The sequence below is a fragment of the Salvelinus alpinus genome, chromosome 5 (assembly GCF_045679555.1).
Source record: "Salvelinus alpinus chromosome 5, SLU_Salpinus.1, whole genome shotgun sequence".
NCBI lineage: Eukaryota > Metazoa > Chordata > Actinopteri > Salmoniformes > Salmonidae > Salvelinus > Salvelinus alpinus.
Genome location: NC_092090.1, coordinates 79,102,000 through 79,390,357, shown reverse-complemented (window position 1 = coordinate 79,390,357; position 288,358 = coordinate 79,102,000). Strand labels below are relative to the sequence as shown.

General features: G+C 43.2%; 9 protein-coding genes and 1 pseudogene across 12 annotated transcripts; 3 read left to right on the top strand and 7 right to left on the bottom strand.

The window, feature by feature from the left end:
* Nucleotides 1-6,815: 6,815 nt before the first annotated feature.
* On the bottom strand, nucleotides 6,816-10,477 carry LOC139576885 (apelin receptor A-like). Its single transcript, XM_071403447.1, has one exon. The coding sequence runs from the start codon at nucleotides 10,306-10,308 to the stop codon at nucleotides 9,211-9,213; it is 1,098 nt and encodes a 365-aa protein (XP_071259548.1). The 5' UTR covers nucleotides 10,309-10,477; the 3' UTR covers nucleotides 6,816-9,210.
* Nucleotides 10,478-64,571: 54,094 nt separating this feature from the next.
* On the bottom strand, nucleotides 64,572-72,244 carry LOC139576884 (TBC1 domain family member 10A-like). Its single transcript, XM_071403446.1, has 9 exons — nucleotides 71,421-72,244; nucleotides 69,168-69,267; nucleotides 67,852-67,959; nucleotides 67,671-67,777; nucleotides 67,417-67,531; nucleotides 67,101-67,166; nucleotides 66,782-66,971; nucleotides 66,415-66,569; nucleotides 64,572-65,796 (listed from the first exon to the last, which is right to left on the bottom strand). The coding sequence occupies exons 1-9, from the start codon at nucleotides 71,600-71,602 to the stop codon at nucleotides 65,161-65,163; spliced, it is 1,659 nt and encodes a 552-aa protein (XP_071259547.1). The 5' UTR covers nucleotides 71,603-72,244; the 3' UTR covers nucleotides 64,572-65,160.
* Nucleotides 72,245-72,256: 12 nt separating this feature from the next.
* Nucleotides 72,257-80,345, bottom strand: LOC139576882 (splicing factor 3A subunit 1-like). 2 transcript variants are annotated; one of them, XM_071403444.1, is made up of 15 exons: nucleotides 80,115-80,345; nucleotides 76,724-76,833; nucleotides 76,419-76,626; nucleotides 76,023-76,274; nucleotides 75,590-75,664; nucleotides 75,332-75,482; nucleotides 75,000-75,199; nucleotides 74,716-74,830; nucleotides 74,269-74,576; nucleotides 73,910-74,161; nucleotides 73,595-73,802; nucleotides 73,285-73,439; nucleotides 73,023-73,124; nucleotides 72,816-72,887; nucleotides 72,257-72,718 (listed from the first exon to the last, which is right to left on the bottom strand). In XM_071403444.1, the coding sequence occupies exons 1-15, from the start codon at nucleotides 80,160-80,162 to the stop codon at nucleotides 72,617-72,619; spliced, it is 2,358 nt and encodes a 785-aa protein (XP_071259545.1). In that variant the 5' UTR covers nucleotides 80,163-80,345; the 3' UTR covers nucleotides 72,257-72,616. The 2 variants fall into 2 exon arrangements, with proteins under 2 accessions (XP_071259545.1, XP_071259544.1); XM_071403443.1 differs by having other exon boundaries at nucleotides 76,023-76,280; nucleotides 80,115-80,337.
* Nucleotides 80,346-80,443: 98 nt separating this feature from the next.
* On the top strand, nucleotides 80,444-80,771 carry LOC139576883 (coiled-coil domain-containing protein 157-like). The gene has a single exon (XM_071403445.1). It carries the CDS (start codon nucleotides 80,520-80,522, stop codon nucleotides 80,769-80,771), a length of 252 nt encoding a protein of 83 aa, XP_071259546.1. The 5' UTR covers nucleotides 80,444-80,519.
* A 184-nt stretch (nucleotides 80,772-80,955) lies between these two features.
* LOC139575344 (coiled-coil domain-containing protein 157-like) lies at nucleotides 80,956-84,650 on the top strand. The gene is made up of 10 exons (XM_071400267.1): nucleotides 80,956-80,977; nucleotides 81,117-81,159; nucleotides 81,335-81,864; nucleotides 82,003-82,080; nucleotides 82,196-82,365; nucleotides 82,530-82,706; nucleotides 82,881-83,049; nucleotides 83,275-83,426; nucleotides 83,626-83,723; nucleotides 83,886-84,650. Exons 1-10 carry the CDS (start codon nucleotides 80,956-80,958, stop codon nucleotides 84,139-84,141), a joined length of 1,695 nt encoding a protein of 564 aa, XP_071256368.1. The 3' UTR covers nucleotides 84,142-84,650.
* A 17,621-nt stretch (nucleotides 84,651-102,271) lies between these two features.
* LOC139576881 (cationic amino acid transporter 4-like) lies at nucleotides 102,272-115,459 on the bottom strand. Its single transcript, XM_071403442.1, has 5 exons — nucleotides 115,339-115,459; nucleotides 113,114-114,163; nucleotides 112,199-112,917; nucleotides 107,208-107,316; nucleotides 102,272-105,201 (listed from the first exon to the last, which is right to left on the bottom strand). The coding sequence occupies exons 2-5, from the start codon at nucleotides 114,093-114,095 to the stop codon at nucleotides 104,984-104,986; spliced, it is 2,028 nt and encodes a 675-aa protein (XP_071259543.1). The 5' UTR covers nucleotides 114,096-114,163; nucleotides 115,339-115,459; the 3' UTR covers nucleotides 102,272-104,983.
* Nucleotides 115,460-116,552: 1,093 nt separating this feature from the next.
* LOC139575343 (protein DGCR6-like) lies at nucleotides 116,553-124,906 on the bottom strand (annotated as a pseudogene).
* Nucleotides 124,907-125,754: 848 nt separating this feature from the next.
* On the top strand, nucleotides 125,755-158,032 carry LOC139576880 (rasGAP-activating-like protein 1). Its single transcript, XM_071403441.1, has 21 exons — nucleotides 125,755-126,294; nucleotides 126,607-126,663; nucleotides 128,123-128,236; nucleotides 128,683-128,744; nucleotides 133,927-134,056; nucleotides 137,457-137,538; nucleotides 137,658-137,798; nucleotides 137,981-138,072; nucleotides 138,863-138,980; nucleotides 139,415-139,568; nucleotides 142,368-142,432; nucleotides 142,686-142,798; nucleotides 146,738-146,930; nucleotides 147,095-147,232; nucleotides 147,747-147,885; nucleotides 150,551-150,726; nucleotides 151,757-151,894; nucleotides 152,059-152,194; nucleotides 155,580-155,700; nucleotides 156,029-156,102; nucleotides 156,228-158,032. The coding sequence occupies exons 1-21, from the start codon at nucleotides 126,230-126,232 to the stop codon at nucleotides 156,374-156,376; spliced, it is 2,457 nt and encodes an 818-aa protein (XP_071259542.1). The 5' UTR covers nucleotides 125,755-126,229; the 3' UTR covers nucleotides 156,377-158,032.
* Nucleotides 158,033-165,638: 7,606 nt separating this feature from the next.
* LOC139576878 (E3 ubiquitin-protein ligase DTX1-like) lies at nucleotides 165,639-226,478 on the bottom strand. 2 transcript variants are annotated; one of them, XM_071403438.1, is made up of 10 exons: nucleotides 225,581-226,470; nucleotides 223,535-224,221; nucleotides 184,184-184,943; nucleotides 177,173-177,234; nucleotides 176,861-177,022; nucleotides 172,508-172,569; nucleotides 172,208-172,357; nucleotides 171,727-171,888; nucleotides 170,815-170,904; nucleotides 165,639-170,380 (listed from the first exon to the last, which is right to left on the bottom strand). In XM_071403438.1, exons 2-10 carry the CDS (start codon nucleotides 223,791-223,793, stop codon nucleotides 170,156-170,158), a joined length of 1,932 nt encoding a protein of 643 aa, XP_071259539.1. In that variant the 5' UTR covers nucleotides 223,794-224,221; nucleotides 225,581-226,470; the 3' UTR covers nucleotides 165,639-170,155. The 2 variants fall into 2 exon arrangements, with proteins under 2 accessions (XP_071259539.1, XP_071259541.1); XM_071403440.1 differs by lacking the exons at nucleotides 165,639-170,380; nucleotides 170,815-170,904 and adding an exon at nucleotides 170,911-171,491 and having other exon boundaries at nucleotides 225,581-226,478.
* A 25,129-nt stretch (nucleotides 226,479-251,607) lies between these two features.
* LOC139576877 (coiled-coil domain-containing protein 92-like) lies at nucleotides 251,608-266,448 on the bottom strand. Of its 2 annotated transcripts, none has more exons than XM_071403436.1 (4): nucleotides 266,269-266,448; nucleotides 261,827-262,000; nucleotides 259,624-259,665; nucleotides 251,608-252,620 (listed from the first exon to the last, which is right to left on the bottom strand). In XM_071403436.1, exons 2-4 carry the CDS (start codon nucleotides 261,960-261,962, stop codon nucleotides 251,836-251,838), a joined length of 963 nt encoding a protein of 320 aa, XP_071259537.1. In that variant the 5' UTR covers nucleotides 261,963-262,000; nucleotides 266,269-266,448; the 3' UTR covers nucleotides 251,608-251,835. The 2 variants fall into 2 exon arrangements, with proteins under 2 accessions (XP_071259537.1, XP_071259538.1); XM_071403437.1 differs by having other exon boundaries at nucleotides 266,281-266,447.
* Between the last annotated feature and the right edge of the window lie 21,910 nt (nucleotides 266,449-288,358).

Sequence of the window (288,358 nt, the reverse complement as noted above, 5' to 3'; positions counted from 1 at the left end):
AGGCCCTAGGATTCACGATGCAGGAGAATGGGAGGGGGTATGTGAGAGGAAGGAGGTGTAGACAGAGCACAGCATCACACCAAGTAATAACTGAGGCAGCTTTGTTCTGTTATATTTGTGTAGCAATGGGCCCTATTGATATCTGTGCTCAAATTGAGGAAACTGTCAAGGGCACCTGGCAAGTGTTAGAGACAATAATGTTAATGGTGTCGCTTGAGGTCCACTGGGTGAGACATGGTGAGAAATATGGAAGAACACTGATATATATTATAATGATCTATCTAAGTCATAGCCTCGGAAGCCCAGGCTTTTCACTTCAAGGAGACGAGATTTGGAAGGCTGGCCATGTGAGACTAAATCTCCTGAATGAGTCCAATTCTTATATGTCAGAACTTATCATTTGAGTTTGGGGACAATTGGTTTAAAGTTTTTAAAATTCAAGAGTTCTTCTTTTTGAATATTTTTGCAGGATCCGAGCACCTGAATGCATCCAGCTGAACTGGCACTGGGTATGGGCAATGACAGGAGATGCATTTAAGTCCGTAACGGGCATGGAGGGCCGTGTGCCCAGAGGCACCCCTCTCTCACAATGGATGGGATAGAAGATGTTGTGAAGAGGAGCTTTGTACCCCAGGGAGGATGGGCTCTGAGCGCCCAAATCCGGAGGGCCACGAGCAGAGCACATTCAGTTCTGGCCAAGGCACGCTGTCATCGGAAGCATCGCATCTCTGCTAATGATGTCCACCCAAAGCAATGCTAATTAACATCTGTATGCCTTGGTTTCTGTTGTGATAGATGTTATTTGACATTTCTTAATATTATAAGGAATCTAGTCATCACTCAGTTTAGTTCATTAATAATAGAAGTGAGCAGGGCTTCAAACATCTTTTGAATATCTTTATGACCAGGTTGATTTTTCATCCATCATTGCCCAATGATTTTGAAAACCAAGGTGGAAAAACAGGAAAGCTCACTGAAGACCACATGGTCATTAACTGACAGGATGAGGGATCCAGGCGGCACCGTATCTGTCCATCCGTATTATCCCCCCCTCCCCATTGTTCATTTCCCTCAAACCACATATGTACTTCCTCCTTTTTGAACATTTTTAACTGCTTATTGATGTTTATTGCAAAGTTAAAACTGATGACAAAGTTATTTTTGTTGTGTTGGTGTTGACGTGTTGTATTGACATGGGAGCAGAGTGATTTTATTGCTCCCTTCCTTCATAAAAGAGTTGCTTTCTTTAAAAAAAAATCCCCCTGAAGCTTTTTTTAATGGGGCATGATTTTTACCTTCTCAATCATATTTGAAAAGTGACAAATATATCAAATTATCAGCAAAGAACACAGCTCATCAATGAGTCAAGCTTTATTCTATGCATATCTAATTTGGGCTTTACTAATTATCATACACCCACACCACCAATGGATGATCAGGTCCTATTAACAGCTCACCCATTAGAAGGACAATGAGGAAGGAAGTCCCCCGTTTTGAGGTCAATCAGTGTCACGCCCTCTGTGTTTATATCAGTCTCTTCTACAACACAGCTGTCTCTCAGGAATACACATGTTGTACTCTCTGTTGTGTAGAAAAAGCTTGTCATATTTGACCAAGATAGGTAGTATTATTGCTGAGTTTATGACGCTGCTTAAAATGTAGAGTATGCTTCTTACAATGTAGAGTATTTTAATTTCCTGTAAAATGTCCATCATCAGAATTCTTCTAGAGGTGCAGCCATACCTTCTGATTTACATTTAGTGTTTTATGCTTCACGTATTGTATTACAACATGAAAGGGTCTTAGTCTTCATGGTTTATATCCTCTTATGCACTTGTCGAACTGACTGAAATCCTTCTCACCCAAACAGACCTGTATGACACTGGGTGGAATAAGGTGTGGTCCTGGGCCTGAACAAAACAACAAGTCAAAACAATGTCGGTCCATTCAGAGAATCTGCTTTAATTAGATGCCTGTTTCAGATCTCCCACCCAGTGAAGGCCCAAACGGCCAAACTACCATTATCATTCCAATGCTACTGCCTTACTGTAAACAGTACACATGTCTTGGCCATCTCACCTGTATTGTAAAATGTGTTGGTGTAACAGGTTAGTGAGGGCAGGGCACTTTCTGGTCGAGCAGGACAGGTGATTCTGTAATGGATCACTACTCAACACACAGCCTTGGGGCACAGAGACTATCTGGAAAAACAACTTCTCACATTACATTTCTAGAAAGAAACACAGTACAGTGTACTATAGAGAAAAACAAACAAATAGAAAGAGGGAGGGGTAGAGAGAGAGAGAGAGAGTGCGTGAGAGAGCGACAGAGAGGGAGGGAGGAGGAAGGGAAGAGAATGGTTCTAGACTGTAACATCATGAGTGTGTATTGGCCATCCAGTGGCCCTCCTTTCCATTGTAATGCATAAAGACCTGCATTTTTCAATTAGCTCAGAGTACAGGATCTTTAATTGCCATCTTTGTTTGGGTTTAAATCCCAATCATTGAGTGATAGTTGACAATTTGCTGGACATGTTGTGATTTTTTAAATTCTCCCCCATCCTCTAATAAATTACACTATCTTCATTTTTCAACATCCATTGTCCATTATGGTTGTTATTTAGGTCACCATTCATCAAAGCATGAGTGTCTCACAGAGAAGACAGACAGTAGCCATGACAGTATTATTTAAGAATAGTTATTCCTATCGATCATTATCAATGGAGCTTTGTGTTAATGTTTTGCTCTGCAAACCGATTTCAAAACTATAGTGACATCTATAAATGAAACATCGAGTCATATGAAAAACCTAATCTTCAAATAAGCGACAGGAGTGTTGAGATAAACTTGCGGTATTGATCAACAGTGATAATCTATGCCTGGGGTTCCTTTTGTCCTCTCTGACCTTTCAGAGCGTAGAGAATCGAGTCCAAACAGAGGATAGAGGAGATCTGCCCTGAGAGCTCTGTGGATGGATCTGCTCTCGTGAAATTAGTTAAGGTTTGTGCTGCAGTCATAAAATGATTATGAGGGGTCCTGACAGAGTGGACGTGGACTGTCAGACTGTATAGGGGTTCTGCCCTTTGATCCCAAAAGATTGGAACCAGCCAGGTGGATTAACGCGCTCCCCACCTGCCTGCCCTTTTGCTGAGGGTTGAAAAATACCAATGGAAATCTGAATTTTCTCTATCTGCGTTTTGCTCATCTATGTTTCTCCTCTTTTCATACACTCACAACCAGCAATTTCTTGGGATATGCCACACACAGGTGATAACGCTGGTTGTGTATCAGAGTCAGGGCTCTGGTGGGAGCATGTGTGCAGAGTGAGTGCTTCACATAGGTTAAGAATGGGGGAGAGTGATCAGAACTGATGTTTCCACACAACTCAAGGCAGCTGGTAAGGCTGAAGTGCATCGGACATAGCTGAACAATTGTTCAAGCACTGCAATGGAGGCTTGCCTTGGAAAATGCCAAAATGAAGTTTCCAGAATGTGTAAAGGTGTATGTCATGAAATTAGAGGAAAATTATGAAATGTAATCACGAAGACTCAAGCAGACGTTTAAATCTGAGAGGAGATATTAGGATATTGAACTTTGAGGTTCCAAAAGATGAACTGTTCTCAGTGTCAGTTATTTACTTTATCGTTGTAAGCTCTTTGAATATTTATTACACTGTGACACTGTCTGCTCTCGTTTACAGAAGGATAGACGGCTCCTTTGAACTGGGGTAAAGTTGGAGATTGTTGACATTGGTTGAGTAGGTTCCTGTGTTGTTAAAGTTTTTAACCTCAAGCTAATGTACTTTTCTCTATTCTATTAAATTCAATTTAAGGGGCTTTCTGCTCTTTACAGTGGAGAAGCAGGGTTGGGTGGGGTGGGGGGATATCTAAAATATCAAAGGATCTCATTTTGGGGGCACCTCTGTGAGAGAAGAGAGAGACTACCCACAGAGTGGAGTGGTGTGTTTAAAGGTTTAGTCAACTGCAAATAACTTGAAATATAGGCTGTACAAGCACTTTTAATGAATTACCAATATGTCCTTAGAGGATAAAGCTAACTCCATCTTCTAGAGAGGAAATCAGACAATTTAACCCACCCAGACAGGAAAGGTGTACCTGCTACTTTCTGGGGTCCTCTTCAGGAGCTCAGACTTGGTCATGGCGAGCCCACTTGTTTTGATGGATCAGAGGCTCTATTGTCTAGACTGGCGTGGAGCCCATACACAGACACATTAAGTTATTAACAGTGATGTGTGAGTCCTAATCCTCCAGCCAGATAGGGTTTCCCCTCACGGACAAGCAGACATCAGTCCCCCCACAAGCCCACAGTCTCAACTCAGCCTGTTTTTATCATTAGCCAGCATACATTTATATAATCACCAATAACACACTGCTTGTGCTAGAGATCACAGTCAATATACTGTACATCCAATTACATCATGCTTCACATCAAACCTGTGGCTTATGGTCATATCTGATGTTGGTTGTATTTTTGAAATGGTCACTCAAATCTAGTTGAATCTGTTGAAACTGACACACTCTGTCATTCTACATTTAGCTTATGTTAACTTTTCATTGGATACATATCCTGTCCTTTCATTCTTTCTATCTATCCCTCTTTTTCTTTCCCTCCCAAGTGCGACCAAATTGTGTTCCATTATAGTCCCCCTAACCTGATCCCCTGATCGTGGGCTACAGTAGATCCAGGGTGTTCCAGCTCACAGGTACTCCTCACCCTGTGCTATGCATGATGACACCCCAGGCCTCTTTGATCTGTGGATGGAGTGGGGGAGGTGAGGGGTCCCTTAACCTCTGTCCTCACAGCTCACTTCTTCCATTCTCTATGGGAACTTCACCAATGGGTTTTGTCTTAGTGTGTACAGACATGCCTTTGGGAAGTGCTTTTTTTCCTGTTTGATGAAAATTGGAGTATTTGAGGAACTGTTTTTTATTTTGATATGCCTATGTATGTGTGTAAATGTGTTATGGGCTACATTCTCTGATCTCAGTGTGTTTTTTAGAACTTTATTTTGACATATGATACTGTGTGTGCGTGTATGTATGTATGTTCATGAGACAGGTGGACGGATGCTGGGGGGGAAGTAGGCACAGTGTTGACAGGCTGTGGAACGTGTCACATCTCTGTTTACACGCACACATTAATTACTTTGTGTTTCTGTGCACTTGGGTGTGCTCGAAATGTGTGTGTGCATTTGTCACACTGTGGGTGGGATAGGAAAGCAGGGAGATCTGAGGGGAGGTCCAGAGTAGCGGCCTGTCTGTGTTGTGTTTAGTTGTGGGGTGCTCAGATGCTCTATTTGGGTGTGGCAGCTCACACTGATGACACCACTCGAGGACAGACACCTGTTGGACTGGTGGTGAACATCGATTAAGCAGGGTATATGCTGCAGGGTTTTCTCTATTTTGGCAAGGTGACAGGTGACAGTTGTGTGACCGTTGAAGATAAACACAACCGTCCTCCCAAGCAAGCCCCCACCCTGATGAGGCATTTCTGTTATTCATTGGGTTGGGGTCTTGAACACTGAAAAAAAGGTTTGAACAACAACAAAACATGAAGGATTTAATTTAGAACACAGAGCATAAATGTAAACATGTATGATGCACCTAAACACACACACACTCACTCAGGCACACACACACGTGCTCACGCACACGCAATCACAGAAAACATGTCTGTGCTTTTAAAGAGCTAACATTTGTGTTTTTTCACTGGCTTTAGCGTTCATATCCCCACGCTGCCTTGGTCAGCTTGTATTCTGGGTGAGTTATTCCAAAGGGGCCTTACTGGCTAACACCATCAGACAAGCTGTCAGTCCAATTCGTCTAAATAACAACAACAGGTCTGGCCAGTCTACCATGTGCAAGATTCGCTTCACCCTATCTTTTATTACATTATCCCTTATCAGTCATTTGTTTATAATCAGCTAATCAGGTGTAATGACCAACATGCTTAGTCTGTCAAACTTAAATGCTTGAATTTACTTGTGTGCTTTAAGGGAAGAGGATATGGCATAAGGACAGAATTACAATCATATGTGATTTATTTCATGCTTTATCATTGTCAAATATTTTCCATTTCCCCAGATGGTAAACGGGTAATATGATCTCTCACACACAAAAAGATGAATTACTTCTCTCTCTCACTATTTCACATATGTAGTTTGTTTTGGCTGTGTTAAAGGATAAAATATGACAAAACTGTAAATATATGATTCTTTCCAATAACTCTATCTCTCTGTCTGTCTCCCCCCCTCTGATCACCACAGGAAGAGTCCTCCGCTCTTATCACCGGCGTCTGTTGGTTTGAGCATCTGTAGACACCCCACTCCTCCCCCCCACCTCCTCCCTACTCAGTGCTTCTAACTGCAATCTCTTGTCAACAGGGACAAACATTGACTTGTCCTGCAGCCCAACTTCTGCCAGGATTAGGAACCTAGACCCCCTCTTCCATCCAATCTAAACTCAGTGATTATGTCCAACAGAGCTCATTACTGTCAAATCAAAGGGCCCCTTAGAGGAGTCACTCATTGGTAATTACCCTATTATTCAGCCAACATGTGGGGGCTTGGCCTGCAAACTGCTCAGTGAATACAGCCCAGACCAGTAGAACTGGAACTCGAGGTTCCCCTACTGGTGCTATGGGGTAGACAGTGATTCACGATGTGACAATATTTGTTTTTATTTGTAAGGCATGATACATGTGGTCCCTGTATTTTTTTGTTATTCGTTATTCACTGTGTATTTATTCCTCATGTCACTATATATGCAGTACCAGTCAAATGTTTGGACACACCTACTCATTCCAGGGTTGTTCTTTATTTTTTATAATTTTCTACATTGTAGAATAATAGTGAAGATGTCAAAACTATGAAATAACACGTTAAACAAATCAAAATATATTTTATATTTGAGATTCCTCCAAGTAGCCACCCTTTGCCTTGATGACAGCTTTGCACGATCTTGGCATTCTCTCAACCAGCTTCATGAGGTAGTCACCTGGAATGCAATGTCTTTCCTTCTTAATGCGTTTGAGCCATCAGTTGTGTTGTGACAAGGTAGGGGTGGTATACAGAAGATATCCCTTTTGGTAAAAGACCAAGTCCATATTGTAGCAATAACAGCTCAAATAAGCAAAGAGAAACGACAGTCTATCATTACTTTAAGACATGAAGGTCAGTCAATCCAGAACATTTCAAGTGCAGTCGCAAGAACCATCAAGCGCTATGAGGAAACTGGCTCTCATGAGGAACGCCACAGGAATTAGATTTTTTTTAATTTAACCTTTATTTAACTAGGCAAGCCAGTTAAGAATAAATTGTTATTTACAAAGACGGCCTACCCCAGCCAAACCTTAAACCAGACGACACTGGCCAATTGTGCACCGCTCCCCTGTGGGACTCCCAATCACAGCCTGTTGTGATACAGCCTGGAATTGAACCAGGTTCTGTAGTGGCACCCCTAGCACTGAGTGCTTTAGACCGCTGTGCCACTCGGGAGCCCAGAGTTACCTCTGCTGCTGCAAAGGATAAATTATTTAGAGTTAACTTTACCTCAGATTGCAGCCCAAATAAATGCTTTACAGAGTTCAAGTAACAGACGCATCTCGAAATCAACTGTTCAGAGGAGACTGCGCAAATCAGGCCTTATTCTACAATGTAGAAAATAGTCAAAATAAAGAAAAACCCTTGAATGAGTAGGTGTGTCCAAACTGTTGACTGGTACTGTATATATATGTTTTTTTTTTTTTTACTCTGCATTGTTGGAAAAGGACAAGTAATTAAGCATTTCACTGTTAGTCTACACCTGTTGTTTACGAAGCAAGTGACAAACAAAATATTTGATGTAATAATCTCTAGACACCTTAAGTACTACACTTTTTTTCAAACCTCTGCATGGAATATACGTTCGCAGGAGAAATGTTTTTTCCTTATCGTTCAGATCTGTATATTGGTTTTGATTGAATAGGGTCTAGTGTTTGGTCCAGTGCTGTAAACCAAGAGGAAGACATTCATAGCAGCGCTGCAGCCCTCTGGACATCCTTATCACTGAAATAACAGGATGATGTTGAAATCCTATACTCTCTGAATAAACTAATGTGAAAGTTCACATGTGCAGAATGAATGAAGCATTAACACACCATAACGATTAATCATGAATTTCCTCAAAGACAGAACTTTGTGTGTTACTTCAAACAGGACCAAAGTTAAAGAGAATACACATACCCCTATTCCGTGAGATAAAATTCTACATAAAGATCAACAAGGAGATCCATTTCATAGATCATATTTCTTTAATACAGTAGTTAGTTACACAGATCATAAAGTTCCCTTTCCTCCCCGGCACCAGAGGGCACTGTAAAGCCCCCACCCACTTCCCTGACAACATTTGTCAGCTGCCATCTGCCTGTCTGCCCCTGTCTCCTCCTCAAACTCTGTAATTAAGCTGCAACACCTTTCCTCCTCTTACAACCCCCCTCCTCTGCCCAGTCTCCTACCTTCACAAACAACAACCTGAAGAAGATATGGTCTCTTTGCAAACACATTTCCCCCTATTTTACATTTCATTCATTTAACAAGTGCTTGTAATAAAACAAAATATCAACACATCTGAAACAGCAAAAGTATGAAAATACTGTACATTTGTGATTTACCCAGTGTAAACAGGTTTGCATGTGATATACATAACAACAACAGAAATAAACCCTATATGACCGTCTGTCTTTTTGTTCAGGGTTCTGGTCCCTCATACAGTAAAGAATAACAGTTGAAAGGGAGAAGAGGAAAAATAGAGTCCGTCTGAAAAGTATATTTACCTTTCTGATACGTTGTGGGGAAAAAAGCAGCTATATGGAGCTCAGCCAACTCTCGCCAGCTTCAGAGTCCAGTCCAGGGGTTAGAGGGAACCGCTGTAGGGCTGAGGACTCCCTGGGCTTCTCCCCTACCCACTGATGCACCCGTTGGGTTGAACATGAGTGAGAAATGTACATATACGCAAGAATGAAAACATACTGTATATGCAAACCCATGTTCCGGAAAACAAAGTCCATTCATCTGATATGGTTCATTGTCTGTTACGCCTTAAAAGCATTTGAATAACGGACACCAAAAAACTGTGTGTTTACCAGTCATTGTTCCTGTGGTGGCAGCAGGGAACCAGCCAGCAGTCCCACTCCACCTATCCCTGCCCTCTCTTTACACTTTGGTGGCCAGAGACTGTATCTCTGACTTCTGTGTCTGGGCGCTGAGCGTGGAGGACATGGAGCTCATCTGTCCATGCATGGCCTTCTTCAGGTTGAGCAGGCACAGGCACTGGGAGCGGAAGCGCAGGTCGAAGAAGGCGTACAGGAAGGGGTTGAGGCAGCTGTTAACGTAAGCCAGGCAGGTAGCATAAGGATGGGCCACCAGGAGGAAGCGCTCAAACCCACAGGAGCTGGGAGACAGGTTCAGGTACGAGAGTGCGTCCATGCTCTTCAGCAAGTGGAATGGGGTCCAGCAGATGGCAAATACAACCACCAGGGTGGTGATGATCTTCAGCAGACGACGCTTCTTCTGGTCCTCCTTGCGCAGGTTGTTAAAGTGACGCGTGACGGTGCAGCCGATAAAGCAGTAGAAGATGGTCATGGCCAGGAAAGGCAGGAGGAAGCCCAGGGCAGAGGACGACAGGCTGAGTCCTGCGATCCACAGGGACTCATGCCTCTCGTTTAGGGTGACCAGGCTGAAGTCCATGGCACAGGTGGTGCGATTGCTGTTGATGTCGTCCACGGTGGTGCGGAACAGCAAAGTGGGCACAGCCAGCAGGCCTGAGAGGAGCCAGATGGCCCCCAGGGAGGCCAGCATTGTGCCCCGCGACCGCAGCCGGCTGCTGGACAGAGAGTGGACGATAGCCAGGTAACGGTCAAAGCTCAGGCAGGTGAGGCAGAAGACACTGGCGTACATGTTGACCAGCACCACGTAGCTGCTGATCTTACACAGGGCCACACCAAAGGGCCAGTGGTAGCCCAGTGCTGTGTACACCGCCCAGAGGGGCAGAGTGATCACAAAGGTGAGGTCAGCCAGGGCCAGGTTGCCTATGTAGACATCTGCTGCTCGGCGCTTGGACTTGGACCTCCAGACGGTGAAGATTACCACTCCATTCCCAGACAGGCCCAGGATGAAGATGAGCATGTAGAGGACAGGGATGAGGGAGTAGGACGGCTCCCACTCAGAGTAGTCACACATAGTTTCGTTGTCACCATAATCATAATCATAGGTATCTCTATACTCCACAGTGGGATCCATGTTCCAAGTCATGAGTATGAAATGGAAAATAATTTCAAACTTTTAAAATCCTTTCTGTACAGTCCAGAGCTGGTTCAGTAAAATTCAAACAAACCAAATGTCAACACTGAAAACTAGAGAAAAAGTCACGTTTAAGGAATGGTGAGTCCCTATCAGTCACTGGAGGAGAGCACAGGCAGTATGAGTGAGTGGTGCAATGCTGCTTGGCTTTTTAAACTCGGTGCTCCACACCCCTAGTTCCCTCCCTCCCAGGACGAATCCCCCTCCCCCATTAAACACTTAGCCCTGCACCCCCTCCTCTCACCTCTCTCTAGAGCAGCACACACCAGCCTTTATCCAGTTGCGATGCATCATGAAGCATGTCTTGCTTTATTCATAGCATTTGAAAATGGAATGGTAAAATATAATCTTCAATTGTCTCCCTAAAAAGTGATCTATTTTGAAATATTCTTGAAAATGTTATTGTAAAGAATTTTCATCACTTTCAGTTACGTTCATTGATGCTGAATAACCTTTCATTTTCAAAATAGTGACAATAAGCTCATAGAGAAAAGTGTTACATCCAATGTAAATGTTTTTTTAAATAAATAAATAAATATTTTTGGTGAACCATTTTCATAAATATATATATATGTTTGGTGCACCATGCTGCCTCTGTTTTAAATTCAACAATAAATCAAACACACCTTTTCAAAGATTTTCAATTGATTTTGAGAACTATTGCTCAATCTTAAGGGTTCATGGCATGTCTGGACAGGCAAGTTTTGTAATTCACAGATTAACTACTAAATTACAATGTCAATGCCTCAATGCTAAAAGTAAATGCCTGGAGATTTCCTAACCTGATGGTCTTGTCACTTACATTTGGTTCTCAAAATGCTCTATTTAAAATGTAATAAAGTGTAACAATTTAGAAATAGGGTAATTAAAATATGACAATAATAAGGAATACTATTCAGCTGCCAATGCAACATGCAGAGCTTCGGTGTGTCTGGATAAAAACATCAAATGGTAATTAGATTGATAGGCGGGCACTTTAGAATTGGTTAAACGGGTTTAATGATTAAATTAAATGTAAACAGACAGCTCAAGGGAGGTGTGAATTAAATTCTCACTAGGGATTCATTTCCATGATAAAAAGACGAAAGGAAATGTCACATTCGGTTTAACTTGCTTTACTTTGATCGTGGTAGGCCTATAGGTTTAACTTGCTAATGCAAAAATTAAAACATATAGGCCTGAACTACTAAAAAAAAAAGACAAGTGAAAATGCTAGGCTTATTTGGCTCTCTCCCCACCACCCAAGCTCTGCTCAGTGCCTATGCGCTTGAGAAAACCAGTGCAGTGATGTTTCAATAACAGGCTACAGCTACTGAGCTCTTCAAAAAACATTGTAGGAAAGAATGCATATTCTAATTTGCAAATTGATTATAAGATTTAAACTCATCCCCTATCCTAGCGGTTAGAGCGAAAGGTCGCCAGTTTGAATCCCTGAGCCAACTAAGTGAAGCATCTGCCAATGTGCCCTTGAGCAAGGCACACAACTCAATACATTGTTTTGAAATAATGTTATTTCAGCTGCTCAAAGTCCGACAGGCTAATGCTTATGAACCACACAAAGCTACCCTATAGGCTACTACTAGAGCGGTTGGACACTTGTTGGGCTCCAGAAGGAACTGCTCCTCCCGGTGGAGACCGTGGGGTTGTGCAGGGGCTCTGACACATAATGCAGGCTGTTTTGTAATACTCCTCCAAAAGAAAAGACAATGTATATTCTCAACATTGTCATGGAGGACAACATCAGAGTGATGAAATCCCTCCAGCGCTGATGCTCATTGGACATTGGCACCATTCCATCCTCCAAGGCAAAACCTCTGGCTGCAGGTCAACCTAACAGACAACCAGTGTAATCTAATGTTTTGGATATTAGTAGTTGCTTAACCCTTAAGAGAGAGAGCGAGAGAGAGCGAGGGAGAGAGAGAGAGAGAGAGAGAGAGAGAGAGAGAGAGAGAGAGAGAGAGAGAGAGAGAGAGAGAGAGAGAGAGAGAGAGAGAGAGAGAGAAGGCAATCCCAACGGGAGGCGGCAGGGTAGCATGGGGAGATCTGTGAGGATCCAGGGAACACAGATGATTGGACTCACTCTACACTTCTGATCCATCGCTCATCGGCATGGAGAAGCTGGCGCCCAGTCGCTGCTCAGCAGAGACACAACTACCCCTCAGCTCAGCAGCAGTAACTACTGTCTAATGTCCTCCTGAAAGTCAACAACAAATCTCAGATTCTGTGTGTGTATGTGTGTGTTTGAGAGAGTACATTACAATCTTCGCAGAATTTTTTTATTTCCAATACATATGGTTTGCAAAGGCAACATAATAAATTGTCAGGCAAAAAAACAACTTCTAGTCCCAGACGCACCACAAATATAAAGTAAATTAATTAAGATACACACACACACACACACACACACACACACACACACACACACACACACACACACACACACACACACACACACACACACACACACACACACACACACACACACACACACACACACACACACACACACACACACACACACACACACACAGTTGAAGTCGGAAGATTACATATACTTAGGTTGGAGTCATTAGAACTTGTTTTTCAACCACTCCACAAATTTCTTGTTAACAAACTATAGTTTTGGCAAGTCGGTTAGGACATCTACTTTGTGCATAACAGAAGTAATTTTTCCAACAATTGTTTACAGACAGATTATTTCACTTATAATTCACTGTATCACAATTTCAGTTTACATACACTAAGTTGACTGTGCCTTTAAACAGCTTGGAAAATTCCAGAAAACAATGTCATGGCTTTAGAAGGTTTTGATAGGCTAATTGACATCATTTGAGTCAATTGGAGGTGTACCTGTGGATGTATTTCAAGGCCTACCTTCAAACTCAGTGCCTCTTTGCTTGACATCATGGGAAAATCAAAAGAAATCAGCCAAAACCTTAGAAAAAATTGTAGACCTCCACAAGTCTGGTTCATCCTTGGGAGCAATTTCCAAACGCCTGAAGGTACCACGTTAATTTGTACAAACAATAGTAAGCAAGTATAAACACCATGAGACCACGCAGCCGTCATACCACTCAGGTAAGGAGACGCGTTCTGTCTCCTAGAGATGCACCAACATACTTTGGTGCGAAAAGTGCATATCAATCCCAGAACAACAGCAAATGACCCTGTGAAGATGCTGGAGGAAACAGGTACAAACGTATCTATATCCACAGTAAAACGAGTCCTATATCGACGTAACCTGAAAGGCCGCTCAGCAAGAAAGAAGCCACTGCTCCAAAACCGCCATAAAAAAAGCCGTACTATGGTTTGCAACTGCACATGGGGACGTACTTTTTGGAGAAATGTCCTCTGGTCTGATGAAACAAAAATAGAACTGTTTGGCCATAAAGACCATCGTTATGTTTGGAGGAAATAGGGGGAGGCTTGCAAGCCGAAGAACACCATCCCAACAGTGAAGCAAGGGGGTGGCAGCATCATGTTGTGGGGGTGCTTTGCTCAAATCAAATCAAATCAAATGTTATTAGTCACATACACATGGTTAGCAGATGTTAATGCGAGTGTAGCGAAATGCTTGTGCTTCTAGTTCCGACAATGCAGTAATAACCAACAGTAATCTAACCTAACAATTCCACACTACTACCTTACACACACACACAAGTGTAAAGGGATAAAGAATATGTACATAAAGATATATGGATGAGTGGTGGTACAGAACGGCATGGCAGATGCAGTAGATGGTATAGAGTACGGTATATACATATGAGATGAGTACTGTAGGGTATGTAAACATAAAGTGGCATAGTTTAAAGTGGCTAGTGGTACATGTATTGCATAAAGATGGCAAGATGCAGTAGATGATATAGAGTACAGTATATATACATATGAGATGGGTAATGTAGGGTATGTAAACATTGTATTAAGTGGCATTGCTTAAAGTGGCTAGTGGTACATTTTTACATAATTTCCATCAATTCCCATTTTTAAAGTGGCTGGAGTTGAGTCAGTATGTTGGCAGCGGCCGCTAAATGTTAGTGGTGGCTGTTTAACAGTCTGATGGCCTTGAGATAGAAGCTGTTTTTCAGTCTCTCGGTCCCTGCTTTGATGCACCTGTACTGACCTCGCCTTCTGGATGATAGCGGGGTGAACAGGCAGTGGCTTGGGTGGTTGTTGTCCTTGATGATCTTTATGGCCTTCCTGTGACATCGGGTGGTGTAGGTGTCCTGGAGGGCAGGTAGTTTGCCCCTGGTGATGCGTTCTGCAGACCTCACTACCCTCTGGAGAGCCTTACGGTTGTGGGCGGAGCAGTTGCCGTACCAGGCGGTGATACAGCCCGACAGGATGCTCTCGATTGTGCATCTGTAGAAGTTTGTGAGTGCTTTTGGTGACAAGCCGAATTTCTTCAGCCTCCTGAGGTTGAAGAGGCGCTGCTGCGCCTTCTTCACAACGCTGTCTGTGTGGGTGGACCAGTTCAGTTTGTCCGTGATGTGTACACCGAGGAACTTAAAACTTTCCACCTTCTCCACTACTGACCCGTCGATGTGGATAGGGGGGTGCTCCCTCTGCTGTTTCCTGAAGTCCACAATCATCTCCTTTGTTTTGTTGACGTTGAGTATGAGGTTATTTTCCTGACACCACACTCCGAGGGCCCTCACCTCCTCCCTGTAGGCCGTCTCGTCGTTGTTGGTGATCAAGCCTACCACTGTAGTGTCATCCGCAAACTTGATGATTGAGTTGGAGGCGTGCATGGCCACGCAGTCGTGGGTGAACAGGGAGTACAGGAGAGGGCTCAGAACGCACCCTTGTGGGGCCCCAGTGTTGAGGATCAGCGGGGTGGAGATGTTGTTACCTACCCTCACCACCTGGGGGCGGCCCGTCAGGAAGTCCAGGACCCAGTTGCACAGGGCGGGGTCGAGACCCAGGGTCTCGAGCTTGATGACGAGTTTGGAGGGTACTATGGTGTTAAATGCTGAGCTGTAATCGATGAACAGCATTCTCACATGGGTATTCCTCTTGTCCAGATGGGTTAGGGCAGTGTGCAGTGTGGTTGCGATTGCGTCGTCTGTGGACCTATTGGGTCGGTAAGCAAATTGGAGTGGGTCTAGGGTGTCCGGTAGGGTGGAGGTGATATGGTCCTTGACTAGTCTCTCAAAGCACTTCATGATGACGGAAGTGAGTGCTACGGGGCGGTAGTCGTTTAGCTCAGTTACCTTAGCTTTCTTGGGAACAGGAACAATGGTGGCCCTCTTGAAGCATGTGGGAACAGCAGACTGGGATAAGGATTGATTGAATATGTCCGTAAACACACCAGCCAGCTGGTCTGCGCATGCTCTGAGGACGCGGCTGGGAATGCCGTCTGGGCCTGCAGCCTTGCGAGGGTTAACACGTTTAAATGTTTTACTCACCTCGGCTGCAGTGAAGGAGAGCCCGCAGGTTTTGGTAGGGGGCCGTGTCAGTGGCACTGTATTGTCCTCAAAGCGGGCAAAAAAGTTGTTTAGCCTGTCTGGGAGCAAGACATCCTGGTCCTCGACGGGGCTGGTTTTCTTTTTGTAATCCGTGATTGACTGTAGACCCTGCCACATACCTCTTGTGTCTGAGCTGTTGAATTTCGACTCGATTTTGTCTCTGTACTGAGACTTGGCCTGTTTGATTGCCTTGCGGAGAGAATAGCTACACTGTTTGTATTCGGTCATGCTTCCGGTCACCTTGCCCTGGTTAAAAGCAGTGGTTCGCGCTTTCAGTTTCACGCGAATGCTGCCGTCAATCCACGGTTTCTGGTTTGGGAATGTTTTTATCGTTGCTGTGGGTACGACATCGTCAATGCACTTCCTAATGAACTCGCTCACCGAATCAGCATATTCGTCAATATTGTTGTTGGACGCGATGCGGAACATATTCCAATCTGCGTGATCGAAGCAGTCTTGAAGCGTGGATTCAGATTGGTCGGACCAGCGTTGAACAGACCTGAGCGCGGGAGCTTGTTGTTTGAGTTTTTGTTTGTAGGCTGGAATCAACAAAATGGAGTCGTGGTCAGCTTTTCCGAAAGGGGGGCGGGGGAGGGCCTTATAAGCGTCGCGGAAATTAGTATAACAATGGTCTAGTGTTTTTCCAGCCCTGGTAGCACAATCGATATGCTGATAGAATTTAGGGAGTTTTGTTTTTAGGTTAGCCTTGTTAAAATCCCCAGCTACGATGAATGCAGCCTCAGGGTGTGTGGTTTCCAGTTTACAAAGAGTCAGATAAAGTTCGTTCAGGGCCATCGATGTGTCTGCTTGGGGGGGAATGTATACGGCTGTGATTATGATTGACGAGAATTCCCTTGGTAGATAATGCGGTCGACATTTGATTGTGAGGAGTTCTAGATCAGGTGAACAGAACGACTTGAGTTCTTGTGTGTTGTTATGATGATCACACCACTTCTCGTTAATCATAAGGCATACCCCCCCGCCCCTCTTCTTACCGGAAAGATGTTTGTTTCTGTCGGCGCGATGCATGAAGAAACCAGCTGGCTGCACCGACTCCGTTAGCGTCCCTTGAGTTAGCCATGTTTCCGTGAAGCAGAGCACGTTGCAATCCCTGATGTCTCTCTGGAATGCTACCCGTGCTCGGATTTCATCAACCTTATTGTCAAGAGACTGGACATTGGCGAGTAGTATGCTAGGGAGTGGAGCGCGATGTGCCCGTCTCCGAAGCCTGACCACGAGACCGCCACGTTTTCCCCTTTTTCGGCGTCGCACAGGGTCGCCGGCTGGGATCAGATCCATTGTATTGTGTGGAAGGCAAAACACTGGATCCGTTTCGGGAAAGTCATATTCCTGGTAGGAACGATGATGAGTTGACGTTAATCGTATATTCAGTAGTTCCTCCCGACTGTATGTAATGAAACCTAAGATTACCCGGGGTACCGATGTAAGAAATAACACGTAAAAAAACAAAATACTGCATATTTTCCAAGGAACACGAAGCGAGGCAGCCATCTCTTTTCGGCGCAGGAGGGACTGGTGCACGTCACAAAATAGATGGCATCACGAGGGTGGAAAATTATGTGGATATATTGAAGCAACATCTCAAGACATCAGTCAGGAAGTTAAAGCTTGGTCGCAAATGGGTCTTCCAAATGGACAATCACCCCAAGCATACTTCCAAAGTTGTGGCTAAATTGCTTAAAGACAACAAAGTCAAGGTATTGGAGTGGCCATCACAAAGCCCTGACCTCAATCCTATAGAAAATTTGTGGGCAGAACTGAAAAGCGTGTGCGAGCAAGGAGGCCTACAAACCTGAGTCAATTACACCAGCTCTGTCAGGAGGAATGGGCCAAAGTTCACCCAACTTATTGTGGGAAGCTTGTGGAAGGCTACCCGAAACATTTGACCCAAGTTAAACAATTTAAAGGCAATGCTACCAAATACTAATTGAGTGTATGTAAACTTCTGACCCACTGGGAATGTGATGAAAGAAATAAAAGCTGAAATAAATCATTCTCCCTACCTTTTATTCTGTCATTTCACATTCTTAAAATAAAGTGGTGATCCTAACTGACCTAAGACAGGGAATTTTTACTAGGATTAAATGTCAGGAATTGTGTTAAAACTGAGTTTAAATGTATTTGGCTAAAGTGTATGTTAACTTCCGACTTCAACTGTAGGTTGGGGTCTGCCTCTATCTCACTCCCCAGGGAGAGGATTGGCTGCCTGCTGTTTTCAGGCCCAGAATCCGTAAGATAAATAAATTCCCAAATAAATAAATAAATAAATAAATAAAGGAGGGCAGATAAGAAACAGATGGTCAGGTTAGCCCATTGTCTGGGTCTTACAGATAATACATGGCCTACTAATCTATAATGAACTTTTGAAGCACATTAACTGCCTTTTCATCTGATCATTAGCTTACATTTGTGTTTATTAGATTATAATCAAATCAGATTTAATAGATTTTCCTTGATTAATCTATACACGTATTTGTACAGATCCCGAACACTGTGCATTTTACTGGTTCATGTAATAGCGGTGGAAGTGTTTCCCTGCCCCTGTGTTGTTTTGCTGTCTCTGGGTTAGACCACACATGTGAGAGCTGGCTAAGGTGGCCCTGACACAGCTGTGAGTGCTTTTGATCTGGCGTTCAAATGACCCTGCTGTTGCAATATGACTGCTTCTGTCTCACAGCAACCCTGGTCACACCGCGGCTGTGTTGTTCAGACTGCAGACTTGGAGAAACAAGTCTTAGGGGAGAGTGGGGTAAGTTGAGACATTTTTACATTCAGCATCACTCCATCAAGGGAAATATAGTATTCTTTATAACAAATATATCTACATATATTTCAGGATGTTATGTCTCCCTGAAAATAATGAGAGTTCATTTAAAAATTACAGTTTAGACAAGATAGCTTGTCCAAAAGTGGTGTCTTGGCACAACTTACTCCAGGTACAGGGTAAATTAAGCCACCTACAAATTACCACTACCTTTTTAAAACCATTTCTACCTTTATTTCCCAAACACAATTTAACAATAGTTACAATAGTTTTTTTTGTCTTTTAATAATTTTAAGCATCTTTTAACACAGGATTAACACCTGACAAACACCTAGGCCAGGCACTGTTGTTACCTCCCAGCAAGTCCCAGTTGGAGTCATGGCCGTGCACCATCATTAAGTTTGCAGACGACACAACGTTGGTAGGCCTGATTACAGATAACGATGAGACGGCCTATAGGGAGGAGGTCAGAGACCCGGCAGTGTAGTGCCAGGACAACAACCTCTCCCTCAATGTCAGCAAGACAAAGGAGCTGAATGTGGACAACAGGAAACGGTGGGCCGAGCAGGCCCCCATTCACATCGTAGTGGAGCTGGTCGAGAGCGTCAAGTTACTCAGTGTCCACATCACTAAGGATCTATAGTATTATGGTCCTAGCACACCAACACCGTTGTGAAGACGGCACGACAAAGCCTCTTCCCCCTCAAGAGGCTGAACATATTTGGCATTGGTCCTCAGATCCTCAAAAGGATTTATACAACTGCACCATTGAGAGCACTGGCTGCAACACTGCCTGGTATGGCAACTGCTTGGCTTCTGACCGCAAGGAGCTACAGAGGTTAGTGCGGACGGCCCAGTACATCACTGGGGCTGAGGTCCCTGCCATCCAGGTGTCAGAGGAAGGCCCTAAAAATGATCTAAGACACACAAGTCATAGACTGTTCTCTCTGCTACCGCACGGCAAGCATTACCGATGCACCAAGTCTGGAACCAACAGGACCCTGAACAGATTCTACCCTCAAGCCATAAGACTGCAAAATAGTTTGTTAAATAGTAAACCAAATAGACTCATCACATATGCTACTGCTACTGTTTCCTATCTGTCACTTTATTCCTAGTTATATATACATATAGTATCTATCGACTCGGTACTGGTACCACATGTATATAGCCAAGTTATCATTACTCATTGTGTATTTATTATGACCTGTTTTATTTGTCTATTATTTATCTACTTTCTAAGTAAGCATTTCACTGTTAGTCCACACCTGTTGTTTACGAAGCCTTTGACAAATAAAAATTGATTTGATGCATTGCATTACGCCTGGCAAGAAAACACTTCAATTCGCTCCACTTGCCATTGGCTCAGCTTACGCCAAAGCAAACATTTTGACTATATTAGCCCACACAGCTACAAGAATGCACTTTCATGCTAGATCTCACATTGAAGCTAATAGAGACCTAAACTGATGTATAGAACAATCTTAAAACTATCTACTTGGTTTAGATACAGTCCAAGCATCATGAAACCTCTAACACAATAAATTCATTTGACTTGGTGAAAATCGGTTTGCTTATCACTTTTTCAATGTGGTTTCTTCCTTCATAGACTCCATGAAATTATGACCTCTTCCTAAATATTTGGTCAAATGATACATTTTGTGTACGGTTTCCTAGAAACAAGGGTGGCTCAACTTACCCCACTCTCCCCTAACCTGCTTAGGAGCTGGAGGAATCAGCCTCATTGTTCCCTTTCCAAGAATCCAAACAGAATATCAGTCATCTTGAGTGTTCTGGAAAGAACCAAACTCCACAATCACCCCAGGAGTGGGTGTTCCAGAATTCAAATATTTCATATTCTTTGCATTGAGTCTTGACTGACAGCCATCTTTCGCTTCAACCTGGTCTCAGAGCATTTCGTATTATTCTGTACGTAAATATGTAACACTCCATTTATTATGATATGTTACATTTGGTATGGTTACAGAAGACAGACAGTTAAACATGTTTTCTAAAAGGTTGCAAGTTCGAATCTCATCACAGATAACTTGATCATTTTAGCTAATTAGCAATTTTTCAACTACTTACTACTATTTAGCTACTTTGTAACTACTTAGCATGTTAGCGAACTCTTACCCTAACCCTAACCCGAATCTTTACCCTTTTAGCTAACCCTTCCCCTAACTCTTTAACCTAACTCCTAAACTTAACCCTAACTTTACCCTAACCCCTAAGCCTAACCCCTAGCCTAGCTAATGTTAGCGAGCTAGCTAACGTTCAACACCTAGCTAGAATTCATAACATATTATACGTTTTGCAAATTCGTAACATATTGTACATTTTGCAAATTCATAACATATACTCTGAATTGTAATTCGTAACATATCATATGAAATAGGTGATGGACATCCACAAAATAATACATACTATACGAAATGTAATATATCATACTAAATGGTGTGTCTCAGATTTACGTACAGAATAATACAAAATGCTCTGAGACCAGGTTGTTGGCTCAGATCGCCTTAAATGACCTCACTATAAAACAATAACCGGTTCTATGTACACAGCTGAATTTTTTGAACGTCCATTATACACTAAACAACAAGTGAGCAGAGGATGCAATTTGTCCGTTGTGCATCTCACTCACACAAAGTTCAGTGGGATCAATAACAGGGAACTTGGGGACATTTATAATGGACACCTGTCAGCTCTAGTCTGGTGAGGAGTGGTTGGAGGGAGACATAAGTCATGGAGGGTGTAATCTGTGACCAGGGACCTGTTTGAAGTGTAAAGCTGTCAGCCACAAACAGATTGGCCCTCCTGATTTGTCGACCAATGCACCAGACCCCAGGCCCCACAAATCACGCCCAGGCGCCCAGGGACAGGGGGAGGAGGGGGCCGGGGTCACAGCCTGGTGTCACCTGAGTAGGCCTGGGCCTGGGGCTAAGGTAAGACGCTGGACATAGGGTGTCTGTCAGCTCCTGAAGAACTATGGGGAAGGTTGTGTACATGACTATGTCTGACACTTTGAAATAAGTTTCTAATAAGAGTCTAATATTTCTAATATTTGTCCCACTGGGGACACACTGGTTGAATCAACATTGTTTGCACATCATTTCAATTAAATGACATTGAATCAACGTGGTATAGACGTTTAATTGATGTTGTGCCCAGTGGGGTTTGTATATCTCTTCTCCATCGTGCCGATGTCTACAGCAGGTTGCTATAAACCAGGGCCTCTGACCTTTCACATCAGCTTGTTAAGCATTGAGACTGATGTGTCAGCCGACATCACACTACAGTGTCACGAGCCCACATCATCACCCCGCCCCCTATGTAAGGGCACAGCTCCTACTGTGGTGATTGGCAGAGCTGCTAACCTGTCACAACCCCATTTGATTTACAGAGAAGGTGAACACTCTCCTGCTTTATTTGGGATAAGATTGCATGCTCCTGCTCTTGATACTAGGTCACTTGAAGTGACCCACTTGTGGGTGAGTGACTGTATCTTGTGCAAAAAGTTATAAATGAATGAGTGAATCCCATTGGGAACAAGAGAGAGCAGAAAATTATTTTGCTTTATTATAAATCAAACTTTGCTCTCCCTTACCGTAACTAGGCCTGTAGGAGCTTACTCTCCTAACAACTTCCTGGAGACGTTGTGCTGACCTAATTAGCTGCTCAAACATGAAGTCACCGACCGGTTACACAAACCTCTATCCTTTTCCCACAGCTGTCTTGGCTTGACTTCACCATTGAATTGACTAGAACCCCACCTGACTGTAACAAGTGTTTGGGTTGATAAGGTTCACCTATTGTTTCATTTCTGCTTCCCTCGGCACGTTTCTGTTAATGAGCAACACACCTGTTTTCAGACTGAGGTCTCCTCTAGATTTTCACAAACATTTATTGTTGTACGAAGGAAGATGGTAAAATCCTTCACCGTGCACTGCTACACACCACATCAAGGACAGTCAAAAACTTTGACTTTATTTCTCGGATGGGGAAATGCTCAAAATGTCTGCTTACTTGTACAACTTTCTTAAACAAAGCTGGGTTAAAATAACATCCCAAAACTGGACGAGGGCATCTGCTTATGTAAAAATACCATCATTATCTCGTCTGGAAACTTCAGACTGTCCCCTCACCAGTATTTTAGCCTCTATTCCTTCAATGTTATAAAAATCATAGGTGTAGGAATTGTCCTGGGGGTCCATAAAATCATAACTGTAGCTCCATGGATGAGTTGGACAGGGCAGTCCATTCACTACCCACTAAGCACTTATCAACTGCGACGTCTTTTAGGCTTCTTTTTTGGTCCTGTCCGGACCTGACGTCTATGTTGGGTTCAGATTTTGTCCGGTCTGGACCGGCCTTGATTTCAACGTCCACAGACGTCCGGTCTAAACCGGGCCTTTATTTGGCCCAAACATAGACCTCGATAATTGGTTCAGATTTGGTCCGGTCCTGACCAGCCTTGATTTAGCCCAAACATAGATGTCTTTAATTGGTTGAGATTTGGTCCGGTTGGGGTTAGGATAAGGCTTAAGGTTAGGGTTAAGGTTACATTTGGGGCTAGGATAAGGCTTAAGGTTAGGGTTAAGGTTACATTTGGGGCTAGGATAAGGCTTAAGGTTAGGGTTAAGGTTACATTTGGGGTTAGGATAAGGTTTAAGGTTAGGATTAAGGTTACATTTGGGGTTAGGATAAGGCTTAAGGTTAGGGTTAAGGTTACATTTGGGGTTAGGATAAGGCTTAAGGTTAGGATTAAGGTTACATTTGGGGTTAGAATAAGGCTTAAGGTTAGGATTAAGGTTACATTTGGGGTTAGGATAAGGCTTAAGGTTAGGGTTAAGGTTACATTTGGGGTTAGAATAAGGCTTAAGGTTAGGGTTAAGGTTACATTTGGGGTTAGGATAAGGCTTAAGGTTAGGGTTAAGGTTACATTTGGGGTTAGAATAAGGCTTAAGGTTAGGGTTAAGGTTACATTTGGGGTTAGGATAAGGCTTAAGGTTAGGGTTAAGGTTACATTTGGGGTTAGGATAAGGCTTAAGGTTAGGATTAAGGTTACATTTGGGGTTAGGATAAGGCTTAAGGTTAGGGTTAAGGTTACATTTGGGGTTAGGATAAGGCTTAAGGTTAGGGTTAAGGTTACATTTGGGGTTAGGATAAGGCTTAAGGTTAGGGTTAAGGTTACATTTGGGGTTAGGATAAGGCTTAAGGTTAGGGTTAAGGTTACATTTGGGGTTAGGATAAGGCTTAAGGTTAGGGTTAAGGTTACATTTGGGGTTAGGATAAGGCTTAAGGTTAGGGTTAAGGTTACATTTGGGGTTAGGATAAGGCTTAAGGTTAGGGTTAAGGTTACATTTGGGGTTAGGATAAGGCTTAAGGTTAGGGTTAAGGTTACATTTGGGGTTAGGATAAGGCTTAAGGTTAGGGTTAAGGTTACATTTGGGGTTAGGATAAGGCTTAAGGTTAGGGTTAAGGTTACATTTGGGGTTAGGATAAGGCTTAAGGTTAGGGTTAAGGTTACATTTGGGGTTAGGATAAGGCTTAAGGTTAGGGTTAAGGTTACATTTGGGGTTAGGATAAGGCTTAAGGTTAGGGTTAAGGTTACATTTGGGGTTAGGATAAGGCTTAAGGTTAGGGTTAAGGTTACATTTGGGGTTAGGATAAGGCTTAAGGTTAGGGTTAAGGTTACATTTGGGGTTAGGATAAGGCTTAAGGTTAGGGTTAAGGTTACATTTGGGGTTAGGATAAGGCTTAAGGTTAGGATTAGTGGATAGTTAGTTGAAATGTTGTTGACAGTTATTGAACATTACTGAACTGAACATCTACAAACCATCTACTAGTGACTTATCCAAATAAAGTGTTACCAACTCTACTGTACTCTTCTGAATTAAACTATACTGTACTCTACTGTAGTCTACTCTACTGAATAAAACTCTATTGTCCTGTACCATACCATACCGTACTCTACTGTACTCTTCTGAATTAAACTATACTGTACTCTACTGTAGTCTACTCTACTGAATAAAACTCTATTGTCCTGTACCATACCATACCGTACTCTACTGTACTAAACTGTGCCTTACATTTACATTTAAGTCATTTAGCAGACGCTCTTATCCAGAGCGACTTACAAATTGGAAAGTTCATACATATTCATCCTGGTCCCCCCGTGGGGAATGAACCCACAACCCTGGCGTTGCAAGCGCCATGCTCTACCAACTGAGCCACACGGGACCGAAGGATAAGAGCAACTGCTGCTTACCGCACTGTGATGTTCAAACTTGTGTAACATAGCCTAGATGTCTATGATTCATTCAGATTTGGATCTGGTCCGCACCGACAAAATGTTTACTTGTTTGGGGTGGAGCTCATTACAATAGTACCCAGCATGGTTTGCAAGTAGATCTTTTATTTTTTACATTTACATTTTGTTCATTCAGCAGTTGCTCTTATCCAGAGCAACTTACAGTGCATTCCACTAAAGGTTAACTTAACATAGCAGGCACAGGAGGACGCCTGAGCGGACTACTCACTTCCGTTTTTCAGGGAAAACAGAAGTTAGATTGAAAATACTGTATCCCTGAAAACCAGAAATATCCTCTTTCTGTCGACTACGGTGAGAGTGGATGAACAACAACATATCACAGTCATAGCTATTTTAATTATGTAACCATTACTGTGAATGTTACTATAGTTGAAGTGGTCAGTTGGTTTAATCGGTAGGTTGAACTACTTTGAACATCATCGCTGCCAGTTTTAGAGCTTTTTAAAAAGCTAACATAAATGCACGTGACAGATGGGAATAATTATACATATTCTGTTGCGGTCTTCAGTTGACTCCTCTTTCCTATATTAAGAGGCTTGAACAATTCATTTTGTGATATAATGCTTAGTTCATTGAGAATTTTTGACATCTGGAAAATCCTTATTTTTGACTTGCTGAAAATAAGCCTTTTGACCTTTAATTCAGCATCTAAAATGCTCCTGACGTCAACGTCTGAAAAAGACACATAAAAACGTATTTTCAATGTAATTTTGCCTACTGGGTAGCCTGTGTTTCTGCGCCAGAGAGCATCAGAACATTCTCTGTACCCTGGAAACAATGGAAGCCAGCTATCAAAACCCAAACAGCAGGCAGAGATAAACTCTGAGCTGATGGATTGAGACCTCATTGTTGTTGTTGCTATGAGAAACAAGATGCTGTTTGTTTACTTAATACGTATCTATCTTCTTAGCAGCTGTATCATTGGCAAGAAAGGCATAAAACAAAACAAAATGGCAAGATTTACGTAAGGTGTCTCTTCCCAGTTGTATTTCAGTATTTCAATTAATTTCTGCTGTGATCAAGAAAAGCCTAACAACTTGTCTCACTTTTTCAATCTGATTTCTTCTCATACTGTGTTTGACCTGAAGAGACCATCAACCTGCAGAGACCATCAATCCGTTTATAGACATTCAATCGCTCCCTATCCCAGTCTGCTGTCCCCACATGCTTCAAGATGGCCACCACTGTTTCTGTACCTAAGAAGGGAAAGGTAACTGAACTAAATGACTACCGCCCCGTAGCACTCACTTCTGTCATCATGAAGTGCGTTGAGAGACTAGTCAAGGATCATTTACATTTACATTTTACATTTTAGTCATTTAGCAGACACTCTTATCCAGAGCGACTTACAGTAGAGTGCATACATTTTATAACATTTTTTTTACATACTGAGACAAGGATATCCCTACCGGCAAAGAGCAGACGCTCTTATCCAGAGCGACTTACAGTAGAGTGCATACATTTTATTACATTTTTTTTTTTTTACATACTGAGACAAGGATATCCCTACCGGCCAAACCCTCCCTACCGGCCAAACCCTCCCTAACCCGGACGACGCTATGCCAATTGTGCGTCGCCCCACGGATCTCCCGGTTGCGGCCGGCTGCGACAGAGCCTGGGCGCGAACCCAGCCCAGCCTGGGCGCGAACCCAGAGACTCTGGTGGCGCAGCTAGCACTGCGATGCAGTGCCCTAGACCACTGCGCCACCCGGGAGGCCACCCTAGACCCACTTCAGTTTGCATACAGCCCCAACAGGTCCACAGATGATGCAATCGCCATCACACTGCACACTGCCCTATCCCATCGGGACAAGAGGAATACCTATGTAAGAATGCTGTTCATTGACTACAGCTCAGCATTCAACACCAACACCACCCTCCAAGTTCATCATCAAGCTGGAGGCCCTGGGTCTCAACCCCGCCCTGTGCAATTGGGTCCTGGACGTTCTGACGGGCCACCCCCAGGTGGTGAAGGTAGGAAACAACATCTCCACTTCGCTGACCCTCAACACTGAAGCCCCACAAGGGTGCGTGCTCAGCCCCCTCCTGTACTCCCTGTTCACCTATGACTGTGTGGCCATGTACGCCTCCAACTCAATCCCCCCCTATCCACATCAAAGGAACAGCAGTGGAGAAGGTGGAAAGTTTTAAGTTCCTCGGCATACACATCACAGACAAACTGAAATGGACCACCCACACAGACAGTGTGGTGAAGAAGGCGCAACAGCGCCTCCTCAACCTCAGGAGGCTGAAGAAATTTGGCTTGTCACCCAAAACCCTGACAAACTTTTACAGATGCACAATCGAGAGCATCCTGTCGGGCTGTATCACAGCCTGGTACGGCAACTGCATTGCCCTCAACTGCAAGGCTCTCCAGAGGGTAGTGCAGTCTGTACAACTCACCACCGGGGGCAAACTACCTGCCCTCCATGACACCTACAGCACCCGATGTCACAGGAAGGCCAAAAAGATCATCAAGGACAACAATCACCCGAGCCACTGCTTGTTCACACCACTACCATCCAGAAGGTGAGGTCAGAACAGGTGCCTCAAAGCTGGGACCGAGAGACTGAAAAACAGCTTCTGTCTCAAGCCCATCAGACTGCTAAACAGCAATCACTAACTCAAAGACGCTGCTGCCTACATTGTGACCTAATCACTGGCCATTTTAATAAATGGATCACTAGTCACTTTAAACAATGCCACTTTAAATAATGCCACTTTAATAATGTTTACATATCTTACATTACTCATATCACATGTACAGTTGAAGTCGGAAGTTTACATACACTTAGGTTGGAGTCATTAAAACTCGTTTTTCAACCACTCCACAAATTTCTTGTTAAGAAACTATAGTTTTGGCAAGTTGGTTAGGACATCTAGTTCGTGCATGACACAAGTAATTTTTCCAACAATTGTTTACAGACAGATTATTTCACTTACAATTCACTGTATCAAAATTCCAGTGGGTCAGAAGTTTACATAGACTAAGTTGACTGTGCCTTTAAACAGCTTGGAAAATTCCAGAAAATTATGTCATGGCTTTAGAAGCTTCTGATAGGCTAACTGACAAACTTTGAGTCAATTGGAGGTGTACCTGTGGACTATTTCAAGGCCTACCTTCAAATGCAGTGCCTCTTTGCTTTTGCTTACAAAAGTTTTATTTTGTAGAGTCTGGTTCATCCTTGGGAGCAATTTCCAAATGCCTGAAGGTACCACGTTCATCTGTACAAACAATAGTACGCAAGTATAAACACCATGGGACCACGCAGCCGTCATACCGCTCAGGAAGGAGACGCGTTCTGTCTCTTAGAGATGAAGGTACATTGGTGCGAAAAGTGCAAATCAATCCCGGAACAACAACAACGGACCTTGTGAAAATGCTGGAGGAAACAGGTACAAAAGTATCTATTTCCAAAAGTATCTTTTATCACCAAAGTTCGTTAATCTCTAGGAGACAGACTACGGTTTGCAACTGCACATGGGGACAAAGATTGTACTTTTTGGAGAAATGTCCTCTGGTCTGATGAAACAAAAATATAACTGTTTGGTCATAATGACCATCGTTATGTTTGGAGGAAATAGGGGGAGGCTTGCAAGCCGAAGAACACCATCCCAACAGTGAAGCACGGGGTGGCAGCATCATGAGGTGGGGGTGCATTGCTGCGGGAGGGACTGGTGCACTTCACAAATAGATGGCATCACGAGGCAGGAAAATTATGTGGATATTTTGAAGCAACATCTCAAGACATCAGTCAAGAAGTTAAAGCTTGGTCGCAAATGGGTCTTCCAAATGGACAATAACCCCAAGCATACTTCCAAAGTTGTGGCAAAATGGCTTAAGGACAACAAAGTCAAGGTATTGGAGTGGCCATCACAAAGCCCTGACCTCCATCCTATTGAACATTTGTGGGCAGAACTGAAAAAGCGTGTGCGAGCAAGGAGGCCTATAAACCTGACTCAGTTACACCAGATCTGTCAGGAGGAATGGGCCAAAATTCATCCAACTTATTGTGGGAAGCTTGCGGAAGGCTACCCGAAACGTTTGACCCATGTTAAACAATTTTATGGCAATGCTACCAAATACTAATTGAGTGTATGTAAACTTCTGACCCACTGGGAATGTGATGAAAGAAATAAAAGCTGAAATAAATCATTCTCTCTACAATTATTCTGACATTTCACATTCTTAAAATGAAGTGGTGATCCTAACTGGCCTAAGACAGGGAATTTTTACTGGGATTAAATGTCAGGAATTGTGTTAAAACTGAGTTTAAACGTATTTGGCTAAGGTGTATGTAATCTTCCGACTTCAACTGTATATACTGTATTTTATACCATCTATTGCATCTTGCCTATGCCGCTCGGCCATCACTCATCCATATATTTATATGTACATGTTCTCATTCACCCCTTTAGATTTGTGTGTATTAGGTAGTCGTTGGGAAATTGTTAGATTACTTGTTTGATATTAATGCACTGTCGGAACTAGAAGCATAAGCATTTCCCTACACTCGCATTAACGTCTGTTAACCATGTGTATGTAACCAAAAACATTTGATTTGATTTGATCTGATAAATTCATAACCTAATATGTGCAGACAGTTTTGCATGAAAACATACTATAGATGTAGTTTTTGTCTTGGCAGTGTTCCTCTATGTCCGTCCCTGTTTCCATACCTCCAGTAGCTGTGTCATGTCAAGGGAGGAACAAGGGGGTCACAAGGTGTTTCCCCTCTCCCTACTCAGAACCCTGTACCACCCCCGCACCATCCTCTCTGCGCCATGCCCCCTGTCCATGGACAAAACAGCAGGCCCAACAGGATGTGCTATAATGGGACAGTTTGTCCAACAAAAAACCAAGATGCTTCAGTCAAACTTTTGTTTAATGGTCGCTCAAGGTTAGCTATTTGTTTTAGAGGCCGCATGATTGGTTGATAATATAAATATTGTGTTTAAATAAAAGCTTGCATCCCCGGTCAGTTGTTTTCATAGTGTAGTAGAAATAGGTCAAAGCTTTAATCATGAGATAATACTCAACATGGAAGAATACTTAACCATCTCAACTTAAAGACACATATATTGCAAGGTGCTGAAGTCCTTGGATATTAGTGATATTGATTAAAGGTCCAATGCAGACATTTTTCTCAATATCAAATAATTTCTGGGTAAAAATGAAGTAACTTAATGTGATTGTTTTCAATTAAAATGGTAAAAAATGAACAAAAATAGCTTCTGAGCAAAAAGCTATTTCTCAAGCAAGAATTTTGATAAGACTTTCTGGGAGTTGTCTGAGTGGGGAGGGGAAAACTGAAAACTAGATGTTATTGGCAGAGATGTCACCAGGCAGGCCAAAACTGCATTCCACCAAACCACCAAACAGCTCTTACATTTAAAGGGCATTGGGGACAGTTTGGAATAGGGTAGGGTTTCTACATTTATTTATCTTTGTTTTGGGGAGGGTTTTGTGATTTTTTTTTTTGGGCACAGGGGAGGTTAGTGCATTTTTTGGGTGAATATTAGAATTTTGTTTTCAAGTGAGTACAATTGAGTACAATTCTACTCTAGGCTGTACACTGCAGTGAAAATGTCATTTGAATAATGGCGCAAAAGCCCTGTTATTTGAATGTTTCATTCGATTCATTCCATTTGGATTAGTTGCGGGTCTAATCTCGAACAGATTATAAACTCTAGAAAGGCACAGTACAGGACAGTCTGGCTGTATTTTTACTTCTGATAAATATTTGTCATTTAACATTTAAAACGCATTAGCTTTTATATGTGTGGCATAAACACAAACATTCACAATGTTTTAATATGTAGGTCTGAAAGACATTCATTTGAAGTAGAAGGTGTACGATTGAGAGAAGAGGGGAAGGAAACCTCAGTTAAAACATGTGAAACGATAACATGAGAGGAGAAAAATAGAGGGGCAACAGATAAAGCTGATGAAGGAGGGGAGAGGGCGGGCGAGACTCCCCTCTTTTAAAAGAGAGGAATAGAAGGACAAAGGCTGATGAGAGGGTTGGGGTTGGCGGACGAGAGTCTCCCTTGTTTAATGGCCCAGGAAGCCCAGCTCTGTGGATAATCACAGGGATTAGGAGCTGGAGACTGCTGGGATCCACTGGCCCTGATAGACACCAGAGGGGTTAAACTGCCCTGCCCTGCCTACCCATCCCAGGAGACCTATGTGAATCTGACTCCATTTGGCCCAAACTCTCTTGACAAAACAAAACACCTTTTGCTCAATTAGGTGGAAATAATCTGCTTCGAGGCTAGCCTTTCTCTGTTTAGCATTACGGTTACCATTCTAAACCGTTAGCCAACCTTGTTTTTACCCATTTATACATGAGGGTGTCACATTCTGTTATTTTTCTTCCCCAAAATTCAAAGACACTCAGAGGGTATCCCTGTCATGCAGAAGCATAGTGGAAACCCAAACACTGGCCCATGCAAAACCCAGGTGCTCAGACTTTCCACAGCCAACGTCCGCCCGGGAACCTCTGGCCGTCATATGATACCTTCCATCAGGATGGGAATGAAAGCCCAGTTTCAGGCCTCACTGGCACTGACAAAAACCAGGAGGGAATATCTCATGATCAGATGCCACCTTCGACTCCTAGAAATATATCTCAAATGATAGATTTACTTATTTTTTAACATTGAACTGAACATTTTGTTATTTGTAATACCCTATATGGATCAGGTCTGAGAAAGCAACATTAAAGTCTACTTTTATTGCATTCAATTTAAGCATTTCAATCTAATCCTAAACTGGAGCCCTGCCAGTCAAAACCTTAGAAACCTCAAAACAACCCTTTTTATAAAACGTCTAAACTGAGGAGTGTGTTGTGATTGTGGCCTGTACTGTGGCCTGTACTGTGGCCTGTACTGTGGCCTGTAGCATGCAAGGAATAAGGCATCATATTTAGTATCTACAGTAACCTCCAAAAGTACTGGTTCAGTGATATGTTTGTCGTTTTGGTTCTGTACTCCAGCGCTTTCAATTTGAAATGATACAATGACTGTGACAATAAAGTGCAGACTGTCAGCTTTAATTTGAGGTTATTTTCCATTTAGAAATTACAGCACTTTTTGTACATAGTCACCCATTTTAGGGGACCAAAAGTATTGGGACAAATTCACAAATATATGTATTAAAGTAGTCAAAAGTGTAGAAAAGAATGCCCCATTTACTTATCCTTAGCATTCCAGTTGGTAGTGAAATGGAGGGAGTTTGGAAAGTGATGTGTCTGCTGTGCTGCTGAGGTTGCAGTGCAGTGTCCATCTGTCAGCTGCTTGATAGACAGCTCCAAACTATAAATCAGGCAGTGTGGAAACCAACTCAGCCCACCTCCCCAAGCTGGGAGCAAACAAACAGTAGGGAGTGTGTGTATTCGCCATGACACTGCTTCTCTCACTTCCTTAACCCATGTCAGCTGTTCTCAACTGTTCACCACTTTTACCAGGTACCATTAAAACCTTCAAACACCTAACCCACTATCAAGCATTATCGCCTTTTGGGTTAAATGACAATGGCCAGTGGCTGCACAAAAAGCTGCCTATGTTACAAATAACACTTCTAATTAGGGTTAACCATTGTTCCAAGAACAGTGTTGTCCAGGGGCTGTCTGTGATCTCACCACTCTCTGCAGTCCGAGTTCAGGGCTCCTTCTAATGAAGACTACTGCTTCAAGGAGCTAAACAACCAAATCAATCACAGGCACTTTAACACTCACTCTACAACGTTGATGTGCAATCACAAGGCGAGAGGGAGAAAGGGAGTGCAAACATCCCCAACACCCCTCTAACTGTTTCTACATCTGTTTTGGCATTTCTATTGTCTTGGTGTCTGAAAACAAAATTCAAACAAAGTGCTCATGTACATACATTCACAATGTGAGTCTGCTGGGGACATATATATATATATCACTCACAAACATTTCAGTGGAGTGAAGAGGACGGCCGCATCATGGAAACCATTAATGGAAGAACAGGCCATGTTATTACACAGAGTTACAGTTGAGAAGGCTGCATGGGGGCCAGGCTTTCAGAGTGGCCTTGGGACTGGCATATGTGCCGTGCAGGCTGGCTATGGCACAGAAGAATAGGTGTCCCCTATGAGCCCCCTGCCTAAACCACCCCACCCCAGCTGACTCTGATCCATTTGATCCAGACAGCTGCAACACCCCCCCATGCCCATACACCCATCACACCATCCCTCCTTTTGATCCCGAGCTCACTTCTAACGGAACAACCAACATCATTTGGCAGGATGGGAAAAAACCCTGATGCAAAGCAAAAATAACAATGTTCCAAAGTCAAGTCATGGGTAAATCTGTGTGGATTTAGCTAGTGGCTAGGGGTACAGATTTGGCAGCAGAAGACCTGTCTTTTAGATACTACAGTACATGAAAAGAGACAGTTTGAAACAAACCTTTTGCATTTTGCTGGCGTTGCAGCTACGGTCAGTCATGCATGGTCAAATAAAATACCATTTTATTCACCACATGCTTCGTAAACAACAGGTGTAGACTAACAGTGAAATGCTTACTTACGGGCCCTTCCCAACAATACAGAGAGAAAGAAAATAGAGAAATAACAGAAAAGTAAAACACATAATAGATACACAATGAGTAACGATAACCTGGCTATATACACGGGGTACCAGTACTGAGTCCATGTGCAGGGGTGCGAGGTAATTGAGGAAGATATGTCAAATAAAATAAAATGTTATTGGTCACATACACATGGTTAGCAGATGTTAATGCGAGTGTAGCGAAATGCTTGTGCTTCTAGTTCTGACAGTGCAGTAATATCTAACAAGTAATATAACAAATTCACAATGACTACCTTATACACACAAATGTAAAGGGATGAATAAGAATATGTACATATAAATATATGGATGAGCGATGGCCGTGCGGCATAGGCAAGATGCAGTAGATGGTATAGAGTACAGTATATACATATGAGTTGAGTAATGTAGGATATGTAAACATTATTAAAGTGCCGTTATTTAAAGTGACTAGTGATATCTTTATTAAGTCCATTTATTTAAGTGGCCAGAGATTTGAGTCAGTATGTTCGCAGCAGCCACTCAATGTTAGTGATGGCTGTTTAACAGTCTGATGGCCTTGAGATAAAAGCTGTTTTTCAGTCTCTCGGTCCCAGCTTTGATGCACCTGTACTGACCTCGCCTTCTGGATGATAGCGGGGTGAACAGGCAGTGGTTGTTGTCCTTGATGATCTTTTTGGCCTTCCTGTGACATCGGGTGCTGTAGGTGTCATGGAGGGCAAGTAGTTTGCCCCCGGTGGTGAGTTGTACAGACCCTCTGGAGAGCCTTGCGGTTGGGGGCGGTGTGAGTGTTTTAGGTGACATATAACTAGGAATAAAGTGACAGATAATAAACAGTAGCAGCAGCGTATGTGATGAGTAAAAAAAAGTTTGTGCAAAAAGGGTCAATGCCAATAGTCAAAATCAAATCAAATCAAATGTTATTGGTCACATACACGTGTTTAGCAGATGTTATTGCGGGTGTCGCGAAATGTTTGTGTTTCTAGCTCCAACAGTGCAGTAATATCTAACAAGTAATATCTAACATTTTACAACAATACACACAAATCTAAAGTAAAGGAATGGAATTAAGAATATATAAATATTTGGATGAGCAATGTCAGAACGGCATAGAATAAGATACAGTAGAATAGAATAGAATACAGTATATACATTTGAGATGAGTAATGCAAAATATGTAAAGATTATTAAAGTGACTAGTGTTCCATTATTAAAGTGGCCAGTGATTTCAAGTCTATATATATAGGGCAGCAGACTGTGCTAGTGATGGTTATTTAACAGTCTGATGGCCTCGCCTTCTGGATGATAGCGGGGTGAAAAGGCAGTGCCTCGGGTGGTTGTTGTCCTTGATGATCTTTTTGGCATTTTTAGTCTGGGTAGCTATTAGGTTAACTATTTAACTAACTATTTAGCAGCCTTATGGCTTGGGGATAGAAGCTGGGTCCTGTTTGGTCCAGACTTGGTGCAACGGTACCACTTACCGTGTGGCAGCAGAGAGAACCTTCTATGACTTGGTTGGCTGAAGTCTATTTGAGAGCGTTTAATTGAAGTTTTACAGGTAAGCAAGTTAACATCCGTCCATTATCCACACAAGTGAAATCAGCGTGATGTTTATGTTTTCCATTCCGGGGGAAGACCTATGGGATATGTCAAGTTTGCACACAACACACACTGTGGTGTGGAGGGAGTCTATGTGTGTGTTTACATTCCTCTGCCGACCCCCGGGGAGCCTTCCTGTGTTTCCAGAGAGGGGTCCTCTTCTCTCACACAAAGAATGCTTCAACAGGAAAAACAGCCTGTATTGCCCATCGTTGTGCTCCTCCCTGTGTGTCCTTACAGTCAATGCCCTGTACACAGGGCTGAGTGGACGGGAATGCCTTTTTCTAGGGAGTAGGGGTTCAATGCCCCTGCCCTTCCTGCCTTTGTGGGAATTTGTTTAGGGTATCAACAAGGGGTGCCCTGGTGCATGGCCCTTGCCCTACATGTTCGTCTAGTGAGGTCTAACCATACATCATATGGGGAATCAGCAGGCACTTCTGTTTGCAAGGCCCTAACAGCTTGACTGATGTTTCTAATAACACTGGTGGGTGTCATGATGAAGATGCTTCCCTTGGGGCAGCGGAGGATTCCTCCTGCCTGGGGACACAGGATTCTCCCTGTCAATCTCTCTGAGCTCTCTCTGACAATGCATTAAACCCATTAGCTGTGCCTCAGATGATGAGGTAAATAAATGTAAGACTCCTGGAGGACATCTAGTCGAGGGATCAAACACAAAATGATTCTCCCAAACATTGCTCCACCATGTCCTCTGTTGTTGTGACCAAAAACATTTACTTCCACTATCATGGTTAAAACTGTTACCCCCCATTATACAAATACAGGATGCTCCCGCACTCACCTGTGCCACAAAGAGCTCACAGGTCAGTGCGGAGGCAGAGAGATGGGTGAGTGCTACCCAAGGTCAGAGGATTTGAGAAGACGAGAGAGAGACATGTAGACGTCTAAGTTTTACTCTAGGATCATCCTTGTTAACGGGGTACTGAGGGGCTGGCTTTTACCAGCCCAAAGTCAAACAGTCCTCAGCATTCCAGAATGTCAGGTCGGTGTTTTCAGAAACATTGTTCTATTCATAAGCAGAGTGAAAGACACCTCAACACCTCTCTCTTCCTAACACACTGGTGGGTTTCAGGAGGATTTGTCACTCAGGAGAGCTCACCTGGCTGTTAGTAGTGGAAAAGCCCCAGGGCCAGGACACAAAGCACACAGCAAAATATGATGAGACAGATCTTCTCCCATCCCCTATCTTGATTAACGTCCTAAAGCATTTGACAGTGTTCTATACTATTTTTACTTACACAATCCCCACCACACACACACACACACATATGCTTTCATTCAAGTTGCCAAAAGGGCAGCTAAGAAGATTTCTGTTCAAAATGATAATGAAAAACAGACAATTAGTATTACTAGTATTACTGCATACAAAATTCCTATTGAATTTCCGTCTTATTGTTTGATAAAGGTAATCTGGTAAAAATGTGTATTTCTTGTTTAGTTTGTGAACAATAAGCCTTTTGCGTTCTTTGTTCGAATCGAGGAGAATCAAAAAAATGTTTACCTCCCGCCCCCCTCTTCCTCTCTTCCCTGTGTCTGTCTGGGGGTCTCTGGTGAAGTGCTGGTTTCTGTAGATGTGATGGGGAGATGTTTCCTGTGGCAGATCAAATCAAATCGAATTGTATTCATCACATGCTTTGTAAACAACAGGTGTGGACTAACAGTGAAATGCTTACTTACGGGCCCTTCCCTACAATGCAGAGAGAAAGAAAATAGAGAAATAATAGAAAAGTAAAACAAGTAATAATACAAGTAATAATAAATACACAATGAGCAACGCTAACTTGGCTATATACACAGGGTACCGGTACTGAGTTGATGTGCAGGGGTACGAAGTAATTTAGATAGATACTATATGTATATATAACTAGGAATAAAGTGACAGATAGTAAACAGTAGAAGCAGCGTATGTGATGAGTCAAAAAAGGGTCAATACAGATAGTCCGGGTAACTATTTGGATTACTATTTAACTAACTATTTAGCAGTCTTATGGCTTGAGGGTAGAATCTGTTCAGGGTCCTGTTGGTTCCAGACTTGGTGCATCGGTAACGCTTGCCGTGCGGTAGCAGAGAGAACAGTCTATGACTTGGTTGGCTGGAGTCTTAGATCATTTTTAGGGACTTCCTCTGACACCTCCTGGTATAGAGGTCCTGGATGGCAGGGAGCTCGGCCCCAGTCCGCACTACCCTATGTAGCGCCTTGCGGTCGGATGCCAAGCAGTTGCCATACCAAGCGGTGATGCAGCCAGTCAAGATGCTCTCAATGGTACAGCTGTAAATCTTTTCAACCTCCTGAGGGGGAAAAGTCGCTGTCGTGCCCTCTTCATGACTGTGTTGATATGTTTGGACTATGATAGGTCCTTAGTGATATGGACAATGAGGAACTTGATGCTCTCAACCCGCTCCAACACAGCGCCATCGATGTGAATGGGGGCTCGGCCCTACATTTCCTGTAGTCCACGACCTGCTCCTTTGTCTTGCTGACGTTGAGGGAGAGGTTGTTGTCCTGGCACCACAGTGCCAGGTCTCTGACCTCCTCCCTAAAAGCCGTCTCATCGTTGTCGGTGATCAGGCCTACCACCATCGTGTTGTCGGCAAACTTAATGATGGTGTTGGAGTCGTGCACGGCCATGCAGTCGGGGTTGAACAGGGAGTACAGGAGGGGAATGAGCACACACCCCTCGTCTGTTTGCTGCTGATTACAGCCTATCAGCCAGACATCCTCAGAGTAGAGGAGAGGGAGCAAGAGAGAAAGCAAGAGAGAAATAGGAGAGAGAGAAAACGAGAGGGAAACAGAGGGGGGTCAGGATAGTGGCCCCAGCGCCCCCTCCCAATTCAAACCAACCTCTCACACACAACTGCAGTTCAGATTGGAGGTCAGAGTTAACCTGACAGATCCCCATTGAGTGGTTATGGAGCCATTCTTATCTCTCTTTTTTACAAATAGAATTATGGGCACTGCTATTATCAAAGAAACATGGGCATAAATCAGGCATGAATACGCACGCTCATACACACACTATACACCAGGTCACCCAGTGCAGGACCCAAGTAGGTTCTATATTACAATAGAGCTTGACCCAGGGGTCAGACACAGTGTACTGGTGTCCCTGGTGAAACAGGACCCTGCCATAAATCTGGACCCCAGGTCCCAGGGAAATGACCCAATATCCCATCTCCCAGGGCAGAAACCACCCAGCCCCTCATCAACTCAGCCCCTTTGTGAATGATTACCTTCAATAACATTAGGTGGGTCTCTCACAATACGGTCATTATGCCACCCCTCGGTATAAGACCCACAATGACAGGATGGCTCTGGTCAAAAGAGACCCTGACAGCCCTCGTTACTGCACTGTGGCATTTCTCCTCACCACTTTCGTTACCTTGAACCAGGCGTGTAAACAGGAGGTTGTGATGTATCCTCCCAGCACAGTGAGAGGAAACCAAGACCTGGGGACTCCACACACCAATGGTCAACTGGTCAACTGTTAGTCACACTGTAGCGTGTTGAGTCTGAAAGACTGTGTTGAGCCTACTGCCTATTGTGTAGCGCCTGTGTTTGTGGATATTTGTATGAGAGTTGCGTGACCTTGGTTGTGAACGTGAGCATCCTCTTGCCTTGGCCATTTGGGAGGGCCCCAATAATCCCAATGGTGATAATTACTCTAAAACTAAGTCATGCTTGTGCTTTACAGAAAGGCTCATAAATAAAATGTCTATTCCCATTGCTCTCCTTTCCTGCCTTTGGTCTCCAAACTAAGCTCAATTTATTAAATCAGCATTTATCATCGGCTTTCAGTAAAGACAGATCTTTCTAGAGTACAGTACATCTGTCACTGAGTGTGCAGTACAGACCCCTAATTGGCAAGAGGTACCTGGTTCGAATCCAGGCTGCATCACATCCGGCCGTGATTGGGAGTCCCATAGGGCAGCGCACAATCGGCCCAGCGTCGTCCGGGTTTGGCCGGGGTAGGCCGTCATTGTAAATAAGAATTTGCTCTTAACTGACATGCCTAGTTAAAAAAAGGTTAATTAAAACATTTTAAAATCATTTTCTTCACTCAATGAAAGTACATCTCACTCAGTTCTGGGCTACAGCTGTTGTAGATAGCATAAAATATCTCCTTTTGGTTTAATAATGTCTTGTAGCTTGTAGACAATATTTGGATATAAAACACATTGCCACAAAGGTTAAATACAAGGTCTATAACTATATTTAACGATAAAACACAACTAATGAGCAGATTAATAGCAGGAGGATGCAGTTTATGGCCCAAAGCCAAGCTCTGACCCCTGTCTCAATCACTTCTTCAGGGTCCCTCCAGGGCAGGAGGATGGTAGGATGGAACATTCCTCAGAGAGTTGTAAGTGACCGAGTACTGCTGACCACACTCACCTCTCCACCTGACATGTTATTCAACCTAAGGCTGAGATAATGCCCTGGTCGACAGGTCATCTACATTGTTATCACTACAGGCAATGCATTCCATTAGCAAGCGCTGACCTTTGACTTTTATAGTATTCTCGGAGTGAGGTCAAAGAATGGGACCCGACTAAGACAAGTCAGAACACAGTCATGTCTCAGCCCTCAGCTACCTATAAACAGGGAAACACGTCAAGAGTGTTTTCACAAAATACTCCTTTTGCTCTTTAGACACACATCAGTGATGTAGATTACATCGTGTCCCATTGCATTCGATGTCTTTTAATGAATACAGTGACAGTGCTACCTCACTAACTCCCATTTCCATGACCAGTGTGGCAGGATACTGTTTCCCCTCTGGCAGGATGCCAACCGGGAAGCAGGCCAGGCAGAAGCACCTGGACAGGGACAGGGAATGACCCCCAAGCACCGGAGGAAGTGAACAACTTGAAGGGAGAGTTATTTAAGAGATGTGGGGTGACAGGGGCAGAGCAGGGCATCAGAGTGCGTTTCTACTGGTCTGACAGAGGAAAGACAGCAGGAGGGGAGGGAGAGATATTCAGGCAGATTTATAACACTGCTAATACTATACATTTCAACAGGGGGATTACTCCATGACAATATAAGTGGGGCTGTTTTGGAGGAGCTTGGCACCGGGAGACAGTATTGTTTATAGCCTGACGCTGGTTTGATTGTTTGGTAGCTAGAGCTTGGATCAGAGGTTGGCTCCTCTGTGGGCCAGATAGTGGGGTTCTCAATGGCAGCCATGGTAGGGCTCTCTCTCCCACTGCAGCCCAGCTGCTGCCTGGCTGCCTGGTCCCCATCATTAGGGAGCCCCTCTGAAGTCAGAGCCAGCTGCCCCTGTATACATGAACACTCACCCATGCCCCCGTAGCTGCCTGTAGACAGCACTTTGCTGCTACTATAACATTAGGCCCTTTCTTACAATCCGAAGCACCTATATGTACTAGATGTGCACTACGAATCTCACAAACAGCAACGTTTATAACTTACTTGTAATAACCTTCAGCACTATGACCTTTTCTCCATCATGCATAGTTAACTGTTCTCCTTCTCCTCCATCTCCCCACAAATCACTCCAGGGTCAATTTTGTAATGCCTGACATTCCGTCTGAAATCATGTCGGACCTGGAATGTCTATGATCCGGTCGAATTCCACAGCTAATGAGTCCAATAGAGTGGGTCTGAAAGGGAAGGATGCATAATATTGCTTAAGAAGAGAAATAGAGAAATAACACTGTACTGTTGAGGAGCCGGCAACAGAAGCATTTCTCTGCACACGTTATAACATCTGCTTAACTGTGTATGTGACCAATACATTTGGATTTGAACACCATAACAGACATGGATCATTACATTACAGAAAACTGTTGGTACATACTGTAGCTAGTTAATGTGTGCAGATACTACATGCAATATGACCAGAGGGAAATGTTACGGAACTCTCTCCCTCTACAACTATGAATGGTGCTGACACTGTGAAGTGAGTGAACTGTCTGTCCCAGAATCACAACAGAATCATCCGGAGAATGCACTTTCAAAACATACAAAGTGTTAAGTTATATAAATGACTTCCAGATTCTACTGGGAAGAACTCCGTTTTGAAATGGCTGGGTGGAGATTACCGAAGAGGGTAATCGATAGAGACTCAACCTCCCCTTCCTCTTTTGTTGCTCCACCGTGGGTTGTTAGAGCATGTGTATGTTGCCTGCTGTACATTGTGAGAGAGAATGGTTTGACCAGCATTCAAGGCTGCCGGTGCTGTGACCTGAAACTGTCCCCTGACCTATACCCAATCAGAGTGAGGCTGGGGTTGACATGACAGCTCCTGCTGTGAGGGGTTGGTGGGTGCTGGGCACTAATCCCTCTCCAGCTCCACCAGCCTGGTGTCCCCCTCGCCCGACACATTCCTGCACATCACAGCGGCAGCCCCTGCTAGGCCCCAGGATGAACACCTGCTGAGCCCTAAGGAGCAAGACAGTGAGAGGGCGAGAGATAGAGAGAGAGCGACAGATAGATAGTGAGAGAGAGAGAGAAAGAGAAAGAGAGATAACTATTATGTAAGGCAATAGACACAAACATTTGCATACATACAGTAAACAAATTTGAATACATGTAGTATGTATGTGCATAGCATGTGGAAAATACACAGACAATAGTATATGTACATCCGTGCGTCCCTTACAGACATGAGCTGGCTTGTTTAGCATAGTCTACGTGGATGTCAGTGTGTGGCTACAGGCGTGTGTACCTGCAGGGCTGAGGATGTGGAGTTTGGGGAACATGTTCAAGGTACTGACTGCAGGACCTCAAAGGAGATGAAGAAAAGTGGATAAGTTACTGAGGGGCTTCCTAAAAGTAATTACCCTGTCATGCATATAAACAGAGAAAACACAAATGCATGTTCGCACACACACACACACACACACACACACACACACACACACACACACACACACACACACACACACACACACACACACACACACACACACACACACACACACACACACACACACACACACACACACACACACACACACACACACACACACACACACACACACACACACATACACACACACACACACACACACACACACACACACACAATCTTCAGGTCAGCTAGTGCAGGCCAGGGCCCAACTACCCGAGTTCGAGCTTTGCAAACACACCCTTCCTGTTTTCATAAGGGGAGAACACAGGAACAGCAGTGGAGGAGAGGAGAGAAGAGGGAGATGGGGCCAGAGAGAGCTGTGAGGCCCGGGGCAGAGCCACAGTCGTGGGTGGGGAGGATTCGTTGATTCAGGTGAAGGGTGAGGGGTGAGGTTAAAGGCAATAACACAGAAATAGAATAAAAGTTACGCATCACAATTTTTCAGCAAAGAACATAAAAGGTGTAAGGTAAAAAAACAGGCCTATAGAGAGCATACATACATCCAGTTTACAGCTTAGGCAGGCACGTCGATGGGAGTGTACCACAGCATCAGTATTTTCTCCTGTAGACTTTCCCAGTCTTTTCCTTTACCATGCAAGGCCCAGGGACATTGATGGCAACTTCAATAGCACACTGTAACTGTTCCATGAGTCTCAGCACATGTTTGTGAGTAGCAGAGCGGACAGAGGGGATGCGAGTCTAACTGTAGTGTTTGGGATGTGTCTGTCGGCAGTGTGGGAAGAGAGTAGGCAGACTTCAAAGGCCCTTTCCTGTGGGATGCTGCCACACTGTCTGTGTTGCCATTTTCTCAGGGAAGACACTCACATGTTGCCAAAAGATCACACAGACACACTGAATCAACCACACTATCAACGAAGTGGTGGTTAGTCACTGAACATAGAGTTGAGCCACTACTGTATCGTATTCTTATCTGTGTGTGTATTTTGTGTCTGACTGAGTGAGTATGTACAGCATGAGGTGCTGGAGGAGGGGTGGCGGATTGCTGAAGACTGCTGTAATACAAAACTGTAAATTCAAGCAGCCAACAGAGAACTAATTAGGCCAATACTGTACACAATTCAGTGTGTAAGCGGCCGGGCCGGCTGTGGCTGTCATCACAACATGTGGACTCTTGGTTCCAATGACTTCCTGAGAGGCCCCTGTACCTCTCCTGTGGTTTTACCCTACTACTTCACAGATCCTCAGCACACAGCCTCACACACACACAAAACATGTCTGAAAGGAATTATACAGAACAGTCAAAAGTTTGGACACGCCTACTCATTCAAAGAGTTTTTCTTTATTTTTACTATTTTCTACATTGTACAATAATACTGAAGACATCAACACTATGATACAACACATATGGAATCATGTAGCAACCAAAAAAGTGTTAAACAAATCAACCTTTGCCTTGATGACAGCTTTGCACACTCTTGGCAGTCTCTCAACCAGCTTCATGAGGAATACTTTTCCAACAGTCTTAAAGGAGTTCCCACATAAGCTGAGCACTTGTTGGCTGCTTTTTCTTCACTCTGCGGTCCAACTCATCCCAAACCATCTCAATTGGGTTGAAGTTGGGTGATTGTGGAGGCCAGGTCATCTGATGCAGCACTCCATTACTCTCCTTGGTCAAACAGCCATTACACAGCCTGGAGGTGTGTTTTGGGTCATTGTCCTGTTGATAAACAAATGATAGTCGCACTAAGCTCAAACCAGATGGGATGGCATATCGCTGCAGAATGCTGTGGTAGTCATGCTGGTTAAGTGTACCTTGAATTTTAAATAAATCACAGACAGCACCCCCACACCATCACAACTCCTCCTCCATGCGTCACGGTGGGAACCACACATGCGGAGATCATCCGTTCACCTACTCTGCGTCTCACAAAGACACGGCAGTTGGAACCAAAAATATAAAATTTGGGACAGATTTCCACCAGTCTAATGTCCATTGCTTGTGTTTCTTGGCCCAAGCAAGTCTCTTCTTATTATTAGTGTTCTTTAGTAGTGTTTTTTGTTGTTGCAGCAATTCAACCATGAAGGCCTGATTCACGCAGTCTTCTCTGAACAGTTGATGTTGATCTGTGTCTGTTACTTGAACTCTGTGAAGCATTTATTTGGGCTGCAGAGGTAACTCTGGGTCTTACTTTCCTGTGGCAGTCGTCATGAGAGCCAGTTTCATCATAGCGCTTGATGGTTTTTGCGACAGCACTTGAAGAAACTTTAAAAGCTCTTGATATTTTCCGGATTGACTGACCTTCATGTTTTAAATTAAATTAATGATGTACTGTAATTTCTCTTTGCTTATTTGAGCTGTTCTTGCCATAAAATGGACTTGGTCTTTTACCAAATCAAATCAAATCAAATTGTATTAGCCACATTACAGTGAAATGCTTACTTACGAGCCCCTAACCAACAATGCAGTTTTAAAAAAATACAGATAAGAATAAGAAATAAAGTATTATGTTTTTTATGTATTTATTTATTTCACCTTTATTTAACCAAGTTGGCCAGTTGAGAACAAGTTCTCATTTACAACTGCGACCTGGCCAAGATAAAGCAAAGCAGTGCGACAAAAACAACAACACAGAGTTACACATAAGAAAACGTACAGTCAGTAATACAATAGAAAAATCTATGTACAGTGTGTGGAAATGTAGAACATTAGGGAGGTAAGGCAATAAATAGGCCATAGAGGCGAAATAATTACAATTTATCATTAACACTGGAGTGATAGATGTGCAGATGATGATGTGCAAGTAGAGATACTGGTGTGCAAAAGAGCAAGAAGATAAATAACAATATGGGGATGAGGTAGTTAGGTGTGCTATTTACAGATTGGCTGTGTACAGGTACAGTGATTGGTAAGCTGCTCTGACAGCGGATGCTTAAAGTTAGAGAGGGAGATTTAAGCCTCCAGCTTCAGTGATTTTTGCAATTCGTTCCAGTCATTGGCAGCAGAAAACTGGAAGGAAAGGCGGCCAAAGTAAGCGTTGGCTTTGGGGATGACCAGTGAAATATACCTGCTGGAGCACGTGCTACGGGTGGCTGTTGCTATGGTGACCAGTGAGCTGAGATAAGGCGGGGTTATATGCAGGGGGTACCGGTACAGAGTCAATGTGCGGGAGCACTGGTTAGTTGAGGTAATATGTACATGTAGGTAAAGTTATTAAAGTGACTATGCATAGATGATAACAACAGAGAGTAGCAGCGGTGTAAAAAGGGGGGGGGGGGGGGGGCAATGCTAATAGACTGGGTAGACATTTATTAGGTGTCTTATGGCTTGGGGGTAGAAGCTGTTTAGAAGCCTCTTGGACCTAGACTTGGGGCTCCAGTACCACTTGCCGAGAGAAGCAGAAAGCAGAGAGAACAGTCTAAGGTGGCTGGAGTCTTTGACAATTTCTCTGACACCGCCTGGAATAGAGGTCCTGGATGGCAGGAAGCTTGGCCCCAGTGATGTACTGGGCCGTACGCACTATCCTCTGTAGTGCCTTGTGGTCGGAGGCCGAGCAGTTGAGATACCAGGCAGTGATCAACCAGTCAGGATGCTCTCAATGGTACAGCTGTAGAACCTGTTGAGGATCTGAGGACCCATGGCAAATATTTTCAGTCTCCTGAGGGGGAATAGGTTTTGTTGTGCCCTCTTCACGACTGTCTTGGTGTGCTTGGACCATGTTAGTTTGTTGGTGATGTTGACACCAAGGAACTTGAAGCTCTCAACCTACTCCACTGCAGCCCCGTCGCTGAGAATGGGGCGTGCTCAGTCCTCTTTTTCCTGTCGCCAACAATCATCTCCTTTGTCTTGATCACGTTGAGGGAGAGGTTGTTGTCCTGGCACCACACGGCCAGGTCTCTGACCTCCTCCCTAAAGGCTGTCTCGTCGTTGTCGGTGATCACTGTTGTGTCATCGGCAAACTTAATGATGGCGTTGGAGTTGTGCCTGGCCATGCAATCATGAGTGAACAGGGACTACAGGAGGGGACTGAGCACACACCCCTGAGGGGCCTCTGTGTTGAGGATCAGAGTGGCGGATATGCTGTTACCTACCTTTTCCACCTGGGGGCGGCCCGTCAGGAAGTCCAGAATCCAGTTGCAGAGGGAGGTGTTTAGTTCCAGGGCTTTGAGCTTTGAGGGCACTATGGTGTTGAACGCTGAGCTGTAGTCAATGAATAGCATTCTCACATAGGTTTTCCTCTTGTCCAGGTGGGAAAGGGTAGTGTGGAGTGCAATAGAGATTGCATCATCTGTAGATCTGTTGGGGCGGGATGCAAATTGGAGTGGGTCTAGGGTTTCTGGGATAATGGTGCTGATGTGAGCCATGACCAGCCTTTCAAAGCACTTCATGGCTACAGACGTGAGTGCTACGGGTCTGTAGTCATTTAGGCAGGTTACCTTAGTGTTCTTGGGCACAGGCACTATGGTGGTCTGCTTAAAACATGTTGGTATTACAGACTCGGACAGAGAGAGGTTGAAAATGTCAGTGAAGACCCTTGCCAGTTGGTCAACGCATGCTTTCAGTACACGTCCTGGTAATCCGTCAGGCCCTGCGGCCTTGTGAATGTTGACCTGTTTAAAGGTCTTACTCACATCGGCTGCGGAGAGCGTGATAACACAGTCTTCCAGAACAGCTGGTGCTCTCATGCATGTTTCAGTGTTATTTGCCTCGAAGCAAGCATAGAAGTAGTTTAGCTCGTCTGGTAGGCTCGTGTCACTGGGCAGCTCTCTGTAATGGTTTGCAAGCCCTGCCACATCCGACGAGCACTAGAGATGGTGTAGTATGATTCAATCTTAGTCCTGTATTGACGCTTAGCTTGTTTGATGGTTCGTCGGAGGGCATAGAAGGATTTCTTATAACCTTCCGGGTTAGAGTCCCGCTCCTTGAAGCGGCAGCTCTGTCCTTTAGCTCAGTGCGGATGTTGCCTGTAATCCATGGCTTCTGGTTGGGGTATGTACGTATGGTCACTGTGGGGACGACATCACCGATGCACTTATTAATGAAGCCAATGACTGATGTGGTGTACTCCTCAATGCCATCGGAGGAATCGCGGAACATATTCCAGTCTGTGCTAGCAAAACAGTCCTGTAGATTATTATCTGCTTCATCTAATCACTTTTTTATTGATGTAGTCACTGGTGCTTCCTGCTTTAATTTTTGCAGGAATCAGGAGGATAGAATTATGATCTGATTTGCCAAATGGAGGGTGTTGGAGAGTTTTGTATATGTCTTTGTGTATGGAATAAAGGTGGTACAGAGATTTTTTAACTCTGGTTGCACATTTAACATGCTGATAGAAATGAGGTAAAACGGATTTAAGTTTCCCTGCATTAAAGTCCCCGGCTACTAGGAGCGCCGCCTCTGGGTGAGCGTTTTCTTGCAAAGCTGTCATCAAGGCAAAGGGTGGCTACTTTGAAGAATCTCAAATATAAAAGATATTTTGATTTGTTTAACACTTTCTCGGTTACTACTTGATTCCATATGTGTTATTTAATAGTTTTGAAGTCTTCGCTATTATTCTACAATGTAGAAAATAGTAAAATAAAGAAAAACCCTTAGCTGTAGCTGCGTTCAAACTTTTGACTGGTACTGTACATTTATTCACACAATGACGACCACAAGCATACATGTGGGGATATTCTCTTAGCTTAAAAAACTCTTGGGTTTCTATTAACAAAATTAAATATAAATTATTATTGATTATTATACAGGCAATACAGGTTGACTTGTACATTCTGCTGCTCCATCTGGTGCTAAGTTCTGGAAAAGGAGAAGGAGGCCCCGTTCCCCACACTTTAGACATAGCACTCAGCTAAGAGCCTGTTTCTCACAGACACAAGAGGCCCTATAATAACTTTTCCCTGTATCCGCTCTCCTTCCTCCTTCCAGTTTCTCACTGACCTGGTGTCTCTGCCTCATTCCCCTTCCTTTACTCTGAGCCTTTCAGCTCTCTACAGTATACGGCAATCTCTCCATCCAAGTCATTGAACTGTTTTTATGGTACTCCTTTGATTGTGAAACCGACGACTTTTTCCAACTCTGTTTGGAGGTGAGGAAGACCCCTTCAGAGCAGCCATCACAGCCTCTCCCATTACATCAGAGCGATAGCAGGAAGAAGGGAGGATAGGCGAGAGGAGAGGCCGTGGATTGAGTCCCAGCTGGATTAACTCCACCACACCATCTGTGTCCAGGCCTGGTCACACAGCACAAACACACGTGTGCAGCAGCCGCCTCTGAATCCCCACAACGAACACTGGATTATTCATTATTTAATAAGCTACTGTTTTTACACGGCTTTGCTCTGGTCTATAACTGCTGCACAGTCCTAATGCTAAGTGATGAGTTTTCACCAAAACTGGTCAAAGTTCCTGTTGATTCAAATAAAAGTGAGATTTATAGCCATTAAGAGATCATTTAGTAAATCCACTTTGAGTATCTGATAACACCACAGCTAAATATAGTCATAAATATAGTTTCTTCCAATGAATTTTCTCTGTGTCGGCCAAGTGGCTGAGGGAAATGAGGGAAGGGAAGCCAGGTTATTTGTGATTGCGACTAAGCCAGTTCTGAACATTGGGTGTGTTCAGGAGGAAGAACCTCTCTTGATAAAGAGTAACTTTGCTGTGCCAGCCAGGCAGCCAGTCTCCAGTTCTGCCAGGGCTTTGTAGTGGCTCTGTTCACCCATGGCCTGTTCTGATATGGATATAATGAGCAACTGTGCCTGATGCCAGAAGACGTCACGTCCTGTGTCTTCACAATCTCCCTCAGCAATGGCACGGTGCTCCTGAGTGTCAAATTCTGACCACACAATACTACTATCATGTGGGCCAGAAGCCTGGGCTGTGGGGTAGCTGTCACCTGTTCACATAGCCAACCCTCCATGCCCTGCCTCCTGTTCCCCCTTCCTCTTCCTGTAAATCCACTCAAACAGCTTTGATCAATAATCCTGTGGTCACCAGCAGTCAGTCAATATGTTCACCAGGCAGAGAGACTCATTGTTATCGTAATTGCAGGCCTTGCTCTCTCTGATGGAGCCTGTGCTTGGGTGACTGTGAATAACAGTCAGCTGGTAGCTGGGCTCAGCCTTTGGTCTTAGGCTCTTTCAACTGGAACCAACAGCTTGCGAATACAGCACTACTAAACAAGTCATTGTTCACTGCGTTTTTGGTCAGGGTTGTTTTAAATGAGAAAAGCATTGGCCACGACGTCTTCATTCGATTGGGATTTTAAAGAAAGAAATGCATCCTGATTCAGAATCTAATTTGTGATGAAATTGAGTGCACCTGTGACATCTGGAGAGTCTGAAGCTGAATCCCATATGTCTGCTCCATCCTCAGTGTTAGAGGGGAGGAATATCAGCACAATGGCTGACACACTAGCTCTGCCAGGAGAACATCTCTGTCTTAGTCAGTGAGTCCAGGCATTGTGTGCCAAGTCCATTGTTTCAACTGACTGAGTTAATGGATAGTACGCACAACAGAACTCCGGAGAGCTTGGGTGAGTCTGTGTTTATGTGTTGTATGTGTTTAAGAAGTGTAGATTTGATAGAAGTCCAGACTGCAGCTCACAACTTAAACCCCATCCCTTTCTGTGATAACCAAGGCTGTTTGATTTTCTTCTCAATCTATAGTAAGCCAGTTCAAGATGGCGGCCGTCTCTGAGGCTAGCCGCGGCTGCAATATGGCCATGATACTGCATGGGGGTCAGTGTTTCCCTGAAGGAATGCTCACAGGAAACACCTTCTCCTTTATTATCTTTCCTGCTGTTATTGCTGGCAGCGCTGCCATTCTCCCTTCCTTACTACTCTCCTCCACCGGCGCGGCCTGCATGCCACCACAGCACTCCTGTGCTTTCTCAGGGCCGCCCGGCCCCTCACACCCCGACCCACCCTATAGCCCAGTCTCCTCATATAACATCCCCATACAGTACTCTATACTGTAAACCATGCTAGAAATGGGCCATACCGGTATGCACTAAAATCCACATCTGATTTTAACTTAAAATTGCAAAACAATTTTGTTGACACCTTTTTCATCTTAAAAAAAGCATATGAAAAGGAGAAGCCAAATAAAACAGTTTGATTGAATGTGGCAGTATGGGCTCCTGATGACTCATTTGTCTATGATCCTGTTTCTGTGATTAGACTTTCTCATCTGCAGTGTTCATGAATATACAACTATTAATGGCTGTGCATGATGAGACATGGGGCAAATCACAGCCTCAAATCACAATCACAGAGTCTAGATGACAACACACCCCCAGGCAATCACAATGATAAAGGGGCCTCAATGAGATTAATAATGATTATCTAAGTAATACACAAATATGCAGCAGCCGAACCAAACACTTACCCTAGCCTAAACTCCGTCCAGATGTGTTCAGGAAACACTAGGGCTTCATTGACTCCAATCAGAGTTTAGTCATTATCCCCTCCTCAAAGGAGGACATTCATTCATGTACTCAATTACATGAATATTCTGGCTATTATTCTTCCCAAAATACAACAGCAAATACAGTTACACGTTTGATCTTGTGGTCCATACAATTGCAATGAAACATCTACTGCAATTATCTGTCAACCCTGAAAAAAACAAGATGATGATGCTTAACTTAGTTAGGAGTATGGTTATGTACAGCTGCTCCCCAACCCTAACCCCAGTACTTCCTCTAACCATCGCTAGACAAGTAGTAATGTAGTAACCTAACTAAATCCCTTGGGGTGATGCTTCAGCCTGAGACAAACACCTGTCTCTGAGAATGTAATGGATGAGAATGGAAGATTGTTCCCAGAATCTCTATATCTACTGTATGAATATCCCCTGCAGCTGAACCCATTCAGAGAAGTCTTAGTATAACACCCCCCTTAGTAAAACAAAATATGTGTGAGGGCATGAACATTTTTGATCAAAAAACACATTCTGTAACAACGCTAATCCAAAATAAATCAACAATACTGAGTCCTACCGAGGCCGGGAGCTGGGATAAAACCTCTGGGCCATCATTTTCACTCAGCCTCCAGTGTTCCGTAACACTAGTGTTAACAAGTCCCTGTGCTCAGCCCTGGTCCTCCTCAATCATAGTCCAGTGTGGAGACGTAAGGCCTTTGTCTACGCTACTCTTAAGACACAACACCACTGTAAAGCTGATACATGATATATGACCCGCTCTCACAGCCTCTTGGCTTACATGGCCGGTTTGTTTCATGGGAAACAAACCGGCTTTGTGTTCACTCCAGCCCGCTCCAGTGTGCAACATTTCTCTCCACTACTGTACTCCAGATTTTTTAAGAGGGGGGCCCCATCAACACTGTTGAACATCAAAACCGCTGTTATTTTTATGGGTCCGGTTCTGCAGAGTGAGAGTACTCTCTAATGCTCAGGTTTCCCATCTGGTCCCCATAACGGCATGCTGGCGGAGTGCTGAGTCCAGAGTAGTCCATGGATGGGTGAAGGTGGGGGGTGGTTGTACTCAGTATCTTCTATATATATGTGTGCGTGTGTGTGTGTGTGTGTGTGTGTGTGTGTGTGTGTGTGTGTGTGTGTGTGTGTGTGTGTGTGTGTGTGTGTGTGTGTGTGTGTGTGTACTGTAACCCCTTTCTAGTACATGCCTCTCGGCTGTCTGATTTAAGAGAAGCCAGAGACTACCCCGGAGACTCCAGCCCCATTACTCCACATCTCCTCACCGTGACGGCTACACTACAGCCTCTCCCAGGGTGTGCTTTTCCCAGCACTCCTAAGACAATACTACCCCACGTCCAGGCACCAGGCATCCAAATTCTGACTGTCTGTGACTGAAGATGTCGGAGAGAGTATTTGGTAATGGTGTGTTGGGTAGTCCTTTGCATGGGGTGATGTAAGTTTCCTTTAACAATCAGTCTTCCAGATAGATGACACCGACACAGGAACCTTGGTATAAAACGCTTTAGTAATAAAATGCAATTGCAGACAGAGATTCACATACAGAATACCTCAGTAGTCTATAACAAAGATCTGTGTGGCGAAACAGGAGACAACACTCTTTATACTAGCTGGTGTAGACAACCTACCGTCAATCATACCTTAACATTGTTGCATTGGATTAGATACAAAGTATCAAAGACGAGAAAAAAAATTCTAGACTGGTTTCTCACTCGGCCTTGAGGCTGTGTGACTATCAGCAGGTGCAGACAATTCTCAGCCTGAGAACTAAAGCAGTACATCTCCATTTACCCAGTACTTTTCCATCATTGCGCATTGCAAGCATACAAAGGTTATCACATATACAGTTGAAGTCGGAAGTTTACATACACCTTAGCCAAAAACATTTAAACTCAGTTTTTCACAATTCCTGAAATTTAATCCTAGTAAAAATTCCCTGGTTTAGGTCAGTTAGGATCACTACTGTATTGTAAGAATGTGAAATGTCAGAATATTAGTAGAGAGAATTATTTATTTCAGCTTTTATTTCTTTCATCATATTCCCAGTGGGTCAGAAGTTTACATACACTCAATTAGTATTTGGTAGCATTGCCATTAAATTGTTTAACTTGGGTCAAACGTTTCGGGTAGCCTTCCACAAGCTTCCCACAATAAGTTGGGTGAATTTTGGCCCATTCTTCCTGACAGAGCTGGTGTAACTGAGTCAGGTTTATAGGCCTCCTTGCTCACAATTTTTCAGTTCTGCCCACAAATGTTCAATAGGATTGAGGTCAGGGCTTTGTGATTGCCACTCCAATACCTTGACTTTGTTGTCCTTAAGCCATTTTGCCACAACTTTGGAAGTATGCTTGGGGTCATTGTCCATTTGGAAGACCCATTTGCGACCAAACTTGAACTTCCTGACTGATGTCTTGAGATGTTGCTTCAATATATCCACATAATTTTCCTGCCTCATGATGCCATCTATATTGTGAAGTGCACCAGTCCCTCCTGCAGCAATGCACCCCCACAACATGATGCTGCCACTCCCTTGCTTCACGGTTGGGATAGTGTTCTTTGGCTTACAAGCCTCCAACTTTTTCCTCCAAACATAACGATGGTCATTATGGACAAACAGTTATATATTTGTTTCATCATTCCAGAGGACATTTCTCCAAACGTACAATCTTTGTCCCCATGTGCAGTTGCAAACTGTAGTCTGGCTTTTTTATGGCGGTTTTGGAGCAGTGGCTTCTTCCTTGCTGAGCAGCCTTTCAGGTTATGTCGATACAGGACTCGTTTTACTGTGGATATAGATACTTGTGCCTGTTTCCTCCAGCATCTTCACAAGGTCCTTTGCTGTTGTTCTGGGATTGATTTGCATTTTTCGCACCAAAGTACGTTCATCTCTAGGAGACAGAACGCGTCTCCTTCCTGAGTGGTATGACGGCTGCGTGGTCCCATGATGTTTATACTTGCGTACTATTGTTTGTACAGAAGAAAGAGGTACCTTTAGGCATTTGGAAATTGCTCCCAACGATGAACCAGACTTGTGGAGGTCTACAATTTTTTTTCTAAGGTCTTGGCTGATTTCTTTTGATTTTCCAATGATGTGAAGCAAAAAGGCACTGAGTTTGACGGTAGGCCTTGAAATACATCCACAGGTACACCTCCAATTGACTCAAATGATGTCAATTAGCCTATCAGAAGCTTCTAAAGCCATGACATAATTTTCTGGAATTTTCCAAGCTGTTTAAAGGCACAGTCAACTTAGTGTATGTAAAAAAATCAAAACACAGCAAAAGCCTATCAACACAGGAACTACAAATGATAAGATTCCCATTCAAATCTGGCCCATAACCTTTCCAAATTTCCCAGTGAACCATTTACCCATCCTGGTCATAACATCATCGTCACTAGGGCTGAGAGTATTTGGATTTGGGTTTAGACAAAATTAACACCGCAGTCCCGTTTGGGGACACTTTTCTACCTAAGTCTAGAACAAACTTTACCATCGTGTTGACAGGGCCGGCTTCACCCACACAAACAAGTAGTGTGGATAGAGCCAACACAATCAACCACCAACGACCACATGCTGTCGTCTTCTCTCTCTTATACCCCTAATGGTTTGTTTATTTACAACATAACCTTGCTGATCATGTAAAACAGTTGGTTCTTCAGGGCTTTGGTCTTTCATCATTTCATCATTTTTCAAGTCTTTGGTCTCAACTCACATCTGCTTCTGCCTCTTGTTTCAGGCTGTGTCTGGCTCCTTCATCTCCTGTGGGCTGAACACCTTCTGGCAGTGGGACAGGTGGTGCCAGCCTGACCGTTCCTGAACTCTGACCACCGTTAGTGTTGCCATAATTACCTTGAATGGCCCCATCCATCTTGGCTGGTTCCATTTTCTCTTGTGGACCCGGATTTTGACCCAGTCTCCAACCTCCACAGGCAGGTAGTCGGGGTCCTCACCTGGTACCTCCTCCTGAGCTTTCCTAGTGTGAGAGATCTGACAATAGTAGTTAGCTCTTTCATGTACTCCAAGTGTTCTACTTCAGCTAGAGTGAGGTCTATTTGTCTAACAGTCATGGGTCTGTGTGCGGGAACATTCACGGGTCTTCCTGTCAACATTTCATGTGGTGTACACCCCAGGCCTTTATTAACACTACTGCACATTTTCATTAACACCAGTGGTAAACAATCCACCCAAGATTTCTTGGTGGAGTGGCATGCCTTAGCTAACCCTTATTTAATGGATTGGTTAGCTCTCTCGGTAACCCCATTACTCTGGGGGTGGTAGATGGACACAAACTTCTGGTCCACTCCCATCATTATGGCTACCTGCTTCACTACATCACCAGTGAAGTGGGTACCATTGTCTGCAGATAAAACCTCAGGAACACCAAATCTATGTATTATCTCCCTCACTAGTAGCTTTGCTACTGTCTTAGCATCACCGTGTGTGCCTCCACCCACCTGGTGAACCTGTCAATAAGAACTAAACAGTACCTTTTCCTTTCTTGTCTTTCTGCAAGATCTATAAAATCCATGGCAAGATGAACAAATGGTCCTCTTGGCGTAGGGAAATTACCTGGTTTCAGAGGTGTTACTTTGGCAATGTTAAATTGCATGCACGTAGCACATCGAAACAGAAACTGTTTCACATGCTGAGTCAAATTTGGACAAAACCAATCCAAAGAAATTGCCTCTATCATATCTCCCCTTGACAAATGGGCCATACCATGGGCCGCTTGGCAAACAGAGGCGATAAGACAAGCTGGTAGACACGGTCTGCCAGACAGAGTCTGTCTCCAAATTTTAGAAACAGGGTCAAGTTTACAACCCCGCTGTTGCCATACCAAATGAGAACCAACATCCAAAGCCTGTTTAGATGCCAAATCATCAGTGTCTTTCCCAACAGTAGCAGAGAAGAACATGGAGTGGCTATGACACTTTGAGGCAGCCAATTTAGCAGCCTCATCTGCCATGTCGTTACTTATATTCACAAAATCTTTCCCCCCAGTGTGAGCAGCAACCTTCACAATAGCCAAAGCAGAAGGCAGCATCATAGCCTCCAAGAGATCTAAAACCATCGTTTTATTACGAATAGGACTTCCACAAGCATTGTGAACCCACACCTGACCCCCAGGGTAACCCCCAACAGGTGCTACTAGATTACGAATATCTAAGCATGGACTCATCTCAGAACATTATTGCACAGCAGCATTATTATGACCTGGCACAGTTAAATAGAATCATCTGGTTAGCTGGCTGGAATCACCCTACCCTGTCTGAGACATCATACTACATCACCCAGCCAAGACGGGTTGCATCACACTGCCTGGTAAGAGGGTTAATACTGATGCACTGCTGATGAATCATCCTAGTAACATGTGTTGAAATCCTCTGATGCAAAATGGAACAGGCATTACATATAATACACTTCTACATGAACTTCAAGCTTAAATTGTTTTCTTAGGGTTTGGGGCCCAGAGAGTTCAGAAATGAAGGTGAAGTCTGATTCCAGGGGAGATGGATCCACCAGTCCAGGGTAGAGGGGTGTGTTGATAGTCAAGAGGTATCAAAGAGAAGCTACTGGAAGATCTATCACATCTCACACAGAAAACCAAAAAATGTCAAGAAGTGATCTTCAGGAGATGAACTACACAAAAAACATCTTACAAGCATAATTCATTAGCCTGGTGCTGCGGCTAGTGCTGGGGTTGGGGGGTCAGTGGTGGGGATTGCAATACTCTTCCTGTTTTTGCTACAAACTACGCTCTGGACAGGATCTGCATGCGTCCAAAATGATGTGTTGGGGTGGGGGGGGGGGACTGTTTCTCATACAGTACTGCATCCTTGCTTTGAAGTGGGAGTGGAAACAATATCATAGCCTAATGTCTCAGATAATTAGAAGTGACTAAAATAGTGTCAGTGTGTTAGTGTGAGGCTATGTGGTCCCATACCTGCTCAGAGAGCACAATGGTTTGTTGAGTGCCTTCCAACACAGAGGACATCCTTCCCATATAGTTGGCGGAGCTCGGCTCCGTACCAATCTGCTCCTGTTTGTAAAATAAACATGCCCCTGAACGCTAACCCACTGCCCACTCTGTTTCCCCCCTCTGGCGGCCCCAATAATGCATCTGGCTGAACTTTAACCTAATCCTGTTTGAAACACACTTCCTGTCCAGTGCACATTGGATATGACTGTATGGAAATTTGTGGAACGGCAGCCATTTTCACGCCGCTGAACAGGAGATTACAGACTAGTTCCTATTGTGGTGGCACACACAGGAGGGGGAAACCAAGCAGGACAGGAGACTCATCATGCAAAACAAAATCACCTTGGTTATGAATCACATCACAAACAGGAGGCAATAAATGCACAGTCGACTCAGGTCATATCATGGTTTCAAGCCAGTAGGAAACCACAATGGCTCTTCAACTGGAATTTCACCACAGGAGGTTGGTGGCACCTTAATTGGGGAGAACGGGCCCTTGGTAATGATTGGAGCGAAATCAGTGGAATGTTATCAAATACGTATTTGATGCTTGATGCCATTTCATTTCCTCCGTTACAGCCATAACTATGAGCGGTTCTCCTCTCATAAGCCTCCAGTGATATTCGACCAACCGACTTACTTACTGTAGGCTATATCACAGAATTAAAAAAACAGAAACACAGTAGCACCACAACAACGATCAAGAAAAATAAACATAATGCCTTCTTAAAACAATCTAGTTTGCTTGGAAAAGGCTGCTCAGACATGCAAAGCAGGTCTCCCTCCTCCCACCTACTCCACGCTATCTCTCTGGGAGCCCCTGAGTCCGTTTGTCCCACAGATGAGGGGGGGGGGGGGGGGACTAGATAAGCCAGTGGTCCCCCTCCATCAACACTGGAGTCCTGCCACAGAGGGTACACAGGCAGTCAAGGCAGGCAGTCCTCTGGGGCCCAGTGGGAATGGGCTGGGTTAGACAGGGGAGGCTAATCTGCTCCCGGCTGGACAGGCTGCTGATGCCCACCATCTGTTTCTGTTACTCATCACCCACCGACCAGGAACCACCAGGCACACACACAAGTAAACAAACACTGCCAGCAGAAATCCATTTAACAGCTAACTCTCTACCTGCACGGGCCTTTTAATGACGTATAATCAGTGCCACCAAATAAGCAGAGTTCAGAAACCCTTTGCATTGGGTAAGCTCTTAAGATGGTGGGGTGATGAGGAGAGTAGTGTGAGAAATTTGAATTCTACTGAATCTTCCCATCATTACTTTTAAAGTGAAATTCCACCCAAAAATGATCTTTTGGTATTTGTTTCAGTAGTCCATTGTTGACATAGACCCAAAATGTTTTGCTTGTTAGCAATCAAGTTTTCAAGATATGTAACTTTACAGAACTCATCCCCGTATGAGGCATTTTGCACCATTTGATGCTAAATGTATCATACATGATGATTTTATGAAACACAGCATCATATGACCCAAAATGCATCATACAGGGAGGATTTCTGTATTTTGAAAGTTACATATCTTGAAAACATGATTGCTGACAAGCAAAACATTTTGGCACTATGTCAACAATGGACTAATTAAACAAATACCAAAAGATAGTTTTTGGGTGGAGTTTTCCTTTAAGTATACTATTAGTATTATCTTTTTGTTGTTGTATTATTATTCATTTTACATGAGGAACCACATGAGGAAAATCATGACTAGAATCCGGTAATTAGGATTTGATTAGTTAAAAATCCAGTAAGCTACTGAGACAATCAAGCAAGACACTAACCTAACTCAGCCAAAGTTCATGAGTTTCAGGGTGAGAATGTGGGTGTCGCTCATGGTTCATTTGCTTGACAAGACTCCACAGCCCTAATTGAGCATGCCTCTGGCACTGCTGAGCTGGAGGATGAGGTGGGTTAGAGGGGTCGGGGTAGAGGGGCTGTGTAAGATTAAATGAAATGCCTCAACACTCAGGATTGTGACAGCCTATGAAGGGCACACAGGTGTGCAGCACATACGCCCACATTACCCCCACACACCCATCATCTCTTTCTGCTCAGTGTCCTGTGGGCTTAGCACCAAGCGGGTGATTAGCACAGACATTTAGTACGCTTTACTTATTTTTGCACCATTCACCCGCACTTTACTGAATCTCACAAGACACACACAGCCTCTATTGTCCATCAGATAAGAGTCTACTGATTGGCAGGCTGAGTTTAGTTCTCAGACTATTTAATCGCTTTAGTTTACTTGTCTATAGCCACGGGCCGTATGTCAACTGGGGGTAACTGGAGTAAAGACCATGATGACGTTCTAAGTATTTCAGTTCACTTTAAACATACCCTTGGGCCTTCTTACTTGTTATCATAAGTTACATTTACCACCTTAGAATTAAGTATATACTTAGACCCCATATAGGAGGATTATAATAACATGGAAATATAGAATAGGTGCCAAAATTACAGTCCCACATGTTTTCAAGAGCCTCTACTCAGGAGGCTATATGGTGCCGTACTGGGGCCCACAGGCAAAACCCAAGACTGAAAACATTAACAGACATAATAATAACATTGCTTAACGGCAGCCTCTGTTTGGAATGGTTGGGAATGCATGAGCCAGAGTGTGGGGAATATTTACAAGGGCACCCGAGACACGCAATGTCTGGATAGAGAAAGGGTCTGGAAGTAAGTGCAGTGTAAGCACAACTTTCCACTGTACATACAGTATGTAAACATAGACATATGGTGTATAACCAATGTAATACCAATGTTGTACAGAGGCTGATACAGGTAGCTACATCCTGATATGGAAGGAATGACATCAACGTGTAGAGCTTCCCTTTTGACAGTTGAAGATGAGAACTCCACATGGAAAAACACTGGGATGATTAAATGATCAGACCTGACTGAACCCCTTGCTGAGTGAGGCTCCTCGCACAACCCCTCATGTTTTCCCTGGGTGAGATGAATTACATTTTTTACTTCACCCTGCCTTGAAAAGCTCACCTGCTGAGCCTATTACAAGGTCTCCATACATATGTTTTACCTCTGCCATTTCATTTAACCTGAGTCAACCTGTTATGCTCCATCAAACATGGGAATCGGATACCTCAGAAACACAGGTGCCTTTTGCTTTGCACTATGCCATCCCCCTGTTCCTGAACACATAAGAGCCATGGGAGATGGGAGAAAGTCACCCGCATCGCATGAATCAGCCACTGTGACAGGGGTCTGTTAGGTTGAAAGATCACACAGAGGATCACAAGTCTCTCATTTACTGCTCCTTCTCCCCATTTCTATTAGCGGATGACAAGAAAGGACGGATGGATTTCTAAAGGCGTATATTTCCGTTGATGAGGAGATAAATCTGATCATTGCTGGAGAGTGGAGAAGAGCACAGAAAGGGTCTTCTTGATGTCCCCTTTGAGATGTAAATGACACTGAAAGAGGGGCAGGTGTCCACTGCTGAGAGGGAGTGTGTGAGGTGGTGGAGAGGTGGGTGCATGGATTCCTAAACTATTAACAAACATACCTCTAGCCAGTTACAGACCACAAATCAAGAGCAAGAGGCAATACAAACGCGACCATTAACAAATCATGGTACTCTTCAGCAAGGTTTCGCAAGGCCGCATGCAACCAACCAACCAGACATTTTCAAACTGTTGTGAAATCATGCACAATAGTGTACTCAGTATTTTTCCAAATCTTGGGTAATCAGTGCCAAATAAAACAATGGCATACAAGTATTTCAAATTCTTTGGTAATTTCGAAATTTTGACTTGCATTTATTTGTTCATTTATCACAGAAAAAGACCAATACAAATGGTTAAAATGATTATTGCTAACTGACCTCGGGGACTTAAAAACTGCCTGCTGCTCGAAGACACCGGTAGTTTACCTAATTGTCTGACCTTCGATTGGGTTTTTTCGGGGCGCAAAGGCAGCAATTTGCGTTGAACTCTTGTTTGTCAAAGGGGAAAAGTGTTGCTATTCACTCCAATTATCTCACACCTCGAGGTGGGAAAAATAGATGTTTGACCGTCAAAACAGAAAATTGTGAAAAACAAAACCGCCTGTAAGTAGTCACCTTGGATGACCTCACCTTGAGTAGGTTACACCGTCCCCGAAATGAGGAACGGTAAAAAAAAAAAAAGGACAGAGGTCAAATATTTCCTTAATTGTGTTTAAAAAATATTTTTTTAACTTTTGTCACACATATGTGTTGTTTTACATGGCGTTTTAGCAGACTTTTTTCTTCAAAACATTTAGAATCACAAATGTGGAAGACAAGTAGGGGTCTTTTATGGCTCTACTGCTCCCTCTGCTGCTATAAAGTAAACTCACACCAGAAAGCTACTTTATTAGTAGGTTTTTGCCTATTCACTACTATACAAAATAATAACACATTTCCAATACGCAAATGCAGGGTCAGCTGTTGTTGATCAAAGTGATTTTATTTGTAAAAACAAAAATGACAATATGAAACAACTTCTGAGATAAATACATATTTGTTGATAGTTGACATAGAAATACCAAAGGCCTCCCTGAATAAACAAAATTAAAACCATTATGTTGAGAAGACATGGATATTTCTAGGGAAGAAAGCATTGCATGTGTTTGCTTTTTAAACTGTAAAGTTAGTGTCAAAATTGTCTAGCTAAAATATAGATTCAGTTTCTACCATGATTTATGGCAAATGGTGGATTATGATCATCAAATACGGATGTGTACACACAAAAAAATACAATGTTTCATTACAAAAGGACATTTTACAAATTAGTCTTATATACACATTTTAAGCATTAAATTAAACTAGAATAGCTGCAAAATGGGAAATATGTGATACAGGCCACTATACACTTGGGTGGAGAAAGGCTATGTGGCTCCCGAGTGAGTGGCGCAGTGTTCTAAGCACTGCATCTCAGTGCTAGAGGCCTCACTACAGACCCTGGTTCGATTCCAGGCTGTATCACAACCGGCCGTGATTGGGAGTCCCATACGGCAGCGCACAATTGGCCCAGCGTCGTCCGGGTTAAGCCATCATTGTAAATAAGAATTTGTTCTTCACTGTCTTGCCAGGTTAAATAAAAAATTAAATGTTTGTTGTTGTTTACTTGACCTCCATTCACCTTTTATTGCTTTTTAGTGAGGTCTTATAGGTGACCTGTACAACAAACGTGCAGCATTCAGTGGAATGATATATTGTAGCAATAATAAGTGTTGTGCATCGATTACGTCTTAATCTCTACTGAATAATTTCCTATAGTGCCTACAACAGAATAGTTAAAAATCTTTGACACTTCTGACTGCAAACCTTGAGTTCCCTCTAAACTTGAATCACCAAAAAGGCTGTGGTCAACAGACTGTCCATTATTTTCCCAAAGCAAAGGCCTGATCTTTATCCCAACAGGCCTCATGATTTCCCCAAATGAATATAACATTTTTAAATGGAAAGGCTTCAATGTTATCCCAAAAGATGAAAACTCCAAGATATCCCAAAAGTAATCCCTTCGCCGGTATGCAACAAGTAAGGCTAAGCATCCATAGTAACAGGCAATGGATCAATCCGATGATCCTTATCACATTGTTATTTGGTTTTGATCACCATATATCTGGACCTGTCACTCAGTGTAGCAATAAGCTGATCCATGTCTTTACAGAGCCACACTACATGACCAAAAGTATGTGGACACCTGATCGTCGAACATTTCATTACAAAATCACAGGCATGAATATGGAGTTCGTCCCCCCTTTGCTGCTATAACATCCTCCACTCTTCTGGGAAGGCTTTCCACTAGATGTTGGAACATTGCTGCAGGGACTTCCATTCTGCCACAAGAGCATAAGTGAGGTCGGGCACTGATGTTGGGCGATTAGGCCTGGCTCGCAGTCGGCGTTCCAATTAATCTCAAAGGTGTTCGATGGGGTTGAGGTCAGAGCTCTGTACAGGTCAGTCAAGTTCTTCCACACCGATCTCGACAAACCATTTCTGTATGGACCTCACTTTGTGCATGGGGCACTGCCATTCTGAAACAGGAAGCCTTCCCCAAACTGTTGCCACAAAGTTGGAAGCAAAGAATTGTCTAGAATGTTCCGTTAAGATTTCCCTTCACTGGAACTAAGGGGCCTAGTCCCAACCATGAAAAACAGCACCAGACCATTATTCCTCCTCCACCAAACTTTACAGTTGGCACTATGCATTGGGGTAGGTAGCGTTCTCCTGGCATCCGCCAAACCCAGATTCGTCTGTAGGACTGCCAGATGGTGAAGCGTGATTCATCCCTCCAGAGAATGCGTTTCCACTGCTCCAGAGTCTAATGGCGGCGAGCTTTACACCACTCCAGGAGAAGCTTGGCATTGAGAATGGTGATCTTAGACTTGTGTGCGGCTGCTCGGCCATGGAAACCCATTTCATGAAGCTCCTGACGAATCATTCTTGTGCTGACGTTGCTTCCAGAGGTAGTTTGGAACTCAGTAGTGAGTGTTGCAACCGAGGACAGACGGTTTTTACAGCGGTCCCGTTCTGTGAGCTTGTGTGGCCTACCACTTCATGGCTGAGCAGTTGTTGCTCCTAGACGTTTCCACTTCACAATAACAGCACTTACAGTTGACCAGGGCAGCTGTAGCAGGGCAGAAAGTTGACCAACTGACTTGTTGAAAAGGTGGCATCCCATGACGGCGCCATATTGAAAGTCACTGAGCTCTTCAGTAAGGCCATTCTGCTGCCAATGTATGTCTTTGGAGATTGCATGGCGGTGTGATCGATTTTATACACCTGTCAGCAACGGATGTGGTTGAAATGTCCGAATCCACTAATTTGAAGGCGTGTCCACATACTTTTGTATATATAGTGTATCTAGCCTGCAGTCCACATCACCCAACACCTGTGCAGAGGAGCAGAGGTTAGCACTATACAGCTGGGCCGTTCCACAAAGAGTGCCCTTTGATATTTTAAGTAGAAATTGTGCACCAATATTGAATTTTAACAGCGTGTTATATTAAATGAAGTGCCCTTTAATAAAGACCACATAGATAATTAAATAAATTCAGCATTTTGACATGCCCCTCCGTGCACCGTCTGACTTCTAGGAAGATTTTAACCCACTTAACCCTACTCAAAGTTTTCACCATCATTGTAAAGTTATTTTGTTTCTTTGACAAAGTAATTTTGAAGATTCACAAGGGTATTTAAGATTAAATCACCAACCTTGTTACAGTCAACCCTGTTACTATATTTGGCACTTAGTCTTTTTTTAATTATTATTTAACCTCGAGAGGGTAAAGTGTAAAGAAGAAAAAAAGTGCTTTTTATGACAATGTTAAAATTAGGTGAAATCAAATTAGGTTGACCAAGTTACACTTTCAAAAGGCACCGAATTGGTGGAACAATCCAGCTAACTGCTATGGCACTCACGCCCTAAAAAAGTTAAAATATGAACATGCATGAATACTGTACAAGACATATTGGCTTTTAAGAAACCCAAGGGCAGGAATGTGTCAAATCATTGTGAGGAATGTCCAGTCCTGTCTCCTTCTTGCATACCTTACATGAGTTAAATGCTACATAGTAACTGGAATTGCCTGGCACAGTGAGGATTTGTGTCTGGTCTCAAGCCATCAGGCCCATTACCACCTGGCAGGGACAATAGATAGCCACAGGCCATGGAGGTCGAAGATTTATACACACGTTGTACAAGGCACATGTCATAGGTCACCTTTTACTGGAGAGTAAAACAAGCTTGCAAGTTCCTTTGAAAGCATGGAATTGACACGTAATGAGTGTAAATACGAGACAAGAGCGCTCAGAGTTCCTTTTTAGGAAGGGGAAGTTAGCAGCTGGGATAACAGAATTTACAGGAAAACACACCAAGTCTGCTCTCTGGTGGTGAAGGATGGAAGCTCTTTACTTATCGATAAGGCTAACTGGGACTTGACTCAACCAACCTGACTTGAAACAATATTTACCCAGCTCTTTCTTAAGCATTATTCAAAATGAAATGGCAAGGGTTTACATTACATTTTTAAAAGTATCAATAGTAGTATAGCTTAGTTCAAAAAAAGTTTATATTTCCAATTCCTATTACCTACAAACCACAGATGGTTGGGAGATTTGAGTGAATAAAAAAAAAAAAACATTTTAAACACTCCCATTTTGTGCAAATGAAGGCAGTTTAATAGTTTAATTTAATCAAGTCTCTTGTTAAACCCTAGAATCAGATAGTCTATTAGGTGATGATTGTTTTATGTATACAACTACACAACCAATAAATCAGTAACATGTCTCCCTTGCACAAAGAACACGGTCTCCCTTGCACATCACTAAGTCAGAGTGAAGAAGCATGAAGAGGTAACATAAGGATGAAAGTATTATAACACTTGGCAGTGATGCATTAGTGTATGCTGCTGACTGTGTGCTTGCTCTAGGCAATACGGTGTCTTAAAAGCAAGCAGAATAAAAATCATATGAAAAATATACAATTGTCGCCCATTGTTGGGCTACAGTGACATTGGCCATGGTACACCCAGTTGCTAGTATATGGCTGAGCTGTGCTAGTGCCTGAAAAAGAGACAGAGGGCTTGGTTGGCATGCAGAGGGCATGCAGAGGGCATGCAGAGGGCCTGAGAGTGAGTGAGCGAGTGAATGAGAACTGTCCAGGATAAAACAGGGGTTGTTCCAGTTCCTCTCTCACTCACCATCATGCCCAGTTTCACACATGCAGTTCCACCTTCTGCCCACAGCGAGAGCTACAGGTATGTGTCCTGATGATCTACCTCTGTGCTACTCAGGCTCTGTCTGGACTTCTGGAGGGGCGACTCTTTGAGAAGAGACTGGTCGTTAAAGACTGGTTGGTGGTTGAGGGCTGGTTGGTCATTAAGGGCTGGTTGGTTGGGCAGGTGAGAGTCTTTAGGTGTGTTTGGGAGGGGTGTGTCATTGACGAGGGGCTTCTGTACTGGTGAGTCTCTCAGAGTAGGCTGAGGATCTCTGAGTGGAAGCTGAGGATCTCTGAGTGGAAGCTGAGGATCTCTGAGTGGAAGCTTAGGGTCACCAGGTAAATTATAAGGGTTGGGGATCTCTGTGACAGGAGGAGGGGTTATCTTCATACTTCCTTTCTTAATGCTCTTCTTCTCCTTTTTGCTCTTCTTCTCTCCCTTCTGCAGCTGAGGGGTGGGCTGAGGGGGAGGCAGGGGCGACTCGACGATGATGGTGGGGTTCTGACGAAGGTCCTGGCGACTGGGAGGCTCCGAGGCCATGATAGCCCTGGCACCGTGCATTCTGGGAGGAGACTTCCAGTGCAGCTCACCGCGGTTCTTCCTCCAGCGCTTCAGCTGAACATGGTGCTCGCTCTCAACGTCCCGCTCTGAGACGGGCACATCCAGAACCTGAGGGAGGAGAAGAAAGAGAGAGAGGTTACTGCTGGTCACTGATAGATTATAGACATGCAGTACACTGGGAAACTTATGTACGAAAATACTCAATTGGTTTAGGCTATCTTGTAGGAAATGTGATTCAAAAAGTATAGTGCTAATGGGCAAGAGGAGAAAAGGTTTGTTAGGTGGTGAGTCATTCCAGTACTTATCTTAACCTTGTTAGTAAATGTCAAACTGCCTGAGGCTAAAGGAGCTTCATAGTCACTCACAGTGAGGATGGTCAACACTATCAGAGAGGCTATTGTCAAAGTGAAGAGACACCCACACAAAGCCAGGGAGGGACTAGACACTGACCAGTCAGAACTGTGAATCACTTTAACTTCCACTCTGAACTCTACATTTCCACTGTACTACTACATTTCTGAACAGTCATTATTCTCTTTAGCCAGGCAGACGATAATTCCACTCTGGGTAAAATAGGGGTGTTATGTCATTCTAATCTCTATCTCACCGGACTCAGCAGCTAGATGTACCCCAGTGTGCTTGAAGACGATACTTCTCCGGTGTTTATTATTGTGTAAGTCCTGTGTATCTCTATAGTCATTGACTCCCTGCTAGTGAAGCCCTTACCTCCCGGACGAGGAAGCCCTCCTGCATGTAGCGTGGCTCTATGGCCCTCAGCAGCTCCATGGTCTCATACTGGCCCTGACACGTTTTCAGCTTCTCACGGGTACCCAGCATACACTTCAGCAGCACCAGGCCCACCCGAAAAATTATCTTCACACCTGGGGGAGGGGTAAGAGGTCACACAGTCACTAACTGGACATGAGGGATGATTCCAGAGTTTAACATCCACAATTGCAAGCATCACAGGAACTTTACTGATTATCTCAATGGGTGATCAACAATACTGCCGATCTACAGTGTATAAATTGGAGTTTGTAACTGAATGAATCCAAGACAGATGTTTGTGTGGGAGTTTCTGCAACTAACGAACCGTCACAGAGGAACATGTCCCAGACACGGAGAACTGAGGCCCAGGGCAGGGTGCGGGAGAAGGCACACATGAACCATTCTGTCATGTAGAGAATGGGCTCTATTTTATGTTTCTCCAGGTGGCGGTAGGTTAGGGGGGAGACACGCCGCGTCAAAGCATACAGGATCTCTCCATCTAACTGGATGGCCTCCTGCAGGGACAGAGGGGAGAGAGAGAAGTACGTAGTTTCATACTGACAGGAGAACAAAACATCTTGTGTGGTCTACATTACTCTATGGGCCTTATCTTGTAGTGCATTAGTGAAGGGTACATGTCTTACCAGCCCTGCACTGTAGTATCCAGGGAGGTACTTCTCACAAATTTGGACCAGCCCCCAGAATGCATCCTGTGGAAAAACATACAGATGATGGTGTTAGGAAATTGTGACTCGAACCATACCTTTAGAGGGACCCAAAACTAAAGCACAAAGTTGCGGCAGGCTAGCTATAGGTGTAGCGTACATAAACAATTCCATTGTAACTAGGGTCAGAAAAGGAAGGAAGCTGGTTGAGAGCACTGTTCACTTAGCTAAACCACAGGTCAGGGAGTCATTGTGAGAGAACCACAGTTCAGAGCACAAGAGGCACAGGGCTCACCTCAGCAGGCATGTGCATGAGCAGTACAGCAGCAATGGGGGCCTGGGCTTGACAGTAGCCCTCCTCTGGCCTGTACAGCGTGTAGGCCTTCAGAACACGGAACAAGTCCTGCTGTCTGTGTGGGTAAACAAACACACACACAAACCCATGAACACAGCAATGAACACACACAAGGACAAAGGTCAGACAAGACTAAATGTCAAACATTAGTCCCTGAGTGAGGATAAACAATCCTATTGTGTGAGACAACTAACCCGTGGCCCCCTCGTGATACAAACATCTCATGGAAGGGGAACTGTCTGTGCAGGTCTTTCTCAATCACATCCAGCTCTTTTGGGTCTCCAGCCTGACTGTCCAGCTCCTGAAACAACACCAGGGACAGTCAACCTCAGTCCCACACAGTAAAAACAAACAGAGAGCAAGAACATAACCAACCTCGAACTTCCCCCGGTTCTGTTCCCTCTTCACTTTTCCTCCTGACAGGTAGAGCCAAGCACGGCCTCGCAGTGAGGGAGGGATTCCTTTCTGGCACCGCAGTCTCACCTGTTAAACAAAGACAGAGAAATGTATTTATTACCAACCAAAGATTGTTCCAGTAAAAATCAAGCTGCATTACAAGAGAGTTGTTATACTAGAGCATCATAGAGTCAGTATCGTTGACTGAACTGGAGGGACCCTGTAATCATGGAAACAAAACAAGCCGTTGGACCTATACAATACTCTATGGGTTCAGACAAATAACTCATTCACACTTCTACTCAGTCCATTTCTTTTTACAGAGATCATAAGCTACTGCCACTCTTTCCAGAAGAGTATGAACAGCCATTGGAGAAAGTCATGGAACAACAAAGTAGAGAAGGGGAAACAGAGACACTATGACTCCTGAGTGAACTCTGAGATCAACCAGCATAGCAGCCAGAGGAAACATTGCCTACTGATCATTTTTGTGTTTATTTAAGTGCGTTTCATGTGGTAATACCCTTAACCAAGTCCATACTTGAGTTTGCAGTGAGAACAAGCTAGTCGCTGTCAAACCTGCAATCTCCACCCTAACTTTGTTACAGGGATGGGTCATGTAATGTTACCACCACCCAGAGTCTTGCTCTGTCAAGTGTTCCAACATGGAGTCGGTGAGAGAAATTAAGGGATGGGTTGTGTTATGCCCTGCTGCTGACTCATGGAATTGCGATTAGGCTGAAGTTTAATAGTTAACGTTAGACACACGGGTAGAACTGGCTAGGCAACTTGAGAAGGAAACCAACCGGCCTGAGAGGCCAAAGCCCTGAACAACCTCCATGAAGGAAACTTTCCAAAGCTTTACACTTCTTCCAACCATTAAAGTTTACTGGGGAACAAACAAGTCAGTGTCTGACATGCAGGTTAATCACTGGCTTGTCTGAATTATTAGGGAACACAAACAGTGTTGTTGTCCTAACAGTAACTGTGCTGTAGCAGCCATTACAATACAGCCCAAACCCCCAACATGCCTGGACAGAGGATGGCATGGAAGCAATACTTAGATTTACAAAACCAGGGCAGAGTGCTATCAAGATGCAAGAACTAACTAGACCCTGGTTGGCTAATAACATAATAAGGAGTTGCCACATACTGTGCAATAACTTATTTAGGATCATTTGAGGAATAATTAAGACCACCAGATGGTAAGAGACAGTGTCACAACAGTCTAGACATGGCAACAAATTAAGTTGTGTCAGCCCTATGAATGTTCCAACTCTCAGCAACTCTCTGACCTTTTTGTGTCTCTTGACCATCCATTTGTCCCAGTTGCTCAGCATGTCGAGCCACTTGACCTCTCGCTGCCTCAGCACCTCTGGAGGGACATCCTGAGCCCTGAGGGAGAGACAGAAGAACAAGGAGGAAATGTTAGAACTTCCTAAATCTAAGCAAAATGATAGAATTAATTTTATAAAAATCTGTTATTGCTTTCTAGAGTTTCAAATTGTTTTATAAAAAAAAAAAGGTGTAGAACTAGAATGCAAATAAACAGGTTTCGAAACATTAAAGATAAGAAATTCAGCGGGAGGAAAGGGTAAAACAGGTATCTGAGGCATTTGATTTTCCCTCTACGTACGCAGGCAGGGCGGGCCTTGTGCAGAACCAGAAAAGAGATTAGGTAATGCTATAATGTGGTAAGTTTGGCTCCATGCCTCCATCCAAGAAATAAAACTGAGCATGAGAAAATATATAGGCCTAACGTTTTCTTATAGCTTGGCTTGATGGCGCTCAAGTAGCATGTAATCATCAGCACAACCTTGTAATCATGGGGTATAAGAAGTCTTCAAAGAGATGCGTTTTAATTTGGACAACCCTCTTTCCTCTTAAAGCCAGAATCCTTAGTTGCTGCATCCACTTTTTGTCTTTTGAATGATTGATCTATACCCACTGATTCTTGAAGAATATAACATATAAATGCCTCATGTGCTCAGTTCAACTGTCGTACCCCATCAGAACACAAAATAGTTTACCCAAATGTTAGTAAACAAAGTAAAATGTAAACAAGAACTGTTTAGCTTCAAAGCCTGGTTAAAACAGAGCTATGGATACAAGGACTGGACATGATATCACATGTATTGTCTATGAATTTGAGAGCGGTTACATTTCTCCAGCCCCATCTCTTACCTTTTCAGAAAAACGGGGGTGGGAAACTCTTTCCTATTGTTTCAATTAAGGATTCTAGCAGTAATTCTATTCACTCCAATCCCCAAAACTAAGATACAAATATTTATGTTTATCTTCCTTTGCCAGTTTGCCTATCACCTTACACAAGTGAAAACAAATAGACTCTGCTGTACTTAAGTAGAATTTTGTTCATCACATAGAAATCTTTATTAAAAAAAATCTTTGTCTCCCACTTCCTATAAAACCCTGAGCCAGAAGAGGCACTCCAACAATGGGGCACCAGAGATGTGGCACCAGAGATGTGGCACAAGGCCAGCCAACACTACAGAACACAGGAAGCTCCCAGGCAGATAGTGCTTGCACAAATTTCACTAATTCCTTCCATTTGCAGTGTGCTACACTGCAGGGCATGGACATGAGCACAAGAACAAAGACTTCTCACAATTAGAGAGACTTACCTCTTGTTGCCTTTGGCAAAACCATAAAAGAGGAAATTGGAATAAAATACATAATATTATTGACATATTAAATGATTTGGAAGGCGAAGGGTGCATTGAGAAAAGCAATGTGTAATTGTACTCTAACTATGCATCCTAAGATTTCAACTTAACGTAAGCCTACTATTAAAAGAAAAGAGACAAGTCAAAGTCATGAAAAACATGTGCTGAACCAAGTGTAAAAGGAAGAATGTGCTCAGGAAAACAAAACCTGGTGTCTCTCCAATCATGAAAGGGAGCATTTGAGTCCCCATGCTGCCAGCTGCATAGTCCAAAAGTTAATATGAGGTCAGTGTCCATAAGGCATTGTGATTCAAAGACACCACAAAAGAGGGAGATGAACAGGAAAGGAGATTAAGATGATAAAGCTGGTCAGCGTCGCCCTTCACACCTAAAGGTTTATTCTCAGTTCCCCCATTCAGAGTATTCGGTTCTTATCATCCTAGGCAAGACCAAACACTCTATGTAAACAAACAATCAGGGGCCTTCCCAGAACTTCAGCGCAGACTGGTGGCTTGAAGGGAGGGTCTCTGCTTACAGAGACTTTGATGCTAGTCCACAGTTTGAGTAAATTGGTTCACATATCTTAAAACAGTACAGGGTAATTAAACAACTTAGTTAGAGAAATAAGTCACATTCGGTAAGAACAGTGAGTTTATGCCAAGTACACCCCAAATGGCCCCATTCACATATTAATTGGGAGGTTGATACTGGAGGCATGCCTTTATCCATAGATGGGACTAGAGAGACAACCCTTTAAAAACACACATTTGATGTAGTCACATTTCACACACCCAAGTAACTATAGGAGTGTGTAAACTTACAAGTTATATGGGGCAATGTGAGCAGAACACAAACGTTACTTACGATTCTTCTGAATACTGTTGCGCCCCTCCAATAAATCCATATTTATCAGTGTGCCTGTCGTTGGTAAAGCCGTTAATCTCGGAGTCTGAGCCAAGGGAGCTCTCGTCGTCCATATGACTGCTACTAATGGTCCTGATACTTCTCGAGTCGGCCGACTGGCGACCATTCTCTATTTTAGCCATGATTCTCTCAATAATACATATATTTCTTTGGCACTGTCACAACCAACAGTATGTAACCAGGCGAACGTTTACAAACAAAACGAATGACATGGCATGGAATACGTAGCTAGCTAACGATAGCTGTCAGCACTAGCTAGCGTTGCTAATTCATCTAGTTATTAACAAAATTCGTAACTGAGCGAACGAAATGTTAGTAAATACCGCACGTTTTCCCGTGTGATGTTGACGTCCCAGCCTTTTCAGACAGTAACGTCAGCTAGCTGCCGTGTGTGCGTTAATGAAGGTAAACGAATCTGGCTAGCCTAGCTAGCTTGTAATGTGGCAATGAATTAGTTAGCCAGCTAGCTAACTAGGTAGCACAATTCACCACAGATGTGATTTGTTGGTGAAGCAAGCTAAAAGACAGTTTGTGTCGTTCCTTCCTTCCTCCTGGTCCATGTATTCCGTTTCCTTGTCAAGGCAAGTTGAGAAGTTCGGATGTCCTGCCTGCGCTCTCATCTAGCGCAGTGGTTGCAACTTGATTTCCCCATTGGTAGTCACATCAGCTGCCTCACTCTCTTGAACATCTGCTTACTCAATATTTTGAGCTGCATATCCCAGTTGCACACCATGACAGTATGCCGCATTCAAAATACTGAACCCACTCAAATGACATAATGGTGACATTTTATTACTTTATTTGATGGACTGACATGGGCTGGAAAATCTGGACAGAAACCACCTGCAAACCAGCAGCATGCATAGAATCCCCTTAAGCAATACAATTAACAGTTAGAAAAGAATCAACGCTTAAAATACGAAACCAAAACGAATTATAGTTTATTTATAGACTACGCCTCAAGCATTCTTTACAATTGGTATGACCAACAAAGGACATACATCGTTTGAAAGAGCTGCTCTGATAAAGTTGCTCATTTACCCCCATTTTTCTGACTTTATAATAATTACTTGGGGGTAAATTACAAAATGTCGCATACTGGCTGTGTATGGCAGAGAAACCTGTTGAGGGGATGTTCACTTCTTTCTCCCACCTCTCTCCTTCAGTGCCAGGTGTATGACTGAACCGTTGTTCATGTTGTAGTAGGCCAGCGAGTTGGAATCTTTGATGAAAATTCCCTGTAATAGAAGTGATAGATGCAAATGACTCCAATGATAACCAGTCATGTCAGTTTACATTTACACATACAATTATTGAAATGGAAACAATGCTTACCTCATACTGTAGCTTTTGTTTTCCAGCTGGCATGCCAGTGGCTTCATGGATTTTGACTTTAATAACAGATACCTGTGGTGAGATAGAATGAGAAGTTCAGAAATGTGAAATATTCCAGAAAATTTGACTTCATGGACGTGCACTCATGAGAATATATACTGTATTGGTAAAAGGGAGAGTGGAATGGTGGGTGAACTACTAACATACCTGATCTGTGAGAGGGACAGTGAAATTGAGCGCTTGTCCACTTAGCTTCCATTCCGTCTTGTCCTGCATGTTGGGAACTTGTACTTTGACCGACACGGAACCCTATAAAATAATATACAGTAGAATAACCCTTACATGTCAATATACAGAACTACCAACAGCAAGCATAGGATGACCGACATGGCATATAAAAATACAGCCGTGGATCATTCACACTACCGCATTTTGCCATTAGTCCATGACATTTAATAGGCCAACAAACCTTGTATATGCGGAGGAAATCCTCCTCTGGTATAAGGTTGTCCTCTGTCTTCATCTTCTTGCTGGTAGGCTCATCATCATGGCGTGGGGGTGGGTGGGAAGGTGGCTGCGGGTCAGGGCGGGGGGGCTGCGGGACAGGAGGAGCAGGGACAAATGCTGGATAGGAAAGAAGATTAAAATCAGTCAATCTATCAATAACATGCTTAAAAATAGTAAATAAAGTAATTTGTTGCACTGCATATTTCTGAAGTCATTCATCGGATTTCAAAGTATTTAACACTGTGGGAATAGTATAGCAATGGTTCTCTTACAAGTTGGTACCACCATGGGGGGTGGTCTGGGGGCCATCATGTGAGGTGGTTGGGGCATGGGTACCACGTTGATGCGGGGAGCATGCATCATGGGAGGCATGGGTGTTAGAACCTGCCCTGGGGCCAGGCGCATCTGCACAGGGGCCATGGGGGGCCGTGGAATCACAGGCACAGCTGACAGGAGAGTGGTGCGTACAGGGGGCGGCATCTGCATGATTCACAAGAAAAAATAGACAGTCAACCTTATATGTTGACAAATTAATGTTACAGAAAATAAATGCTTGAGCACTTCTATTGAACAAGAAAGCAACTTACGGAAGGAGGGGCCCGAGCCATCGTGTTCATTGGAGGGTTGGGTTTGGGCAGAAGGGGGGCAGAGGAGATAAGGGGTGATTGATGATGATGGTAAAGCTCAGGCTTGCTCGGTCCAATCTTCTCTTTGCTTTCATCCTCCTGCACCAGTCCCTTGGCCTTGTGAATGGCCTCAATCTGCTCCTGTAGGGTGATGTTGGCCTGTGCTGCTTGCTGAGTACGCGCCATGCTGCCAGAGTGCCCATCCCAGGTCACCTAAGGAAGGAAGGTGCATTAAGTAAAAACTGACTAGTAATCGATTCCTCTTAGACATTTATTTTACACACAAAAAAAAAGGCTATTCCCTCTCCACTTGCACTCACCTTCTCCTCAGGCTTCTGGATCTCCTCTTCTCCAATCTTCTTACCGATGGCTGTCTCCTCCACGCCAAAGATATCAGTACGCCTCTCAGCCAACTGTTTCAGGCTGCTCTCAATGTCCATGCCAGGGGCGTAAACCTCGTCCTCGATTTGCCTCTCTCTGATGCCCCGGTCCCTCTGCTCTAGCCAGCGGGGATCCAGTAGCCCAATGCGCATGTGCTCCTGCATCTTACTGGCTTGGATCCTCTCACCCGTGATGGGAGAGATGAGGTACTCATCCAGAGTCTTGGCTGGAGGCTGTGGCTTGGAGGCTACAGGGCAAGAAAAATTTATCAAATGTAAGGGCAAATGAAGAACATGCATGTATTTTCCTGTCCTTTATTGTCATACATGATAATAAAACATCTAGCATAAGGGGTGTTTAGGTCCTGATGATGGAATCTCTCTCACCTTTGGGGTCATAGTCCTTGCGGATAATGACCTGGTCTGGAGTAGGGGGCAGCGGGGGTGGCATGGGGTTGTCTGGGGGCAATGGTGCCTTGCCATCTTCCTCGTCATCAGAACCCTGGGCAGAAGGCATCAAAGACTCATGTGACTCTACATTGATTACACTATTCCCTAATAATAATAATATTACATTCATGTTCAATCAGTAACTCTGTTAAGGAGTAATAAGCTGTTAATGACATCCTACTGTTGTGTGTGTATACTGAAACAGGTCTGTGTCTACTAACCTCATCCATGTCTTGCAGCTGTGTGTCCTGATCAGGCTGTGTGGGACGCCCATCATCCCGCTCCTCCCGCTCATCGTCCTCCTCATCCTCACTTTCAACCTCCATCTCCACCTCCTCACTCTCTCCAAACTTGTCATAACGCTCCTGGGTCAGGATGCGAGCTCCCAGCTCCTCAGGTGTGGTGGGTGGGGGGAAGTGGCCTGTTGGAACACAAGTCATAACACCATCATTACAAAACTAGTTACACAGGCGGTGGATAACAATCTCTCAGGAACCCGAAAATGAACTATCTATTCATATTAATTTGTCTGGCTGACAGTTCATTTCTCTACCTTGTTCATTAGGCTGAAAGTCCACGGTCTCCACCACTACAAAGTCATGCCAGTCAATTTGGGCGTAGGACACACGTTCTTTCTCCCGCTCCTCCTCCTCCTTCTTCCTTTCACGCTCCTGGAACTTCGCCCATTCAACACGGTACCTCACCTGTTGGTAAAGCCAGGAGATAAACTGTTAATGCATGGAATTATAGACTATGGACATTTTAAGAGCTTATGGTGGGTAAACCCTACATCAAAGCTTCAGGGACATACCTGGTCCAGCACATCCCTGGGGTTCTCAGACTCTCTTTTCAGCTTTATCAGAAGTCCCTTGGGAGGGATCAGAATCTAGGGGGAAAAGACCCAAGACAAACACAGGTGAGCATCACAACACAACCAGCTGAAGACATGTTATACTACTAACAAGACAAATTATTATATGATGTGCGGCAGGTAGCCTTGTGGTTAGAGCGTTGGACTTGTATCCGAAAGGGTGCAAGATCGAATCCCCGAGCTGACAAGGTAAAAATCTGTCGTTCTGCCCCTGAACAAGGCAGTTAACCCACTGTTCCTAGGCCATCATTGAAAATAAGAATTTGTTCTTAACTGACTTACCTAGTTATATAAAGGTAAAATAAAATAAAAATTATGATATATTTCAACAAGGTATATGCCACAATCAAGAATAATTGGTATGACGCTGTACCTTAGTGTACTGCTCCACCAGCTTGGTGAAGTAGTTGAAGAGGCTGTGTTGAGGTCGCAGGAAGTCAAACTGGTAGTTTCGCTGTTCTTTCTGCATGAGCTGTGTGAGGAACTGGCGCCCGTTGCGAGCAACAAACTGGGCGGTCAGCTTGACAACATCCAGGTCGAATGCTGAGATTGAAGGAGGGTCAGCAATGAACTCAAACTCAGGTGGAGGCTCCTTTGGCACCACTGTCTCATGAATCACTTGAGCCTGCAGCTACCAGTAAAGGAAACCATAACTTAGAATAGCTCATTTTAGGCATCAATCACATCTTACACTTTACAGTGAACAAATGACAATCAGTGATTTATAAATCGATAGATAAGAAACCACTGAATGCCTAGGAAGGCACACCTTTTGAGGAAGCTGCTGTGAGTTCTGCAGGGCCTGCTGCTGCATGACCTTTGGCACGGCCGCAGACGGCTCCTGGCCCTTGCCCTCCTTGAATTCATTGACTTTGTGGCGGTAGTAAGCATGGTATGGGTCGTTGGGGTTCAGGAAGTTGAACTTTGGGTTGTTGATCTCATTCTGACGGATCCTTGCCTCGAACTCTGGTCCATTCCTGAGAATTAATGGAAGGAAAAGGATGCATGGCCATTGCAATATGAGGTCATACAATTTTATAAAAACACGACTGAGAATGAGACTGAAAAACAAACCTGGCTACAAAACTGGCAGTCTTGTCGACGATGTTTCGGACCTCAGGAGGTGGATAGATGATCCCAACTATGGGTTTCGTTGCTGGGGTTTCCTCTGTTGTCTCATCTGCCTGTTGAAACAATATATATATTGCAGAAATTACCTGTCTCGTGAGGCTTTACAAATAAGGCTAATCTGAAAACAAAACTCCCTAAATTCTATCAGCATATCGATTGTGCTACCAGGGCTGGTAAAACCTTGGATCATTGTTATACTAACTTCCGCGACGCATATAAGGCCCTCCCCCGCCCTCCTTTCGGAAAAGCTGACCACGACTCCATTTTGTTGCTTCCAGCCTACAAACAGAAACTAAAACAGCAAGCTCCCTCGCTCAGGTCTGTTCAACGCTGGTCCGACCAATCTGATTCCACGCTTCAAGACTGCTTCGATCACATGGATTGGGACATGTTCCGCATTGCGTCCAACAACAACATTGACGAATACGCTGATTCGGTGAGCGAGTTCATTAGAAAGTGCATTAACGATGTCGTACCCACAGCAACGATTAAAACATTCCCAAACCAGAAACCGTGGATTGATGGCAGCATTCGCGTGAAACTGAAAGCGCGAACCACTGCTTTTAGCCAGGGCAAGGTGACCGGAAACATGACCGAATACAAACAGTGTAGCTATTCTCTCCGCAAGGCAATCAAACAAGCTAAGTCCCAGTATAGAGACAAAGTAGAGTCGCAATTCAACAGCTCAGACACAAGAGGTATGTGGCAGGGTCTACAGTCAATCACGGATTACAAAAAGAAAACCAGCCCCGTCGCGGACCAGGATGTCTTGCTCCCAGACAGACTAAATAACTTTTTTGCTCACTTTGAGGACAATACAGTGCCACTGACACGGCCCGCTACCAAAACCTGCGGGCTCTCCTTCACTGCAGCCGAGGTGAGTAAAACATTTAAACGTGTTAACCCTCGCAAGGCTGCAGGCCCAGACGGCATTCTCAGCCGCGTCCTCAGAGCATGCGCAGACCAGCTGGCTGGTGTGTTTAAGGACATATTCAATTAATCCTTATCCCAGTCTGCTGTTCCCACATGCTTCAAGAGGGCCACCATTGTTCCTGTTCCCAAGAAAGCTAAGGTAACTGAGCTAAACGACTACCGCCCCGTAGCACTCACTTCTGTCATCATGAAGTGCTTTGAGAGACTAGTCAAGGACCATATCACCTCCACCCTACCTGACACCCTAGACCCACTCCAATTTGCTTACCGACCCAATAGGTCCACAGACGACGCAATCGCAACCACACTGCACACTGCCCTAACCCATCTGGACAAGAGGAATACCTATGTGAGAATGCTGTTCATCGACTACAGCTCAGCATTTAACACCATAGTACCCTCCAAACTCGTCATCAAGCTCGAGACCCTGGGTCTCGACCCAGCCCTGTGCAACTGGGTCCTGGACTTCCTGACGGGCCGCCCCCAGGTGGTGAGGGTAGGTAACAACATCTCCACCCCGCTCATCCTCAACACTGGGGCCCCACAAGGGTGCGTTCTGAGCCCTCTCCTGTACTCCCTGTTCACCCACGACTGCGTGGCAATGCATGCCTCCAACTCAATCATCAAGTTTGCGGACGACACTACAGTGGTAGGCTTGATTACCAACAACGACGAGACGGCCTACAGGGAGGAGGTGAGGGCCTTCGGAGTGTGGTGTCAGGAAAACAACCTCACACTCAACGTCAATGAAACAAAGGAGATGACTGTGGACTTCAGGAAACAGCAGAGGGAGCACCCCCCTATCCACATCGACGGGACAGTAGTGGAGAAGGTGGAAAGTTTTAAGTTCCTCGGTGTACACATCACGGACAAACTGAATTGGTCCACCCACACAGACAGCGTTGTGAAGAAGGCGCAGCAGCGCCTCTTCAACCTCAGGAGGCTGAAGAAATTCGGCTTGTCACCAAAAGCACTCACAAACTTCTACAGATGCACAATCGAGAGCATCCTGTCGGGCTGTATCACCGCCTGGTACGGCAACTGCTCCGCCCACAACCGTAAGGCTCTCCAGAGGGTAGTGAGGTCTGCACAACACATCACCGGGGGCAAACTACCTGCCCTCCAGGACACCTACACCACCCGATGTCACAGGAAGGCCAAAAAGATCATCAAGGACAACAACCACCCAAGCCACTGCCTGTTCACCCCGCTATCATCCAGAAGGCGAGGTCAGTACAGGTGCATCAAAGCAGGGACCGAGAGACTGAAAAACAGCTTCTATCTCAAGGCCATCGGACTGTTAAACAGCCACCACTAACATTTAGTGGCCGCTGCCAACATACTGACTCAACTCCAGCCACTTTAATACTGGGAATTGATGGAAATTATGTAAAAATGTACCACTGGCCACTTTAAACAATGCCACTTAATATAATGTTTACATACCCTACATTACTCATCTCATATGTATATGTATATACTGTACTCTATATCATCTACTGCATCTTGCCATCTTTATGTAATACATGTATCACTAGCCACTTTAAACTATGCCACTTTATGTTTACATACCCTACATTACTCATCTCATATGTATATACTGTACTCTATACCATCTACTGCATCTTGCCTATGCCGTTCTGTACCATCACTCATTCATATATCTTTATGTACATATTCTTTATCCCTTTACACTTGTGTGTATAAGGTAGTAGTTGTGGAATTGTTAGGTTAGATTACTTGTTGGTTATTACTGCATTGTCGGAACTAGAAGCACAAGCATTTCGCTACACTCGCATTAACATCTGCTAACCATGTGTATGTGACAAATAAAATTTGATTTGATTGATTTGATATTGTCATATATATGTATATTGGATATATATATATATATACACATTTTTATTTATTTTTACTTTTTGGAAGTACCAGCATGGACGGCAGTAGTTGCTCAGCAAAACTCTTTGGTAAGTACCGAACGTATTTTTACATTATTAAGCTTGAAAAGCTGGTGAATGGCAAGTTGAATGACTGCTTGCTGGGATTGGAGAACGTCTCCTGTAAACCCAGATTCTGAGTCAAACTCATCTACTGCTGTTCATACCAGTACCATTCTTAGTACAACTTCTGTAATCTCATCCGGTGTACATGCTTATTGATTCCATTCGGATTACTGTTAGTGCTATTTGGTGTGTTGATTAGCTAACGTAGCTAGATTAGGGCAGACGTTTCTTGATCTTTATTTATTTAGTATTATTTTTGTACTCGATTGACATTTTAATGCATTGTTAGGAGCAGTAACATAAGCATTACGCGGTTGCCGCTATAACATCTGCTAAATTGTGTATGCGACCAATACACTTTGATTTGATAAAGAGCGATTGAATGTACCAGATTTTACCCTGTTGTTCGGCTCCAGTTGAACAATTTGTACAGGCCCAGGCGGCATGGCTGCGTCAATTCCTTGCTTGGCTTATCTGTTAAAACGTAAATAGTGAGGTTCGTTCTCTTCACAATGACACTACTTGTTGTGGTACTATAGCTATATCTAGAAACTGATTTAATTGCACAAAACTATTTCCAAATAGGACCATTGTTCGTCCGATGACCCGCCTGGAATGGAGGTATTTTACTTCCGGAAACACATCTAAGCATTATGGGATTTGCAGTTCTACTAGCAGGTCGCTATGGAAATAAAGTGACAACATCCAACTCAGTCTGTTACAGCATCTTCCTGAAGGCACAACAACAAGTGCCTTGAGACAATCCATGGGAGAAAGAGTGCAAGATACGAAGGCTTGTCAATATGACACATCTCTTAGGACGTCAGGACTGCGTTGAAAGTCTCCGGAGAGATTTAATAGATATTCAAGGTGCTGTTCTCGATGTCTTCTCTCGGACAGGCCCAGTTCGATTTCCCTCCTGGAAGTTCCCAGATAAGCTTTCATGCAATCTGGACCTGGTGTCGCTATTAGAACAATACGACTTTGTTGATGGGGAAGAGGAATTCAATCAGCATTCACATATTGTTTTGCTGGAGTTGGTGATTGACAGGTAAGTTATTGTACAATATGGCTTATTGTAAAGATCTGATGTGGCTATAGGGAATAGTTGGAAATGATTATACATGACTGTAATCCATTTATTTCCCCTAGATTGCTGCTCCTGCTGCAAAGTTTCAATGCCCATGCAGAGCAGTTGAAGTTGGGACAGAAGAGAGAACACATTCAGCAAAAAGGTCCATGTGTATCAATTGGCCTTGTAGTCAGACACTATTGGAATAACTTGATCCAGGTTGGCAACCAGAGGGTGGTGAGTTTTTAAAGCACACCTGGTGTTTATTTTTCACATACAATAGCTAAATGCATATCTTATGACCATGTTGTTTACCTCTCTTATTCAGAGCACGAAGCAAGATATTCAAGAAGTGATCAAAACTCCAAAATGTGAGGAAAATACAACTTTTTCTTCAGCATCCTCACTTCTGAACACAAAAAGTGATCTTTGTCCACAGTCTCCATCAATAGTGTCTCAGCACTGTACCTCAAGAACATCAGCAAGCACTCCATTGTGTCCTCCACAGAAAATATTAAATGGCTCCCTCTCCTGTCCCACTCACAGAACAGCAAGCAGCATCCCCTCCTGCCTTCCCCTTATATCCACGGACACTCGTAATGTAAGTTGCCAGACAGTAGTGTCATCCCTTGTCCCCTGTGATGCCTGTGCTCAGGTCCAGTCCAGTTTGAGGGAGACTGGTGATGCTCTTGTGGAGCTGTGTCGGAGCGAGGGCCTTCCCTCCTCTCTGCAGCGCCTTCTGGTGGCTGTGGATGACACCCTGGAGCAGGGCCGTCTGACTGCAGGAGATGTGTCCCAGTGGTCCATAGAGCAGCGCAGGGACATGGGCCGGGTGGGTAAGCATCTGCTGGAGGTGCGGTCCACAGTGCAGCCTCTCAGAAACAGCCTTCAGGCAGCGGAAAGGGAACGGGAGGAGTTCAGGGCTCAGCTGGGTAGGGCACAAGAGGAACTGAAGCGTGAAAGGGCAACACACCAAGCCAGCAAAAAACAGCTGGAGCAAAGACTGCAGGAGGCCCAGGTATCCAGGGAGGAGACAGAGAGGAGACTGCAGGAAGAACTTGAGGAGCTAAGGAGAGGTACAGTAGTACTCAACAAGTGAGGACAGAGAGGAAACCTTGCTGACAACAATATATTTGAAGGGAGACAAAATAATAGAACATTTCAAGAGTAAAAGTGCTTTCATCATATTCACAATATAAATGTGTCCCTTTTAGGAACCGTGTCCCTGGAGGATAGCAACTCCAAACTGAAGGCAGGGATTAGTTTGCAAAAAGAAAGGTTACACAAACTTGGTAAGGACATACACCCCCACCCCATGTCTGATGTTTTAGGAGCAGAAGGAGAGAGCCCAAGTTATCTAATTGTTGTGAACAGAAAAACTGCGAAACATTGTCCTTTCTTTGTCAGAGTGTGAGAGAGATGAGCTACATCAGGAAGTGAAGACCATGCAGGTAGAGGAAGAGGCACGGAGTAAATTAGAGGAGAAGACACAAGTGCTTGAGGCTCAACTGTCCACTACTCAGCTCTTACTTGACAAGGAGAAATCCAAGTACCAGAATGCTTGTCGCCAACAGGAGGTGAGTATAACAACCATATATGGATTTGGGTACTCATGGGGGCAGTCTTGAAAACCAGACCTGGGGCAGTACTAGTATATGTTTTAAAGACTTAATCTAAAAACACTGATTTGTGTCTTTTAAGTGAGTTGTTACTGCACAGTCTCACTCTGTGTCTTCAACAGTCACTGCAGGCCAAGCAGAGGTCTCTGCTGGAGCGAGTGGATGCTCTGGACCAGGAGTGTGAGGAGCTTCAGGGACAGTTAGGGAAGAGTGAGGACCGACAGACCGACCTACAGGAACGACTGACACACATCTCAGAGGAGAAGGACCAACTTGAAACCCAGCTCACCCAAGAACAGGTATATTACTACCTGACAGCCCGCAATGCAATGTTTCATATAGTTCATTTTATAGTGCTGCTTGCATACATTGGGCAGATACCTATTTCAGCATTGCATATATATTACCCTATTTCATTTCCAAAGAACAATCATTTGTGTATAACTAACTGCCTTGTCTCTGCGTTCCCTGAGGCCTTGTGTTCTGAGCTTCAGCAGGAGAAGCAGAGACTGGAGAGTCACGTGGGTGAGCTGAAAGACAGTGTGAATCAGTTGAGAGGAGAGGTGCAGGAGTTAGCCCAGAGGGAGAGGCTGATGGTGGCTTTCCCGGAGCTCACCCCCCTGCCTCAGGGATCTCCACAGAGTACGTTCATTTCCTTAAATAACCCAGTGTTTTCTGTGTTGACCCACCATGTTGACTTTGTTGACTTCTGTATTGTTTGCCAGTGTGGGTTTACTTACATTTGGTTTTGAATAGTTACCACACAGACCTGGTTACAATTACAGTATGTTGACAATGCTATCACCATGTCAAGCTGCCTGTCACAGCTCTGTGCATATTCTAATCTAAGACTTGACTCTGTCTCAGGCACAGGGGATGTGTTGGGGGATATGGAGCAGCAGTTTCAGGCTAACTATGTTCGGATTAGGGTTCTGGAGCAGGAGAATAGCACCCTGCACAGTAGCCTGGTGAAACTGAGGGATAGAGCCCAACTAGGGGCCTCCATGGTGGAGTCCAAGGTAGGAGTCCAGGGGACAGCTCTACTCCTTTAGTGTAAAGTGTGTTGACCGTGGAAACTGATGAAAGGGGCTAAGGGGCTAATACTTCAAAACTGCTGCTGGAGAACTACTGCATGTTGTGATCCATTGAATACACCTGATTTGATTTGAACAATGATAAGGGCAGTTGTAAACATTAAACACATTGCAATCTCTACAGATTACCTGCCCCAGCAGCTGTGGATTCACCCAGTCTCTGCCTGACACACCCAGAGAGAGCCAGCTAAAACCCACCCCCTATGTACAACACAGCCCTCTGTAAGTCAACACCACAGAAAGAACATGTCCATTTTTGTTTGCAGATAATACAGGGACAACAAAAATGGAATCCTACCTTAGCATGTAGGGTGTATTATTAATTATTTTCATAAATACATCCCGACAGACTCTTCATCTGTTCTCGCATTCTGTCCATCCCAGTCAGAGCTCCAGTGCAGGATTGTTGAAACATGGAGTGAGGAAGAAGGGAGCAGATGAAGGGGCCGTCCCTATGGAGATGAGGCCTCGGGATCACTTGTCCACCGCTACCTCGTCATTCTCTGCCACCTCCACTACATCTCTGGTGCACCAGCAGACCCTCCGGCTCTCCCCAGACACCAGTGCAGCCAGAACCTACACAAGGATACGCCAGGCATCCAGAACCCGCTCTGTTTGCATGCACACGAGGAAGAAGTGAATCCAGCACTTGGTGATCAACCTCATGGTGACAATTTTTGGAGCATAACAATGCTCAAAGAGGCGAGGGCTGAAAGAGGCTGTTGTTTGAAGTGTATGTCAGGCATCTCCATAAGGAGACTGTGATAAGACACAGATGATTTGAGCAGAGAAACAATACAGCTAAGCTACAGAGTTCAGGATCTTTGTCAACATTGATCTGGCTTGAAGTCACTATTTACCAGAAAATTAATTTGCATTCATACACAATACAACTGTGGTGTCATGTTTTTTATTTCTTGAACTGTGTTAATCATTTTTCTGCACTGAATCCAGTGTTGGGGAGTAGTGCATTTTGTAGTAGCTTGGTGGTAGTTGAACTAAATTCTAATCTTGGTAGTGTTTTAAGTAGTATTTAACTTTTTCCCTCATGTAGCGGTGTAGCTAACTACTGGAACTACCCACAACTTTTTTGCAAAAATAAAATATGGGTGAAGTAGACAATTTTCTACTTTTTCGGCATCAGACCTTCCTAATTCTCACTTGAAACATAGTTTGTGTTTAATAGGCTAAATTACAAATTCTGTTAACATCTGACTAGAGTGATCTGTTCTTGCAATTTGTCATCTATGACATTTCAAATTTAGATATGATCATTTATCACAAAGTAGTTTGGATGTAGTTAACTTGTAAGTGAGGACTTGGTGGACTGTATATTCTTTAGGTTAGGTTTTACTTTATGTGTTCGCTACCGTGTGAAGGTAAGGGCACAGATGACAGACAGTTAGGATTCCAGTTGAGGGGGTTTAATAACGCTGAAGATGCACAGGCACGGAACTGCACCGCACAGTGTATGTAGTATGGGTGGACTAAGGCACTTAGTGGTCTGGCAACTTGCTTCAACCAAAGTGTGTGTGTGTGTGTGTGTGGTATGTCAACAAGGACACACACTGGCCTTGGCTAACACAATGCAAGCTAACTGGTGGGAAAACACAAGGATGGCTGGAACTTTCTCTCACTTGACTACTCTCGAGCTGATCTCTGAGCTGGAGATTGCCCAGCATGCTCTGCTCCACTTCACCGGTGGGCGGAGCTACAGCTCTGATATGACTAGCTAACATTACTGATATGATTAACTACAATAATTCACAGCCCTTTGAACATAACTAAAGCTACTTTGAAAAAGTAGTTAAGTAAACTATATTTTTCTAAAGGGTAGCTTTAGTGTAGATTAACTTATACCAGTGTGAAGTAATTGGTAGCTTGGTAAACTATATTTTCAGAGTAGCTTCCCCAACACTGTTTGGATCACAAATGTGTATTTGCTGACTTCTCCCAAATGCACTTAGCACAATTATCCACAAGGAGGTAGTGAAACAGTTATCTAGTTTGGAAGGTAAAGCAATAATAAACTGAGCATAACAAGCCCATTAAAGCCCATCAATTATTTAAACTCATGAATAAAGAATGTGCTCAAGCACAAACAGCAAAAATTATTTTAAATATCTTAAAATTGTCAGTCTAAAACAGGGAGAGGCCTCCTAGGTAAAAGACAAGTCATGGTGACAACCTGGTGTGGCTCTGTGTTTACCTGATTGGGAACTCTGATTGGGAAAAATACGTGCTCCGTCTGGGATATATTTTTGAACGGTCATCCAACTCGGAATTCCAAGTCGTAAACTCTGGCATTTTTCTAGAGCTCCGACTTTCCAACCTGAAAATCACTGATGTCATGATTCGATCTTGTTTTTATTTTTTGGATTTCCCAGTTGTCTTGAAAGCACCATAAGGCCTTCTAAAGCCGGTATCACTTTTTTACTAAACACTTGAGCGTGCTGTCACTGACCAACTGTCTCACTATCTCTCTTAGAACAATCTTCTTGACCCTAACCAGTCAGGCTTCAATATGGATCACTCAACCAAGACTGCTCTTCTCGGTGTTGCGGAGGTTCTCCGCACTGCCAATGCTGACTCTCCTCTGTTCTCATCCTAGATCTATCTCCTGTCTTCGACACTATCAACCATCAGATCCTCCTCTCCACCCTCTCAGGGCTGGGCATCTCAGGCTCTGCACACTCTTGGATTGCATCCTACCTGCAGGCTGCTCATAGCAGTTGACGTGCAGAGGATCTGTGTCTGCACCACGTCTTCTCACTACTGGTGTCCCCCATGACTCGCTTCTAGGCCCTCTTCTCTCTATACACCAAGTCACTTGGCTCCGTCATATCCTCAGATGGAGAATGAAAGTATGCAGTTGAAAGTATGATGTTGACATGATCAGTTCAATCAAAGTTACTGTAGATATAACGTGATTTGATGTAATTTTATCTGTGGCCAATGACCTTGAGCCTTCTTGGATGGGATTTTCTAATGTAACGCTATGGCAGCACCCAAGGGGCTTGAATTGTTGAGCTCTCCCAGTAGATGTTTGGGTGATGTAGTTTCCCCATGAGTGACAGAACTCTGAGCCAATCACGGCGCAACTAGATAACGCTGGCTGGCCCACCACCACAGAAAGCGCTGAGCTAGGCTGAAACCTGCATTTTGGACCTGCCTTACTCAAGGAAGCAAAAAAGAGACCATGTTTGTATTCGGCTTTATTAACTCAATATTGTTTTTTAAATTGTTTGCAAACTGATATGTGACACGTATTAATGCCAAAATAACATGCAAAACAGGCAACCAAAAAAAATCTCTGTCCCACATGCCATGAATGACGGGTCGCCACTGGTTGTGAGTCTTTATGGGTAAGTCTCTAAGAGCTGTCCACACCTGAATTGTGGAATATTTGCCCATTATTATTTTCAAAATTCTTTAAGCTCTGTCAACCCACGACAATTCTTTAAGCTCTGAGCACTTTGTATCATCTGGTAGTGTCACGTTCTGACCTTAGTTCCTTTTTTATGTCTCTATTTTGGTTCGGTCAGGGCGTGAGTTGGGGTGGGCATTCTATGTTTTGTTCTATGTTTTGTATTTCTGTGTTTGGCCTGGTATGGTTCCCAATCAGAGGCAGCTGTCAATCGTTATCTCTGATTGAGAACCATACTTAGGTAGCCTGTTCCCACCTGTGTTTGTGGGTAGTTGTTTCCTGTTTTGTGTTGTGTCACCTGATAGGACTGTTTCGTTTTTTCACCTTTGTTATTTTGTATTCAGTGTTCAGTTCAATAAATGTAACATGGACACGTACAACGCTGCATTTTGGTCCGATCCTTCCTATTCCTCATCAGACGAGGACGACGATCGTTACAGAACTACCCACAAAAAAGGACCAAGCAGCGTGGTAAGGAGGAGCAGCGCTATCTGGAGAAATGGACATGGGAGGAGATATTAGACGGCAAGGGACCCTGGACACAGGCTGGGGAATATCGCCACCCCAAAGAAGAACTGGAGGCAGCTAAAGCTGAGCGGCGGCGATATGAGGTAAGGCAGCGCAACAGGCACGAGAGGCAGCCCCCCATTTTTTTGGGGGGGGGGCACACAGGGAGATTGGCGGAGTCAGGCGATAGACCTGAGCCAACTCCCCGTGCTTACCGGAAGAAGCATAGTACTGGTCAGGCACCGTGTTTTGCGGTCAAGCGCACGGTGTCGCCAGTACGCGATCATAGCCCGGAGCGCTATAGGCCAGCCCCCCGCAAGTGCCATGCGAGAGTGGGCATCCAGCCAGGGCGTATTGTGCCAACTCAGCGTGTTTGGTCTCCGGTACGCCGTTTCGGCCCAGGGTATCCTGCGCTGGCTCTGCGTGCTGTGTCTCCGGGGTGCTGGGAGGGTGCAGTGCGCCCTATGCCTGCGCTCCGCCCGTGCTGGGCGAATGTGGGCATTGAGCCTAAGGGAGAGGTACGAGTGGTATGCACCAGATCTCCAGTGCTCCCCCACAGCCCGGTTCAACCTGTGCCTGCACTCTGGAGGGTCCGGGCTAAAGTGGTCATCCAGCCTGGAGGAGTGGTGCCAAGGCTGCGCACCAGAGCTCCAGTGCTCCCCCACAGCCCGGTCCATCTGGTGCCTCCTCCACGCACCAGGCCTCCTGTAGGTCTCCCCAGCCTGGTGGGTCCTGTGGCAGCCCCATGCACCAGGCTGTCTCTACGTCTCCTCCCTCCAGGTTCTCTCTCCAGTCCGGAGCTGCCAGAGCCGCCCGTCAGTCCGGCGCTGCCAGAGCCTCCCGCCTGTCCGGCGCTGCCAGAGCCTCCCGCCTGTCCGGCGCTGCCAGAGCCTCCCGCCTGTCCGGCGCTGCCAGAGCCTCCCGCCTGTCCGGCGCTGCCAGAGTCTCCCGCCTGTCCGGCGCCCGCTGTAAGGGTTCCCAGTCCGGGGTCGGCGGCGAGGGTCGCCACTCCAGAGGCGCCACATAAGTGGGCCAAGACTAAGGTGGAGAAGGGGTCTACGTCCCTCCCCTATAGGTTCAGGTTTTGCAGCCGGAGTCCGCACCTTTGGGGGGGGGGGGGTACTGTCACGTTCTGACCTTAGTTCCTTTTTTACGTCTCTATTTTGGTTTGGTCAGGGCGTGAGTTGGGTCGGGCATTCTATGTTTTGTATTTCTGTGTTTGGCCTGGTATGGTTCCCAATCAGAGGCAGCTGTCAATCGTTGTCTCTGATTGAGAACCATACTTAGGTAGTCTGTTCTCACCTGTGTTTGTGGGTAGTTGTTTCCTGTTTTGTGTTGTGTCACCTGATAGGACTGTTTCGTTTTTTCGTTGTTTACCTTTGTTATTTTGTATTCAGTGTTCAGTTCAATAAATTTAACATGGACACGTACCACGCTGCATTTTGGTCCGATCCTTCCTATTCCTCATCAGACGAGGACGACGATCGTTACAGGTAGGCTGTTTGATTCAGTGTCCTCTGTCTCTGTACAACCCTGTGTGGATGAACCAGTGTCCTCTGTCTCTGTACAACCCTGTGTGGATGAACCAGTGAGAGCTGGTCAAACTTTTAGCTTTTTGCCATTCTCAGTGCAGGTGGTACATAAAGCCCTGAAATCCTTAGATCAGAGAAAGCCTGCAGGTCCTGATCTTTTGGAACCCTGCTTTTTAAATCTGGCAGCTGATTTCATAGCTGAACCACTTACATATCTGTTCACTCTAACCCTGGAATGTAATGAAAATCTGGAAATCAGCATTTGTCCTACCACTTTTAAAAGGGGGAGATCCAACTCTTTTAAATAATTATAGGCCAATCTCAAAGCTGTCACCCCTGGTGAAAATACTTGAAACCCTTGTGAGTGAACAGCTAAAATAGTTTTTATTTACTAACTCTATTTTATCAATGTACCAATCGGGCTTCAGGAAGAAGCATAGCACAATTACAGCAGCCATGAAGGTTTTAAATGATATCACTGAAGCCCTTGACAAAAAACAGCACTGTGTCTCACTTTTTATTGATCTCTCTAAGGCTTTTGATACAGTTGATCATGCTATACTAAGGCAGAGATTGTCGAGTGTAGGTCTTTCAGAGCATGCAGTTGCATGGTTTGCTAACTGTCTGAGAACTCAGTGCACTCAAATTTGATGGGCTTATGTCTGTTAAATTGTCTGTCTTTAATGGTGTGCCCCAAGGCTCTGTACTTGGTCCTCTCTTATTCACTATATATATATAAATGATTTAGACAAAAATGTCCAAAATGCACAACTTCATTTTTATGCTGATGATACTGTTATTTACTGTTGTGCCTCGTCTCTTACAAAAGCTTTCCAGAACTTGCAAACTGCTTTTTATACTGTTCAACATACCTTGTGTCAATTGAAGCTTATCCTCAATACTGACAAAACTAAACTAATGGTGTTTTCTAAAGCAAGAAATAGACCTCTGAACCTTTCACCTATTACTACCTGTCAGGGCAAGGAGATTGAGGTTGTAACCTCATATAAATATCTTGGAATTTTAATTGATGACGGCCTCTCTTTTAAATTGCATATTCAACAACTTTGAAAATTGAAGATGAAATTGGGATTTTATTTTAGGAATAAGGCCTGTTTTTCTTTTGAAGCCAGAAGGAGGCTAGTATCAGCTACATTTATGCCTTTACTAGACTATGGGGATATTTTATATATGAATGCTTCCGCTCAGTGTTGGAGATCAATTGACACCCTTTACCATGGCACTTGGAGATTTATTTTAAACTGCAAAACTCTTACGCACCACTGTACTTTGTATACCAGGGTTGGCTGGCCTTCTCTAGTCACTCGTAGGCTCAGTCACTGGTATACTTTTATTTATAAAGCCATTTTGGGTTTACTACCTTTTTATTTGGGCATTTTTATTGTTCAGAAATGTGGTGGGTACTCTTCGTTCGCTGGACTTTATCCTGCTAACTGTTCCAAATGTCCTAACTGAATTTGGTAAAAGGGCTTTTATGTACTCTGTGCCATCGTCTTGGAACGCCTTACAAAATACTTTTAAACTGGAAGAACTTGTCCCGATTGGTATTTTTAAATCACTGATGAATGATCTTGAGACTGATTCCCTGATCTGTCAATGTTTTTAATTTGATGTTTTTGATTTTTGTTATACTCTTGTGAATTATATGGTTTTTACTAGATTACTTGTTTTTCATGTCTGTCTGTAATTGTGTAATGACTTGGTGCTGCCTATCTTGGCCAGGACGCTCTTGAAAAAGAGATTTTAAATCTCAATGAGCCCTTCCTGGTTAAATAAAGGTTAAATAAAAATAAATTAAAATTAGGTTGTTAATCTTTGTTAGAAGACCATTTTCAGGTCATGCCGTAGATTTAAGTCAAAACTGTAACTCGGCCACTCAAGAACATTCACTGCCTTGGTAAGCAACTCCAGTGTAGATTTGATCTTGTGTTTTAGGTTATTGTCCTGCTGAAATTCATGTCTCAGTGTCTAGTGGAAAGCAGACTGAACCAGGTTTTCATCTAGGATTTTGCCTGTGCTTAGCTCCATTCCATTTCTTTTTATCCTGAAGAACTCCCCAGTCCTTAACGATTACAAGCATACCCATAACATGATGCAGCCACCATTATGCTTGAAAATATGGAGAGTGGTAATTAGTAATGTGTTGTATTGAATTTTCCCCAAACATAACACGTTGTATTCAGGACAAAGTGAATTGCTTTGCCAAATGTTTTGCAGTATTACTTTAGTGCCTTGTTGCAAACAGGATTGTTGAAAACATGTCTTGGAATAGTTTTATTCTGTACAACCTTCCTTTTTTCTCTTGGGTTAGTATTGTGACTAGAGTGATCTATTTTTGCAATTTGCAGTCTATGACATTTTAGATTTAGATATGATAATGTATAAAAGTAGTTTGGATGTTAACTATTTTTTTCAAAGTAACTTTAGTTAGGTAAACTATATTTTTCTAAAGGGTAGCTTTAGTGTAGATTTACTTCACACTGGAATAAGTTATTAGTAGCTTGATGAACTGTATTTTCAGAGTAGCTTCTCCAACACTGTTGGGTTCAAAAATGTGTATTTGCTGACTTCTCCCAAACGCACATAGCAAAATTATCCACAAGGGGGTAGTGAAACAGATATATTGAGTTTGGAAGGTAAAGCAATAATAGTGACAAAACATTAAAGGATGTAACACATTAAGGCTATAACACAACAAAAGGTGGACAAAAATCAAGGGGGTGTGAATAATTTCTGAAGGTACTCTGTGTTTGTCTTGCAGCATGTGTTGTGCATTTGGAAAGTATTCAGACCCCTTGGATAGTTTCCACATTTTGTTACGTTACAGCCTTATTCTAAAATGGATTAAATAAATATAAATTCTCATCAATCTACACACAATACCCCATAATGACAAAGCAAAATCAGGTTTAGAAATGTTTTCAAATAAAAAACATATACCTTATTTACATAAGTATTCAGACCCTTTGCAATAAGATTCGAAATTGAGCTCAGGTGCATACTGTTTCCATTGATCATCCTTGAGATGTTTCTACAACTTGATTGGACTCAAACACCTGTCTACATATATATTTTTTTATTTCACCTTTATTTAACCAGGTAGGCCAGTTGAGAACAAGTTCTCATTCACAACTGCGACCTGGCCCAGATAAAGCAAAACAGTGCGACACAAACAACAACACAGAGTTACACATGGAATAAACAAACGTACAGTCAAGACACAATAGAAAAAATCTATATACAGTGTGTGCAGATTAGGGAGGTAAGGCAATAAATAGGCCGTAGCGGCGAAGTAATTACAAATGAGCAATTAAACACTGGAGTGATAGATGTGCAGAAGATTAATGTGCAGGTAGAGATACTGGGGTGAAAAGGAGCAAAAGAATAAATAACAATATGGGGATGAGGTAGTTGGATGGGCTATTTACAGATGGGCTATTTACAGATAGGCTATGTACAGGTGCAATGATCTGTGAGCTGCTTTGACAGCTGATGCTTAAAGTTAGTGAGAGAGATATGAGTCTCCAGCTTCAGTGATTTTTGCAATTCGTTCCAGTCATTGGCAGCACAGAACTGGAAGGAAAGGGCCAAAGGAGGAATAGGCTTTGGGGGTGACCAGTGAAATATACCTGCTGGAGCGCGTGCTACGGGTGGGTTCTGCTATGGTGACCAGGTGAGCTGAGATAAGGCGGGGCTTTACCTAGAAAAGACTTATAGATGACCTGGAGCCAGTGGGGTTGGTGACGAATATGAAGCGAGGGCCAGCCAACAAGAGCATACAGGTCGCAGCAGTGGGTAGTATATGGGGCTTTGGAGACAAAACGGATGGCACTGTGATAGATGACAGTGCATGTCAGAGCAAAAACCAAGCCATGAGATAAAAGGAATTGTCTGTAGAGCTCCGAGACAGGATAGTGTCGAGGCACAGATCTGGGGAAGGGTACCAAAACAATTCTGCAGCATTGAAGGTCCCCAAGAACACAGTGGCCGCCATCATTCTTAAATGGAAGAAGTTTGGAACCACAAAGACTTTTCCTAGAGCTGGCTGCCCAGCCAAACTGAGCAATCGGGGGTGAAGGGCCTTGGTCAGGGAGTTGACCAAGAACCTGATGGTCACTCTGACAGAGCTCCAGAGTTCCTCTGTGGAGATGGGAGAACCTTCCAGAAGGACAACCATCTCTGCAGCACTCCACCAATCAGGCATTTATGGTAAATCAAATCAAATTTTATTTGTCACATGCGCCGAATGCAACAGGTGTAGGTAGACCTTACAGTGAAATGCTTACTTACAAGCCCTTAACCAACACTAGAGTTTTAAGAAAAAATACATAAAAAATAAGAAATAATGTAACAAATAATTAAAGAGCAGCAGTAAAATAACAATAGCGAAGCTATATACAGGGGATACCAGTACAGAGTTAATGTGCAAAGGCACTGGTTAGTTGAGGTAATTGAGGTAATATATACATGTGGGTGGAGTTGACTTATGCATAGATAATAACATTATGCATAGATAATAACGCAGTAGCGTAAAAGGGGGAGGGGGGGCAATGCAAGTAGTCTGGGTAGCCATTTGACTGTTTGAGGTTGTGGACAGGTGTCTTTTATACTGATAACAAGTTCAAACAGGTGCCATTAATACAGGTAACGAGTGGAGGACAGAGGAGCCTCTTAAAGAAGAAGTTACAGGTCTGTGAGAGCCAGAAATCTTGCTTGTTTGTAGGTGACCAAATACTTATTTTCCACCATAATTTGCAAATAAATTAATAAAAAATCCTACAATGTGATTTTCTGGATTTTTTTTTTCTCATTTTGTCTGTCACAGTTGAAGTGTATGATGTATGATGAGTATGATGAAAATTACAGGCCTCTCTCATCTTTTTAAGTGGGAGAACTTGCACAATTGGTGGCTGACTAAATACTTTTTTGCCCCACTGTAGGTGTTTCTTTTGTCCAGGTGTGAAAGGGCAGTGTGAAGTGCAATAGAGATTGCATCATCTGTGGATCTGTTGGGGTGGTATTCAAATTGGAGTGGGTCTAGGGTTTCTGGGATAATGGTGTTGATGTGAGCAATGACCAGCCTTTCGAAGCACTTCATGGCTACAGACGTGAGTGCTACGGGTCGGTAGTCATTTAGGCAGGTTACCATAGTGGTCTTGGGCACAGGGACTAAGTTTGTCTGCTTGAAACATGTTGGTATTACAGACTCAGACAGGGAAAGGTTTAACATGACAGTGAAGACACTTGCCAGTTGGTCAGCGCATGCTCGGAGTATACGTCCTGGTAATCCGTCTGGCCCTTCGGCCTTGTGAATGTTGACCTGTTTCAAGGTCTTACTCACATCGGCTGCGGAGAGCGTGATCACACAGTCGTCCGGAACAGCTGGTGCTCTCATGCATGTTTCAGTGTTACTTGCCTCGAAGCGAGCATAGAAGTAATTTAGCTTGTCTGGTAGGCTCGTGTCACTGGGCAGCTTCCCTTTGTAGTCTGTAATAGTTTGCAATCCCTGCCACATCTGTCGAGCATCGGAACCGGTGTAGTATGATTCGATATTTGTCCTGTATTGACGCTTTGCCTGTTAAATGGTTTGTCAGAGGGCATAGGGGGATTTCTTACAAGCTTCCGGGTTAGAGTCCCGCTCCTTGAACGCGGCAGCTCTGTCCTTTAGTTCAGTGCGGATGTTGCCTGTAATCCATGGCTTCTGGTTGGGGTATGTACGTATGGCCACTGTGGGGACGACGTCATCGATGCACTTATTGATGAATCCAGTGACTGATGTGGTGTACTCCTGAATGCCATCAGAAGAATGCTGGAACATATTCCAGTCTGTGCTTGCCAAACAAGCATCTGCTTCATCTGACCACTTTTTCGTTGACTTAGTCACTGGTACTTCCTGCTTTAGTTTTTGTTTGTACGCAGGAATCAGGAGGACATAATCATGATCAGATTTGCCAAATGCAGGGCGAGGGAGATCTTTGTACGTGTCTCTGTGTGTGGAGTAAAGGTGGTCTAGAGTGTTTTTGTCTCTGGTTGCACATTTAACATGCTGATAGAAATTTTTGTTAAACGGATTTAAGTTTCCCTGCATTACAGTCCTCTGCCACTAGGAGCGCCGCCTCTGGATGAGCGCTTTCCTGTTTGCTTATGACGGTATACAGCTCATTGAGTGCTGTCTTGGTGGTATGTAGACAGCTACAAAAAATACAGATGAAAACTCTCTAGGTAGATAATGTGGTCTACAGTTTATCATGAGAAACTCTACCTCGGGCGAGCAATAGCTTGAGACTTTCTTAGATATCGTGCACCAGCTGTTGTTTACAAATATACATAGACCGCCACCCTTGTCTTACCAGAGGCTGCTGTTCTATACTGCCGACGCCAGCTGTATGTTATTCATGTCGTCGTTCAGCCACGACTCGGTGAAACATAAGATATGACAGTTTTTAATATCCTGTTGGTAGGATATATATACTTTTAGCTCGTCCAATTTATTTTCCAGTGATTGTACGTTGGCCAGTTGTACGTATGGCAAGGGCAGATTAGCCACTCGTTGGCGGATCCTCACAAGGCACCCCCCGATCTCTTCCTGCAATATCTTTTCCGTCTCTTTCTCCTGAGAATGACAGGGATGAGGGCCTGTTCGGGTGTCTGGAGTAAATCCCTGTGGTCCGACTCATTAAATATAAATTCTTTGTCCAGTTCAAGCTGAGTAATTGCTGTTCTGATTTCCAGAAGCTCTTTTTGGTCATAAGAGACATTATGTACAAAAGAAGTTACAAAAAATTTGAAAAAACAAAGCCCATGAAACGGTAGCCATCCCCTCCGGGCGCCAGAGTGGCCAGACGGAAGCCATTCCTCAGTAAAAGGCACATGACAGCCCGCTTGGAGTTTGCCAAAAGGCACCTGAAGACTCTCAGACCATGAGAAACAAGATTCTCTCGTCTGATGAAACCAAGATTGAACTCTTTAGCCTGAATGCCAAGCGTCACGTCTGGACATGTCCCCCCTACATTTTGAAATAGCATTTCAAATCAAATCAAATCAAATTGTATTTGTCACATACACATGGTTAGCAGATGTTAATGCGAGTGTCGCGAAATGCTTGTGCTTCTAGTTCCGACAATGCAGTAATAACCAACAAGTAATCTAACCTAACAATTCCACAACTACTACCTTATACACACAAGTGTAAAGGGATAAAGAATATGTACATAAAGATATATGAATGAGTGATGGTACAGAACGGCATAGGCAAGATGCAGTAGATGGTATAGTCTACAGTCTATACATATGAGATGAGTAATGTAGGGTATGTAAACATAAAGTAGCATAGTTTAAAGTGGCTAGTGATACATGTATTACATAAAGATGGCAAGATGCAGTAGATGATATAGAGTACAGTATATACATATACATATGAGATGAGTAATGTAGGGTATGTAAACATTATATTAAGTGGCATTGTTTAAAGTGGCTAGTGATACATTTTTACATAATTTCCATCAATTCCCATTATTAAAGTGGCTGGAGTTGAGTCAGTATGTTGGCAGCGGCCACTAAATGTTAGTGGTGGCTGTTTAACAGTCTGATGGCCTTGAGATAGAAGCTGTTTTTCAGTCTCTCGGTCCCTGCTTTGATGCACCTGTACTGACCTCGCCTTCTGGATGATAGCGGGGTGAACAGGCAGTGGCTCGGGTGGTTGTTGTCCTTGATGATCTTTATGGCCTTCCTGTGACATCGGGTGGTGTAGGTGTCCTGGAGGGCAGGTAGTTTGCCCCCGGTGATGCGTTGTGCAGACCTCACTACCCTCTGGAGAGCCTTACGGTTGTGGGCGGAGCAGTTGCCGTACCAGGCAGTGATACAGCCTGACAGGATGCTCTCGATTGTGCATCTGTAGAAGTTTGTGAGTGCTTTTGGTGACAAGCCGAATTTCTTCAGCCTCCTGAGGTTGAAGAGGCGCTGCTGCGCCTTCTTCACAACGCTGTCTGTGTGGGTGGACCAATTCAGTTTGTCCGTGATGTGTACACCGAGGAACTTAAAACTTTCCACCTTCTCCACTACTGTCCCGTTGATGTGGATAGGGGGGTGCTCCCTCTGCTGTTTCCTGAAGTCCACAATCATCTCCTTTGTTTTGTTGACGTTGAGTGTGAGGTTATTTTCCTGACACCACACTCCGAGGGCCCTCACCTCCTCCCTGTAGGCCGTCTCGTTGTTGTTGGTAATCAAGCCTACCACTGTAGTGTCGTCCGCAAACTTGATGATTGAGTTGGAGGCGTGCATGGCCACGCAGTCGTGGGTGAACAGGGAGTACAGGAGAGGGCTGAGAACGCACCCTTGTGGGGCCCCAGTGTTGAGGATCAGCGAAGTGGAGATGTTGTTACCTACCCTCACCACCTGGGGGCGGCCCGTCAGGAAGTCCAGGACCCAGTTGCACAGGGCGGGGTCGAGACCCAGGGTCTCGAGCTTGATGACGAGTTTGGAGGGTACTATGGTGTTAAATGCTGAGCTGTAGTCGATGAACAGCATTCTCACATAGGTATTCCTCTTGTCCAGATGGGTTAGGGCAGTGTGCAGTGTGGTTGCGATTGCGTCGTCTGTGGACCTATTGGGTCGGTAAGCAAATTGGAGTGGGTCTAGGGTGTCAGGTAGGGTGGAGGTGATATGGTCCTTGACTAGTCTCTCAAAGCACTTCATGATGACAGAAGTGAGTGCTACGGGGCGGTAGTCGTTTAGCTCAGTTACCTTAGCTTTCTTGGGAACAGGAACAATGGTGGCCCTCTTGAAGCATGTGGGAACAGCAGACTGGGATAAGGATTAATTGAATATGTCCTTAAACACACCAGCCAGCTGGTCTGCGCATGCTCTGAGGACGCGGCTGAGAATGCCGTCTGGGCCTGCAGCCTTGCGAGGGTTAACACGTTTAAATGTTTTACTCACCTCGGCTGCAGTGAAGGAGAGCCCGCAGGTTTTGGTAGCGGGCCGTGTCAGTGGCACTGTATTGTCCTCAAAGTGAGCAAAAAAGTTATTTAGTCTGTCTGGGAGCAAGACATCCTGGTCCGCGACGGGGCTGGTTTTCTTTTTGTAATCCGTGATTGACTGTAGACCCTGCCACATACCTCTTGTGTCTTTTTTGTCTCCCCAAGTTTTATCATTGGCATGTGATACAAAACGAGACAACGTTGTGCATTAGGACCATGCGGACGCCTCCGAGCAGTCGGGTAGGGTGTTTGCAGTGTTTATATATACTGGATTTATCCAAATATATATACATACAGCTCTGGAAAAAAATCCTCCACCAAGTTTCACAGTGGGTGCAAGACCTGGAGAGGCCTACAAGCCACAGTGTCTCGCAGGCACTGTGAAATTTGGTGGAGGATCAGTGATGATCTGCTTCAGCAAGGCTGGAATCGGGCAGATTTGTCTTTGTGAAGGACGCATGAATCAAGTCACGTACAAGGTTGTTATGGAAGAAAACTTGCTTCCTTCTGCTCTGACAATGTTCCCCAACTCTGAGGATTGTTTTTTCCAGCAGGACAATGCTCCATGCCACACAGCCAGGTCAATCAAGTTGTGGATGGAGGACCACTAGATCAAGACCCTGTCATAGCCAGCCCAAACTCCAGACCTGAACTAGAGGCCGATTAATTAGGGCCGATTTCAAGTTTTCATAACAATCGGTAATCTGTATTTTTGGACGCTGATTATGGCCGATTACATTGCAATCCACGAGGAGACTGCGTGGCAGGCTGACCACCTGTTAAGCGAGTCCAGCAAGGAGCCAAGGTAAGTATCGAGCTAGCATTAAATTTATCTTATAAAAAACGATCAATCTTAACATAATCACTAGTTAACTACACATGGTTGATGATATTACTAGTTTAAAACTTCTTCGACAACATTCCGCTGAAAAGGCAGCGCGCGAAATTCATTTATTTTCATTTTTATATGTAACTTTCATACATTCACAAGTGCAATACACCAAATTAAAGCTTAACTTCTTGTTAATCTACCCATCGTGTCCGATTTCAAAAATACTTTACAGCGAAAGCACACCATATGATTATGTTAGGTCAGAGCCTAGTCACAAAAACACACACAGCCATTTTCCAGCCAAAGAGAGGAGTCACAAAAAGCAGAAATAGAGATAAAATGAATCACTAACCTTTGATGATCTTCATCAGATGACACTCATAGGACTTCATGTTACACAATACATGTATGTTTTGTTCGATAAAGTTCATATTTATATCCAAAAATCTCAGTTTACATTGGCGCTTTATGGTCAGTAATGTTGTGCCTCGAAAACATCCGGCAAATTTTCAGAGAGCCACACCAATTTACAGAAATACTCATAATAAACTTTGATAAAAGATACAAGTATTATGCACAGAATTATAGATATACTTCTCCTTAATGCAACCACTGTGTCAGATTTTAAAAAAGCTTTACGGAAAAGCAAACCATGCAATGATCTGAGTACGGCGCTCAGACAAAAACAAGCAATGCAGATACCCGCCATATTGTGGAGTCAACAGAAGTCAGAAATAGTATTATAAATATTCACTTACCTTTGATGATCTTCTTCAGAATGCACTCCCAGGAATCCCAGTTCCACAATAAATGTTTGTTTTGTTCGATAACGTCCAAAATTTATGTCCAAATACCTCCTTTTTGTTCGCACGTTTAGTTCCAAAATCCAAATTGATGACGCTCAGGTCAGACGAAAAGTCAAAAAATTCCATTACAGTTCGTAGAAACATGTCAAACGATGTATAGAATCAATCTTTAGGATGTTTTTAACATAAATCTTCAATAATGTTTCAACCGGAGAATTCCTTTGTCTTCAGAAATGCAATGGAACGCAGTTCGCTCTCACGGGAGCGCACGTGATCAACTCACGCCAGACTCCTGACTCAAAGAGCTCTCCTTCCCTCATTCTTCACAGTAGAAGCATCAAACAAGGTTCCAAAGACTGGTGACATCTAGTGGAAGCCTTAGGAAGTGCAATATGACCCCAAAGGCACTGTATATTGGATAGGCAGACCTACAAACCTCAGATTTCCCACTTCCTGGTTGGATTCTTTCTCAGGTTTTTGCCTGCCATATGAGTTCTGTTATACCCACAGACATCATTCAAACAGTTTTAGAAACTTCAGAGTGTTTTCTATCCAAATCTACTAATATGCATTTCCTAACTTCTGGGACTGAGTAGCAGGCAGTTTACTCTGGGCACCTTATTCATCCAAGCTACTCAATACTGCCACCAGCCATAAGAAGTTAACAAAGAGTTGCAGTCTGTTTTGGAATGGGTGGCCAGTAATAAACTGGTCCTGAACATCTCTAAAACTAAGAGCATTGTATTTGGTACAAATCATTCCTTAAGTGCTAGATCTCAGCTGAATCTGTAACGGAATTCTTCATACGAAGAGGAGGAGTAGTGATTCGACCAAAATGCAGCGAGGTATGATGACATAATGATTTATTAAACAAGACGAAGATGAAACGAAATACACTTGATAAACTACAAAACAAATAAACGATGTAGACAGACCTGGACACGAACTTACATATAACATGAAGAACGCATGAACATGAACAGGAACAGACTACAAAAACGAACAAACCGAAAACAGTCCCGTGTGGTGCACAGACACAGACACGGAAGACAACCACCCACAAACAAACAGTGTGAAAACACCTACCTTAATATGGCTCTCAATCAGAGGAAATGAAAACCACCTGCCTCTAATTGAGAGCCATATCAGGTCACCCTTAAACCAATATAGAAACAGAAAACATAGACTGCCCACCCAAACTCACGTCCTGACCAGCTAACACATACACAAACTAACAGAAAACAGGTCAGGAACGTGACAGAATCTGGTAATGAATGGTGTGGCGGTTGAACAAGTTGAGGAGACTAAATTACTTGCCGTTACCTTAGATTGTAAACTGTCATGGTCAAAACATATAGATTGAATGGTTGCAAAGATGGGGAGAGGTCTAGCCGTAATAAAGAGATGCTCTGCTTTTTTGACAACACACTCCAAAAAGCAAGTTCTGCGGCTCTAGTTTTGTCTAATCTTGATTATTGTCCAGTCGTGTGGTCCAGTGCTGCAAGGAAAGACCTAGTTAAGCTGCAGCTGGCCCAATAACAGAGCGGCATGTTTTGCTCTTAATTGTAATCAGAGGGCTGATATAAATACTATACATGCCAGTCTCTCTTGGCTAAGAGTTGAGAAACTGACTGCATCACTTCTTTTTTAAGAAACATTAATGTGTTGAAAATCCCAAATTATTTGCATAGTCAACTTACACACAGCTCTGACACACTACTTATCCCACCAGCCATGCCACCAGGGGTCTTTTCATAGTCCCAAAATCCAGAACAAATTCAAGAAAACGTACAGTATTATATAGAGCCCTTATTGCATGGAACTTGCTTCTATCTCATGTTGCTCAAATAAACAGCAAACCTGGTTTCAAAAAACAGATAAAGCAACACCTCGCGGCACAACGCCTCTCCCCTATTTGACCTAGATAGTTTGTGTGTATGCATTGATATGTAGGCTACGTGTGCCTTTTTAAAAATGTATGTAGTTCTGTCCTTGAGCTGTTCTTGTCTAATGATGTTCTGTATTATGTTTCATGTTTTGTGTGGACCCCAGGAAGAGTAGCTGCTGCTTTTGCAACAGCTAATGGGGATCCTAATAAAATACCAAATACCAAATAACATGGCACAAGTGGGCGGGTGGTCTCTGTTGTGCTCTATTGTGGGGGGGAGGTCTCTGTTGTGCTCTATTGTGGGGGGGAGGTCTCTGTTGTGCTCTATTGTGGGGGGGAGGCCTCTGTTGTGCTCTATTGTGGGGGGGGGGCCTCTGTTGTGCTCTATTGTGGGGGGGAGGTCTCTGTTGTGCTCTATTGTGGGGGGGAGGCCGATGACATTAGAGAGCACCCATCAGACCAACTTCTTCAATTGCCAACTCCTTGAGTTTCACAATTGTGTCTAGAAAAACACAATTGTTTACCCTTAAGTGTGAGTAATTTACTCTATTTATACTTGTAATATAATTTTTCAATGGAAAAAGTAAAATAAATACTGTAGCTGGAGTGTGTCTTTAATGTGTTGCATGTGGTATGCTTGTCTCTTGCTTGACAGACTGATTTAGCCTAATTGTGAACACACAGTACTTATCTCTAAAAGCTAAATGGACAGTGTATAATCAATTTAGTTATGTTAATAGTATGGGCAAGAAACCCTGTAATAATAACAATATTCAGAATGCTGCTTCAAAACATTTATTTGTCACGAAATAACACAGCTTCTTTTAGACTTTATACAACAAAAAATACTTACAATTTGGATGTGTAAGTACAGAGTACATAGGTACAGTCAGAGCTCATAGCGCACTGTGCTTACTGCCACACAAGACAGAGAACGTAACTCATCGAGGTGAGGAAATGTTCAGCTTGCCAAAAGCACCATAGTGTCAACACCTGTCACTTGCCCACGCAGGAAAAACAGAGACACACTGGTAGAGAGACACATACAGTTGTTTGCAGTTAAAATCTTAAACTATGTGCAAAGTTGTACAAAAATCAATTTAATATTTTGTTACCCCCACATCCACCAACATTTAATTATTTCAAAGGCTGTATCTGTTGAATTTAATTGTATGGAATATAGTAGTTTACAATATAATATCCTATGAATAAATACTGAGATTATAACAGGGTAAACTACTTGGATAGAGGAGAAAAGCTACCTGAACAACTAAAGTTGTTTAGATTTCACGTAAGCTTTGGGAATCATTCTGTACTCATGAAAACATCTTTAAGGCCATTGGTTGCTTGTGTCATATATTTACATAAACAAATGTATGTTTAAAATATGTATGTTTACAATAACTAATAAATAGTGATAAATAAGAGACAAAACAAACATATTTTTGAGTACAACACTAAGGTGAGCTACAGACACTTGTGAGGTTGGTAGCCGGTAGTGAGAGTCTCATGCTTATTTTTCATCATTCTAAGGACTGTGATATATAGAAAACGCTAATAACATCAAGGCAATGTTGTAGTTACATTATTATTATACAGATAAATGGTAGATGTTTTACCGCAATCTCCAAACGTGACAAACAGACAAATATACACCTTATAGGTAACAAAATAATCAGTTCTCAGGACTTGACTGAAAACTTTAGCTATGGGAATGTTATGATTATCACGTTGAGACATTGTTACATTGTCATGACATCTTACTGCCCTCTCGAACACTGTGCTATCAGACAGGGTAGTGAGTAACTGGGTGTGAGAGTGCAATCCCTCTCTGAGGCGGTCAGTGTAATCCAGCACTGTGAGGGAGAGTAATCTGTGCGTGTGTGTAATCTAGATCAAGCTATTGGGCAACCGCAGGGACTGCTGCAAATCTGTCGGATTACAGAGGCCTCATGAGGATAAGGGATGTCCTATGGCTGGCATAGTCTGACAAAACACCCAATTCCTGTTTGTTAATATGCTTCTAAGCAGCAGCACCACCAAATACCCTGTTCAGGTACATCATGAACTGGGTTTGTGCTTGCAAAAAGCATATATTAAAACACATGTTTATAACTCTCGTCTCGTATTATCACTCTTGTGTATGAGGAGAAATGAGAACAAAACCATAGCTAAAATAATCCAGGTGCTTTTATATCAGATGGTTGTATAATCTAATCTCATGCTAGCACACAGAAGGGGAATGGGTCGCTGTCTAGTTATTGTGCATTGGGGGGAAAAAACTTCTCAGTAGATATTAGGTTGATTGAGACTGCAAAATCTGGGACACATAAGAGTGAGTGAGGTCATTGGATGGGAGTCAGTGGATTAAGTGAGAGGTTGAAAGGTCTACTCAGCCTTAGAAGAAGAGAGTGACAATCTCATGTGATGGAGACAGAGAAAGTTAACAAGTGGAGTCAGGTCATTATGATACGAAGCGAGGTACAAAAACATCCCAAAACAGAACATAATATGTGTGTGATATGCCATCAGTGAAATGCAAAACTAAAATTATAAAATATACTGTTTCACAGCTCAGAAACTACATGAAACAAGTCCAAAATAATATTTAAAACAGAAAATGTATGTAAATGATTTGCGTTTGGCTGAGCAGCCACCAGTGTTGGGGAATGAGTGGGATCTTGAGGTGGTCCCAGGGGTTGTAAGTGGACCCACATGACCCACTGACAGAACCTAGTCTTTCCTCAGGCAAGAATAATGTGTGTGTGTGTGTGTGTGTGTGTGTGTGTGTGTGTGTGTGTGTGTGTGTGTGTGTGTGTGTGTGTGTGTGTGTGTGTGTGTGTGTGTGTGTGTGTGTGTGTGTGTGTGTGTGTGTGTGTGTGTGTGTGTGTGTGTGTGTGTGTGTGTGAGTGAGAGAGAGAAAGCAAATGTGAATATGTGTTTGTACATGGGTGTGTGTGTAAACAAAGGTCCATTAATTCCAGTGCTTGCAAAACGAAAAATGCCGCAAATCAACATGTGCTATCAATGTATGCTATGATCAAAAGCACCATCCTACTTCCAAACACATTCAATTGTAAGTGACTGAGAGACATTAAAAAGCGGATCAATTGAGGAGTTGAGAGAAATGCTAACAAGGAAATAACACCTGTGCTGGTTTATCTACCATTTTAAAAAATACAGTGATTATAACCAATAGCAATATCCTAAACAATGCTAGATAGCTTTATTACTATGTTCCCATATTAACAGATACAATATGTAAAAATAAATATAAATATGTTTCATAATGAGAGAGCGTAAATCTCATTGTGTGATGTGTACTTACTAATGCAGAGAAACACAGCCTTGTGGCAGTACACACTGATTGTGTGAGGCCAGTCATGAGAGGGAAGTCAGAGGAGAAGAGAGTGAGGTAATGTATGAGTAGGAGCAGATAGATGATAACGGCCCACTGAAATAAAAATGGCTCCCTTCCTAGTTCCTACACATCATCTCTTTGCCTGCTGCTCTTCAGCAGACTGGGCGGGGGAGGGGGTGGTGTGGAGGGCGCTGGCGTCCCCATGTCCGTTCGGCTGTACTGACTGGACTGTCTCTACCAGGCTGCCACTAGGGAGCACCACGTACCTGGCAGCCATGTCCTTGGGCTGCAGCTCCCTCAGGCCCTCCTTACTGTGCCATATCCCATAGCCAAAATACACCAGTAGACCTAGAGAGGTGCAACATATACTGTTAGGACCAAAACACATGCTTACAGAATCACACACATATGTTGTTGTTATTGTTATACTGTCATACTGTATGTGCTTATTCATTGAGAAGACACAGCTATAGCAGGAATATGGTGCTAGGAATTGATTACTTAGACATGGCCCAGCCCCTGTCATGTTCAATATTCCCTGTGAACCCTCTGTAGGCAGACAGGCAGTGTTGGGTAGGTTACTTTCTAAATGTAATCCGTTACAGTTATTAGTTAGGTCTACCTGAACAAAATTGCAAACAGTAACGTAACGTTTGGATTTCCCAAACTCAGTAATGTAATCAGATTACTTTCAGTTACTTTTAGATTACTTTCCCCTTAAGAGGCACAGGTTAGTAGCTGGCACAAAGTCATAAAATGTGATTATAAACCTAAACTTAACCACACTGCTAACCCTAATGCCTAACCTTAAATGAAGACCAAAATGTAAATTTTTTGTTTTCATTGATTTTTACAATATAGCCAATTTTGAATTTGCAGCTGACCCATTTAGCAGAAATCGCTCCGTTTTGCCTCAAGGACAAGACTCGTCCCAATAAATATCAACCTGTTTAAGAAGCATTAGAAGAAGACAAAAATGAATTACCTCTATTGCAGGATAAATCAATGTTAGAGTTTACATAGCTGGCCATAAATGGATGTTGCATTTTTCTTTATGGGTTGGTTATGTACAGTAGGCTTCTTCTAACCCATTGCTTTCTACTACAGATAATACGGTTAGGCTATATCTTTACATTTAAAAACAAATCTAACTGGGTCTGACAGATTTCCAGTTATTCCAATGAATTTAATACCCATTGATCTTCAAGAATATGAATTGAAAAGATGGAAATATAGATTAATATGGAAATATGGATCAGCCAAATTGTTTTATCTGAGCATAACCCAAAAACTAAGGACTAATCAGCCTAATCTGTTTGTTTTTGATTTTGTTGTCATGGAGTACTGATAAGGCTCATTGCTTCGAACTGCAAAAAAAATGCAGCCCTCGGAATAGTGTGCTTTGAGCACTACCGAAAGTGCTATTTGATGTGAAAAACTAGATGGTAATTTTCCATGAAGAGAATAAAAGCCCCACTAGTGGTCTTCTTAAATTAAACTTATTTTTTACAATAATGGAGCACAATACCATGAGGCAGTTTAGAAGGGATGAACTCAAACTTTTATTCCATAGGCTAGGATCCGCACTGCAGCTGTTGCAAGAGTGCTTTTTTCACTGGTTGTCCACTGGGGCGTATTCATTACTCCGATTCTGTTGCAAAACGTTTCTTAAACGGAAGCAAACGGAACAAAACGGGGAGGGACCTACCTGAATTTGTCCAACAGAAACTCTAGTTTTGCTCTGTTTGCTTCCATTTGGTTCTTAAACAGTCAATGGTTTCCGTAATGAATACACTCCTGACCGCAAAAACAATGATTGATAAGCAGTTTAAACTTCTTCAATTCAACCATTATTGGGTTAAAATACACAGCATATACATTAGTGAACATCCATCCACAACAACCACAATATGTAAGGCGCAAATAAATTAGAGAGCAGCAGTGTGATTCACATCAATGCGCTATGTAGCCTAAATATCTTCTAACTGCAGCAGGTGCAGGCTAGGAAAGGGTTAACTCACTCCAGTCAAGCCTTGACTTACTTGGTAGGTTTACTCTCTGTAAACACAAAAAGTAACCTGCATATGTTTTAATACAAACATGTGCTATGTACTAATAATTTAATAAAACCCTGTTTCATATCCTGTTGTCTATGATCAACCAGTAATAAGTATCCATACTATTTGTCCATCATTTAGGTTAATAAGTGGCACAGTATTTCAACCACTGAATGCAACAGTTCCAGTTCTGTCTGACATGATGTTTGGTTTACAGGACGTCTGCGCTACATGGTCCTCACAGGCACATGGTCCTCACACAACACACATTTGTGCCATTAGTGGAAGTAATCTTACCTGCAGCCACCCATACGGTAAAGCGGATCCAGGTCATTGGGCTGAGCTTCAGCATTAGGAACACATTCATGAGGATGCTTGCACCAGGGATGAATGGGACCAAGGGTACCTAGAAAATGACAACCGCAAACAACCATCATTCTGACATGTATTAAAATGTGTCAAATAATCAATGCCTTCCTTAATTCAATAAGTGCTTGTCATTGAAAAAAAGGAAGTTGGAGAGCCTAAAAGACCACTAGTCTTGACTCAAATATTAAAAGTCCCAATAGGAGTACTTAATATAATTCAAAAGAATGATCAGGTCTTAATGACAAGATTGTATATTAGGTTGGTGCCAGAGGGAACGTGGGCCATGCTTGAGCTCACAGAAACAGCTTTTATTTTGTATGAACAGCAGATCAACCACACAGCAGAGAGTGAGTGTCTGCTGTGACTCAGCCTCAGAGCTGGGTGAAAATGTCACATTAAATGTTGCAGTTCCTATCTACTGGGCTCGAGTCAGACTGAGTAGAATTTAACATATCTAAAGGTGGAGAGACAGCTACAAAAAAGTCTTAAAACACACAGAGTATTCTTGGTTTATCATAACTACATAAAGACTTAGGGAAATATAACAGGCTGTTTGCTCAAATAAAATGGTATTTGTCACATGCTTCGTAAACTTGAGTAACGATAACTTGGCTATATACACTGAGAATACCAAACATTAGGAACACCTTCAGGGCATGAACTCTACAAGGTGTCGAAAGCGTTCCACAGGGATGATGGCCCATGTTGACTCCAATGCTTCCCACAGTTGTGTCAAGTTGGCTGGTTGTCCTTCGGGTGGTGGACCATTCTTGATACATACGGGAAACTGTTGAGCGTGAAAAACCCAGCAGCGTTGCAGTTTTGACAAACTGGTGCGCCTGGCATCTACTACCATACCCCGTTTAAAGGCATTTAAATTTTTTGTCTTGCCCATTCACACTCTGAATGGCACACATACACAATCCATGTCTCAATTTTATCTAGGCTTAAAAATACTTCTTTAACCTGTCTCCTCCACTTCATCTACACTGACTGAAGTGGATTTAATAAGTGACATCAATAAGGGATCATAGCTTTCACCTGGATGCACCTGGTCAGTCAATATCATGGAAAGAGCAGGTGCTCTGAATGTTTTGTATAGTCAGTGTACACAGGGTACCAGTACTGAGTTGATGTGCAGGGGTACGAGGTAATTGAGGTAGATATGTACATATAACTAGGAATAAAGTGACAGATATTAAACAGTAGCAACAGCGTATGTGATGAGTCAAAAAAGTTAATTAAAACAGGGTCAGTGCAGATAGTTACAGTTCAGGAAGGAGACGCGTTCTGTCTCCTAGAGATGAACGTACTTTGGTGCGAAAAGTGCAAATCAATCCCAGAACAACAGCAAAAGACCATGTGAAGATGCTGGAGGAAACAGTTACAAAAGTATCTATATCCACAGTAAAACGAGTCCTATATCGACATAACCTGAAAGGCCGCTGAGCAAGGAAGAAGCCACTGCTCCAAAACCGACATAAAAAAGCTAGACTATTTGGAAGACCCATTTGCAACCAAGCTTTAACTTCCTGACTGATGTCTTGAGATGTTGCTTCAATATAGCCACATAATTTTCCTTCCTCATGAAGCCCTCTATTTTGTGAAGTGCACAAGTCCTTCCTGCAGCAAAGCACCCCCACAACATGATGCTGCCACCCCCGTGCTTGACGGTTGGGATGGTGTTCTTTGGCTTGCAAGCCTCCCCCTTTTTCCTCCAAACATAACGATGGTCATTATGGCCAAACAGTTCTATTTTTGTTTCATCAGACCAGAGGACATTTCTCCAAAAAGTACGATCTTTGTCCTCATGTGCAGTTGCAAACCGTAGTCTGGCTTTTTTTATGGCGGTTTTGGAGCAGTGACTTCTTCCTTGCTGATCGGCTTTTCAGGTTATGTCAATATAAGACTCGTTTTACCGCTGTTTCCTCCAGCATCTTCGCAAGCTCCTTTGCTGTTGTTCTGGGATTGATTTGCACCTTTCGCACCAAAGTACGTTCATCTCTAGGAGACAGAACGCGTTTCCTTCCTGAGTGGTATGACGGCTGCGTGGTCCCATGGTGTTTATACTTGCATACTATTGATTGTACAGATGAACGTGGTACCTGTAGGCGTTTGGGAATTGCTCCCAAGGATGAACCAGACTTGTGGAGGTCTACAATTTCTTTTCTGAGGTCTTGGCTGATTTCTTTTGATTGTCCCATGATGTCAAGAAAAGAGGCACTGAGTTTGAAGGTAGGCCTTGAAATACATCCTCCAATTGACTCAAATGATGTCAATTAGCCTAACAGAAGCTTCTAAAGCCATGACTGGAATTTTCCAAGCTGTTTAAAGGCACAGTCCACTTAGTGTATGTGGACTTCTGACCCACTGGAATTGTGATACAGTGAATTATAAGTGAAATAATCTGTCTGTAAACAATTGTTGGAAAAATGAATTGTGTCATGCACAAAGTAGATGTCCTAACCGACTTGCCAAATCTATAGTTTGTTAACAAGAAATTTGTGGAGTGGTTGAAAAATTAGTTTTAATGACTCCAACCTAAGTGTATGTAAACTTCCAACTTCAACTGTAGTTAATCAAATAGCTACCTGGGCTAACTATTTAGCAGTCTTATGGCTTGGGGGTAGAAGGTTTTCAGGGTCCTGTTGGTTCCAGACTTTGTGCATCAGTACCACTTGCCATGCGGCAGAGAGAACAGTCTATGACTTGGGTGGCTGGAGTCTTTGACAATTTTTAGGGGCTTCCTCTGACATCGCCTGGTATATAGGTCCTGGATGGCATGGAGCTCTGCCCCAGTGATGTACTGGGCCATACGTATTATCCTCTATAGCGTCTTGGGGTCAGATGCCAAGCAGTTGCCATACCAAGCGGTGATGCAAGATGCTCTCAACGGTGCAGCTGTATAACATTTTGAGGATCTGAGTGCCCATGCCAAATCTTTTCAGCCTCCTGAGGGGGAAGAGATATTGTCATGCTCTCTTCACGACTGTGTTGGTGTGTGTGGAACATGATAGATCCTTAGTGATGTGAGGAACTTGAAGCTCTCGACCCACTCCACTATAGCCCTATCGATGTGAATGGGGGGCATGCTCGGCCCTCAATTTCCAGTAGTCCACGATCAGCTCCTTTGTCTTGATGACGTTGAAGGAGAGGTTGTTGTTGAGGGTCAGCATGACGGATGTGTTGTTCCCTACCCTAACCACCTGGGGATTGGCCCATCAGGAAGTCCAGGATCCAGTTGCAGAGGGAGGTGTTCAGTCCCAGTGTCCTTAGCTTAGTGATGAGCTTGGAGGGCACTCTGGTGTTGAACGCTGAGCTGTAGTCAATGAAGAGCATTCTGTCATAGCTGTTCCTCTTGTCCAGGTGGGAATGGGCAGTGTGGAGTATAATAAAGATTTCGTCATCTGTGGATCTGTTGGGGCGGTATGCAAATTGGAGTGGGTTCAGGGTGTCTGGGATTCTCTGCCTCAAACCCTATTACAGGGGCTGAGTCACTGGTTTACTGGTGCTCTTCCATGCTGACCCTAGGAGGGGTGCTTCACTTGAGTGGGTTGAGTCACTGACATGATCTTCCTGTCCGGGTTGGCACCCCCCTTGGGTTTGTGCCGTGGGGCAGATCTTCGTGGGCTATACTCGGCCTTGTCTCAGGATGGTAAGTTGGTGGTTGAAGATATCCCTCTAGTGGTGTGGGGGCTGTGCTTTGGCAAAGTGGGTCGGGTTATATCCTGCCTGTTTGGCCGGCCCTGTCCGGGGGGTATCGTCGGACGGGGCAACAGTGTCTCCGACCCCTCCTTTCACAGCCTCCAGTATTTATGCTGCAGTAGTTTATGTGTCGGGGGGCTAGGGTCAGTCTGTTATATCTGGAGTATTTCTCCTGTCTTATCCGGTGTCCGGTGTGAATTTAAGTATGCTCTCTCCAATTCTCTCTCTCTTTTTCGCTTTCTCTCTTTCTTTCTTTCTTTCTTTCTTTCTTTCTTTCTTTCTTTCTTTCTTTCTTTCTTTCTTTCTTTCTCTCTCTCTCTCTCTCTCTCGGAGGACCTGAGCCTTAGGACCATGCTTCAGGACTACCTGGCCTGATGACTCCTTGCTGTCCCCAGTCCACCTGGTCGTGCTGCTGCTCCAGTTTCAACTGTTCTGCCTGCGGCTATGGAACCCTGACCTGTTCACTGGACGTGCTACCTGTCCCAGACCTGCTGTTTTCAACTCTCTAGAAACAGCAGGAGTGGTAGAGATAGACTGAATGATCGGCTATGAAAAGCCAACTGACATTTACTCCTGAGGTGCGGACCTGTTGCACCCTCTACAACCACTGTGATTATTGTTATTTGACCCAGCTGGTCATCTATGAACGTTTGAACATCTTGGCCATGTTCTGTTATAATCTCCCCCCGGCACAGCCAGAAGAGGACTGACCACCCCTCATAGCCTGGTTCCTCTCTAGGTTTCTTCCTAGGTTCTGGCCTTTCTAGGGAGTATTTCATAGCCATCGTGCTTCTACACCTGCATTGCTTGCTGTTTGGGGTTTTAGGCTGGGTTTATTTACAGCACTTTGTGACATCAGCTGATGTAAGAAGGGCTTTATAAATACATTTGATTGATTTGATGATGGTGTTGATGTGAGCCATGACCAGCCTTTCAAAGCATTTCATGGCTACAGATGTGAGTGCTATGGGGCGATAGTCATTTAGACAGGTTACCTTGGCATTCTTGGGCATAGGGACTATGGTGGTCTGCTTGAAACTCTGCAGGCGTTATACAACGTTATACAACTAATAATTCTAAGGCGAGGGTCTAGTTCTGCTTCCCTAACTTTATGTGTAGGCATATACAATAAAGTAAAAGTCTACAAAATTGTGAACTGCTTTGCATTTACACTTTGGGCATTAAATGAAAAAGTGAGAATTTGTTTGGCTCACCTGGAAGGTTTTGGTGTTGATATGTGGTTCATGGGCATATATGACGACCAGGCTGAGGAGGAAGGTCGAGCCAAACACCACTATTAGCACGGCGAAGCTCCACGTAGGCAGCTGCAGCTGGTTATTCCCAAACACAAACACGGCACAGAGGGACACAGAGCTCACCATCACCGCCAGCACAGAGAAGGCCACCACCTCCCCCGGCTCAAAGTTCCCTAGCAACCTGCCCAGGTAGGGCTCCCAGCGGGCCTTCAACACCCCTGGGGCGCTGCGTTCCCTGGTCTTCTGCATCTCCACCAGCTGTAGCTTGTCTGAGAAGGACTCATACTCCTTCAGCTCCCCGCTGTCCTGAGCTATGATCTGGGACTCTGAGGCTTCGGGTGAGAGCTCTGGGTTGTAGTTGGTGTTAGGGGAGGTAGTGGAGTTAGCCTTGGAACTGGTCTTCTCCTTCTCAGGCTGGAAGCGCAGCACGATGACACTGGCTGCCACAAAGGTGTAGGCCAGGAGGGTGCCGATGGACAGGAACTGGACCAGGGCCTCCAGGTCAAAGATGAGGGCCATGACGGCCATGAGGAGGCCAAACACCAAGATGGCATTCACAGGGACCTTGGTGACAGGGTTGACCTTGGCGAAGAAGGCGAAGAAGAGGCCATCCTCCGCCATAGCGTAAACAATCCGAGGGAGGGAGAAAAGGTTGCTGAGGAGCACTGTGTTCATGGCTGGAAGAGGGGATGGACAGAGAGTCACATGATCATCAATGCAATCAAAACAGAGAGCTACTGTATGAAGTCAAGATAAATAAAAGTCATAACCATTTGCCCTTCAATCAATTATATCATCAACAGACCCAAAGAAATTCAATGGCATGATACATTGGTGTGGTTACAGTGGCTAAGTCTTTCAAGACACACTTACCACAGATGGACCCTACTGCCACGATGTAGCCAGCCCAGCTGTAGCCTCGGCGGAAGAAGGCGTCAGACAGAGCTGAGTTGGGATCGAGGGAGTGCCAGGGCACCATGAGAGTGAGGACAGTGGAGACCAGGATGTAGGCTGTGGCTGCCATGCACAAGGAGATGGCTGTGGCCATGGGAATGGCTCGCTGGGGGTTCTTTGCCTCCTCGCTTGAGGCTGCAATCACATCGAAGCCAACAAATGCGTAAAAGCAGGTGGCTGTGCCCGCCATAACCCCAGACACACCGAACGGTGCAAAACCTCCTTCTTTCTGGCTCCAGTTGACTGGGTCGGCCAGCATGAAGCCAAACACCAAGATGAAGAGTATGACAACCAGACTAACAGCGGAGAAGATGTGGTTGAGCCAAGAGGAGACTCGCACTCCGAAGGTTATGAAGATGGTGGCAACCACTAGAATCCCGGCGGCCAGCAGGTCAGGGTAGTGGGCGATATAGGGAACATTCCACTTCATTATGTGGTTCTCTGTGTAGTTCTGGATAGTGTGGTTAAACATGGAGTCCAGATAACCACTCCACGCCCGCGCCACCGCGGCCCCACCAATCATGTACTCCAACACTACGTTCCAGCCAATGAGAAAGGCCCATATCTCTCCACAAGAAACATAGGTGAACATGTAGGCTGAGCCCGTTCTGGGCACGCGAGCTCCGAACTCAGCATAGCAGAGGGCGGCCATCAGGGAGGCGATGCCTGCTATGAGGAAGGAGAGAACCACGGCAGGTCCCGCGGTGTCCTTGGCCACAGTGCCAGTCAGGACGTAGAGGCCAGAGCCCACCATGCCCCCAACACCCAGCAGGGCCAGGTCCACCATGGTCAGGCAGCGTTTCATTGATGTCACCATCAAATCATCATCCAGGGTCTTCAGTCGGTTCAGCCTTTGGCAGAAACGCACTGCCGGGACACAGCCACGCTCACAGGTCGCCATGGTTACAGGATCACAACTTATCAGTCAAGATGCTCAAACTGGATCCATTCTCCTCCTGATCAATTGACCTGAGAGACAAAAATACATATACATACCATCATACAGGGACAAAGCCTGTGGCCGCAGAGCAGGTAGACAAAAGCAACTCATCCTAATGAGGGCTTCATCTAACCTTTATCTGAATGACTCCACCCCCTCACCACTGCTGCCTATTTCTGAGCATGTTGTATTACACCTCTGTCCTTACCACGTGGAAGCTGGAAACTATTGCTTTTCTATTTTTAGAATTGAAGACTAATATTCTTCAACTTGGCATATTAGGATAGCTTGATACATTTCAGTTAGGACTATCTGAGTAATGTAAAATCTATAAATAGGCATATCTATAAATTACGCAATTGAATACATGTGTTGAACGATATCATTTAGTCTATTACTGATTAATAACTGTCCATGATAAAGATATATTTTTGATCTGCTCTGACTGTTTGACACGTCTTCTATTCACTTGAAGACTAATGTTGAAGGTAATTTCCTATTGTAGCAAATGTAAGGCTATATTCAGCTTTCACCCTGCGAAGACTAAAAGTGTCCGATATCTCAGCAAATAAAAGTAGCCTAACCGAACACACAACTATTTTGGGTTGGTTAAAGCCTGTGGAGCCAAATTCTATAATCAAAGGCTACGCTTTATGTGATAGAATGAGACCAGCCCGGGATCCGACTCTTTTTGATGTACCGTTTCCAATTACTGCGTACGGCAGGCATATGGCGAGTTCTGCCGTGCTCAATGCAAGAAATACATTACATAAAGCTTTTATTCCCTACTGAAATTAACACCGATACAAAGTGAAGCGACCATACATATGTCCTCCATAATAACTGTGATTCGTGTCATAATTGTGGAGTCATGGCGAGAATGAATCGCTTTAAGTGCGTCGTTTTTACAAAAGCCAGCCACATTAATAATTTATAACAAAATGGAAACTCATACAAATGTTATCAATGACAAACTATAGGCTATTTCAATAAAGCGATGGCGATTGCTGATTATTCTATGAAATTGTACTTGTCTGCGTTTTTTATATTTTTTTATTATGGCACGAACAAGGTGTTGGAATAGGTAGATTATGGCAAAAACCAGGGGAGAAACTCAACCATTACTGCTATTCTGCATATATAGTCTAATATATTTGATTTAAAAAACGGTCTAATATGGTAACAAATAAAAATATTTGTTTACCTTGAATGCTGAATATCGCTTATGAGTAGCCTATCTCAGGCCCGGTTGATATCCTTTGAAACCCTCAACGACAGACAGGGAGAAAGGTGGAGATGGAGAACGAGAGGATAGAGAGCTGAGCCCTCGATTCTTAAAGGCGCAGTACGAGTTTATTGTTCATCTGATGACGACGGGATCATCCGTCAGATAAGGTCACGCGCAAGGCCAGCGTTTAAAGGTCCAATGCAGCCGTTTTTATCTTAATTTCAAATCATGTCTGAGTAACAATGAAGTACCTTATTGTGATTGTTTTCAATAGCTTTTTAACAAAGAGCAATTTCTCAAGCAAGAATTTAAACTAAGACTGTCAGGGAGTGGTCTGCGTGGGAGGGCAAGCCTGATGGCCAAAACTTCATCCCACCAAATCAGGCTGAAATTGCAAACAGCTCTTATGCTAAAAGAGCATTATCATTATCACAATTTCACAGTATTATTTTAGAGTGGAAATATATATAAAACACAGGAAAATCACGTTTCTGACAGCACTGTAACATATGCCTAAAGTAAAGTTGTCAAAAGGGTTGGTTTTCATCTACCATAATAGCAATAACTGGATGCTACAGTATCAGCATACAAATTATATTCAAATCATCTAAGTTTGTATAGTACTAGTACATTTAAATACCCTTTATTCAATGTTTTGCCTATTGTCACTCAACTAGACTAATAATGAAACAATGAGTCACAATAATCAAAATAAATACTTTTTAATTCATGAACACATTTTACAGTGGCCAAAATCATGGTAAACATGAATAACATTTTTGTTAAAAAAATATCACAAACGTGATAAGTTGGATGAATAAGATGACTTATTTACATTTTGCATCTGTGTGACTGAGTGGCAAACCAAATGGAAAACTATCTACAGCCTTCAGTGATTCTTCAAATTCCTGCACTCTCTTCACAGCCCCATTGTCATCCATAACCAGTAATTTCTACATAGATTCACAAAGAAATACAACTTCTTGGTTTCCATGTGCATTGAACAGAACACACACAGCCCCTGAGGACATGAACCTGAACATGTTGGAAGAGAATGTGTATCCTGAGCCCTGCTCAAGCTCTCACTAACAAGAGGACAGGATGCTGTTGTGTCTATCCACTCTTGGATATGCTCTTTAGTATCCAGTGCTTTTACACAATCAGACCCTGTCTATCGGTCTGTCTGTCTCTCAGGACAGAACTCCTTACTGGGACTCTTTCTGTGGAAGTTTAAGTATCATTTTGAGCCAGTTCATCTGCATTGTCAACTCCTCAAATTACAAGAAGGGAACATGAAACCTCAGAGCCATTATTGTCAACGAGCAGCGCAGTTCCGCATGAAGAAGAATTCTACACATGGCGCACGCCCAAAAACACTTAAAAGTGGCTTGCACTCTGCTTGCACTGCCTCTAGGATATACTTCCAGTGAAACAGCTTAAACCCTACAATAATGGTCTTCTTTGGCTAATCCTGCACTGTAGCAAGGCTATTACAATTGTGGAGACAGAAAGACTCTACCACCATCTATTGGACATTTTCCTGCACTGCAATCTGTGTTTTACCCCTTGACCCCGCTGGCAGTGCACTTAGTTTCCAACACTTTAAACTACAAATCCATTCTCTTCAGGATTCAAGGCACATATTTCACTAAATAATCAAGATTACTTCAACATTAGAATGATGACAAACTACATCTATCATATTTGGTAGAATAGACACCTGGTTATGAGTATGAGCTTATGTAGAGGTGTAACAGGGTTGGTTATGTTTCCACTTGACACTGCATAAATATGTATTCGATGTTTATGTATTCCAATTGGTTTGATGAATTTACATATCAATAAGGTGTTAAGTCATTGGTCAGGCTTGCAGAGAGGGGGAGATCGCAATTTAAATTCTTCCAAGTCTGATATTGACATGCAAGCGGTAGGTCATGTTCTGAAATAGTGCATTCTATTGACGTATTTACAATGTGTACAATTTCACTATGTACATTTACTGATATATATATCAGGAAATGTACCAGTCAAAAGTTTGGGCACAACTCATTCACTGGTTTTTCTTTATTTTTAATATTTTATACATTGTAGGATAATAGTGAAGACACCAAAACTATGAAATAGCACATATGGAATCATGTAGTAACCAAAACAGTGTTAAAAACTAATCAAAATATATTTTATATTTATCCACCCTTTGCCTTGATGACAGATTTGCACACTCTTGGCATTCTCTCAACCAGCTTCACCTGGAATGCTTTTCCAACAGTCTTGAAGAAGTTCCCACATATTCTGAGCACTTATTGGCTGCTTTTTTCTTCACTCTGCAGTCCAACTTATCCAAAACCATCTCAATTGGGTTGAGATCAGGTGATTGTGAAGGCCAGGTCATTTGATCACTCTCCTTCTTGACGGGATGGCATATCGCTGCAAAATGCTGTGGTAGCCATGCTGGTTAAGTGTGCATTGAATTCTAAATAAATCACTGCAGTATCACCAGCAAAGCACCCCCACATCATCACACCTCCTCCATGCTTCATGGTGGGAACCACACAGGCGGAGATCATCCGTTCACCTACTATGCATCTCACAAAGACACGACGGTTGGAAACATTGCAGCAATTCGACCATGAAGTCCTGATTCACGTAATCTCCTCTGAACAGTCGATGTTGAGATGTGTCTGTTACTTGAACTCTGTGAAGCATTTATTTGGGCTGCAATTTTTGAGACTGGTAATGAACTTATCCTTTGCAGAAAAACCCTTGAATGAGTAGATGTGTCCAAACTTGTGACTGGTACTCTATATACATATTGAAAAAAATATAAACACAACCTGCAACAATTTTAAAGATTTTACTGAGTTACAGTTTATATAAAGAAATCAGTCAATTTAAATACATTCATTAGGCCCTAATCTATGGATTTTATAAGACTGGGAATACAAATATGCATCTGTTGGTCACAAATACCTTTAAAAAAAAAAGGTAGGGGGATGGATCAGAAAACCAGATAGCATTTGTTGTGACCACCATTTGCCTCATGCAGCGCAACACGTCTCCTTCACATAGAGTTGATCAGGCTGTTGATTGTGGTCTGTAAAATGTTGTCCCGCTCCTCTATAATGGCTGTGTGAAGTTGCTGGATATTGGCGAGAACTGGAACACGCTGTCGTGGAATAGAATAGAATAAAACTTCATTGCCCATCCAGGATGGACATTTTTGTTTGGCATCACCTTCATTAAAATAATCACTTACACATACATTCTAACATCATACACATTTAAACCAGTCAGTCCATCATGTTGCATACACTAACAACATAGAGGACATTAATACATTCACTCACAAACGACCACTGTCCCAACTGCACTAGATAGATAAGTACATATACCGATACAATTTACTTTGCATTTAGTAGTCCAACAGCACAAGAAACAAATGAATGTTGTACACATCGATCCAGAGCATCCCAAACATGTTTAATGGGTGACATGTCTGGTGAGTATGCGGGCCATGGAAGAACTGGGACATTTTCTCCTTCCAGGAATTGTGTACAGATCCTTGCGACATGGGGCCGTGCAATATCATGCTGAAACATGAGGGGATGGCGGCTGATTAATGGCACGACAATGGGCCTCAGGGTCTCGTCACGGTATCTCTGTGCATTCAAAATGACATCAATAAAATGTAAATGTGTTCATTGTCTGTAATTTATACCTGCTCATACCATTACCCCCCCCTAACATGGGGCTCTTTGTTCACAACTTTGACATCAGCAAACCGTTCGCCCACACAACGTCATTCATGTGGTCTGCGGTTGTGAGGGTCGGTTGGACGTACTGACAAATTCTCAAAAATGACATTGGAGGCGGATTATGGTAGAGAAATGAACATTCAATTCTCTGTCAACAGCTCTAGTGGACATTCTTGCAGTCAGCATGCTAATTGCACGCTCCCACAAAACTTGAGACATATGTGGCATTGTGTTGTGTGACAAAATGGCACATTTTAGAGAGGCCTTTTATTGGCCCCAGCATAAGGTGCACCTGTGTAATGATCATGCTGTTTAATCAGATTTTTGATATGACACACCTGTTAGGTGGATGGATTTTCTTGTTGAAGGATAAATGTTCACTGACAGGGATCTAAACAAATTTGTACACAACATTTTAGAGAAATACGTTTTTTGTGCATATGAAACATTTCTGAGATATTTTATTTCAGCTCATAAAACATGGGACCAACATTTTACATTTGCGTTTATATTTTTCTTCAGTGTATATATGTATAATGTGTATAGTACCTGTTAGATATTTGGGGCAACCTGGGATGTGCCTTTGTATGTTGTTGTGTAAGAGCGAGTTAGCTAGCATGCTTGAGATGTAATGTTGCATTAGCACCTGCTAATTCAGTTATTTCCATGCTAACAGACGAATCACAAATCTACAGCCATCAACATAGTGTTGTCCTGCACATCTAATGTATTTGTATTTATTATGGATCCCTATTAGTTGCTGCCAGCAGCTAACCTCTTCCTGGGGTCCAGCTAAATAAAGGCAGTTCATACAATTTAAAAAACATAACAATACATTCACAGATTTCACAACACACTGTGTGCCATCAGGCCCCTACTCCACCATTACCACATATCTACAGTACAAAATCCATGCGTACGTGTGTGTATAGTGCGCATGTTATCGTGTGTGTGTGTGTGTGTGTGTGTGTGTGTGTGTGTGCATGTGTGCATGTGTCTGTGCCTATGTTTGTGATGCTTCACAGTCCCCGCTGTTCCATAAGGTGATTTTCTATCTTTAAATCAAATTTTACTGCTTGCATCAGTTACTTGATGTGGAATAGAGTTCCATGTAGTCATAGCTCTATGTAGTACTGTGTGCCTCCCATAGTCTGTTCTGGACTTGGGGACTGTGAAGAGACCTCTTGTGGCATGTCTTGTGGGGTATGCATGGGTGTCCGAGCTGTGTGCCAGCAATTCAAACAGACAGCTTGGTGCATTTAAGATGTCAATACCTCTCATAAAAACAAGTAGTGATGAAGTCAATCTCTCCTCCACTTTGAGCCAGGAGAGATTGACATGCATATTATTAATCTCTGTGTACATTCAAGGGCCAGCTGTGCTGCCCTGTTCTGAGCCAATTACAATTTTCCTTTTTTGTGGCACCTGACCACACGACTGAACAGTAGTCCAGGTGCGACAAAACCAGGGCCTGTAGGACCTGCCTTGTTGATAGTGCTGTTAAGAAGGTAGAGCAGAGCTTTATTATTGATATACTTCTCCTCATCTTAGCTTCTGCTGTATCAATATGTTTTGACCATGACAGTTTCCAATCCAGGGTTATTCCAAGCAGTTTAGTTACCTCAAGCCTTTCCAACATAATCCAGGTGGAATTAGGAATTCCCCAGGGCAGCTGTCTAGGCCCATAACTTTTTTCAATCTTTACTAATGACACGCCACCTCAATTTCCACATGATTGATTACATGATTTAGTTGAGGTTTAGGGTTTAGTGAATGATTTGTCCCAAATACAATGCTTTTAGTTTTAGAAATATTTAGGACTAACTTATTCCTTGCCACCAACTCGGAAACTAACTGCAACTCTTTGTTAAGTGTTGACATGTATAGAGTTGAGTCATCCGCATACATAGAAATTCTGGCTTTACTCAAAGCCAGTGGCATATCATTAGTAAAGATTGAAAAAAGTAATGAGCCTAGACAGCTGCCCTGGGGAATTCCTGATTCTACCTGGATTATGCTAGAAAGGCTTCCATTAAAGAACACCCCCTGTGTTCTGTTAGACAGGTAACTCTTTATCCACAATATAGCAGGGGATGTAAAGCCATAACACATACAGTTTTCCAGCAGTAGACTATGATCAATAATGTCAAAGTCCGCACTGTAATCTAACAAAACAGCCCCCACAAACTTTGTATCATCAATTTCTCTAAGCCAATCATCAAATAGCATTGCATCTGGTCAATCACAATTTTTCCAAAAGTTTACTAAGGGTTGGTAACAGGCTGATTGGTCGACTATTTGAGCCAGTAAAGGGGGCTTTACTATTATTGGGTAGAGGAATGACTTTTGCTTCCCTCCAAGCCTGAGGGCACACACGTTCTAGTAGGCTTACATTTTTAATATGGTAAATAGGAGTGGCAATATCGTCCGCTATTATCCTCAATAATTTTCCATCCAAGTTGTTAGACTCGGTTGGCTTTTCATTGTTGATAGACACCAATAATTTTCTCACCTCTTCCACACTCACTTTACGGAATGCAAAATTACAATGCTTGTCTTTCATAATTTGGTCAGATACTGTATACTTGGATGTGGAGTGTTAGCATTTGTTGTTGGCATGGCATCGCTGAGTTTGATGGAGCTGAGTTAGCTTTTTTCCCCAAAACTTCATTTATGGTGCTCCAAAGCTTTTGACTATCATTCTTTATGTCATTTATCTTTGTTTCATAGTGTAGTTTCTTCTTCTTTTTATTCAGTTTAGTCACATGATTTCTCAATTTGCAATGCATTTGCCAATCGGTTGTGCAGCCAGACTTATTTGCCATTCCTTTTGCCTCATCCCTCTCAACCATACAATTTTATAAATCCTCATCAATCCACAGGGATTTAACAGTTTTTACAGTCATTTTCTTAATGGGTGCATGCTTATTAGTAACTGGAATAAGCAATTTCATAAATGTGTCAAGTGCAGGGTCTGTTTGCTCCTCTTTACACACAACGGACTAACAAATATTCTTTACCTAAACAATATAGGAATCACTACAAAACTTGTGTCTACCGACCTCTTATATACAATATTAGGCCCAGCCTTTGGAACTTTGGTTTTCCTAGATATGGCTACTATATTGTGATCACTACATCCGATGGATTTGGTTACTGCTTTCAAACAAATCTCTGCAGCATTTGTAAGGATATGATCAATACATGTTGATTATTTAATTCCTGTACTGTTTGTAACTACCCTGGTAGGTTGATTGATAACCTGAACCAGGATGTAGGCACTAGTTACAGTTTAAAGCTTTCTCTTGAGTGGGCAGCCTGTTGAAAGCCAGTCAATATTTAAATCACCCAGTAAGTTAAGCTCTTTATTGACATCACATACATGATCAGGCATTGCACACATGTCATCCAGATACTGACTGTTAGCACTTGATGGTCTGTAGCAGCTTCCCACCAGAATGGGCTTTAGGTGATGCAGATGAACCTGCAGCCATATTACTTCAACAGTATTTAACATGAGATCCTCTCTAATCTTTACCGGAATGTGGTTCTGAATATATACAGCAACACCTCCACCATTGGCATTTCTATATTTTCTGTAAATGTTATAACCTTGTATTGCTACTGTAACAGTATAACTTTAAACCGTCCCCTCGCCCCGACCTCGGGCGCGAACCAGGGACCCTCTGCACACATCAACATCAGTCACCCACGAAGCGTCGTTACCCATCGCTCCACAAAAGCCGCGGCCCTTGCAGAGCAAGGGGCAACACTACTTCTAGGTTTCAGAGCAAGTGACGTAACTGATTGAAACGCTATTAGCGCGTACCCGCTAACTAGCTAGCCATTTCACATCCGTTACACTACCACTGTATCATCAAAGGTATTATCTAAGTAAGTTTCAGAGATAGTCAGAATATGAATGTCATCTGTTACTAGCAAATTATTGAGCTTAAGCTACATATGTTAACATGGGCTATTTTGAGCACTTTTCTTCTGGGATGCTTACTTGTTTTTATTGCTTTACTCGGAAGCTTAGCAGCGGTAGATGTGCTCATGTTCTTCATGCTAGTGCAGGGTGAGCTGCACACAGTGGACTCCCTCCTAGGGCACACCGGCTCAGTGCTAACAGTATAAATCGGGTTCGTAGGCACATTATTACTGCATACAGTAGCTGTAGGATCAGCAGAGGCACTCAGAACAGTTAGAGGGACATACATGATGTTACTTATATTGTGTCTACCGACACCTCTGGTGTAATGTTCATTTGCTGAAGCATTATGACCACACTGCGTCACAATGTTAGGGATTAGCTGAGCTGGGCTTGGGTCATTGATAAGTCATTGTCTTGTGTCTATTGTCAGAATAAACAACAATCACCTGGGATCACTGGCTGGACAGTCCTTTCTTTAAAAACACAGCACATGACAGTTACGAAGTACGATCACATCTGTTACATTGATGCAGAGACCAGTCTTCTTGTCTTTGCTGGGTATCTGTTACAGAGGCACACAAGGACATTGCGCCATTGTGTTCATGTATCTGCCATATGCACTAGAATGTACATTTACAAAGTGTTGATTCAACTGGGGATTGATTGGTGGTTATTAGAACCCTGGTGTTCTGCTGGTTTATAACCTTTTGGTACATCTCCACCAAAATCTTGTCATCCATCATCTGTTCCTCTCTCATTTGAATCTCCAGAGCCTGATAGAGACAATTATGTCCTCAGACATGAACAATAGAAATCAGTTCTGTGGCTGTGATATAGAAGGTAGGATGTTTGGGATCATTTAACAGCGCATCAATAACATGTGTTTGCAGTCAGTGCACAAACTGAATTTTAATAATGGTATGATGCTTTATCAATTCCATACTTCTGTTTCTCCTTGTCTATTTGTTTTCATAACTACAAGGTTGTGTGGCTTGCAAACCTGTAGGGCTTCTTTATGCTTACGAATCAAATCCTGCTTGAGTACTGGGCACGAGGAAGATAATATTGAGACATTGTAATGGTGAAATCCCTCAGATCCCTTGTATAATGCCACACTAACATACACTCAAGTGTTTTTTGATAAGACAGAGAACATGTGAAACCTAAAGAGAGAGAGACCTTGATGCTTACAGTGCAGCCTTTGTCTCTGGTTGTACAGATTCAGGTGCTGGATATCCAGGAGTCCCTATACTACATCATACACTATTCCATCTATGAGTCTCAGAGCCAGGTCACTCAGTGTGGTGTAGGACAGGCGCTGCTGGAAGGAGCTGGACATGGGGGTAAAACCATTAACAGAGATTACTTCCTGGACCTGGAAACAGAGGTCAAGTCCCATTTCTGTAACTCCCCATTCACTAGGAACCAAAAAGACCGAAATGGCGTGGTTCTACCTAAACTTGTCCAATAAAAAAATTCTGACATGCTTCTGACATCTAACAACTGTAAATATTTATGCATGCATGCATATAAGACATAGGGAGAATCTCAATTGCATTTTCTTGATTCCTCGTGCCCTCTCTCCTCACCTTCTCAAAACAAAAGGTCTATGGGAAGGGACATCTGACCTTCTCATCCAATGGGTTTTAAAATGCGGAGGCGACGAGGAGAGAGGAAGCGAGAAATCAAGGAAATGCAATTGAGATTCTCCAATGATGCTGGGTTGAGATGGTTACCTGGGCAAATCTTTGATAAGGGTTTGTAGTTCTGATGTATGGGGAGTTTAGTTTTCTCAGCTAGCTCCGTACTAGCAATCAAACATGCTTGCTAGCTAGCTAGCTTTACTCTCAGCCATAGCATAGGTTATTAGCATTTAGCAAACCCTTTACTGTAAAAGCTTTGAGGAACCACATAGGTACCTAGCTACAGTTATCTTTAGAAGTTCACCAAAATGCAGTATACACAAAGTAGTGTGTATTCGTGCTGTAGTTGGAGGCTAGCGACTGATGCTCGGATGCTCTGCCTGTGGAAGGACAGAAAAGTCTAAACCAAATCCTTGGAACCACAGAAGACTGCTGAGGGGAGGACGGCTCATAATAATGGCTCGAACAAAGCAAATGGAATGGCATCAAACTCATGGAAACTATGTTTTAATGTATTTGGTACCCTTCCACTAATTCTGCTCCAGCTATTACCACAAACAAGCCTGTCCTCCCCAATGAAGGTGCCACCAACCTCTTGTGCTTGAGAGGTATCAACTCTGACATCACCCCATTGAAGTTGGCATTTAAAATGGTTAATGTTAGGGTAAGGGTAGCGGTTAGGGTTATGGTTTAGGGTAGGGCCAAGGATTCCTATTAGCACTACCCATGGAAGGGTTTGTTGTCTATAAGATACCTGCTTGTAATTCATATTTTTGACTTTATTTATTACTTTTATTTTACTTCAGTTTTGTCATCATTCGTGGTATTTATCATATTAGCAAAGATAAGTTAAATGGAAATATTAAACTATTATTTTACAGAGACAAAAGCGAGTATGGGGGTCGCGTGAACTAGCAGGAGCTAAATTCGTCCGCCAGATGGCGCGGGCTGTACACTGTCAATCGAGGGAAGATTCTACAGTTTCTAGCTGCGGTTGATCGTGTCATGTGTCATTTCGGCAAGTCGTGTGGAGGTTGATGAGAAGGCAATGACGCCTAAAGATGTTATGTTTTTAAAAGTAGCCACAGCAACAACAAAAAATGTAAAATAGTAGTATGATATAGGCTGCAAATGCTAATTTCATCTGGAAATGAAAAAAGAACGCATGGGATGATTATTTTCTTGAAATTACCCAAATTAGGAAAGTAAATGGCAGTAATTAGTAATTGGCACTATACTTTACATATTTTGTTTTTCCTTGGGTTGTTTCCACCCAAACATTTTATAACATTGTTTGCTTATAGTGACATTACTCTTATGAATTTGCAACGTTGCTGTTAATTCTGTATCAAATAAGCCTTGAAAACGATAGATCATTGATTATAACATATGCACGATACGCCGTCATGCGCAAAAGGTGCCAGAAATGAAGAGGACCCAGTTGCGGAGGAGGCGAGCACCATAGGGAGCACCGTTGAAAGGATCACGGATGTGCAGATTAAAATAAGTGGCAAAACCATTCTTGCTAGTCAAAAATGGCCAAAAACACATCCCTATATTTCCGTATTGTAGAGGGCAGGAGCCTTCCAGTCAAAGACGTGTAAGTATGTCTTAATTGTACTTATGCAACAGGCAGCAATTACTCCTATTTGCTTATTTATAGGTTTCTCGTTGTGTGAAGTACTCTTATACTAGGATGTACACTTGTTTTGAAGTTAAGAATAGCTTTGTTTTACAGCACTTATTGAGATATTAGTGGTAAAATGTGACTACAAGTAGCCTAGACTTGACAGGTGTTTAAGATATTTATATCAATAATGTATTTCGCAACTGATAAGGGAAGAGCATATCTGTAGGTTTCCTCTGCTACCTTCATTCCATCTTTTAACAAATCTTTTTTTTATCTGTCAAGCTCTGGGACCAGTGACCCATACTGCATTGTAAAAGTTGACAATGAAGTTGTGGCCAGGTGAGTCCATCATATCAGTCATATGCATTCTTGTTTTGTTTGCTGCTTAATTTGACTGTTTTATAAATGTGATTGATAAATGGGCTAAATGTTTACTTCAGAATTGTATGTGACAGCAAGTGGCATGCTGCTGCCAGAAACGTTAAAACTGATAGGGCACTACTGTTAATGCAATGGCAAAACATATTTATCAGTTCATAGGAAACAGTGTTGTATCCTATCATGTTGTCTTTACCCTATGCCAAACCTCTGATTGCTCTCACACACGTTGAATTCAGAACAGGATAGGAACAGGATGTATAATGAAGGAGTCGGTTGCTGGACTTTGGGTACCCCGCTATGTTTTATACAGGCTAGCATGGCAGGAGTGTGGTATAGTAGGCTAGGTGTGTGATCACTGATAAGGACTGTGGTGTTCTTAGGTTGAGCCCCCCAAGTGCAATTGAACCTGATCCAGGGCTGGCCTTTAAGACACCAGTAGGTAACCATGGAGAGGGGGCATAAATTATTGCAGGGAGCTCCCGTTCCCATTCCCGGCTCCAGGCAGGGGCATGGAAGGCTGATGGTAGGGGGACATGTGTTCATGCAGCGCATTGCCCGGGGTTTGGCTGTGTGTGTGTCCACACAAGTGTACTCTGTATATAAATTTAACATATGTTTCATTTGTTGTCTTTTGGGAACTATGTACTCCCCTCTGCTGGTTCATTACCTGTCGCATTGACCTCATGTGGAATGACTAACGAGTTAATCAAAACTTCCGGCTAATCAAGACTCCCGACACTCCCAACACCTCTTTTCTGAAAAACTGATGTTTCAGCGGTTGATAAAATGCATTTGTTTTGTCTTTTCATTTAGTTGTTTCCTCTCCCACAATGAGAGGAGTTGGAGGGTTGACTGACTGCAGAGATCTGCATCAGTCTATGGCTGTCTCATTATCAGCTCACTGACTCATTGACTGTGTGCTTTCTGGACGCCTTGGTGCTTTGACCCTGCTGTGGGGTAATGGTGTCTGGAAAAACAGAGTTTCATTATAATAAAGGGATGCACATTACTGATGAAAATAGACCTTCCTGCTACCCATTGGCATAGAGGACATGATGTTGAAGTCATTCCTCAATTTCATGTCTAGACAGCAGGTTTGCAATCTCTAGTTTATGGTTAGAGCATTTGCAGTAGTTAATGTTTCATAATGGAAAGGCTGATTTAAAAATTATTGCATATAGACTTGTATTTTGTTATTCCACACACTGCCTTTTGAAGTTATTGCATTGTTATTCTGTCACTGTTTCACAACTTTCAACACATCACAATATTCCCCACACAGCCTTCATTGTAAATTGTTGTCTTTCATTGTTACTGACATTCACAATGAAAGGGATTATGGTTATGAATAAGAAATAAGGGTCATGTAGTACTTGCTGTGGTTACGGTCACTATTATTTGCACCGTTACCTTGCAGGACAGCCACGGTGTGGAAGAACCTCAACCCTTTCTGGGGAGAAGAATACACACTGCACCTCCCAACGGGGTTCCACTCGCTCTCCTTCTATGTCATGGATGAGGACACCATTGGGTAAGATTGCCTTTAACATCTGTCAGAGAGAATTATTGTAGTGTTTCTGTGTCAACAGATTAGTTATAACCTGTAGAGTTATCATAGTTTTGTAATTGAAGAGATGTTCATGATTGTGTTGGCTTGTTTACCAGAGGCTGTGATTTTAGAGTTTTGTATCCAGACTGACTGGGTGAAGAATCATGGATGTGTGTTTTGGAAAAACCTGAACGCTTTCAATAAACAAACATCAACATACAGATGGTACCACAGATTGAGAAATGAAATACTATCTCAGTCTCCTGATCAACAACCTCCTCAGTCTATGCATATATTCTTACTGTATTGTGAGGTCACTTTATAGGATGTTAAGTCCTTTTTTGAGAAATACCTCATGTGAAGAACTTTATTTTCAATTATACGTTTTTGTTAATTGTGACATATGTTCTCCCTTTTTTTTGCCCTAGCCATGATGACATCATTGGAAAGATATCGCTGAGCAAAGACGCCATCGGGGCCAAGGTTAAAGGTAAACCTGATCACTATATGTCACAATACTGTTTGTGGCTTTAAATGAATGGGTGGAACTGAGATAATGGGAAAAACTACCAGCACAGAAACATATCTAAATGCTTATTGATTTATAGAATTGTCGCGCTACGGTTGAGATCTGTGGGTCTACTTCTCTGGCTATGCCATGCTAGAGAGGGTGAACCAAAAGAGCAAAGGGTCATCAGAGAGGGGTTATTCCCATGACTCTGAGTAAGGCTCTGCCATGTAGGTCACTGTGATTGAAGAGCTAGGTCTTTTTTAGATCCTGTTGCTGGGAAAGGTTGCCAGTGTATTCTCACAAATCCATAGGTTCATTTAGAGATTCATTTTCTGACTGCTGTGCTTGTTAGTTTGATCACATAGTATTCTCTACTGATTCGTCCCTATGAGCCAAACAGCTTCCTTCTCAATGGACAGCGTACAAACAGGGAGAGAATGACCTGTACATGGTTACATTTGTTTGCAGGATTGCTCCTTGAATCAGGGTTTGCATCAACTCCAGGATCATTCATTGTACAGTACAGCTGTCCTTTTGTTTAAAACACCACTGTAGTCTGTGAGAAGCAACCGAAAGCTTTTCAAACAGCCAGCCTGCGCCTTCCTTCACCACAGCACACCTGGCTCTCCTACAGTAACTTTTAATGTGGGAATTAGTTAGAATATATAGCAATAATGTCTTTGCTGTGCTTTTCCTTATCCATGGCAACTGGGTATAAGAATTATATTGCTACTTTGAATGTGTTTTGACACTACATGAAAGCAAATGTGACACTTTCTCTGTTAGTTAGTGTCTTATACCAATGTCTCTCTCCAGGGAACATTCTGCATTCAGTCCTGATTCACTGCAACATGTTGCCACTGAGTCAACAACTCCTTCACAGGATCTTAGGAATTCTCTCCTCTTTTGGCTGTGAAACTGAAGTCACTGCCCTCACCACCTTGTATCTCAATCAGAAATGTCAGCACCAGTCCTCATATTATCACACACAAACAATCCTCTTGTCTTTTGATATACTGTACACTATATATACAAAAGTATGTGGATTATTAGTGGATTCGGCTATTTCAGCCACACCCGTTGCTGACAGGTTTATACAATCCAGCACACAGCCATGCAATCTCCATAGACAGACATTGGCAGTGGAATGACCTTACTGAAGAGCTCAGTGACTTTCAATGTTGCACCGTCACAGGATGCCACCATTCAAATTTCTGCCCTGCTTGAGCTGTTCCAGTCAACTGTAAGTGCTGTTATTGTGAAGTGGAGACATCTAGGAGCAACAACGGCTCAGAGGTGAAGTGGTAGGCCACACAAGCTCACAGAACGGGACCGCCAAGTGCTGAAGCACATAGCGTGTAAAAAAAATCTTCTGTCCTCGTGTGCAACACTCACTACCGAGTTCTAAACTGCCTCTGGAAGTAATGTCAGCACAATAACTGTTCGCGGGAGCTTCATGAAATGGGTTTCCATTTCATGCCAAGCGTCAGCTAGAGTGATGTAAAGCTCACCGCCATTGGACTCTGGAGCCGTGGCAACGCATTCTCTGGAGTAACGAATCACGCTTCACCATCTGGCAGTCCGACGGACGAATCTGGGTTTGGCGGATGCCAGGAGAACGCTACCTGCCCAATACATAGTGCCAACTGTAAAGTTTGGTGGATGACGAATAATGGTCTAGGGCTGTTTGTCATGGTTTGGGCTAGGCTCTCCCATCTTAACGCTACAGCATACAATGACATTCTAGATGATTCTGTGCTTCCAACTTTGTGGCAACAATTTGGGGAAGGCCCTTTCCTGTTTCAGCATGACAATGTGCCAATGCACAAAGTGAGATCCATACAGAAATGGTTTGTCGAGATCGGTGTGGAAGAACTTGACTGGCCTGCACAGAGCCCTGACCTCACTAATGCTCTTGTGGCTGAATGGAAGTAAGTCCCTGCAGCAATGTTCCAACATCTAGTGGAATGCCTTCCCAGAAGAGCGGAGGCTGTTACAGCAGCCAAGGGGGGACCAACTCCATATTAATGCCCATGATTTTGGAATGAGATATTCGATGAGCAGGTGTCCACATACTGTTGATCATGTTGTATATGTACCAGCCATTTATCCAGGGTCGGACTTATCAATGGGAATGTGTTTAAGGCTTGAGTAAATGTCCACAATAACAGAGCCATGCATGGCAATGCCCGTTAGAGACACTAGGCATTATTGGTATAGTACTAGGAAGTCTGTTTTCTACGATTTCCCTGATAGGCTTTATTAAATGCCACATACAGTGCCTTCAGAAAGTATTCACACCCCTTAACTTTTTCCACATTTTGTTGTTACAAAGTAGGATAAAAAAAATATTTAAATCAAACATTTTGTCAATGTACACAAAACACTAATGTCAAATTGGAAGAAAATTTTGAACATTTGTATGTAATATAACACTAATTATATCTTGATTACATAAGTATTCAACCCCCTGAGTCAATACATGTTAGAATCACCTTTGGCAGTGACTATAGCTGTGCATCTTTCTGGTTAAGTCTCTAAGAGCTTTGCACACCTGGATTGTACAATATTTGCACATTATTCTTTCAACATTCTTCAAAAATATGAAAAGTGGTGCTCAGTGATGTGTTGTGTTGGATTTCCCCAAACATAATGCTTTGTATTTAGGACATAAAGTACATTTCTTTGCCACATTTTTTGCTATTTTACTTTAGTACTTTATTGCAAACAGGATGCATGTTTTGGAATATTTTTATTCTGTACAGGCTTCCTTCTTTTCACTCTGTCGATTAGGTTAGTATTGTGGAATAACTACAATGTCGTTGATCCATCCTCAGTTTTCTCCTATCACAGCCATTAAACTCCGTAACTGTTTTAAAGTCACCATTAGCCTCATTGTAACATCCCTGAGCGGTTTCCTTCCTCTCCAGCAACTGAGTTAGGAAAGACAATCTGTATCTTTGTAGTGGCTGGGTGTATTGATACACCATCCAAAGTGTAAATAATAACTTCACCATGTTTAAAGGGATATTCAATGTCTGCTTTTTAAATCTTTACCCATCTACCAATAGGTGTGCTTCTTTGCGAGGCACTGGAAAACCTCCCTGGTCTTTTTTGTTGAATATGTGTTTGAAATTCACTGCTCGGCTAAGGGGCCTTACAAATAATTATAATCTCATTAAAAAAAAGAAACGTCCTCTCACTGTCAACTGCGTTTATTTTCAGCAAATTTAACATGTGTAAATATTTATATGAACATAACAAGATTCAACAACTGAGACATAAACTGAACAAGTTCCACAGACATGTGACTAACAGAAATGGAATAATGTGTCCCTGAACAAAGGGGGGGTCAAAATAAAAAGTAACAGTCAATATCTGGTGTGGCCACCAGCTGCATTAAGTACTGCAGTGCATCTCCTCCTCATGGACTGCACCAGATTTACCAGTTATTGCTGTGAGATGTTACCCCACTCTTCCACCAAGGCACCTGCAAGTTCCCAGACATTTCTGGGAGGAATGGCCCTAGCCCTCACCCTCCGATCCAACAGGTCCCAGATGTGCTCAATGGGATTGAGATCCGGGCTCTTCGCTGGCCATGGTAGAACACTGACAGTCCTGTCTTGCAGGAAATCACGCACAGAACGAGCAGTATGGCTGGTGGCATTGTCATGCTGGAGGGTCATGTCAGGACGAGCCTGCAGGAAGGGTACCACATCAGGGAGGAGGATGTCTTCCCTGTAACGCACAGTGTTGAGATTGCCTGCAATGACAACAAGCTCAGTCCGATGATGCTGTGACACCCCGCCCCAGATCATGACGGACCCTCCACCCCCAAATCGATCCCGCTCCAGAGTACAGGCCTCGGTGTAACGCTCATTCCTTCAACGATAAACGCGAATACGACCATCACCCCTGGTGAGACAAAACCGTGACTCGTTAGTGAAGAGCACTTTTTGCCAGTCCTGTCTGGTCCAGCGACGGTGGGTTTGTGCCCATAGGCGACGTTGTTGCCGGTGATGTCTGGTGAGGACCTGCCTTACAACAGGCCTACAAGCCCTCAGTCCAGCATCTCTCAGCCTATTGCGGACAGTCTGAGCGCTGATGGAGGGATTGTGCATTCCTGGTGTAACACAGGCAGTTGTTGTTGCCATTCTGTACCTGTCCCGCAGGTGTGATGTTCGGATGTACCGATCCTGTGCAGGTGTTGTTACACGTGGTCTGCCACTGCGAGGACGATCAGCTGTCCGTCCTGTCTCCCTGTAGCGCTGTCTTAGGCGACTCACAGTACGAACATTGCAATTTATTGCCCTGGCCACATCTGCAGTCCTCATGCCACCTTTGCAGCATGCCTAAGGCACGTTTACGCAGATGAGCAGGGACCCTGGGCATCTTTCTTTTGTGTTTTTCAGAGTCAGTAGAAAGGCCTCTTTAGTATCCTAAGTTTTCATAACTGTGACCTTAATTGCCTACCGTCTGTAAGCTGTTAGTGTCTTAACGACCGTTCCACAGGTGCATGTTCATTAATTGTTTATGGTTCATTGAAAAAGCATGGTGTGTTTAAACCCTTTACAATGAAGATCTGTGAAGTTATTTGGATTTTTACGAATTATCTTTGAAAGACAAGGTCCTGAAAAAGGGACGTTTCTTTTTTTTTGCTGAGTTTATGTGTTGTGTACAGAGATGAGATAGTTAGCCTAGTGGTAAGAGTGGCAGTTAGCCTAGTGGACAAGGTAAAAATATGTTGTTCTGCCCCTAAACAAGGCAGTTAATCCACTGTTCCTAGGTTGTCATTGTAAATAAGAATTTGTTCTTAACTGACTTGCCTAGTTAAATAAAAAGTTATTCAAAAATCATGTTAAACACTGTTATTGCACAAAGTGAGTCTATGTGACTTGTTACGCACATTTTACTCCTGAACTATTTAGGCTTGGGGTTGAAAGGGGTTGAATACTTATTGACCCAAGATATTTCAGCTTTTCATTTTTTATTAATTAGATTTTTTTGGGAAAAATATAATTCCATTTTGACATTTTGGGGTATTGTGTGTAGGCAAGTGACAAAAAAAATCTCAATTTAACACAACAGAATGTGGAAAAAGTCAAATGGTGTGAACACTTTCTGAAGGCACTGTATGTGTTGTAATGTCCCCTGTGTCCAGGGCTGGATAACTGGCTGAATCTGACCCGGGTGGACCCGGATGAGGAGGTGCAGGGGGAGATCCATTTTGGTCTGGAGCTTCTCAAAGATGCCAAAGGTATAGGACTACGATGCCATTTCATAGAGGCCAGGTAAGACACATACTTTATTGGTTAATTGATGCGACTTTAAGCTGTTATGGTCTCTTGTTGAAATGTATACCTGCTTCTTCAATCTCACAAGATTGGCAAAATGCTCATCCTCTTTGACAGATCATCATACAGTGACTAATGTGTTGTGGATGAATTCACAATATCTGCAATTCTCAGCAATCAATGTTATTGCTGTCGCCTTTATTCTTAAAGTAAATACAAGTCCTAGAGGATATTGTGTTTACCTGCCTGTTGAAGTGCCAGCAGACAGCAAAGCCAAAGAGTTACAGAAAGCAGATTTTGAGGAGGATAAGCTAATTTCATTTAGCAAAAGGAACGTGCCACAGAGACATCCATAAGAAATGAGAGGCAGAGAGGTCCCTGAGAGGGCTTCAGTGACAGGATGGAGACTGACCACTGTGAGCATGGCCGCCATCCAGCTTGGCTGTTTCTGAAGGCTTTATGCAATCATTGGCAACATACTCAATACCCTCTGAAGGAGGGCTTCCAACTAGATCTGGCCTTCTCTCAGCACTGCCATACGTTTAAAATTAGGGGTTCAGTTTATGTATTTTCTACTAAGAAGTCCTAACATTTTTCCACTGAAGTCTTCCAGCTAACCTCTGCACAGAGGGTGACAACCAATAACAATGAGCATAGTGTTCCAGAGAATTGAGATTAGGGGATGAAGCAACTTTGTTTTCTCTCTTGGAAGCAGAGCACTGCATGGAAAACATAGTATCAAACAGCAGATTTTAGAATGTCTGGTGCTCCTTTGCCTCGGTCCTGCCCCCCCCCCCCCCCCCCCTTTGGTTGCACAGTTTGTTTTTTGCCCTAGCACTACACAGCTGGATCAAATAATCAAAGCTGGATGATGAGTTGGTTATTTGAATCTCACTGTCTCATTACACTTACTGTCTCACTCTCACTACACTTACTATCTCACTACACTTACCATCTCACTACACTAATTATCTCAATACACTTACTTTCTCACAACACTCACGATCCCACTACACTCATTATCTCACTACACTTACCATCTCACTACATTCACTATCTACCTACGCTCAGTATCTTACTGTCTCACTACACTTACCATCTCACTATCCCACTATACTCACTATCTCACTATACTCACTATCTCAATCTCACTACACTCACTTTATCACTACACTTACTATTTCACTACACTTACTATCTCTTTATCTCACTACTCACTATCTCACTACACTCTCACTAATCTCACTGTCTCACTACACTTACTATCTCACTACACTTTATCTCCCTATCTCACAGTCTCTACACATACTTTTTCACTATCTCACTACACTTACGATCTCACCGTACTTTCTATCATACTACATTTAATATCTCACTACCCTTACTATCACACTCTCTACACTTATCTCACTATCCTTACTAACTTTCTGACACTACACTTAATATCTCACTACCACGCTAAACGTACTATCTCACTACACTGTCTCTACACAACTCACTACACTTACTATCTCACCACACTTACTATCTCATTATCTCACTACACTTACTATCTCACTATTCTTACTATCTCACTACACTTACTATTTCATTATCTCACCACACTTACTTTCTCACTACACTTACTATTGCACTATACTTACTATTTCATTCTCACTACACTTACTGTCTCACTACACTTTATATTCCTATCTCACAGTCTCTACACATACTTTTTCACTACACTTACTATCTCACTGTCTCACTACACCCACTATCTCACTACACTTTCTCATTACACTTACTATCTCAATGTCTCACTACACTCACTCTCACTACACTCACTATCTCACTACACTTACTTTCTCACTACACTCACTATATCACTGCACTTACTTTCTCACTACACTTACTATTTCACTACACTTACTATCTCTTTATCTCACTAGTCACTATCTCACTACACTCTCTCACTAATCTCACTGTCTTACTACACTTACTATCTCACTACACTTTATCTCCCTATCTCACAGTCTCTACACATACTATTTCACTATCTCACTACACTTACGATCTCACCGCACTGACTATCTTACTACATTTAATATCTCACTACCCTTACTATCTCACTCTCTACACTTATCTCACTATCCTTACTAACTTTCTGACACTACACTTAATATCTCACTACCACGCTATACTTACTATCTCACTACACTGTCTCTACACAACTCACTACACTTACTATCTCATTATCTCACTACACTTACTATCTCACTATCCTTACTATCTCACTACACTTACTATCTCATTATCTCACCACCCTTACTTTCTCAATACACTTACTATTTCACTATACTTACTATCTCATTATCTCACTACAATTACTGTCTCCTTACACTTTATCTCCCTATCTCACAGTCTCTACACATACTTTTTCACTACACTTACTATCTCCCGGCACTTTCTCACTACACTCACTATCTCACTGTCTCACTACACCCACTACCTCACTATACTTTCTCACTACACTTACTTTCTCACTCTCACTACACTCACTATCTCTTTATCTCACTAGTCACTATCTCACTACACCTACTTTCTCACTACACTTACTATTTCACTACACTTACTATCTCTTTATCTCACTAGTCACTATCTCACTACACTCTCTCACTAATCTCACTGTCTCACTACACTTACCCTCTCACTACACTTTATCTCCCTATCTCACAGTCTCTACACATACTATTTCACTATCTCACTACACTTACGATCTCACCGCACTTACTATCTTACTACATTTAATATCTCACTACCCTTACTATCTCACTCTCTACACTTATCTCACTATCCTTACTAACTTTCTGACACTACACTTAATATCTCACTACCACGCTATACTTACTATCTCACTACACTGTCTCTACACAACTCACTACACTTACTATCTCACCACACTTGCTATCTCATTATCTCACTACACTTGCTATCTCACTATCCTTACTATCTCACTACACTTACTATTTCATTATCTCACCACACTTACTATCTCACTACACTTACTATCTCACTATCCTTACTATCTCACTACACGTACTATCTCACCACACTTACTATCTCACTACACTTACTATCTCATTATCTCACTACACTTACTATCTCACTATCCTTACTATCTCACTGTCTCACTACACTTACTATCTCACTTTCTCACTACATTTACTATCTCACTACACTTACCATCTCACTATTACAACTACACAGGCCCTCAAAGTTCTTTCATCTTTAGATATGTAGGAGAATGTAGGAGAATGATATATGCACATATCACCCCACTCGTTGAATAATTCCAGCACCCTGTAAAAGGTCAGGGGTTGCTCATGTACTAATGTGTTTCTGTTTGTTGACCTCTTAGAGACTTGGCACCAAGAGACATTTCTGGAACCTCTGATCCCTTTGCCAGAATCCTCTTCAATAACCACAGTGCAGAGACTTCGGTGAGGAGGGACATGAGCTGGATAACGTATACATGTCTGAATGAATCACCAACTTTAGCGGAGACAAAGACTGATTATGTTAGTATATGACATGTTTTTCTTCTGTGTTTGTCTGTCAGATCATTAAAAAGACACGTTACCCACACTGGGGTGAGACCTTGGAGTTGGAGCTTGAGACAGAGGAGCTGTCTGAGGGAGGGACTGTCACAGTGGAGGTCTGGGACTGGGACATGGTGGGCAAAAATGACTTCCTGGGAAAGGTGAAGCGGTTATGTTCCTAAAGTCCAATCCCTCATACTTATGTTAATCTGTGAGGACACGTTATACTTATTTCTACTATATAGAATGATTCATACTTTTACAAATACAAATATGTATTTTTGGTGGTATAATACCTTTTCAGTTTAGTGTATGATGTATTGGTTATTGTTTTCATGTTCAGGTGGAAATCCCTTTTGCTTGCCTGCACAAGACACCTCTGGTACAGGGTTGGTTTCGTCTGCTGCCCCTGGGAAACAATGAGGATGATGCTGGGTAAGGAGTGTGTGGGTGTTAGTGTGGTTGTGTGGATGTGTATCGGTTTGTGTGTGTAAGAGAGAGAGTGAGGGGGGTGTATTTTTATGTATATTTCTTCATCTTAAACGTCGCTTGTGACTTTAAGTATGACTTGAGGACATATTGGTCCCCCTCTAATGCCAGAGGCCACGATTGACGTCAGTTGTTTGTCTGGTATCCTGTCCGAGATGTTTTTTTATTTCTGTTTAATTACTATTTTCGTTTTCAACGTGCGTGCGTGTGTGCGCACGCACGTTGGAAACGAAAATAGTAAAAAAAACAGAAACACTGACGTCAATCGTGGCACGCACGCACAAACACACACAAACACACACACACACACACACACACACACACACACACACACACACACACACACACACACACACACACACACACACACACACACACACACACACACACACACACACACACACACACACACACACAGAGAGAGAGAGTCATTAGGGAGTGAGTCACAGCTTTAGGGAGTGCTTGTTTGGGAAGGAATGAAAAGGTACTATCAGAAGGGAGGCCTGTCATTCCCAATATGTTAGGGGACAGGAAACTATAAAAAATAACCATTACAGGGTGGTTGTTGCACATCAAGCCACCAAACCTAATATAGTGTGGGCACATTCCCTTGGTAATGCTCAGCACTACCTGTGCTATAACATTCTTGTGCTAAGCAAACTTCTTGTGAGTATTGTTTAATTAAGAGTGTCGTGACTGTAGTGTCTCTGAGGCCTCTCGCTCTCGCTGTCCACAGAGGTAAGCTGGGTGCGCTGCGACTGAAGGTGCGTCTGGTGGAGGACCATATTCTTCCCTCCATGTACTACCAGCCTCTCATTGACCTGCTGGTGCAGTCAGTCATCTCTCCTGCTGAGGTCAACATCACACTGCTGTCACATACATAACCCATTGTTATTAACTAATTCTACAGGATATTTTTCTGATTTGTTCAACCACTAGTCTATTACATTTTTCATGCCATTTTTAATTTTAAATGTAATCTTTATTTAACTAGGCAAGTCAGTTAAGAACAAATTCTTATTTACACTGACGGCCTACCGGGGAACAGTGGGTTAACTGCATTGTTCAGGGGCAGAATGACAGATGCCATGGTGCGTGATTCCTTTCTATGAAAATAGATTTACTTCTTTAGATTTCTTACAATATACCACATCCTTTCACCACAGAGTTTATACAGTATATAGAGCCTACTGTGCCCCATGGCTGACAGACACATAGCCAGCTTCCTCTCATAAATGAACACCTGGCCAATAGACCCTGACTGTCTCCACCCGCTGACCCACCCCAGGTGGAGGACGGCAGCCCCCTGACCATGCTGGAGGAGGTGACCACAGTGGAGAGCCGGCAGGACGTGGCCATGACCCTGGTCAAGATCTACCTGGGGCAGGGCCTGGTGGTGCCCTTTCTGGACTACCTCAACACCCGCGAGGTCAACCACACCTGTAAGATATACTGGCTGGCTGGGGAATTTAACATAGGACAGGAAAGTCATATTCCTGAGCGTAATGCTTTTCTAGATGCTCTTGTCAAAAATCATGGTTATATGACCACTAAGTCTCTTGGATGTAGTGAAACAAATCCATGTACAGCTGTGAACAACCAGACACTGTGTAGGTTAAGGTAGTGTACAGTGATGGAAGAATCTTGCAGCTGTGAACAACCAGACACTGTGTAGGTTAAGGTAGTGTACAGTGATGGAAGGATCTTGCAGCTGTGAACAACCAGACAGTGTGTAGGTTAAGGTAGTGTACAGTGATGGAAGGATCTTGCAGCTGTGAACAACCAGACAGTGTGTAGGTTAAGGTAGTGTACAGTGATGGAAGGATCTTGCAGCTGTGAACAACCAGACACTGTGTAGGTTAAGGTAGTGTACAGTGATGGAAGGATCTTGCAGCTGTGAACAACCAGACAGTGTGTAGGTTAAGGTAATGTACAGTGATGGAAGGATCTTGCAGCTGTGAACAACCAGACAGTGTGTAGGTTAAGGTAGTGGACAGTGTTGGAAGGAACTTTGAGTGTATATGTGCTAGGCAGATTAAAAAAGAGCCCAGTTGATCACCTGCTCTTGTTCCTGCGTATCCTGCAGAGGCTCTAAGCAATGCTGGTATTTAACTCTGATTTGACGCCCTCTCTCTAATCGCAGCAGTAGCCACGGTCAGTCTGTCTGTGTGGGCGGGCGGTGCAGCCTTATATTAATCAGACCTCCTGCAATTTTTCATCCTTACAGTTGTTTGACAAATTCTGGGTGTTCATTAATTATGTTCCTGTTTCCACTCGGGTCCCCAGGCTAAGTCATAAGGAGTTTAGTTGTGCTCTTTTTGTTTTTTTCACTTTCTGTTAGTGTGGCTTGTGATAACAAGCAAAGTTTCCATAGCAACTCCACACAATCTAAAAGGGAGCTCGTTGATCATAAGATCAAAATAGATATTGGGGAGTAGAAAAATGTGAGGGAAAGAAATGTGAGAAAAAAACCTAGAAATTAATTTATGCTGAAGAAGGGGTGTGGTGGAACAAACTTTTAACATCCTTTTTAATATCATAAAAGAGCAGGCAGCTCTTCTCTTCTCACAAATGAGCTTCTGGCCTACAACTACACTGATCAAAAATATTTACGCAATATGCAACCATTTCAAAGATTTTACTATCACTGAGTTACAGTTCATATAAGAAAATCTGTCAATTTAAATAAATTAATTAGGACCTAATCAATGGATTTCACATGACTGGGAATACAGATATTCATCTGTTGGTCACAGATACCTTAAAAAGGTAGGGGCTTGGATCAGAAAACCAGTCAGTATCTGGTGTGACCACCATTTGCCTCATGCAGCACGACACATCTCCTTTGCATAGAGTTGATCATGCTGTTGATTGTGGCCTGTGGAATGTTGTCCCACTCCTCTACAATGGCTGTGTGAAGTAGCTGGATATTGGCGGGAACTGGAACACACTGTCGTACACATTGATCCAGAGCATCCCAAACATGCTCAATGGGTGACATGTCTGGTGAGTATGCAGACCATGGAAGAACTGGGACATATTCAGCTTCCAGGAATTGTGTACAGATCCTTGCGACATGGGGTGTGTGCATTATTATGCTGAAACATGAGGTGATGGTGGCGGATGAATGGCACGACAATGGGGCTCAGGATTTGGTATCTCTGTCTATTCAAATTGCCATCGATAAAATGCAATTATGTTCATTGTTCGTAGCTTATGCCTGCCGATACCATAACCCTACCGCCACCATGGGGCGCTCTGTTCACAACGTTGACATCAGCAAACTACTCGACGCCATATACGCTGTCTGCCAACTGCCCGGTACAGTTGAAACCAGGATTCATCCGTGAAGAGCACACTTCTCCTGTGTGCCAGTGGCTTTTCCCAGGTGAGCATTTCCCCACTGAAGTCAGTTACGATGCCAAACTGCAGTCAGGTCAAGACCCTGGTGAGGACAACGAGCACGCAGATGAGCTGACAGTTTGTGCAGAAATGATTTGGTTGTGCATACCACACTTTCATCAGCAGTCCAGGTGAATGGTCTCAGACAATCCCGCAGGTGAAGAAGCCAGATGTGGAGGTCCTGGGCTGACGTGGTTACATGTGTTCTGCGGTTGTGAGGTCGGTTGGACGTACTGCCAAATTCTCAAAAATTATGTTGAAGGCGACTTATGGTAGAGAAATTAACAATCAAGTCTCTGGCAACAACTCTGGTGGACATTCCTGCAGTCGGCATGCCAATTGCACGCTCCCTTAAAACAGTGGCCTTTTATTATAGTCCCCTGCACAAGGTACACCTGTGTAATGATCATGCTGTTTAATCAGCTTCTTGATATGCCACACCTGACAGGTGGATGGATTATTTTGGCAAAGGAGAAATGCTCACTAACAGGGCTGTAAACAAATTTGTGCACAACATTTGAGAGAAATAAGCTTGTTGTGCTTATGGAAAATTTCTGGGATCTTTACATTGCGTTTATATTTTTTTCGGCAATAGGTCATATCACTATGACTACATCAATGTTCCTCCCTCCAAGGATAAAGGTAACTTCGGTGGCAAATGGGGTCAATGAAGTCCTCTTTGAAAATAGATTAGCGCTAGTATTGAAGTAGCCCTAGTTGACCAAGATCAGTATTTGGTTTATTACTCCTCTTGGCCCCATACACAGTGGTTTAGAAATATGATGTCCTTGAAATGTATAGCCTACATTACTCTACTCTTTAATGTATCTCTCTGACAGTGGATCCAAACACCCTGTTTCGGTCCAACTCTCTAGCTTCTAAGGCCATGGAACAGTTCATGAAGGTGAGTAGGAATTCTCATCATGTTGTCTGGGCATGCTCCCTCTGTCAATCCAACGTGTTAGCTGGATTCTCACTTTGCTCTTACCTGTCTCACAGTAAAGCACTATAGCCTAGTCCTAAAGACATGGGAATGACGTAAATCTAAGAACCATTGTTGTTCTGAATAATTGGCATTAGCTGTGTAAACTGACTGGATATATATAAAATAGCTTTGAATGGATGTTTTCTAAATGTGAGGTATTGTGCACTGGCAGGCTGTGGGGATGCTGTACCTTCATGAGGTCCTGAAGCCCATCATTAACCGCATCTTTGAGGAGAAGAAGTACATTGAACTGGACCCGTGTAAAATTGACCTGAACAGAACCAGGTAAACAGAAAATACTGGAGTCGAAATACAGGTGTGATGATTGTTTACACCCTCAGAGATATACTAGTTTCCTGGATAACAACCCATAACATCTACAGTATATGAGACTTGCATCATAGCATAATCCCCACCTCCTCCACAGTGTGACTGGAGATGACAACATCAAGACATGAAAAAGGAATGTAAAAATGGGGGAAGTTTGTTGCCTAGCAACTAGAGAGAACCCCCTGAGATGCCTATCTCTGACACCCACCCATATCCAGTATCTATCATCCCTATATCTGCCCAGACCAGACCTGATCATTTACACAGACTGATCCTACATCTCCTTAGACTTAACCTGCTATCTACTGTACCACATTAGTGCTCAAGTTTCCACAGACGTAATAACACTGAGGGATCTATTGAGAGATGAAATGTATAAGACGGCGCCTGATTGACAAGATGGCGCCGATAGAGATGGCAGCTTCGCTTCTAGTCCTTAGGAAACTATGCAGTATTTTTTTTTATGTGTTATTTCTTACATTATTAGCCCAGAAAACCTTAAGTGTTATTACATACAGCTGGGAAGAACTATTGGATATCAGAGAGACGTCAACTTACCAGCACTACGACCAGGAATACGACTTTCCCAAAGCGGATCCTTTGTCTGCACCTCCCAGGGAATTTGAACTGATTCCAGAGGCTGACCCAAAACGCAGGAGAGGGTGCCGGAGCGGTCTTTTAGTGAGGCTTCGGATGTGCGCACACCACCCACAGCTTCAGAGTATATTACTCGCTAATGTCCAGTCCCTAGTTAACAAAATCTACGAAATCAGAGCAAGAGTTGCTTTCCAAAGACATATCCGGGATTGTAACATACTCTGTTTCACGGAGATATGGCTAGCTGGGGACATGCTGTCGGAGTCTGTACAGCCAACGGGATTTTCAGTGCATCGTGCTGACAGAAACAAACATCTCTCCGGTAAGAAGAAGGGCGGGGTGTATGTTTCATGATTAACGACTCATGGTGTAATTGTAACAACATACAAGAACTCAAGTACTTTTGTTCACCTGACGTAAAATTCCTCACAATCAAATGCTGACAGTATTATCTCCCAAGAGAACTCTCCTCGGTTATCGTCACAGCCGTGTATATCCCCCTGCAATTGGATACCAAGACGGCCATCAAGGAACTTCACTCGACTTTATGCAAACTGGAAACCATATATCCTGAGGCTGCATTTATTGTAGCTGGCGATTTTAACAAAGCTAGATTGAGAACAAGGCTACCTAAATTCTATCAGCATATCGATTGCATTACACGAGCGAGTAACACGCTCGACCGTTGCTACTCTAACTTCCGCGATGCATACAAGGCCCTCCCCCGCCCCTCCTTTTGGCAAATCTGACCGTGACTCCATCTTGTTGCTCCCCTCCTATAGGCAGAAACTAAAACAGGAAGTGCTTAGGTCTATCCAACGCTGGTCTGACCAATCAGATTCCACGCTCAAGATTGCTTCGATTACGTGGACTGGGATATGTTCCGGGTAGCCTCAGAAAATAACATTGACGTATACTCTGACTCGGTGAGCAAGTTTATAAGGAAGTGTATAGGAGAGGTTGTACTTTCCCTAACCAGAAACCTCCCTAACCTTCCCTAATCAGAAACCGTGGATTGGTGGCAGCATTTGTGCAAAACTGAAAGCACGTACCACCACATTTAATCATGGCAAGGCGACTGGAAATATGGCCCAATACAAACAGTGTAGTTATTCCCTCCATAAGGCAATCAAACAAGCAAAGTGTCAGTATAGAGACCAAGTGGAGTCGCAATTCAACGGCTCAAACACGAGACGTACGTGGCAGGGTCTACAGACAATCACGGATTACAAAAAGAAAACCAGCCCCGTCGTGGACATCGCCGTCTTGCTTCCAGACAAATTAAACAACTTCTTTGCGCGCTTTGAGGACAATACAGTGCCACCGACGCGGCCCGCTACCAAAGACTGTGGGCTCTCCTCCGTGGCCGACGTGAGTAAAACATTTCAACGTGTTAACCCTTGCAAGGCTGCCGGCCCAGACGGCATCCCTAGCCGCGTTCTAAGAGCATGCGCAGACCAGCTGGCTGGTGTGTTTACGGACATGTTCAATCCATCCCTATCCCAGTCTGCTGTCCCCACATGCTTCAAGATGGCCACCATTGTTCCTGTTCCCAAGAAAGCTAAGGTAACTTAAATAAATTACTATCGCCCCGTAGCACTCACTTCTGTCATCTTGAAGTGATTTGAGAGACTAGTCAAGGATCATATCACCTCCACCCTACCTGTCACCCTAGACTTACTCCAATTTGCTTACCGGCCCAATAGGTCCACAGACAATGCAATCACCATCACACTGCACACTGCCCTATCCTCTCTGGACAAGAGGAATACCTATGTAAGAATGCTGTTCATTGACTACAGCTCAGCATTCAACACTATAGTACCCTCCAAACTCATCATTAAGCTCGAGACCCTGGGTCTCGACCCCGCCCTGTGCAACTGGGTCCTGGACTTCCTGACAGGCCGCCCCCAGGTGGTGAAGGTAGGAAACAACATCTCCACTCCGCTGATCCTCAACACTGGGGCCCCACAAGGGTGCGTTCTCAGCCCGCTCCTGTATTCCCTGTTCACTCACGACTGCGTGGCCATGCACGCCTCCAACTCAATCATCAAGTTTGCAGACGACACAACAGTGGTAGGCTTGATTACCAACAACGACGAGACAGCCTACAAGGAGGAGGTGAGGGCCCACGGAGTGTGGTGTCAGGAAAATAACCTCTCACTCAATGTCAGCAATACAAAATAAATTATCTTGGACTTCAGGAAACATCAAAGGTAGCACCCCCCTAGCCACATCGACGGGACAGCAGTGGAGAAGGTGGAAAGTTTTAAGTTCCTCGATGTACATATCTCCGACAAACTGAAATGGTCAACGCATACAGACAGTGTTTTGCGAAGAATGCGCAACTTCAGGAGGCTGAAAAAATGTGGCTTGTCACCGAAACCCCTCACTAACTTTTGCAGGTGCACAATTGAGAGCATCCTGTCGGGCTGTATACAGCAACTGCACCGTCCACAACCGCAGGGCTCTCCAGAGGGTGGTGCGGTCTGCACAACGCATCACCGGGGGTAAACTACTTGCCCTCCAGGACACCTACAACACCCGATGTCACAGGAAGGCAAAAAAGATCATCAAGGACAATAACCATCCGAGCCACTGCCTGTTCACCCCGCTTCCATCCAGAAAGCGAGGTCAGTACAGGTGCATCAAAGCTGGGACAGAGAGATTGAAAAACAGCTTCTATCTCAAGGTCATCAGATTGTTAAACAGCCACCACTAGCACAGAGAGGCGGCTGCCTTCCTACAGGCTGATATCATTGGCCACTTAAAAAAATGGAACACTAGTCACTTTAATAATGCCGCTTTAAGAATGTTTACATTTCTCATATTGCTCATCTCATATGTATATACTGTATACTGTAACCGTCAGTATCTATTCTTACTATCTATTGCATCTTAGCTGCTCTGTCACTGCTCATCCATATATTTTATACTTATATATTCTTATCCCATTCCTTTACAAGATTGTGTGTATTAGGTTTTGTTGTGGAATTATTAGATATCACCTGTTAGTTACTGCTGCACTGTCGGATCTAGAAGCAGAAGCATTTCGCTACACTCGCAATAACATCTGTTAACCATGTGTATGTGACCAATAACATGTTATTTGATTTGATTTGATAGATGTTGATGTATTGATTTGGCCAGTGCACAGACTTCATAATTAGTGACAATGCTGTCTGTACAAAGCAAAGGTCACAGTATGGGTCCCGCAGGCCTTTGTGTTTCAGAGCTCTTTTGAATTGTCAATATACATTTCATTTCAATGTAACACTGACCCCTCTATCTCTGGAGGCGTATCTCATTTAAAGGTGCGTTGTCTGAGGCTGAGGTGAGGGAGAGCAGTGTGGAGATGCTGCAGGGCTATCTGTCTAACATCGTGGAGTCCATCATTGGGTCAGTTACCCAGTGTCCACCTGTCATGAGGGTGGCCTTCAAACAGCTGCACAAGAGGGTGGAGGAGCAGTTCCCTAAGCCAGAGAATGAGGTCTGTTTCAAACCCAGAGGTCAAATGTAAAATTCAGCTACAAAGGTCACCTAGATGAAGACGTGTTTTCCTTGCTGGATAGTGAATAGACATGGGGATGTTGTTAGTGCATTTATTTTATTCATCTATGTTGCACACCTTCCCTCCTGGCCCTCTCCCCTTAGGATGTGAAGTATCTGGCCATCAGTGGGTTTTTCTTCCTGCGTTTCCTTGCCCCTGCTATCCTCACACCCAAGCTCTTTCACCTGAGGGACCAGCATGCAGATACACGCACCAGCAGGACACTGTTACTACTGGCCAAGGTACTGTGCCCTTGCACGCACACACTCATACGGACACACACACACGCATACGCACACACATGCACAGACAGTTTTTATCCTACAACAGTGCCACACAGTCCCGCACAGTGAAACAGCTGTGGAGAATAGAGTTGCTGTCCGTGGTGCTGAAGTCCTGTTGCTATGGGTCCTCTACAGAGAATGGTCTATTTTTACATCTGTGTGCGGTCAGGCTTGGGTTCAAAGCAGAGCTTCAGAGAGGGGTCCTTCAGAGAGGTTCCCATGCCAGGTGTGGGCAGGACAAAGAGGGCCTCACAGCAAGCCTGCTCACTGGGATGTTTGATGTTACTCAGAGACACATAGAGAGAGGGGTGTAGTAGTCTGTTACAGGAACCACAAGCACATCCTGATGATACTGTGCTGCTCATTTAATATCAGAATTGATAACGGTACTCCCTGCCCATTTGACAGATGGTAAGTTTTGGTTACAGTAGAGAGTGGTGGGTGAACATGGCTGTGTTTCTCTATGCGCCAGGCAGTGCAGAGTGTGGGGAACCTGGGTTTGCAGCTGGGCCACGGTAAGGAGCTGTGGATGGAGCCCTTGCATCCCATCATCCTTTATAGCGTGTCCTCTGTTAAAGACTTCCTGGACAAGCTCATCGACATTGATAGCGGTAAGAAGCACCAGCAGGACACTGTTTATTCAGCAATGCATTTTTTTAAACCTTTATTTAACTAGGCAAGTCAGTTAAGAACAAATTCTTATTTACAATGACGGCCTAGGAACAGTGGGTTAACTGCCTTGTTCAGTGGCAGAATGACAGATTTTTACCTTGTCAGCTCGGGGATTCGATCTATCAACATTTCGGTTACTGGCCCAATGCTCTAACCACTAGGCTACCTGCCGCCCCATAAGGCCTGGAGTTTTTCCTCACCATGTCACCTTACCAGGGGGAAAACTCTAGGCCCTAGTAGTAATGTATCAGTAGCCTGAAGAGCAAGCAGATAACCGTAGAGATCAGAGATAAGGTAGAGCCACTGGGGGGGACGGGGGGGGGGGGCGGACGACAGAGCAGCAGAGCTTGGCTGGGCTCCTATCCTGGTAGGCTAACCCGCCAGGTGCCAATATGGCAAGGCCAGTTATTACTGGTATCAATAGATACAATAGACCCAGTGGTGAAATATTCATAGGCAGCTGGGAGCTGATACTGGGACTAAAATGGAGTGCGGTGGGCTGCGCGTTGAACTGTGGAGCCCTCGCCACCCCTACACACCACACTGTATATAGAGCACACCTATGCCCTTTTCTCATCGTCGCGTGTCAGCGAGTCTGTTGTTGTGATCCATCTTATCCCTCTGAAATATCATATTCCAATCTCCATGTCATCTCAGCCACTGGGCTCTCCCTCAAAGGCCACTTTGACATTTAATACACTTGATGTGAATGTGTTATGCAGGAGTGGATTTTCTATTGTTCCATATGTCTGAGGGTGTGCCCGTGTTCATTTTGGCACTCTTTTTTAGATTTAGTCTAGTCTTAGTCATTTTGACTAAAATATCATTAAGTCACATTTTTGTCATTTGAATAATGATTTAGTCTAGTTATTGTTAAAATGACTAAAATAGTGGGCCATTTTAGCCAACAAAATGCCCTTTAATTTTAGTCACAACACATTTGTATTGCCTCAACCTATAGGTGCAAAAACATACATAGCCTTGTCCTACCAACATATTTTTCTGCATAACATCCTATTCTCTTCCCAACAGCAGAAATACTGTATGAAATAATTCAGAGTAAATAGATATTGCACATTACATACAGAACAAACAGACACAAGCAAGCGCAGAAAAAGAGTTGCACAATCATCAGATGGTTCCGCAAAGTATTGCCGAAGGGTTGCACCTCCGTCCGGATGGATTGCACCTCCGTCATTCAGTCACGTCATTGCCATTGTTATCAAGGTTCCACAGACGCTGCAGCCACATTGGTGTCCACAAGTAAAATGGGAGCTAATGACTGTTTTTCCCAGTGATGTAGTAGTCACTGAACCTCAAGTCCGAATCAAGTCTCAAGACGCCTGTGCTCCCGAAGTCCCTAAATCCCTAAGTCCAAGTCCCAGTGCTCGAGTCCTGGTCCAAGTGCTCAAGTCTGAGTCACTGGGTCAACATTAAATCTAAATAAAGTAATTTACCCAGTCAGATATAGCGTAGTGGCAAGAGGAATTTAGTCAATCAATTGTTTGCTATCCCATTTCTTTCTGTTCCTCCAAATGTTTGCATATAGGCTACTAGTGATGTTACCAGGGCCACATTCAGTTCCAAAACGTTTTTGATTCAGATAGAACCCATGAATAGAGTTATTCCATATTCAACATATTAGAGAGGCATGTTTGTTCTACATAGAGATACGCTATCTGAACGTTCCAAAAGGTTGAGTCCTGCTGAACGTGTCCCAGGTTGGCTATACGAGATAACATGACTGAACAAGGTGTAGCCTAAACAAATTATTAACAGTCCGGTCCGGAAGTAGCCTCGTTTGGAATGGCCCGCTATGTGCTTAATGGATGTAAAATACGGCTCTCCAATGCACGATAGAAAGAAAACATCATAGCGTTGATATTATGGGTCATATCTTTTGACTGGTAAGGGCTAGAATTAAGCCGTTTTCTCTGAGGAAAAGAAGGAGACTTTGCTACGTTGGTTACAGAACCTGGCTATGAAATGCAGTGGGGAAAGTGGGAGGGTTGAGCTTACTCAAGGGATAGAAAAACATAGACTGTTGTTTTACTATTAAACTCAGTGCGACTATGGTTTTTAATTTCTTAAAGCAGCTTGTTTCCCAACCAGGCAACGGGCACCTGCACCTCAAATTTGAGCTCCTGTTTCACCTAATATAATATTAGCTCAATTACATTGTGGAGCTCCTGCACCTAAATATGAACAGTACCGGTACCCAACATGAGTACCAGCACCTGTTTCAGTCCAAGTCCAAGTATTTTAATCACTATTTTTGACAAAATTAACACTGGGGTGTGCTGAACACAAAGGGTGACGAGGGAGGCAAGATGACACAAACAATGATGTACAATGAGATAATGCATCATGTGCTGTAATGTAATTCAACAATATGTATACATTAACCATAACTGTACTGCTACAGCTCCACCTTGTGTCCATATTGATAAAACGTAGAACTTCTGTTTCTGTGCTCCCGTTTTCACCCATCTTATTTCTCTCTTCCTTTCTCTCACTCCCTTCCCCTCCATCACTGTTCCTGTTCCATCTTGTTCTCCCTCTCCTTCCCCTCTATTTTCTCTTGCTCCCTCTGTCTGTCTGCAGTGTCTGAGGTGCCCCAGAGGGCTGTGTTCTTGCCCTCAGTGACAGTGAAGGAGGGCTATCTCCAGAAGCACAAGGCCGAAAGCCCCCAGCTCCTGTCCCGCTTTTCCTTCAAGAAGCGATACTTCTGGCTGAGCAGTGAGACGCTGTCCTACGCCAAGACCCCAGATCCCTGGCAGGTCTGACCCACACATACACAATCCTACCCATGACCAGCTCTATTGGCAATTCCTCCATTCTTTTACATCAGATAAAGACAAACAAGAAAACATTAAGTCCTCTGAAAGTAACTCATTATAACAAGGTAACACCATTTCCTCTGGTGTGAATTGGCTCCTGTACCCTTCAAAGGGTGTTTGATCGTCATCCTGCCTCATAAAAAAAAACAATTTTAATCACCCGTCTGCCTTATTTGTGTTTCCCTCTGTATGAGAACATCATTAGTGGGGAGGCTATTATCATGTGATGCCCAGTCTTTTGATAATGAGCTTCTCTCATTTGCCTAGCCAGTCCAGGACAGGAGTGGGGATGAGGGAGAGAGAATGATAGGGGGTAGAAGGGGAAGGAAGAGAGAGGGGCAGAGAGCGAGCGAGAAAGAGAACAAGAGAGAGAGGGGGGAGCGAGAAAGATAGGGATAGAAATAGGGGGGGTCAGAGAAAGAGAGATGTGGAGAATAGGCCAGTAAAAGAGGGTTCTCTTTGAGCGGACTTCTTCCTTTGTGGGGCTGGAATAAATGCTAGGTTCATTGAAGGCTGTGGATATTCATACTAACATTGCAAATCCAACTGTGGACCATATCCCCTCCCACTGTGCTCTAGCCTGAGTGAGGCAGGCTTCCCATGGAAGCGGCTGATTTCTACATTAAAGCAGCCTTTCTGACATTTTTCTCCTGCCCTGCTCTCTCCCACTTTCTTCTCCATCTCTCCACCACTCTTTTCTCTTCAGTCCTTTTTCTTTGCGAAATGGTCTTGAATTGCTTAATGTTCAATAAAAAGTAGGGGAAGGATGAAAGCAGACATACTCTATCTACTGTACCCATAAGGGTGGCACTTGAAGCCGGGCCTAAACTCGCCTGAGGAATAGCTGATAACTGAATGATTCATTTGATGTGTATTTGCCTGCATCAGAAAATTGCCTACAAAGAGTAATACAGGAGTGCAACATGGAGCTGTGTGCATACTGATACTGTGTTATGTGTGCATCCTGCAGGTGCGCTCCTCCATCCCCATCCAGTGTGTGTGTGCTGTGGAGAGAGTGGATGAGAATGCCTTCCAACAGCAGCATGTGTTGCAGGTCGTCACCCAGGACAACGATGGACAGATGCACACCATCTATACCCAGTGCAAGGTATTGACAGACCTCCAGTCACTGACCACACTATTACTGACCACAGCACTACTGACCCTTGACTGGGTTGACTTTGTGGTGCTTTCTTTTCATCACTGTTCACTGTGGTTTGTGCGTATACTGGGACTGACCTGAGTGTTGTGTATGTCTGTCTGTGTCTGCAGAATGTGAATGAGTTGAACCAGTGGCTGTCAGCCATCAGGAAGGCCAGTATCTACAACAGGCGCATGCTGCCCTCCTTCCACCCAGGGGCGTACCGCAGTAGCAAGTGGACCTGCTGCCTACAGGCTGACCGCGCTAGTAATTAAAATATTAACTTATGTAGGAATCTTTGTTGAAGTACCACACACACTTAACATGTTAGTGCTTCCTTAACACTTCATAATGATCTTTTTATCTCACATTTATGTGCACTACTCTTAACACCAGCCCATATTTATTTGCTCACTGAGACTGAGAATCTCACAGACAGATTACCATACCTGTCACGTTCCTGACCTGTTTTCCTTTGTCATGTATTTGTTTTAGTTGGTCAGGGCGTGAGTTGGGTGGGTTGGTCTAGGTTTGATTTTCTATGTTGGGATTTTGTGTTCGGCCTGGTATGATTCTCAATCAGAGACAGCTGTCAATCGTTGTCCCTGATTGAGAATCATACTAAGGCAGCCAGGGTTTCACTTGTGTTTTGTGGGTGTTTGTTCCTGTGTCAGTGTTTGGGCCACACAGGACTGTTTCAGGTTAGTCACGTTTGTTGGTTGTTGTATTTTGTAGTGTTTGTTGTTTTCCCATTAAAATATGAATACTTACCAATCCGCATCTTGGTCCGATCCATGCTCCTCCTCGTCTGAGGAGGAGAACGACTACGACAGCCGTTACAATACCCTTGTCTGTACATTATGCCTTGAATCTATTCTTCAGAGCCCAGAAATCTACCGTACCCTTATCCTTCTCCTCCTCTGTTCCTCTGGTGATGTAGAGGTTAACCCAGGCCCTGCAGCCCCCAGCACCACCCCCATTCCCCAGGCGCTCTCATTTGTTGACTTCTGTAACCGTAAAAGCCTTGGTTTCATGCATGTTAACATTAGAAGCCTCCTCCCTAAGTGTGTTTTATTCACTGCTTTAGCACACTCCGCCAACCCTGATGTCCTAGCCGTGTCTGAATCATGGCTTAGGAAGGCCACCAAAAATCCTGAAATTTCCATCCCTAACTACATCTTCCGACAAGATAGAACTGCCAAACGGGGCGGAGTTGCAATCTACTGCAGAGATAGCCTGCAGAGTTCTGTCATGCTATCCAGGTCTGTGCCCAAACAATTTGAGCTTCTACTTTTTAAAATCCACCTTTCCAGAAACAAGTCTCTCACCGTTGCCGCTTGTTATAGACCCCCTTCAGCCCCCAGCTGTGCCCTGGACATCATATGTGTATTAATTGCCCCAGATCTATCTTCAGAGTTCGTACTGTTAGGTGACCTAAACTGGGATATGCTTAACTGGCTGTCCTATAATCTAAGCTAGATCCCCTCAACCTCACACAAATTATTAAGGAACCTACCAGGTACAACCCTAAATCCGTAACCATGGGCACCCTCTTAGATATCATCCTGACCAACTTTCCCTCTAAATACAACTCTGCTGTCTTCAACCAGGATCTCAGCGATCACTGCCTCATTGCCTGCATGTGTAATGGGTCTGCGGTCAACTGACCACCCCTCATCACTGTCAAACGATCCCTAAAACACTTCAGCGAGCAGGCCTTTCTAATCGACCTGGCCCGGGTATCTTGGAAGGATATTGACCTGCCTGGTTGCTCTTTAAAAGTGCTTTCCTCGCCATCTTAAATAAGCATGCCCCATTAAAAAAATGGAGAACTAAGAACAGATATGGCTTGACTGCCTTCGACCAGCACAAAAACATCCTGTGGCATTCTGCATTAGCATTGAATAGCCCCCGCGATATGCAACTCTAGACCCAAACTGTTATAGACCAATATCCATCCTGCCCTGCCTTTCTAAAATCTTCGAAAGCCAAGTTAACAAACAGATCACCAAACATTTAGAACCCCACTGTACCTTCTCCACTATGCAATCTGGTTTCCGAGCTGGTCATGGGTGCACCTCAGCCACGCTCAAGGTCCTAAACGATATCATAACTGGCATTGATAAAAGGCAGTACTGTGCAGCCGTTTTCATCGACCTGGCCAAGGCTTTCGACTCTGTCAATCACCGCATTCTTATTGGCAGACTCAATAGCCTTGGTTTCTCAAATGACTGCCTCGCCTGGTTCACCAACTACTTCTCAGATAGAGTTCAGTGTGTCAAATCGGAGGGCCTGTTGTCCGGACCTCTGGCAGTCTATGGGGGTGCCACAGGGTTCAATTCTCGGGCCGACTCTTTTCTCTGTATACATCAATGATGTCACTCTTGCTGCTGGGGATTCTGTGATCCACCTCTACGCAGACGACGCCATTCTGTATATATCTCTCCCTTCTTTGGACACTGTGTTAACAAACCCCCAAATGAGCTTCAATGCCATACAACACTCCTTCCGTGGCATCAAACTGTTTTTAAATGCTAGTAAAACTAAATGCATATTCTTCAACCGATTGTTGGCTGCAGCCGCCCGCCCGACTAGCATCACTACAAATACCTAGGTGTCTGGTTAGACTAAACTCTTCTTCCAGACTCACATTAATCATCTCCAATCCAAAATTTAATCTAGAATCGGCTTTCTATTTCGCAACAAAGCCTCCTTCATTCATGCTGCCAAACATACCTTCATAAAACTGACTATCCTACTGATCCTTGACTTCGGCGATGTCATTTACACAATAGCCCCCAACACTCTACTCAGCAAACTGGATGTAGTCTATCACAGTGCCATCCGTTTTGTCACCAAAGCCCCATATACTACCCACTACTGCGACCTGTACGCTCTCGTTGGCTGGCCCTCACTATATATTCGTCACCAAACCCACTGGCTCCAGGTCATCTATAAGTCTTTGCTCTGTAAAACCCCGCCTTATCTCAGCTCACTGGTCACCATAGCAACACCCACCCATAGCACGCGCTCCAGCAGGTATATTTCACTGGTCATCCCCAAAGCCAACACTTCCTATGGCCGCCTTTCCTTCCAGTTCTGTGCTCCCAATGAGTGGAACGAATTGCAAAAATCACTGAAGCTGGAGTCTTATCTCCCTCTCTAACTTTAAGCATCAGCTGTCAGAGCAGCTTACCGATCACTGTACCTGTACACAGCCAATTTGTAAATAGCACGGCAATCTACCTCATCCCCATATTGTTATTTATCCTCTTGCTCTTTTGCACCCTCTACTTGCACTCTCTACTTGCACATCATCATCTGCACATCTATCACTCCAGTGCTAATGCTAAATTGTAATTATTTCGCCTCTATGGCCTATTCATTGCCTTACCTGCCTACTCTTCTGCATTTGCACACACTGTACATAGATTTTTCTATTCTTTTGTTTTGTTTTATTGACTGTATGTTTGTTTATGTGTAACTCTGTGTTGTGGTTTTTGTCGCACTGCTTTGCTTTATCTTGGCCAGGTCGCAGTTGTAAATGAGAACTTGTTCTCAACTGGCCTACCTGGTTAAATAAAGGTGAAATAAAATAAATAAATAAAATTAGAAAAGTGAATACACTGTATGGCCCCTCTGTTTTGTTCAGCTTCAGGTTGCAGTCGCACTCACTCTGCAGTGACTCTGGGCGACTGGAGTGACCCATTAGATCCAGACGCAGAGACTCAGACCATCTACAAACAGCTTCTTCAGGGAAGAGACAAGCTCAGGTCAGTGGAATACACTTTGACATGAGACATTTGGAGGCTATGATAAACCTTCTCAGACAGACAGGGTGCAGTTCATTTACTTGTCATAAGGGGTCTACATTGTAACACTAGGACTATTATTCATTAGAATATAGCCTGTAACTCAGGAACACATCAGTGTGGATTATGTTCAGCCTCTTTCACACAATGCTTTCATACTTTGTTACACACTGTCTAAACATTGATAAACATGTTGATCAGTGTGTTAATGTGAGTGTGCTGTGCTGTGCTGTGCCCTATGCTGTGCTGTGCCCTGTGCTGTGCTGTGCCCTGTGCTGTGTGCTAACAGGAAGCAGTATGTGGAGGTGGAGGCAGAGATGACCACAGAGGAAGAGAATAGAGTGAACTCTGGGCTGCTCCCTGGTGAGAGACTGTCAAAGCAGTGCCTTTTTAATATGCACCTTAGCTGTCAGAGAGGTTGGTTCCCTAGACAGTTGTACTGTCATTTAAAGCATTCAAGTTGCTTCAAATCTCTCTCTCCCCCCCAGATGGAGCAGATTGTAGCGTGGAGCTCCTGAAGCACAGGCAGGCTGCAGCGGTTCGGCTACTTGGAGTGGTTCTGGATCTGGAGCAGGCCCATGCCACCTTCCAGCGGCAGGAAAGAGAGGAGGCCGGTAGCCTCATCCTGACCCCCTAGATTGGGCCTTCCCTGGGGCCTGAGCCCGGGTCTGAAGGGGAGAGCAGCGTCCTCTATCAGACTCAATGGAGTAGGAAAACCAAGCGATCACAGAAGGAAGGCAGCCGCTCCCTGTCATGTTTGTTACATGTGATGTCTAGAGGAACTCTCTTCTCATCCAGATCACTTCTTCATAAGCCAGAATGAAGAGGATACCCATTCTGCAACATTCTTTTCCTGGGACGTTTGATATCACACACACAGGTTTTCAGCTGTGGCAGAGAAGTTATCTAGTGAAATAACTGATTGCCACAGGTCTTGCATTCAGATGGACTGCCACAAACTTCTGCTACTCTCCCAAAGCTTGGGTTCTTATCGATTGAGCAGGACACAAACTGTTATGTGGAACTGAGCTGAAGCAGGGGCGCGCATGGAGTGTGTCATTCCCGTGGTACTGCATTATTGTATGGCTATCAAGGAATGTAGTGCATGCCCTGCATCCAGCGTCTGTGAAATGTGAAGATTTTTTAAATATTCAATATCATTATATGGGTCGTTGCAGCAATTCGGTGCCTTTTGAGAAGTGTAACATGGTAAAAAAATATATACTTTGGATTTCACCTCATTTTAGCATTCTGTCATAAAGAGCACACGTTTTCCCATCTCAAGAGGTTAAATTAAAACAATTACTATAGTAAGTGCCTTTTAAATAAAGTAACAGGGTTGAACACAACAGGGTTGCGAATTTCATCTGAAAATCAGCCATAAATCCACTTTTGACAGGGGGAATGGAACAGGGAGTGGCAGCTGAATGCAGGCTTCCCATTTGTATGTATTTATTGTTACAACATTTCTAGCCTGTCTATCTATGGGTAACACTAATAAATAATCATCTTCAAAAATTACTTTTTCAAAGCAACAATAACTAGGGCTTTACATTGATGGTGAATACGTGGAGAAATGTTGGGGTTAAGTGGGTTAAAAACATCCTAGAAGTCACAGAGGGTGCATGGAGGGACATGCCAAAGTGCTGAATTTTGGCACTTTAGCAAGTCTGTATTCATTTAAAAAAATAGGATTTATTGAATTATCCATGTGGTCTATATTAAATGGTACTTCATTTAATATAACAGGCTTTTAAAATTCAATATTGGTGCACAATTTCTAATTAAAATATCAAAGGGATCCAAAAGGCAGTGTTTTCGTGTAACGACCCATACCTTGGAGGACGATTATGCAATCTACTCTAGTTTTAGATGAATCTACCTGAATGTATGCTATTTTGATATTGCTTTTATTTATGTTTTTTTACTCTAATTTATATATTTCAATTGATAACATCCACAATGTTGTAGTAAAATTGTGCTGGTGTTCATATTAATGAGGGTAATGCCCTGTGAGATTTCTAAGTAAGTGTTTTTTTAATACGACACACACGCCATAATTGCTTGAACAGTCACTTGTTTGCTATTAGTATATTGTTTTCACTGTTGCCATAGTGAAGCTTGTGTTTGGTGCTGTTGCTCCGTGGATTTATGGGAAGTAACTTAAACTCAAATGTGTGGCTTTGATATGAAAAACATATTTTACATGGTCCACAGTTGATTGGTTAATTGGTAAAAACGTGTCTTTGAAGCGGTACTACTGACAATATTAAACAGTAGATCAAGTGACATGTTTACTGTTCTCCTCAGGTCATTGTATTTGAAGTCATTTTAAGACAGCTGATTTTGAGTGAAGTGTCATACAGTAACTGTCATTCCTTTGTAATGAATGGAATTGAACATATGTAGATCATTTCTGTTCTACTCTAGTTAGGGTCCCATCACCCTCTGTAGAGAGCTAATGATGTCGACTCACAACCGTTTGAGCGTATCCTGTCTTAGCCATACCTTATATTTTGTATACATGTATGTATTCCCTACAATATTGACCAAATTCAGTTTGCTGGTTTTGAGCTAAGCTAAGGTAAGAGTTGTCAAACTCCAAGTGAGTGAGTTGAGTTGCGTGGAATGGCATGCACCATTGAAAACGCTTTCTGTGGAGGTGTGGGAGATGTTTCAAATGCCAAACTGCATTTGTTGCCATGGTAAATTGTGTACTGTCTTTATTTTAGTAGTACTTTCTTTAAATTAGTGACAAGGAAGATTCTTTTTTTGATCAGTCTTGTCGATTCAAGAAAGAAAAGCTATTCGTATTGGATTGTTACAATTACACTGTTATCAAATTATATGTTATTGATATCCGAGTAGATTATTGACCTATTATTGTAATCTGTTTAGTAAATTGTATTTAACTTGGCTGGCTATCTTTAGAAGGTTATTATAGACCACTGTTGAATTCCGATGAATTTCATTAAGCAGCCTCTCAAGTTCAAATCCAGACACATATTGATTGTTGCTCGTTGACTTGTTATTTGCTGAAAGAGGGCTGCAATTTAGAAAATGAGCTTACATTTCATATTGCTGACACAAAATGATTGCATGCACAAAGCGGATGGTTACAGATTGGTGGTAACATCAGCTGTATTACTGTGAACTGTATTGGAAATATTGAGTAAAATGTAATGTTACCGCTACTACTTAGTTTGAATTTGTGTTCATGCACACACTGAAAAACCTTTTGAATTTACAATCAGTCGTGTTTTTAAAAGAGGTTTTGGAGGGTCTGGAGATAGTCAGTGCTCGACTTGGACTGAAATAGGTGCCGGTACTCATTTTGGGTGCCAGTACTGTTTATATTTAGGTGCAGAGCTCCACAATACTTTTTAGCTAATATTCTATGGGCCTGATTCCGATTTAGTTAATTACGCCTTTCTTACGCGAGCCTTTCTTTCACACTTCTCAGTAGTTGGTATTCAGACTTACATTTTGAAGATGCTTAATGGGCTTTGCAGGCGTGGTACCCTTGTTCACGCTGAATAAATGTGATTCAATTGCTGAAAACCTTCACACCTTCCCAACAGATTCGTTTTAATTCAATAGGGGTTTCTGTAAATGTATCTTAAGCCATCCCTTTAAATATGGTGTACCTCTTAGTTAGAATTTTGTCGACAGACTCAAAAGAATACTGTATACGCTTATTCGTCTCCGTTTCAGCACCAATTGGAAGATATAAAAAAATACTCTGATCTTATTTAGGGTTAGGAAAGTACTTATGAATCATAAGAAAAACAGGTTTGGAAAAACTTTACACTCGAAAGAAGAAAACGGTGGTTTGATTCATTCTGATAATTCCCACATTCAGTTCTTTAACCCATGGTAATGTTGGAAGATTAGTGTACATAGAATTATAATAGGGAGAATAGTGTACAAAAGTAGGCTATACCCTGCACTAACCATGGAATTGTGTGATGACGCAGTCAAGTATTGCACCATGAATCGGGTTCAGACTGTTACAACTTGGTCTGCGCTCCCCTCTCCATAACGATTTAGCCACAGTGCAACCCGTGATTCAGGGCAGGCCCACCTGTTTTGAGCCCCACCTGTTTAGCAAAAAATGACAGCTTGATGACAGGTTTTCACACTCTTGGCATTCTCTCAACCAGATTCACCTTGAATGCTTTTCCAACAGTCTTGAAGGTGTTCCCACATATGCTGAGCACTTGTTCGGCTGCTTTTCCTTCACTCTGTTGTCCAACTCGTCCTATCTGAATTAGGATGAGGTCGGGTGATTGTGGAGGCCAGGTCATCTGATGCAGCACTCCATCACTATCATTCTTGATCAAATAGCCCTTACACAGCCTGGAGGTGTGTTGAGTCATTGTCCTGTTGAAAAACAATGATAGTCCCACTAAGCGCAAACCAGATGCGATGCGTATTGCTGCAGAATGATGTGGTAGCCATGCTGTTTAAGTGTGCCTTGAATTCTAAATAAATCACTGACAGTGTCACCAGCAAAGCACCCCCACACTATCACACCTCCTCCTCGATGCTTCATGGTGGGAACCACACATGCGGAGATCATCCGTTCACCTACTCTGCGGTTGGAACCAAAAATCTCAAATTTGGACTCATCAGACCAAAGCACAGATTTCCACCGATCTAACTTCCAAAGCTTGCGTTTCTTTGCCCAAGCAAGTCTCTTCTTATTATTGGTGTTCTTAAGTAGTGGCTTCTTTGCAGCAATTCAACCATGAAGGCTTGATTCACGCAGCCTCCTCTGAACAGTTCATGTTGAGATGTCTGTTACTTGAACTCTGGGAAGCATTTAATTGGCCTGCAATTTCTAAGGCTGATAACCCTAATGAACGTATCCTCTGCAGCAGAGGTAACTGGGTCTTCCTTTCCTGTTGTGGTCCTCATGAGAGCCAGTTTCATCATAGCGCTTGAAAGTTCTTGAAATTATCCAGATTGACTGACCTTAATATCCAAAAGTAAAGATGGACTGTCATTTCTCTTTGCTTATTTGAGCTATTCTTGCCATAATATGGACTTGGTCTTTTACCAAATAGGGCTATCTTCTGTATACCACCCCTACCTTGTCACAACACAACTGATTGGCTCAAAAGCATTAAGAAGGAAAGAAATTTCACATATTACCTTTTAACAAGGCACACCTTTAATTGAAGTGGATTCCAGGTGACTACCTCATGAAGCTGGTTGGGAGAATACCAAGAGTGTGCAAAGCTGTCATCAAGGCAAAGGGTGGCTACTTTGAAGAATCTCAAATATAAAACATATTCTGATTTGTTTAACACTTTTTTGGTTACTACATGATTCCATGTGTTATTTCATAGTTTTGATGTCTTCACTATGTACAATGTAGAAAATAGTAAAACATGTGTCCAAACTTTTGACTTGGTACTGTGTATATACAGTTGAAGTCAGATGTTTACATACACTTACGTTGGAATCATTAAAACTCGTTTTTCAACCACTCCACAAATGTCTTGTTAACAAACTATAGTTTTGGCAAGTCAGTTAGGACATCTACTTTGTGCATGACACAAGTCATTTTTCCAACAATTGTTAACAGACAGATTATTTCACTTATAATTCACTGTATCACAATTTCAGTGGGTCAGATGTTTGAAAATTGAAAGTTGAAAATGATGTAATGACTTTATAGAAGCTTCTGATAGGCTAATTTACATAATTTGAGTCAATTGGAGGTGTACCTGTGGATGTATTTCAAGGCCTACCTTCAAACTCAGTGCCTCTTTGCTTGACATCATGGGGAAATCAACAGAAATCAGCCAAGACCTCCACAAGTCTGGTTCATCCTTGGGAGCAATTTCCAAACACCTTAAGGTACCACGTTCATCTGTACAAGCAGTAGTACACAAGTATAAACATCATGGGACCACGCAGCCGTCATACCGCTCAGGAAGGAGACGCGTTCTGTCTCCTAGAGATGAACGTACTTTGGTGCGAAAAGTGTGAATCAATCCCAGAACAACAGCAAAGGACCTTGTGAAGATGCTGGAGGAAACAGATACAAAAGTATCTATATCCACAGTAAAACGAGTCCTATATTGACATAACCTGAAAGGCTGCTCAGCAAGGAAGAAGCCACTGCTCCAAAACCGCCATAAAAAAGCCAGACTACGGTTTGCAAACGCACATGGGGACAAACTTTTTGGAGAAATATCCTCTGCTCTGATGAAACAAAAATATAACTGTTTGGCCATAATGACCATTGCTATGTTTGGAGGAAAAAGGGGATGCTTGCAAGCTGAAGAAAACCATCCCAACCGTGAAGCACAGGGGGTGGCAGCATCATGTTGTGGGGGTGCTTTGCTGCAGGAGGGACTGGTGCACTTCACAAAATAGAAGCTATCATGAGGAAGGAAAATTATGTGGATATATTGAAGCATCATCTCAAGACATCAGTCAGGAAGTTAAAGCTTGGTCGCAATGGGTCTTCCAAATGGACAATGACCCCAAGCATACTTCCAAAGTTGTGGCAAAATGGCTTAAGGACAACAAAGTCAAGGTATTGGAGTGACCATCACAAAGCCCTGACCTCAATCCTATAGAACATTTGTGGGCAGAACTGAAAAAGTGTGTGTGAGCTAGGAGGCCTACAAACCCGACTCAGTTACACCAGCTCTGTCAGGAGGAATGGGCCAAAATTCCCCCAACTTGAAGCTTGTGGAAGGCTACCCAAAACATTTGACCCAAGTTAAACAATTTAAAGGCAATGCTACCAAATACTAATTGAGTGTATGTAAACTTCTGAACCACTGGGAATGTGATGAAAGAAATAAAAGCTGAAATAAATCATTCTCTCTACTATTATTCTGACATTTCACATTCTTACAATAAAGTGGTGAGCCTAACAGACCTGAGACAGGGAACTTTTACTGGGATTAAATGTCAGGAATTGTGAAAAACTGAGTTTAAATGTATTTGGCTAAGGTGTATGTAAACTTCTGACTTCCACTGTATATATAAAAAAATGTGTTGCTTGTTTTGCTTGATATTTTGGCATTAATACGTCACATATGTTTGCAAACAAAGTAAAAACTACAGTATTGAGTTAATAAAACCGCATACAAACATGGTCTCTTTTTTGCTTCCTTGGTGCTTCAGCCTAGCTCAGTGCTTTCTGTGGTGGTGGGGCAGCCAGCGGAAAATACGGAGTGTAGGGGTTGGCAATGTTCACTAGTTGTGCCGTGATTGGCTCAGTGTTCTGTCACTCACGGGGATACTACGTCACCGCAAAATCTATGAGGAGAGATGTCGAAAATGTAAGCCTCTTTGGTGCTGCCTTAGATTTACATTAGAAGTGCCCATCCAAGAAGGCTCAAGGTCATTGGCCACAGATACAATTACGTCAAATCACGTTATATCTACCATAGCTTTGATTGGACTGATCATGCCAACATCGTACTTTTTAAATCTAATCTTGCAAGCTAGACAAGCAGTCATCATCATGAATCTGGTTGAGAATCTACTGGCAAATCCTTTTCAATTCTGGTCATATGAAGATACATTTTAAATAAAGCGTGTAGGTGTTCATCAGCCATTGGACATGAACACTACACAACACGTTGTAAATCGCAAATTCAACAATGAGTGTTTTGGAAGGAATCTGTGGCTAACTGCAAGCGTTGCAAAGCAATCACTAGCCTGCTATTCAGTGGAGTGGGTGTGTGGTCCAAGTCTGGGTTTATGCGTCTCTTCTCCAAGCTTAAAAGGATAAACATTCACAGACAACACTATGGGCCAGTAAAGGTTGAATACATTGACCATGCTGTCAATCCAGCATGACTTCTGCTGCGTTCAAAACAACTGGAAACTCAGAACTGGGAAATCTCAGACTTCAGTGATGTCAAGGCAACTGGGAACTTGGAAAAAAACGAGCTATGTTTTGAACGGTCATCCAAATCGGAATTCCAAGTCGGGAACTCTGGGTCTTTCTAGAGCTCTGACCTGAAGATCACTGACGTCATGATTCAACCTTGTTATATTCTGAGTTCCCAGTTGTCTTGAAAGCACCACAAATCTAGACAAAATTTGCCCACAAGAAGGACCACCGCGCCACCTTCCTGTTCAGGTGAGCACGCACAACAAAGTCCAAAAATGTATTGTATGCTGCTGCATAATGATGTAATATGCTAGCACTGAGCTAGGCTGAAACACCTGCATTTTGGAGCTGCCTTACAAAAAAGAGACCATGTTTGTATGTGGCTTTATTTCCTCAATGACATATCTTTTTTTTTTACATTGTTTGCAAACTGATATGTGACACGCATTAATGCCAAAATAACATGCAAAACAGGCAAGCCCATTTTTTGCTAAAAATGTGGGGCTCAAAACCCCCCTGCCCTGAATGGCGGGTCGCCACTGGTTATTAGGCTTACTGATGGTTGATACTGATAGTGGCTAATATTTAACATGATAGAAATAGAAAACATAGAAAGTCGGGGGAAGCCTATAATTAAGACATTTGAGAGTGCCCATCCCTGCAAGTTAAAAGGCTGTAGAATGAAAATGATGCATAATGGCACAGCATTTCATCAACTTTACTGTGGGAAAGTTGATTTGTTGAAATGCTTCAGTTTGCTGTCATATGACTGGTTTCACATTTGTCTCGAGCAATAAGGTAAAATATATCTAAAACAAGTGTCCTTTATATTTACAATTCCGTTATCCAAACGGATTACTCATTTATCCAGCTCTTATCAATAGGGAAAGGGGGATACCTAGTCAGCTGTACAACTGAATGCATTCAACTGAAATGTGTCTTCCACATTTAACCCAACCCCTCTGAATCAGAGAGGTGCGGGGGGCTGCCATAATCAACATCCATGTCTTCGGATGCCCCTTGCTCAGGGGCAGAACAACAGATTTTTACCTTGTCAGCTCGGTGATGGTAAAAATCTGTCGTTCCCCTGAACAAGGCAGTTGACCCACTGTTCCCCGGGCGCCCAAGATGTGGATGTCTATCTTTTTATTTCATAGTAATTTCCTATTTTTCTATTGATGTGGACCTGACAAAGACAATGTCATATTTTCAATGTTTTGGCAATTGAATGTTCACAATTTTTTGCTTTGGAATTTCCATTATCAAGCTCTAAAATCATTGAAAGATCACTATTTCATAATACACTTCATGTTTAAAAAAATATATATAAATATTATTGAATATTTTTTAATAATTGAACCAAAATCGAATGACCTGAATAAGCACCATTCGCTCAGCACTAATGCAACTGTTTATGTCCAAAAAATGTGTGTTGTACTTTTAGCTCTGGTTGTCCTGAAAATAAAATAGTAAAACACTTCATTGTGAAGCTAAATGTAAGGACAGATAAATGAAAGTCAGATAAATCAAAAGACGTTTTTTGCTGAGGTCTCAGGACTGATAGGGTTAACACCTTCCTTGGTGATGGAGGTGAGTGATGAGAGGAGTGGGCCTCAGCTGGGAGGGAGGGGGTCTGGGGTGTCAGACCATCTGAGCTGCTGTGTCACGGCTAGGACTGGGAAAGGGGAGATGCGCCCAGTGACAGACATCATAGGTTGTCCTCGGGATTACCAGGGAGACCTCCCATGACAGCCCCACAAGCTGTTCCTCCAGGTCTGGAGGGGAAGCAGGAGGACTGGGTGTATCTGCTTTAGTATTCACCCCAGTGCCTGCATGCATACCCAGCCCACATCTTTCTCACACATCACCAACATTCATCAGCCAGTGACAGAAAATGACCATAAAGCAGAATTTACTGCATAATGATGCTCAGAGCACAGGGCAGCCCGGAGAAGAGGGGAACAGAAGAGCGAAAGGACGAGGACATGGTGGTAACGAAAGACAGTAAAGAACGAGAGGAGAGAGAAGGTCAAACAAACTACCCCGTTGAGGGCACATTTATTTTCCACATGAAACAAACAAACATGCAACAAAATCATCCCAATCCAGTAGAGACTGGTTCAGATTCAGAGCCCTTTAATGTCTAGTCAATGTCTCTAATCTTGCATTTATTTTTTGTCATTCATTTTATTTTACACTTCAAATCTCCATATCTCTTTGTGTGTTTTATTGAATGTTTTATATGTAATATGTTGCTTCTGATGAGAAATTAAATGTGAATGTTGAACCATAGCCACATGGTTCTCTGACATTTTGTCTGTAAAAAATGGGCATTGAAAATGCAGATGATGACCTGATACATACGATTGATTACCTTTTATGTGAAACAGAGAGAGGAACAGCAAAGTGCTATTTCTTGCTCATCTCTCTCCATGAAATCTTCTTCAGAGATCAAAACACACAGATAAACAGTGTAGTATGGAGCAGTCCACACACATCTCTAAAGACTCCAGAACATTTTTGTCAGCAGACTTGTTGACATCTTGAGTAACATGCACTTCTATGACATTTTTTTATTTCAGCCCCCAAATGTCTACTGTTTAAATATTTTAGAAGCTTAAACCAAGAATTTTCTCACACACACACACACACACACACACACACACACACACACACACACACACACACACACACACACACACACACACACACACACACACACACACACACACACACACACACACACACACACACACACACACACACACACACACACCAATTTGTTGCAGGCATATCTGTGTACACAGATAAGTGCAAAATTGGATGTTTTCAATATGATTGTGAGGTAAACTCCTCATGAGAAAGGATCCCACACCTAATCAATATATGCTATGGAGAATCGTATGGAATGTTTCTTTAATTACTGTAATATAACAATGTTGCACACTATGAATGCTCAATTGAAAACAAAAAATACATCAAAAAATATATGTGTTCTCCTATATGGAGCATTTGAGCCATACCTTTGGATCACTGTCTCCTTTGGTCACAAATGGACACGCCCTTACAGAATGTTGAACATCCATTCTCCTGTCCCCAATCCCTCCTGATCCCTCCTGCTACACATAAGGTACAAATTGGTCGCATATATAATTGCATAAACTCTATTCCGCTGTCCAAAACTAGACCATAAAATGTATGCTCACAATAAAGCTCCCCATGTACAGACCACTGAAAGTATACGGACTGTATGTACACACCTGAAAAGCTGAGGAGGCCTAGACAATGAAATATTTGATTAATATTACAGGTACATATGTAAGCATTTGGAGACTGGAAATCTGAGCATGATCTGGTCTTGAAACATTAACTGAAAACATTTTCCCTGTACAACTCAATGAGTCTCACTTAAAATGGAAAATTCCCTGATAAGACTGAAATCAATTCTTTCCTGCTTTTCCCTATTACAAGGGTGACAAAAAGCTTAAAATGTGTCAACTTGCAAAAGGATAAAGAAGAAATGAAAAGACAAAATGCCTCTTGTTTTTCATTCTCACCAGTTTGAGGTACTGACAGTATCCTCCTATTGGTTCTCTTAGGTTATACAAGGTAAATAACAGAATTAGAATTAGAATTCTATGGTCAATGACCCATCTGGGGTATAGGGTCGACGTCATGCTGCTAAACTCCCCCCAACAAATAATAAACAGGGACTTCCTGTACTTACTGAATCCCTCAGGGGCTCCACTTCACAGAATCTACATTAACAACAGCAGCAAACGCTAAGACTACTGCTAATACAGTATAAGACGCTCATAAGCTAGCATACACATTTCAACAGTCCCTGACATACTGGCAAATCACATATGCCAGATTTGATCTACTCATTTTATATGTTTCTGTGTGTGGGCGGGTAGATGTGAATGTTTATTTTCTTATATAGAAGAGTATAAAAATAAATTAAACTTACACCATATGACTCAAATTGAGCATACATGTACATTTAAAGGTAGATCACATCTGCAAATGTATAGATATATACTGTATATATATTTGAAGCAATACAAGACAAGTTTATAAACATGAAAATAAAAAACAGCAGCTATAGTAGCCAATACATTTAAAGACATCTTCCAAAAATGAAAGGATTAATTAAAGAAAACTGCTGTCTCAAAGTGCTACGGAAGACTATGATTCAGTCCAAAATATTCAAAACCATTTAAAGGATCAAACCCTGTGAACTGGGTGGCACACCATAAAAACCTCAACACGAATCTCTTCTGGATTATACCAACATCTCCACTCATTCAAATTGATCAGATCCTACTCAAGGAGAGAATTATGCAACCTAAAGAAGAACTGTTATTTTCGGTAAATGAAACATCACAAGATTTCATCATCAGATTTAGGGCTCAATTCAATCTGTATCGTGGAAGTTCAGTGCTATGGCACAATTGAAATGTAAAAGTAATTCTCAATTGAGCTGACAAATGCAGCGTTTACAGTGAAAGCAGTCTCCACAAACACGGGAACATTGCTTTTACATATCAATGGGTTGAATCGAGCCCTAAAACCTTAGAACTCTTTAGCTTATGGGCATAGAATCTGTGGGGATGGAAGGGAGGAGGTAGCAAAGGAAGTGGAAATTCCCAGTGCATCATCAGCTTCACATACTGTACTTTAAAGAACAACATTCTGATAGATCCTACTGTAGAATGAGCTCATCTAGCTGCTGAGGAAAGGGGATACAGCAGTATCAGACCTAAGTATCATACAGCAGTATCAGACCTAAGTATCATACAACTGTATCAGACCTAAGTATCATACAGCAGTATCAGACCTAAGTATCATACAGCATTATCAGACCTAAGTATCATACAGCTGTATCAGACCTAAGTATCATACAGCAGTATCAGACCTAAGTATCATACAGCAGTATCAGACCTAAGTATCATACAGCAGTATCAGACCTAAGTATCATACAGCAGTATCAGACCTAAGTATCATACAGCAGTATCAGACCTAAGTATCATACAGCAGTATCAGACCTAAGTATCATACAGCAGTATCAGACCTAAGAATCATACAGCAGGATCAGACCTAAGTATCAGAGCCTTCAGAGGGATCAGTGCCTTCAGAGGGATCAAACAGTATTGGGTAGTGGTGGTGGTGGTGGGGTGGGGGTCTGCTGGCTGCAGCACCAGGGAACAGCAGAGGCTCATCATGCATCCAACCCAGCACCGCAGAGTAGAGAGGAACACCAGGCTTGTACATCACAGGTTGTGTGTGCGTGTGCGCATGTGTGTGTGTGAGGGCTGCTCTGCCTACTCTACTGTATGATGGATCTCCTGGAAGAGGAGAGTCATTCTCTGAGGAGGACATCACTCCATGAGAAGCATGTTCTGCTCCTGTGTTCAAGGTCTAGAGGGCCAGAGAACTTATTAACACCAGAGCACACACTCAAACACACACGCAAGTAGGCACACACACGTGCTGCGAGTGTGATAGATTATGCCAATAACTGGACCTCCTCCGCAGGGAGAATAATAAGGCAGGCTTATTCACAGAGGTCAGCATCATCAATGTGTCAACAAAACAAATGAGGTTAACCTTGGAGTGGAGCAAGGTGTGCTCTACTGCCTCAGTTCTTAACTTACAGGAGCATACCGTTTTAACAAACATCTAACTGGTCGGTTAGATGCTTATGTATGAACCTACATAAGGTTTTACTTCCAGAGGCATCCTCTCTGGTTGGCACACCATTAGAATAGACATTTACTGTGAGACGGCTGCGTCCTCAGATCCTCTGACTGGCTCTCTGTCAGGTGGTGCATTTGAACATTCAATAGACTCATTGGCCAATGGCGCAAAGCGCTGTGAAACAGCCCTGTGTAGCCAATCAGAGATGCCCTGTCTCCTTTCTGAGAATCACATAGCCGTGACCGTCCACTCAGATCTACAGACAGCTTTGGTGTGGAAAACCACCAAGCTAAAACTAGCAATAGGCCTCACTTTTAAAAGACTCTCACTAGCAACCACATCAGCATGTCATAAGTTGAGCTGTGTAGATTTGGTGTGAATTAGACTAATACAATTCTGATCTGGAATTGCAACCATGCTTTTCAAATTATATAAGTAAATTGTGCATATTAAAATTCTCCTGAAGATTTCCACACAAACACCAACTACAACTTGAGATCGGTTTTACATCCTGTCTTTACATTCCTTTAACCTATCAGGTTGAAATTTTGGCAAAAACACACCTGCTCAAGGCATGGACAAAGAGACAGCAGTGGGAAAAGTTTTACAGTTATGTTTAGGTAAATGCAAATAACAGTATAACACAATCATGACGTTATCGTGTCATTATTATGTAATTTGCTATATATTAGTTTGCCCACATACAGAACATGAGGGTCTGTAGGTCTGTTTTGGGTGTGGGGAGCAAAAGACGGTTATCTGGCCTGCATGTTGCCTCCTCATTCAGAGACCCTGTCAGATATAGATATGGGAGGTGGTCCTCTGGGGCCTCTCTGTCCCCCCCTCTCAGTCCTTCAGGTTGTCCTGTCCCACCCCTTGGGCTGACAGCTCTGTCAGAACGTTGTCCAGGTAGTTGGGGTCTGGGTAGCCGTGTCCCGTCAGGTTGGAGCCAAACTCTGTCTTGTGGTGGATCTCATTCCACACCACTGTGTCTGACTCTCCCGTGGTGCTGGACGTGCCGATGGTGAAGATGAGGCGGCGGTCCCACGCCATGATCAGGAGCTTCAGGACCTGGGGAGAGACAGATGAGAGCCCAGGTAGATGAGATACAGCAGCTCACAGTGCACTGTAATCACCATCTCTCTTTCTAGTTCATTCAATGGGGGTATGGAAGGGAATTGGGATACAGTACCTAGTCAGTTCCACAACTAAATGCATTCAACCGAAATGTGTCTTCCGCATTTAACCCAATCCCTCTGAATCAGAGAGGTGCGGGGGGCTGCATTAATGGACCTCCACGTCATCGGCGGCCGGGGAGTAGTTGTTGTTGCCTTATTCAAAGGCAGAACGGCAGATTTTTCCACCTTGTCGGCTCGGGTATTCAAACCAGCGACCTTTCGGTTACTGGCCCAATGCTCTTAACCGCTAGGCTACCTGCCTACTACATCATGTATTTTGAAGAACTGTTCTTCCCATATACAGATAGATAATACTGTAAGTCTTACCCTCCTGCCTTTGTTATTGTCTGGGAGGTAGCAGTGCCGGGGGAACCCCCTAGCGCTGAACTTCTTCCCTGGGTTGGGATGCTCTGTGGTCTGGTGAAAAGGACAGAAACAGTCACAACCCCTCTCTTTCTCTTTCAATTAACATTCAGTCAAGAGGGAAATGTCAAAAGCCCCCGGGACGAGCTTGTATATTCATAGTCTGACTACTCTGGGGGCTTTATTTGCACTCTTTTAAAGCATTCATTTTGGTGGAAATGGACCCTTTCCCCCTTTCATCAAGAAACATGTTCTTTATACCAGCTGTAAAACAACCAATTAACTGTCATGCTGTGTGATGCAGGTCTTATGTGTTGACATGCCACACCATACTCATTGTACTCCACTCTACTTCAGAATGTACTGTATCATTACTATATCATGACTTTCTTACACAGAGTACAGCTGTCAGTGTAAATGTGTTAAAAGGGAGGAGTGAGGAGTGTGAGTGGTGTGCAGGGGCACTGTGAGTGGGCCGTGGCATGTTGTTCTGCTGCAGTGTGGATGACAGGGGACAGACAGCCCCAGCCTCTCTCCCTGCACAGGGAGGCTCAGCCTGCTCTTCTGGTAGAAAGGTCACTTTATTGACTCTATTAAAGCTCAGCTCCGCAGAAAGGATGAAATATGCAGCCCTCTCCTCCCTGCAAAGAGAGGAGGTGAATCGTTCTCTCTTTCTCTTTATGAGGATGCAGTCACACGGCTTTGGGACACTTCAACCCCCTGAGCAACACGAAACAGGTTATCAAATACCCTCTGAAGCCTCCTCATGTCAGACACAGCAGTGTTATAGCACCGTAGATGGAAGAAAATAGACTTAGGAAGGAGAGCCAGTGGATGAGTGGACTGTGTGAGTGTGGAGGATATGAGGGTGGTGACCTGTAGCCCAGCAGGAATGTCATAGACGATGCGGATGGTCTTGGCCTCTGGGTAGCCGGGCAGGCAGTGGGGGATGACATGGTACTCCATCTTCCCAGGGGGCTGTGTGCCTGTCTTCTCCCCATAGATAGCCTTACAAGTGGGGCACTGAAGACTGCCATCCTGGATAGGGACAGATTCAATGTTCAATATTCATAACTAATCTAATCAAACAAATGTAATCTAATCTAGAGTTGGTTTCATGACAGCGATCCTTCTTCTGTCCTTAATTGACTTTTAAAATGACCATGAACTGTGTTTAGCTGAGTAAGACCTGCTTCCTATTAGTTTGATCTCAATCTAATCTAATTGTTATCATAGCATACCCCATCACATCAAATGGGGGGTGTAATTTCACCCACTACTTTACAATTTCACCCACTACTATACAATATAATATTATAATACCATAACAAGCGCTGGCACGTATGCGCCTTCTCACCTTGTTGCCATTGTTGTACATGGCAACCAGGCACAGCAGATGGTACATATGCCCACACTTGCCAAGTTTGCCCACCACCTCTGGCTTTATGCCCTTGACACCCTCGTAGCCTGATGACATCACCAGCCTCTCCCTGCAGATGGTGCAGTCCTGGGAAGGGAAGGTGAGTGGGCACCAGTTAGACCATAAGAGCTACTGCATGTTACTGTAGGGTTGGGATGCATAGCAATAATACACTGTATAATGATTACAAACTGTATTAAAACTGTGTACGTGTGTGTCATCCAGGACTATCCTTACCTCATCAGGGGCTACTTTCACTTTCTCTGTGTATCTCCGCACCACATCCTCTGGGTTTTTCCCTAGCAATCAAACACAACATTGAAGGCATGTGGTTGAAAGGAACAAAAGACACTTACTCACACACACAATCATTACTCGCAGACAGATGCATATTGTCCTTTGAAGACCCAAGATGACTAGATGGATCTGCATAAGGAGACGTCTATTTGAGCAATAGGTAAACCCAGTGACTGGTCTGGGTCTAAAGTACCATAGCCCTGCTTGATTGTGATGAGACCAGTCCAAGAAGAGAGCGTGTGTGAATAAATACAGTGTGTGATGTTGAAGATGAGGTCACCTTCAAAGTGACACAGAACAATGAGCCATCACCCACACACTAGGCTAATCTCAGAGTGAAACCAAGCTAGCATAGCTGACAGGAAGAGAGAGAAAGAGACAGAAAAACGAGAGCGGCAATGTGAGAAATCGATGGAGAGGGTGAGAGAGAGACAGAGAGAGATGGAGAAGGTTTGAGTTAGGGGAGAGTGGGGTAAGTTGAGCCCTTTTTTAAACTCAGTATCACTACGTCAAGGGATGTTCAGGATGTTGTGTATGCCTGGAAGTAATCAGAATTCATGTAAACAGCAGTTTTGAAAACATAGCTTGGCACAATATACCCTAAGTATGGAGTAAGTTGAGCATAGGTTGGGTAAGTGGGTGATGATGTCCTGTGACAGTGGGTGATGGTGCTGGTAGGTCAAAGTTGAATTCATGGAATGGGGGTGTGGTATATTGTATATCTTAAATGTATACCTACATTCTTTTCAGGCATAGATCTATCTGTTCAATATCACTTCCCCTTCCATTTCTTGACCAGTTGTTGTTTCAATGTGACCATCCGTAGGCAAGTTCTCTGCATTTGAGGCTACTAAGCCCATTAAATGGTCTGTGAAATTCTATCATAGCCTCACTTTCACACAGGTACATTCTCGTTATCTTTTTTTCCTTCAGTATCATTCAGTCTATTTGTTCATCCCTTGCTGCAGCTCGAATTGGACTTCTTCTCTCACTTCCTTGGCTGCTCTCTGAAGAACCTCAAGGGGGCCAGACCCCTGCTTTATGTTTGTATACACGGGGAACGATGATGTCTGCTTTGTAACAATAAAAATGCACTATCTTGAGTCCATATGCATGACACATTGCAAAAATACTATGCATATTATGCATAAAATGGACTAAATGTAATCATTATTTGTATGGGGTATCGTAGCCATTGGCTCAACTTACCCCAAGGCAGTGGTGGAAAAAGTACCCAATTGTCATACTTCAGTAAAAGTAAAGATACCTTAATATAAAATGACTCAAGTAAAAGTGAGTCACCCAGTAAAATCCTACTTGAGTAAAAGTCTAAAAGTATATCGTTTTAAATATACTTAAGTATCAAAAGTAAATGTAAAAGTATAAATCATTTAAAATTCCTTATATTAAGCAAACCAGATGGCACCATTTTCTTATTTTTTTTAAATTACAGATAGCCAGGGGCATGCTCCAACACCGAGACATAATTTACAAAGGAAGCATGTGTTTAGTGAGTCCGCCAGATCAGAGGCAGTAGGGATGACCAGGAATGTTCCCTTGATAAGTGTGTGAATTAGACAATTTTCCTGTCCTGCTGAGCAGTCAAAATGTAACGAGTGCTTTTGGGTGTCAGGGAAAAAGTATGGAGTAGAAAGTACATAATTGTCTTTAGGAATGTAGTGAAGTAAAAGTAAAAGTAGTCATTTCTTTAGGAATGTAGTGAAGTAAAAGTAAAAGTTGTCAAAAATATAACAAGTAAAGTACAGATACCGCAATAAATGACTTAAGTGAAAAAAGCAAAAAAAGAAACGTCCCTTTTTCAGGACCCTGTCTTTCAAAAATAATTCGTAAAAATCCAAATAACTTCACAGATCTTCATTGTAAAGGGTTTAAACACTGTTTTCCATGCTTTTTCAATGAACCATAAACAATTAATGAACATGGACATGTGGAACGGTCGTTAAGACACTAACAGCTTACAGACAGTAGGCAATTAAGGTCACCGTTATGAAAACTTAGGACACTAAAGAGGCCTTTCTACTGACTCTGAAAAACACCAAAAGAAAGATGCCCAGGGTGCCTGCTCATCTGCGTGAACACGCCTTAGGCATGCTGCAAGGAGGCATGAGGACTGCAGATGTGGCCAGGGCAATATATTGCAATGTCCTTACTGTGAGACGCCTAAGACAATGTTACAGGGAGACAGGACGGACAGCTGATCGTCCTCGCAGTGACAGAAAATGTGTAACAACACTTGCACAGGATCGGTACATCCAAACATCACACCTGTGGGACAGGTACAGGATGGCAACAACAACTGCCTGAGTTACACCAGGAACGCACAATCCCTGCATCAGTGCTCAGACTGTCCGAAATAGGCTGAGAGAGGCTGGGCTGAGGGCTTGTAAGCCTGTTGTAAGGCAGGTCCTCACCAGACTTCACCGACAACAACGTCACCTATGGGCACAAACCCACCGTCGCAGGACCAGACAGGACTGGCAAAAAGTGCTCTTCACTGACGAGTCATGGTTTTGTCTCACCAGGGGTGATGGTTGGATTCACGTTTATCGCCGAAGGAATAAGCGTTACACCGAGGCCTGTACTCTGGAGCGAGATCGATTTGGAGGTGGAGGGTCCGTCATGGTCTGGGGCGGTATGTCACAGCATCATCGGACTGAGCTTGTTGTCATTGCAGGAAATCTCAACACTGTGCGTTACAGGGAAGACATCCTCCTCCCTCATGTGGTACCCTTCCTGCAGGCTCATCCTGACATGACCCTCCAGCATGACAATGCCACCAGCCATACTGTTCATTCTGTGTGTGATTTCCTGCAAGACAGGAATGTCAGTGTTCTGCCATGGCCAGCGAAGAGCCCGGATCTCAATCCCATTGAGCACGTCTGGGACCTGTTGGATCGGAGGGTGAGGGCTAGGGCCATTCCCCCAGAAATGTCCGGAAACTTGCAGGTGCCTTAGTGGAAGAGTGGGGTAACAACTCACAGAAAGAACTGGCAAATCTGGTGCAGTCCATGAGGAGGAGATGCACTGCAGTACTTAATGCAGTTGGTGGCCACACCAGATACTGACTGTTACTTTGATTTTGACCCCCTCCCCCCCCTTTGTTCAGGGACACATTATTCCATTTCTGTTAGTCACATGTCTGTGGAACTTGTTCAGTTTATGTCTCAGTTGTTGAATCTTGTCATTTTCATACAAATGTTTACATATGTTAAGTTTGCTGAAAATAAACGCAGTTGACAGTGAGAGGAAGTTCCTTTTTTTGCTGAGTTTAGTACTTTCAAGTATTTTTACTTAAGTACTTTACACCACTGCCCCAAGGTAAACATTTTGACTATATTAGCCCACACAGCTACAAGGATGCACTTTCATCCTATATTGTAGATTATAGAGACCTCAACTGATGTATAAAACAGTCTTTTCATTTGACTTTGTAAAAATCTATTTTTTTGGACCTAACTTGCATACAACTTTGCCATGTGGTTTCTTCCTTCACAGACTCCATGAAATGATGACCTCTTCCTAAATATTTGGTCACAATTCATTTTGTGTATGGTTTCCGAGAAACAAGGGATGACTCAACTAACAATTTGGCTCAACTTAGCCCACTCTCTCCTATGCATTTTCAGGCACTGCCTTTTTAATGGCTTCATTAGCTGGATCAAAGGCCTCTTTAGCCTCCTTTTGAGTGGCAGACAGAACAGGTCAGGATAACCACAAATATCTGTCCTTTTCTGCCTTGCTCCATGTGGGCTATGCTGCATCAACGCAGGAACAATTGGCTTCGACCCATTTATGAATCTGTGTTGTCATGCCATCCCAATGCCACCGCCTGGGTCTAAGGCCGGGGATGGAAGGATAGAGGGAAGAGAGGAAGGGAATAGAGGTGGGGTCTGGGTAAACAGAGTGATGCAGGGCTGGAAAACCCACAGCCTCACTGACCAATTAGGACAAAAACTCACCCGGGGTCGCCTGGAATTTCCACAGCATCAAATAGACTTTGGCCTAGCGCCATATCAGCTAAAGCCACACATCTCACCACTAGATCCTCATCAACCCATCTCACTACAATAGCTTCCTCTTAATTATAGTTGTGGAAAAAGCTCTGTTCATTTCAATGTGGCGGGTGTAACTGTTAGCCCTCCCTTTCCCTTCTTATCCAGAGAAGATATTTACTTTACATCTCAATGTCTCAATAGCATCTGTCTCACGCTCCATGACAGACCCTTCTCCCCTCCAGTGGTTCCAAGAGTCCTCCCTGTCATACATACATACCTCTCCTGAGGTGCTTCTTCTTGGTCTTGCGGCGGATGCCGTTGACCCCAGGCACAGGCTTCATGTCACTCTTGTTTATGGGCGGCGGGTGCAGAATGGGCTTAGGGGCCCTGGTCAGACACACAGGCAGGCCAGCCGCACACATCAGGATACCTGTCATACCTGGCATAGACACACATGCATACAATAAAGAAAAGAGTCGTGTTAGTTTACTATTATGAGTAAGAATGGATGCGAAAGGTAAAGCACTCAATTAAATGCGGCCTCCAAATTTTTATTTGATTTCTAATTGCAAAAGAGAAGAACAATTACCTGCAATTGCTGGGTGAACTGGTCCAGAGACAGTAAGGTTCTTAACAGGAAGGGGAGGGACCCTACAGAGAGAAAAACTTCCAATATGATATCAGGTTTTCAAAAGGGTAAAAATAATGACACTACAGTTAGTTCACTGTTATTAAGAACTGCACATTCTCAATTAGAACGGCCACACTTACACAGATGTGGAATATGATGCCATTGTGCGAATAGTCCATGGTCACATGTACTACAGTAGCTATACCACAAACACAGTCAGGACAGCTTGACTCATCTCCAGACTGTTGAACCAGGGCATGATTCAGAACACACACTCCACACAGAGGACGAAGACTGTTGTTTACTCTCAGAGACATCTAAAATAGGAAGCGATGGAAAGCTGTGCACAAAGCATGTGGGTCATGATGAGCCTATGTGAGTGTGTGTTGGTAAGTCCCTTTTGAGAAAACATGGCCTCAGCTCCAGTCTGGTAATAGAGGGCACTCCCACACAAGGCAGACCAGGCTGCAGAGAAAGGTCACCTGTCAGAGGAGATAAGGTAAGAGACCGCAGACTGAGCTTCTGTTGCTGCTGCTGCTGCTTCTGCTACTCTATGTGAAGAAAAAGAAGAACTGATCTGCAGTGATGGAGAGGACCACATAGAAGAAAAGGCAGCCATTTTGATGTCAACACAGCCAAAACAGTTTGAGTGCTTAGACAACGGTAGCAAAGAAAAGAGAGCAACTTTGAATGACTGAATTATTACACTGTATTAACTTACATAGTTTTCACATGCAAGAAGCATGTCACTTAATTACAGTAGAATGATATACATGTTCTCAGTTTCCCAAAGGTGTTATGTAACATTGATACCATTGATCTAGGAGATCCCTTCCCCCATCTCTCTGTCTCTTTCTCCTCTCTCTCTCTCCAGCACCTCCCTTACAAAATCCCCAACGAGAGGCTGCTTTGATATGAGTAGAGTCCTGTGATCCTGTGCCAGGGGATCCCTTCAATGAACTCTGGAGAAATAAAAGGTCCACGTGACCTGGACACTCTGGGTCTGATCTGCCTTATCTCCACTCACTCTCAGGGGAACTATTGTAGTGCTACGCAGGGCCAAGCCACAGAGTAGTAGAGTAGAGATTTGAAGCTAAGGCCAGGGTATTGACCTAAACTATAGCATTGATGTACACTACCATTCAAAAGTTTGGGGTCACTTAGAAATGTCCTTGTTTTTGAAAGAAAAGCTATTTTTTTGTAGAATGTGGTCAGAAATACAGTGTAGACATTGTTAATGTTGTAAATGACTATTGTAGCTGGAAAATGGCCCATTATCAGCAACCATCACTCCTGTGTTCCAATGGCACGTTGTGTTAGATAATCCAAGTTTATAATTTTAAAAGCTAACTGATCATTAGAAAACCCTTTTGCAATTATGCTAGCACAGCTGAAAACTGTTGTTCTGATTAAAGAAGCAATGCAACTGGCCTTCTTTAGACTAGTTGAGTATCAGGAGCATCAGCATTTGTGGGTTCGATTACAGGCTCAAAATGGCCAGAAACAAAGATCGTTCTTCTGAAACTCGTCAGTCTATTCTTGTTCAGAGAAATGAAGGCTATTCCATGTGAGAAATTGCCAAGAAACTGAAGATCTTGTACAATGCTATGTATTACTCCCTTCACAGAACAGAGCAAACTGACTCTAACCAGAATAGAAAGAGGAGTGGGAGGCCCTGGTGCACAACTGAGCAAGAGGACAAGTACGTTAGAGTGTCTAGTTTGAGAAACAGACGCCTCACAAGTCCTCAACTGGCAGCTTCATTAAATAGCCCACGCAAAACACCAGTCTCAATGTCAACAGTGAAGAGGCGTCTCCGGGATGCTGGCCTTCTAGGCAGAGTTCTTCTGTCCAGTGTCTGTGTTCTTTTGCCCATCTTAATCTTTTCTTTTTATTGGCCAGTCTGAGATATTGGCTTTTTCTTTGCAACTCTGCCTAGAAGACCAGCTCCCGGAGTCGCCTCTTCACTGGTGACATTGAGACTGGTGTTTTGCGGGTGCTATTTAATGAAGCTGCCAGTTGAGGACTTGTGAGGCGTCTGTTTCTCAAACTAGACACTCTAACGTACTTGTCCTCTTGCTAAGTTGTGCACCGCGGCCTCCCACTCCTCTTTCTATTCTGATTAGAGCCTTCTGTGAAGGAAGTACTACACAGCATTGTACAAGATCTTCAGTTTCTTGGCAATTTCTCTCATGGAATAGCCTTAATTTCTCAGAACAAGAATAGACGGACAAGTTTCAGAAGAAAGTGCTTTGTTTCTGGCCATTTTGAGCCTGTAATCAAACCCACAAATGCTGATGCTCCAGATACTCAACTAGTCTAAAGAAGGCCAGTTTATTGCTTCTTTAATAAGAACAACAGTTTTCAGCTGTGCTAACATAATTGCAAAAGGGTTTTCTAATGATCAATTAGCCTTTAAAATGATAAACTTGGATTCGCTAACACAATCTGCCATTGGAACATAGGAGGGATGGTTGCTGATAATGGGCCTCTGTACGCCTATGTAGATATTCCATAAAAAATCTGCCGTTTCCAGCTACAATAGTCATTTAAAACATGAACAATGTCTACACTGTATTTCTGATCAATTTGATGTTATTTTAATGGACAATAAATGAGCTTTTCTTTCAAAAACAAGGATATTTCTAAGTGACCCCAAACTCTTGAACGGTAGTGTATGTCAGACAGCTGTGTGCATGTGTGGCCCATGTATGCTTGAAAGACATATATAATTCAGGCGTTTCATGGAGGGTGTTGTTTGTGATTAAACAACTCATTCTCACCAGGAGAGAGCAACATCCAACAAGAGCCCTTAGCGCTCTCACACGCACGTGGAAGTGCTACAGCATTTGTAAACATTACATGTTAACACCATGAGATCATTCAACCATATAACCTCTTGCTGAGCAAAAACACGCAACAGCATTCCTTGCTACATTTTATTTCAAAATATGGGAAGCTAATAACTCCAACTTTAAGCTTTTAACAAGACCCTTGGGTTCTTCTGGGGCCAGTGACCTGGTCCTTCCTGCAGCTGCAGCTGGGGCTCATACGTTTGGGCCACTGCTGACCTACATCCTCCCTCCACCCCTTCACCAGGGCCATGGTCACGAGTCTACAGCTGCTTACCTAAAGCCCTCACACTTGCTCCTAAGATCTACTGAACATTTAGTTGTATTTACATCTATTACTAAGGCTGCTGGTCAGATTTTACCAGGAGGAAGTACCTTACAAATGTACAGTATAGGTACACATGTTCACTGAACACATATGCGTGTAGGCTACAGTATTGTAGGCGTGTTGTCGTATTCCATGATTTAGTAAGGACCCATTAACCTTTTTATCGCTTTGGTTCCGTCCACCCTTGGCACTCTCTTCATTCTCTGCTCTCTCTTCTCCTCACCTCTCTCCCAGACTGACTTTCCAGCCTGACTTGAGCAGGACTTCATTAAACTGAGAGCAATGTGATTTCCTCCCGATAGAGACCAAATTAGGCCCAGTTAGAGAAATGCTGACGGAGCCCTTATATCTCCTCATCTGTTTATCATGTACCAGGAAGACAGGGGGAGGAGGAGAAGAGGAGAAAACTCAAAAAATGCTTAATTTTATATTGATGTGATGGAGGACTGGGAGAGGCAGGCAGGCCCTGCCCAGGGAAAGAGAACAGCAGGAGTAATGCACTTCCCAAAGCACCCCAAAACATACAAATAAGCAATAATGACACAGAGCATCTCTACAATTTCATCGGTTTGGTCTGGATGGGCCTTCATAATTTATTCAGTTATTTCTCCTTTAATTCTATCTAAAGGAGACAGGGCTGAGGGCTCCAGTGGAGAGCAAAGCAGTGCAATGGTTGGGCTGTGTAATCCCTGCTGCGTCCCCTGACCTGTTCTCATCAGATAGCTAGCTCTCCAGCCTGAACAGTCCAACACCGTTAATCAATTAACAGAAGGAGACATGAGCACCAAAACAAATCCTACTCACTCAGCCAAGGGCAGAGAGCTGGGCAGCATAGTACCTTTAACTGCTTCATAATTAAATGAGCTAGAAGTACAAGTATAAAGGATGTCTCTTACCATGCCCCCTCCTTTGGTGTCTTCATCTTTAGAACACACACAAAGAAATAAAAACAATTCTATCTTTTAGACAGCACAAACAATCTCTGGGTTTATCTGTGTTCTCAAATGGGGAAGTGAATGGAGGAAGTTGAGATGAGGAAGTGGCTTGCTGATGTTGAAATGACAAAAATCACCTGCTAACTGTCTCTTTGTCAAATTCACATTACAGAGGACTGGAGCAAACTCTGCAAGTGTCTCTGCAACTCTGTGCTCTGTACACTGCAGATAGACAGAGAACCAGAGGCCTTGTTCATTAGGAACTATCCCTCTAACATTTAATAAGGTGATATGCTCCTTATTATACTAACCACTAGGCTAACTGGGGTGACAGATAGCCTAGCGGTTAGAGCGTTGGCCCAGATCAAATCTCAGAGCCGACAAGGTAAAAATCTGTTGTTCTGCCTGTGAACAAGGCAGTTAACCCACTATTCCTAGGCTGTCATTGAAAATAAGAATTTGTTCTTAACTGACTAGTTAAATAAAGGTAAAATTTAAAAAAATCCACTCTAGTTTCTTCCTATTTGGAAGAATAAGTTACTAGTAGGGTTGTTTTTATACGTTGATTTTATACATGTTCTGACATTTCTTATTTAGGTGCAGAAGATCAAGCGTAAAGGCCCATTGGAAAGTGAATTGCAGGTGGCAACCATTGGAAACCCATATGAAAAGCAAATGTGAAATGTCAAGACAGACCAGTAGGGGGTGCTCTTTACTCCCCCTCTGATATTCACGATGACGTCACAACAACCACAATGTTCGAGTAGAGTGAAACTAAGCCTGAAATGATCCGGTAGTAAACGAGTTAATTAAACTACCTTATGATCATCTACATGTTACCACAAGGTTACTATTTCAACTGCATTCTTTGTCATTGGCGACAGAGGTGTTTTACTGTTATCTGTCCATAAATGCACTCGCTGAAATGTGTGAGGGTATTCACGTGTCTGTCTGTGAGGGTATTCACGTGTCTGTGTGTGACGGTATTCAAGTGTCTGTGTGTGAGGGTATTCACGTGTCTGTGTGTGAGGCTATTCACGTGTCTGTGTGTGAGGATATTCACATGTCTGTGTGTGAGGGTATTCACGTGTCTGTTTGTGAGGGTATTCACGTGTCTGTGTGTGAGGGTATTCACGTGTCTGTGTGTGAGGGTATTCACGTGTCTGTGTGTGAGGATATTCACATGTCTGTGTGTGAGGGTATTCACGTGTCTGTGTGTGAGGGTATTCACGTGTCTGTGTGTGTTGTTGTTAACCACACTTTTCCTTTGTGTGTAGAGCCACTTGCCTGGGAAACGTTGTTCTCCACCTCACCCCTTTCTCTCTCTGTCTCTCTCTCTGTCTTTCTCACAGTCTCCCCCACAGCCTCTCATAGTTCCCTCCTGCCCACTGCACAGAGAGGTGAGAAACGGGCACTCCATCCACTCCAGGCCTCTGATTTGATAGGGCCCTTCTAAATCACCACAGGACTTCTCAGCTGTTACACACACACACACGCACACGCACAAGCACACGCACACGCACACGCACACACACACACACAATAATACACTCCTGCCTGTTTCACACGCTCAGGTGAGCTAAGGGCAATATCAATCTGCCACCTGTCCACTCAGTGATGTGCTTCCATGAGCTGCCAACACCACACATTCCCTTACACAGAACTGGGCCTTGTGAAGTCAGTGTGTCTGCCTGAAAGACAGTATGATTTCAACGTATACTGTCTAACTGTTTCTCTCCCCATCAGCTGTGAGAAGGAAATCGGTTTATTTTGGTAAAGAAAACAGGATAGGGACTGAGGTATCAGTTCCAGCTCTAGATACTACTTTCCTTCAGTACTCTTCACTGAATCGCTCTCAGGTCAGATCGCTCTGCTCAAGCTCCCATTTTTCCCTGATCTATTATTCATCTCTCCCCAGTGTATCTCTGCCTCCACGGCAAATGGGTTTCCACAGCTACACGGGAGCACAGCTTTACACATGGATACACACAGGCGTACACTTCCACAAGAACACGCACTTAAACACACACACACACACACACACACGCACACACGCACACGCACACGCACACACACACACACACACACACACACACACACACACACACACACACACACACACACACACACACACACACACACACACACACACACACACACACACACACACACACACACACACACACACACACACACACAGACAGACAGAACAGAACAGAACAACCACCCAGTGCTTAGCATCGAATAACACCAATATGTGGTAGAAATGAACTGGGTAAAATTAGAGGCACAGAGCAGATAACAGCTATTCAGAGTCTATTGAGGCAAGCGTAAGCTTATTATTCAGGACAACCATGCTAAGATTCAAATGTGGAGCAGAAGGAAACAGTTCCCCACACTCCCCAGTGCAGAAAGAGATGAGAGACGAGAAAGTACAGAGAGGAGAGGACAGAGAAGATATGGGATAAAGAGGAGAGATGAGAGAGAGGCAGCTGAGGCAGTATAGCTGTCAATGACCTGGAGCTCTCTCTGCAGAGCCATTGATCCCCCAGTTAACAAGAGGTGCAGAAAATCAGTAGACACACAACAGAGAGATGGGGGGGGAGAGAGAGAAAGAGTGACACAACACAATGCACCAGACACATACACTATATGCCAGCAGAGGTATTGTAAAGCTGTACAGCAGACAGGTAGACAGACAGAGCAAGATGGTGTTATTTTTCCTTTTATACCTTTAATTGCTTTCATCTATAGTCATCGAATTTAAAATGCATTCCTAGTGCATTTGTGTTATTCTCATGTTCTGTTTTGCAAATCTGTAGCGGAATGTAATTCAAATGAATGTCATGGTTACCCTGGTGGGATGGCTCCTCTGGCAGTGCCCATGGAAATGCGCTGGGTGCCCGGCCGGTTCAGGTTGTTCTGCCCATTGATGATGGCATGGTGACCGTGGGAGTGTGCGTGGGCGTGGGAGTGGCCATGTGCAGGCGGAAGGGACGGCAGCGCCGGGGAACATGGGAAGTTGGCACTAGACAGGAGAGACTGCACCTGTTCAGCTTTGGCTTGGCCTCCTCCTGCGCTTATGTTGTTATGTTGTATATTATTGGTCCCGGCACCAGATGTGGGGGACCAGAGGGTGGTTCCAGCGAAGGTGTGCGTGCCTGTAGCCCCCGAAGGCCCCGTAGCCCCACCATACAGCTTACGGTGCTGAGAGGCCAGGATGGCGTTGGAGGCAGCCCGCGTGCTGTTGACCAGGATGCACTGCTGACAGGAGCAGGGCTGGCCGGAGCTGGCTCCCACGGGCCAAGACTGGGACTTGGGGATGGAGCCCATGATGAGAGGGTAGGCTAGGTCCATGCGTCGGCGCAGGCGGCGTTTCCTCTGGCTCTGCCGGTTGGTCTGGACCATGCTGTTGAAGTCAATGAGGTAGCAGAAGCCCAGAGAGGTCAGGTCCAGCCAGGGGTGCTGCTTCTCATAGGCGTTCTGGATGGTCACACAGATCTCCATGTCGTAGGGCGTCCAGGAGCCGCTGTCGTTCTCCCATTCCCACACCACACCCTTCCCAGGGGCCGACGACGGCTCATAGAAGTTCCTGTGGACCGGCCTCATGGTGCCTGGAGGAAGAGAGGGAGGATAGGAGGTAAGCGGAAAGGGAATAACTGTACGCATCCATCATAGATTATTCACATACCAAGATATCAAACCACTTTTCGGTTAAATCATCATGCATTTAAATGTATAATTCATTGAATAAATTGGCCACGGAAGCTTCAAAATCAAAAAGCAACCCAGATACTAATATGTGAAAATGACAGACTGTCATGATTTCTACAGGTCTCTTTGTTGAGGAAGGGGAAGGGGAGGGGGAGACGGAGGTGTACCTCTGCCCCTCTGCTGATGGGCCCTCAGCCCCCACCTCCATTATAACACAATTATTGTGGTCACATGGGAAATCAGGACACCTCTCCCCATCCATCTCCTGGCTCTCCGGCGAGGAACAACAGAACCCATCCCCCATTTAATTTAACGGCTAAATGCACACTCCCTTGCAGGGTAGCACCGGGGTGATAATGCAAGGATGAAGGTGTGTGTAGTGGGGCTGGTGGGGATGGGTGGGGGTCAGTGTTGGTAACCCCCCAGTCATACAGTCCAGCACCACAGGCTCCGGAGAATAAAACGCATCAGCAGAATCAGCAGCGCTGACCTTGAATTCCTGCCGCAAACTGTGGTAAAGGACTTGGCTTGGTGGCTGATTTCATTTGGAAGGCTGCTGAAAACCTCTGCACACAGACATCGATACACACACACACACACACGCACGCACGCACGCACGCACGCACGCACGCACGCACGCACGCACGCACGCACGCACGCACACACACACACACACACACACACACACACACACACGAGAAATACAAATCTGAAAAACACGAACATGAGCCTAACATGCAGATTTACACTCTCTAAAAAGAGTGTGTTCTCAGGTCTCTGACCCAATAACTGGCTGTGCAGCAGCTCCACACTCTTGTTAAATGGTAAGTTAACACTAGCCTTATAAATATTTGATTATGTGGAGACTTTATTAGCTGTGCATCAATTTAGCTTCACCAACTAACGGTGAGTAAAAATAAACAGTCCCTCCCTTTAAGAGACAATTAGCTATTCATAGGCCGTAACAGAAGCTAATGTAAAGACAACGCTGTAAAGAAATATACTTAACAAAAATATAAACGCAACATGCAACAACTTCAAGTTGAAGCTACAGTTCATATAAGGAAATCAGTCAATTGAAGAAGAAAAAAATTAGGCCCTAATCTATGACTTTCACATGACCAGGAATTCAGTTATGCATCTGTTGGTCACAGATACCTTAAAAAAAAGTAGGGGCGTGGATCAGAAAACCAGCCAGTATCTGGTGTGGCCGTCATTTGCCTCATGCAGCGCAACATGTCTCGTTCGCATAGAGTTGATCAGGCTGTTGATTGTGGCATGTGGAATGTTGTCCCACTCCTCTTTAATGGCTGTGAGAAGTTGTTGGATATTAGCGGGAACTGGAACACGCTGTCGTACACGTCGATCCAGAGCATCCGAAACATGCTCAATGGATGACATGTATGGTGAGTATGCAGGCCATGGAAGAACTGGGATATTTTCATCTTCCAGGAATTGTGTACAGGTCCTTGCGACATGGGGCCTTGTATTATCATGCTGAAACATGAGGTGATGGCGGAGGATGAATGGCACAACAATGGGCCTCAGGATCTCGTTACGGTTTCTCTATCCATTCAAATTGCCATCAATAAAATACAACTGTGTTCTTGTCCATAGCTTATGCCTGCCCATACCATAACCCCACCGCCACCATGGGGCACTCTGTTCACAACGTTGACATCAGCAAACCGTTGACATCAGCAAACCGCCATACAAGTGCTCTGCGTTTGTGAGACCGGTTGGACGTAATGCCAAATTCTCTCTAAAACAATGTTGGATGTGACTTATGGTAGAGAAATTAACAGTAAATTATCTGGCAACAGCTCTGGTGGACATTCCTGCAGTCAGCATGCCAATTGGGCACACCCTCAAAACTTGTGCTGGGGACAATAAAAGGCCACTCTAAAATGTGCCGTTTTGTCACAACACAATCCCACAGATGTCTCAAGGTGCACCTGTGTAATGACCATGCTGTTTGATCAGCTTCTTGATATGCCACACCAGTCAGATGGATGGATTATATTGGCAAAAGAGAAATGCTCACTACCAGGGATGTAAACAAATTTGTTCACAACATTTTTGAGAAATTAGCTTTTTGTGCATATGGACAATTTCTGGGATCTTTTATTTCAGCTCTTGAAACATGGGACAAACACTTTACATGTTGTGTTTATATTTTTGTTCAGTGTATATAAATGGTGACATGCCCAAATGGAGGGTTGATTGTAAATCATGTTTCCTTGGTTATTAAAGCTAACTACCGTCAGAATATGATGAAGGTAGGGTCATGACACTCCCATGAGAAATAACCCCTCACTAGGGTCAACTTTTGAATACATTACCCCATCCTATTACAGACTATAAATCATATACATCACATGTAAACCCCAGGATATAACCTGTCAAAAGAAGAAACATGGGAATGTCGAACAGCCAAGAGCCAACCCTCTAATTAAATGACTGATTCTGGTCTAGTGTTTGTTTTCTATGCTGTGGTATTGACTGGGGTTAGCTAGGGCCTTAAGGAGAAAGTGAAGGTCACATGGAACCAAAACAGGAAGCTCCACTCACAAATAGCACAAACAACCTCCTCACAGTACCTCATATGGCTACCTGACCCATGTAATAATTTACTGTTGTATATATAACGGGTCGAGCCCAAAAGCTGAGGCAGAGTTGTTGATCCTCTCCGTGCGACCCAGCCGACCCTGCATGCTCTTCCTGACAGGAAACGGAGAGAGAGTGGTCACTTCCTGTCTGACTCTATGTGCTTTTGGCAGCAGTATCTCCCTTCCTGGAGTCTCTCCTCCTCTCCCCTCTCCCCCCTCCTCATGACATCCTCCAGCTGTCCTTGCCCAACACGACAGCGGTCCCATTGGGTGAGGAGTAGTGGCTGTGTGATGTATCACTGTGTCAAGCCTCACTGTGGGACTCTAACCCTAGCTCAAACACGGGGTGAATTGATGGTGAACTAAACTGTTAAGACTCATTCCACTAGTTCTGGAAAACTTAGTGGCTTCCTGATGATCTGTTCCCTCCCTGACAGAGTCTATCATTCACCTCTCTGTTTAATGGGGTTGTTTTGCCTTGAGTTGAAGACAGGTCAGTCTGATTCCCTCCCTTTGTCTTTCCTCAGGTAGGACATGTAACAAGACTGTCACTGCATCCTTCATTAGATAGCCCCCCAGATAATACAACAGGCCTCCTAAAGGAAGTGAAAGCAGATGCAATGTCACTGGTTCTGATATTATCGTGTCTTACCGCAGACTGGCTGTCATACGTGTTTGCTGATTCCACAAAACAGAGGACCAGTTACATCATCTGCAGGGCAGTTAAATCATCATAAAAGCTTAACTCTTGGGATACACAGCAGCCATACTTTACAACCACTGAACAGAATCAATAGTATAAAATAATATTTATACAGTGCTGTGAAAAATAATTTTCCCCCTTTCTGATTTTCTCTATTTTGGATACTGAACGTTATCAGATCTTCAACCAAAACCTAATATTAGATAAAGGGACCCTGAGTTTACAAATAACCAAAGAATTGATACTTAGTTTATTTATTTATTTAATTAAATTCATGCAACACCCAATTCCCCTGTGTGAAAAAGTAATTGCCCTTAAACTGGCGTGGCAGCGTAGCCTAGTGGTTAGAGTGTTGGACTAGTAACCGAAAGGTTGCATGATCAAATCCCTGAGCTGACAAGGTACAAATCTGTTGTTCTGCCCCTCAACAAGGCAGTTAACCCACTGTTCATAGGCTGTCATTGAAAATAAGAATTTGTTCTTAACTGACTTGCCTAGTTAAAAAAAATAAAACACCTATGACTGCAACCAAATGCTTCCTGTAGTTGTTGATCAGTCTCTCACATTGCTGTTGCATGCAGAACTGCTTTAGCTCAAAGACATTTGTGGGTTTTCAAGCATGAACTGCACCTCAACATCTTAATTAGATAGAGATTAGGTCTGGACCTCAAATTTGTTTATTTTTAGCCATTTTCATGTAGACTTGATTGTGTTTTGGATCATTGTCTTGCTGCATTACCCAGCTGCGCTTCAACTTCAGCTCACAGATGGATAGCCTGACATTCTCCTGTAGAATTATCTGCTGCTGAACAATTCATAAAAATCGCCACCGGACAATTTACATTGACCCCCTCCCCCCTTGTACACTGCTGCTACTCGCTGTTTATATTTGTTACCTATGCATAGTCACTTCACCCCCACCTACATGTACACAACTAGACTGTACCCCTGCACACTGACTCGGTACCGGTGCCCCCTGTTGTATATGGCATCGTTATTGTTATTCTTTTTATGTTACTTTTTATTATTACTTTTTATTTTAGCCTACTTCTTCTTGAAATGCACTGTTGGTTAAGGGCTTATAAGTAAACATTTCACGGTAAAGTCTAAAGTATTCGGAGTATGTGGCAAATAAAGTTTGATTTGATTAGATTTCTTTTTTTTTTTGCCTTTACCTCCCTTATCTCACCTCATTTGCTCACATTGTATATAGACTTATTTTTCTACTGTATTATTTACTGTATGTTTGTTTTACTCCAGGTGTAACTCTGTGTTGTTGTATGTTTCGAACTGCTTTGCTTTATCTTGGCCAGGTCGCAATTGTAAATGAGAACTTGTTCTCAACTTGCCTACCTGGTTAAATAAAGGTGAAATAAAAAAATAAAAAAATAAAACATTGGTTGGACTCGTCTCCTGTCTTATGCCATGCATGATTGCCTTAATTTGAAGCTGTAATCCAGACTGGTGTTTTCTACATCTCCTTAGCTATCATACTCGAATTCCATCATACTTGAACTGCACTGAAATCAAAAGTTTTATGTAACTGGGTTTCCCTTTCTAGTCCGTACTAGTTTTCAAGCCCTGCCACATCCGACGAGAGTCAGAGCCAGTGTAGTAGAAATCAATCTTAATCCTGTATTGACGCATTGCTTGTTTGATGTATACTGGTAAGATTTTCAGATATTATATTTGACAGAAAGTGATTTCATTTCAAGTGTACTGTTAGCTAGCTAATGTTAGCTGTCTGGGTTGCTAGCTAACATTGTGTATGATCTTATTCTTATTCTTCTCAGACACATTTGCTTGACTAGTTATAGCCATAGAACCTGGTTGGTAAGCTACCTGCAGATTCATGCAGGGTAGTAATGTCATGAGTTGTGATTATGATCCATTGTTTAGCTAGCTAGCTTGCTACATGTCTTAACAAAAGACTCCACTCTAATTTAAACAAAGTATTTTCATTTCAAGTTAAAGTGTACTGTTAGCTAGCTAACTAACGTTAGCTGGCTGGCTCGCTAACTAACGTTACATCATGTGTTGGGATTCATTGTTTACCTAGCTAACTATCTAGCTACATTTCTTAACAAAATACTCTCATCTTAGTGTGCCAGAGCGCAGAATAACTGATGCATTTTTGAACGCTCAACACCCGTTGAATATGTCCGGTGTCAATAAACGTTGGCAACGAAGCGTAATTCAATTGTTGCCAGCAGCACAGTTACAGTCACCAGTGCTCTGGATAACATGAAAAAAGTCTAAGCAGCTCTGCTAGGGCGAGTAAAATGGTCAGAGTGGGGTGTTCTCTCATTATGTGTCTGGAAGTAGCTAGCCAATGTTAGCCAGTTAGCTTGGGTGCTTGACTGTCGTTGTGAGGTCAGAGCTTTCGGAACAACCCTACTTATTGGCCAGAGCGTCCAGTGTGCGCTCTGAAAGCGAAACCACAGATACAGCGAGTAATGTTCAGTGAGCTGTTCTCTCTCTCTCTTAGATGTCTGGAAGTAGCTGGCAAGTTAGTACAGAATGGTTGGATCAACCCTTAAAGAGTTGGGTGGGGCTAAGGCTTAAGAGCAGTGGTTGCCAACCGGTCGATCGCGATCGACTGGTCGATCTTCAAGGCATTCCTAGTCGATAACCAAATACTTCTGTAGAAAAGCCAACAAGCGATAAAGGTTTGCACTTGTTTTTTTAAATCGTGTTGAGCTGTTGCCGGCAGGTGCACTTGATTCAAAAGTCCTACGCACCTGGTAAGCAAAGTGTTCCCATGAGACAAACTCCGCCTACCCGGCGGACCACCAAATCTGTGACTAAATCAAGAGCACCTACTGTGCTGCCCAATTGGATAGCTCAAATCACTGTGGCTACAGAGCTTCCATGACCCTGGCCATAGTCAAGTTTAATAGGTTACTAGCCTACGTAAGATTTAATAACTTTTAAAACCATGACCACAGAGAGACTGTCAACGGATACAGCAAAGAACTGCTGTTTTTATGAGTGAGCTATTACTATTAACACTATTACAAAACGCACTTCTCCGTACAATGTGAATTTGTGCATGAGGCAGATGCGGTGCGACTCGAGTTTCGCCATCAGGTGGAAGACGGTGTCCCCTCTCTCTGATCAGTCTCACTGGAGGAAAGGAAGTAGAGATCAGGGACTGTGAGAGGCGGTTGGGAAAAATCGTTTTGAACTGACATCCAACTTTGAGTTCCAAGTCGGAAACTCGGCATCTTCCTAGAGCTCCGACTTTTCGACCTGAAGATCACTGACGTCGTGATTTGACCTCGTTGACCATCAGATGCATGTACCATCAGTCCAGTAAAATAAAAAAGCTAATGATTTCAATTCATGCTCAACAAGTGCTAAACCAACTGATCTATTTTGTTATCAAAGCTCGAGTTTTGAAATATAATATGGTCTGATTAACAATATTGGCAGGCCAATCATATATCTAATATGCTGTGATAATGTATTAGGCCTAGTGCCCAGACCTCATTCCTATTAAACTGTCTGTGTGAGGTTAATGTAAAATAAAAAATCTGAGCAGTAGATCTCAGCTTGCTTTTTGACTGTGAAAGTGATCTTGACTCAGAAATAGCTGGTCACCACTGCTTAAGAGGGTGTCGACAATGCTGAATGGGTGTAGACAAAGAAGGGCTTTCCAATAGTAATACCAAAACATTGAAAGACGGTTTTCTCAAAAGTGAGTTTACAAGTTGATTAACTTTCAAAGGAGAATTACTTTCCCATTGTTCCTCAAATGCAGTGTATGATTTACCATTTTGTAGCTCTGAGTCTCTACTTTCATCCAATGCAAAAAACAGAAATTAAAATGCTGCTACATAAGACCGAATCCAGGTGGTGATACACAACAGATACTGTAGGTTCAGTGAAATGTGCAGATTAGGGTTAAGTGCCTTAGTCAAGGGCACAGACAGATTTTCACCATGTCGGCTCAGGTATTCGAATCAGCAACCTTTTGTTCACTGGCCCAAGGCTCTAACCGCTATACAACCTGCTGCATTAGCACACTGACCTTGCACACAGGCAACATCCCTAGCTAAGGATTACTTAAGGTAGTTTCAAGACTGACTAACCCCTTTATACTCATATGGTCATAGTAAATCCTATCCAAATCTGTCCATTTGGCTTATTGATGTGTCCCTCCTGACTCTGTGATGTTTCAGTGGCCTCCCAGGGGGATGCTACAACACCCTGAATGGAATGTTCTGGCCTGATAATGACGCACACAGATAATTTAATAGCACAAGTAAAACCTGACTTCATCAAAAACCTGCTGAAAAATTCATGAGATTCAGGCTTTGTTGTCAGAGAAACGCGGAGTTAGGATTTGTTGTCATGGTCATGGAAGCCTCCAAGGGTTTGTCCACAGCTGTGTGTTCCCAGTAACCGTCTCCTCTCCTCACGGAACAAAGTACCAGTGGGTGGACAGCCCCCTGTCCTCTCTTCCACTCTCTCATCTCATCTCCTGCTGACGCCAGCCTTCTCTTTCCCCTCCTGTCACTCCTGGCTAGTCACCAACACTCACTGACCCATTGTTCACATTTTCCAACCTGTCACTCATTGGCCACCATCCTGATCTTAGACAACACCCTTGTTGTCCACCTAGGCGATGGACAGATCTAGAGCTGGGAGAATCTGCTATAGTCAATTAAGGTCCACATTACCCAGCACTCATGGACACTCTTACTGACACTTGTGGCTGCTTCACGTGATGTATTGTTGTCTCTACCTTTTTGCCCTTTGTGCTGTTGTCTGTGTCTAACCATGTTTGCACCATGTTTGTGCTGCTACCATGTTGTGGTGCTACCGTGTTGTGTTGTTGTCATGTTGTGTTGCTACCATGTTGTGTTGTTGTCTTAGGTCTCACTTTATGTAGTGTTGTCTCTCTTGTCGTGATGTGTGTTTTGTCCTACATTTTTATTTTAATCCCCCGTCACCGCAGGAGGCCTTCTGCCTCTTGGTAGGCCGTCATTGTAAATAAGGATTTGTTCTTAATTGACTTGCATAGTTAAATAAAGGTTCAATAAAAAATTATGTGGTGCGATAAGCAGGCTGATGAAAAACCCCCTCGTGTCTCCAGCTACAGGCCTATTATGTATCCCAATAATTGACAAGCTTCTCCAATTCCCAATGGGCCACGCTGAGCTTATTAAAAATAGCTCCATGATTTCCTGTAACTACAGAGGGAGAGAGACCAGTAACAGGTAGCCTACACTGTGAGGCTGTGGAATGCTGGCTGAGGGGTATTTAACAGGAAGAGGGAAATATATGTTTTTATTACAGAAGCCAAACTGACTCGCCAGCAGCGTACACTGTGGCGCTTGGTCAGGGGCACTCTTTTTCTCACTAATATATCAGAACATTACATGCATTTATTAAATCAGGGTTTGGCATATAAAAGCTTTTACATTTCACTTCTGTAGGATATACTGTATAGCAACAATATTTCGTACAGTTCATCAACCTAATTTCTAACAAAAAGTTTATTGAGCTGTACATTACTTTGCACTTAGAAGCATTCATTCTGTTGTTTATTATCTTGAACATATTCTCTGTGACAATATTGTATGTCAGTGAACGCAGTGAATAAACAATAAGTATTCCATTAAGTTCAACTGTATACAGGCAATAAAGTAATTGAGGTATGTTTGATGTTTTCCATAAACCCCACTAGCGCAGCCTGAAATGACATTTCCCTTTCATCTCCTCAAAACGACCTTCACAAACAATTAACCGATACCGTTATGAGAGAACACACAGAACCAGTTCTTAGTGAAAACACCGAACCAGTTGAGAGAACACTTAGTAGCAGCTCTTAGAGAACACACAGAACCAGCTCTTAGTGAACACAAAGAACCAGTGGAGAACACACAGAACCAGCTCTTAGAGAACACACAGAACCAGTTGAAAGAACACACAGAACCAGTTAGGGAACACACAGAACCAGCTCTTAGAGAACACACAGAACCAGTTCAGAGAAGACACAGTAGCAGCTCTTAGAGAACACACAGAACCAGTTGAAAGAATACACAGAACCAGTTAGGGAACACACAGAACCAGCTCTTAGAGAACACACAGAACCAGCTCTTAGAGAACACACAGTAGCAGCTCTTAGAGAACACACAGTAGCAGCTCTTAGAGAACACACAGTAGCGGCTCTTAGAGAACACACAGTAGCAGCTCCTAGAGAACACACAGTAGCAGCTCTTAGAGAACACACAGTAGCAGCTCTTAGAGAACACACAGTAGCGGCTCTTAGAGAACACACAGTAGCAGCTCCTAGAGAACACACAGTAGCGGCTCTTAGAGAACACACAGTAGCAGCTCCTAGATAACACACAGTAGCAGCTCCTAGAGAACACACAGTAGCGGCTCTTACAGAACACACAGTAGCAGCTCCTAGAGAACACACAGTAGCAGCTCCTAGAGAACACACAGTAGCGGCTCTTACAGAACACACAGTAGCAGCTCTTAGAGAACACACAGAACCAGTTGAGAACACACAGAACCAGCTCTTAGAGAACACACAGAACCAGCTCTGAGAGAACACACAGTAGAAGCTCTGAGAGAACACATACCATGAGGGAGTGGAGGAGAACAGATGAAACTGCATTATCATTATGAGATAAAACATCTAGGTCAAAGATCTCTTGAATGTGATAAATAGTAGTGAAAATGCAATCTCTAGGTGGGTGCTTCTCATGAAACCAGTTTTAATTAAACATGTCTGTAGCAAATTGAGTTACAAAAGCATGATGCATCTGCAAAAATAAACTATCATTCTGAGGACTAAGATGTCTAGCTTTGTCAATTTTTTTGTCAAATTATAATTTCGCCAGAATTCTTTACATTTTCACTCCAAATTCTCATTATCGAATTCTCAGGTCACTTTATACAATTTTACTTTGGAAAAACCTAACTTATTTGTATAAAACACAACATCTGTTGCTGTAGTTTTGTCAATAAATCATAGAAATGGTATACTAGTTTAAGTTTACATTAAACTATAATATTTATTACGTACAAACATAGTGTCTGTGTCTCATTACCGTAACACTTTTTCAAGTTCTTGTAAAAACTTTGGAGCACCCGAGTGGCGCAGTGGTCTAAGGCACTGCATCGCAGAGGTGTCACTACAGACCCTGGTTTGATCCTAGGCGGTATCACAACTGGCTGTGATTGGGAGTCCCCTAGGGAAGTGCACAATCGTGCGGGTTAGGGGAGGGTTTGGCCGGGGGGGCTTTACTTGGCTCACAGCGCTCTAGCAACTCCTTGTGCGGGCCGGGCGCCTGCAGGCTGACCTCGGTCGTCAGGTGAATGGTGTTTCCTCCGACACATTGGTGTGGCTGGCTTCCGGGTTAAGCGGGTGGGTGTTAAGAAGCGCGATTTGGCGGATCATGTTTTGGAGGACGCATGACTCAACCTTCGCCTCCTGAGCCGGTTGGGAAGTTAAGGTTGCTGCCCCTATTACCCCTATTATCTCCAACCTTTTTAACCTCTCTCTCCTTTCTGGGGAGGTTCCCAGTGCTTGGAAGGCAGCCACGGTTCGTCCTTTATTTTTAAAGGGGGAGATCAAGCTGATCCTAACTGTTATAGGCCTATTTCTATTTTGCCCTGTTTATCAAAAGTGTTGGAAAAACTTGTCAATAATCAACTGACTGGCTTTCTTGATGTCTATAGTATTCTCTCTGGTATGCAATCTGGTTTCCGCTCAGGTTATGGATGTGTCGCTGCAACCTTAAAGGTCCTCAATGACATCACCATTGCCCTTTATTCTAAGCAATGTTGTGCTGCTATTTTTATTGACTTGGCCAAAGCTTTTGATGCGGTACACCATTCCATTCTTGTGGGCCGGCTAAGGAGTATTGGTGTCTCTGAGGGGTCTTTGGCCTGGTTTGCTAATTATCTCTCTCAAAGAGTGAAGTGTATAAAGTCAGAAAATCTGCTGTCTCAGCCACTGCCTGTCACCAAGGGAGTACCCCAAGGCTTGATCCTAGGTCCCACGCTCTTCTCAATTTACATCAACAACATAGCTCAGGCAGTAGGAAGCTCTCTCGTTCATTTATATGCAGATGATACAGTCTTATACTCAGCTGGCTCCTCCCCAGATTTTGTGTTAAATGCTCTACAACAAAGCTTTCGTAGTGTCCAACAAGCTTTCTCTACTGTTAAACTTGTTCTGAACACCTACAAAACAAAGGTCAAGTGGTTTGGTAAGAAGAATGCCCCTCTCCCCACAGGTGTGATTACTACCTCTGAGGGTTTAGAGCTTGAGGTAGTCACCTCATACAAGTACTTGGGAGTATGGCTAGACGGTACACTGTACTTCTCTCAGCACATATCAAAGCTGCAGGCTAAAGTTAAATCTAGACTTGGTTTCCTCTATCGTAATCGCTCCTCTTTCACCCCAGCAGCCAAACTAACCCTGATTCAGATGACCATCCTACCCATGCTAGATTACGGGGACATAATTTATAGATCGGCAGGTAAGGGTGCTCTCAAGCGGCTGGATGTTCTTTACCATTCGGCCATTAGATTTGCCACCAATGCTCCTTACAGGACACATCACTGCACTCTATACTCCTCTGTAAATTGGTCATCTCTGTATACCCGTCGCAAGACCCACTGGTTGATGCTTATTTATAAAACCCTCTTAGGCTTCACTCCCCCCTATCTGAGATATCTACTACAGCCCTCATCCTCCACATACAACACCCGTTCTGCCAGTCACATTCTGTTAAAGGTCCCCAAAGCACACACATCTCTGGGTCGCTCCTCTTTTCAGATCACTGCAGCTAGCGACTGGAACGAGCTGCAACAAACACTCAAACTGGACAGTTTTATCTCAATCTCTTCATTCAAAGACTTTGCGTGATGCATTGTTGTCTCTACCTTCTTGCCCTTTGTGCTGTTGTCTGTGCCCAATAATGTTTGTACCATGTTTTGTGCTACTACCATGTTGTAATGGCCTTCTCATTACCGAAACGGCTAAAAAGCTCATATTGGGAAAATGTTTTTTAAAATACTTTTATTTTCAGTGTTATGTTTAACTCAGGCCTTTTCATTAGGGAAGCAATGTTAAAACTGAAACATTTTTGGATACTGTAGCAGTATTGAACATTTTGTGGAAATTGTGGTCAAATGCATAATATCTCATGAAAAAACATAATAATAATTATGAAAGAGATCAGTACAGATCCTAATCTCAGTGACCCAAGAACAAAATAGTGAATGACCCAGGTATGTTCCAGTTAGCATTAGGACCCCTGAAACACATGGATGGCATGCATACAGTATCAGCATACATGTTCACAATTTACTAAAATATACTTCATAGGTATTGTGAGATACTGTACGAGCGCTATACCAGCACGTCCCAAACTCATCTGATATCACAGATGTAATGATAACAGTGTGGTATCAGTAAGTGGCTTGAGAATGTTACTGGCTAGTGGCTACAACATACTGGTTGTCACTAGTTACCATAGCCGCAAGTCAGAAGGCCTGCCTACTCGACCAATCAGATGAGGGAGTGTGATGACGAGCATGCCGAGCGGCTTGCAGGAGCAGACAAAAGACATGCATTTATTTTATAAAAAATTAAAAAGGCATGTAGACGTACACAATTTCACAAAAATGTTCTAATAACTGTATATTATTCATACACTTGACATACATGGTACTTTTATATACAGTATTACATGATAGGAATACAGTTTGAAATACACAAGCGGTGAAAACAGGACGAATATAAGCACACTCCATGGGATCTTTAGTGACCACAGAGTTGGGACACCTGTTTAAAGTCCCATCTTCTTCAATTTTATTGAGGAACATTCCATTGTTAGTTAGTACAACATTATTAAAATTAAATTGTTGTAAAAGTGTATGGTATAAATTACAGTGACCCATCTTTGAACTTACTGCCTTCCTGTTCATTTCAGCAGCATATTTCTCTTTGGCTTTTGTTGGTGTCTTTCCCCTGGTGTCATTCATACGTCTTTGTGCCCACAACTTGAAACAGAACACCATGGAATGGAAGACTTTTACTCTCCCAAATGAGTTGTTTTCCTGCCAAAGGCTGTGCATCTGTTGAAAGTCAAGAATATGATATATTACTATTAGAATGAAAGGTTTGTAGGGAAACTAACAATGTTGCTCTGTAAAATAGAATAACTCTTCAGTGATTGTAATGGAATCCCTTATGCTAGCTAACTCAATTTAGATGAGTAGCTAAAGTTATCTAGTAGTTATGTAAAAAAGAAACGACAACTTGCCCTTTTGCCCAAAACAATGTTATGAATTTTAGTGACGTTGCCAATTCTTGTTCCCGAATGTATTTAGTTATTTTGTACTCAAACTTGAACTGGAGATATGGTATTTCGAAAATGAGGCTATTCCAGCAAAAGGAATTTACATCACACTCCCTCATCTGACTGGTTGAGTTGGCGAGTCTTCTGACTTTGTGGCTGTGGTAACTAGTGACGACCCAACATACTACTCCTCACCATCCTATCCCACCCATGTATGCTACTGTACAGTTTTCATATAATAATGCAGAGCTTAGTTATGTCATGACGTTACCGACAGTTATAAGGGAGCCGATGGGCTCCCCAAACCTAGAATCCCTACAGAAGCAGCAGCAAGCTCCTCTCTCTAGCCAACTTGATGGATGAACAAAGGATGAAAAGGTACAGGTGGTTGGGAGGAGAGGAAGAGGGAGAGGGTTGGTGATGTGCAGAGAGCTACTCTGCCACGGAAGAATAAAATAATGTCTCACTCTTTCAACCAGGCAAGCCTACAATGTGAATACTGCAGCAGAGCAGATCAGCCCCCTGTGACTCAGTTCTCCTCAGTCAGGCTGCCAAACAAGAAAATCTAGGGGGGGGGGTGTAGCAGATCCCCCTGCCCTGGGGAGCTAGCCAGTTACAAAGTACTTGTGCAGAGTATGGTTGTAAGAAATAGAGACAAACCCCCCCCAAAAAGTTCTAAAATTGAGTTTGGCTTACCACATGAAGACTGATATTGTGCTGCAGCAATGCAACAGACCCTTAAACAACCCTCCTGACTTTGCTCTGGATAAGGGCGTCTAAATGACAATAAAAAATTAAAAAATAAGACACTGTCCAGGCCTGCCACAGAGGATACAGTAAGCAGCCTTCTTGTTGGCAGAGCACGCACTCTGCAGTACTGTAATGTGTTGGGGCGGGAAGTGGGTGGTGGCAGGCGGGGGGCCTGTGCGGTGAGTGCAGGTGTCTATCTGTCTGAGCCATCTGGAGATAGTGCAGTGCTGGAGCTCAGAGGCCTCTCTATCTCTGACAGGTGACCTTGCATGTGGGCAAACAGCATCTCTCTCTAACTCCACTCACTACAAGAGAGAGTGACAAGCACACGCAACCCCACCATCAACCCACGCCTGCTCTAAGGAGTCTTTCTCTAATAGACAGGACGATATTTCATGTTAGCCATCAGCCAGTAAAAAAGCGTGCAGTGCAGTGCACTTCTCCTGACCCTGGACACTCATTATGTGAATTTAATCAAGCCCCAGGAAGGTGATTTTGCTATGTACTGCATAACAAATAATACAACTAATGCGGTATCATTCTCACACTCTACTCTTGGCAAATGTAGAGAGAAAAGCGTAGCTGGTGTGTACACACTAAAAACAAATGGTTCTATATAGTGCCAAATAAGGGTTATTTGGCTTGTAACCATAGTGGAACCCTTTTTGGTGCTATATGGAACCTTTAAGGTTCTATAAAGAACCATGCTCTTAAGGTTCTAAATGGAACCTGTATGGTGTTTTATTAAAAAAAACTCTTTCCTAAGCTTCTATAAAAAAAAACATTTTAAAAAGTTTCAATATACAGTAGCACCCGAAGAGGGTTCCGCTATGGTTACAACCCTTTTTGGGGCTATAAAGAACCCTTTTGTTCGGTTCTTTATGGAGAATGACATAGGTTCTTTATAGAACCAATCTCAAAGGTTCTTTGTAGGACAATACGTTTTTTTTTTTATTCTGGTTTAACAGAAATATTATATTGTTAAAATTCTTTATGTTTTCTTATTGTGTTAATTAAGAAGTTGAATCAGGTGTGCTAACTCTGGAACAGCTGGGGTTCCCTGGGGAGAGAATTAAGAACTGACTTAGTCAATTGTTCTCAAATGACATAAGGCCATACGTCAGTCTTTCACACAACACTGACACTAGCCACAGTCATGTAATTTCATAACACAACCGATTAGATCAACTGGATTGACACTCACTCCAGGTTGCACAAAAAGAGCTGTGAACAAACCACGCACCCAAATATTCTAATGGGCCGTCACCCCTACATTTGAATTATCACTAAAAGAGGAAAGAACCATTTTTTTAACTGCAAAGAATCGAAGGGCTCAAGGGGTTCTTGGGGTCAATATGGTTCCACAAAGAACCATCACCCTTCCCAAAGAACCCTTGAGGAACCCTCATTTTTGTGTGTGTATTGTACCCTATAGCCTTTGCTTCCTGTAGGATGCTGTGGTTGAGTGGACAGGCTGTTATTCGCTGTGCTGTTGATACAGGGCTTAACCCATACAGATCCTATTCAATTATTCATATTGTTTTATCCGGTGTATTTTACAATTATTTCATGTTGTTCCAAAAGTATTGGGACAAATTAACTTATATGTGTATTAAAGTAGTAACAAGTTTAGTATTTGGTCCCATATTCCTAGCACACAATGATTACATCAAGCATGTGACTCTACAAACTTGTTTGTTTTGGTTGTGTTTCAGATTTTTTTGTGCCCAGTAGAAATTAATGGTAAATAATGTATTGTGTCATTTTGGAATCACTTTAATTGTAAATTACAATAGAATATGTTTCTAAACACTTCTATACTGAACAAAAATATAAACGCAACATGTAAAGCGTTGGTCCCATGTTTCATGAGCTGAAATAAAAGATCCCAGAAATGTTCCATATGCACAAAAATATTATTTCTCAAATTTGTTTACATCCCTGTTAGTGAGCATTTTATCCTTTGTCAAGATAATTAATCGACCTGACAGGTGTGGCATATCAAGAAGCTGATTAAACGACATGATCATTACACAGATGCACCTTGTGCTGGGGACAATAAAAGGACACTTTAAAAATGTGCATCTGTGTCACAACACAATGCCACAAATGTCTCAAGTTTTGAGGGAGCATGCAATTGGCATGCTGACTGCATGGAATGTCCACCATAGCGTTCTACTGGCATTCGCCAAACCCAGATTCGTTTGTTGGACTGCCAGAGGATGAAGCGTGATTCATCACTCCAGAGAATGCGTTTCCACTGCTCCAGAGTCCAATGGTGGCGAGCTTTACACCACTCCAGCCAACGCTTGACATTGCGCATGGGGATGTTAGGCTTGTGTGCAGCTGCTCGGCCATGGAAACCCATTTCATGAAGACGAACAGTTCTTGTGCTGATGTTGTTTCCAGAGGTAGTTTGGAACTCGGTAGTGCGTGTTTACACGCTTTAGCACCCGGTTGTCCCATTCTGTGAGCTTGTGTGGCCCACCACTTCGCGAATGAGCCGTTGTTGCTCCTAGACGTTTCCACTTCACAATAACAGCACTTTCAGTTGACTGGGGCATATAGTCTATAAGTGAATTTGTCCCAATACTTTTGGTCCCCTAAAACGGAGGGATTATGTACAAAAAGTGCTGTAATTTCTAAACTCAAATTAAAGCTGACAGTCTACAATTGAACCTCATAGTCATTGTATCATTTCAAATCCAAAGTGCTGGAGTACAGAGCCAAAACAACAAAAATGTTGTCACTGTCCCAATAGTTTTGGAGCGCACTGTATGATGAAATATGAATGACTAGTGCTTTGGGAGACTCTTGAATTCAGGATAACTGTCTTCTATTGGAGTTGTAGCCTTTAGCCTACACTGGTGCACACTAAGTATTGTATTTTCAGTAGAGTACATTGATAATTACATGTAGCTAGTATACTATGAATAGCTGGAGGGTGCTTATTATTCCTAAAATAAAGTAAAATCAACTTCAGATCCATAACTGTTCCAAATGCAAAGAAATATATATTTTTCCAAGATCAACTATTGAGGGGAAAAACTCTAGGTCATTCTCAAGCAGATTATTGGAAGTTCTAGAGGCTATATTGATTTATATTTATTGACATTCTAGACAAAGTTCCCCAAGGGGACACAATGCAGTAAAACTACATTAATGCATTTCTATTCAAATATTTCAATCATTTTATTATTTATCAGATTAAAATCAACGTGGTAATATTCCATCTAACAGATTGAGCTGCAATGTGTGATCTTTGCTTCAGATCTATCGTCTGTTAGGCATCCATATTAACTGGGAAACCATCTGCAGTGAAAACCCACACACATTTTCAACCAGAGAAAAGACATCTCTGATGTGACTCCTACTCCCGTTCACATTGACTAATGTCTCTCAGACTGATAGACAAAACAGTATGTGAGAGTCAGAAAGGTATTGAGGGGTATTCCATTTCTTAGCCGGAAAATAATTCACCTTGAGACAGTAGTAACAAACCCCGACGGTGTGTTTGCCGTCATTATTAATGAGACGTCTGGAAAGTGAAGCCGCTCGGTGCTCCCTTCAGGATGGACAGCTCAGAGTCAGGGGCAGGGCCGGCTGAGTCTGGGGGACCGCAATTCTGCCCATCTTGCCATGGGGTGGAGATAAATTGTTTCAGTTTTAAAGCAAATTTCCTGCAATTCTACACATTTTGCCATGGTGATGTCTGAGAGTGACAAACAAAATCAATGAGGGCCCCCTGGAGGTCAGGCCCCCTGGAGGTCAGGCCCCCTGGGCACCTGCCCTGCGTGCTCGGTCGCTATTCAGTCATGATTACTACAAGTTTTGATAGCTGGCTGGACTAACTTATCAATCTAAAAAAATGTTAGCTGACATGGCTAAATGAGTGACTGTCAGTGACTAACATAATAAAAATTGCTGATGCACTACCAAATTTCAAACTTGCACCTTGTGTAATCTACTATTCTAACCCTAATCAGTACTTTGAGACCCTGACTGAGTTCCTAAAAATACAGACATACATACATAGTACCAGTCAAAAGTTTGGAGACACCTACTCATTCAAGGATTTTTCTTTATTTTTACTATTTTCTAGATTGCATTAAATATATTTAGATTTGTTTAACACTTTTTTGGTTACTACATGATTCCATATGTGTTATTTCATAGTTTTGATGTCTAGTGGTTAGAGCGTTGGGCCAGTAACCGAAAGGTTGGTGGATCGAATCCCTGAGCTGACAAGGTAAAAATCTGTTGTTCTGCCCCTAAACATGAACTGCCCCTGAACATGGCAGTTAACCCACTGTTCCTAGGCCGTCATTGTAAATAAGAACTGGTTCTTAACTGACTTGCCTAGTTAAATAAAAGGTAAAAAAAATTAAAATCTACAATAGTAAAATAAAGAAAAACCCTGGAATGAGTAGGTGTCCAAACTTTTGACTGGTACATACAGTATTTACATACAGTACTTTTTGGGTGGGTGGGGGGGGGTTCTGGGGCCCCAGGCAACCACTTGTGTCACTTATGCCTGGAGCCGGTCCTGGTCAGGGGGGCTCTGCCAAGAACACCTGGCCAATATTATTCACCTCACAGGCTGCGGCAGGATGTTTCTCCTGCTGAACACTCACAGAACTTGGAGTGGGACCAAGAACAGCTTACAGGTGAAAGTGAGAAAGATGGAGAGAGAAAAGAAAAGTAGAGAGTGCAAGACAGACAGAGACAGAGAGAGAGAGAGAGAGATTCACATTGATATTCTGCAGAGTGGCCATGCGGCAAACAATCTAAATAAGTGATTGTAGTACCATGGGACTGTGAACCCCCGGGTTGTCTTCCAGGCGTGTCTTGTATCGTCCCTCCCCTGGCTTGTTGCAGTCATCCCCCTCTCATTCTCATTAGTACTTGGGACAGCCTTTAAGGGTTTGAGTAAAGTCTTCACAGTTCACATACCAAAGACCTGGGGACAGACAGACTGCACAAATCTTCTACCCTCTGGAGCTAGGACATAAAGCATGCAGAAATAAAACACACAAACACTCTCCTAAACTAGTTAATTTCAAATTGCCAAACAACAAATTCTGTTTGTCTTTAGTTGAGAGCTGATGTAAACTTTTGGCTACATCATCCACTTATTTCCACAATGATTCAAAACATAAAACAGCACCAATGTTAACTTGAAGCCAGTTTGTTCTTACATCTATTTAATCATTAAAGCCTCAAACTGAGCTCTGCTTGTTCACTTCAGTTGTTTTGAGGGCACACCGAGAATCAACCCAGGTGGTCACAGCTAAACTACCAATGTCCCTCTGACACCCAGAAGATGGTGATAGATTAAACCAGGCAGCAGAGTGGGAGACCCTAATGGAGTTGTTTAGAGTGAGAGACTCTGATCTGAGTGACCTCCCAGAGGGATTCACCGGCGGAGAGCAGTTTTAAAAGCTGTAGCCTCGATGAATGAAAAAGATATCCGCCTCAGAAGTTAAAAGTAGTGACTCATTGAATTAGAGGTTGAGAGGAGGGAGAGATGCCCTGGGTGTCTGACTGCGCTGTTGCGAGTGCCAGGCTGCCAGCCCAGAGCAGCTGGCTTACCATAATCAGGGAGGGAGAGGCCACATCTCAGACTCTGTCTCCTCCTCACAGGACCAAGTCCAGAAATGGTCCAGGAAAAAACAGAGACAAAGGGTCACTTTCACCCCAGGAGCTGGAGCAGGACCTGGTCTGGACAACGAGCAGTTGGCTACTACCTCTCCAAGCTGCTAGAGAGTGGAACAGTACCACAGAGCTACATTCCCATTCCAGAACCATGAGGTGGTGATGGAGTCCATTGAGGGGAATGGAGATCAGGAGTGTATGACTGTGTACTTGGTTGATACTGAAAGAATCAGTCTTCATAAACAGTATTTATGATCCATATGCATAAATGCTGTATAGCCCCCTCAAGTTAGAATGTGGTCCTGCAAATCAATGATTCTCAATTGGTTGGTTGCGGCCCATATTTGGGTCGCATGAGGTTTCGAGTGGGTCACGGCATCTGAGTAAAAAATTTAAACTTTTTTTAATTGAAAAATACTCCAGTCTGAACGTAGATGACTTAAACCAGGTAGAGCATGAGTAGAAATGATAATGTACTTACATTTTGAAAAAATGTATTCTCAGAAATGTTTTTCTTCAATCACAGTATTTTCAATATAGAGCTATTAGCAGCACTATTTTGGTTGATTTTGTGGTCTCAAGCTAGTGAGTTTATTAACATTCTTCATCAAGAATATGGGCAAAATGGCTGCAGTGCTTAAGGCGTCACAATAGACTCGGTTTCGATCCCAGGCTGTGTCGGGTTTGGCGGGCCGGGATGTCCTTGTCCCAGCGCGCTCTAGCGACTCCTTGTGGTGGGCTGGGTGCATGCATGCTGACTTTGGTCGCCAGTTGTAAGGTGTTTCATCTGACACATTGGTGCGGCTGGCTTCTGGGTTAAGCGAGCAGTGTGTCAAGAAGCAGTGTGGCTTGACAGGGTCGTGTTTCAGAGGACGCATGGCTCTCATCCTTCGCCTCTCCCGAGTCCGTACGGGAGTTATAGCGATGGGACAAGACTAATTACCAACTGGATATCACGAAAGAGGGGTAAAAAGTTTTTAAAAATTGAAAGAATATGGGCAAAATGTAATTATTGACAATGAGAGGTGGGAATGTTGTTCTCGTCATATAATTGCAACATTTACTATCAATATAGCATTAAAATAGTTTTCAAATCAAATTGTATTTGTCACATACGCTGAATACAACAGGTGTAGACCTTACTTATAAGCTGACCTGCTTACTTAAGAGCCCTTAACCAACAATGCTTTAGAAGGTAAGAAAAAAGTGTTAAGTAAAAAATAGAAAATAAAATTAACAAATAATTAAACAGCAGCAGTAAAATAACAATAGCGAGGCTATATACAGTGGGTACCGGTACAGAGTCAATGTGCGGGGGCACCAGTTAGTCGAGGTAATATGTACAGGTATGTAGAGTTCAAGTGACTATGCATAGATAATAAACAGAGAGTAGCAGCAGTTTAGAAGAGGGGTCTGGGTAGCCATTTGATTAGCTGCTCAGGAGTCTTATGGCTTGGGGGTAGAAGCTGTTAAGAAGCCTTTTGGACCTAGACTTGGCGCTCCGGTACCGCTTGCCGTGCGGTAGTAGAGAGAACAGTCCATGACTAGGGTGGCTGGAGTCTGACAGTTTTCAGGGCCTTCCTCTGACACCGCCTGGTATAGAGGTCCTGGATGGCAGGAAGTTTGGCCCCAGTGATGTACTGGGCCGTACGCACTACCCTCTGTTGTGTCGGAGGCCGAGTAGATGCCATACCAGGCAGTGTTGCAACCAGTCAGGATGCTCTCAATGGTACAGCTGTAGAACCTTTTGAGGATTTGAGGACCCATGTCAAATCTCCTGAGGGGGAACAGGCTTTGTCGTGCCCTCTTCACAACTGTCTTGGTGTGTTTGGACCATTCTAGTTTGTTGGTGATGTGGACACCAAGGAACTTGAAGCGCTCAATCTGCTCCACTACAGCCCCGTCGATGAGAATGGGGGCGTGTTCGGTCCTCCTTTTCCTGTAGTCCAAACTTCTCCTTTGTCTTGATCACCTTGAGGGAGAGGTTGCTGTCCTGGCACCACACGGCCAGGTCTCTGACCTCCTCCCTATAGGCTGTTTCATCGTTGTCAGTGATCAGTCCTACCACTGTTGTGTCATCGGCAAATTTGATGATGGTGTTGTGGTCATGCCTGGCCATGCAGTCATGAGTGAGTACAGGAGGGGATTGAGCCGCACCCCTGAGGGGGCCCCGTGTTAAGGGTCAGCGTAAGTGTTGTTACCTACACTTACCACCTGGGGGCGGCCCGTCAGGAGGTCCAGGATCCAGTTGCAGAGGGAGGTGTTTAGTCCCAGGGTCCTTAGCTTAGTGATGAGCTTTGAGGGCACTATGGTGTTGAACGCTGAGCTGTAGTCAATGAATAGCATTCTCACATAGGTGTTCCTTTTGTCCAGGTGGGAAAGGGCAGAGTTGAGTGCCCACACACACACACCACACACAGATTGTATTTTGGCAATTCCTTTTCACGATGCGAATATTGGATCGTGACTGAGACAACCTGGTTCAATTTGGGTCCCGATGCAGAACCAGTTGAGAACCACTGCTGTAAATTGTATTAGAACTGGCAGTACTTTCCATTGATGTGATCTACACAAGGCAATGTCAAAAGAACCAGAGGAGGTGGAAAGCTGACTTCTAGTCAGAGTGAACAGGGGAGGTGGAAAGCTGAATTCTAGTCAGAGTGAACAGGGGAGGTGGAAAGCTGACTTCTAGTCAGAGTGAACAGGGGAGGTGGAAAGCTGAATTCTAGTCAGAGTGAACAGGGGAGGTGGAAAGCTGACTTCTAGTCAGAGTGAACAGGGCAGGGTGGAAAGCTGACTTCTAGTCAGAGTGAACAGGGCAGGGTGGAAAGCTGACTTCTAGTCAGAGTGAACAGGGGAGGTGGAAAGCTGAATTCTAGTCAGAGTGAACAGGGGAGGTGGAAAGCTGACTTCTAGTCAGAGTGAACAGGGGAGGTGGAAAGCTGAATTCTAGTCAGAGTGAACAGGGGAGGTGGAAAGCTGACTTCTAGTCAGAGTGAACAGGGCAGGGTGGAAAGCTGACTTCTAGTCAGAGTGAACAGGGCAGGGTGGAAAGCTGACTTCTAGTCAGAGTGAACAGCGGAGGGTGGAAAGCTGACTTCTAGTCAGAGTGAACAGGGGAGGGTGGAAAGCTGACTTCTAGTCAGAGTGAACAGGGGAGGGTGGAAAGCTGACTTCTAGTCAGAGTGAACAGGGGAGGGTGGAAAGCTGACTTCTAGTCAGAGTGAACAGGGGAGGGTGGAAAGCTGACTTCTAGTCAGAGTGAACAGGGGAGGGTGGAAAAGGAAAAAAGAGAATAGGGATAAAGAGAGAAACAGAGAGAAAGAGAGGGCAGGTCTGAGCTGTACACCTGCCCCTGCATCTTCACTCTCAGGCTCTCCCCATCAGTCCTCAGCTCCTCCAAGCACCCTTCTCATAGCCTTTTGCTTTGTATGCTAAAAAATAATGGGTTTGCCTTAACTAAAACTCCTTTCAAATACGAGAGGGTAAAAGTGAGTTCATTTGGGAGCATACTGTAGCTTGTGATTCATTAAATCTACTCATCTCAGCTTTGGATGTAATGACTGTAAATCATAACACCAGTGTTAAAATGAAGGTAGGAACATTCTTTCTCTCTCTCACTCAACAATCCTAACACTGACATGGTCTTATCTAACCAGTGCATAGAATATCTGCTCAAAATAACCCCATTGTGTCAATCAACAACACGCCTGCCTTGACAGGGAGGGCATCACACACACACACAAACACACACCCCAACCCCAGTAACGTTTTAATTTCACACAGTGACGTCTGAGGGTCAACTCATACCTGACCTGTAGCACGTACATAGCAGGAATCCTTCACAGAACTCCCGCCCACACATCACTGAAACGACCCCCACACACACCACACGCAAGTAAAAAACCATACATTGCCTTCCCACCCAACACACCTGCAGTACACACACTCAACAAGACGCTGTCGACAGCAATAGAACCAAGACCGCAGTTACTGCCGGTTGTCATCTACACATGAAAATGGTGATGGCTTTCATTTTCTGTCAGTCTATCTTTTTCCACCACAGGCAGTGTGGTGATCACCAACACATTTTTAATTAGTCAACGAGGAGCGTGAGCACAGAGAAAGCAGGTCAGAGCATAGCAGGTTCTCACGCCTACAATACCAAAACAAACAGGGAGTAGAAACAATGCAAGACACTGGCCATAGCAATGGATTGGAGCCGCTCTGATAGACTTTCTCTCTGTAGTCAGTCACGCACTAGAATGTCAGACCAGCAACCCACAATGTAGCCTACTGTAAATCTCACTCAGTAGCGGAAAAGTTATCAACTAAAGGCTACAGTGTTTCTAAAGAATATTGTGTTTATAAACAATTTATCTAAAAGGGTACATATACAAAGTGTATAAAATGTCACGCTGGTATAAAGGATTTGGAGACAGGCGCAGGAATACATCTGGGTTTTTAATACACCCAAAACAAACACGTATACAAAAGACTGGGATGTACCCAAACAAAAGAGCGAGGGTAAACCTCGTAGAACGACACAGGACCCGTAAAACACGCAGCACAAAACACGCAGCACAGGCTGAGACAACACATAAGTACTCACACGACCAACGGACATGGGAACAATAATCGACAGCCCAATGGGGAAACAACGGGCACATTTCTACAAACACAGTGAGGAATTGGAACCAGGTGTGCATAATGACACAGTTCAGTGCAGCCTAGAAGGCCGGTGACGTTAACCTCCGGAACTGGTGAAGAGAATGAGCAGCAGTACCAGGGGGATCCTTGACACAAAACAATAGGAATAGCTTTCTAATGTTGAATTAAACCCCCTTTTGCTCTCAGAACAACCTCAAATCTACAGGGCATGAATTCCACAATGTGACTAAAGAGTTCCACAGGGATGCTGGCCCATGTTGACTCCAACGCTTTCCACAGTTATGTCAAGTTGGCTGGATGTTTTTTGGGTGGTGGACCATTCTTGATACACATCGGAAAATGTTGAGCGTGAAACACCCACCAGCGTTGCTGTTCTTGACACATTCAAAACGGTGCGCCTGGCACTTACTACCATACCCCGTTCATAGGCACTTAAATCGTCACTCTCTGAATGGCACACATACACAATCCATGTCTCAATTGTCCCAAGGCTTAAAAATCCTTCTTTAACCTGTCTCCTCTCCTTCATCTACACTGATTGAAGTGGATTTAACAAGTGACATCAATAAGGGATCATTGCTTTCACCTGGATTCACCTGGTCAGTCTATGTCATGGAAAGAGCAGGTGTTCCTAATGTTCTGTACACTCAGTGGTACAGTATACACATTCTATAATGTCTTTATAGTCATAGCATAACATGAAGTAGTCACGGGTTCAACATGTTGATTAGTCATAAGCTGCTGTGGAGTTTCAAGCGTGTTGATTTCCATGCTAAAATAGCATAGCACATTCATGTCTCATGGGATGAAATTACAAACAACAGTGTTTGTGTGTCTAATGTCATGTTCTGCATATGTAACACTCATGTAGTGTTCCGTGACAGTGTGTGATGCATAAATGGGGTTACTGGCTTCTCTACACTGGCTTTCCATCATCAGGAGAAAGAGAGAAATGGTAGAGATGCAGCACTGAGGTTATGTATGGCAGTGTGAACCCTATCAGACTGGCAAGTGTCAGGGAGAGTGTTAGGGTATGATAGCGTTGGCTGATAAGCTCCTGTGTTGTGCTATGGGAGTTGGTGGAGTGAAAGGGGATCAGTCCACAGCAGTGTTTAGGGGTTCAAACACCCCTCTGGGAAGGTGAATGGATCGATCCACGTTGGATATGAACCAACCCATTTCCAGCCTCCAGACAGATATTCTTCCACACACACATGTACGGATGCACTTATGCAGGCACAAGTTGGTAAATACATTTTTTACACTTCACCACAGACTGGTATCTTCTCTTCACAAGCCAGTGCTGAACTGAGATCTGTGTAACCCCTGTGTTTAAAATGGCAGTAGCATGTAGATGTGCCTGGCAGGCTTATAGAGAGAGGGGCCCTGCTGCACAGGCTGTGGTGTGTGCTGCTGCCGCCATGCTTCACTGAATACAGGGAGAATAAGAGTTAAAGTAGAGCTGCTGTGGTCTCATTAGGGTAGTATGGGCTATGGGTTTGGTGTGTGTAGGTCTATGGTCTGGATCCTACCCATTGGTGGTCTGGGTTTGCCCAAAGCCACAGGAGACTGTCCAGATCCCGGACAGCGTGAAGAGAGAGAACACACACCACCCAAATGACAGAGCACTCACACTCAACCTGGCTCACCATGGACACACAAGCATAACACAACACTGCTGTGTCCAGCCTCTAGCTCCATCCACAGCTGCAGTAGACAGAATCCCCACTGGCATATAAACCATGGTCTTCCCAAGGAAGAATACGAGGCCCTACAGCAGTCTGATTGATTGTGGTTTTGCACCTGTCCTTCACATAGCAAACATCCACTGTAAACAAATGTATTGAAAGCCATAAACAGAGCTGAGGCTACAGTTTCATGTAAATGGTGGCAGTGCATCAATATGGCATTGCCTCTCACCAGGGCCCTATATGAAGACAGATCAATAGGACAGCCATAGCTTGAGGAGCCTATCACAGTTTTTAGGAGGAGAGGGTGTCCAGGATGTCGTCCGTCTGGACCTTTTGTGACAGTTTTATCCCAGCTGAGGGGGAAGGTAACACGGAGAATGCCACAATGAGGAGCGATAAACGTCAGGCCCAGCGCCATGGTAATGGCTGACAAATGGTTGTCTGGCTCCTCTCTCTATCTCAGCCACCCAGTCCTAGACACGTGCAGCTCTCTGTTATACTCTATAAGAGGGCACAATGACAGGAAGAACAAAAAAGAAATCACCCACGGCACTTCTTTAGGCAAGTTTGACAGGCAGCCATGCTAAGTTACTGCCTCTGTCACATTCACACCAGCTAATATGATTTCAATCCACATAGCAAAACATTATTGTTAGCCAATGCTGTGAAACCTAAGTGAGTTGATATTTTATGAAAAAGGAATAGACCACACTAGCTGGTATGGGACACAGTCTTTTCACACCATTTCAACTGGTGGGCGGTGCTATACGTCACAATGGGCGTGGGTTTCAAAGTGCAACTTAAGGATTGTCTGATACGCGTCCACGTTCAACCGAGAACCCTCCTTCTAGGACCTCATTCAGAAATTAAGGGTTTATACTTTATAATTGCACTTTCATATTAATACATCATTTTGCTTTATCTGAACTAACGATAGCTAGCTACCAAGTGACCAAAAGGCTTCTCAACAGCTTTTACCCCCAAGCCATAAGACTCCTGAACAGGTAATGAAATGGCTACCCGAACTATTTGCATTGTGTGTCTGTGTCCCCCGCCAACCCCTCTTTTACGCTGCTGCTACTCTCTGTTTATCATCTATGCATAGTCACTTTAACTATACATTCATGTACATATTACCTCAATTAGATCGATTAACCGATGCCCCCGCACATTGACTCTGTACCGGTACCACCTGTATATAGCCTCGCTACTGTTATTTTCACTGTCATTTTGGTTAGGGCTTGTAAGTAAGCATTTCACTGTAAGGTCTACACCTGTTGTATTTGGCATACGTGACAAATAAACTTTGACTTGAAGTGGCTGTTTCCCCAAAAGTGAACGATGTGTAACTCATGTTTTGTTTGCTAGCCAACCAACAATGTCAATGCCGCTACCAAGACAATCTACTAAGATTGCCTGAATAGAATATATGAAACTGATCATGACTAGACTTCATCTATACTGAACAATAATATAAATGCAACATGTAAAGTGTTTTTATTTAGTTTTTATTTCACCTTTATTTAACCAGGTAGGCAAGTTGAGAACAAGTTCTCATTTACAATTGCGACCTGGCCAAGATAAAGCAAAGCAGTTCGACACATACAACAACACAGAGTTACACATGGAGTAAAACAAACATACAGTAAATAATACAGTAGAAAAAAAATAAGTCTATATACAATGTGAGCAAATGAGGTGAGATAAGGGAGGTAAAGGCAAAAAAAAGGCCATGGTGGCGAAGTGAATACAATATAGCAAGTAAAACACTGGAATGATAGATTTGCAGTGGAAGAATGTGCAAAGTAAAGATAGAAATAATGGGGTGCAAAGGAGCAAAATAAAAAATAAAGAAAATACAGTAGGGAGAGAGGTAGTTGTTTGGGCTAAATTATAGATGGGCTATCTACAGGTGCAGTAATATGTGAGCTGCTCTGACAGCTGGTGCATAAAGCTAGTGTCGTGTCTTTACTGTCATTAAATTGAAGACTTCGTTTTTATCAAAGATTCTCTGTAATTAGTTATTACGCGATCAACTAAATAATAACGTAATAATTAACTAGGAAGTTGGGGCAACAGGGAAGTAGTCAGATTACAAAGTTATAATTTCCCAATATAACCTTTCAGATATTTTCATATCTGATCAATAGTCTTCTGATTAATGATTTATTTATTTTACCTCACGTTAGTCTCATTCCAAACGTTGTAAATTGTTGGTTATCTGCACGAACCCAGTCTTCACCATGAGTCATCCATACATCAATTGTCTTAAATCATTTATTTATTATTAACTAAGTAATTCACAGAAATGCATAAACAAACAAACCTACTTAAAATGGTTACATGAAATGGTAGGAGAATAAGCCCTAGTGGGCTGAACCGGCATGGCGGATTGTTAGACAAAGGGGAAATGGGTGGGGGTCGACCAAGAAGTCACTGCAGAGTTCATAATTATAACAATTGACATGCTAATCCTTTACACATGAACGCTCACTCATTCGGGAACAATTGCAATCAATATATATATATATTTACGCTCAGTGTGTCGTCTTGATCGCTGGAGAAAGGTTAGTTTCTGTTGGAGAGTTTCGTCCGTCTCTGTCTTGGTTATTGTGGATAGTTCAGAGTGACATTCGTTATAGAATGGATGTTTCGGCGGTTGTCGTTCTTCGCGTTCAATGATACCGAATTCCTAGCTGCAGACTAGTAATCAATATCAAAGACTTGTTCTTATTCTGTCGGTATAGTCTAAGAGTTTAACCACGTGGTATGGTTAAAGATTCAGCAATGGTACACAACCTTTGTTCCTCTCCTAATGGAGAAAAACATGGTCTAGTGATAATTTTTCAGAGTTGGGTTTTTATTAGGATTGCAGAAAGGGGCTGTCCCAGGATGTCTGACCCAACTGGGCTCAGGGGCGGGTCCTCGGATTTAGTTCAAATCAAAAGGAATTGTATTTTTCTTCATTAAACAGTCCAACATCATATTACACAATTATACGAACAGTATCATACTCACTCATTCATCTTATACAACAATTAGATGTAAACCTCATATCTGAGGCTATTATATAAACAGTGGTATGGTAATGTAGCCACACAGTCTCCCATGAGTTTCCCAAGTTGTGACAAACGGACCAGTTAATAGCTGGAATCTTCACCGATCTTTTATACTTTTTCCGGAACATGAAATCTGTTCGTACCTCAAGTTCTGTGAGGTGGAAGAAATCCCTTTGTTCTCTATGAAAGTTTTACCCTCTGCTATACTGTGTGTCCATGAGGAGATTCTCAGGAATTTACGATGTCTCTCTGGCCACAGCATGGGTTGAAGGAGGAAAGGGGGAGACAGGGAGTGGCAGGGAGAGGGGGATGGGGCTTGATGTACCCAAACAGGCAACGTCATGACACTAGTGAGGGAGATAAGTGTTTCCAATTTCAGAGATTTTTGTAGTTCATTCCAGTCATTGGCAGCAGAGAACTGGAAGGAGAGGCGGCCAAAGGAAGAATTGGTTTTCGGGGTGACCAGAGAGATATACCTGCTGGAGCGCGTGCTACAAGTGGGTGCTGCTATGGTGACCAGCGAGCTGAGATAAGGGGGGACTTTACCTAGCAGGGTCTTGTAGATGACCTGGAGCCAGTGGGTTTGGCGACGAGTATGAAGCGAGGGTCAGCCAACGAGAGCGTACAGGTCGCAGTGGTGGGTAGTATATGGGGCTTTGGTGACAAAACGGATGGCACTGTGATAGACTGCATCCAATTTATTGAGTAGGGTATTGGAGGCTATTTTGTAAATGACATCGCCGAAGTCGAGGATCGGTAGGATAGTTTTACAAGGGTATGTTTGGCTGCATGAGTGAAGGATGCTTTGTTGCGAAATAGGAAGCCAATTCTAGATTTAACTTTGGATTGGAGATGTTTGATGTGAGTCTGGAAGGAGAGTTTACAGTCTAACCAGACACCTAGGTATTTGTAGTTGTCCACATATTCTAAGTCAGAACCGTCCAGAGTAGTGATGTTGGACGGGCGGGCAGGTGCAGGCAGCGATCAGTTGAAGAGCATGCATTTAGTTTTACTTGTATTTAAGAGCAATTGGAGGCCACGGAAGGAGAGTTGTATGGCATTGAAACTCGTCTGGAGGGTTGTAAACACAGTGTCCAAAGAAGGGCCAGAAGTATACAGAATGGTGTCGTCTGCGTAGAGGTGGATCAGAGACTCACCAGCAGCAAGAGCGACATCATTGATGTATACAGAGAAAAGTGTTGGTCCCATGTTTCATGAGCTGAAATAAAATATCTCAGAAATGTTCAATATGAACAAAAAGCTGATTTCTCTCAAATCCCTGTTGGTGAGCATTTCTCCTTTGCCAAGATAATCTATCCACCTGACAGGTGGGGCATATCAAGAAGCTGATTAAACAGCATAATCGTTACACAGTGTCCTTGTGTTGGGGACAATAAAAGGCCACTCTAAAATGTGCCGTTTTGTCACAACACAATGCCACTGATGTCTCCAGTTTTGAGGGAGCATGTAATTGGCATGCTGACTGCAGGAATGTTCACCAGAGCTGTTGCCAGAGAACTGAATGTTAATTTCGCTACCAACGTTGTCTTATAGAATTTGGCAATACTGGCAACCGGCCTCACAACCGCAGACCACGTGTAACCACGCCAGCCCAGGACCTCCAAATTTGGCTTCTTCATCTGCGGGATCGTCTGAGACCAGCAACCCGGACAGCTGATGAAACTGTGGGTTTGCACAACCAAAGAACTTTGCCATCAGAAACCGTCTCAGGGAAGCTCATCTGCATGCTCGTTGTCCTCACCAGGGTCTTGACCTGACTGCAGTTTGGCATCGTAACAGACTTCAGTGGGTAAATGCTCACCTTCGATGGCCAATGGCACGCTGGAGAAGTGTGCTCTTCACAGATGAATTCCTGTTTCAACTGTACCAGTCAGATAGCAGACAGCGTGTATGGCGTCGTGTGGGCAAGCGGTTTTCTGATGTCAACGTTGCAAACAGAGTGCCCCGTAGTGGCGGTGGGGTTATGGTATGGGCAGGCATCAGCTACGGACAATGACCATAATTGAATTTTATCGATAGCAATTTGAATGCCCAGAGATACTGTGATGAGATCCTGAGGCCCATTGTCATGCAATTAATCCGCTGCCATCACCTCATTTTTCAGCATGATACTGCACGGTCCCATGTTGCAAGGCTCTGTGAACAATTCCTAGAAGCTGAAAATGTCCCAGTTCTTCCATTACCTGAAGACTCACCAGACGTCACCCATTGAGCATATTTGGGATGCTCTGGATTGACGTGTACGACAGGCTGTTCCAGTTCCCGCCAATATCCAGCAACTTCGTACAGCCATTGAAGAGGAGTGGGACAACATTCCACAATCAACAGCCTGATAAACTCTATGCGAAGGAGATGTGTCACGCTGCATGAGGCAAATGGTGGTCTCACCAGATACTGACTGGTTTTCTGATCTAAGCCCCTACCTTTAAAAAAAAAAAGCTATCTGTGACCAACAGATGAATATCTGTATTAACCGTGTCATGTGAAATCCATTGATTAGGTCCTAATGAATTTATTTAAATTGACTGATTTTGTTATATGAATTGTAACTCAGTAAAATCTTTGAAATTGTTGCATTTATATTTTTGTTCAGTGCAATTTCACTGCGATTGGTTAGTCAATATGCAATAATACCTGTATACTGTCATTGCTGGCTTCATTAAAAACTGTTAATCTGATGGATTTTGTATGTCCTTGGTTTTATTGATTTGTTCAAGGGCCTATACGTGAGGCCAACTTTGCCATATTATCCTGGAGGCATACTTATACACCCAGTCTAATTACTTTGCGTGCATGATATCTCTTAACCTTAAACAATGCAAAATTTGGATACAAAATTATTTGTTTCAATTCTGTGGCTGAATGAAATAGCAAACGTAATGTGAATTCAGTGATTACATTTGTTTACTTCATCTTTGTGGCTCCCTGATGAAACAGTAACACCCATTAGCCTACTGTAGGTAGGCTTAGCCAACCTGTACTCTATGGGTTGAATAGATTCCAAGATCCGGACAGCAGCTCGTTCTCGGCACTGTGACCTCGCCCGCATGCATGCATACTCTCCCTCAACACACTGCGACGGCAGATACATCTAAAACTCAGACAAAAACGCTTTGATAATCTTAGGCAAACACAATCATAACTCAGACGCAAACATGTCCAATAAACAGAAGCAACAGAGGTAGGCAGATGAACACCTCAGTGGAATACATTTGGAAGCTCAATGACCAAACAACCTAAAGGATGAATGAAAAGCCTAGTACGTTACGGTTTATTTTTGCTGGGATTGTAACCTTTGGTTTATGTACTGAATATCTATTGGATATCTCTATTTCTAAGAATATCTCTATCTACTAACTAGAAAGGTCGCTTTGCTCATCATAAATGATTGATAGGTTTGTCACCACTGTGAGTACTGGGAAGAGACAATAAGATGAACCATGAAAATACCACATCAAAACCAAACATGAAAATGATTTATCGTTCACAATTTTTTTTTTTTTTTTACAGAAAATATAAATTGTTCTTTTTTTATGGTGATGGAGAGTGGCGATTATAGCAGTTGCTCACTTGACAAACGCTCCGCTGCCTCAGCAAGGTCATGACATTAAAACTGTAGCATAGAAGAGGAGGGAATGGAAGTGGAACTGACAGCGTTTTTGAAACATGAAATCGTATTCAAATCCATTCATATACACCCCCAGGAAGAACATGACACTTTTTTTTGACATTTTCTGACCAAGCGAGCCCTTTTTCACAAACTCATAGAATGTTTGGGAATAATGTAGATTAAGGCATTTGTGAAAATTCTATAGCAATATAGAGTGGGGAAATGGCTGTGTGTTTGGACAATTTATAGACATTTATAGCAACAAATAAAACCTAAACAACATGTCTTGTCCGGCCCGGAGTCTACACAGACCGGTGCGCCATAGCCAAACAGACCTTTATGCAAATAACTATTTGCCACACGGGCCTGCCATCATACACTTTAGACTGGACTGTGTGTTTACAGGCAGTAACAAAAGCGCGACTTTAGATCACTAGAACACACGCATTCGCCGTGAATGTATTTCTGCAAATATGTAAATACCATGGGAGTCCTCTTAGATTTGGGAACTTTACAGTCCTACTGATCAAACAACCATGAAAAGGTAGGCTCCCTCCCTCAGTTATGTACATCAACAACAACAAGATCAACAACTAATGATAGCCAGAGCGAGATGAGATCAAATCTAATGAGTGAACATTAGATAAACCCTCTGACACGTTTTCAGCTAGTTGGCCTTCGATGGGGAATAAAATGCTTGTCCCAACCCACATTTTGACAACTGAATGGGAACTTGCCTGCCCGCCCGCCCATTTGATCGATGCCAAATACATTTGATTGACAACTAAGGGTGCGTTCATAAATTGCCTCCAGTGTGCTCTGGGTCGTTCGTAAATTCAGAGCGTTGTCAGATTGTCTGTTTGTAAATTCAGAGTGTTTCGCGCTCCGAGTGTTCAGAGTGCGCACTGCACTATGACACTGGACGCTCTGTCAGAGGAGTAGGGTTGATCTGAGCGTTCCTCCCAAAGGTAGTCAAGCACCCAAGCTAACTAGCTCAAGTTGGCTAGCTTGCTAACTACTTCCAGACATTAATGAGAGAACACTTAACTCTGACCATTTTACTCACCCTAGCAGAGCTAGTTAGGCTATTTACATGTTATCTAGAGCATTAGTGACTAACACTGCTGCTGGCAACAATTTAATTACTTTTTTGCTGACATTTACTGACACTGGTCATATTCAGCGGGTGTTGCGCGTCTGTAAATTCATCAGTTATTATGCGCTCTCTGGCACACAGACGAGAGTGATCTGAAAACGGAGTAGATCGGCAGAGTTAATTTACGAACACAAGCGATATGCTGACTGGATAACAGTTGTTCAAGTTCAGTATAGCTAGTTAGCTAGCAAAGCGATTCACATTTCTTGCTAGCTAACCAAATTACACCTGCATCTCTAGCTGTAGCCACAGAAACAAGATATGAGGGGGAAAAGTCGGTCACTCAACCACTCCTCCAATGACATAGCATATTTAATTAATGGGACCTCATGAGTCAATACATGTTAGAATCACCTATGACAGTGATTATAGCTGTGAGTCTTTCTGGGTAAGCCAAACCTGGATTGTACAATATTTGCCCATTATTATTTTTTTTATTCTTCAAGCTCTGTCATGTTGCTTGTTGATCATTGCTAGACAGCCATTTAAGTGTTGCCAGAGATTTTCAAGACGATTTAAATCAAAACTGTAAAAAGGCCACTCAGGAAGATTCAATGTCGTCTTGGTACGTAACTCCAGTGTATATCTGGCCTTGTGTTTAGGTTATTGTCCTGCTGAAAGGTGGATTTGTCTCCCAGTGTCTGTTGGAAAGCAGATTGAACCAGGTTTTCCTCTAGGACTTTGCATGTGCTTAGCTCTATTCCTTTTTTTTTTATCCTAAAAAACTTCCTAGTCCTTGCTGATGACAAGCATACTCATAACATGATGCATCCACCACCATGCTTCAAAATATGAAGAGTGGTACTCAGTGATGTGTTATATTTGCCCAAAACACAATGCTTTGTATTCAGGACAAAAAGTTAAGTTCTTTGATACATTTTTAGCAGTATTACTTTAGTGCCTTATTGCAAACAGGATGCATGTTTTGGAATATTTTTATTCTGTACAGGCTTCCTTCTTTTCACTCTGTCATTTAGGTTAGTATTGTGGAGTAACAACAATGTTGTTCATCCATCCTCGCAGCAATTTAACTCTAACTGGTTTCAAATCACCATTGGTCTCCTGAGCAGTTTCCTTTCTCTCCATTAATTAAGTTAGGAAGGATGTAAGATTTTATGTATGATTTTTAAAAATTACAATGCAAAACATCCACATAGAAGCGACAACATACAGATGCACACAAACATCCACAACATCACCCATGCCTAGACCCACCTGCTCACACCCCATCTCCAGCGCCCGTATCACTCTCCGCCACACGGCCTCAAACTGCACCATTTTGTTTCTCTCCGTCGCCCACATACTTTCAACATTTAGATAATAAAGCATTTGACCTTTCCATTGTGTTAACGATGGAGGATTGGTTGATTTCCTGTTAAGTATATACAGTGGGGAGAACAAGTATTTGATACACTGCCAATTTTGCTGGTTTTCCTACTTACAAAGCATGTAGAGGTCTGTCATTTTTTTATCATAGGTACACTTCAACTGTGAGAGACGGAATCTAAAACAAAAATCCTGAAAATCACATTGCATGATTTTTAAGTAATTCATTTGCATTTTATTGCATGACATAAGTATTTGATACATCAGAAAAGGAGAACTTAATATTTGGTACAGAAACCTTTGTTTGCAATTACAGAGATCATACGTTTCCTGTAGTTCTTGACCAGGTTTGCACACACTGCAGCAGGGATTTTGGCCCACTCCTCCATACAGACCTTCTCCAGATCCTTCAGGTTTCGGGGCTGTTGCTGGGCAATACGGACTTTCAGCTCCCTCCAAAGATTGTCTATTGGGTTCAGGTCTGGAGACTGGCTAGGCCACTCCAGGACCTTGAGATGCTTCTTACGGAGCCACTCCTTAGTTGCCCTGGCTGTGTGTTTCGGGTCGTTGTCATGCTGGAAGACCCAGCCACGACCCATCTTCAATGCTCTTACTGAGGGAAGGAGGTTGTTGTCCAAGATCTCGCGATACATGGCCCCATCCATCCTCCCCTCAATACGGTGCAGTCGTCCTGTCCCCTTTGCAGAAAAGCATCCCCAAAGAATGATGTTTCCACCTCCATGCTTCACGGTTGGGATGGTGTTCTTGGGGTTGTACTCATCCTTCTTCTTCCTCCAAACACGGCGAGTGGAGTTTAGACCAAAAAGCTCTATTTTTGTCTCATCAGACCACATGACCTCATTCCTCCATTCCTCCTCTGGATCATCCAGATGGTCATTGGCAAACTTCAGACGGGCCTGGACATGCGCTGGCTTGAGCAGGGGGACCTTGCGTACGCTGCAGGATTTTAATCCATGACGGCGTAGTGTGTTACTAATGGTTTTCTTTGAGACTGTGGTCCCAGCTCTCTTCAGGTCATTGACCAGGTCCTGCCGTGTAGTTCTGGGCTGATCCCTCACCTTCCTCATGATCATTGATGCCCCACGAGGTGAGATCTTGCATGGAGCCCCAGACCGAGGGTGATTGACCGTCATCTTGAACTTCTTCCATTTTCTAATAATTGCGCCAACAGTTGTTGCCTTCTCACCAAGCTGCTTGCCTATTCTCCTGTAGCCCATCCCAGCCTTGTGCAGGTCTACAATGTTATCCCTGATGTCCTTACACAGCTCTCTGGTCTTGGCCATTGTGGAGAGAGTGTGTGGACAGGTGTCTTTTATACAGGTAACGAGTTCAAACAGGTGCAGTTAATACAGGTAATGAGTGGAGAACAGGAGGGCTTCTTAAAGAAAAACTAACAGGTCTGTGAGAGCCGGAATTCTTACTGGTTGGTAGGTGATCAAATACTTATGTCATGCAATAAAATGCAAATAATTACTTAAAAATCATACAATGTGATTTTCTGGATTTTTGAAGTTGAAGTGTACCTATGATAAAAAATTACAGACCTCTACATGCTTTGTAAGTAGGAAAACCTGCAAAATCGGCAGTGTATCAAATACTTGTTCTCCCCACTGTAGGTTTTTTCAAGATGACAAGAAAATTATTTGTCCAACCCATTGGGTATCTCACTGCACCCTCATATGCCATGTCTTGAAATATGCAGACAGACGGATTAAAAGTACATTTACATTGTACTACTCCTGACAGCCAACTTTCTAACTCCGCCCATAACTTTTGGGCTTTATAGCATTCCCAGAAGGCATGGATTATTGAGTCAATATTAGTTTTATACTTCCGTTGTGCTGTAGAATTTGTGAATTTTGTGTAAATTCTATACATTAGTTTATACTGGACTAAGCGTACATGAAATTACAGAACTGTAATTTCATTAGTTATGTTCCAACATTCCCTCCAATATCAGTTATTTTAAAGTTTTGGTTCCAGTAGCTTATATTTTTCTTGAAGAGTTTCAGTTGGAAAGGCTCTCTGCAATGTTTTATATATAAATATATATATATCTTACCTACCATATGAATATATTTTCTGACTCAAATAGGGTTCCCTCAAGATTACTCTGATGTCCAAAAGATTCAAATCGAAATGTCTTGATATGAAACTTTTAAGTTGCATGTATTTGAAAATATCTACAATGGTCAGTCCAAAATTGCTTTTTAAATCTGTCATGGAAATAAATTAATTTCCTTTTACCAAAGGAATGTTCAATGTCGTCTTTTAAAAAATGTTACCCATCTACCAGTAGGTGTCCTTCTTTGCAAGGCATTGGAAAACCTCCCTGGTCTTTGTCGTTTAATCTGTGCGTGAAAGTCACTGCTCGACTGAGGGACCTTACAGATAATTGTGTGTGGTGGGTACAGAGATGGGGTAGTCATTCAAAAATCTTGTTAGTTAGAGTTAATCCATGCAAATTATTGTGTGACTTGTTAAGCACGTTTTTACTCCTGAAGTTATTTAGGCTTGCCATAACAAAGTGGTTGAATACTTATTGGCTCAAGACTTTTCAGCTCAAGACTTTTCTAAAAACAAAATTCCACTTTGACTTTATAGAGTATTGTGTGTAGATCAGTAACACAACACCTAAATGTAATCCATTTTAAATTCAGGCTGTAACACAACAAAATGTGGAAAAAGTCAAGGGGTGTGAATACTTTCTGAAGGCACTGTAAATAATATGTACTGCATGCTGTGGCATGGACTGCACCTTTTACATTGTTCATCTATTCAACCATTGAAATTCATAAATAATAGGAAATAGTTATATCATTGTCTGTGACCCCTGTATGTATCACATGATGATGAACTACACAGTTTTTTTTAATGGTTCTTACCTGTGTCCTGTCTGAACTGGTGCATGGACTGCAGGTCTATGACGTAAGGGGCAAGCTGGGCATCCACCTGTCCAAGGACCACAGTACCCCGCGTATCCCCCTTCAGTACGTTCTCTATGTGGTGGCAAGTTGTCACGTTGTAGGGCCGCCAGCGCCCATGTTCATTCAGCCACTCCCACACCACCACCCGGGCCAGGTTCTGAGGGGGGTACCCCAGCCCGTTGACCGACACCAGCATCCCAGAGCCTGGCCGTGCCATTGTCCCACTATGGTAATCGTGGTTCAGCCACTCCTACTACAGCACAAGAAGACCACTGCTACCCAGCAGGTCACCAGAGATGCCCACACATTTCTTTTTCTTTTTTAAAACAACAATTACAGCTGTGAGGTCAGCAGTCACTCTGATAGTTCTCAGTCAAATGGTGTTGTTTCCAGGGCACAGGTCCGGTGGAGTCTTCTGGTTCACTCAAGAAACTCACTGTCTTACTGAAGGTGTTTTCTTCACTGCAGTTTTGACTTCTTCTTTGATCAGCGTCTTTTTAAAATGCCAAAAGCAGCTAGGCTCCCTCCTCTTGTGGCGTGATGTGTTTGAAGTGGCTGAAGATGTTGATGCTGATGAGCTTTGCAAAAGTATACAGCCGGAGCAGTCTCAGAAAACCCCAGCAGAATGAACATGGGATATACACTCTAAATCAGACAGGAGACAGGAAAGTACATGTGATACAAACCAGATTGAAAATGCACAATGGTATAATTGGTCCTGAGTTGATTTAAAAAATAAATCTCACCATGTCTTTTAACTAAAGGGGAAAAATGGCAACAACAACCATATTAAACAGATGACCATTTAAATACATTCATAGGATACCATCAACACTTGCAATGTTATTACCCCATAATAAGCATGCTGCTGCAGGAGCATAAATTCTTTGCGTAGTGATTTCAAGGTAGTATGGTGACACAATTCCTCTGTTATGAGCATATTTATCAACTGCAGGGTTTCCCAAACTCGGTCCTGGGGCCTCTCATGGGTGGACGTTTTGGTTTTTGCTCTAGCACACGTGTCAAACTCATTCCACGGAGGGTCGAGTGTCTGCGGGTTTTCGCTCCTCTCCTGTACTTGATTGATGAATAAGGAACTCCCCTCACCTGGTTGTCTAGGTCTTAATTCAAAGGCAAAACCAAAAGACACAAGGCCCTCCATGGAATGAGTTTGACACCCCTCCTCTAGCACTACACAACTGCTATAAATAATCAACACACAATCCATTTTTCTCTAGCACTAAACAGCTGCTTTAAATAATCAACTCACTATCCATTTTTTTCTCTAGCACTACACAGCTGCTTTAAATAATCAATTCACTATCCATTTTTTTCTCTAGCACTACACAACTGCTTTAAATAATCAACTCATTATCAAAATTAGATGATCTGAATCAGCGGTGTAGTGCTAGGGCAAAAACAAAAACGTTCACCCCTGGGAGGCCCCAGGACCAAGTTTGGGAAACCCTGATCAATAGCAATGTAAGGATGATTGGAGTCAACCATGCCATGGATGTAGCCTACACAAAGCAAAACCATAGGCATGGGGATGAAGATTGTAATACCATGTCTTGGCAATACTGGACAATCATGATCCACACACTGCCCATCGCGTAGAAGGGGTGGGGGTTGGTTTGGGATTTAATTACTACAGCTTATTTATTCATCATTTACAATCATGGGCACGATATTCCTCAATGGTATACAATATTATCGAGATCTCTATACCGACATTTTGCATTCCTATTCACCTTTCAAGCGTCTGTGTTGAATATAAATATAGCCTAATCCAAAACATAGTACTGAGATGTTAATTCTAAATAAAAATATATAGGCTATAGACGTTAAAGCACAATTTTCGCTGGACTCGATAAACCATTGTAATAATCGAGGTTAATTGTTCTAATCCAGTGGAGTTTGCATTGACAGATTCATGCAAAAATAAACACAGGTGCAAAATCAAATCATAGGTTGTGATCTAGGCTATAACGCAGGCATACTTACAAACGTTGTCTTCTATTGTGCAGGACAGAAGCGTTATTCAAGCCTGTAATATTTCCTTCCTTAAAATTACAAATAAAAATGCTTTTCAGATTATGGATACCCTCATAATCAAGCAGTGCCTCGTGTTATTTCCAATTATTTGCTATGTTTTGTTTTTTGCATCTAGGTTTATCGAAACTCCGACAGTCCGCTATGGATAAACAATAAAACGCATGCCCCAATTACAATCAACCGAACGTTAGAGGTGCAGAACCATTCTTGCTGTAGGACTGTTCTGGTGTTTTCCCCTTTGATGTATTAAATGAATTCGCTTATACACTGAACATGCAAAGTGGTCCAAAATTACGCACAAAGGTCCACGAGCACCTGTGATGCAAATCTCTACCGTCCTCTTGGCTACGCGCGTAATCGCGTAGAGTTGTGGAAAATTCAGAGGATGTTGCGTCGCTAAAGTGAAAATGAGACGACGGTGAACAGTCTATTCTAAAAGCAGCAACATATTGGTAACATGGAAATGAATTAAATCAACTATATAAGCCTATTATTCAACAAATGTTAAAAATCATTGCATGAAATTGGTCATCTTCAACGCTTTGATCTGAGGGCTTCCCGTGAATTTCATTAGGCTACATTCGGTAGACCCAAGTCGACACTGGGAGAAAAGCCTACGCGGTGTGCACATAACAGCACACTGGACTGTTGCTCCACAACCCTCAGTAGCATCGTTGTGGGAAGCGACAAAAGAGATAAAATAGGATAGTAGGCTATAGAGAGATAGGCCTAACAGAAAGACCAGTCTTGCGGCAGCGGATACTTCTACGTATGACTTGAGTTATGAATTTGACATTATTATAGTGTAGCGAACCGTGTCTAGGTAAACCTGTTACGACCTCCCCCAAAACGGGTCAATACTTATTGAAGCAGTGGTTAGCAGGTCTGACTACGGGCTGAAGAACATGGGTTCGAGACCTGTAAGGGGCGCTACACTGTTGCCGTTTGCAAAGATTGCTACATTGGTGGGATGGGCCATCAGAGAGGTGTGCAGTGTGAGGGACTTGGTCTAGGCCAAATCCCAAAGTGAGCCCTATGTACTTGTAGAGATTTGACTGTGTTACAGTGTCTCAGAGTGCTGATATAGGATCAGTTTGGCCTTTAAGGTCATAATTAATAAGATTAGGCAATATGGACAGGAGGGGACCTGATCCTAGATCAGCACTTGTGGTAAAGTTGCCTTCGCCTCTCTCTCTCTCTCTCTCATATAGTGTAACCTACTACAGTCTCCGCTAAGAGGTCTAGTCCTGTACTTGTTCTGCAACTCCATAGTTACATGGTTCAAGCCCTGCTCTGGCTGTGTCTCCTCAATCACTAAGCCTATTTGTTCTATCCCTGTATGCTCTATTTAGTCTTTTGATATAAATATTTGTCGTTGACAGTCTGTACTGATAGTATAGTGACATCTTGTGTCTAGATATGGAAATGTAGGCTATAGGTAAGTAATGCAATTATGCCCACAATTTCATTCATCCCATAAACTGTCTCTCCGTATCTTTCAACCTATGATACAATATGAGGCCCTTTTCTGCCTATAAATAACACATAGAAAATGCAGTAGATCGACTAGATGAGCCAGTCCTTTTCTTTTGTAACATAAATAATGCAAATAGTAAACATGTCATCCTCCACTAATGATATTTTAGGTAATTACTATACCCACCGTGGCCCAATCAGTGTAAGTTTGCAAATGCCAGATCTCTATAACAAGACACGTAATTCACCCAGGTTTCATCAAAAATCGGGCCAGTACTGTCTGAGATATCGCATGTGATGAACATACTGACAGATTCACAATCCCTTCCCAATTTCATCGTGGGGGACAATAAAATACATGAGAATGGAGCAGGGGTATGAGGTATTTGAGGCACAGTTGAAGTCGGAAGTTTACGTACACTTAGGTTGGAGTGATTAAAACTTGTTTTTCAACCACTCCACACATTTCTTGTTAACAAACTATAGTTTTGGCAAGTTGGATAGGACATCTACTTTGTAATTTTTCGAACAATTGTTTACAGACAGATTATATCACTTATAATTCTCTGTATCACAATTCTAGTTTACATACACTAAGTTGACTGTGCCTTTAAACAGCTTGGAAAATTCCAGAAAATGATGTCATGGCTTTAGAAGCTTCTGATAGGCTAATTGACATAATTTGAGTCAATTGGAGGTGTACCTGTGGATGTATTTCAAGGCCTACCTTCAAACTCAGTGCCTCTTTGCTTATCATGGGAAAATCAAAAGAAATCAGCCAAGACCTCAGAAAAAAAAATGTAGACCTTCACAAGTCTGGTTTATCATTGGGAGCAATTTCCAAATGCCTGAAGGTACCACGTTCATCTGTACAAACAATAGTACGCAAGTATAAACACCATGGGACCATGCAGTCGTCATACTGCTCAGGAAGGAGATGCGTTCTGTCTCCTAGAGATGAACGTACTTTGGTGCGAAAAGTTCAAATCAATCCCAGAACAACAGCAAAGGACCCTGTGAAGATGCTGGAGGAAACAGGTACAAACGTATCTATATCCACAGTAAAACAAGCCCTATATTGAAATAACCTGAAAGGCCGCTCAGCAAGGAAGAAGCCACTTCTCCAAAACCGCCATAAAAAAGCCAGACTACAGTTAGCAACTGTGCGCATGGGGAAAAAATATCCTACTTTTTGGAGAAATGTCCTCTGGTCTGGTGGTGGAAACATTGCTAGTTAGGGAAATTATACTCAGGTTCGGAGTGCCTGAGGTTTGTCTGCAGACAATGGGACACATCTCATAGGAGATGTGGTTGCCCAAGTGGCCAAAATTATGGGTGTTGACTAGAAGTTTGTGTCCATCTATCACCTGTGGAGTAACGGGATTACATAGAGGGCTAATTAAATGATCAAAGGGGGATTGCAAAAGCCTGCCATTCCACAAAAATGCGCTGGGTGGAATGCTTGCCCCTTGTCCACGTGAAAATGCGCAGCAGCCTTAACAAAGGTATTGGGTGTACACCTTATGAAATGTTAACAAGACGACCAATGAACAACCCAGGGGTGAGACCTACGACTGACCGACAGATAGACATAACTAAGACATAGTGTGACCATTTTGAGTACATGAAGGAACTAACTTCTGTTGTAAGTTTTCTCCACTCTCACACTAGGAAAGCAGCAGAACCAATCCACGAGGTCCGGATGGCACCATCTCTCCCATCCCAGGCTTCTCCCAGGTTGGCAACCATCCTGCTTTAGGACACAGAGGAGGAAAGAGGCTGAGATCCACCGATGAGGAGGGGCCAGAGGAGAAACGGGGGAGACCACAGCCAGAGGGCCGAGACCAAAGGCCAGAAGAACCAACAGAGGGTTCCGCCACAGAACCTGAAGAGTCATCAGATGTCGAGGACACCATCATACACACACACTATGGTTGTGAATCAAGAAAATCGCAACCATGGAAACACACATGCATGGTATTTATTGCTCTCCAAATCCTACTCGTTCCCTTTGTGGATGGGGATGTGGAGAATAATGAATGGGTGAAGGCAGTGACATATGTAGGATTACAGGGAAAGGGGAACACATCTGGCACACGGGTAAAGATTTTCCATAAACCCACCTCCACAGCCTTTCTGTGAGGAACCCAGGCAGTACCAACTGGAAAGAATGATTTTATGCAAAGGAACAATACCAGGGTTCGACAAAGAAACAGCAATTATACTATTCTGATGTTGGTCACTAGGGGGAAGGAAGCAGCATAGGAAGGTGGATTATCCAATAGGACAACAGGTAATAATTCAGATGCAGCTAAAGAATTTAAGGAGGGTGGATCCATTGAGACTAAATGGCCAAGGTGGACAAAGGTTCCTAGCGTACAAGGTAATGGCTAAATATCTTCTGGTCTGATGAAACAAAAATAGAACTGTTTGGCCATAATGACCATCGTTATGTTTGGAGGAAAAAGCGGGAGGCTTGCAAGCCGAAAAACACCATCCCAACCGTGAAGCACGGGGGTGGCAGCATCATGTTGTGGGGGTGCTTTGCTGCAGGAGGGACTGGTGCACTTCACAAAATAGATGGCATCATGAGGTTGGAAAATTATGTGGATATATTGAAGCGACATCAGTCAGGAAGTTAAAGCTTGGTCGCAAATGGGTCTTCCAAATGGACAATGACCCCAAGCATACTTCCAAAGTTGTGGCAAAATGGCTTAAGGACAACAAAGTCAAGGTATTGGAGTGGCCATCACAAAGCCCTGACCTCAATCCTAGAGAAAAGTTGTGGGCAGAACTGAAAAAGCGTGTGCGAGCAAGGAGGCCTACAAACCTGACTCAGTTACACCAGCTCTGTCAGGAGGAATGGGCCAAAATTCACTCAACTTATTGTGGGAAGCTTGTGGAAAGCTACCCGAAATGTTTGACCCAAGTTAAACAATTTAAAGGCAATGCTACCAAATACTAATTGAGTGTATGTAAACTTCTGACCCACTGGGATTGTGATGAATGAAATAAAAGCTGAAATAAATAATTCTCTCAACTATTATTCTGACATTTCACATTCTTAAAATAAAGTGTTGATCCTGACTGACCTAAGACAGGTGTATGTAAACTTCCGACTTCAACTGTAAATATGTACATGAAGGCAGGGTAAAGTGACTGGGCATCAGGATAGATAATAGTAAGAGGAAAAAAGGAAACAGTAAACATGTAGTCCACCATGAATGATGCAGCACCCCCCTTGGGTCAATCAGTGTAATTTTGTAAAAATCTGTCATTCACCGAAGAAAATTGGTCCAGTGGTGCCTGAGATATTGTGTGACTAATGTACGTACAGTTGATTACTATACAGCACCCCTTGGGCGAATCAGTGTAATTTTGTATATAGTGGATCCCTATGGCAGGACGCATAATTCACCCAAGTTTAGTCTAAATCGGGCCTGTGGCGTTTGAGATATCGCATGGCTAGCTAGACTCATATCCCAGAGCATGTGTGCCAAATTTTAGCACTCAAGTCAAACAGATCAAGATATAAACTTGTGCCCGTTATAGCGCCACTGTGTGGTTGATATGAATGTTCTTTCAAATTGATGGATTCGTTGACAACGTCACTAAAACGATGTGTGCTTCCATGTGGCAGAAGTTAGCCTGTTGTGATTCTGGATGGCCAGATTGCTAGCGAGAATGAAAAGAAACTGCCATGTGTGGAAACGTAAGTGGTTCGTTTCATCTTGTTATTGATACCATGTCTTGTTTTAAGGTGTTTTGACTGATTTCATGTCAATGCTTATAAACATTGGAGACTAAATATAGCTTCCATGTTGTCAACAATCTAAGCCAACCCTGTCCGTTTTGCCCCTTAGTTGCGCACGCCTCGGTTTTGTTGCTAAACAACCAACCTGTCTATGTTGAGTCTTGTAACCAAATTGTGTTACAATGCGAATATCCTTGACTGATTCATATGCATTTATGTGGCAGACCACACCTATGTGAAGGGTTATTGATCAATATGTTGCTTTAGGTACTAGTCTGGAAAATATTGCTTTGAGAGACCTTTGGCCCTAGAACCACATATGGAGCGATTTCAGTGCCAACAGAAATTGTATTTGATATTTATAATTTGTATTAGGATATTGAATTTTAATGTAATATTTTTGAATGTTTAATTCACAAATTGAAACATTGAATTCATAAATTGAACTTTCATGATTTGAAACTGAATTGAATGCAAATAAAATTGACATTTGATTGAATATTCAAATTCAATATTCATATATTCAGTTTCAATATGGTAGATATTGCATTGTCTGTGTATCAAGTTTACAAACCATAATTTAATGTTAATCAAAGTTTAATTTAATCAACTTCTCAGATGCATTCAGATTCAGATTCCAAATTCAGTGCTCTTTATTCAGATTCAAAACCAAAGACAATATCCTGGTACTTTGCAAGACAGAAAAGGTAGAGGAGAGCATATAGAATAAAACGCTCTCTGTGGTAAATAGAAGCTTCTGGTCATTTCTGAAGCCAATGTGGCATGCTCAATTTATTTTCTTTCTATGAATTTGTCTCTAGCGTTTGAGCCGCTTTGGCTATAAGCCATTATGACCCCATTCCTGAAAGCTAAGACTCTCTGGAGCATGGATGTGCCTTCTGTTCCCGTTTTTAATCTTGCTCTTGTTACTGACTGGGTTCGAACCAGGTCTCCTGCATGTCACAAGACCATGTTAGCCCACTTAGATAAAGCCCATAGGAATTAGTTCAAGAAGCTAACACAAGTCTTCAAGTCTCCAGCAAGGTTCATCGAACCCCCCCCCCCCCCCCCCCCCTTTGACTTCATACTCAGAGATCATGGCACCAATATAACTGACTGGGTTTCGAAATCAGACCTAATGCGCAACAACAATACACAAGCATAAGGATCTGTGCACCTCATTTAATGAGAGCGCAATATAGGTGGTTTGGTGATCCATCCATGTGATGAGTAGCCTCGTAATTACCAGACTGATGACCATGTGTAGCGAACCATTCATGTAAGCTCGCGGGATCAGGCCGCTCACGAGGCTATATGATGAGCAACCTTGGCTGAGAGATGAAGACGTGTTAGCTTGACTGACGGTGTTCTAACCCAGGTCTCCTATAAACCAGACAATGCAATTTTTAAAGTCTCAGACAAGACACTCTTCATACGAGCGTGGTCACTGAACCACCTGTGGTACACTTCACCCCCCTTTGACCTCGTCCTTGAAGAGACCCATCCACGTCACAGGACCAATGCCTAGGCTTTAGCTCAACAGTCTAACACAGTCTTAATGCAGTCCGTCACATATGACTACCCTTGCCGGAGACTTGAAACCAGGGGTGGACTGAGACCAAAAATCGGCGATGGCATTTCTAACACATTGGCCCATTATTTTCCTTGAGGCCCCCATTATTATTAGCCAGATAATTATAATTTTGCATAAAAAATAGTTTGACAGGCCCACAGGGCTAAAAATGGACCACCCATCTGGCATTTGCCCAAAATGCCAGACAGCCAGTCCGCCCCAGCTTGAAACTAGACTATGTCTAACACATCTTCAGGGCTCAGGCAAGGTTCTCATCCCATAAGCATGGATCACCAAACCACGCAAGTAGACTTGTAGAATTTCTGCACAGAAATTGTATTTGAATTCCATATATATCGTTGTTTGTTTATTGTTGTTTGTTTATTACATCTCTTGCCGCTAGAGGACACTCGTTCTCTGCTTCACACATACACCAGGTTACTTGTGTTTCTGAGAGGATGACCCCTGCTGGATGTAGAGCAGACTCCTGGAGAGAGGGAATGAGAATGAGAAGTAACTGAGAATGCATGCACATGTCAAAGGTGGGATCTGAACCCAGGTCCCCCACGGTAGAAACCCCACGAGTCTTAACCGTTAGCCCAATAGGAAATTCCCGCTGAGTCCAAGGGTGACACTGATTTTGAAGTTGCAAGCAGGGCTATATCACGAGATCATGGGCCCGACTCAACATCTGCTACATTCACCTCCCTTTGACCCGACCTCCTCCCCCCAAGAGAACGTCCCACAGTTGGGCGCCATAGTCAGGGTCGGGATCTGAATCTAGGTCTCCCACGGGATAAACCAACGTCTTAATGGTTAGCCAATAATCATAACTGAACATGATGAGTGTGGAAACTAGTTGTTTTCATTTATACACAGAAAGAAGCTGTCCCACACTTTATTACCAATAAAAGATGCCGTCTTGCCATTTTGCCTTTGACCAAACCTACATGTATTGTAAAATATCTACTTTAAATTACAGTACTTGTGTTGTAACATTATCATGACAGTGTGATAGTGTTCGTCTAATTTTACACACACCCAGTGTTACAATAGTTGCAAAAACACACTGTGTAATGAATTACCTGTTTCCAGTGGCAACACATAATTCAGAGCCCTACCTGTTTTTTAGCCCCACCTGTTTAGCTAAAATAAAAAATATAAATAAACATGATTTTTTTCCTGTTTTGCATGTTATTTTGACATTAATATGTGTCACATATCAGTTTACAAACAATGTAAGAAAAAAAAGTCAATAATGTCACATACAAACATGGTCTCTTTTTTGCTTTCTCGAGTAAGGCAGCTCCAAAATGATGGTGTTTCAGCCTAGCTCAGTGCTTTCTGTAGTGGTGGGGCAGTCAGCGGAAAACACTGAGCGTAGGGGTTGGTAATGTTCTCTAGTTGCGCCGTGATTGAAAATCGCCGTGATCTCTAGTTGCGCAGTGACACTACGTCCCTGCGGGGACACTACGTCCCTGCGGGGACACTACGTCCCCTCAAAATCTAAAATTATTTATTTCAGCAATTATTTCTTTCATCACATTCCCAGTGGGTCAGAAGTGTACATGCACTCAATTAGTATTTGGTAGCATTGCCTTTAAATTGTTAAACTTTGGTCAAACGTTTCGGGTAGCCTTCCACAAGCTTCCCACAATAAGTTGGGTGAATTTTGGCCCATTCCTCCTGACAGAGCTGGTGTAACTGAGTCAGGTTTGTAGGCCTCCTTGCTCGCACACGCTTTTTCAGTTCTGCCCACAACTTTTCTCTAGGATTGAGGTCAGGGCTTTGTGATGGCCACTCCAATACCTTGACTTTGTTGTCCTTAAGCCATTTTGCCACAACTTTGGAAGTATGCTTGGGGTCATTGTCCATTTGGAAGACCCATTTGCGACCAAGCTTTAACTTCCTGACTGATGTCGTTTCAATATATCCACATAATTTTCCTACCTCATGATGCCATCTATTTTGTGAAGTGCACCAGTCCCTCCTGCAGCAAAGCACCCCCACAATATGATGCTGCCACCCCCTTGCTTCACGGTTGGGATGGTGTTCTTCGGCTTGCAAGCCTCCCGCTTTTTCCTCCAAACATAACGATGGTCATTATGGCCAAACAGTTCTATTTTTGTTTCATCAGACCAGAGGAAATTTAGGAATTACCTTGTACGCTAAGAACCTTTGTCCACCTTGGCCATTTAGTCTCAATGGATCCACCCTCCTTAAATTCTGTAGCTGCATCTGAACTATTACCTGTTGTCCTATTGGATAATCCACCTTCCTATACTGCTTCCTTCCCCCTAGTGACCAACATCAGAATAGTATAATTGCTGTTTCTTTGTCGAACCCTGGTATTGATCCTTTGCATAAAATCATTCTTTCCAGTTGGTACTGCCTGGGTTCCTCACAGAAAGGCTGTGGAGGTGGGTTTATGGAAAATCATTACCCGTGTGCCAGATGTGTTCCCCTTTCCCTGTAATCCTACATATGTCACTGCCTTCACCCATTCATTATTCTCCACATCCCCATCCACAAAGGGAACGAGTAGGATTTGGAGAGCAATAAATACCATGCATGTGTGTTTCCATGGTAGCGATTTTCTTGATTCACAATCATAGTGTGTGTGTATGATGGTGTCCTCGACATCTGATGACTCTTCAGGTTCTGTGGCAGAACCCTCTGTTGGTTCTTCTGGCCTTTGGTCTCGGCCCTCTGGCTGTGGTCTCCCCCGTTTCTCCTCTGGCCCCTCCTCATCGGTGGATCTCAGCCTCTTTCCTCCTCTGTGTCCTAAAGCAGGATGGTTGCCAACCTGGGAGAAGCCTGGGATGGGAGAGATGGTGCCATCCGGACCTCGTGGATTGGTTCTGCTGCTTTTCTTAGTGTGAGAGTGGAGAAAACTTACAACAGAAGTTAGTTCCTTCATGTACTCAAAATGGTCACACTATGTCTTAGTTATGTCTATCTGTCGGTCAGTCATAGGTCTCACCCCTGGGGTGTTCATTGGTCGTCTTGTTAACATTTCATAAGGTGTACACCCAATACCTTTGTTAAAGCTGCTGCGCATTTTCACGAGGACAAGGGGCAAGCATTCCACCCAGCGCATTTTTGTGGAATGGCAGGCTTTTGCAATCCCCCTTTGATCATTTAATTAGCCCTCTATGTAATCCCGTTACTCCACGGGTGATAGATGGACACAAACTTCTGGTCAACACCCATAATTTTGGCCACTTGGGCAACCACATCTCCTATGAGATGGGTCCCATTGTCTGCAGACAAACCTCAGGCACTCCGAACCTGAGTATAATTTCCCTAACTAGCAATTTTGCAACTGTTCGCGCAACGCAGTTGGTGGTGGAAAATGTTTCCACCCACCTGGTGAACCTGTCAATTATCACCAGGCAGTTTCTCTTCCTTTCTGTTCGCTCTACCATGTCTATGAAATCCATAGCAAGGTGGACCAAAGGTCTTTTTGGAGTGGGGAACTTCCCTGGTTGCAGTGGAGTTCCCTTGTCTATTTTATATAACAAACATGTCGCTCAACGATAAATGAACAGTTTTTATATATATATATATATATATATATACATATATATATATATTGTTAACGTGCTGATTCAAATTTTGGCAAAACCATTGGGCCGAAATATTCTCCTCCTAATATCCCCCCTTTGATGAATGGCTCAATCCATGAGCCAATCGGCAAATATTAAAGATCATGGTTGATGGTAAACAGGGCATGTCAGACAAAAGATGTAGCCTTAAGCCAGACCTAGGACAGAGAGCACACCCTCTCTCCCTCCACACTTGGTGATTTGAGAATATCAGCCTGCTGCTGTTTCTCAAGATCAGTAGTTTCAGTTGACACAAACAACAAAAAATAAAATGGATGTGTGTGACAACGGGAAACAACCATCTTGGCCTCATCAGCTATGCTGATATCAATTCTAGCACAATCACAGCAACCTGTGTGTGCCTCAACCTTATCAATAGCCAATGTGTTAGGTTTTCACATAGCTTCAATCAACTGTTCAACATAAGGTCTGTTTTTAAATAGGTGTGCCTGTGGACTTAGTAAACCCTCTTGCTCTCTAAACCCCACGAGCAAGTAAGGGCCTTCCCTTCCCCCAATTCATAAGATATGGTCAGAGCTAATAAATATGCCTGTTGCGCGGATAAATGGTCTGGTAGGGGCCTCAATATCACCTTCCACATCTACTACAGCTAATCCTACATGTCATGGAGGAGTGGAAGAGGACTCCAGTGGCAACCTGTGAAGCTCTGGTGAACTCCATGCCCAAAAGGGTTAAGGCAGTGCTGGAAAATGATGGTGGCCACACAAAATATTGACACTTTGGGCCCAATTTGGACATTTTCACTTAGGGGTATACTCACTTTTGTTGCCAGCGGTTTAGACATTAATGGCTGTGTGTTGAGTTATTTTGAGGGGACAGCAAATTTACACTGTTATACAAGCTGTACACTCACTACTTTACATTGTAGCAAAGTGTCATTTCTTCAGTGTTGTCACATGAAAAGATATACTCAAATATTTACAAAAATGTGAGGGGTGTACTCACTTTTGTGATATACTGTATATAAGCAGAACCATCAACAAACAGCACCATGTCAAGCAGAGGTTCATCAAACAATTCTTTGTTCAGTACACATTCCTAGGCTGTCCCGATGTCCCTGTTATTATTACTGATGATTTGCTCAGAGAAGCCCAAACAACCTGTCCAGGTTTGTCTAAACAGGAACAGTGAACTCTAGTGTCTTATTAGAAATGGTAGGTCATGTCCTTAACATTAAGAGTAACCATTGGCTCTTCTCTTCCATTATTGAATTCATACTGGAGCAGGGGTGTCGGGCACCTTCATTGTTGATTCTGAGGGAAATAATAACTGTTGGTGTTCTGATTTCGCATTGGCCATGGCTGTCCTCTGTCATGAACTTGTCCTCTTTGTCCATAGGGCATAAGTGGCCCCGGGGAGCATTTCCAGCTCTGGGCGAGTGTTACTGGGGCTGAGTTTCCTCTTCCTCTACCAGACCCAAAGTTTCCTCTGCCCCTGTTGTAACCTCTTCCTCTTCCAGACCCAAAGTTTCCTCTGCCCCTGTTGTAACCTCTTCCTCTACCAGACCCAAAGTTTCCTCTGCCCCTATTGTAACCTCTTCCTCTTCCAGACCCAAAGTTTCCTCTGCCCCTGTTGTAACCTCTTCCTCTACCAGACACAAAGTTTCCTCTGCCCCTGTTGTAACCTCTTCCTCTTCCAGACCCAAAGTTTCCTCTGCCCCTGTTGTAACCTCTTCCTCTACCAGACACAAAGTTTCCTCTGCCCCTGTTGTAACCTCGTCCTCTTCCAGACACAAAGTTTCCTCTGCCCCTGTTGTAACCTCTTCCTCTACCAGACCCAAAGTTTCCTCTGCCCCTGTTGTAACCTCTTCCTCTACCAGACCCAAAGTTTCCTCTGCCCCTGTTGTAACCTCTTCCTCTACCAGACCCAAAGTTTCCTCTGCCCCTGTTGTAACCTCTTCCTCTACCAGACCCAAAGTTTCCTCTGCCCCTGTTGTAACCTCTTCCTCTACCAGACCCAAAGTTTCCTCTGCCCCTGTTGTAACCTCTTCCTCTACCAGACCCAAAGTTTCCTCTGCCCCTGTTGTAACCTCTTCCTCTACCAGACCCAAAGTTTCCTCTGCCCCTGTTGTAACCTCTTCCTCTACCAGACCCAAAGTTTCCTCTGCCCCTGTTGTAACCTCTTCCTCTACCAGACCCAAAGTTTCCTCTGCCCCTGTTGTAACCTCTTCCTCTACCAGACCCAAAGTTTCCTCTGCCCCTGTTGTAACCTCTTCCTCTACCAGACCCAAAGTTTCCTCTGCCCCTGTTGTAACCTCTTCCTCTACCAGACCCAAAGTTTCCTCTGCCCCTGTTGTAACCTCTTCCTCTTCCAGACACAAAGTTTCCTCTGCCCCTGTTGTAACCTCTTCCTCTACCAGACCCAAAGTTTCCTCTGCCCCTGTTGTAACCTCTTCCTCTACCAGACCCAAAGTTTCCTCTGCCCCTGTTGTAACCTCTTCCATTTCCCCCACTGCGAACTCACATGCCCCAACTGCCCACAGGTTCAGCATTGAGTGTTGTTCCATTCACAAAGGGCTCTGGCGGGCCCACCTCCTCTTCGAGTCCATGTTTGTGGGTCACCATAATGTTGAGTGGTGAAAAGCGCATACCCTGCAGGCACCAGGTTCACAGGTGTGACTGATGTGAATGTGGGGGAGCTCCAGGCTGTGGTTGTGGTGAGCCTGTAGAAACAACTTGAGCAGATGTCTAGGGTCTTCCAGTCTGTCCTTTTTGTGGAGTGAGTTGGGGTGGCGAGGGAAACTCCCTCCAGGAACTGTGCCTCCTTTTTCTTCCAGCACCATCATTCCCATCACCGTTTCTGATACAAGGGCACTTCTCTTCATCCCCTTCTCCTTGTCTGAAATACCTCCTTGACTAAATCCAACCTAGTCTTGTTGAATGAACCAGCCATTGGATATCTATGTTCTCATACCATCTCTGTCCAAACATGCCATTTCTTAAAAGGAAATGTAAATTCCACAGCAGTAAACTTATTTTGCATATAATCAACAGGCGTAACAGGCTTCATTGCTCCTATCTCCTCATTCTGGTTTGACTGTGCCATGGTGCTCCGGCTTTTTATTTAGATAGTCTGCGTGTAATGTGTTTTCCAATTTCTATAGGGTTATTCTAAAGTGGGTGTAATATGTAGGAATATGCCTATATTCTTCTCTATCTCCTTTCAGTGTGTGTTTAACAACAGTGGGTGATACTGAAATCCTAATTCTACTCTCACTTACTCCAGGCTATGGTAAATAGTAAATGGTTCTACTAAACTTAAATATATTTCACACACGGGCCTCACATAGACAACCACATGCTAGACTTCAATTCCTAAGGGTAGAGTATCAGTCATATTTTATTCACCAGTTCCCCCTGGTGATAGCGTCACAAAGTAATTTTCTATGAAAATCTCTACAGAACACCACTTCCTTGTAATAATTTTACTGGTATATTAGGGGTTGTAGGGTTGTACCTCTCCTATACTATCCTATGGTAGGAAAGTGTCACTAACAAATATGTTCAACCTGTTATTCAAATAACTTCTGTCCTACTCCTAACCTTTTATTCCACCATTGGCCATTACCTAATAAAACCTACTTTGCAGGCCTTTGCAGACATGGTGAGCATCTGTTTGGTTTTATTTGACAGTCAGCCGTGTAATGATAATGGTGTAGGTGCTCTATGTTAGCCTTTCCTACCTATTATCTAACTTGCAATAATATCAATAGTATTGTATCAGTTTTAACTCTATTTCCTCCACTGTCTTCTCATATGCCCATAAAACAAAACCTCCTCTCCACCAATTCCACTTAAAAGTATCCTTATCTATCCTCCTACAAGTAATTATAGGTCGTATGTCAACTAATACAAAATATGTTGAGGGTATTACTAGTTCCTTGGGTGTAGGGTAATATACGTCATATAGGTATTATCTTTATCAAACCTGCCTTTTCTTATACAATGACAGAACTCCTTCCTGCTGTCTTTACTTCCAAAAATCCCTTTCTTATACTATTCCAATTTAATGTCTATATACTGTTCCTCATCCTCCTCCTTATCCTCCTCCTTATCATAAATAACCAATTCTCGATTCGTTTATCTCCTCACCCACTGCGCATTTCACTCACACCAAACACATAAGGACAGACAACATATTATTCCTATCTTCCAGGTGCCCCATAGGTTATCGCCTCTTTCAGAACTTTCCCGCTAGATACAGCTTCTGATCCTAACTACTCTTGAGTACCCTTCCGGAAGTTACCCCAGCACCCCAACACGCTAGAAGGCGAGCTACTCTTCTTATCCATATGACATATAACACACATTGACATACAACAATTACCACACATTCATTGACTTATACATGCACATTTTAGGTTCCTTTGTTTTTACAATTACAAGAGGGAGGCGGCGCTTTTACATACCCGCGAAACACTGAACATCCACTTCTTATATCTCCCGGGTGGCGCAGCGGTCTAGGGCACTGCATCGCAGTGCTAGCTGCGTCACCAGAGTCTCTGGGTTCGCGCCCAGGCTGGGCTGGGTTCGCGCCCAGGCTCTGTCGCAGCCGGCCGCAACCGGGAGATCCGTGGGGCGACGCACAATTGGCATAGCGTCGTCCGGGTTAGGGAGGGTTTGGCCGGTAGGGAGGGTTTGGCCGGTAGGGATATCCTTGTCTCAGTATGTAAAAAATGTAATAAAATGTATGCACTCTACTGTAAGTCGCTCTGGATAAGAGCGTCTGCTAAATGACTAAAATGTAAAATGTAAAATGTTATAAATTACAGACTTCGATATAACAGGTGTCTGCTTACCTTACAATTTGGTGATCAGAGAAGGGGGTTCAGGTTCCGTCCAGTAGCGTTGCACTCACTCCCTCCTGGCAAGCTCGCCAAATGTTGGTTCCGTTTTTCTGTGCTCCGTTTTATTTACTTAACAAATAAGGAACACTCAAAATGTGCACTTATAAATCATAACAATTTTAATCGAAATACATGTACAGCTGTAGACAGAAGTCAAAGATCAAACATCACATATACAACTGATGTCTCTCACGAGTTCTGCCCCATAGGAATCGTCCCAAGTTATTTTATTAAGCCTGAAGTCCAGCCCTAGTGATGTCACTGCATATGTCATTACCTGCTACTCCTCAGACCAAGTCCATGCTACAGCTATACAAACTTGCAAGAGAGATACAATAGTTCCAGTGTTTTCTAAGGCCTCAGCAGTAAATGTCCACTCCCCCAAGTTGATTTATGTGCAGATGAACGTGGTACCTTCAGGCGTTTGGAAATTGCTCCCAAGGATGAACTAGACTTGTGAAGGTCTACAATTTTTTTTCTGAGATCTTGGCTGATTTCTTTTGTAGAGCTCGAAAATTCAAGCCCCTTGGATGCTGCCATAGACTTACATTAGAAGTGCTCATCCAAGAAGGCTCAAGGTCATTGGCCACAGATAAAATGTCAAATCGCGTTATATCTACCATAGCTTTGATTGGACTGATCATGTCAACATCATACTTTCTAAATCTTAACTAGCAAGCTAGACAAGGAGTCATCATCATGCATTAAGTCAGCAATCTACTGGCAAATCCTTTTCAATCCTTGTCATATGAAGAGAAACTATAGATAAAACGTATCAATACACAACAAGTGGGAAATTGCCAATTCAACAATGAGTACTAATGCGCCATTGCAGCTCCGAGTTCAATCTCAGTCTGTGTCACAGCTGACTATGCCCGAGTCCGTATGGGAGTTGCAGCGATGAGACAAGATCGTAACTACCAATTGGATATTATGGAAAAGGGAGTAACGCCATGGGCCAGAAAAGTTTGAATACATTGGCCATGCTGTCAATCCAGCATGACTTCTGCCGCGTTCAAAACAACTGGAAACTCTGAACTGGGAAATCTCGTACTTTTGTGAGTTCAAGACAACTGGGAACTCGGATAAAACTAACTCCAACTGGGAAAATACGGAAAACAATTTTGAACGGTCATCCAACTCAGAATTCCAAGTCGAGATGTTGGCCTCCTTCTAGAGTCCAAAAATGTATCGTATGCTGCTGCATAAATGATGTAATATGCCAGGGAGATATGTATACTATAACTAAGAAAGTAATACGAAGTGTATGTAGTAAGCAAAAACTCAAACAACAAGCTCCCGCGCTCAGGTCTGTTCAACGCTGGTCCGACCAATCTGAATCCACGCTTCAAGACTGCTTCGATCACGCGGATTGGAATATGTTCCGCATCGCGTCCAACAACAATATTGACGAATATGCTGATTCGGTGAGCGAGTTCATTAGGAAGTGCATTGACGATGTCGTACCCACAGCAACGATAAAAACATTCCCAAACCAGAAACCGTGGATTGACGGCAGCATTCGCGTGAAACTGAAAGCGCGAACCACTGCTTTTAACCAGGGCAAGGTGACCGGAAGCATGACCGAATACAAACAGTGTAGCTATTCTCTCCGCAAGGCAATCAAACAGGCTAAGTCTCAGTACAGAGACAAAATCGAGTCGAAATTCAACAGCTCAGACACAAGAGGTATGTGGCAGGGTCTACAGTCAATCACGGATTACAAAAAGAAAACCAGCCCCGTCGAGGACCAGGATGTCTTGCTCCCAGACAGGCTAAACAACTTTTTTGCCCGCTTTGAGGACAATACAGTGCCACTGACACGGCCCCCTACCAAAACCTGCGGGCTCTCCTTCACTGCAGCCGAGGTGAGTAAAACATTTAAACGTGTTAACCCTCGCAAGGCTGCAGGCCCAGACGGCATTCCCAGCCGCGTCCTCAGAGCATGCGCAGACCAGCTGGCTGGTGTGTTTACGGACATATTCAATCAATCCTTATCCCAGTTTGCTGTTCCCACATGCTTCAAGAGGGCCACCATTGTTCCTGTTCCCAAGAAAGCTAAGGTAACTGAGCTAAACGACTACCGCCCCGTAGCACTCACTTCCGTCATCATGAAGTGCTTTGAGAGACTAGTCAAGGACCATATCACCTCCACCCTACCGGACACCCTAGACCCACTCCAATTTGCTTACCGACCCAATAGGTCCACAGACGACGCAATCGCAACCACACTGCACACTGCCCTAACCCATCTGGACAAGAGGAATACCCATGTGAGAATGCTGTTCATCGATTACAGCTCAGCATTTAACACCATAGTACCCTCCAAACTCGTCATCAAGCTCGAGACCCTGGGTCTCGACCCCGCCCTGTGCAACTGGGTCCTGGACTTCCTGACGGGCCGCCCCCAGGTGGTGAGGGTAGGTAACAACATCTCCACCCCGCTGATCCTCAACACTGGGGCCCCACAAGGGTGCGTTCTGAGCCCTCTCCTGTACTCCCTGTTCACCCACGACTGCGTGGCCATGCACGCCTCCAACTCAATCATCAAGTTTGCGGATGACACTACAGTGGTAGGCTTGATCACCAACAACGACGAGACGGCCTACAGGGAGGAGGTGAGGGCCCTCGGAGTGTGGTGTCAGGAAAATAACCTCATACTCAACGTCAACAAAACAAAGGAGATGATTGTGGACTTCAGGAAACAGCAGAGGGAGCACCCCCCTATCCACATCGACGGGTCAGTAGTGGAGAAGGTGGAAAGTTTTAAGTTCCTCGGTGTACACATCACGGACAAACTGAACTGGTCCACCCACACAGACAGCGTTGTGAAGAAGGCGCAGCAGCGCCTCTTCAACCTCAGGAGGCTGAAGAAATTCGGCTTGTCACCAAAAGCACTCACAAACTTCTACAGATGCACAATCGAGAGCATCCTGTCGGGCTGTATCACCGCCTGGTACGGCAACTGCTCCGCCCACAACCGTAAGGCTCTCCAGAGGGTAGTGAGGTCTGCAGAACGCATCACCAGGGGCAAACTACCTGCCCTCCAGGACACCTACACCACCCGATGTCACAGGAAGGCCATAAAGATCATCAAGGACAACAACCACCCAAGCCACTGCCTGTTCACCCCGCTATCATCCAGAAGGCGAGGTCAGTACAGGTGCATCAAAGCAGGGACCGAGAGACTGAAAAACAGCTTCTATCTCAAGGCCATCAGACTGTTAAACAGCCACCACTAACATTTAGCGGCCGCTGCCAACATACTGACCCAACTCCAGCCACTTTAAAAATGGGAATTGATGGAAATTATGTAAAAATGTACCACTAGCCACTTTAAGCAATGCCACTTAATACAATGTTTACATACCCTACATTACCCATCTCATATGTATATATACTGTACTCTATATCATCTACTGCATCTTGCCATCTTTATGCAATACATGTACCACTAGCCACTTTAAACTATGCCACTTATGTTTACATACCCTACAGTACTCATCTCATATGTATATACCGTACTCTATACCATCTACTGCATCTGCCATGCCGTTCTGTACCACCACTCATTCATATATCTTTATGTACATATTCTTTATCCCTTTACACTTGTGTGTGTGTGTAAGGTAGTAGTGTGGAATTGTTAGGTTAGATTACTGTTGGTTATTACTGCATTGTCGGAACTAGAAGCACAAGCATTTCGCTACACTCGCATTAACATCTGCTAACCATGTGTATGTGACTAATAAAATTTGATTTGATTTGATTTGATTTGAAGCTGTTAGTAGCCCATGTGCCTCACCCTAATAATTTTGTCCATTTCCCCCTCATAATTTAGCCTACTCTTCTGACTTGGTGGTGCACATGTAGCCTATAGCCTGTTTAACAGAAATGTAATCATTGAATATTGTAAGAGCTTTCACTGTCTGCTTATATGCCCCCTTTATTTATCCTACGGTTCTGACTTGGTGTACAGGGAGAATACTGTAAGAACGGCCCATGTTCTGAATTCTGTTGCTGTACATTTCAAAAGTGCTGAACAAATATTTATGTTGACTACGTCCGTCCTAGCTCGCTCGTTAATGTCTTTATCGAAATTACGGATTGCCTCTTATCTGCTCGTCTACCCCTTATGCCATAGTTTTCACATCTCAATTGTCAGTAGAAACAACATTTGTTTAAGCAAGTCAGCCATATCAGCTATACAGTTCAAAAGTTTGGGGTCACTTAGAAATGTCCTTGTTTTTGAAAGAAAAGCACATTTTGTCCATTAAAATAACATCAAATTGATCAGAAATACAGTGTAGACATTGTTAATGTTGTAAATGACTATTGTAGCGGGAAACGGCAGATTTTAAATGGAATATCTACATAGGCGTACAGAGGCCTATTATCAGCAACATTCACTCCTGTGTTTGAATGGCACGTTGTGTTAGCTAATCCAAGTATACCATTTTAAAAGGCTAATTGAACATTATAAAACCCTTTTGCAACTATGTTAGCACAGCTGAAAACTGTTGTGTTGATTAAAGAAGCAATAACACTGGCCTTCTTTAGACTAGTTGAGTATCTGGAGCTTCAGCATTTGTGGGTTCGATTACAGGCTCAAAATGAAGGCTATTCCATGTGAAAAATCACCAAGAAACTGAAGATCTGGTACAACGCTGTGTACTACTCCCTTCACAGAACAGCGCAAACTGGCTCTAACTAGAAAAGAAAGAGGAGTGGGAGGCCCAGGTGCACAACTGAGCAAGAGGACACAGGATCTCAACACTATTGAGCTGTTGTGGGAGCAGCTTGACCGTATGGTACGTAGTGCCCATCAAACCAATCCAACTTGTGGGAGGTGCTTCAGGAAACATTGGGTGAAATCTCTTCAGATTACCTCAACAAATTGACAACTAGAATGTCAAAGGTCTGCAAGGCTGAAATTGCTGCAAATTGAGGATTATTTGATAAAAGCAAAGTTTGAAGGACACAATTATTATTTCAATTAAAAATCATTATTTATAACCTTGTCAACATCTTGACTATATTTCCTATTCATTTTGCAACTCATTTCATGTATGTTTTCATGGAAAACAAGGACATTTCTAAGTGACCCCAAACTTTTGAACGGTAGTATATGTTTTTTTTAAACAATTAATGAGGCTGAATTAAATGTTTCGCTTCCAGACAAGGCTCTGCTGATAGCCAGGTGTAGCAGGGGTAAGGACTAATTCACTGCATGGTGCTGAAAAGAAAGCTCTGCTGTTTGGACCGCTTTATGTAGGCCCTAACAGTTTGTGGGCACCGTTTGTCACCATTATAGTACAATTAATGTATTGTTTAGTGTTGTGTTGTGTAGTGGCTTTGCTGGCATGCGTCTAAAGATATTACGTTTGCCCCACCAAGTTTTACATGCTTAAATTGCCACTGCATGTTTCTCATCCTACAGTATGTCCACTGGAAGCCTGAAACTTCAAGCAGTTTCTGCTTCAGATTCTTCCTAGGCTCGGCTCCCATGCTTCGCTGACGTTGTGAAAGCCTTTGACAGAGGTTAGATTCTTTCCAACACACACCACATTAGTAAGAAAAAGGACCACTTTAATATATTGTCATATACATAGTATTCAAGAACAAGTGTGATGTGAGAAGAATGACAATAAGTGATTATATAATGCCATTATTTTGATACTTGGGATGTATTTTTCTATATTAAAGTAAAACAACCAACCAATAAATAAATCCATTACATATTTACAGATATCATAAAGGACATATGTCATACAAAGTTGCGTGTCTACAATGTCTTAGTGAAAGCTATGACATTGGCATTTTTGTGTCACATACATGACACATACACACCTCACTCTTGCTTCCACTTACACCTAAAGAACACATACTGTACACCGCCCTATTTGACCCATTCTTAAACAGCATAAAGAACTTGCCAATTACCTATTCATTTGTGTGATTCTTTCCTGTTGTTTTGTCCATATATTGACATGACATCACAATAAGATGAATAACATTCAGGGAGTATTAGTTTAATAAGTTAACTTCTATAGCATGTACGTAGCTGTATACTTTATATACAGTAGCTTGTTGACATGACTGGACAATATTGCTGACCAGATGAAGTATGGATGGATAACTTAACTGTAGTAGTAACCAGGGGTGAAAGTAAGGCGATATCTGTCCCATACAGCGTCCTGGCTAAATAAATTGTTGGTTATACCGGTAAAACGTGAGCCTATCACAATTAATACAACATGCCCAAATAACGATAGGCCATTACAGCATTATTTAACATTACTGCAGGTCAGCCGCATGACACATTTGCGAATTGACTGGAAACCGGCTGGTATTCGATCCGAATTGCATTGTGGTTTGAGGAGAACACTTACATTTTGTCAAGGCGGGGAGCTGAGTGGCGGAGATGCTCGTGGACAAGGCGGAGATGAGTGGCAGAGACCCAAGGCTCGCAGTTGATGAATCAATTCATACTACAAATCTAGGCCTAATGACAATCGTAGAATGTCATTACAATACACATAGGGGTTTTGTAACAGATGTCTCTTTCCATTCATCAAATTGCGGGTGCACAGTGCACTGTTGGGGTTTGGATGTTGAAATTATTTTGTGAGTGGACGAATGTGCGCGAGTAGCCTACAGGAGCGCCTTTGTTGAGTGACTGATTAACAATCAGATGAAAACATAATGACTGGTGTTGTTTATGCCACATTAAAAACTTAGGCGGCGTGTCCATAATGCTAGGGGAAGCTTTCCCTAAAGTACATTGAATTGCCAAAATTATATAACTACAACAGAAAGCATGACTTGGCCATAGAGGATCATTGGCTTCTTAAAAATAAAAAATAAATGTTTTAAATTGCCTAGGCTACAGTCGGAAGTGCCCGCAATTTGGGCAGCGCACGCAGCAAATATCAAATACACAACATATGTGGACACTTACACATCAAACATCTCATTCCAAAATCATAGGCCTTAATATGGAGTTGGTCCCCTCTTTGCTGCTATAACAGCCTGCACTCTTCTGGGAAAGCTTTCCACTTGATGTTGGAACATTCACCCACAAGAGCATTAGTGAGGTCGGGCACTGATGTTGGGCTTCATCCCAAAGGTGTTCGATGGGGATGAGGTCAGGGCTTTATGCAGGCCAGTCAAGTTCTGCCACACCGATCTCAACAAACCCTTTCTGTATGGATCTCGCTTAGTGCACGGGGTCATTGTCATGCTGAAACTGGAAAGGGCCTTCCCCAACCTGTTGCCACAAAGTTGGAAGCACAGAATCGTCTACAATGTCATTGTATGCTGTAGTGTTAATGTTCCCCTTCACTAGAACTGAGGGGCCTAGCCCGAACCATGAAAAACAGCCCCAGACCATTATTCCTTCTCCCCCAAACTTGACAGTTGGCACTATGCATTGGGACAGGTAGCATTCTCCTGGCATCCGCCAAAACCAGATTTGTCTGTCTGACTGCCAGATGGTGAAGCGTGATTCATCACTCTTGAGAATGCGTTTCCACTGCTCCAGAGTCCAATGGCGGCCAGCTTTACACCACTCCAGCCAATGCTTGGCATTGCGCATGGTGATCTTAGGCTCGTGTGTGGCTGCTTGGCCATGGAAACCCATTTCAAGGAAGCTCCCGACGAACAGTTCTAACGTTGCTTCCAGAGGCAGTTTGGAACTCTGTAGTGAGTGCTGCAACCGAGGGAAGATGATTTTTATGCGCTGCAGCACTCTGCAGTCCCGTTCTGTGAGCTTGTGTGGCTGAGCTGAGCCGTTGTTGCTCCTAGACATTTCCACTTCACAATAACAGCACTTACAGTTGACCGGGGCAGCTCTAGAAATTTGACAAACTGACTTGTTGGAAAGGTGGCATCCTATGACAGTGCCACATTGAAAGTCACTGAGCTCTTCAGTAAGGCCATTCCACTGCCAATGTTTCTCTATGGAGATCCTTTGGCTTTGTGCTCGATTTTATACACCTGTCAGCAACGGGTGTGGCTGAAAGAGCAGAATCCACTAATTTGAAGCGGTGTCCACATACTTTTGTATTTATATATATATACACACACACACACACACACACACACACACACACACACACACACACACACACACAGTTGAAGTCGGAAGTTTACATACACTTAGGTTGGAGTCATTAAAACTTGTCTTTCAACCACTCCACAAATTTCTTGTTAACAAACTATAGTTTTGGCAAGTCGGTTAGGACATCTACTTTGTGCATGACACAAGTCATTTTTCAAGAAATTGTTTACAGACAGATTATTTCACTTATAATTCACTGTATCACAATTCCAGTGGGTCAGAGGTTGACTGTGCCTTTAAACAGCTTGGAAAATTCCAGAAAATTCTGTCATGGCTTTAGAAGCTTCTGATAGGCTAATTGACATCATTTGAGTCAATTGGAGGTGTACCTGTGGATGTATTTCAAGGCCTACCTTCAAACTCAGTGCCTCTTTGCTTATCATTGGAAAATCAAAATAAATCAGCCAAGACCCCAGAAAACAATTGTAGACCTCCACAAGTCTGGTTTATCATTGGTAGCAATTTCCAAATGCCTGAAGGTATCACGTTCATCTGTACAAACAATAGTACGCAAGTATAAACACCATGGGACCACGCAGCCATCATACTGCTCAGGAAGGAGACTCGTTCTGTCTCCTAGAGATGAACGTACTTTGGTGCGAAAAGTGCAAATCAATCCCAGAACAGCAAAGGACCCTGTGAAGATGCTGGAGGAAACAGGTACAAAAATATCTATATCCACAGTAAAACAAGCCCTATATTGAAATAACCTGAAAGGCCGCTCAGCAAAGAAGAAGCCACTGCTCCAAAACCGCCATAAAAAAGTCAGACTAGAGTTAGGAACTGTGCACATGGGGACAAATATCGTACTTTTTGGAGAAATGTCCTCTGGTCTGATGAAACATAAATAGAACTGTTTGGCCATAATGACCATCGTTATGTTTGGAGGAAAAAGCGGGAGGCTTGCAAGCCGAAGAACACCATCCCAACCGTGAAGCACGGGGTTGGCAGCATCATGTTGTGTTGGTACTTTGCTGCAGGAGGGACTGGTGCACTTCACAAAATAGATGGCATCATGAGGTAGGAAAATGATGTGGATATATTGAAGAAACATCTCAAGACAGTCAGGAAGTTAAATTGTTCTTCCAAATGGACAATGACCCCAAGCATACTTCCAAAGTTGTGGCAAAGTGGCTTAAGGATAACAATGTCAAGGTATTGGAGTGGCCATCACAAAGCCCTGAACTCAACCTATTGAACATTTGTGGGCAGAACTGAAAAAGTGTGTGCGAGCAAGGAGGGCTACAAACCTGACTCAGTTACACCAGCTCTGTCAGGAGGAATGGGCCAAAATTCACCCAACTTATTGTGGGAAGCTTGTGGAAGGCTACCCGAAACATTTGACCCAAGTTAAACAATTTAAAGGCAATGCTACCGAATACTAATTGAGTTCATGTAAACTTCTGACCCACTGGGAATGTGATGAAAGAAATAAAAGCTGAAATAAGTAATTCAACTATTATTCTGACATTTCACATTCTTAAAATAAAGTGGTCATCCTAACTGACCTAAAACAGGGATTTTTTTACTAGGATTAAATTTCAGGAATTGTGAAAAACTGAGTTTAAATGTATTTGGCTAGAGTGTATGTAAACGTTTGACTTCAACTGTATATATAATGTTGATGATTGTTGAGTTGTGACTGTCAGTGAAAAGCAGAGACCCAGCCAGGCATATTACAATAAAAGTACAATCGCGGAAAAACTGTTGGCTAATTACTTTAAAGAGATGAATGGAAATATTGTCAATCTGTCTTTTAGTTATCAAAATTATTAACTGAATTGTGCGAACAGTAGCATATCATATTGGCAGTAGCGGAAAACATCGGCCATATCCCTGGAGTGCGTATATTCAGTGTCTTTGTCATTGGGTCTGTGCCACTTTTGTTTGTCTTTGGACAATAACTTCCTCCTCTAGGTTAGATGGTCGTCATATTGTATTTGTGTCTCCCCTTTTCGTAGGCCAATTATATGGATCAGACAACATTGTTTTTATTGATCCGTTTGTCCGTGTCAGCAAAGTAGACTACTGTAATTTCTGTAGTCCCGCACTGGTAAGAAATGAAATATACTTTCACCCCTGGTAGTAACAATGACAATATGTGTATGGTTTCACCAGGTGAAACCATACACAGAAAAACTGTTGGCTAATTACTTTAAAGAGATGAATGGAAATATTGTCAATCTGTCTTTTAGTTATCAAAATTATTAACTGAATTGTGCGAACAGTAGCATATCATATTGGCAGTAGCGGAAAACATCGGCCATATCCCTGGAGTGCGTATATTCAGTGTCTTTGTCATTGGGTCTGTGCCACTTTTGTTTGTCTTTGGACAATAACTTCCTCCTCTAGGTTAGATGGTCGTCATATTGTATTTGTGTCTCCCCTTTTCGTAGGCCAATTATATGGATCAGACAACATTGTTTTTATTGATCCGTTTGTCCGTGTCAGCAAAGTAGACTACTGTAATTTCTGTAGTCCCGCACTGGTAAGAAATGAAATATACTTTCACCCCTGGTAGTAACAATGACAATATGTGTATGGTTTCACCAGGTAAGCAGGCAATAATGCAGATGTTTGGCGGATAAGTTTATGTGCACAATGTATGACAGAGTGAAATGAGACACAAAGCAAAAAAAGGACAGGATGTGTAAGTCACATGTGTTTCAAAACAAAACATTTGGCATGGTGGTATTTTTTTGTCTGTTTTCCATTTTACATTCTTTGCTCATTGCAGTGTTGCATAAAAAGCAGGTGATTTATACAGTAGGTGACGCTCCTTCTCGCTCTTGTGTGTGAGTGTGTTAAACTGTTCTGTCTGCCCCAGAGCGCTTCCTCACCACCTTGCCCCCATTGACCTGGTCCACAGCCAGGATCTCCAGCTCTGGCTGAGGAGGCACCACGGGAGGGGTGCAATGGTGGATGCGGTGTGCAACGCCCATGTGTGCATGGTGCTGCCGGTCCCGTGCCGGGCTGTGGCTGGACGAGCGATCACAGGTGATGGGGGGTATGACGGCAGGCCGGTCTCGTACCATCTGCAGATCAGGCATGTCTCGAGATGCCTGCAGGAAGGGGGTGGGGTCGGGCATTGCATCCACCGCCTCCCGTAGGACCATCCTCCTCCCATCAGAACCCAGCCGGTACACCTCGGTTAACTCCGAGTGCAGCGGCTGAGACAGGCTCTTCTTCATGCGGCGGCGAGGGGTCTCAGGGCCAGGCTGCCGGTCTTTAGCTGGGGGAGGGGTGGGCTTGTAGGAGCTCACAGGGCTGACGTTGGGACTGGCCTCGGAGGAACTGCCTGCCAGGAGCTTTTTCTTGGTGGTGTGGAGCTGAGAGGTGAGGTAGGCGATGGTGCTGGCTCTCTGCTCTAGCTCCCCAGACAGGACAGCCAGCTTGTGGCTCTTTATCTTCAGCTCCTCCAGGTACTTCTTCTCCCTCTCCTTGATGGTGTTCTCCAGGACAGAGATCATGGCGTTCTTCTGCTCCAGGTCTCTAAGCAGCTCCGTGTTCTCCTCCTCCTTCACCTTCAGCTGAGCCTCCAGCTCCTCGCACTTACTGTGCAGTTCCCTGCAGCGCGCCTCACTGCTGTCTGCACAAACACAAACAAATCACACTGTTAGACCTGTATTTGAAGACAAAACACACACAACCATCAGAAACCCAGTATTCACCGTCACCAATACAGTAGCCTGCTTCATTTGGATCCACAATAAAACATGGTCCATTCCTCTCAAAATATTCCATAAGGAATACATAAGGCTGTTTTCCTATTGGGTCTGGTAGGGCTACCATCTGCAGTCAACATACCGTAGGCATGTGTACATGTCAGATACTACAAACGAAATACAAAAAGCTGTCACTTAAATCCTAATAATGCTTAACACGCGCACACACACACACACACACACACACACACAGCAATTTTGTATAAAATATAGGCTACACATACTGTACATCCAACCTTCCACCCCTCCCACACACACACTAATTGCCCATAGGCACTTTAAGTGCACCCACTGGCCACGGATTGAGTCTATCAGCTGATGTGAGTGGGCGAGAGGGATGTCTACAGAGACTCATCAGCAGTGGGCAGAGCGAGAGGCAATAGCTCCTGTCTCATAATACAGCTCTGGTCCATAGCCAGGGCACAGCTCTCCTCTGACCTTCATTATTGCCCATCCTCCTCCCTCGCCAGCTCAACACTGCCCACACATCGCCTCCCCCCAACCCAATGATCAAACACACATTCACAATCAGCTACGGTACAGATATAGCCTAGCTATTAGCTCTCTGTAGCAGATAGATAGGCCTAAAGCATACCATAGATCCTAGATAATGATATCTACCCAACACAACCATCTACATCTAATACTAGAGTATATGTCGATTTTCTACTGCTTAATGGGGGGGGGGGGGGGGGGGGTGTTGTCCATGTCTGTGTTTAAGAGCTGCAATTTTCTCCTATTAGGGGCGTGGGGGTGATGATATGTTTCTCTACCAGCTGAGAAGGGGGATGTTGTCTTTGTTTTGGACCCCATCTAGAGCCGCTGAGTCCTGCCTGCTGTACTAAGTAAGTTGCAGACTGTGCATTAGTGCTGTGGCACATCATCTAATTTCCTGCACTGCAATCTGCATGATGTCCAACACTAACCTGCTACTGTCTCCGACAATCCCCACAGTACCACACTGTCTGCACTGCACATAGCCAGGAAGAACACCTCCCCATTACAGGACTCACAAGGTAACATTGAGACACGTTACCTGTCAGCTCGATAATCTACCGGCACTTTTGTGCAACGCGACTCGGACCGGAGCATTCCGGGACTTTTTTTTCTCTCAGTTTCCCCGGATTTCAGCCGCAGGCTCTGGACATTTGCAGCTAGCTAGCTGCAAACCGTGTGACTATTGGCTTACGTCGATCCCGGAGCAAACTCAAATCATTCCGGAGCTAGCCAGCTGAGGAGTTCCATCAGCCATTCCTGGGCTACAGTCACCTATCCGGACCCGTTTTTTGTTGTTTTGTTGTTGCTGCAGATACGGAGCCCCACCGGGCCTTCACGACTGACTGCCGACGTTATCTGCCCGAGGGAGTTATCCAACTGGCACCTCCGTCCCGACGTTACCTGAACGCTCATCTGGGGCCCGCTAACCGTTAGCTGTCTTATCGGCTGCTATCTGAATAAGTATATCGGACAATTATTATTATTATTATTATTTTTTTTTTTCTTTCTTGGGTCACTATATCTATTTTGCCAATTTGGTTTGATCCCCTCTACCACACGGAACCCCACTAACCTACCGACGGAAACGCACGAGGTATCTACAAATAGACTTCCATACTATGCTATCTTGCTACCGATAGCCATCTACCCGGCCAGCTGTCTGGATCGCCGTGACCCCAACCAACCTCTACTCACTGGACCCTTATTGATCACTCGATTAAGCATGCCTCTCCTTAATGTAAATATGCCTTGTCCATTGCTGTTCTGGTTAGTGTTTATTGGCTTATTTCACTGTAGAGCCTCTAGCCCTGCCCACTATACCATATCCAACCTCACAGTTCCACCACCCACATATGCGATGACATCACCTGGTTTCAATGATGTTTCTAGAGACAATATCTCTCTCATCATCACTCAATACCTAGGTTTACCTCCACTGTACTCACATCCTACCATACCTTTGTCTGTACATTATTCCTTTAAGCTATTTTATCGCCCCCAGAAACTTCCTTTTACTCTCTGCTCTAGAAGTTCTAGACGACCAATTCTCATAGCTTTTAGCCGTACCCTTATCCTACTCCTCCTCTGTTCCTCTGGTGATGTAGAGGTGAATCCAGGCCCTGCAGTACCTAGCTCCACTCCTATTCCCCAGGCGCTCTCTTTTGATGACTTCTGTAACCGTAATAGCCTTGGCTTCATGCATGTTAACATTAGAAGCCTCCTCCCTAAGTTTGTTTTGTTCACTGCTTTAGCACACTCTGCCAACCCGGATGTTTTAGCCGTGTCTGAATCCTGGCTTAGAAAGACCACCAAAAATTCTGACATTTTCATCCCCAACTACAAGATTTTCAGACAAGATAGAACGGCCAAAGGGGGCGGTGTTGCAATCTACTGCAAAGATTGCCTGCAGAGTTCTGTTTTACTATCCAGGTCTGTTCCCAAACAATTTGAACTTCTACTTTTAAAAATCCACCTCTCTAAAAACAAGTCTCTCACCGTTGCCGCCTGCTATAGACCACCCTCTGCCCCCAGCTGTGCTCTGGACACTATATGTGAACTGATTGCCCCCCATCTATCTTCAGAGCTCGTGCTGCTAGGCGACCTAAATTTTAACATGCTTAACACCCCAGCCACCCTACAATCTAAGCTTGATGCCCTCAATCTCACACAAATTATCAATGAACCTACCAGGTACCACCCCAATTCCGTAAACACGGGTACCCTCATAGATATCATCCTAACAAACTTGCCCTCCAAATACACCTCTGCTGTTTTCAACCAAGATCTCAGCGATCACTGCCTCATTGCCTGCATCCGTCAAACGACCTCCACTCATCACTGTCAAACGCTCCCTGAAACACTTCAGCGAGCAGGCCTTTCTAATCGACCTGGCCGAGGTATCCTGGAAGGATATTGATCTCATCCCGTCAGTAGAGGATGCCTGGACATTTTTTAAAAATGCCTTCCTCACCATCTTGAATAAGCATGCCCCATTCAAGAAATTTAGAACCAGGAACAGATATAGCCCTTGGTTCTCTCCTGACCTGACTGCCCTTAACCAACAGAAAAACATCCTATGGCGTTCTGCATTAGCATCGAACAGCCCCCGTGATATGCAACTTTTCAGGGAAGCTAGAAACCAGTATACACAGGCAGTTAGAAAAGCCAAGGCTAGCTTTTTCAAGCAGAAATTTGCTTCCTGCAACACAAATTCAAAAAAGTTCTGGGACACTGTAAAGTCCATGGAGAATAAGAACACCTCCTCCCAGCTTCCAACTGCTCTGAAGATAGGAAACACTGTCACCACCGACAAATCCACTATAATTGAGAATTTCAATAAGCATTTTTCTACGGCTGGCCATGCTTTCCACCTGGCTACCCCTACCCCGGACAACAGCACTGCCCTCCCCTCTGCTACTCGCCCAAGCCTTCCCCATTTCTCTTTCTCCCAAATACAGTCAGCTGATGTTCTAAAAGAGCTGCAAAATCTGGACCCTTACAAATCAGCCGGGCTAGATAATCTGGACCCTTTCTTTCTAAAACTATCTGCTGAAATTGTTGCCACCCCTATTACTAGCCTTTTCAACCTCTCTTTCGTGTCGTCTGAGATTCCCAAAGATTGGAAAGCAGCTGCGGTTATCCCCCTCTTCAAAGGGGGGGACACTCTTGACCCTAACAGCTACAGACCTATATCTATCCTACCCTGCCTTTCTAAGGTCTTCGAAAGCCAAGTCAACAAACAGATTACCGACCATTTCGAATCCCACCATACCTTCTCCGCTATGCAATCTGGTTTCAGAGCTGGTCATGGGTGCACCTCAGCCACGCTCAAGGTCATAAACGATATCTTAACCGCCATCGATAGGAAACAATACTGTGCAGCCGTATTCATTGACCTGGCCAAGGCTTTTGACTCTGTCAATCACCACATCCTCATCGGCAGACTCGACAGCCTTGGTTTCTCTAATGATTGCCTCGCCTGGTTCACCAACTACTTCTCTGATCGAGTTCAGTGTGTCAAATCGGAGGGTCTGTTGTCCGGGCCTCTGGCAGTCTCCATGGGGGTGCCACAGGGTTCAATTCTTGGACCGACTCTCTTCTCTGTATACATCAATGATGTCGCTCTTGCTGCTGGTGATTCTCTGATCCACCTCTACGCAGACGACACTATTCTGTATACTTCTGGCCCTTCTTTTGACACTGTGTTAACAACCCTCCAGGCGAGCTTCAATGCCATACAACTCTCCTTCCGTGGCCTCCAATTGCTCTTAAATACAAGTAAAACTAAATGCATGCTCTTCAACCGATCGCTGCCTGCACCTGCCCGCCTGTCCAACATCACTACTCTGGACGGCTCTGACCTAGAATATGTGGACAACTACAAATACCTAGGTGTCTGGTTAGACTGTAAACTCTCCTTCCAGACTCACATCAAACATCTCCAATCCAAAGTTAAATCTAGAATTGGCTTCCTATTCCGCAACAAAGCATCCTTCACTCATGCTGCCAAACATACCCTTGTAAAACTGACCATCCTACCAATCCTCGACTTCGGTGATGTCATTTACAAAATAGCCTCCAAAACCCTACTCAATAAATTGGATGCAGTCTATCACAGTGCCATCCGTTTTGTCACCAAAGCCCCATATACTACCCACCACTGCGACCTGTACACTCTCGTTGGCTGGCCCTCGCTTCATACTCGTCGCCAAACCCACTGGTTCCAGGTCATCTACAAGACCCTGCTAGGTAAAGTCCCCCCTTATCTCAGCTCGCTGGTCACCATAGCAACACCTACCTGTAGCACGCGCTCCAGCAGGTTTATCTCTCTGGTCACCCCCAAAACCAATTCTTCCTTTGGCCGCCTCTCCTTCCAGTTCTCTGCTGCCAATGACTGGAACGAACTACAAAAATCTCTGAAACTGGAAACACTTATCTCCCTCACTAGCTTTAAGCACCAGCTGTCAGAGCAGCTCATAGATTACTGCACCTGTACATAGCCCATCTATAATTTAGCCCAAACAACTACCTCTTTACCTACTGTATTTATTTATTTATTTTGCTCCTTTGCACCCCATTATTTCTGTCTCTACTTTGCGCTTTCTTCCACTGCAAACCAACCATTCCAGTGTTTTTAGTTTTATTTTACTTGCTGTGTTGTATTTACTTCGCCACCATGGCCTTTTTATATTTTTATTTATTTATACATATATTTGTTTGCCTTCACCTCCCTTATCTCACCTCACTTGCTCACATTGTATATAGACTTATTTTTTTTTCACTGTATCATTGACTATATGTTTGTTTTACTCCATGTGTAACTATGTGTTGTTGTATGTGTCGAACTGCTTTGCTTTATCTTGGCCAGGTCGCAATTGTAAATGAGAACGTGTTCTCAATTTGCCTACCTGGTTAAATAAAGGTTAAATAAAAAAAAATAAAAAAAATACAACCTGAACCTACTCTTATTCTGTAACAGTGAACTGACTGATTTCCCATTCAATAATTCAGTAGCACAAAATACATCAAATATCAAGCCAATGTAGCCCAAAGATCAAGCCTGATTAAAACAGTTCCGATTTCAGCAAAAGGATGTTTTTACTTTCCTATCATATTTTTTTGCTTGGGTCCATGGCTATAGATGCTACAAAGTGTGTATCAGCCCATTGTTCTCTGGCTAGTATATAGAGCTATTTCAGCGGCTTAATCAGGACTGTAATGATGTCCTGAAAGGTCAGCATGAGGGTAGTAGGGCTTAGTTCCAACTGTTTACTGACAGGTTTACTGGCAGAGCTTTAACGTCTTCCCATTGTTAACACTGTTTCTATATTACTGACTGAATATCTAACAACATCACATTGATTGCTATATTGTTTCCCCATTGCATAGATGTCCTGTAATTATTGATCAATTCTTTGAGTCTGTCTACTAGCCTACAGGTCAGATTCCAAGGTTAGACCTCCATGTGGTTCTAATGCATGCCCATGATGGGCAGTTCTCCTGTGTATATAATTCAGACTGTTTGACTCTGTTACATGTCCATGGTAATATGGGGGATGGGAGGGGGGCTGTGCTGTGAGCTAGGCAATGAGCTGACTGTGAAAGGAGGACAGTGCCCTGAACAGCAGGCGGTTCTGGCTGCAGCGCAGTTTCCTGGGTGGAAAAGTGTTACCAGGATACAGCCCTAGCCTTCTGCTTTCTCCCATTCCCAGGGCAAAGAAATACACAGGCCTCTGTTCTGTTCTGCTGCAGAAAGTCTTATTTAATAGCGTTGTAGGTTTTAGGGCCTGGGCTGTTCACTGTCACTGCCACTGTTGAACAGCCAGGGTGAAGGCAGAGCCTGAACTTTATATATATTGAGTGATTCTTAGTTCACATAGGCTACATAACATCATTAACAATACAACTGCCAGCACGATAGTTTGCAGAAAATATATCATTTTAATTTGAAAGCACATAATCCTAAAGTTTTCCAATCAAATTGAAATCAGTGTCAAAGTAATTGCGATTGGTAAAACATTATTGGCTACAAAATACATCAAATATATTCCATGTCTCTGTCCAACAATGCACTGCACTGCTAGGGCCTATATTACTTACACAATGACAGCAGAGTCAAGTCAAAACACAGAGAGAAACGATTCCCACAGAATTAAATATACAGAAAAATCATGTGAAAATTAATTGACCCTGCCTGCCAATCCCAGTAAAGATCCATAGTATTCTCTCAATAACTATGCTATTAGTTATTGAGCTAGAAAGTCAGGCCAATTGCTCTAGCAATGGAATGTGACGTGTGAAACAGATACCTGTGTGGATGTGTGTGTACTTGGGGTCCCATAATAGAGGAAGGCCTGGGAAACGTCTTACCTGTTGGATCTGAACTTCTCACTGTCAGCTCATAGGTCAAGTCTGTGAAAAGAGAAGAGGATCAGGCCGGGAAGTGAAAGCTTCAGCTCTGACAGGAGCGGTGCAGTGGCATCAAGGAGCATGCTATTCAGAGAGCCTATGCAGAAGCAGGTATCTAGTGGAGAGAGGTGAGATGGCAGGCCTCTACAGATGGGTCAGGATTAGTGAGAGTCACAGGCCAGCTTAGCAGTAGGTTGTCCAAGGACATTTGACAAATCGGCCAAAGCACAGAGCGATGGAATTAATGGACCTGGCCCTGGCTAGCCACCCTGTGGTGTGCTCTGGTTTGTGGCTCAGGGTGTCATGCTTTACTTATGGTGTAGTCCAGGGGACATCAACTAGGTACAGCCGCAGGCCGATTTTTTTTCTTGAGCGGATGGTCAGGGTGCCGGAACATAATTATAAATAATTTGTACACTGCAAATTGACACAAGAAGCCCAAACAGACAAAAACAATCATTTCAAACCTCGATTACATTGGTACACAACCACATACACTACCGTTCAAGAGTTTGGGGTCACTTAGGAATGTACTTGTTTTTCGAAAGTACTTGTTTTTTGTCCGTTAAAATAACATCAGATTGATCAGAAATACAGTGTAGACATTGTTAATGTTGTAAATGACTATTGTAGTTGGAAACGGCAGATTTTTTTATGGAAAATCGAGTTAGCCGTACAGAGGCCCATTATCAGCGACCATCACTCCTGTGTTCCAACGGCACGTTGTGTTAGCTAATCCAAGTTTATAATTTCAAAAGGCTAATTTATCATTAGAAAATCATTTTGCAATTATGTTAGCACAGCTGAAAACTGTTGTCCTGATTAAAGAAGCAATAAAACTGGCCTTCTTTAGACTAGTTGAGTATCTGGAGCATCAGCATTTGTGGGTTTGATTACAGGCTCAAAGGGGCCAGAAACAAAGAACTTTCTTCTGAAATTCGTCAGTCTATTCTTGTTCAGAGAAATGAAGGCTATTCCATGCGAGAAATTGCCAAGAAACTGAAGATCTGGTACAACGCTGTGTGCTACTCTCTTCACAGAACAGTGCAAACTGTCTCTAACCAGAATAGAAAGAGGAGTGGGAGGCTCCGGAGCACAAGCACAACTGAGCAAGAGGACAAGTACATTACAATGTTTAGTTTGAGAAACAGACGCCACACAAGTCCTCAACTGGCAGCTTCATTAAATAGTACCCGCAAAACACCAGTCTCAATGTCACCAGTGAAGAGGCGACTCCGGGATGCTGGCCTTCTAACAAGAATAGACTGACGAGTTTCAAAAGAAAGTTCTTTGTTTCTGGCCCTTTTGAGCCTGTAATCGAACCCACAAATGATGATGCTCCAGATACTCAACTAGTCTAAAGAAGGCCAGTGTTATTGCTTCTTTAATCAGCACAACAGTTTTCAGCTGTGCTAGCCTTTTAAAATGATAACCTTGGATTAGCTAACACAACGTGCCATTGGAACACAGGAGTGATGGTTGCTGATAATGGGCCTCTGTACACCTATGTAGATATTCCATTAAAAAACATCTGCCGTTTCCAGCTACAATAGTCATTTACAACATTAACAATCCTACACTGTATTTCTGATCAATTTGATGTTATTTTAATGGACAAAAGTGCTTTTCTTTCAAAAACAAGGACATTTCCAAGTGACCCCAAACTTTTCAACGGTAATGTATGTCTCTCTATTTATGAGTGGAAACAGTTGGGAATACATTTTCTAAATTCAAATAATTTGGAGGTAAATTCCTAATCTTTTATGTCTAAAAAACAAAAATGTAATAACAAAATGTAATAAATGTTGGGCTCAGAAAACATTTAGGGGCCAAATAAAATAGTCTGCGGGCCACATTTGTCTCGCAGGCCGCCAGTTGAAGATCCCTGGTGTGGTCTGTTCATGTTTAATCCTGTTCAACTTTGCAGTGCTGCTGTTCTGTGATCTAATGTACCTGTGCATGTTGTTCAGGCAGAACTGTAAATGAGTATTCAGCATGTACACTCAGAATGTAATAGTCTATCTAGTGTGCTTGCAATCCAGGTGTTCAAAATGTTTTATTTTGGTTGCGCTAGTTTGTTTTTATATTCTGTAGCAGTATGAAGTGTATGTATTTAGGTATAGTGGCCACAGTTCATGTTCAATTCGAGGTTCAGCATGTTCACCTGTGCAGTGCTGTTGTAGTCTGCGGATCTCTGCATGTAGACCTTTCAGTGTTTTGGCATGGTCCTGCTGGAGGAAGAGCAGGTTCTTCTGGGCGCTGTGCAGCTGATTCTCCAGGGTACCATTGTGGGATGCCATGGCAGACAATGCAGCAGACACACACCAGTCCTAGAGACCTGCAAACACAGACGACAAACAGACAACATCAAAACAAGAGTCGTACCATCTGGGGTTCAGTGCTGAACCTAAATGCTCACCCTTTCACCCATAGACATCTGGGATGTGCTCCAGCTTTACTTTGCCTGCCAATGACAGTGACCATGATAATCCTCTTTGGACGATACACTGAACAGTCACTACGACTACAAGACAATACCATCAAATCCATCCAAACTCCTGGCCACTTGCTTGGGCTTGCTAAAGTAGTCACTAGCCTAATGCCCAAACATGATGACACACAGGATATTAAAAAAAAAAAAAAAAAAAAATTGCACACTATTGATCTCGAGATTGTCTTTGGAATGCTACTCGGTCAATACCGTTATAATGCTTTTTGCCAGGAGAGAGGGGGCACATAGGCTCATACCTTTGTTGCTTACTCTAATTGGCTTACAAACGCTGATGTTGAGCTATTGATTTTATCATCAGTGGGCAGTCTACGTCTAAAGAAGACTAACCTCAGGGGGAAACAATTCATCAGCATCGCCGTTGGTTGGCCAAAAGGCCTACTTTAACCCAGTAAAAAAATCCAGTATATAATAGGCCGAATAGGTCATTATCAACAGGTCATCCAAAAAACGAGGCTACAAAAGGACAAACAAACTCTAGGTGGAACCTCAGGCTACTCCTCCACTTCAGTACACAAAGCACATGAGGCTGCTGAGGGTAAATACAGAATGCTTTCAGAGATCTTGAGAACATTAGCAAACATCAGTGACAGAGGGTGCAGCATGATGCAGCCAGTCTCCAGCAGCAGGCTGGGCCTGCTTCCCTCCCTTCCTCCCTCCTTGGACATCCTTGCATCCAGTACTCAGCCAGAGACGGCGCCCAGGGGTGAGGTAAGAGACCATCAGTCAGTCAGAACAGAGCAGCAGCCCCATTGTCTTCAATCTCTCCCAGACAACACCACTGAGTCGGGAGTAGACAGCACATTGATTTTCCCCTCTGAGTGCAGAGAGCCTTCCCCCTGAATACATTAGCAAGCTACAATAAAACATCTCATAGCTTCTCCCTATTGCATCATCATCTTACTAACATGAATAATAAATTGTGTGTCACCTCTTAAGACATGCTCTTCAGTGATAGCAATGCCATGTCAAATTCTCTCACTGTGTGTACAGAAGCAAAGGACACCAGTTGACCTCCCAACACAGCAGAGTAATCACAGAAAGAGAGAGTGACTGATGTGTCATAAAGAGTGCACTATGAGAGATAATTTATAATAGATGAGTAATCCTGAGTCCTTCCTGTAAACCATGGATGGCAGACACTCACACACCCCTTCCAAGCATCAGGCTTGATAGGTTCCCATTGATCATGCCAGTAAGCCTGGTTACTTCCCAGAATCCTTTCCCATCACTACGGATAATGCGATAGCACAGTGACATTACAGGACAAAATTAAATTAACAACATTATCTAATGACATCACCAACGTACAACCCTCCACCCTCGTTCTGCCTTTGTAGTGATTTGGTATACTCAGTTATCCAAAATGTATGTTGCTTTTGAAGATAAAATGGAATATCTGTGATAAGTGACAACTCCCCTTTCCTCTCTCCCTTCCGCTTACACACCAACAAGCATTTCCTCTCACAGAAGACATAAATAATCAATGAACTGCAGCAGCAAGTCACACTAGCTACCATCCTTCGCTAAAACAGATTAACGCTCCAGACACACCCCATGTGATAAAAAGAGGGGAGAAGTCTCACACACTTACTGTAAGACTTAGAAAATCACTTATGAATCACCTAGCCAGGTGCTGCCTCAAGAGTATGCTGGAGCTATCATGAACTCACAGCTTTCCTATGGACCATGATGGGTGGGTGTGGAGCAAATGCTTTTGTTGAATGGCTACTTTGTTCCAGTTGATATAATTAACTTTCCATGTGCTTTGGGAGAATCAATTAAGACATTTAGCCTATATTTATTTATCGGCTAGAAAATGTGCCAAATTAAATCTATACAGTTCCACTTTTCACCATAACAGCCAGGTAGCCAGTTGGGTTTGCAGCAATAAGACACTGTGTCCTTGTAGGATTCATTAGTCATTCAAATGGAAAAGCAAGTCAGACATACCTTATGCTAGTGGGCAATTCCACGATAAGAGAATGAGGCTGAGAATCATATTTTACTTTAAAATGTTATGCTACACAAAAACCAACGCTTGCAAAGTTAAACAAACTATACAACTATAAGCACAAGGCCTACTTTTAACTATTTCCACTGAATTTTACAAAAACACATTACCTTGAAAAACAGTGCAGATGCAAAGTTTGATAACAGAATGACAGTTTGTGCTGTTTGTGCAGTCATTATTTTATTAAACTTTGCATCTGCACTGTTCTTCAAGTAAATGTGTTTTTGTAAAACTTTCTGTGGAAATTGTTAAAAGTAGGCCTTGTGCATGCATATTACACTTCTAAAGCACTTTTCATAGAATCTCAAATCGCTTCAAGAGCAAAAATCAAACAAGCAATATAATGACAGGTCAACCAATAGAGGACAAGTCTTTGATAGCTTCATCCTCCAAAGATGGAGAGGGGCAGCTCATGGCTTGAGTGAAGGGAGCTATACAGAGAACGGTAGGTGATGGTGATGGAGTCTGCTGATGATCTTGTACAGGGCAAGTCTGGGAACCAGCCGGAGTCCTATAGCCACTGGACTTCTCCTCTTCCACTCTGTGCAGCACCCACTTGGGTGATGCCTCAGCAGCTCTGGGTTCCAGAAAGCTCACAACACAAAGTTCAGAATAGTAGCCAATCGTCCTCTCTACAAGTCTTCTGCTGTATTCCTCCATCTCCCATTCCTCTCATGCTGCACGCAACTCCTCAAATTATGTTCTCAAAAGATCAGGAATTGGCAGCCAGTGTAACGGATGTGAAATGGCTAGCTAGTTAGCGGGTACGCGCTAGTAGCATTTCAATCAGTTACGTCACTTGCTCTGAAACCAATATGTAGTGTTGCCCCTTGCTCTGCAAGGGCCGTGGCCTTTGTGGAGCGATGGGTAACGATGCTTCGTGGGCGACCGTTGTTGATGTGTGCAGAGGGTCCCTGGTTCGCGCCCGTGTCGGGGCGAGGGGACGACGTAAAGTTATACTGTTACACCAGGTAAAACAATATGTCCAGATGCATCTTTTCATAAAAAAGGCTAGCCAAAAAGTTTTACCTTTCAGTCAATCTGCAGACACATGAAATGTTATCAAAAACAAAATAGTTTTCAAAAACAATTAAAAACACCTAAAAATAACAAAATATGTACAAATTTACAGGCGCTCTGTGCTTAGGATGCTATTAGCGTACCATGGCAACTATAGAACTGTTCTCTTCTACAAGTAAATCGTTTTTTGTACAATTTTCAGTGGAAATTGTGAAAAGTCGTGCATAGAGTTGTGTGGTTTGTTTAACTTTGCAATCGTTAGTTTTTGTTTGGCATACATTTTAAAGTGAGCATAGTCCCAGCATCATCCTGTTACCATGGAATTGCCCTACTACAAAATTATAGTAGAGCGTTTAAGGTTTCAGCACCTGCATTGCGGACAGCACCCGATCCGACTATCACACGCGCTTCTGACAACCAACCAGCACTTTCCAATCCAAAATCGATTTGACAGCAAAGCTAGTTAGCTAATGTTAGCCATATACCGTAGTTAACTAATTGTTTAATTTAATGTTCACAGTAATTGAGACGAACGTTGAACAGTCCATAACAATTGGTTAAGGCCACTTAACATGTTTGTAAACATGTCTTATTGCATTCCAAATCTAAATAGCTAGCTAGCTAAACGTGTCATAGATAGCTAGTAAAGTTAAATACATTTGGCATTGTGTAGCCAACCAACCAGCAAGTCAGCTAGTATTACTTATTGATAGCTATCCAGTCACACATGGCTAGGTAGCTATCCAACCAAGAAAATCGTGGTAAGCTAACGCGTAAGCTAAAATTATTGGAAGCTAGCTCTAGTTATAATGCTGCATGTGAAGGTGATTTTGAAGATCGTGTTATGTTCACCATCGCCCCATTGCATTTTACCATTCCAAAACAAAGCATGACAAAAAAATGAACCATTGCAAATAGATAGATAGCTATGCTAATTTAGCTAACTAGATAGATATATAGATAACGTTAACCAGAGAGGCAGGTTCAATCGAGGAGGGGTCCTGCTGCTGTGTTACCACTGACCAAACAGAGAGGAAAAGGGTTTATACATTTAACAACCTACCGTGATACCTACCCTAAAAAAAATATGATAATATCGTCGAATATTCTCTAATATATAAATTCTTGTCGTAATTGCTACAGTGGCTAAATCCGTTCTGCCATGTTAGGCATTGTTATCGTTGATGATGCCAAAGGCTCCTCTTCTGTCGGCAGAAACAGGATGGATGGGCTGTGTCAGTCTTCTTATCACCCTCAGCTACAACAAAATAAGGCGATGCATCATGGGATACTACTGAAAGTAGTAACAATGTTCAAGAACATTTCGTTTGTTTCATGACTTATGATTTGACACTCTGAAATAGATGGGAATACATGTATGAAAATGTATAAATGTGTAAAAGAAAATGTGATTTTAGTCTAAAATGTAATTGATTAACCTGGCGGTTGCTACGCATGTCGTCGAGCTGTATCTAGGGCGTAAGTGTCATTGCCATAGAAACAGAACACTGCTGGCTCATTCGCGGGGCGCGTTCAGCAGGACACAACGTTTTGGAACGTTCCGCAATAAATATGTTATGTAGAACAAACAATCGTGTCGACTCAAGTCATGGCATTTCTATCTGCAACGTTCGACAACGTTTGGCAACCGAACGTGGCACTGTCCACACAAAAATGATTAATTTGAGCCATCTAGCGACGAAGAGAGGAGGTAAGTACAAAACTGGCGAGGGCTCACTTCTGTGTAAATAGGAAATTAACCAAAAAACGTTATTAATTTCCACTATATGAATATTTAAATATTAATTCAAGATAAAATATCTCGACACAAATAATAGACCCAAATTGTTCATTATAACAATACAACAGGCTGTATCACACCCGGCCGTGATTTCGGAGTCCCATAGGGCGGCGCACAATTGGCCCAGCGTCGTCCGGGTTTGGCCGTCATTGTAAATAAGAATTTGTTCTTAACTGGCTTACCTAGTTTAAATAAAGGTTACCATTTTTTTTAAACAGACTACACCAGACAGCAGAGGGAGCAGTGCTTCAAGAATGGGCCTTTGACGTGCAGTAAGAAACGTGGCGTTTGGCTGCAGCGATGTGGGTGTGTAGCCAGGTAAGTAGTGCAAAGCAGCAGCCCACCCAGAAGCATAACTTGGGGGGGACAAGGGGGTCATGATGACCATGATGAATTTGAAGGCTTAGAAAGTATTTTCCCACCGTAGCTACTGGCTTTCTGTGGCTTTACACTACACAATTCCTAATTGTATGATTAGATTCCCCCCGCCGCCAATTATGCTTTTGGTTTGGCCCGGTCCTCAGAGGCGGTGGTTTGTAAAGAGGAAAAAAATGTGCAAGACTTGTAAGGAGAACAGAGCAAAAGTTCCTGTCTTTCTCTCCTTAACAAACCCTTACTTCTGTGAACTAACTTGTGACAAATAAAGTACAGTCACAGTTAGCATGGCACATTAATAAGAACGAGTAAGAATTCTATAGAACATTATATTTTTCCAATGGAGAAAGTTTCTATTGCCAATAGACAACACGCGCATCTCGTGTGTGAGCGGAATTTCTCAAAAGGAGTGATAATTGGTAACGGTTACGGCATATTGTGCTCAATTTTGTGAGTTCAAAGACAACTTTGGTAGTATTATAAACTTTAAAACAACTCGTTTCAAGTAGGGTACAGAATTCGAGAAGGACTGTTTGAACCTCATGCAGTAGGCTCAAGCAGTGGCGACCTGTTATTCAGGGCAGGTGGGCACATTTTTGGGGGGCTTGCCTGTTTTGCATGTTATTTTGTCATTAATAGGTGTCACATCAGTTTGAAAACAATGTAAAAAAGAATATATATCATTGAGTTAGTAAAGACGTATAGAAACATGGTCTCTTTTTTGTTTTCTTGAGTAAGGCAGGTCCAAAATGCAGATGTTTCAGTTTAACTCAGTGCTTTCTGTGGTGGTGGGGCAAGCCAGCAGAAAATACAGAGCGCTGCACCGTGATTGGCTCAGTGTTCTGTCACTCACGGATACTTTACGTCACTGCCAAGTGTAAGAGCAGACCTTGAAAATTCTATCACCTTCGGCTGCTGCCATAGAAGTGCCCATCCAAGAAGGCTCAAGGTCATTGGCCACAGATACAATGACGTCAAATCACATTATATGTACAGTAGCTTTGATTGGACTGATCATGTCAACATCAAACTTTCACAATTTTAGCTAGTCATCATCATGAATCAAGTCGACAATCTACTGGTAAATCCTTTTTAATCCTTGTCATATGAAGATAAATAATGAAGAGGAATTATAGATAAAACGTACCAGTGCTCTTTGACCATTGGACATAAACATTATACAACAAGTTGGAAATCGCAAATTCAACAAGTGGTTTGGAAGGTATCAGTGGCTGTGTGGTCCCAAATCTGGGATTAAAATGATAAACATTCAACATTGGTCATGCTGTCAATGAAGCATGATTTGTGCCGTTCAAAACGACTGTTAACTTGGAGGACCGCCGCACCACCTTCCTGTTCAAGTGAGCCAAGCACAACAATGTGAGTCCCAAAATGCATTGTATACTGCTTCATAAATTATGTTATATGCCAGGGAGATATGTATACTATAGCTAAGAAAGTAACACTAAGTGTATGTTGTGTAGTAAGATGTTAGTAGCCCTTGTGCCTCACCCTAATAATTTGGTCTATTTAACCCTCTTAATTTTGCCTACTGTTCTGACTGTTCTACTGTAGCCTATAACCTGTTTTAGAGAAATGTATTGTTTAGTGTTGTGTTGTGTAGTGGCTTTGCAAGCAAGCCTGTTTCTCTCCCCAGTCAGAGGCAGCATGCTTAGAAAACAAACTTATTTAGAAAACAAATTTGACTGCCAAAATTGTGGAGAGAAAGCACACATGATGTTTATGCAACCTATAAATCACCCTAAGAATACTTCCAGAACCACCTTTATATTTTATATCAATTGAGAAAATCTACAAAAGAAATTGGCCCATCCTAGTCTTCATTAATAGGGATGTATGTGACATTGCACAGCAGTAAACTGGTTTATTTCATCTTCATCATTTTTTTGTTCTTGATTTCAATATGGAAGGAAAACCAGGTACTGGTGTTTGTATGTACTATTTCTTGGTGAGTGAAATGTATTCACTCTTAAAAAGGAAGGGTTCCTGGAGGATCCTTTAGGGGTTCTTTAATACATTTAAACTGGGGGAACCCCTATAAGTTCTTTAAAGAACCCTTTGGGTATTATTCATAATAATAATCAGCATAACAATAACAACAATAACACTATCTTTTAGTTGTCAGTGTTTGTTATGATTTTAGTGGTAAAACAGAATTGAAAAATCTAAATATGAGGTAAACTCCCAGCAGAGCCCCAAGTCCAATGGGTACATTATATCCTCTGGCTTGTTGATGTCCTCTGTAGGATATCTATAGCCATAAGGATTTTGTAGGGAGGGTGAAGTCTGTATACAATAAATAATAATTATACAGATGGTTAACAAAACGTGCACACAACAGTATTCATACCTTGGGTTTTGTGGTAACTGTCAATGAAAAAACGGTTCACTTTTGACATCAGTTTTCATACACATACCTTGTCCATAATGTAGAGGCCTATCAGATCTTCATTGAAGAGGAAGAAGGCTGCTGTGACTGTGTCCTATAAGGTTTTAGAGGAACCATTAATTACAACTAACTGTAGATGATACATGTAATCTGCATAACATTATGAGGCAAACCAATGCCAATTCTAGGCTACATACCTTTGTGTAACTCCTCGTCAGTATACCTGCAGACACAGACACATATGAAAGTGAGCTATAGCCTTTAACATATTCTTAACTATTCTTACCTCTTTGTTGATTGATATACTGTACATTGAATTGTGTCCATTTCCTGTTTTAGAAATAATTTAAAAAAGGGAAAACGTGTCAAACAACCCAGCCATTTGCACAAATATGAAAAGATAGATGATATCATCATAAAACAATATCAATTTAGCTCATAAGGGAGACACCTTACCTTAAATTGAGGAGATCTTTACATTTTTCAGTTAAGTGCCTGCACATGTTGTCATCTCAAATTCAAATCAAAATTTTTCAGTTGGGCAGTTAGGTTCCTGCAAGAACCCAGAAGAACTAAAGAGGTTCCTCAATTAACCCCATCTCCTATGGGGTTCTTGGAAGAACCTAATGGGGGTATTTTTCAGCGGCAAGAGCCGTAAGGTTCTTCAAGGAACTTTGAGGATCTTAGAAGAATCCTTGTTGAACCCCACATTTTGTGTGTTGTTATGCTGTATTTTTGTGGGGAGGTTAGGGGGCATATGATGTTCCCCCATGATGAAAGGGGTTCATGACAGAAAAAGTTTGGGAAGCACTGATCTAGCTAATGATTACCATAAAAACAGATGGGCAACCCCATGCTTCAGCCTATTTATTTATAGACAATATGTTGCATCAGTTGGGCTATATGTGATCATGCATATTGCTTAAAAACACACCAGCCTGATAATATGGACCAATATGTTTTTAGGCTCCTTTTTGGAGGGGAAAATTATATTTTCATACATTTTGGAGTAGAAAAGTCACCAGAGCTGCGTTCAGTACAAATAAAATGTAATGCAACGTTCAATTAAACAGAAACAGGGCTGTTCTGAACGACCAGTTGAAAAACGGGAAGGGGTTGGGTTGTGGGTTCAAAATGCACCGCTGCCATTCAAATATGTCATTCATTGCTTCAAGTCACACCCACCACACCCACCAAAGTTTGTTCAAGAACATTGAAGAATGTTTTTGGGGAATCATGTCGTTCACTCCAACCCGTTATGCAACGTAGCAAACATTCAATCGAACTGAACGCACCCCAGAACTGACTTTCTCAAATTGCCAAGCGTGGTTACTTTCTGAACTGACCAACAATTTTAAAGTAATACAGAAATTATTGGTATTCCTGTTGTGGCTCGGATATATTGACCAAATTATCAGGAACGTTTTGGATATATTTTCCCTTCCAAATTCACCAGAAACAACCATTTCACAGCTATTTATTTAAAAAACATATCCCGGGGGGGGGTATGCCCCTGGACCCACCTAGAAGGCTGTTGCCCCTGGAACCCATTGACCTGCCCCCCCCCCCCCCCCCCATATGCAACATAGTGTTACACCCTTGAGCCCACCTAAACCTTTTCAAATCAAATCAAATTTTATTCCTCACATGCTTCGTAAACAACAGGTGTAGACTAACAGTGGAATGCAGAGGGAAAGAAAATAGAGAAATGATAGAAAAGTACAATTTAATAATACAAGTGATAATGAAGACACAATGAGCAACGATAACGATTTGTAGGCCTACAGTCATCATGGGAAGACTGACATAATGCAGATTGATTTTAATTTCAGCTAAAATTGGAATACCACTTTTTTTGGCCAACATCTGGAACTGAACATAACTTCTCTATTACTTTCAAAAGTTGTCATTTGTTGTCATTGTTCTAAGTTAGTATCCAAACAGGAAAGCTCATTTATTAAACATTTACATAGGTTAAATCTTTATAGACCATTGACAGTAAAAGAATAAGGTATCAACATCAAAACACTTATTTCACCTTCCCAGCAAAATGTGGACTGCTGACCAATAATGAGCAGAGCTAAAGAGATGAGGAATTTAAGGGTAAAATGTACTATTTTCCTAAAACAGTTTTACCTAATCAGACAACTAATTGATAATTTATTTTATTTAGAAATAGGCCCAGTCTTATAGATAGGGCTACTACTAGTCTACTGTAAGTAGAGCAGGCGAGCTGGTGCAGCCTATGTGTTACCAGTATGCTTCTGCCTGCTTTGTCAAGCACTAAGTGACGGGAGGGGTTCACAAAGCTTTCCACTCGATAACAGCTCTGCTCAGGTCCTCAGATTATTTTACTTTTGTACATAAACAGTGAGGACAGTGGACTTTTTATCTACACCCACCATTTTCCCACCTCACATTCTGACAAAGCTACCTTATTATCTCTGGCAAGAGGAATTCCACAGTGGCAAAGCTACCACGTAAAACGATAGGAACCAAAAACAAGAAATCAATTTTCATAACCAACCTAAGAAAGTGTCTCAAATGAATGGGGAAAATGTCTCATGGAATAAATTGAATTATTGTCTCCCTCTGAAATGTTATTTTTGGGAAGCAGCCTTAATCGCTCCCTGGCTTTGGCATGTTTTTGACAGGATTAAATTCTTTTCTTCTTTATTTTTAGTGTTTCTGGCATACGTCCTAGATCCTTCTATCAAGATGAGAGACCAACGAGTTGGGGTGAGGGTTAGATATTCTTCCTCCAGCATATTTCTTTACCCTTCTGAGGTGAAAAATAATTCCTCAGCCTCATACCTTCCTCATGATTTGTTTTACTTAAAGGCTGTTAGAGTTATTTATATATCATAACAAGTATTAAAATAGCTCAGTGAGGGGTAAGAAACTCACCAAGTAAAACAAGGAGCTTGGCCATCATAAACTACCATCTAGAAGCAGTCTGCAATCCTGTGTCTCAACCTGGTCTCAGAGCATTCCATATTATTCTGTACGTAAATCTGAGACACTCCATTTAGTATGATATGTTACGTTTGCTATTTATTACTTTGTGGCTGTACATCACCCATTTCGTATGATATGTTACGAATTACAATTTGTATTATATGTTACAAATTTGCAAAATATACAGGTGCAAGAAAAAGTATGTGAACCTTTTGGAATTGCCTGGATTTCTGCATAAATTGGTCATACAATTTGATCTGATCTTCATCTAAGTCACAACAATAGACAAACACAGTGTGTTTAAACTAATAAAACACAAACAATTATACGTTTTCATGTCTTTATTGAACACACAGTGTAAACATTCACAGTGTAGGGTGGAAAAAGTATGTGAACCCTTGCATTAAATAATTGGTTAACCCTCCTTTGGCAACAATAAACTCAACCAAATGTTTTCTGTAGTTGCGGATCAGGCCTGCACAACGGTCAGGAGGAATTTTGGACCATTCATCTTTACAAAACTGTTTCAGTTCTCAAGGTCATGCCACAGCATTTTAAATCGGGTTGAGGTCAAGACTGACTGGGCCACTCCAGAAGGCGTATTTTCTTCTGTACAAGCGATTCTGTTATTGATTTACTTCTGTCTTTTGGGATGTTGTCCTGTTGCATCACCCAACTTCTGTTGAGCTTCAATAGGTGGACAGATAGCCTTACATACTCCTGCAAAATTTCTTGATAATCTTGGGAAATCATTTTTCTGTCGATGATAGCAAGCTGTCCAGGTCCCGAGGTAGCAAACGTGCAGCAATGTTTTTTTGGGACAGCAGTGGCTTCTTCCATGGTGTCCTCCCATGAACACCATTCTTGTTTAGTGTTTTACGTATCGTAGACTGGTCAACAGAGATGTTAGTATGTTCCAGAGAGTTCTGTAAGCCTTTAGGTGACACTCTAGGATTCTCCTTAACCTCATTGAGCATTCTGCACTGTGCTCTTGCAGTCATATTTGCAGGACGGCCACTCCTAGGGAGAGTAGCAACAGTGCTGAACTTTCTCCATTTATAGACACTGTATTACTGTGGACTATGAACATCAAGGCTTTTAGAGATACTTTTGTAACCCTTTCCAGCTTTATGCAAGTCAACAATTCTTAATCTTAGGTCTTCTGAGATCTCTTTTTTTTGAGGCATGGTTCACATCAGGCAATGCTTCTTGTGAATAACAAACTCACATTTTGTGAGGTTTTTTTATAGGGCAGGGCAGCTCTAACCAACATCTCCAATCTCGTCTCATTGATTGGACTCCAGGTTAGCTGACTCCTGACTCCAATTAGCTTTTGGAAAAGTCATTAGCCTAGGGGTTCACATACTTTTTCCAACCTACACTGTGAATGTTTAAATGATGTATTCAATATAGACAAGAAAAATACAATAATTTGTGTGTTATTAGTTTAAGCACACTGTGTTTGTCTATTGTTGTGACTAAGATGAAGATCAGATCAAATTGTATGACTAATTTATGCAGAAGTCCAGGTAATTCCAAAGGGTTCCCATACTTATTCTTGCCACTGTACAGTATGTTACGAATTAATGTTAGGTGAAGGGTTAGCTAACATGCTAAGCAGTTGCAAAGTAGCTAAAAAAGTAGTTGAAAATGTGCAAATTAGTTCAAATGCTAAAGTTGTCTATAATGAGATTTGAACTCCCAACCTTTGGGTTGCTAGACATTCGCGTTATACACCCACACATCCAGCCCAACCAACCAACCACCCACCCACCCACCGACCCACCGACCCTACTTTCGTTTTTGCCTTAAGTAACCATCTGTCTTATGTAACCATATCAAAAGTAACATATCATACAAATTTCAGTTTGCCAGATTTACATATACTATGTTACGTCTAATCTATGAGACCAGGCTGTGTGTCTAAAGCACTGAATCATGACTGGGAGTGAGTGTGTCACTGTGTGTGCCACTCAGACACCTATTCACAGAAAAGCAGGACACCAGGTTCCAGGAGAGGCTGTTGATAATCATCTGTCACTTTCATTCCATTCTAGGAAAAGGAAAACCATTTTTTAATAAACATATTGTTTGGAGCTATAGCCTATACCAGTTCCCTTTTTTATTTGCTGCAAGAATTAGTTATGATGCTCCGGACCAGAAATGTTGTGTGTTTGTGTTGTCCTTATATTGACGTAGATTCCTTCTCCCAAATAAAAGATTAGCCAAAGATAATGTTCGAGTAATACATTCATTTATTTAAACACATTCCAATATATTTAGCTGTAGTGCCTTCCAAGACTGCCTTGATTCAACGTATCAGCTGTTTAAACATACCATGAATAGGCTACATTATTTTGCACAAGAAAATAAAATAAAATGCCAAACGGGTTGTAATCCAGTTTCAACATGTTTTATGTCAACTCTATTATGGAGTAATGATTGAGTGTATGGCCATGGACATTGATCAATGTGGAGAGCTCCTTCCCTGATCTTCCCTGGCTTTTATTTTGCAAAAGTCCTCAGTGCCCTTTACACTGCTGTGTTTTGTTTATACTTGCATTGTCAACCTTTTGGGCATAAAGTGCATTCGGAAAGTACATTACAGCCTTATTCTAAAATGTATTAAATTGTTTTTTTCCCCTCATCAATCTACACACAATACCCCATAATGACAAAGCAAAAACAGGTTTTTAGAAATGTTTGCAAATGTATTTAAAAAAAAAAATGGAAATATCACATTTACATAAGTAATCAGACCCTTTACTCAGTACTTTGTTGAAGCACATTTGGCAGCGATTACAGCCTCAATTCTTCTTGGGTATGACGCTACATGCTTGGCAGACCTGCATTTGGGGAGTTTCTCACATTCCTCTCTGCAGATCCTCTCAAACTCGATCAGGTTGGATGGGGAGCATTGCTGCACAGCTATTTTCAGGTCTCTCCAGAGTTGTTCGATCAGGTTCAAGTCCGGGCTCTGGCTGGGCCGCTCAAGGACATTCAGAGACTTGTCCCAAAGCCAGTCTTGCGTTGTTTTGGCTGTGTGCTTAAGGTTGTTGTCCTGTTGGAAGGTGAACCTTCGCCCCAGTCTGAGGTCCTGAGCGCTCTAGAGCAAGTTTTCATCAAGGATCTCTCTCTACTTTGCTCCGTTCATCTTTGTCTCGGTCCTGACTACTCTCCCAGTCCCTGCTGCTGAAAAACATCCCCACAGCATGATGCTGCCACCATCATGCTTCACCGTAGCGATGGTGCCAGGTTTTCTCCAGATGTGACGTTTGGAATTCATGCCAAAGAGATCAATCTTGGTTTCATCAGACCAGAGAATCTTGTTTCTCATGGTCTGAGAGTCTTTAGGTGCCTTTTGTCAAACTCCAAGCGGACTGTCATGTGCCTTTTACTGAGGAGTGGCTTCCGTCTGGCCACTCTACCATAAAGACCTGATTGGTGGTGTGCTGGAGAGATGGTTGTCTTTCTGGAAGTTTCTCCCATCTCCATAGAGGAACTCTGGAGCTCTGTCAGAGGGACCATCGGGTTCTTGGTCACCTCTGACCAAGGCCCTTCTCCCCCGATTGCACAGTTTGGCCGGGTGGCCAGCTCTAAGAGGAGTCTTGATGGTTCCAAACTTCTTCCATTTAAGAATGATGGAGGCCACTGTGTTCTTCGGGACCTTAAATGCTGTAGACATTTTTTGGTACCCTTTCCAAGATCTGTGCCTCGACAAAATCCTGTCTCGGAGCGCTACGGACAATTCCTTAGACCTCATGGCTTGGGTTTTGCTCTGACATGCACTGTCAACTGTGGGACCTTATATAGACAGGTGTGTGCCTTTCCAAATCATGTTCAATCAATTGAATTTACCACAGGTGGACTCCAATCAAGTTGTAGAAACATCTCAAGGATGATCAATGGAAGCATTTCGCTACACTCACAATAACATCTGCTAACCATGTGTATGTGACCAATAAAATGTTATTTTATTTGGAAACAGGATGCACCTAAGCTCAATTTTTGAATCTCATAGCAAAGGGTCTGAATGCTTATGTAAATAAGGTATTTCTGTTTTGTTTTTTTATTATAAATTGCAAAAAAAAAAAAAAAAACGGTTTTCACATTGTCGTTATGGGGTCTAGTGTGTGGATTGCTGACTTACAAAAAAAATATCAATTTTAGAATAAGGCTGTAACGTAACAAAATGTGGAAAAAGTCAAGGGGTCTGAATACTTTCCGAAGGCACTGTAGGTCAAGAATTTGGCTTTTTGTGTTCCAAAGTTTCATGAAGGAACTAGATTGTCCAGAAAAAAAGCAGGTCCATACATCTCACTTAGGAGAATCAGTGTACAGTATCTGTAACAGTGATGGGGTGCTGATTAAGTCCAGCTGAAAAATGTCCTTCCCACACTTCCCAAGCACTCCCCCATGCCAGAGCCGTCCACTGTCTGATTTCCTTTAACAAGCTGGCAGGCCCCATAAACGTGCCAGTGATTTACTGCCCACTAGGCCTGCAGATTGAGCTTTTTATTTTATTACGAAGGCAAGGAAATACATTCTTTAAAACAACACTAAATTCAGCTGTGTCTTCAGACATGTTCAGAGTGATGCCTTACAGACGGGTGTTGGAAAAGAGCCCAAAACTGTCATAGGGTGCCGCAGCTAGGGCACACTGGCGGGAACGTAATTAGACTGAACTATTAGGCTTTTGTTACAACAGCAGGCAGTCGGTCAAGGACAGAGAGAGGAAGATTTAAAAAAAAACATATGAAATAGTTAAACTGGAGAATGAAGAATGTGGAGGATGATAGGCTCTTAGTTGGCACATCAGAGTTAATAGAGACACTCAGACCTGCTGTGTCCGATGCCCTGAAATACCATTGAAATCCAATCACATTATGGATGTGACAGTACAGCATCTAATAAGGCTGGGTTTTACTGCCTCCGCTCTGACCAGCTGCCAATACCAACACTTTTCAGGCTGTAATAGTGTTACTGTCATTATATTGAGGTTGGCAAGGCTAAATGCCCTAAAACTCTGAAAAACTCATTACATTTGCCAAGTTTCTATTTTTTTGTGGAAAGATAGTTGTAATCACTCCAATACTGAAATCAATGTGTCATTTATTTGATCACTTCAAAGCCAGCAAGTCTACCAGTCCATTTAAAGTAACAATGAAATAATTTTTTAGAAATTACTTCAAGTTCATAATGGTGCATTTCACCCTAAATATGTTAGATGTATACTGCTTTTTGACTGGTTCTCAACTATTAGAGTACTATTTAACATGTGCCATCAACTCTAAACTACTTTCAATACACCCAGAACACACACACAAAATGACTTTGGTCTCTCTTGCTACATTTGCTATACGCCTGCTGTAACCCCCTATACCCTAAAAAGACACCAGTTCTGGTAAGGCATCTCATCATGTTTGAACCAGATGTTGAGGCTATTCCCACTTTCTCTTAAATGGTAAATGGGACCTCCCAGAGGCTTTAGTCTTTGCCTTTGTTCACTGCTTTATGGTATGGAAGTATTTGTCTATGTTCTTTTGGAGAATATATGTAGTAGCAGCTAGAACACACAAAGACATACTGTAAGACTGGAGGGGGGGGGGGCAGTTACTGTAAGATGAGTGGGGGGGACAGTTACTGTACAGCAGTGGTATTCCATTGTGATATAACTTTTTCAGGGGGGACCCCATTGTTTTCCCCCTGAATTTTTGGTGACCCCATTTTTTCCCCAATAATTTATGGTGACCCCACCACCCCCCAAATCTAATGTCACTACCAAAGTTCCCTGTAATTGTCTTCGCACTGAGCAAATTTCAGGTCTGCTGAGCACAACCTTGAATGTTGTGAAAATGTTGTGCAACTTCCAGCACGCGTTTACTGTGAACACTGAAGCTGTACCTGCTTTAAGTTACAGTTTTAACAGTGGTCAAGTAGGCTATTGTGGCTATTTGATCATAACGTAGGCCTACCATCAAAAACAATAGAGAAAATGCATCCCATAACACTTTAATTAGCAGTTCTATCATTCAGCCTACAGTAGCAGCCAATGTGTGGTGTTCAATGTAGGTCCATTTTTTAAAACAAAACATGCAGGGCTTGACATGAACCTGTTTATCCACTTGTCCTTCAGACAAGGATGTGACTGAAAATGTTGTTGTGTTGTTTGATGCAAGAAACCACTTTACAAAATAAAATGCATTATTATTTCCATACCATTATTACAGAGAATCAGACAGATTTTGCTACCCTCTACCTATTGGCTACTTAGCTTATTCAAGCCTGTCTCAAAATACAACACTGTTTAAGACAAAAAAAGCTCTTCACCTGACTCGCTTTTCAAATATGTCTAGTGCTCTTGTAGGAAGCAATCACACCCTTATTGCTGAATACAAATGATCTATAATTGGGATAATAACTCACTAACTGGCAAAGGATATGAACATAATGTGCACATGCAGCTCTCGAGTTGATCTCAAAACAAGTGCATCTACTCATGACCGCTCATGCTGTAAACACAGTTCAGTTCAAAGTAAATGGCACAGATCCATATAAACTCAGCAAATAAAGAAACGTCCATTTTTCAGGACCCTGTCTTTCAAAGATAATTCGTAAAAATCCAAATAACTTCACAGATCTTCATTGTAAAGGGTTTAAACACTGTTCCCCATGCTTGTTCAATGAACCATACACAATTAATGAACATGCACATGTGGAACGATCGTTAAGACACTAACAGCTTACAGACGGCAGGCAATTAAGTTCACAGTTACGAAAACTTAGGACACTAAAAAGGCCGTTCTACTGACTCTGAAAAAATGGGGATTGTACATGTGGCCAGGGCAATAAATTGCAATGTCCGTACTGTGAGACGCCTAAGACAGCGCTACAGGGAGACAGGACAGACAGCTGAATGTCCTCGCAGTGGCAGACCAAGTGTAACAACACCTGCACAGGATCGGTACATCATGTACCTGCGTGACAGGTACAGGATGGCAACAACAACTGCCCAAGTTACAAGTTACACCAGGAACGCACAATCCCTCCATTAATGCTCAGACTGTCCTCAATAGGCTGAGAGAGGCTGGACTGAGGGCTTGTAGGCCTGTTGTAAGGCAGGTCTTCACCAGACATCACCGGCAACGACGTCGCCTATGGGCACAAACCCTCTGTCGCTGGACCAGACAGGACTAGCAACAAGTGCTCTACACTGACGAGTCGCGGTTTTGTCTCACCAGGGGTGATGGTCGGATTCGCGTTTATCGTCGAAGGAATGAGCGTTACACCGAGGCCTGTACTCTGAAGCGGGATTGATTTGGAGGTGGAGGGTCCGTCATGGTCTGGCGCGGTGTGTCACAGCATCATCGGACTGAGCTTGTTGTCATTGCAGGCAATCTCAACGCTGTGCGTTACAGGGAAGACATCCTCCTCCCTCATGTGGTACCCTTCCTGCAGGCTCATCCTGACATGACCCTCCAGCATGACAATGCCACCAGCCATACTGCTGGTTCTGTGCGTGATTTCCTGCAAGACAGGAATGTCAGTGTTCTGCCATGGCCAGCAAAGAGCCCGGATCTCAATCCCATTGAGCACGTCTGGGACCTGTTGGATCGGAGGGTGAGGGGTTCCCCCCATTCCCCCCAGAAATGTCTGGGAACTTGCAGGTGCCTTGGTGGAAGAGTGGGGTAACGTCTCACAGCAAGAACTGGCAAATCTGGTGCAGTCCATGAGGAGGAGATGCACTGCCGTACTTAATGCAGCTGGGGGCCACACCAGATGCTGACTGTTACTTTTGATTTTGACCCCCCCCCCCCCCCCCCCTTTGTTCAGGGACACATTATTCAATTTCTGTTAGTCACATGTCTGTGGAACTTGTTCAGTTTATGTCTCAGTTGTTGAATCTTATGTTCATACAAATATTTACACATGTTAAGTTTGCTGAAAATAAATGCAGTTGACAGTGAGAGGATGTTTCCTTTTTTGCCGAGTTTATGTCAATGGTCTATTTGCATATAGGCCTAGTACAGCTCTGATTGGTTGTTCCGCACCAGTCTGTGTAGAGTATGGGCTGAGTACTGTGTGTCAATGCAATAGAATCCTACTCCGATGCGTTGTGCCTACAACAAAATCTCTTGCAGTGTGTTTTGTTTCAGTATATTGCTTTGAAAGTGACTAATATTGCACTGATTCGATCACAATTGCCACAGCAAAGGGAAACATTGATAGTGTTCACAGGGAAAACTCTAGAACAGCTGTCATCAACCTTTTCTGAGTCAAGATCACTTTGAGTCAAAATGCAAGCCGAGATCTACCGCTCAGATTTTTTTTATATGACTTAAAAAAACATAAGCCTATGCAACATTAACCAATTAAAAACAGTACTGTAGGGCCTCCCGAGTGACGCAGCAGTCTAAGGCACTGCATCGCAGTGTTGCGGCGTCACTACAGCCTGGGGTTCGATCCATTAGAGGGTGGACTATGAGAGAAATGCGTGCTTTCAGGCAGACTCATTTTTACAGTCCAGGGAGAATAATGGTGCTAATACTATTCACAGCCACACTTTAATTACCAGCGCTTATTGCCACCAACACCATCCTTAGAAGTGGTTGTAATGCTGCGCCCACACAACGTGCTTTACTGGGAAAGTTTTACTGCAAAATTACTGTATAATTAAGCTTTTAACACATACATTAGAAGAGACATTGTGATAACACTCAAATGAGTGGATTTGGCTAGTTCAGCCTCACCCGTTGCTGACAGGGTATAAAATTGAGCACACAGCCATGCAATCAACATAGACAAACATTGGCAATAGAATGACCTGTACTGAAGAGCTCAGTGACTTTGAACGTGGCATTGTCATAGGATGCCACCTTTCCAACAAGTCAGTTGTAAGATTTCTGCCCTGCCAGAGCTGCCCCGGTCAACTGTAAGTGCTGTTATTGTGAAGTGGAAATGTCTAGGAGCAACAACGGCTCAGCCACAAAGTGATAGGCCACACAAGCTCACAGAACAGAACAGGACCCCCGAGTGCTGAAGCGCGTAGCATGTAAAAATCGTCTGTCCTCGGTTGCAACACTCACTACAGAATTTCGAACTGCCTCTGGAAACAACGTCAGTACAATAACTATTTGTTGGAAGCTTCATGAAATGGGTTTCCATGGCCGAGCAGCCACACACAAGCCTAAGATCACTACGCACAATGCCAAGCATCGGCTGGAGTTGTGTAAAGTCCGCTGCCATTGGACTCTGGAGCAGCGAAACGCGTTCTCTGGAGTGATCAATCCCGCTTCACCATCTGGCAGTCCGATGGACTAATCTGGGTTTGACGGATGCCAGGAGAACGCTACTTGTCCCAATGCATAGTGCCAACTGTAAAGTTTGGTGAAGGAGGAGTAGTGGTCTGGGGCTGTTTTTCATGGTTCGGACTAGGCCAATTATTTCCAGTGAAAGGAAATTTTTAAAGCTACAGCATACAATGACATTGTAGACGATTCTGTGCTTCCATCTTTGTGGTAACAGTTTGGGAAGGCCCTTTCCTGTTTCAGCATTACAATGCCCCCGTGCACAAAGCGAGGTCCATACAGAAATCGTTTGTCAAGATTGGTGTGGAAGAACTTGACTGGCTTGCATAGAGCCCTGACATCAAACCCAGCGAACACCTTTGGAATGAATTGGAACGCTGACTGCGAGCCAGGCCTAATCACCCAACATCAGTGCACGACCTCAATAATGCTCTTGTGGCTGAGTGGAAACTAGTTCGTGCAGCAATGCCTTCCCAGAAGAGTGGAGGCTGTTTATAGCAGCAAAGGGGGGACCAACTCCATATTAATGCCCATGATTTTGAAATGAGATTTTTGACGAGCAGGTGTCCACATACTTCTGGCCATGTAGTGTACATGCATTGAGTAGAGTCTGGATAAGCTACTTTCCATATTTTTCTCTGGACACTCAAATCTGCACAAAACCTTGCCTCGGGCCATCTTTGAATGGTAAAGTACTGTATATACAGTCTTATTTGTGATGGACACAATTCCACACAGATCGAAAGCTGGAATGATACCAGCAGAAAAGCAAAGCAGACCTGCCTTTCCTGGACTCAGAGCAGACTGAAAATCCTCCAGGCTCCTATTTCAACCACCTCAACACTCACTACTTTACCACCATAATCACTGCTCACAGATAGAGCTCAAATAATTGTTGTTTTTCCACAGAAATAGAATACTTTTTACACTGTTTTCAATAGAGGGTTTCTTTTCCAGTGTGTAGTCATAATAAAGAAGATTCTGCTGACTTACACATTTCGGCTCCTCGTTTTTATCCATCATAAGCATCAGAAGATCAGGTCAGGATTCAGGAGTGAATCAAAGACTCATAATTCACAACATTCGTATGTCTGTATTGTGGACCGGGGAACCATATTGGCTCAGCATGGCTCTTCTTACCATGAACGATAAGTACAGGGTCCCCAAAAAGTGAGAGGATGATTCAGACTCAGGCTCACATGATGAGAGCTGTTTTCTTACTGATCGAACTGATGCAATCCTCTGTGAGACGTGGCTATTGCAGGTTTGGTAGGAAACCACTTCGGGCCTACAGGCTCGTTCACTACATAGCAGGAGGACCCCTCCTGTGAGTAGTGTCTTTAGAAATATACTGAGAGTACAGTAATCTGACATTTCTGCAGCCGATCCTACAGTAGCAGGCACAATTTTTAACCCTGCAAGTGATGGAAGCCCTTACAAACACACATGAACACATCAAACACAACATTAAACCGGTAGATAATGTGTGGACCGGGGAACCGTATTGGCTCAGCATGGCTCTTCTTATCATGAATGCTAAGTACAGGGTCCCCAAAAGGTGAGACACCTCTTAGTGTGACAGACTTCAACAAAGTATGTCATAGTACACTTTTAGAAAGAAAATGGTTCCAAAAGGGTTCTTTGGCTGACCAATAGGAGAACCCTGTTTGGTTCTAGGTAGAACCCTTTTGGGTTCCAGGTAGAACCCTCTGTACCTGCAACCAAAAATGGTTATTCAAAGGGTTCTTCTATGGGGACAGCCGAAGAACCCTCTTTTTTTTCCTAATAGTGTACTCCTATACCCGACGCAGGAATGTTCGACTCCTGCTCCTCTCTCTTTCCGGTGTGGAGCTAGCAAGCATGCGGTACATGCTGAAGGATCATATGCCGTATATAAACACTGGGTGCCGTTTATACATCTCACATATGGATTTTAGTGCCTGTGTGATCTCCAAATGCCTTGGGCCTGCTCCAGGCGAGCAGGACTACTCATCTTTTAGCAGAGGCCTCCAAATAAAACAGACCTACTTCGCCAAGCAAAACGTGCTTCAGAGCTGTTTTCCACCGTCTGTGTGGCCAGGCAAAATACAAGGAAACCATTTCAACCCTGAAACCTTCCCCAATTGAGAAACTGTAGATCAGCGAGATTGACGAAAAGGCCCAATCAACGCACTGTCAAGGCTTTTCCTAAAGTTGTCCCCTTACTCTGCAGGGAAAGTGAATGGAGTCAGTCAACTAGCCCGGTACCTCTCTCCTAGAATTAAAGTCAAGCTCCACACACACCATGCCCTATCTCTGTGATACATTACCTTCCTTGGACTATTCTACTAGCTACCCCTCTATGCCATTCCAATATACCTCTTCTCGAGCCTGGTCCAATTCTACTATCCCTCCACACTGGTGCCATTCTGGTTTCCCATCCTGGTCCCTGACAGTCCACTCCCCATTCTTTCCCCGGGCCTGAAGGTGTGACTTAACTTCACTAGGGTAGGGGGCAGCATTGGGAATTTTGGATGAAAAGCGTGCCCAAATTAAACTGCCTGCTACTCAGCCATAAAAGCTAGAATATGCATATAATTAGTAGATTTGGATAGAAAACACTCTGAAGTTTCCTAAACTGTTTAAATGATGTCTGTGAGTATAACAGAACTCATATGGCAGGCAAAAACCTGAGAAAAGATCCAACCAGGAAGTGGGAAATCTGAGGTTTGTAGTTTTCAACTCTTTGCCTATCGAATACACAGTGTCTATTGCACTTCCTAAGGCTTCCACTAGATGTCAACATTCTTTAGAACCTTGTTTGAGGCTTCTACTCGGAAGTGGGGGCGAATGAGAGGGGATTGAGTCAGAGGTCTGCCAGAGAGCCATGAGCTGGCAACGTGCGTTCACGTGATAGTTAGCTTGCATTTCATTGCAATTCTACAGACAAAGGAATTCTCCGGTTGGAACATTATTGAAGATTTATGTTAAAAACATCCTAAAGATTAATTCTATACATCGTTTGACATGTTTCTACGGACGGTAACGGAACATTTCGACTTTTCGTCTGCACCTAGTGATCGCGCCTCATGAATTCTGATTACTGGGATAAACGCGCGAACAAAAAGGATGTATTTGGACATAAATGATGGACATTATCGAACAAAACAAACATTTATTGTGGACCTGGGATTCCCGGGAGTGCATTCTGATGAAGATCATCAAAGGTAAGTTAATATTTATAATGCTATTTCTGACTTCTGTTGACTACACAACATGGCGGATATCTGTTTGGGTTGTGTTGGTCTCTGAGCACTGTACTCAGATTATTGCATGGTGTGCTTTTTCTGTAAAGTCTTTTTAAAATCTGACACAGTGGTTGCATTATGGAGAAGGGGATCTAAAATTCCATGCATAACAGTTGTACCTTTTAGCAATGTTTATTATGAGTATTTCTGTAAATTGATTTCTCTTTTGGCTCTCTGCAAAATCGCCAGATGTTTTGGAACTACTGAACATAACGCGCCAATGTAAACTCAGATTTTTGGATATAAATATGAACTTTACCGAACAAAACATACATGTATTGTGTAACATGAAGTTCTATGAGTGTCATCTGATGAAGATCATCAAAGGTTAGTGACTCATTTTATCTCTATTTCTGCTTTTTGTGACTCCTCTCTTTGGCTGGAAAAATGGCTGTGTTTTTCTGTGACTTGGCTCTGACCTAACATAATTGTTTTATGTGCTTTCGTCGTAAAGCGTTTTTGAAATCGGACACTGTGGCTGGATTTACAACAAGTGTATCTTTAAAATGGTGTAAAATACTTGTATGTTTGAGGAATTCTAATTATGGGATTTCTGTTGTTTTGAATTTGGCGCCCTGCAGTTTCACTGGCTGTTGACGAGGTGGGACGCTACCGTCCCACATACCCTAGTGAGGTTAAGTGCTCACCTATTCCCCAGAATTATCCAGCTGCTCTCTGCAGGCCTGTCTGTCACTGAGACCTCTGCAGTAGCAGGACCAGAGAATAGCCTCACTGTGTGTCGGCTGTGCACATCTTCAGTGGCAGGATCCAAGGGGCCCCATGGAGGACTTCTATTGACTATCCTCTTTCAACGGGAACTGAATGGGACCACAACCCCTCTGGGCCCAGCTGCCTCGGGGGAAACCCAACACAGGCTGGGCTCTCTGAAACTAGCCGGCATAGGAAAGCCATGGATTATGGCTTCCACCGCGACACCATCTTCAGTAACGCCACTGCTGTCCTTGGCTGCCACTCCACTCATCTCCTCTGAAGGAAGGCTGCTTGGCAACAGAGGGGCCCTGCCACAGTCTGAACGCTTCAGATGAAAATCATTTAATTGTACAGAGATTTCTTTTGAACCAATATAGTAAAAAACAAAACTTATCCACAATGTTGTTATTGTCACTTCTAAAGAACTCTCCTTTTCAACCATGTAACTGAAACATTGGTCTGTCTGATTCTGATGTCACCATAATTCAACAACAAATATAAAAAGCGCTCATTGGGTTGTCAACAGTGTTTTTCTTTTCCAACCCCTCTAGAAACAACACCAAACCAGAACTTTAGGGATGATCCCTAAGCGGGTCTATAGTCTGCTGTTAAGTAGCAAATGAGATTGAGTTTCATTTCAGGAAATACTTTCCATGGTGTATTTTAATGGGCATGGTTCTGCCTCACAGGTCCACTTCTTTGGCTCAGAGCACTCAATGAAAAGAGGCTTTATCTGCCACTCACTCACTCTCATTACCATGAACTACACCTAGCCAGAAACACTTACACTTTACATTCATCAAAAATACCCCTTTAATGATCTGCAATTGAAATGAGTGGGTAACCCCTGGTTTGACAAAATGCATGCACATTTTTCCCAGGACACACAAACCAAAGTCCATAAACTTTCATAGGGTCTTTTTTTATTCACAGGCTCTTTTTTGTGAACCTAACAATTACAGCTTTGTGATAAGAAACTCGTTTTTGGGGGAATAGAAAACATTATCAAATATCATACTGTAAAATATATACAGTGGGGAGAACAAGTATTTGATACACTGCCGATTTTGCAGGTTTTCCTACTTACAAACCATCTAGAGGTCTGTAATTTTTATCATAGGTACACTTCAACTATGAGAGACGGAATCTAAAACAAAAATCCAGAAAATCACATTGTATGATTTTTAAGTAATTAATTTGCATTTTATTGCATGACATAAGTATTTGATACATCAGAAAAGCAGAACTTAATATTTGGTACAGAAACCTTTGTTTGCAATTACAGAGATCATACGTTTCCTGGAGTTCTTGACCAGGTTTGCACACACTGCAGCAGGGATTTTGTCCCACTCCTCCATACAGACCTTCTCCAGATCCTTCAGGTTTCGGGGCTGTCGCTGGGCAATACGGACTTTCAGCGCCCTCCAAAGATTTTCTATTGGGTTCAGGTCTGGAGACTGGCTAGGCCACTCCAGAACCTTGAGATGCTTCTTACGGAGCCACTCCTTAGTTTCCCTGGCTGTGTGTTTCGGGTCGTTGTCATGCTGGAAGACCCAGCCACGACCCATCTTCAATGCTCTTACTGAGGGAAGGAGGTTGTTGGCCAAGATCTCGCGATACATGGCCCCATCCATCCTCCCCTCAATACGGTGCAGTCGCCCTGTCCCCTTTGCAGAAAAGCATCCCCAAAGAATGATGTTTCCACCTCCATGCTTCACGGTTGGGATGGTGTTCTTGGGGTTGTACTCATCCTTCTTCTTCCTCCAAACACGTCGAGTGGAGTTTAGACCAAAAAGCTCAATTTTTGTCTCATCAGACCACATGACCTTCTCCCATTCTTCCTCTGGATCATCCAGATGGTCATTGGCAAACTTCAGACGGGCCTGGACATGCCCTGGCTTGAGCAGGAGGACCTTGCGTGCGCTGCAGTATTTTAATCCATGACGGCATAGTGTGTTACTAATGGTTTTCTTTGAGACTGTGGTCCCAGCTCTCTTCAGGTCATTGACCAGGTCCTGCCGTGTAGTTCTGGGCTGATCCCTCACCTTCCTCATGATCATTGATGCCCCACGAGGTGAGATCTTGCATGGAGCCCCAGACCGAGGATGATTGACCGTCATCTTGAACTTCTTCCATTTTCTAATAATTGCGCCAACAGTTGTTGCCTTCTCACCAAGCTGCTTGCCTATTGTCCTGTAGCCCATCCCAGCCTTGTGCAGGTCTACAATTTTATCCCTGATGTCCTTACACAGCTCTCTGGTCTTGGCCATTGTGGAGAGGTTGGAGTCTGTTTGATTGAGTGT

What these genes read in the sequence shown, in the direction of transcription:
- LOC139576885 (XM_071403447.1), bottom strand. Translation starts at nt 10,308, where the DNA reads ATGACTTGGAACATGGATCCCACTGTGGAGTATAGAGATACCTATGAT.
- LOC139576884 (XM_071403446.1), bottom strand. Translation starts at nt 71,602, where the DNA reads ATGGCTAAAATAGAGAATGGTCGCCAGTCGGCCGACTCGAGAAGTATC. An exon ending in AGAACCGGGGGAAGTTCGAG is followed by an intron (nt 67,778 to 67,851) that starts GTTGGTTATGTT and finishes GTGTTGTTTCAG; the next exon opens with GAGCTGGACAGTCAGGCTGG. An exon ending in AGGGCTTCCTCGTCCGGGAG is followed by an intron (nt 65,797 to 66,414) that starts GTAAGGGCTTCA and finishes CTCCTCCCTCAG; the next exon opens with GTTCTGGATGTGCCCGTCTC.
- LOC139576882 (XM_071403443.1), bottom strand. Translation starts at nt 80,162, where the DNA reads ATGCCGCCTGGGCCTGTACAAATTGTTCAACTGGAGCCGAACAACAGG. An exon ending in AACTGGAGCCGAACAACAGG is followed by an intron (nt 76,834 to 80,114) that starts GTAAAATCTGGT and finishes TTGTTTCAACAG; the next exon opens with GCAGATGAGACAACAGAGGA. An exon ending in AACAAAAGCTACAGTATGAG is followed by an intron (nt 72,719 to 72,815) that starts GTAAGCATTGTT and finishes CTTCTATTACAG; the next exon opens with GGAATTTTCATCAAAGATTC.
- LOC139576883 (XM_071403445.1), top strand. Translation starts at nt 80,520, where the DNA reads ATGACACATCTCTTAGGACGTCAGGACTGCGTTGAAAGTCTCCGGAGA.
- LOC139575344 (XM_071400267.1), top strand. Translation starts at nt 80,956, where the DNA reads ATGTGTATCAATTGGCCTTGTA. An exon ending in AGTGATCAAAACTCCAAAAT is followed by an intron (nt 81,160 to 81,334) that starts GTGAGGAAAATA and finishes TCCCACTCACAG; the next exon opens with AACAGCAAGCAGCATCCCCT. An exon ending in CCTCCATGGTGGAGTCCAAG is followed by an intron (nt 83,427 to 83,625) that starts GTAGGAGTCCAG and finishes CAATCTCTACAG; the next exon opens with ATTACCTGCCCCAGCAGCTG.
- LOC139576881 (XM_071403442.1), bottom strand. Translation starts at nt 114,095, where the DNA reads ATGGCGACCTGTGAGCGTGGCTGTGTCCCGGCAGTGCGTTTCTGCCAA. An exon ending in GGCAGTAGGGTCCATCTGTG is followed by an intron (nt 112,918 to 113,113) that starts GTAAGTGTGTCT and finishes CCCCTCTTCCAG; the next exon opens with CCATGAACACAGTGCTCCTC. An exon ending in TACCGTATGGGTGGCTGCAG is followed by an intron (nt 105,202 to 107,207) that starts GTAAGATTACTT and finishes GCACCTCTCTAG; the next exon opens with GTCTACTGGTGTATTTTGGC.
- LOC139576880 (XM_071403441.1), top strand. Translation starts at nt 126,230, where the DNA reads ATGGCCAAAAACACATCCCTATATTTCCGTATTGTAGAGGGCAGGAGC. An exon ending in TGCCATTTCATAGAGGCCAG is followed by an intron (nt 134,057 to 137,456) that starts GTAAGACACATA and finishes TTGACCTCTTAG; the next exon opens with AGACTTGGCACCAAGAGACA. An exon ending in CACTGTTACTACTGGCCAAG is followed by an intron (nt 147,233 to 147,746) that starts GTACTGTGCCCT and finishes TCTATGCGCCAG; the next exon opens with GCAGTGCAGAGTGTGGGGAA.
- LOC139576878 (XM_071403438.1), bottom strand. Translation starts at nt 223,793, where the DNA reads ATGGCACGGCCAGGCTCTGGGATGCTGGTGTCGGTCAACGGGCTGGGG. An exon ending in AGTTCACCCAGCAATTGCAG is followed by an intron (nt 177,023 to 177,172) that starts GTAATTGTTCTT and finishes TGTCTATGCCAG; the next exon opens with GTATGACAGGTATCCTGATG. An exon ending in ACATTCCTGCTGGGCTACAG is followed by an intron (nt 170,905 to 171,726) that starts GTCACCACCCTC and finishes CCTTTTCACCAG; the next exon opens with ACCACAGAGCATCCCAACCC.
- LOC139576877 (XM_071403436.1), bottom strand. Translation starts at nt 261,962, where the DNA reads ATGGCATCCCACAATGGTACCCTGGAGAATCAGCTGCACAGCGCCCAG. An exon ending in ACTACAACAGCACTGCACAG is followed by an intron (nt 259,666 to 261,826) that starts GTGAACATGCTG and finishes CTCTTTTCACAG; the next exon opens with ACTTGACCTATGAGCTGACA. An exon ending in GAGAAGTTCAGATCCAACAG is followed by an intron (nt 252,621 to 259,623) that starts GTAAGACGTTTC and finishes GTGTTTGTGCAG; the next exon opens with ACAGCAGTGAGGCGCGCTGC.